The 235,596-nt window shown below is 34.9% G+C and overlaps 3 protein-coding genes, 2 long non-coding RNA genes and 1 pseudogene across 5 annotated transcripts; 4 read left to right on the top strand and 2 right to left on the bottom strand.

The window, feature by feature from the left end:
- The first annotated feature begins 3,628 nt into the window (after positions 1-3,628).
- Positions 3,629-66,200, top strand: LOC147908398 (uncharacterized). Its single transcript, XR_015546379.1, has 5 exons — positions 3,629-7,101; positions 7,687-8,093; positions 8,723-8,820; positions 9,433-9,514; positions 39,901-66,200. It is a non-coding gene; the product is annotated as an uncharacterized LOC147908398 (long non-coding RNA).
- Positions 66,201-70,941: 4,741 nt separating this feature from the next.
- On the bottom strand, positions 70,942-73,462 carry LOC147908397 (uncharacterized). The gene is made up of 2 exons (XR_015546383.1): positions 72,150-73,462; positions 70,942-71,413 (listed from the first exon to the last, which is right to left on the bottom strand). It is a non-coding gene; the product is annotated as an uncharacterized LOC147908397 (long non-coding RNA).
- Positions 73,463-84,406: 10,944 nt separating this feature from the next.
- On the top strand, positions 84,407-148,295 carry dia (diaphanous related formin 1). Its single transcript, XM_087410320.1, has 13 exons — positions 84,407-85,781; positions 88,427-88,725; positions 88,810-88,830; positions 89,178-89,487; positions 89,916-90,262; positions 90,392-90,677; positions 143,317-143,667; positions 143,803-143,945; positions 144,021-144,288; positions 144,354-144,593; positions 144,678-144,932; positions 145,905-146,069; positions 146,144-148,295. Exons 1-13 carry the CDS (start codon positions 85,551-85,553, stop codon positions 147,572-147,574), a joined length of 4,347 nt encoding a protein of 1,448 aa, XP_087266446.1. The 5' UTR covers positions 84,407-85,550; the 3' UTR covers positions 147,575-148,295.
- A 9,452-nt stretch (positions 148,296-157,747) lies between these two features.
- On the top strand, positions 157,748-158,836 carry LOC147908396 (uncharacterized). Its single transcript, XM_087410108.1, has one exon. The coding sequence runs from the start codon at positions 157,748-157,750 to the stop codon at positions 158,834-158,836; it is 1,089 nt and encodes a 362-aa protein (XP_087266234.1).
- A 10,019-nt stretch (positions 158,837-168,855) lies between these two features.
- Positions 168,856-175,500, top strand: LOC147908395 (uncharacterized; annotated as a pseudogene).
- Positions 175,501-223,317: 47,817 nt separating this feature from the next.
- On the bottom strand, positions 223,318-224,316 carry LOC147908394 (uncharacterized). The gene has a single exon (XM_087410107.1). It carries the CDS (start codon positions 224,314-224,316, stop codon positions 223,318-223,320), a length of 999 nt encoding a protein of 332 aa, XP_087266233.1.
- Positions 224,317-235,596: the final 11,280 nt, after the last annotated feature.

Below are 235,596 nucleotides of genomic sequence, written 5' to 3'. Positions count from 1 at the left end.
ATGTTGTCTCACAGTAATGTAAATTGTTTATATTTTATTATATCTGTTAAATAATGATATTTTTATTATATCTATATAATTTCGTGCACTGGTTTAACTGATTGTAATTGAAATAGAGAATGAATAACATTTACCAATTAAAAAAGTGATGTAGCGAGTAACATAGAAGAGTTATAATGCAGAAGTCCCAGGTTTGAATCCCACTAAAGTACGTTTTTTAATACCAATTTGAAGCAGTTAATTTCAGGTATAATTATATCCTTCAAATAATTATTATAAAAGTCTTAGGAATAAAATTTGTAATCCTTAAATATGAATTATGTTATAATATATGTTTTTTTTTCGAATATTAAATTAGTGTTAGCTCGGATCCAAAGTACGCATTAAAAAAATTGTAATCTATTTTAATTCTCATTTACTGGGAATATAAATGATAATATAATAAATATTGTCAAATGTGCCACTGATTAACAAGAAACTGCGAAGATCAGTGTGAGTCAGAGCATCGATATTCAACTAAGGAATGTAACAGTTTTATCTTCTAAAATTGATGAAATGTACAAAATAGATTGTTGTAAATAATAGTCAATATTATGTATTATCCGCATGTAAAAGGTATAGTAAATATATACTATAGTATATTCAGTGTTGTGCATAGATGATTTTAAAATTAGCTAGATAAAGATAAGATGAAAATTTGAAAATTTATTATAGATAAGATAAAGATAATTACATTTAAATTAATTTAGATAATATAGATAAATTTATCTGAAAAGTTTCAGATAATTTTCTTTACTTTTAAGACTACAATTTATTCGTTTATAAACTAAGGTATCAGTTTCTTTTCAAAATAATTTAAAAAATATTAAATTTAATAGTTTTAATATTTAATAACTCGTTATTTATTTCGTCTCTTACAATTTTCAAAAAAATAATGAAAAATTATAATAAAGAATCATAAAAATTCTATATAGTTCTTTTCTTCTATATTAGTTGCATGGTCGCAAAGATGTCAATATTATTGTTAACTATTGATAGATTAACCAATTACAGTCGAGCTAGCTTAACATTCACATATCTATTCATAAATCTGTAAAAACAATAGTTTTTCGAACATATTATCGGAACGATAAAGTCGAAGGTATATACATTTGCATATACACAAACGATTTCGTCGAGGTATATACATTTGTTGCCTGAAAAGATGCCACTGATGGCAAAGGTATATTAAACTTAAAAAACATTTTTTTTTTACATTTGGATAAGATTGAAGAGAATTTAGATCCTTTGACTCCAAATATGAAAATGCTTTTATTTTGCTATTCATATCTGATTGTATCAAATTAGAAATTCTTTTTCTTATCTACATTACGAAGAAAATCTTTTTCTCCACTACTACTAGAAGACGATTTATTTTCGGAAATAATTATATTTTGAGAATATACAATATATGTTATGAAGTTCTTGCAAAAAAAAATAGTTCTTTGTACTTTTCCGTATATGGTTCTGGCACCCTATTTAATTTAAATCTTGGCAAAGAAATAACAGCTAAGATAAACTGCTTACTTTCAAACGAATTAAAATCATAAATGTGTTTAAATCGTTTTTCTAAGCTAAATACCATTCTAACTACCAGTGGTTTACAAAATAATAAACTACAAAATAATAAATGTGTGAATTTCGTAAGTTTTTCTTTTAATACAATAAGTGTGAGTGCTATCAAACATAGAAAAGTCACTTTTTCCCCTTGTAACAGATCGAGGCTTGTTGCCAAGGGAAACATGATTATATTAAATTCTTCTAAAAATTCGATTTCATTTGGTCTCAACATTTGAATCTTCAATTTTTCAAAAAAGATGTTAAGCTTCACTTTATACAAAAGAATCTTTTTAATTGTGTCATACTGCGAATTCCATCGTGTAACAATAGGTACAGGAAATTTACACTTACATTCATTAAAACAAATATCAGGTACTACTGTACTTTAAATGAGATAGGTATATTTTTGATATTTGGCGAAAGAGAGAAAGAGATTTCTAGTGCAGGATTAAAAAGATCATTTGAGTAAATGGTTATATATGCTATTGGATACATTCTTCCTGAAGCTGAAAATTTTTCTACAAACATGAACTATTAGGAATGTGCATTAATTTTAAAGGATTTTCAAGAGTTAGCGTAACTACCCAGCAAACGAAGGTGGATTAAAATGGGTTGAAATTTTTTCTATCCGAATGCGTATTTTGAATAGCAAATACTTTTTTTTTAATATAATTGAATTCAATTGGATTCGTATCGTGATGAAAAATGCGCTACGATGATCCGAAGTGCAAAAAATCATTGTGCAGGCCAGGCGAACCATCAACATCGACGGCAAAACCGAATATTCATGGCGCCAAGCTCATGCTTTGTATGGTGGGATCAGCTGGGTGTAGTATATTATGAGCTGCTCCAACCCAACGAAACCATCACTGGGAAACGCTACCAATAACAATTGATGCAATTGAACCGAGCATTGAAGTAAAAACGGCCAGATTACGCGAAAAGACACAACAAAGTGATTTTTCAGCACGACAAGACTCGGCTACATGTTGCGAAACCGGTCAAGGAAACGTTAGAAGTGCTTAACTGGGATGTCCTATTATACTCGCTGTATTCTCTAGCTATTGCTCCTTCTGATTACCTATTTCGATCGACTTCATGGCCTATCTAAGCAACGCTTCCATTCTTATGAAGATACCAAAAAATGGGTCGATTCGTGGATAGCCTCAAAAGATATATCGTTCTTTCGACGTGGAATCCACCTATTACTAGAAAGATGGGAAAAAGTAATGGCTAGCGATGGACAATATTTTGAATGATCAATTTGTATTTTTTCACAATAAAGCCGTATTTTACCAAAATATCCCTTAAAATTAATGCATATTCCCAATACATAAAAGAAAATATTTTAATTGTGTACATTTTCAACAATGTGAAATAAAAACTAAATTATCTAAACATCATTCTAGATAAAGATAACACATTTTTTCATCTAAAATGCAGATAAAGATAATTAATATTAGGTGTTGGAATTAATTCGTAGCGTTTTTAATGAAAGAATGTTATTTATTTCACATGAGCATTAAAAAATACATTAATGAAAGTACTTCCCATCACTTGTAAAACGCTACGAATTAATTCCAACACCTAATATTAAACAAGAAGGGATTACAAGCCAGATTTTTATGTATTTCAAATTCTTAGAACATACGTTTCGATCTTATTATTAGGTTATCCTCAGTGTACATGTAGAGAACATAAATTTAACAAAATTAATAAAACGATTAGATACAATTTCTACAGATTATAGTTACGCAAAGTGTTGGTAGCATTCCTTCATATCTATCTTCTATCGCAATAATGTAATGCTTTCAGTCTTGTAATATTCTCAGTCACATTCTTCTTTATATCGGTCGCAATTAGTCCATAATGATGATAAAATTATTTAAATATATTGAATCATTCAATAAAAATGTATCAGCACACATTCTCAAATACTGAACACACTGCATACATTATAAGACTGAAAGCATTACATTATTGCGACAGAAGACAGATATGAAGGAATACTACCAACACTTTGCGTAACTATAATCTGTAGAAATTGTATCTAATCGTTGAATATAATCGTTTTATTAATTTTGTTAAATTTGTTTTCTCTACACTGAGGATGACCTAATAATAAGGTCGAAACGTATGTTTTAAGAATTTAAAATACATAAAAATCTGGCTTGTAGCCCCTTCTTATTATTTATTGTTTATTATTATTGAGTCATTATAAGATTATTTTTATTTATTATAATTAATATTTATATTATCTAAGATAACGATAAGATGACGTCAAAATTTCATCTAGATAATCATCTAGATAATTTTATTTAGATAAGATCAAACACTGAGTATATTACAAATTATTAAGGAGAGGCACATATGTTTTATCTAAAAATTCTGTATCTGTTTGAAGATTATTAATTCCATTCTTCTGTCTTTTAATGTAAATCATCTCTGACATTAATCTCTTGTTATAATTGCATTCAGTGTCTAAGATTTCAATTTCATCCCAATTAAATTCATGACCACAATGTAACCTATGTGCTTATAACTGATTGTACAGATGTGCATCTATGGATATGATTCTTATGTTCCGAAATTCTAATTTTTAATTGTCTGCATGTTTATCTACGTAGGTTGCATCACAGTCATTGCATGAGATTTTGTAGACAACGTTCTTTTTAGATGAAGCAAGAAGAGGATCTTTATGCGTTTTGATTACACATTGAAGTTTGTTCAAGCTAAAAAAAGAGAGATTGGAGTTTAAATCTTTGGTGACAGTTTTAAATTTCTCAAAAATGCTATTAATATATAGGATGATGAACTATGACTGTGCATTTTCATTATCCTTTGTGATGTCTTTATCGTGATTAAATTTTTTTATTGTTAATAAGATGTTTAATTTTGTTATGAATTGTATTAAAGATAAATTTCAATGGATAATCATTAACCAGAAGAATGTTTGCAATAAGTTCTAAAATTTTTTGATGAAACAGAGTGAGAAATGAAGAAGGACCTATTATCAAACATATTAAATATTGTGCCTCTGTTTTGTGTAAGAGGATGCTGGGACAAAAAATTCAAGTATCTACCTGAAAAGGGAGGTTTTTGATACCAGTCGAAAATTAATTTATTATTTAAAATAAAAACAGTAATATCTAAAAAGTTAATTGTTACCTATTTCTAAAATAAATTAGTCTTGAATGGTAAGAATTAAATTTGTTAAAAATAATTTGAGTCATTTTTTATAGTATATCTTTTTACTATGGACGACATAACTATGTCGTCAACAAATCCATAGTAAAAAGATATTTTGAAATCAAATGTCTCCAGTAGCGTTCTTTCTAAATCCTGCCTTACTAAATCGACAATTACCGAGGATAGAGGAGAGTTCATCGGTGTGCCAAATTTTTGCCTATATATGCAATTTTCAAATTTAAAGTAGATTGACTCAAATCGAACTGCCTCCAAGAATTCATCTCTTGATATATTGTATATACAATGGTTTGAAATAAAATTCCATTTTTTGGAAATGCTCTCTATAACTAAATCTGTGAGTACGTTAGTGAAAAATAATATCACAACCTAAAAATATCAAATAATCATTATCAAGACATATTTTTTAGTTTATTTACTGAATCATAACTGTTGTTAATATGACTTAAAACTGTTGGAATGCTTTTATATAAGATTTTGTGTAAGAACAAAGGAAAGTTATAGAGAGGACTGTCTATCGAAGAGACAATAATTCTGAAGGGACAATTCGATTTGTGCATCTTAGCATATGCTCTTGATAGTATGCAATCACTAGTGTTCAAATATTTGTAACATTTCGGCGTAATATATTCAAGACTTACCATACGTCTCCACTTAGTAAGTAAATTTCTGAGATTATTACAAATTTTTCTAGTTGGATCTTTATTAACTTTTTCGTATGTCTCAACATCACATAGAATATCGTTTAATTTGGAAATGTACATGTCTTCATCCAATGCAATAGTGACATTGTCTTTATCGGCTTTGATAAATATTACATTAGAATTGGCAGTCATGAACTCTGTTAATTGTTTTTTTTTTAATTCAAAAGCTGTGTAATATTTTTGTTATAACGAGGAGAAAAGGAAAAAAATCTATTGAAAATTGGAATTAATCTATTCTCGCGGTGTTTCTAAAATTTATAAGAACTCTATTGATATTGTTCTCCATATCCTTTATGAATTCAACAGTTAATTTTTTAGTGTTAGTGATTGATAAAGAAAAATTTTTTCCCAATTGTGCTAAATCTTCAACATCTTTTGGTAGGTTACACGAAGACATGTTTAAAAACCATTTATCTTTAATTGAATTAACTGAAAAGAATGATTGGTTGGAAAAGTTTATCAAGTCAAGATGAATTTCTTTGACTTCTGACAACGAGAGAAATCGAATGTGAATGGTGGAGTTAATGAAAATTCATGAGTGTCTGATATAGTATATGAAGATTGATTGTTGTCAGAAAGTTGTTATTTTGTGAATTATGTTGAGTATCTTTAATATAAAATATCACGTATATTATTAAAATCTAGTTTTTTTTGTTTTTTGGACAGCCAATCCATTTGTTAATTCTATTTGATTCATTTTCGAAGAAGAATTGTAGACTAATAAGTTGTTTATTAAAGAATGAGTTACAGATGGACGATGTTTCAACAGGAAGATATTTCTCAATGTTACGTACAAGGCTTAAGATCATGAATTTAGAATGATTAATATATTTATAAATCGTTGAGCTCTAACCGTAATAGTTTTTTAATATATGAATTCGTCAATTTTTGAATTTCGACTACTTACTGAATTATGATTAGTTATTAATTTATTTACCACTTAAAATAAAATAAAATAATATTAATATGTATAATATAATATAATATAAAAATATAATCAAACTTTTATATTTATTTATTAAAAACGTATTTATTTCGTATAAAAATACTTCAAATAATCGAGGTAATAAAAACCACGAAACAAGGCACATGTCCGACCCGCTCGAATGATTTCACGGATTAGGTTAGGTGATATACTCACTTGTTCTAAATCCGTTCGTGTCACCGAACGTTAAAGCACATGATTCCAATTCCAACCGCCATCTTACCTATGATCTAAGTGCTATCTTGCTGGATTCAGACTGGATCCGACGTGCGTTGTACGACGCTCTACAACCAATCAGAAAACAGGATTTTGTTTCATATCATCAAAATAAAATTCTGTTTTGTGATAGGTTGCAGAACGTCGTACGCACGTCGGATCCAGTGTGAATTCAGCAGTTGAGTTAATTTGGAGCATGAGACGCGAACAAAGCTCTGATGCGAAGGAATAATGATAGCGATAGAAATAACAAAACACGATTTCAATCTATCAGAAATTAGATACACTGGAATACACAGTTTTTGAGTTTTAGGTTAAAATTGTGTTATTTCGTCTATCGTGCTATTCCTTCGCATCGTGTCTAGAGCTTTACTGCTAGTTGTCATATAGGTTGTGTTCCAAAATTCACTGTCGGCGCTGAAAATTTCACGTCACATATATTATATTATGGCTGTGGCTGATTTGGATACTCACGCGTTTTAAGCGTGTAATCATCATTCTGTCTTTAACGTTCATTAAGCCGGTTCTACATTAGTTGCAAGCTGATCGCAAGTTTGTTGCGACAGCCAATTTGAACCTTGCATTTTGAAATCAACGCTTCATATTGGCTGCCGCATCAACTTGCGATCTGGGTATCAATCATGAAACTTTATCCCTAGGATGGAAAGTGAAAAGTGAAAATTTTTACCATTGAAATTAATGGAGAAATTTTTCACTTTGCACTTTCTATTCTAGAGATAAAGTTTCATGATTGATATCCAGCTTGCAACTAATGTAAAACCGGCTTTAAACGTAAAATAAGAATAGAAGTACTGAAAAGTGTGGAAAACGTTCAAATCGATCGCAGCCTATACATTTTCAGCAGTGGCTGTGAATTTTGGAACACAGCCACAGTATAGGCTATAGCTGTGTTCCAAAATTCATTGGCAGTGCTGAAAATGTATGATATACGTGACATAAACTGTAAATTTTCAGTGCTCGCAATGAATTTTGGAACACAGCTATAGTATATGTAACAGGAACTATGGATTTTTAATACTAGCAGTCAATTGGCAGCAATACGAACATGGTCCTAGTTTGGAATTTCGGAGTTGTCGCAATCAGTTGCAACACAACAAGTACAGTGAAGTACGGTGTTCGGACGTTTTTCACGGGGCCTCATTTAGAAAGGGTTGCTTGAAAATTCGTTAAGAGTATCTCGCGCGCACGTAAATTATCCGATGCGCGTTAATTCGTGGCCGCACATCAATCCAATCGATTCGCTGGCCTTTTCACTGGAAAGAGAAACTGAGAGAAACCGACGACGCGGGCACATCGGATTAGGTTGCCTGACTCAACGTAAAAGCGCGCAAATCCGAGTGAGAGGCCGTCGATAAGTTTAGGTAATACGAAATGTCATGGGCAAATGATTTTGATGAACGGGATAGAGATATCTGCCTCGGTTAGGAACGATTATCGACGTACACGATGCACCATATCGAGAAATAACCTTAACGGGAACGTTGTTTTATTTAACAAACCAAATCACCATTTAGCGAAAAGATCCAATTACATTTCTGTATCAAGGCCAATTTTTTTGTCTGAATACACTTGTCAACAACAATGTCATCGTTTATGATATTCCATTGAATTTAATTATGTTTCAAAACTTTATCTTTCGAATACGACTTGGTTATGCTTTTAAATAAAAGATCTTTTATATTTCTTACTGGCCGTAATCTATTAACTTATGCCGTAATCTGTAATTCCGAGTCTACAATGAGTCGGAAGTTCTCCTCCCCCAGTCTTTATATGATGAAGTTGGCCAATAGCCAACTTGTAGTATAACTAATGCTGATTGATCAACTTCATCGATTAAGTCTAACTTCCGACTAAAGATTCAGGTTGTGAGTTTCGCTACAAATGCTTTGAAGCATTTGATGGACCAATTAGAAGAAAGAATTACAAACTGACTAATTAAAAAACGCTTCAAAGCGTTTGCAGCATCGCGTTGACCATACTTTCATTGTAGATCCAGTATAAGAATTAACCAGTAGAGTCGACTATCCTCTCTCATTCGACTGTGTTTGGTCAGTTCTTACAGATTATGGCATCAACAAATTACAATCGGTAAATGATCCTTAATCCTTTTTTTTAATTTAATAAATTTACTTGAGAAAGTTTAATTAAAAAGAAAAAAAGTTATATAAAGAAACCTTGTGTAAAATAACTAATTAATATCTAATAGATTGAAGACACTTATGTGCATCTAACCTGGATCATTCTGAAAGAAAAGAAAGTCATTTCTTTCTTTGAATATATAGATGCAGAAATAATACTAAAATATCGAGTAAGCAAAATACATATAATAGACATTTATTTATAATTATTAAAATAATATAAGTAACATGTATCCAGGTTAAGTTAACATTTACTTGCAATATGTTCATTGTTTTTATGTTCTGTAATTAAAATGTTATTATATTATCTTTGATGACTAATGGTATGTTTGTGCAATGATAACTTTTGAGAACAATATATCTTTACATCTTTGATAAAAGAAGCATTATTCTATAACCTACTTGTTACATGAAATCTTAATTTAGAACAGAGTATATAAGTTTAACCTTATTATACATACTCTTATTATACATACTCTTAAGACATTTATGAATTTATACAGTTTGATTTATTCAGGGAGCACTATTTTATCAATAACCATTTTGCAATTCTATGTTTTAGGCTAGAGAGATGTATCAAAGAAGGTAACACAAATCTAGAAGACAGGATCATGGCAAATAGAAGAGACAAGCCTACTGGCTTTGTGAGTAGAATCATTAAATCTTAATGCATCTATATAAAAAAAATTTATTAATAAAAATATATGAGAAAGGAAAATGTATAATGCTACTCATATTTTTATTAATAAATTTTTTTAAATATATTTATTTAAAATAATGTAATGTAGGGCCATAAATCGTGTTGGATACAAAAAGTATCTCAAATAGCAAAATGCTAGTATGCTGGCAATATATCAGCAAACTTGATCATGTTGATGCAGTAGATTTTAACTGCTGCTTCCTTAAGCTTCGTTTCTAGCAGCACAATTTGTCAATATAAAACTATGATAGCGATGCAATAAAGATCGAGCATTGTATGTTATCACATCATGGCAGCAAATCTGTAGCAAATATCGGACAAAGATTGCCATATTCTGCTGTCAGTATTTGATACTGACAGCAAAAAGATAGTAGAAATCAGACATGATCTGATGTCACATTGTGATAGTGAAAACGCAGCAAGGCTACAGTTCAACTTATCATATCAAATGTCATAACAAATCATATCAGTGACAGCAAAACATAGTAAAAATCGAGCACAGCCTGCCGTTACGATGTAATTGCAAAAATGCGGCAGATATAGGGTGCTTTCCAATAAGAGACACATGACATGATGTGACACAGTGCATCATTATATTTTTGTTCAGCAATATTAAAACGTCTTATAATGGAACAAAGTGAGCAAAATCAATTCTAACTAATATTTTTATTTGTTGCTAGAAAGTTGTCAAAAAAAAACTTTGTTGCTTGTCGGTTTTTTAAATGATGTTCTGCTAAAGGAAGATTAAGTTATCAGATATTTCGATAACAAATTAGCAATAAATTCCTACGTTGTTTTTACGTAGATCAGCTTTGTTTTATATAGCAGATATGCAATATATACAGTACCCTGTATATAGAAATACAGCTTGAACTAATCAAAAACTAATCAAAAATAGAAAAACAAAAACAGGCTTCAGTATTTCTAATGAAATAAAACAATTAGATGAATTGTTAAAAATGTCCACCTTGCGCCATGATACATCTATCGAGCCTTCTTCTCAAATTGATGTACGCGCTCAAAGATATCAGGTGTGTTACGTATTGCCTCGCATGAAGCAATTATTTGATTCCTCAAATCATTCTCATTCTCAATTGGGGTGGTATAAACCAATGATTTCAGATGCCCCCAAAGGAAATAATTCAAAAGATTTAAGTCTGGTGATCTAGGAAAAGTCTATTTTTGATTTTGTGACTTTGACTTTGTTCACTTTGTATCACTTTGTTTACGATTGTGCGAATAATAACTTACGTGAAGCAAGACATATTTATGCAGGGAGATATCTCCAAAGCAATTTATCGTTTTGTCACATATTTGCGAACATTCATCTGTATTTTGGAAACTAAGCCGTTTAGAACACATGTTTACATGGACTTTTTTACTTAAAATAAACCAAAGAATCACTCTGTTGAGTATGGCAACATAATTATATATACACACACACATATATATATATATATACACATATATATATGTATATATAGAATATATGTATGTATAGAATCGCTCTGTTGAGTATGGCAACATACTTAACTATATATACATATTAACTATATATATATATATATATATATATATATATATATATATATATATAGTAAGTATGTTAACTATATATACATATAAAAAAATTTAAGCGTATAGTAATAATCTGTTTATTTGAAAGAAATACAGCTTGAACTAGTCAAAAACTAGTCAAAAACAGAAAAACAAAAACAGGCTTCAGTTCTTCTGATGAAATAAAACAATTAGAATTATATATATGTGTGTGTATATATATATATATATATATATATATATATAAAATAAATATATATATATATATGTAAAATAAATATATATATAATTCATCTAATTGTTTTATTTCATTAGAAGAAGCCTGTTTTTTCTGTTTTTGACTAGTTCAAGCTGTATTTCTTTCATGTATATATATATATATATATATATATATATATATTAGGTGTTGGAATTAATTCGTAGCGTTTTTTAATGAAAGAATGTTATTTATTTCACATGAGCATTAAAAAATACATTAATGAAAGTACTTCCCATCACTTGTAAAACGCTACGAATTAATTCCAACACCTAATATATATATATATGTTGTTCTGTTATATAAAACAAAGCCGATCTACGTAAAAACAACGTAGAAATTTGTTGCTAGTTTGTTGTCGAAATATTCTAGTTTTAAATATACTACGAAATAAGTGTAAATAACAACGATAAATCTCAGTAAAATAATAAAATATTTGTTGCTCGCTTAACCTGGGAGTAGATGCGGCTCGACTAACGTTAGTAAGCGCATCCTAGTCATTTTGATCGAATTTTTGAAAATATTTTCGTACATATGTATATATGTGTTATAATGAATACGTATATGATTATAATTACTATAAGTAATAAGAAAACGTTTTTATAATGCTTTATTAATCAATTAAAAACAAAGAATAATTACTAGAAATTATATTTATATGATGTATTTTTATTTTAATTTAATTTTTTTTTATTTTATGTATTTTATGTATTAGGTGTTGGAATTAATTCGTAGCGTTTTACAAGTGATGGGAAGTACTTTCATTAATGTATTTTTTAATGCTCATGTGAAATAAATAACATTCTTTCATTAAAAAACGCTACGAATTAATTCCAACACCTAATATTTTTATTTTACAATAATTTTATCTTTTTTTTTATTTATTAAAATTATTGATATGTAACGAAATAATAAGAAAATTATAATTTTATGTTTTTATTTATAAAAATATAATAATGGCGGAGACTGACCGAGACGACAACACTAAGTGCGCGCGTTACGGTCTTTTAAACCGATCGTTACAAATATATTAAATTTTATATAGATAAGCGTGTTTAAGTCATCTATTTTCGCATACTATACGAAAAAAACATTAACAAACATTTACGTAAAGATATAATAGTGTCAATAAATTCAAAGATAAATAGAAAACAAAAGAGCAAAATGATCGGTAGGCAATCATTTCGGTAGGTTAAAATTGGTACTGAGATTTCGTCTAAATTTGTTACTCTCGAAATATGCAAGTGTATAATAATTAGCGTGTAATAAATTCAGTTGACATCTTGATATTAGAATTTTTCGTTTTTCTACTGATACTAACAAAGACAGCAAATTATGCTACTGCCAAAGTTTTGCTCATGTAGGCTATGTTTCAAAAATAACTATTAGTAATGAAAATCTATAGTTTATGTTACGCATTATAGATTTTCAGTACTAGCAGTAAATTTTGGAATACAGTTAATAGTATGTAGCACATAAATAGTAATACATGATCAGGGGATTGGTTATGATACGGTCATAGGGTACAAAAATGATCCTTGATACAGATTACTTTTAAATTACCTCGGATTATTTAAGATTACTTAGTACTACTTCAAACTATTTAAGATTATCAATTACTACCTCATATTGCCCAAAATTATTTTAGAGTATTTAAAATTACATAATATTTTCTGAGATTATCTGAGATTTTTACTTTGCTCATCTAAGATTATCTTATACGAGTACATAAAGTATTATTTCTTCAGATCACTCTAGAATATCTTTGTAGACCACTGTGATAAGTATCTTCGAGAACATCGATTTTAGATTTTCATTTGCTTAAGAAAAATCGCAATTTTACAAAACAAATATTTATTGCATACAGGTATACAAATATAAAAATACAAATATAAAAATTTCGCAAACAGAATATGTATTATATGTATAGATAGTAATAAGTTCGATTATTCTAAAGTTTGTGATTTTTTAATAATAATAAAGCAATATCCATTAAGTACTCTTATAAGGTTCAGAATGATAGCACTGTGACATTCTAATTAATAGATGACGCACATCTTAATTGTGATTTCTCTGACAATGAAAATATTGATCAAATAACTGATTTTCAACAAAATGTGCATATTTCTCTCAACAAATTTGATATTATCAATCCGTTAAACATAAGAAATGGTATGTACATGTACATACCATTCATACATGAGAAATGATTTGTGAATTTAAGTGACGTTGATGTTCCATATGATGTCCAATGCTTATTACAACTAGATAAACGGTTTGGACTGCCTTTGATTCAAGACATTAAAGAAAAAACTATAATTGAATTTATAAAACAAATTGAAAATAATGTATCTAATCATCTAAATAATATTATTAACTATGTTAGAAACCATATTCGGTTAATATATGTATTAAATAAACTGTACCATAATTGTCCATCATTGAATTGTGATGAAATTACATTAAGTAAATGGACTAAAACTACTAAAAAATTTATTAAAGATCACCCGGATTTATTTTTTACTAAGGACAAAGGGAACATCACCGCTATTGACAGACTTGTCCATAATCAAAAAATGGAGAATGTTTTCGGAGAACACGTACATGAAAATAGAGAGAGACTCCACAAGAAAACTCACTAATGATTTGCGGAGTCTACTTATAAGAACAAACAATTTATTGACGAATTAACATATAAAAGGTTTCTCACTACCAATAGAACTATCCCTAGAGGTTACGACGCACCTAAAATCCATAAACAGAACGTTCCATTGAGATTAATAGTATTCTCGATTAATAGTCCACTTTTTATAATCTTTCCTGTTTTTTACATTACATCATTAAGGAAAGCATTCCTTCCAGTAACACATAGTCATATGGAAAACAGCTTCTAATTGGTAGAGAAACTGAAAGGAAGTTTTGAGTCTGATTATATTTTGGCTTCTCTAGGCGTGATTTCGCTCTTTACTGTTCTTATTGATTTAGCCCAGAAAAGTATAATCAAAAGATGGAATTACAAAGTGAATAATACAAAAATAACACAGGAAGAGTTTATGATTGCTAGGAATTTTATTTTTAATTCCATATTTTTTCTTTTTAACGATTCGTTCTATAAACAGATTTATGACACGCTGATGGGATATTCGCCTTTATCTCCTATTATAGCAAACATAGTTTTGCAAGATTTAGAAGAGCAGGTTTTGGAGAAGTTATCGTTACAATTGCCTTTATATTACAGATATGTGAATGACATTAGCAGTCACAATTAAATTGCATCTTAGACACTTTTAATTCCATGCATGAAAGGTTGCAATTCACAATCGAGATTAGTAACGACAATAAACTCAATTTTTTGGATGTCAGTTACATAATCATTTCATCATTTTTGACCGATTTTCAAAGCCAACGTCATTAGATAAGTATCTCAGCTTTTATTCAACTATTCTATTTGTCATTAAAAAAGGTATAATATATGGTATGGTAGACAGAATCCTTTTCCATTTGCAATATCATCAGAAAAATTTTGAAAATACTATAAGCATCTTTTTAAATAATGGTTACCCATTTTCTTTTATTTTTTCCGCAATTAGACAAAGACTTAAATTTCATTGCTATCTCCACCTTAAGACAAGATTGCTGAATAAAAATAAAAAATTTCATTATCTCGTTTGTAAAATCCATTTCTGAGAGCTTTATGAGCTTTTCTAAGAGCTATAGCTCTTGGCATACATCTTAAAACAGCATTCACTATACCGAACATTCTAAAGAAATTTATACACAAAGGTAAGGATCGATATTATATATATATATATTATGTATATATATATATATTATACATATTTTATATATATATATATATATATATATATATATATATACAGATCATTCCTTAAAATAGGATGTTGTTTATAAAATTGAATGTTTGGATTGTAAGACTAGTTATATTGATCAGAACAAAAAGAAGATTACAAACTAGAATAAAAAGAATATCGATCTGATATTAACAAGAGAACAGGGTCTCTATCAGTAATTTCTGACCATCGTACTAATCATGAATTTAATTGGAAGATGTCGAAATTTTAGACAACGAGTCTTGCTATAAAAAAAGAATTATTTTTGAAATGGTCCACATTAAAAAACGAAAGTATAGATAAACAGATACTGATCCTCTACCTAACGTATATCTACTCCTCTTACAATCCCTTCCTACATCGTTGAATTCCCCTTCCTACGTCATTTCCAGTACCGCTTCCCTTGTTAGATGGCAGGATCTTTTCAATGATCGAATGTTCTAGCATTACATCTCAGAGTACTTCTACAATATTAAGTTTGATATCTCTGAATTATATAATTATATATTGTACTCAAATTTTTAATTAATTTGGACGATCTAACATTAATCTGCAGGTATTTACTTGTTAGTTTTTGTGTAACTTTTAATAATTGACTTTCGATTTATGTAATGTATAATATAGTGGTATAATGTTACAATAATTATTGACATCATTAATTATGATATTATGTTATTGATGATGCAATATTTTTATTAATTATAATTAAAAGGAACGTGAAGCGTTTTTACATCTATTCTATATTTAATTCACTGTATCAATCTGGTGTAACATTTATAAGAAGTTCATCGTGATTATGCCACATGCGATTATTAAGTGACGTTTGTATTCGACTAACATCAAGTTCCGATGATCATGCTGCTTTACCTATGCCTTTACCTACAATTATTCCATTTACCAATATGTGAAATATGTGCTTATCATAATTTAATGGTTTAACATCATGCGTTGTTACCGATGACTTTTTTAATTTATTATTGAACATTGAAAATGACGCCCTGATAGGGCGTCGAAACGAATTTTTAAATTATTTATAATATTATTACATATAATATGAAGATTATGCGTTTTGATTATGGGTTTCCTCATGGTATTTGCAAATCCAGTCTTGGAATGCCAACGTTTCGTGAACCTTGCAGTCATCACTTCAGGGCGAGGAGCAGCTTAATACTGAGCTGTTCCTCTGGGTCATTCCTTTTTATATTACGCTACTATTGGAATGAGGGAAGGAAGAGAATTGTGGGTGGGGATGGAGAGGTGGAGAAAATTAGTCAACCTTCAATAACCGGGAGAATGGTTTTCCATATTTTATTATTTATGTTGTAGCCATTATTTGTATTTAGATTGTTAAGGTGTTTTTGTATCTCTATGGCTTCTCTATACTTTCTTTCTAAAACACGTCACGCAGTCAGCATTATCAAAACACAACATCGAAACAGGACATCCTGTTTGACAAAAGGATCACAATAGCCAACATCATACTTTCCAGGAAACCCTAACAATCTAAAGACAAACAATCTTAGAGATAATAGCTACAACATAAATAAGATATGGAAAACCATTCTACCGATTATTGAAGAATAACCAATTTCCCTCATATCTCCATCCCCCACCCATAATTCTCTTCCTTGCCCCACCACTTCAACAAGCGTAATATAGAAAGGAACGGCCCAGGAACAGCTCAGTATCAAACTGTTCCTCGCCCCGATGAAGTGGACTGCAAGATTCACGAAACGTTGGCATTCCAAGAATGGATCTGGACACGGAGGAAACCCGCAAAACACATAATCTTCATATTCAGAAAGCACCCGTGGAAGCCTCAAGAATATTATATAATATCCTGGTTCTTAGCCCTATATTATATTGTTAATTTATTTAATTTGAATTGTTATTATTTATTGAAAACAATATTCAATTGAATATAAATATTAATGAATATTTTATAAAATAAAAAATATTTAAAAAAATCAATAGTAACATAGACTTTTTATTAAACGATATCACTTCTTATTATTAATGTTAAATTTCAAATTTTGCTAAAATTTATTTGATCGAATTGTTAAAACAGTGCTCGGCACTAGAGATGCATTTTGGGATGATTCTTGCGGTGACGTCTACTGTCTCCACTACCGTTTAGGCTCAGCGGCTTTGCTATGTGGATACTTTGACTCAGAAATGTCTCTATATTATATGCTAGGATCGTATCTTCTGCCGATTTAATCGTCATTAAAGAATATCTTGCTAAATAATTTTTTTTTTATTTGAATGACGATGATTTACCAAAAGTTGTAGATAAGAGTGCATTTTGTAATTTTTAAACGCTCGTGTATTCGCAATCTGAGAAAGCATTACAAGATGTGGTACACAAAAACCTAATGATTCTTAGATTATATTGTAAAAAAGCAATTTTTTTATATAAACATAATTTTTTTACGTTAAAAATCGATTGAAAATATATTATATATTATTGTAAAAAGATACAAAATGCTCTTCAATGACATTTATTAATTTAAAAATTCGAAAATTACTTTAGATTATCTCAGATTATCTGAGATTACTCTAAGAATACTTAGAATTACCTAGAAATTATTAGTATCACCTTTAGATTACTGAGGATTTCCTATTAGATTACCCAAGATTACTTGAGAACGCTAAAAATTATTTAGATTTATCAAAAATTACCTTGGATTACCCAAAATTTCGTTTGGATTACTGCTGAATTATCTAGCTCTTGTACAAAAATTACCTCCGTGACCAACCTCCCCCCCCCCCCCATATATGGAAGTACATGATCCTGACAGACTTGGTTATTTGAGTAGATTATTGTCTAATAAAACTGTCATTATTATATTTAGAAAAATTTAGAGTGATTTAGATTCTTATATCCATACTGCAATATACATATTGTTCCAAGATTTTATTATTTAAATGCTTTATTAAAGCATTTAAGATAGATTGAATGAAAGCAATGAAGAAATGATTTTGAAATTTAATTCAACCTTATTCTGTCTCAGTGGTGTTATAATCAAATTATTTTTATTGTGTATGGCGGTAGTTCTGAGATGATTCTATAGGATGACTCTTATTTGATTATTTTATAATTTATATTACTATTTCTTAATTATTCAAATTGCAATATTATGGTAGTATGTTCTAAGAATATTTGTACTTTTCTATGTTTCTTTTTTTTTGCAAGTTTTGCAATGATCATAATGTCAGTATCAACACTACCATTTGCTTATTTATGACAGTCGCGGTTTCAATATCTTTGAAGCATACCATAAACATATAAAATAGACTCAATATTAGCTATATACCTGGGTTTTGCAGAATGGTGCGAGAGGCAAAATATCGAGGCAACCTTCTCTGAGCATCTTGATAGTGAATTTTGATAATACTCAAGAATTCTACCTTTCTCACTGATTTTGACGAAATTAGACTCATTCGATGCGTTTTTGCACGAAATGAACGAATCTAGCAAAATAAAGTGACGCTTTGTTCCGTAGACCGAGATATTAATCGTTGAAATTGACTGTTTAAATTAGGAAATCTGTTACATCAATGGCATAGAGCATGAAAATGTATAAGTTAGGCTGGAATAAATATTTTCTGCTTTAATTTCATCAAAATCGATGAGGAAGATAGAATTCTTGAGTATTATCCTTATTTTATATCTTATTATATTTTTTTCAGTGATATAAATGTCAAGAGAAGAATGAGTTGCCCCGATATTTTGTCTCTCGCATCGTTCTGCCAAATCTATAAAAAAGTATATGGATGCTAGGTCTATCCTATAAGTTTATGCTTCGAAGTACCATCGAACTATTATAATGACACTATTGACTCTTAATTTTTTCCTCCACATATTGCGGATATCGATTAATATCATTTCTGTATTGATTTTATGACATGATAATGCATTTGAACATGTAAATTGAAGGAATCGACAAACAATGTTACAAACATAAATTAGACTTGAAGAAACTCGGCAGGAGAATGTCTGGCATTCAAAGAAGAAAGAGTTGATATTATAAAGCCAAAGCCAGTATCAGAGTAGGGATGACTTTTTGGATCTCTATTTTTGGAAAACCGGTTTTTGTTAAAGCAAATTTTTTAAATTATACATTATTAATTGTGCGAGAGCGCACCGCGCGGAAAGATTCGAGTGAGAAAACGGCACAAGGTTGATATGATGCACGACAGTAAAGAGAACTCCGTTTCTTTGTAATTTAACAAAAGAATTTTCTTTAATATGCTCAGTTACAAAGTCAAAAAATATAATTAATTAAATATTAGATTAACAGAATATTAAATGCGGTCACCTTTTCCAAATGATATTTTGGAATCGCGGTAATGGAAAATCTCGGCGATTTTCTCGGCACTTCTCGAAAGATTCGTTTTATAGCGGTTTCACTAAGCGGTTAGCACGGCGATTTTACGAAGCGAGATTATGACTCTAAGAACTCTAAGAACTTTTAGACTCTAAGAACTAAGGACTCTAAGAACTAAGGACTCTAAGCAGGAGGCCGGCGAGATCGAAGCATTTATTGCTTTCGGTCTGGGCTTTCTTCTTGGAAAAAATCCAATAAAATTTTGCCACAATCGTAATTATTACGTGGCATTAGGTGTACAAAATTGATTGGCGCTTTGGATTCTTCTCTTACGACGTTCAACGTAACAGCCATGCGCGACAGAAAATCCGTGCGTGGGATTGGTGACAGCGCGTGACGTATTCGTCGGAGCGCGGCGCTCGCGTGCGCGAATTGAATTGTTCTAGAACTTTCGATTGTCCGTTGCCGGTAACGACAACTTGTTTGCGTGTAACGAATTGTTTTAAAAAGAACAAAGAACGAAAAATCGCTTGCTTTTCTTTCGAATTACCGATCTCAAACATTAATATAATTATTATATATTTAAACGAGTAAAAACGTAAATATTTTTGAATTCGAAAATGGAAGATGAGTCATACAGTTTTGTTGTGTATAAAATATGATAAAACATGGTAATTATAAAATACTGTATATATTTTTGTTATATATTTATAGATAAAAGTTGTTACTGAGAGAAAAAGAGGAAATAATGCGCATGAAACTTTTCATGCAACATGATAAAACTTACAGTATAGGAATTCCATAGTGATATCATACGCTGAGTTTCCTGTTGTGTTATCGTATTTGTCACCGTATCACTATAGTAAAATATTTAAAATACTACCATTAGTATTTTATTCAAGTAATTACATTGAGCGAGTCCTACTTTTAAGCAAGATTGCCGTGTATTTAAAAATTCCGTTTACATGAAATTTTTATGTATGTTAATATTGCATTACACATTATAATATTGCATTACATATTATAATATTGCATACCACAATTTAGACCGATGAGAATAAATCTAATTAAGGAAGAGAAATTTTATATGCGGTTAACGCATATAATATGCGTGTAAATTTAAATACATATTTGATTCTGCAAATTGCGCGCCGAAATCTTTTTTAGTCTTGAAATGCATTCACGAGCAGAACCAGAATAGTAATGCAATTTAATAAGTTATCACGTTTGGACGGTCCGATTTACGCTGGAGTTATAACATGGATATTATAACTATTGACGTTAAACGCGCGCGCGCCGTGTGACTGCTGTTTTGAACATCATAGTGACTAGACATCATAAGCTCCTTATGATGATCGTAAGCTCATCGTAAAACCTAAGTCATATTCGTGTATTACTATCACAGTTGACTGCCAGTACTGAAAATGTATTGTTTTTGTTAGTATGCTATACTGTACCAGGGTCTGCTATCTCTCTTCTTATAGAGGGCATCATTTGTGATGCCCTTGCTGGTGTACAGGCGGCAAAATGGAACTAATATCTGTCGATAATATCTATCTGGATTTGAATCTGTCGATTATATCTATCTGGATTTGAATCTTGGCTAAGGCAATATTTTTTACAATAAAATTAAGGAGAGTTTTTTAATTCATTGATTAATCAATTGCATTATGTGTGAACTCTTGCAAAAACTGCATAATGCGATTAATTAAGGGGATCTTAAAGTCGTATTACCGACTAAATCATAATTTTTGTATTAACAATTACTTTTTTCCTCTCTTACTAATTTAAAAATCCTTTTTCAGGATATAAGTATTAATATGTATCTGTGAAATGAAGTCTATACGGAGAATGACAAAAAATTTCGAAATTGAGATCTTTACTATTTCTTAGTTCAATATGGCGCTCCAGAGTTGTCACGTCGTGACATTTGCTTCACATAAAAGCTGTGCAGTCTATACTTACGAAATAGTAATCCATAGACTAGTAGTTTGCAAACAGTGTGGAAAAAACAGTGTGGAGTTCTTAATTGAACTTAGATGTGTAATTAAAATGTATTTGTTACGAAAATTTATGTGTAATGAGTGAGATATTGATGTAATGATGTACCACTAACACATAAATCGTCTGTATGTAAATGTTATTTTCAATATGACTATTCATCTTTAGGATCCCCTTAATTGATGAATTAAGAAACATGCCATTGAATAATCGACAAATGATTAAAATAATACTCAATGTCAAGAGTTCTAAAATACTCGGATTTTTATTAATTAGATTTTTATTTGCAATTAAACTTTTCTTATAATTAATTTATAATTCATTACAATTAAATTTTCAAGATGTTCTATATTCGACATATATAGAAATCGAAAAGTATAAAGAATTCTTGTTAATAATACACGATAATGTTTGTTGTGAAAGGACATGTAAGAGTTAGATTTAATGTCTTTATATAACGTAAAAATTAAATACATGATAATTTCTATAAATTACAATATAAGTTTCTAATCTAGAATAAATAAATATTAAGACATTACATATGTTTAAAAATAATGTAACATTAAATTCTTAAATCATTGTTTGAGAAAGAAGATACCTCAACATCTGTACAAAATGAGTAACTTTAATATCAATTTTTATCATCATATTATGGCTCAAAAATTCTTATGTTATAAAGAATCCTTTGTCAACAACATTGTAAAAACTGAACTTAATGACATGTATAGAAAGAAAGAATCAATATAATAGAATGCATCTTTTCTATCTTATTAATGATCTATCTCATTATCTACCTGAAACGATTTGCGATGAATTCCTAAACACACAAGAAAAATCTTGTTTTTTATTTTATATTAGAAAAAATAAAAGAATAGATAACAAAATGGTTAACAAAAAAACAAGAAACACGTAATCATAAGAACATTAAATCAATTAAATGTTTCAATATTAAACCAGTCAAGAATATCAAGGACGTTACTAATTATGTTGATGAGGAAGACACCTAATAGTATTAATCATTCGATACAACATACATTTCACAATATTTCCCACTCATCCTCTGCAATTCCTGAACACAGTTCAACTTTTAACAAATGTTCCTCGTTATCATACATCCTAATGCTTTTTCGACTTCCAATATTTTCTCCTCCTTTTTATCTGTTAGAAAGAAATGGGATGCGTTCCGAATCGCGCATTAAGTTCATGGACTGCATGAGTAATGCAAAGCGCATTGAAATCGTTCCGTTTTATCGATACGCATGATGCGAGTCTTCGCACGCATTAAATTGGAACGGTTCTTAATGCGCCTTAACCGATACACGAGGCACATTAACGTGGACGCCGTGACAACAATGGAAATAATTTCGACAATAAGTTCTTTGATAATAATGATGAAAAATGATGACAATATTGATAGCGAATCTAGTGATAGCAATGATGATAATGAAGATATTCCTTGAAAGATATCTTATATCTATAAAGATGTCTTATATTATATAGCTTTCTTAAGTTAAATACAACACGCGGAGAAGTTATCGTTCCTGTAAAAATTATGTCGAACGCGTAATTCCTAATTACTCCAGACTGGTGTTTAAAGAACACTTTCGGTGAGTACAGCATATGTATGAAATATCTTATCTCCATTTTCATATTTAAATTGTTAATTGTTATATATACTATTTATAATATCATTTATATTTTAGAATATTCCCCGAAACTTTTTAGATGGATAGATATTATCTTTAGTTGGCAAAGGATTATAAGCAATGAGTGATCGAAAACAAATTTCTGCAGAGAAACAATTACTTATTGCGATTTGGTTTATGGCAACTTCTGATTCCTATAGATGTATACTTAATTATATATTTTTTATTAGATTCATATATAACTGCTACTGCAATTCATTAGGTTTTTGGCAATTGTATTTACATTATGTGATGTACGTATTTTAGATTGGTATGTGTAAAATTTGGAATCGGTAAAGCCACTGCTGTTCGAGCTTTGAGGCAAGTTCACTTGTTCTTCATTGCATCGCACCTCGTTTCATCAAATGACCGCAAGGCGATACTGCCATACAAGTAATTGAACAATTTAAAACAAAATGTGGCTTTCCAAATGTAATAGGCGCTATTGATGGGACGCATATTAAAATCCGAGCACCAGTAGAGGATGCTTCGTACATCAATCGAAAAGAATTTTCATCTATAAATGTACAAGTTGTATGTGATTCTCTGTGGCCTTTTCACACACTGCTACACAGGACAAGTAGGCTCCGTACATGATGCTAGAAATTCTCTAGTGCATAGTGGCACATTTTTTGAACATACTAAATGTTTATTTTCCAAATAACTCCCACATTATTGGCGATACTACTTATGGTATTCATCATCATGTGATGGTACCATTTAGAAACCACGGACGTCTTTCACTCAGACAATAAAATTTTATAATAATTATTGTTATTCGGCTACCAGAATGGAAATAGAATGAGTTATTGAGTTACTGAAAATACGATTCAGAATTTTATTGGATTGTCTGCCTTTAAGATGTAAAGAAGGTACTGAAGTTCATCATTGCATGCTATGTTCTACATAATATTTGTATTTTGAAAAATGACGTAATGCCAATTACAGTATGCGTTATAAATGAGGAAATCGGACCAATTAATCGTGGTGATATAGCTGTAATGGGAAATGAAAAAAGAATAGTAATTATGAACACTTTAACACCGATGAAAATTGTAAATTAAATTAAATATTGTATTGTAAATAAATTGTTTAAATACACAAATTTGTTTAAAATACGTTTATTTTTACATCACAATATCACAAATTTTTATTGCTGTGTATTTCTATATTGTTATATATATAATATATATATATACACACACAGTGCGACAAATATGTTCCCGGACAGGGCCTGAAATCATAATTGAAACAACAAATATGCATATTTTTTGGTTTTATTATTCAAAATATTCTCCTCTGGCTTCAATACACTTGTTACAGCGATTCAATAGTGATTCAAATGCATGTTCTAGCTCAGTTTGCGGAATTGCCTCTAGTGCCTGCGTAGAAGCTGATTGGATGGTCGGAATGTCATAAAAAAAGCGTCCTTTCAATTTCAATTTCAATTTTGGGAATAATGAGAAGTCGCAGGGGGCCAAATCAGGTGAATACGGTGGATGGTTTAACACAGAGACACGATTTCGAGCCAAACATTGACGGACAATCAATGAAGTGTGACTCGGTGCATTATCATGCAACAAAGATCAATCTTCTGGATCACGATATTCGGGGCGAATACGATAAATTCTACCCATCGCTTTAAAACTTCGAGATAATATATGCACCAGTAATTGTTTAGCCAGTTGGAACAAACTCTTTGTGGATAATACCTTTGCTATCAAAGAATATGATGAGCATTGTCTTGATTTTTGAACTTTTCGTACTTTTTTTGCTTGTGGTGAATTTTTTGACTTCCATTCCGCACTTTGACGCTTAGTTTCTGGATCATATTGAAAGCACCATGTTTCATCATCCGTAACAATTGATTTTAGGAAGTTTGGATTATTTTCTGCGGCTGCAACGATGTCTCGCTGATTTTTGATCGCTTCTTAATGTGTGTGGAACAAACTTCGCACAAACCTTCGTTTTACTCAAATCTTCATGTAATATGGTTCGAATCATTTCTCTACTGATATTTAAAGTCTCCTCCATCATTTTTAGTGATGCATTGCGTTTGCAACAAAATCACGTACTTTTTCGATCATTTCGGATGTTCGAACCAAAATTGGCCGTCCTGATTTTTTGTCATCTTCAAGGGTCTCTGCCTTCCAAAAAACGCTTATGCCACTCAAAAACAGCTGTACGACCTAGACATTCACTGCCGTAAACTTGTTGCATCGATCGGAATGTTTTTGATGCACTTTTACCAAGTTTTGCGTTAAATTTAATCACTGCTCTTTGTTCCATATTAAAATTTCTACCTCGACCAAAATCTTGTTTAACATGAACTATCATATCTTATTCGTTATATGTCAAAATGAATGAAACTTTGACAGATGATAGCAAAATGTTCAACCTTTAAAATGCATGTTTGAACGCACAGATGTCGCCACTGGTTGCTGAGATGTGGTTCGTGTCCGGGAACATATTTGTCGCACTGTGTATATATATATATATATATATATATTTCAGTTTTTTTCTTTATGTTGGGAGTACAAATTAGTTCGGTCCGTTTTTTTGTGTTCAAAAATGCATTTATTTCAAAACAAAATGAATGAACAGATTAATTAAAGTATTGTCCATCGTTGACTACTACTTTTTCCCATCTCTCAGGCAATTTTCGAATTCCATCTTGAAAAAATGATTCGTCTTTGGAAGCGATCCAATTTTGAAGCCAATTTTCGATTTCTGCGAAAGAAGTGAACCAGTGACTTGCCAAATCGTGCTGCATCCTTCGGAACAACCAGAAATCAGAAGGAGCAATGTCCGGAAAATACAGCGGGTGCGATAAAACATCCCATTTGAGCATTTCCAAATATTTTTTTACGACTTTTGCGACATGAGGCCGAGCGTTATTGAAGAAAAATAACTTTCATGTCTTTGCTCGTATTCCGGCCGTTTTTCTCGCAATACACGGCTCAAACGAATCAATTGTAGCCGATACCGATCGCCCGTAATGGTATCGCCAGGTTTCAGCAGCTCATAGTAAACAACACCCTTTTGGTCCCACTAGATACAGAGCATGATCTTCGAACCATGAATGTCCGGCTTTGATGTTGAGGTCGATGGCAACAATTGACCGGGCTTAGCGTAGTATTTTTTCTTCTTGAGGTTGTCATAGAATATCCACTTCTCATCTTCAGTCACAATCCGATGCAAAAAACCTTTTCTTTGTTGTCTTTGAATCAGCTGTTCGCAAGTGAAAAATCGCCTTTCAACGTTTCTCAGTTTCAGTTCATAAGGCACCCAATTTCCTTGTTTTTGAATTATTCCCATGGCTCTCAATCGTGCAGAAACGGCTTGTTGAGTTACTCCCAATGATTCTGCAAGCTCCTCTTGCGTTTAACTCTGATCTTCTTCGAGTAATGCCTCTAATTCTTTGTCTTCGAATTTTTTTGGCTGTCCAGAGCTGAAATCTCCATCCTTGAAACGTCGAAACCATTCCCTACATGATTTATCAGTTGGATCAATGTCACCATAAACTTCGACAAGCAATTCAATGGGTTTCAGCTGCACTTTTCTTCCAATTAAAACAGAAAATTAGAACCTCCTGCAAATGCTGCTTGATTAACACAAAATTCGACATTTCAAACACAGTAAAAATCAAGATTTTTGTATGAAACTCAAAGCGATATAAACTGAATATTATTAGCAGATGTCTAATCTCTCTGAAAATGCCAAAATCAGTTGTCACTATGAATCATCATTCACAACAGCCGGAGCTATCTTTTAGAAAACGGACCGAACTAATTTGTACTCCCAATATGATTAATATTTAATAACATTTATTCTAATACTCTTTGATAATAAAAAATAATGTATTTCAATTCACGCGTTTAAAACTAATAGCATTGTAATGATAGTATTACAATCTCTTATCCTATATTTCTTCTGATTATTTCTATTTGTCAACCCATTTTTGTAATATTAACTAAAGATTGCTGTATTTTCATGCTATCATCATGTCTTTTTTTAGTTTCTTCTTTTCTCTCGTTATATCTTTTTTCTCGGTTCTTTTCTCGCTCTTTGTATGTGTTTTCTCAGCGTTCTTTCTCTTCATGTCTTTTAAGAAATTATCTATTACATTTTCGACTTTTCTTATGGTCTACAACAAACATAAATTGTATGACATGAATTTTAGATCGAAGAGAATAAATCTATTAGGTGTTGGAATTAATTCGTAGCGTTTTACAAGTGATGGGAAGTACTTTCATTAATGTATTTTTTAATGCTCATGTGAAATAAATAACATTCTTTCATTAAAAAACGCTACGAATTAATTCCAACACCTAATAATTAAATGAAAGGAAATCCTATGAATGCATTTCAAGACTAAAAAAATTATGTAAATTCACAAAAAAATATTTAAGCACTAAGATTCGTTTTCAACCTAATATAAGATTTCTTTTTATTTAATTATAAATTGTAATATTAATAGTTACGGGGTAGTCAAATATTAAAATGTCATTTACTTTAAAGCTTCAGATATAATGCGAAGCAATAGCGATAAAAATAAGAAATAACAGCTTTCGAGTGGTCAAATGCACATGAGCCAATTGTACACAAACCAATTATGCTAGAAAAAAATAAAAACCACGCAGAAATCGCTGTGATTGATAGTGAGCAATCGCAACAGTGAATCACTTCCACAGCTTTCAACTCACCAGAACTGAATACAGTTCGGAATGTACAGTTTTTGATACATTGAAATTTGTTATTTCTATTGCTATCACTATTCTTTACTATGGTTTAAAAGTGAATTCAGATACAAACATCAAATGTCAAACAGTGTGTATGAGCCAGCAACCAATCGGTGATGCGATATGGGCAAAAAATATTCTTTATGCCACTATCCGCATCGCCTCGCTAATTGGTTGCTACTTCCGCTGCTTGATGCTTGCATCTGAATGCACCTTACTAATATTGTATACAGGTATACTTTATAGAGATTCATGCATTTAATTTTTACGTTATAAAGATATTAAATCTAACTCTTACATGCTCTTTCACAATAAACATTATCGCGATATATATAGGCTAGAAAAATAATATTATTTTTACGTATGCACACAAAGTTAAATTCGTAACAAAGATTTCTACAAAAAAATACTTGTACGATGGGAAATTCTGTAGAACCAGGCACTACTGTATTAATGGAGTGTTTATAATAGGTAATTGCATACTTACAAAATATTTGGTAATAGAATTGAAAGCAAGTTTCTATATCTATATAAAATAATCTATTGCAACTGCCAATTTATAGCATTTAGTTTGTTTGTCATGACATTTAACATAAAATATTTGAGAATATTGCTAATATACAGGGTGGCATGAATATATGGTCCCACTCGTCCCGAGCAGGTAGAGTGAACTAAACTGAGTAGAAAAGTCATCTACTATTTTGCAATGCTCGCAATAATTAACGAGATATTAACGTTTAAAAATAGCCGAATACGATACGCGCGTCCATCCCCTTGAGATTTGCGATCTGCCTTTGGAGTCGTTAATGGAGTAACTAAATCCAATGCTTTTACATCGTTTTATATCATTTGTCTGACAGTCTTGACTTGGATTTACGGCAAAAATCCAACATTGCACGATTTCAAGAAGGAAGGTTCGCTTAAAGGTCAGCAATTTAACAATTTTAATTAATATTGACGATTCGAAGTAGTTTGATCCTTTTGCGTCGTCGTACCATTTATAATCATGAATCGAAGTCACTTGTGGACAAAATTTCCATAGAAAATCTCAAGAAAGAAGCGTAGCTATGGACTTGTTCCTGTTTCTTCCCGAGATCATTCAATTAATCAAATTATGTCGCATCTGAAGTGAAATGGTCCTCTTATTGATTTTGGTCATATATCTACTAATGGATCGGCATACAGGTGTCTACGTTTCATCAATTCCTTCATATGGGTTGTACGTCTACTATGGAGTCTAATTCTCCTGTTTCTTCGATGCATCAGATGTTCGGCTTTTTCTCGGAACTTTTGAAGCAACAAAACGAATTAATGCAGAGGCAACAGATTCAGTTTATGCAGCAGGTGACTCAGATGGTTTCTTTGATTGGAATCGTTAGCTCAGGTCCTCAAGATCTGCTTTCTCCAATTTCCCCTGATCTATCCGAGGTAGCTACACACTCTTAAAGATAATACGACTTATGTCTATTTACCTAGGTGTTTTATTTAGGCAGAAAGAAATCAGATTTGGCAAATAACAGATAATCTTTTACAAAGAGGCATAATTAAGCCTAGTATTTCTCCATAGTGTGCAAGAATTGTTCCTGTAATGAAAAAGGATGGTTTTATGCATTTGTACATAGATTTACGTTTATGTATCCATTAAACGAACGTGTTATTAAACAAAAATATCCCTTTCTTTTGATCGAGGATTGCCCTGGCAATAAGAAAGTTTTCACATTACTCGATTTTAAAGACGGTTTTTATCAGATTGATGTACATCCAGATCATATACCTAAATATTTTACCTTCGAGATCCCGGATGGTCAATTTGAATATTTTAAACTTTCTTTTGGTTATTGTGAAGCTCCGGTTGAGTTTAAAAAAAGAATGATTTAAATTTTTCAACCACTTATTCGTGAAGACAAGATTCTTATTTACATAAATAATATTCTGGTGCCGTCTGTTTCTATCGAAGAGAACTTATCTGTTTTGAAAGAGATACTTTTGTTATTGAAGTGATATAAATTGAATTATAAAAAATGTCATTTTTTTCAAATTTAGAGTATAGTATTTAAGTTATATTCTTTTCAGGAATTACATTAAGTGAACGTCATGTAAAGGCTATGAGTGACTTTTCTAAGCCTACGAACGTTACTCAAGTTCAGCGTTGTCTTAGTCTTACTAATTTCTTTCGAAAATTTATTAAGGATTATGCTTTAAAATCCCGTTATACAATTTATACATCCCTTTATACAATTTATTACGAAAATCAGTATCATTCAATTTTAATGATTTTAATGATGACTGTGTAAAGGCTTTTCTAACCTTAAAAAAAGAGTTAACTTGTTACCCCGAGTTCTTGTACAATCCTTTGGCGGGAGTTACATATGGACGTATAATACATTGGCGTTGACTGCTATTCTTTTCCAAAAACAAGACACAGGAAAGTGAGCTCCTAATGCTTATTTTAGCCAAGCCACGAATTCAGCTGAAACTAGATATTACATTACTCTATAGTGTAAACAATTGACGACAACAGAGAAAAATATCAGGGCACTCCTCATCTCGATCCCAGGCCTGTTCTCTCCTATGAATTGGTAGACTTTTGTTCTGCCACTGAGCCACATAGTCCTGACGCTGTTGGTATCTCTGCTGTATGTATATCTAGTAAATTTCTTACAAGTTAGTTTCGAGATGTCGGATGATTAGGGTAATTGAGCGCTTTCATATTCTATAAATCTTGAGTTTACTGTCATAACCGATTGTCAGGTTCTGGTTTACAGTAAATAGAGCACATTTAAATCCCAGATTTGCTAGATGGACTTTTAGATTACAGAATTATTTTTACAGATTTAAAGTCTTATACCGGTATCTGGTCAAAAGATGGCACATATTGACACTCTCAGTAGGATTTCCGATGCTCTAATCGAATCATTGCCTTTTGAGAGAGAGCTTGAATTAAAACAATTACTAGATCCTAAGATCAAGGAAATTGCCGACAACTAGAATTTTCAGAAATTATCCGAAATTCGAACTGATTCGTGGTCCGGTATATCGTAAAGGTGTTGGTCTGGTATATCATAATAGTGTCGGTCTGGTATATCATAAAGGTGATAATTCGCGTTTTATTGTTCCTGAATGATTAAAAATATATTAGAGCATATCACGACGATCTAGCTCATTGTGGTTTAGAAAAGCAATTCAGAGATTTAGCGAATATTACTGGTTTCTATTCCTCCGTAAATGTATTTATGATTATATTAATAATTGCATGATATGTTTGATTTCTAACACGAGTTTTAAATCTAGTGAGGGCGAAATGCAAATTTCCTATAGGAGAGACCGGGGCTAATAGACTCATTTTTCAGTTTCGAGTTTTTACAGACGAAATTAAGAGATTTATCTCTTAATTAATATTAAAAAAATGAATTCTACAGTTACTACATATATTTGGCTACCTAATAATATTTTAATAATAAGAGGAAACATAATATAAAAAAATTCATTTTTCTAATGCATTTCATCTGATTCAATTAGCCGGGACTAGGATAATTCGACTAAGATTATTAAAATAAAGATTAATGTATTTTAAGCTACATCTTTGGCTATATATTAATAAAACTTTTCTAAAAATATATTTTAAACGCAAACATTCGCTTCACAGAGCAAAACAATACTTCTTTTTGCAAAATTTTTTATTTCGTAAAAACACGTCGAATGAACCTAGTTTTCGAGATTGGACATGAGGGAACTAAACTTATAACATTTACAGAGGAAAATCTACAGAGGAAAATCTTTTTAAAGGAATAAAATTTTGAGTACTATAAGAGTCGTCACTAAATGAGTCATACAGTTCATACCACGCTGTATTTAGTAGTTAGTCTATCCGTTCATTTTTTAAAAACATTAATAATATACGATAACAAAGACACATAAACAAAAAAAAAATCTTTTGAATTTTATTAAATAAGAACTACATTTATTATCTAAGTAGAAATCAAATATCTCAGACAATCATATACGATTGTAAAACAAAAACTTTAAGAATAAAAATATTTACTTAGGTGTACGATTTTTTAAAATTGTGGCATAACTTCTATCATAGATGTATTCGCAAGATGTTACAGCAGACTTAGCGACAGTTGCTGCTGCGTGCTCAGACACATGTACGCGTGTCTTACGTGTGTGTCTTTGTTTTTAATGTAGCCTCGATTATTCAACTGACCCCGGTCTCCCCTACAATAACATAATACTAAAAACATGGATGTAATATATTTAAATGAATATGAAAAATAAGAAACATTCCCATGAGAATAAAAGTACCAGTATGTGTATACGTTATCGTGTGTGATTTCGTTATAGAGTCGTATAAATTACGAAAGTTGTGCGAGCTATTAGAATTAAGTTGAAGACAAATAAGCTTAGACTTATAAGACATGCGTTATGAAAAATAAAAAAGAAATAATAAACAGTAAACTTTATTTTTATTCAGTGTAAAATTCAAATTAATTTTATTATTACATTATAATTATCCTTTACTATTAATTTTTATTAATTTTTCTTCAAATTTAAAAACTTTTATTAAATTTATTAAAACAGAATAGTTATGAAAATTGTGATAACACTATATATATTTTCAATTTTAAATATACATTTTAGTATTATAAATGTCACTGTGATTTATGTGTTTATGGAATGGAAGATTTTTAATGAGAGATTAACAGCGAAAAATTAAAAAATTTAAATGTAAATAAAAAATTTTCATATAAAAACACTTGGCTCTGCTGGACCTCTAACGATAAATTACTAAAACATAAATGCAATAATAACGTAAGTATTAAGAAATACATAATTTCCATTATATTGGAGATTATTCCTCTTATTTTCATTTTTGCACTAAAAATTTATTTTTACGTTAAAATGAAAATAAGTACAACTTCTAATGGCTTTGATCTTGATAAGTTATTCAGGACATGATTCTGAATAGCATTTAAGAGGTTTTAGCCGTCGGTCGGACATCTTACGTAATGCTAATGTCAACGGTACTGTAACTTTCAAGCCTTATAACTCGAAAAGTACTAAGTAATGAAAAATAATTTTATTAGTGTTTTGAAAAGCTTTTGACAGAGCAACTATTAGATTCTGCTTCTAGATCAAAAATAGGATGTTTCGTTAAAAAAAAATCGATGTGACCTTGATCTAACCTTGGCGCTACTCAAGATCAAATCAATGATACTTATGTCCCTCTTCGAACCATACAACTTTTGTTTAAAATATTTTTCCGTATCTACCATATTTTTCAAGAAATCTTAATTTATTATTTAAAATGGGACTGGACTGTTGAAATTAAAATAATGTAGGAAATTAGGCAAATGAGAATTTGGTGCGGTACTTAATGCACAATTGTTAATTCCATGTATATATAAATTATATGTTTGACTGTACACTCGAACGTTTCGATCACTTCTTGGGATCATTCTCAGCGAGATCAACGAAGAAAAAGAAATATAATAAAGTTTCCACTCTCCTGTGTATCAGACGAGCCTCTACTCAGCTGCGTATTTCCAAATGCTTCACATAAAGTTTAAAACCGGTGACAAATATAATGGAATAACAGATGCCTATAAATTATTAAGAATTAGTCTTTAAATTATTATTAGCTGAAAATTGCGGAGACTTACCTGAAGAACAGAAGTGTGAAATAACAATTTAATTACAAATTAAGCAAATTTTTATGTCAATTTTATAAAATTCTTTAACGAAATAACATTGTAGCTATGATCTGTATCAGAGTCGTTGCGATTTAAAAATTATTTGCGAAAATACAAAGGTGAAAAACATAAATAAATAAATAACACTATTTTATATATGCAACAACAAGATATTACTACTGTGTAAAGTTATCAACAATTGAGAATTAAAACTTATTTAGTACATCAACATACGCATGATTGAGACATTCAGTGTTTGATTATAAATTTGTACTGTTTTTTTTTGCAGTTTGATAAATAACATTTTGGATGTTAAACGTTTATTTAAATATCTTTTGGTATCTATTGGGAGTGTGCATTAATTTTAAGGGATTTTTTTTGTAAAAATACGGCTTTATTATGAAAAAATAGTTACAAATTGATTATTCAAAGTATCATCCATAGCCACTACTTTTTTCCATCTTTCTGGTAATAGGTGGATTCCACGTCGAAAGAATGACACATCTTTTGAGGCTATCTACGAATCGACCCATTTTTTGGTATCTTCATAAGAATGGAAGCACTGCTTATAGGCTATGAGTCATCGAAATAAGTTGTAATCGAAATAAAGGAGCAATAATCTGGAGAATACGGCAAGTGTGATAGGACATCGCAGTTAAGCTTCTAACGTTTCCTTTTTTTTTCTGTGTCTTTGAAGCAACAATTCACAGATCATTTTGCGCCTTTCGACAGCCCTCGACTTCAACTCGTTACGGCACCCAATTTTCTTGCTTTTGAATCATTCCAATAGCCTTCAAACGTCTGGAAATCGTCGACATTTAATAATTCTGCAAGTTCTTTTTATGTTTGACTCGGCTCTTGATCGAGTAAAGCTTTCACTTCCTCATCTTCAAACTTTTTCGGTTGGACGTTCCTTGTCTTCCATGTCAAAATCACCTTTTTCGTAGCGTCGAAACCAGTACTCACATGTTGAAATCGATGGAGTATAATTACCATAAGCTTCCGATAACATTCGTTGAGTTTCAGTAGCACTTTTCTTCAAATGAAAGCAAAAAAGCTAAACTTCCTGCAATTGCGTTTTGTTGGCACAAAATTGGACATATTCAATGCTAAAAAAAAAACAATGTTCGGTAAAATGACATACTAAAGCTACGTGATGGTACTTTAAACATGAAGGTAGTAACAATATGACCCGATGCGATAGTACTAGTTATGCCATCTCTTGAACATCCTTTAAAATTAATGCACTCCCAATAGAATTTTTACATTCGTCCAATCAAATTCGTGATTGTGATGCAATCTATGATCTGTGATTATATATCTGTGTTGATTGGGCTGTGATGTTCCTATTAATGTGATTCCTATGTTCTGCAGTTCTGGTTTTAAGTTTTCTACCCGTTTGTCCTACAAGGTCGCAATCCTTATATGATATTTGGTACACTACATTTTTCTGTGATTCAATTGAAAACACATCTTTGTGGACTTTAATAAATTTATTCATTTTGATGAGACCATAAAAAGCTAACTTAACATTTCAATTTTTTGTTATATTTTTAAATTTTTCCAATATGTTCTGAACATATGGAATCGTAATCTAAGAAAAGTTTTCTGTATCGTCAGTATTTTTGTCACTATTTTGTTTAAAAATTTTTTTATAACAAAGAGATATTCGCGCATTTATCAAATATGAAGTCTAATGGATAGTCATTATTGAGAGAGTTTCAATGATGAAAACAATATTCTTATGAAATTTTGGATGTGACAAAAGGAAAGCTCTTATCAATTATTCCAATTTTCTTCCTTTTTTCTGTGAAATAGGATGTGAAGACATAAAATTTAAACAATTCTTTAAAAAAATTGATTGAAACCAATCAAATTTCAGGGTGTGGTCATTGATAATTGTAATGTCCAAAAAATAAAAAATTTTTCCGCCAATCTGCTGTGAATTGAAGTCTCGAATGAAATGAATTAAAAATATTAAGAATTTCAGTAGTCATGTTAGAAGGAACCGCAGTGGCAATATTGTACATAAAATGGAATTGTAAATTGTAACATTTCCTCACTTCCTGTAACACCAAATTCGCGATCACTTGAGACAATGATGATCCCATGAGTAGACCATATGCTTGTCTGTATATTTTTCCATCAAATGTAAAGAAAGTTGAATTAAAAACAAGTTTAAGAGCGATGATAAATTCTTCTTTTGGAATGTTACAGTCCCTGGAAATGTTTTGCCATCTATTAGAAATACTTTCAGTAGCTAAGTCAAGCGGAACATTAGTGAAAAGCGAAATGACATCAAGTGAGATCAGGATATAATTATTGTCAATTCTAATGTCAGATAACCTTTCCACTAATTCAAAACTATTTTTTATATAACTGGAAGCTTCAGGGATATTCTTATGGATAATTTTATGTAGGAAAGAAGCTAAGGAATATAATGTACTGCTATTGGAAGGATGATTATTCTCAACGAGTAATTGGGCTTGTGAACCTTAGGTAAGCCATAACATTTTGGAAGGATGCCATCTGAATTGTATAATTTTTTGTAATCGGTATTGTTAATATAGTTCCAATTTTTCCATTTCGTAAATAACTCCCTTAAATTATTTGTAAAAGCTTTCGATGGACCTTTCTTGATTATGATATAAGTATCGGTATCACTTAACATTGCATGCATTTTCTGTTTATATCCTATATTGTTCATGGCTACCGTGATATTTCCTTTGTTTGCTTTCGTAAAGATAATGCTCAGTCGTAAATTTTTTTTTGTCATATATGACATTTTGGAAATTTAATTATTAACTGGATTTTTACATGATGAAAATAAATTGTTGATAACAGGAATCGAACGGTTTTTGATTCGAAATGATTTCGTTAAATGTTTATTTAAATTTACTTTCCTCGTGGTATTTTCAATATTTTTTAAATTCTAATGTTTTTTTGTGAATTTTGTAGCGGTAGTGAAAAAAAATGAATCAAAGAGAAATAGTGTAAATCTCATGTAAGGATTGCAACCTATGTAGGACAAACAGACAGAAAACTTAAAACCAAAATTGCAGAACATAGGAATCACATAAATAGAAACACCACTGCCCAATCAGTAATCACAGATCATAGATTGCATTACGATCACGAATTTGATTGAACGAATGTAAAAATTCTCGATACCGAAAGATATTTAAATAAACGTTTGACATCCGAAATATTATTTATCAAACTGCAAAAAATATTACAAATTTACAATCAGACACTAAATGTCTCAATCATATGTATGTCGACATTCTAAATAAGTTTTAATTCTCAATTGATAACTTTATACGGCTCCTAGTAAAATATCTTGTTCTTACATATATAAAATAGTGTTATTTATTTATTTATATTTTTCACTTTTGTATTTTCGCAAGTAATTTTTAAATCATAACGACTCTGGCGATGATACAGATCATAGCTACAATGTTATCGAATTCTCGTTAAAGAATTTTATAAAATTGATATGAAAACTTGCTTAATTTGTAATTAAATTGTTATTTCATACTCCTATTCTTCAGGTGAATCTTCACAATTTTCAGCTGATAATAATTTAAAGACTAATTCTTAACAACTTGTAAGCATCTGTTATTCCATTATATTTGTCATCGGTTTTAACTTTGTGTAAAGCATTTGGAAATACACAGCTGAGTAGGGACTCGTCTGATATACAGGAGAGTGGAAACTTTATTATAATTTTTTTTCTTCGTTGATCTCACTGAGGATGACCTCAAGAAGTGGTCAAAACTTTCGAATGTACAGTCAAACATATAATTTATATATACATGGAATATGATTGTGCATTAAGTACCGCATCAAACTCTCATTTGTTTTATTTCCTACATTATTTTAAAATGAAACATCCTGTATATATATATATATATATATATATATATATATATATATATATAATATTTGTAGATCTTTCTGGTATTCTTATAGTATTTCATAATCTAACTTGTGTTAAATGTAAAACATACAATTAATTTCGAAATCTATCATTGTTCATTAGACACAAAATAAATTTCTTTGCAGAGCATTTAAACGACCTATTTTATTATTTTTGGAATATTTCTCAAACATTCCTGGATAAATAAGAACTTTTTCATGAATGTACGGACTTCTAAAATGACAATTGCATTTTAAAGGTATCCATTCAAAGCTAATTTTAGCCATTTTTACATACCCTTTTTACAGGTTATTTATCTGACATATTTGATAGATTTTTTTATATTTCTCTATCGTTTTTAATCAATTTCTATTTAGTCATGTTTTATCATAATTAATAATGTTGTGTCGTTTTAATCGTAAATTCACATTATTTTTAAAAAAATCTTTTATAATTATTAAAATATAGTTCTTATTTTTTTTATTATTCTTTTCTAAAATTAATTTATATATTCACATGTAATTTATTAATTACAATTATGCATCGGAAATTTACAATTTTTGAAAACGCATATCGGAATCGATGGGATTCGAACCTATGGAGTGATAGTTTAATACTCTAACGCTGAGCTATAATTGTACGCTTGTCTGGATACTTTAGCATGTGATAGTTATAGAGACATTTTTGGATTAGATTCTTATAAACATTATATCATGTTTATCGTCTTAAGTATCGTTTTTAATCTTAAATTTTAGATTATTTATCTGATGTAAATTTTCTATATTTCTTTATCATTTTCGTCACATATCTTCATTATCGTTTTTAAACAATTTCTATTTGGTCACGTTTTATGAAAATTAATAATTAATACATTAATATCCTATCCTTTTTTTGAATAATAAATTTCAGATTACTTATCTAAAATATTTGATAGATTTTCTATTCTTCTATATCATTTTTGTCAACTAAGATATCGTTTTCAATCAATTTCTATCAAAATTAATAATATTCTTTCGTATTTTTAGTTTGTAAATTGTAGAATCTAAAATTTAATTGTAATTGAAATTTACGATTAAGGACATGATAGAATTACTAATTTTGATAAAACACGATTAAAATAATTGATTAAAACTGACATTTAAATTGTATGACAAAAACATTATGGAAGGAAATACAGGGTTGGCCATATTCGACGGAAAGATGTTTTTTTTTTCAATCATGGGAAACGTCGTTACTCGATCTAACATCTCTTTCCCATGATTGAAAAAAAAAAACATCTTTCCGTCGAATATGGCTAACCCTGTATATTGTGTACTTCAGACGAGTTATTTGAAATTTACGATTAAAAAACACGCATATTATTAATTTTAATAAAACATAACCAGATAGAAGTAGATTTAAAACGGTATCTAAGCTATAACGAAAACGATAAGACAAATAAATATAAAATTTAAAATAAATATTAAATTGTAATAAATTGTATAGATTCGTATGATCCTGCTGTTGCTTATTTCACATTAAATCAGATAATTTGACAGAGAAGTTTGTGTATACAGTTAATTATTTTATCGTTTAAATAAGATAAGATATAAAACAATAACATTTTACAGCTTTGTTATGTATGCTGAAACCTGCGAAATAATTGTTTAATGATCTGAAAAATGACATTATATTGTCAACGATAAGATACGATAATTTTTCTATAACATCTATTTTATTCAAACATAGGGATATATTTGAATGAAATTATATAGGTTCGTTTAAACATCCTTTCGTTTATTTCTTAATCCGATTTAATAGTGATAGGATATACAATAGAAAAGCTTGTGATCTCCGATAAATATTCTATCGTTTATTTAATATAAAATATAAAATGATAGAAATTTATAACTTTTTTATCTATCATTATTTAATGTCCGATAGGTCGATAGGTACGATAGATCGTGATAAAAATTATGTAGGATTTCTATCACATTTCTATAAATATCTATCGTTTTTTATCGGATTTTTTAAGCAGAGAAAAGTTCACATTGCAGATTGAGAACAATCCATTTGTATAGTGAAATTACGTGTAAATTCCTATACGTATTGACATTTTGAAAAGTCAGATGGAAATATATAAAATTTCGTTCATATTTTTCATATATATTTTGAATATATATATTTATAATTATATTTGATATATATATTTATATAAGGCGTATAACTTTGCTTATACCATTTTTTTCCGAAATTCGAGGCTTTATTGTAAAAAACTGGTTATACATTTATGATTCAAAGTATTGTCCATCGCAGGCCACTACTTTCTCCCATCTTTCTGGCAGCATACGAATCCCGCGTCGAAAAAACTGGTCATCTTTTGAGGCGATCCACGAATCGATCCAATTTTTTACTTCATAAGACCGGAAGTGCTGGTCAGCCAGGTCGTGTGCCATTGATCGAAACAAGTGATAGTCAGAGGGAGCAACGTCTGGAGAATACGGCGGGTGGGGTAGGACTTCCCATTTCAACGTTTCCAAGTATGTCTTGATCGCTTTCCCAACATGGGGTCGAGCATTGTCATGCTGCAAAATCACTTTATCGTGTCTCTCGTTGTATTGTGGCCGTTTGTCTTTCAATGCTTGGCTCAAACGCATCAATTGCGTTCGATACTGATCGCTTGTGATTGTTTCAGTCGGTTTTAACAGCTCATAATATACTACGCCGAGCTGGTTCCACCAAATACAGAGCATGGAGCCGTGAATATTCGGTTTGACCGTCGACGTGGAAGCCGGGAACTCCTCATGATTTTCTGCGCTTGGGATTATCGTAATGAACCCATTTTTCGTCCCCAATCACAATGCGATGCAGAAAGCCCGTCTTTGCCTTTCAAGCAGCTGTTCACAAGCAAACAAACACCGTTCAACATCTCTCGGCTTCAACTCGTACGGCACCCAATTTCCTTGCTTCTGAATCATTCCCATGGCTTTGAGACGTTTTGAAATGGTTGGTTGAGTCACTCCTAATGATTGTGCCAATTCTTTTTGATTTTGACAAGAATCTTAATCAAGTAATGCCTCCAATTCTGCATCTTCGAAAACCTTCTCTCTTCCATCGCTATGCTAGTCTTCGACGTGAAAATCACCGTTCTTGGAGCGTTGAAATCACTTACGACACGTTCTTTCACTAATAGCAGCTTCACCATAAATATTTGAGAGCATTCGATGAGCCTCAGCCGCAGATTTCTTCATATTGAAGCAGAAAATTAAAACCTCCCGCAAATGACAAGAATTTGGCTCGTAAACTGACATTTTCAATCGAGAATAACTTTATGATGCAGACACAAATCGACTAATGTTTCTATGGGGTTATGTTGACAGATGCCCAAGTTTATTGTGTGACGTCTATGATCTATTTATTTCGATCACCACTTACCGCTAAAGCCATCTATACGAAAAAGGTATAAGCAAAGTTATACACCTAATAATTATAAATTTTTGAATTCGCTATAAAACGATAGAATCTTATCGAATTAGTTTCTTAGTTTGCCGATAGAAACTCGCTGAATAAATTTCAAATTGATAACTATTTACTTTGTATAATAAAATTACGATAAATTCCTATACGTATTACTATTCGAGAAAATCTATGAAATTTCGTTCGTATCTTTCGTATACATTTCAATAAGTTTTTCAATTTGCTGTAAAATGATAAAATAGAATTGATTTTTTTATTTTGCCGATAGAAATTCATTGAATAAATTTCAGATTGATAATGATTCATTTTGTATAATAAAATTACGATAAATTCCGATAGACATTAGCATACGTGTCTCTTAGATTTTCATGTTTAACAACATATCTCATGGAGAATCAAATTAGTTTCGGACAGTTGTGAATCTTCCCTTGTTAGTATTGAAACGAAACATTATCTAACGTAGCATTGTCACATGTAACACTATCATTATTATCCGAATAGCACTTTCTATTTTCACCAATATCGATCACCAAAATTCTATAATCTCACACAAGATCTTTAATGCGCACGTTTCAATGGCAGGAAACCATTGCGACGGAGAAACAGCGACGGAGATTAAACAAATGCATATCTATTCCTGCGCATCGCGATACCTTTCCGTTTGCTTTATTATACGCTGTTTCTTGCGAAATACACAGCTTCGAAATATACTTTGTCGAAGTATACTATCGAATCGTTTTATATGCTACATTTTACCGGGATGTTATTTTTTGACGTGTTAATGCGTGTACACTTGGAGTTACAGTGTAAACTCGCATAAATAGCATGTTTCTTGCCGTTTAACAGAGATTTAATCGTATACTATTAGAAACGTTCTTAAATTTTAATGTCCACTGGTGAATACAATTTAAATTCTCTGTAACTGAAAAGATTATTTATGTACATGTTAATGAGATTTAAATTTGTGATGACTGGAAAATTAAGTGTACTGCAAAAACTCTAATTAAAAATAAAGTATATTAAGTAAAACGAGGGTCGAAACGTATATTGAATTTTTGTTTAATAGAATTTTGATTATTTTATAACTAACATCCAGAGTTGGCTCATATAGGCACTATATACATTCAAAATTAAGTGTATTAATTTATTTCCATTAAAATATCCATCAAATTTAATATTCACGTTCATTACATTTAAAAAGTCAATAACTTAGATTTCATTCACATCACTCATTACTTTTGAATTATACATTTCTTATATTCCATTAATGCATTTATTAATTTTTAGTCACAGATCCCTTAACTTGTAAATTAATTTTTCTAATATTATATACATTAAATTTAACGCACACGTTCATTACATTTAGGAACACTGTATCTTGGTTTTTCAGTTATACCATTCATTATTTTTCAGTTACTGCATGCCCACAAGCTTCTGTTACATGTTACTCAAAATTTATTATGAAATTTCCATCAGTGTATGGAATAACGTAATTAATATGTTTAATGATTTAAAGGAACAAAAAAATGTAAAATATATATAAGAATAAAAAAATGTAATATCATTATTCAGTTAGCGTCTCAAAAATCGTTTTCAAAAATCGGAAATTTTATTAACAATTCTGCTTGCACCCACAATAGTTCTACAGTTTTTAGTTTTGTTAGGTTCTATAAATAGTTCTGTTGATTTAGCAAAAAAAAAGAAAAAAAATATTGCTAACTCCGCGTGACACCTCAAGATTTGAAAAAGTTGATTTTTATTGTAAAATCTTATAGTTCTCAAAGAGTTCTATAATTCCTGATAAATTTTAACAAGTACTTCTCAAATATTTTTAAATAAATTTTAAATCTAAGAGCTTGCATCTCAAGTTTCATAAAAATGAATTTTTATTATGAAATTCTTTTGTTCTCGAAGAGTCCTACAGTTCCTGATAAGTTTTAATGATAGTTACAGTCTTTAAATATTTTTAATCAATTTTTTAATCTGAGTGCTGGCATTTCAAGAATAAAGTACTTCTTAACAACCAGTTCCAGGTGACTTTGACATTTGTAGTGCCAAGTGTTTATTTTTTTAATTTTTTGACGTAACACTTGAATGAACATAACGCAATTTTGTCATAACGTTTTGAATAATGTTTTGAAGAAAAATTAAATAACTACGACTTTGGTTAGAAGAGAAAATGTCTTCGAATGAATTATGATATATAAAAATTTCGTATAAGAAGAATTAAAGCCATTTGGATCGGAATAGGAAGATCCTCCAATAGAAATACAAAGTATATACACTGGTTTCAGGGTATACAAAAGTTAAAGATGATACCACTTACATTCTTTGGATTATATTCTTTATTTAATTTTGTTATGTTTGGTATGGATTTTAACTTAGCGCCAATTATTGATATCACATCTTTTATACGAATGATACATATCATTGCAGTTAAGAAAGTAACAAAGATAGTACCACTTGGGTTTTACTTTTTAATTTGATAGAATTTAACTTGAGTAATTTAACTTAGTTAAGACTGTATTATAGGATAAATTTCCTAAGTCATTTATATTTTGGCGACAACCCGCGAAGCGCCCGTGAAACCCGATTTAGTGAATCCTAGCTTGATAAGATAGATAGATGGCGAGAGCACGGCGTCGCGCAAGCGAGTGTGACGGCGTGCAGGTAGACGAACAATCGTGTCGCCACGACGAACAGATTTCGTTAGACGCTCTCGAATTCAGACGTAGATAGACGTATATAGTCCTCTGTTTTCTGTTATAAGCAATAAAGCTTCGTTATACTTTGTGAAATGTTGCGCCATTATGAATCCCACAATATCATTTGGGTTTTAATTTTTAATTTTGTACAATAGTTAATTAAAATTGTATCATTTGGTTTTTAATTTTTAATATGATACAATAGTTTATTTCGAGAAGTAATAATTTTTGACACAGAATTAAAGCTGCCATTACTTAAATTGGAATAAGAGAACCTTCAATAAGAATATTTTTGAAAAAGATTTTTATTACACTATATATTATAAAATATAATTTTACAAAAAAAAGAGAGATATATAAACATATATGAACATATTTCATATACAGAGTGTTCAGTAAGTTTTGAAAGCGCTCATGTTTAGATAGAACGGACTAAAACTGAGTCGAAATGTTCTTTACCATTTTGCAATTTTCGTAATTATTAACAAGATATTAATTATTAAAAATTGCTGAATATTGGTTTTTAATAATTTTTTACTCAAATACTATAACTTTACAGAAATATAGCAAGAAACAAAAATTATTTATTTAGGACATCCTGTATAATTTGGTATATAATTATATATGTTTATAAATATTTATATGTGTTCGTGTATGTTTATACATGTTTATTCATGCGTAAGAAATTTTTTATCGGGAATGTATTTCGTTTTTGTTCGATCTTCTTTTGTTTTGTATTATAAACAAACAGGGACCGATGATCAATAAATCGTTTTTTTCATTATTATTTTCTAGTTTAGTTAACGAATATAGTGTATAGATATAATTTTGTTTCCGTTCGATCTCTTTTGCTATATATTAAGTTGTGAACAAATAGAGATCGAATAAATCGCCTTTTCATTATCATTTCCTAACTTAGTTAACAAATACCAGTGTATAATTCCGTTTCCATCTAATTTTTTTTAATATTAAATTTTACACAAATGGAGATCAAGGTTGTATAGATCGCTTTGTTATTATTATTTTTTAGCTTAGTTAACAAATATATGTAGTGTATAATTTCGTTTCCGTCCGATCTCCTTTTGTTATGTATTTTATTATTATGAACAAATAGATATCGATGCAACTAATAAATGACTTTTTTGTTATCATTTCATGGCTTAGTTAACAAATACCAGCCAATATAATTTCATTTTCATGTGATTTTTTTCTTATCAAATATTAAGTTAATAAATATCAGCGTATAATTTCGTTTCCATTCGATCGATCCTTTCATTAAATAAGTTATAAAATAAATGGAGATCGAAGTCGAATAGATCATTATCATTTTCTAACCTAGTTAAATATAGTGTATAATTTCGTTTCCATTCAATTTCTTTTTTTTATGTATTAAGTCATAAACAAATAGAGATCGATGACAAACAAACAGCATATTCATTATCATTTCATAATTTAATTAACATATACCAGCATATAACTTCATATCCGTTCGATCTCCTTTTGTTAAATATTGAGTTAAATAAATAGATATCAAATAAATCGCTTTGTCATTACTATTTCCTAGCTTAGTTAAATACCAGTGTATAATTTTATTTTCGTTCGAAATATCTCCTTTTGTAAAATATTACAATATTATAAATAGAGATCGATAACGAACAAATTGCTTTGTCATTATCATTTCCTAGCTTGACCATTTTCCAATTTTCGCAATCGAAATATTAATGTAAAGCGCCGCTTTACATTAATAATATCTGCCATCGATAGCTTGGCGTGCTGCTAAAGTCACTAGATTTTTAAAGTACCGCAATGGGCTTTCGAGTTTGATTGCGTCGAAATGGCGGAGCACCATATGCACTATTTACACGATGTTTTGCACTTACGTATATGTACTGCTTGCGCATTTTACGGTTTTAGTTTGCTGGTCGGCTTGTGCTTACTTGTTTGAAACTTAAAAACCGATATGAATGCTTGGCAAGCCTCAAAATCTATATGTGAATAATATTGTATATACTTTTGTCCACTTTTCTGTACCTTTCAACAACGAAAAAAACCTATGTTAGACTAAAAGGTATACAAATTAAGCATTCGTATAGTATTTCTTTTGGTTCATAAATAAATAATTTACAATTAAAAAATTGATCTACATATTTTACGACTTTATTTTCTCAAATAAACTATGTTTATACAAATACATAAGTTTGAAAATGATTTGAAGTAACAGGACTTTTAATATTCAAAATTTGACAACGAGATATAAAAGGCTAATAAGAGTCAGAAAAAACTTAATAAAACTCCATTATTCGTTTAACATAAGTATAATTAAAGATAGAAATAATAAATCAAACTGTAGAAAGCACAAAAGTTAAAACGCTAAAATACAATTACATACGTGTTTCGATCTTATATTTAGACCCTTTTTAAATGTACAAAAAAAATTTTTTTTTTCCCGGCAATGCGCACTTTCAAAAACAGAATTTCTGACTGCAATTAGGTTTGCTCTCGATTCGACTTTTTTTTGTATTTGACAACATTATTTATAAATAAAATTTTTGTACGTCGATGGGTTCTCCTCTGTCTCCCATCGTTGCGGACTTAGTAATGCAAAGACTGGAAAGATCCGCTTTGATGTTGTTTGGGGATAATGTACTTTTTTATTATTGGTATATTGACGACTTATGCGCGACGGCTTCAGATTCTAAGATGGATTCTTTTCTCAGCGCATTCAATTCGTTCCATCCTCATCTACAATTTATCATGTAAGTCGGAGATAATTGGTTAAATTTTCTAGATGTTTCTATTATCATTAAAGACAATCATTTGATGTTTGATTGGTATCACAAATCCACATTTTTAGGCAGATTTTAAAATTTTTTTTTTAATCATCCGATGTCCCAAAAGAAAGGCACTAATTTTTAAGTTAGTGGACAGAGTTCTTTTATTGTCGGATCCTGTTTTTCATGCAAAAAATATTACTCTTATCATAAACATTTTGTTAGAAAACGATTTTCCGCTTAAGTTTTTGATACCATTAATAACAGAGTCAAGGACATCACTTGAAAAAAGATATCTAGAACTAATAATTTAGAGAATAATAAAGAATCTATTAATCCATCTTGGTTCACCGTGCTTTATATATCGATTTTAACAGAAAAATTCAAACAATTCAATAGAAATGATATCAAAGTCTCTTATTATATTATAGTACAAACAAATTAAAGAAATTTATCAAAGTACATAAAGATCCTTTGGACTCTTTCTCAAAGTCTAATGTTTTTTATAAGATAAACTGCAATGACTGTGACGCATTTTACGTGGGACAAACGGGGAGGAAGCTGAAAACTCGGATTTCAAAACATCGAAATCATATATGTTGGAACACCAGCTCTAAATCGGTAATAACAGATCATCGATCGCAATTGAGTTATGATTTTGATTGGAATAATATTCAAATCTTGGATGAAGAACCGATTCACAATAAGCGCCTTGTCTCAGAAATACTTAACATTAAAAAACAGGATAACAGTTTTAACCTACAGATGGACACAGAAGGTCTTCATAAATCATATATTTCGATAATAAACAATGTTTGACTTTGCATTGCCAAAATTTATCGCAGTACGGTTGAATCCGTTGAGAACGTTAGATGTTTTTCGTTACTTTTTATTTTATTTTATACATTAGACGTTATACACTTATAATTATGATATTCATTTTTTTATCACTTTTGACATCGAAATTTGACGATTTTTTTATAATACTAACATGGTTTTTCTTAATTGTCAGACTATGAGGTGAGTTTTTACTAGAGAGACATATTATGCTTGTTTTAAATAAAAAATTTTTGATTTGATAACTTATAATGTTTCTATGTTTCTTTATGTTCTCTCTAGAACAACGAAAAATTTTCGCAATCGGTCAACCAATCGCTTGACGACCAATTTTCCGTTTTCTCTGTTTTAACTCATCTAATTATGCAATGAAACAGTCGTTTTCTTAATTTTCGAATAATGTATTATACTGCGCCGGAGAAAAAATATTTTTTTGTACACATTGTTACATTTGAAAAGAGTCTAAATATAAGATCGAAACATATATGTAATTGTATTTTAGCGTTTTAACTTTTGTATTTTCTACAGTTTGATTTATTATTTCTATCTTTAATTATACTTATATGTTAAACGAATAATGAAGTTTTATTAAGTTTTTTCTGATTCTTATTAGCCTTTTATATCTCATTGTCAGATTTTGAAAATGATCGCATTTTGCATCAAGATGGAGACAAAATTGCGGTACTTTAGAAATCTAATGATTTTAGGGGACTGCCTAATAAGCGCCCCGCGCTGCGCATATCACCGCGAACCTCTAAACGTCATAGCTCAAATGTACAGGCATGATTGTGGCTACGTTGTGGCTGCTGTGCCCAATGTGGCGCCGAGCGTGTGGGCACCGGCGATGACTAACTAGCGGCGAAGGACAATTGGCGGGAAATCGTTAAGTTCGCAAATAAATGTTACTCATTGATTCTGACTCATATGCCATAAGGCAGTTTAATACAAACTCAAATGATTTAGAACGTACAGATTACAAAAGTAGAGACGTAATTGCGTGCGTATGATGGTATCGCATTACTAGATTAAAATGCGAGAAACTAAGAAAATCTAAGTCTCTAAATCTCTTTATTTGACGACGTGAGCGATTACCTAATGACATGAGCAGTAACCGATGTTGATCTCACATTGAATATAGGGTGATTATTAATCTTATCGAGCATTAACTTATAATCTATCGTTGAGGCTTACAAAAGGTTCGCACGCAGAACGCTATGACCAGAGAGAGACAGAAAGGAAAGCCGGAAAAAAGAACTAACTCGAGCGCCGCAACTAACGCTTCCAACGCCACACGATCAGCGTCTCTAGCGTCATCTAGCACCAAACGGTGCAACATTTTGAAAGCTGGTCGACGACAATAATAATGATGATGATAATAACGATATATTTGAATCTGAAAAGTTACAGATCCGGACTTTTCGTCGCAATTTGCAATATCTCTGCTTGTAGGGTATGTAGAGAAAAAAATAAAAGCGTATAATACAATTGGAGTGTAAGCTATCGAATAAATCTACTTAAATCCGATCGGCACAATCGTTACTGAAATCCGATAATCTCGATTTAGCGCAACTCGCTGGTTCGCGTAAAGGAATACGACGGTGCCATGTCTCCAGATAATCTTTTTAAGATTTTATTAGTCTATTTCATAGAGAGATCATTAGAGAGACTAATGGCAATTAATATTAATTATAACTGTAATATTTGTAATAATGACCTTATGAATTTATTTCGAGAAAAATGAAATTGCATTTTATTTCACCTGAGTGCAAATTTATCACGCTAACTCATGACTAAAGATTGGAGCAATGAGGAAAAGATAGTAGTGTGCGTGCGTGCGTGCGTGCGTGCGCGCGTGTTGTGTGTGTGTTTGATCGTCATAAAACGGCGCGTGTTCACACGACGTCCACTAATAATTGCTAGTCGGTTAGTTTGTTGACTGTGAATACAGTTCTCATTCGATAGATCTATTTGTTATTCGAATTTCTGATAATTTGTGTGTGCGATTAAACTGATGCGTTGCGAAGAAAAAGTTATCATGAGAATTTCTCGGCATAAAGAAGCGGCAAGGATAATTGTTCGTAACACACGATGTTGAATTAATGCTTGAAACTTATCGCACGAATTCTATAGTCGATAAAAAAAATTGTGTCCTTAATATTTTTCTGTTAGGTATTGTTTGACGATAATATACCTGTGGATCTTAATGATATTTTCATGTTTTATTAATAATTATATTTATTATTATGTATATTAGATAATATATTTTTTAATATATAATATTAACATTATGCTTTAACTTTTTTTCGATAAAACATAGTAATATTCTTTAAAATCTCTGGAATTCTTCCACATATTTACATATTCTATCCACATTAATTTGCCTCACTGAACGACGTATCAGTTGCACGCTTACATGCACATATCCATTTTTCTGCATGTCGTATTGAAACGCCTGTTCAATTGTTCTGTTTTACTGTGAGTGGCTAAATTATTTTATTTGTGAATACGATAGGCACACGATACTTATTCTCACTTTTTCACAATTTTTTTTTAAGACGCCTCGAAGACAAGATGAAAAAAGAAATGGCTTTTCCAGCTTGGAAGAGCTATCGTCAGCTTTTCGTAACAGTCACCATCGAAATGCCTCGCATGTCGCATCGCTTCTCTCTCGGTGGAAATATGTTTCCGCATTAGCATATACAACCGTGTGGGTTCGCCTAAAAATAAAGATGCGTCTGTCACTACACATTTAAATCAGCTTGGACACGCGACCTTATATGCATATGTTGATGTGTGTAAGTCACTGGTTGAGAATTAATTGTCCTCGAAGTGTCATCGCGAACACGTTGCAATGATCACGGTTTTGGTAAGCTTTCGTTACTGACATTAAATTGAAAATATTAGCAATAAGAATGTTATTGGACCGTTCATGTACAACCAATAACAGTCGAAGCTAGATGGTGCTTAAATAATTCGTGTGAATTTATATGAGTATCAGGATTGGATAAATTACATAAAAAATTAACGAAACTACTTTTTTCGTTATTTTTTTTACGTAATTACCTTTTCTAATGAGCAATGGTAATAGTAATTAAGTTTCTAGTAACGAATCACGAAATTTGAAAGTTACTATATTCGTTACTTCGTTATTCGTTACTTTTAGTTTTTTCAGTGAGTAACGTGTGATGATAACAAATTACTTTTTGAAGTGACTTTTTCAGTCTTAGCACAATCTTAGCATTTAGTTAGCGTCATAAAAAATTGCAATGTTATTGTCAAATTGTTTATTATAAAAAGTAACGACACAAAAAATAACGACATAAAAAATAACAAGAAAGTAACTTTTAACCCTGAGAAGTATCACGTACCAAATTCTGCCAAACTGCGTGCTGAATTCATTTTTCGGTCTTGAACGCTATACTGATACAACTGTAGAATTATCACAAATTAAATTATCTAGCAATTTAATAATTGATGCTCTTAGATATCTTAGAAAGATTTTAATGATGCTAATAAACATATTAAAATTTATTAAAAACAATTTATTTATAATAATTAATTAAAATACTTAATAAATAATTTAAAATAATTAATAATTAATTGAAATACTTAGCCTAAGTAACAAGAAGCGCCACTTGACGGTCAATATCAGATATTGAACTAATACATATTCTTATATACGTTAAATGAATTTATCTTATTGTCAGAAATATGATTGCGCGCGGTTACTATCAGACTTCCAATGCAATCCATCTGAAATATTAATAATCTTCTCAAATTTAATTACACTCTTAGAAATGCTTCCTTTACCAGGTGTATGCATAAGTTTTTTCCGGTTTTTTGGTAAAAAAAAAACACGTAATTTTCAAGGGAAATTAATTTTTTTTTATTCAAAATATTGGCCATCGGCTTCTACACATTTCGCCCATCTTTCAGGTAATTTATGAATACCATGCCAGAAAAACTGCTTGTCTTTTGCGGCAAACCATTCGTCGAGTCATTTTCCAACTTCCTCGAAATTGCTGAAGTGCTGCTCTGCAAGCGCGTGCCACATTGATGCGAAGAGGTGATAGTCAGATGGCGCCAGGTCTGGGGAGTACGGCGGGTGCGGAAGGATGTCCCATCCAAGCGATTTCAAGGTGTCTTTCACTGGTTTTGCTGTGTGAGACGGCGCATTGTCGAACAAAATCACTTTGCCATGTCTTCTGGCCCATTCCGATCGTCTTTCGATTAATGCGTGGTTTAAATTAATCATTTGTTGGCGATAGCGTTGTGTATTAACGGTTTCGCCGGGCTTCAACATAATATACAATACCGCTCTGGTCCCACCAGATACAGAGCATGGTCTTCTTGCCGAAGCGATTTGGCCTTGGTGTTGATGGACCGGCTTCGCCAGGTGAAAGCCACGATTTTTTCCGCTTCGGGTTTTTAAAATAAATCCATTTTTCGTCACCCGTCACAATTCGATGCAAAAATGATTTCCTTTCGTAGCGTTGAAGCAGCATTTTACAAGTGACTTTGCGATTTTCCATTTGACGTTCATTCAAATTGTGTGGGACCCATTTACCGAGTTTATTGATCTTTCCCATTGCTCGTAAACGTCTGCTGATTGTTTCTTGTGATACATGTAATGCTTCTGCTAATTGCCGTTGAGTTTGAGTTGGGTCTTCATCCAATAACTCCTGCAATTGCTCGTCTTCGCATTTTTGTGGTCTACCAGAGCGCTCACTGTCTTTCACATTGAAATCACCATTTTTAAATTGTCGAAACCATGTCTCACATGTTTTAATCGATGGAGCGTGTTCACCATATGTTTCTACCAGCAAACGATGACTTTCAACAGCCTTTTTCTTTTGATTAAATAAAAAAAGCAATGCGTGCCGCAAATGTTTTTTTTTCAGGCACAAAACTCGACATGATTACTGAACGATAAAACAAAGATGCTAGTTTTTGGCGAACTCAACTTGTGTGTGTTTGTAGTTAAATGTCAGACGAACAAAATGGCGTATGTGTCAAATTAATACGCTGCGTACTTTTCGCTGGCGCCATCTCTTAGTTAAACCGGAAAAAACTTATGCATACACCTGGTACATATAAATTAAGCGGTTATGAACAAAATTAAAAATAATAAACCATTTAACTGAAAATTAAGTTACAGTAGTACTTAAATGTAATGAACGTAATATTAAATTTCATAAATTTTCATAAAAAATACATTAAATTTCATGTACATGTACACAAATATACTTTTTAGTTATAAATACATTTAATTTAATGTAATGTCATGAAATTAAGTTCAAATTCTGTAATTTAAAAACTTGTTGAGAACTTAAAATAATTTGGCCGGGGATCGAACCTCTTGCATTCAATGCGAGCGTCATAAGCTTTTTAGACCATCGAGACTTTAGTAATATTTTTCACAATAATTAGTATATACATGGAAACAAACGTCTTTATTTCAAGTGAAATAATATAAAAAAAAAAGAGAAATATTTATTTAATCCGATTTGTTTTTCGGATTTAAATGGTTTCCAGTTTTTACATACTGTATCTTCTCTTTTCTTAATATAATCAACATTATCTCACACAGTATGCTCGAAATATAAAACATAAATATAAAACACCATATATATATAGGGTCATTGAGGTAATTTTTGTACAAGGAGAGATAATTCAGCGGCAATCTAAACGAAATTTTGGGTAATCCAAGATAATTTTTGGTAAATCTAAATAATCTTTAGCGTTCTCAGGTACCTTTTTATTTATACTTAACTTGATTAGTCGCAAAATTTTTAATTTAACATTAAGTTGTAACAAGTTGTGATTTAACAATCTGTTACTATTGATGTTTTTTTTTTAAATATTTTTTATTTTATAAAATATCTATTAATATTCAATTATTGTTTTATTAGTATTAAAAAATCTTAAACGTTATGAATAGTCGAATTTGTTATTATCTATACATATATTTAATATAATTCATATTCTGTTCGCGAAATTTTTATATTTTTGTGCTTCTATAAATATTTGTTTTGAAAAATTGCGTTTTTTTTCTTAAGCAGTGAAAATCTAAAATCGATGTTCTCGAAGATATTTATTGTAGTGGGCTATATATATTTTAGAGTGATCTGAAGAAATAATATTTATATACGTTTTACAAGTGATGGGAAGTACTTTCATTAATGTATTTTTTAATGCTCATGTGAAATAAATAACATTCTTTCATTAAAAACGCTACGAATTAATTCCAACACCTAATATATTGTATAATATATAATCTCAGATGAGCAAAGTAAATTTAGATAAATCTCAGGTGAGAAAGTATGACATAATTTTAAATACTCTAAGGTAATCTTGGGTAATATGAGGTCGTATAATCTTGAATAATTTGAAGTAATATTAGATAATCTTAAGTGATCCGAAATAATTTAAAGGTAATCCGATCAAGGGTATTTTTTGTACGCTATAATCGCTCGTGATAAACTCCCCAGATATATAGGATGTCCCGCAATTTTGAAAAGTTGTGTACCATTTTGCAATTTTTAATAGTTAACAAGATATTAATTCAATAATAGTTAATTAACAGGTTAAATGAATTAATTTCAGAAATTATAATTGCACGCCGATATGATTGTCGGACTTTAAACGCAATTAATCTAAAATATTAATAATCCCCCCAAATTTCTCAAATTTAATCTTAAAAAACTGTAATAAACTTATTGCGAAAAATATTGTCTCGGCTGGGAGTCGAACTCTTGCATTCCGTGCGAGCGTCCTAAGCGTCCTTAGACTGTCGCGATCTTAGCAATTTTCCTCGCAATAACTGATATGTATAGAGAGTTACATTATAGGCGAGCGTATGTATAAACAATAATAAGATTGGAAATAAGATCGTTAAATTTATTTAACATTGAGAATAACCCAAGTAGGATCGAAACGCCGTCAGTTATATCTTTGTTTTAATTATACTATTTTATTTACATTATATATTGTTTTTCTTATAGAGAAGGGCTCGTAGTCCTTCTCTACATAATTTTGTATTTATATTATTTGAGCCATTCTAAGTTTTTTTCGTGTTAATCCGGATGTGTAAATAAAATGGTTTTGTTTACTTTTAATTATTTCATAAATTATTCCTTTTTTATGCTCAATAGGGGTTATAAATTATAATTAAGATATCTGCCTGAGAATGCTTTATGAAATAGATCAAATTTAATTGAATGTTCTTCTCTAATTAATTTTATATTTAAAAAGTTTAATTGATTATTATTTTCTATTTTAATAAACTTTAGATAAGTAAACTTTAGATATTCATTTAAGGAGTTAAAAACTTCCAATATGTGATCTATCTTGTCGGCAGGAGCAGCCAATAATATGTCGTTCACATACCTGAAATCGAACGGTATTCCGAGTGATAATCGTTCTAATGCTATTCTTTCCAAATCTTGCATCACCAAATCCGTCACTATAGATGATACTGGAGAGCAGTGTACATAGTTACACCAAAAATTTGTTTATAGATATTTTTATTAAACGTAAAAAACGTTAATTACATAATTCTAATTGCTAATTTAAATTATTTCTTAGGATGTATTTTTTTCTACAAACTACCATTTCTTCATGACGCTATTTATTGCTGCCTCAATAGATGTATTTGTGAATAAAGAAATCAATCTAAGGATATTAATTTGTTATTAATTAGTTATTATTTATCTTTATATCTTTTATTTTTTCTACCAATTGATAACTATTTTTAATGTGGCTTGAAGCTTGTGATATCCTCTCAATAATGATATTATGTAAATAGTATCTATGCTAATTTATATAACGAACTATTGATGAACGAAATTATTATTCTGGGCTTATCTTCTTTATGGATTTTTGATGTATTATAAGCTTTCGGCAATATTCCGTCGGAAGTTAAAATTCTTTTGTACATTGTTTCATCAATACAGTCCTTTCCAATTTGCTAACAACGGTCTAAGCTCATTCGTCATCTTTTTTACATTTTTTTGTATTATTTCATACATTTTCTTGTCAGCAAAAATGTCATCTTATTTTCATAATCTATTCTGTTGGGAGCGACGGTGATATTGCCCTAATAAACAACATATTAGTATAGAAAAGATGATTCCAATGGTGGAATGTTTGGTGAACCAATATTTATATATAACGATTTAGGAGAGATACACTAATCGCACTTCACGCTTCGTTATGCCACTCACTGTTGGCCATTTTTAGATTCGGCTCCTTCTGCTCTAACCTTCCTTTATCTTTTCTTTCTTGCGCAAACGCGTTGATACTCTAGCGCATATCGCCATAGCCGGAAGCGCGCAAACAAAATAAAAATTTACAAACGGAATATATACTCTTCCTACATTCGGCCATTGCACAATCGTGCGTCTCGCACGACGTCAGTTGTTAACTTAATGTTACACAAAAGGTTTCTACTAAATTTACAAAAGCAACAAAAGAAACGAAAAACACTCTTATCGTGTTTGCTATGATCGCTTGAACTCACTTACTATTAGTCGAGTAACATTACAACATCTCACAAAAATAAAATTGATTACTTATAACTAACGTCTTACAAATAGAGTTGATTACTTATAATTAACGGTATTCCAAGGTTTAACATACTCAGCACAAGTAGAAGTACTTACAGGTCCTTCGTGAGAGCCGCTTTTAATCACGTCGTATGTGTCGTTAGGTTTGATTTTTTCAATTTGACATGGTCCCAAATATTTCGCTCGTAACTTTCGGCCTGGACCTAATTGTGTTCGTTTGATTGCTAGGTCTCCCACCTGGTATTCTGTAGCCTTCTTACATCTGAGATTATATGTCTCACAATTCTCCGATTGCACTTTCAGAACTTGTTCTTTCACTTTAGCTCTAATCTCGTTACGCTCTTTCTTCCAAATTTCGATCAAAATTCTTGTTCTACTTCGCTTCAAGTCGGTTTCATCATTTTTACGTCAAATAGTAAATCGAAAGGCGTCGCATTTACGCTATGATTGAACGTGGAATTTAATATACGTTGCAATTTATCTACATGTTTATACCATTTAGCAGGCTCTTCGATTGATAACTTGGAGAGTATCGATATGATTGCTCTATTCAAACGTTCCACTTATCCGTTTGCCCTTAGCAATTCCGTGGTAACTGTCACGTGTTCAATTTCTTCACTCTGACAATACTCCTTGAACTCTTGGGAGGTAAAAGCTGTGCCTCTATCCGTCACGATTTGCTTCGGACTCCCGAATATTTGTTTTTGAACGTCTAACCGACTTGTAACCTCGCGAGCTGTGGTAGATTTAGTCGGATACAACAATACGAATTTAGTAAAACTGTCAATAATAACGAGAATATGATTGTAGTTCTTATTAATGGTATCTAACGGCCCTAAATGATCGGCGTGATATGTGTGTAATGGTATATCAGGTTTGGGAATAGGATGTAAATATCCTTCCTGCCTACCCGCTTTGCGATTCGTCAATATACTGACAATGTGTCGTTCTACTTTATTCCTTAAATCGCGTATAAAATACTCCTGACGAATACGCTCTTCGATACGTTTTACCGCCATATATCCTGTCTCATGAATCGTTCGAATTACGTCTAACTCTAGTGCCCTGGGAATAACGAGTAAATCCCTGTCATCTTGAAATTTATATAATAAATCGCCGCTTATGTGATAATTCTTATACGGTTTGTTTTTGACAATTTCTATTATCGCTTGAATCTCTTCATCGCTTGCTTGTTGACTCCTAATTTATGGTACAATTGGACTTTTCGCTATTGTCATGACCGGATGTCGACTCAAAGCATCGACATGTTTCATACGGGTTCCCGATCTGTGTTCTATGATGTAATCATAATCTTCTAATACTAAAGCCCATCTAGCAATACGTGTACTTAACTCTTTTTTGCTCATAGTTCGTTGAAAAGCCGCGCAATCAGTAATTATTTTAAACTGAATTCCTAACAGACTCGGAATTTTCTAAGTGCCTCTACTATCGCAAGCGCCTCCAATTCGTGTAATTCCTTTCCTCTTTTTTAGTCTTTTTGCTCATAAAATATACCGGATGTAATAAGTTGTCTTTGTCTGAATGCTGCAAAAGTACAGTCCCGTAACCATTTATACTTGCAAATTAATTTTAAAAAGTGTCAATTCGTGAAAAGTACCATTGAGTTTCTAGGTCATATAGTAAAAGGGGGCAGAATTTATCCTTCCCAAGAGAAAGTCAAAGTCGTGATAGATGATCCAGAATCGAAAGAATTAAAAGATATTCAAAGCTTTCTTGGATTAACGGGTTACTTCAGAAAGTTTTTACCTTCGTATTCTACGATCGCGAAACCGTTGAGCGACATGTTGCGGAAAGATCAACCGTATAATTTTGACGATAAGGCTCGAAATGCGTTCATACAATTGAAGACGACTCTAACTCAGAATACAGTACTGAAAATATATCATTCGCGACACGAAACGGAAGTACATACTGACGCAAGTATAAATGGTTACGGGGCACAACGTACACTATACATGGAGATTCATCAGCATCTACTTCTACAATTGTATTTACGCAACCTAATGAATGCACTTCGTTTTTTCTAAAACCGATTAAACAGATACTATTTTCCCGTAGCTTATCTAATTTCATTTTATCGTAAACATCTTTGCGCATTACCGTGATTTGACTGCCGATATCAATTAACGCACTAATCGTTTACCGCGATTTGTTTAAACATTCTACCGCTCGATATAACCGTATTAATTACCGCCGTCTTTTTATCCGTTACCGCTTTACTATCGTCTGACGTGTTACACACATTTCCCGTATTTTTGATACTTAAAACATTTTTTATCTAATTCCTTCTTTCTACAGATCTCTAGATTTGTGTCCTTTACCGCCGCAGTTGTAGCACTGCACGTTCGCTTCCTCTATCTTCTTTGGCATGCTGTTCTCTCTCGTTTTCATCCTCTCAGTATTCTTCCGAATTGCTTCGTATACTTTAAGCTTCTCCTTGAAGTCTGTCAATTTTTTAGCTCCGTACAATATCAGCTTGCCCTGTGCGTCTTCCGGAATTCCGTCAATCACGTATTTCACGAGTGCTTTTGCTTCTATTTTAGCTCTAGCAGCTATTTCTTTCATCCTATAATAATATTCCTGCAAGGTTTCGTCCCTCTTTAGTCTTCTTCTGACGAGCATATCGTGTATTTGAGCATTGTCTATAAATTCGTCTCGTAAAATTTCTTTTAATTTCTTCCACGACTTGACCTTCGCTATCGGTAAGCATTTTAGTAGGTCTGGCTAGTGAACACTAACTTCTGTAATTCCGACCATCCGAACAGATTAGTCGCATCTTCAAATTCATCCATTTTTCAACTGGATATGTATCTTTTTCAGTGAAAGTTTAATTGAATCTTGCACATCTCGATATGTCATGGAGAATTTCGTGTTCACTTGACCGCCTCTAGTGGAGTGGCTCTCTTCGAGGTTATTTTCACCCTCTTCATTACTTCTTTCTTCCTCTCTTTCGTCGTCTTGCTCGTCAATTGTTCTCTCGTCATTCGCATCTTCATCTAACTCATCGTCCTGTTCACTATCTTTGAGCGTGATAGTATCTAAATCCATTAAACCATGTAATATGCGTGTCATTATCTCTTCTCTGTTTCCGCCGTACTCTAAATCGAGAATGCTGAATATCAGGTCACCTATCGAGAGTTTTCGCGCCGCTTCTATTTTGTCCACGTATCCGGTTGTCTTTTTTAAAAGTGAAACCCTCAAAATCTCTGAGTCTTTGTTTATTTTTTCGATTACCTTCCTTTTCGAAGATAAATTTATGTAAAGTCGTCACGGCAACGGTCGACGCCGTGCGTATCTTCTGCTTGATTGGTTCAATTTGCGCGAGATTATTCATCTTGTCTTTGCACACTTTACGCAATGTGATAAATGTTTACCGTCGCGCGCTCACTGTTGGTGCACCGTCTTGTTCGCGTACACTCAAGACTCTACCGTCTCACGTTCACTTACGTTGTGCAGTCCTGCCACCACACTTTTGATGTCGTTATCAGCGCTACTGTCGCGCGCTTACCCGCGTCGTATTGTTATTGCCCTCTCGATGTTGGTACTGTTACAGACGCGCATTCACAGTCTTGCCAATGTATTTTTGATGCGTTACCTAGTTGCACACTTAATGCCTTTCTTAACGTCTTCGGAATTTGAATGTCATCTTCTTTTCTTTTTTCCTTCTTCTCATCATCGTGTCTTCTCCGTCTTGCGCCTTTTCGTCTTTAATCTTTTCGTCTTTTTCGTCTCTTCGTCTTTTCTTTCGTCCTGTTGTCTCCCGTCTTATCGTCTTTCGTCTTGCGTCTTTTCCGTCTTGTTTCTTTTTCGCCTTTTCGTCTTTTCTCTCCTTTTGTCTCTCACCAGTCCTTATCTCGAACGAGATTTCCTCAAATTTATAGGAAATAAGATGATTCCAATGGTAGAATGTTTGGTGAGCCAATGTTTATTGGATAACAATTTAGGAGAGATACACTAATCGTACTTCACGCTTCGCTGTGCCACTCACGTGTTGGCCATTTTTAGACTTTGCTCCTTCTGCTCTAACCTTCCTTTATTTTTTTCCTTCTTGCGCAAGCGCGCTGATACTCTAGCACATATCGCCATAGCCGGAAGCGTTCGAACAAAATAAAAATTTACAAACGGAACATATACTCTTCCTACATTAGATTGATTTTTTATGAATTTTTTTGTATGTTCCCACTCCAATATTTACTTCTCACTGCTGTTGTAAGAACAACTCTCGTGCTACAACATATTCAGAATTGACTGATTTCTAATAGTATTCTTAAATTCATTACTTAAATGGCTTATGTTTTTTTTATATGTTTGATGCATTCAAGTATTGTTGATTCTTTGTCTCCATCACTCAGCGGCAAATTTATCACCCTTTTGTACTAAATATTGCACTTTTAGAGGAATGTCACAGTTGCTAAGTTGATGAACCATTTTTTACGAACCATGTCAATTGTGTTTCATTTACAACAAAAAGTTTAATTTATAATCAGCTTATACTATTCCAAAAAAATTAAACATTTATATCACAACTGCAAAAGATAGGTTGGATAATATGTCAAAATGTGATGTAGTCTGTAAGATCAGTTGTCGGGATTGCGATGCCACGTACGTCGGCCAAACAAAAAGGCAACTTAAAACTAGAATCCAAGAACATTTAATAAATATTAATAAGATGAGAGTCTGTCGATGTATAGATGTCTGTCGATAATATCAGATCATAGACTCACAAAAAAACATGAATTCAAATGGGAAAGCGTAAAAATCTTAGATAATAAACATCATATATAAAAAAAACGGTATCTGAAATGATATATATATATATATTTTTTTTATATATTATATATATACATACATATATATAAACAAAAACAGGATCTAAATAAACAAAGACATAGAAAATTTCGGATACATATCTACTCATTTTGGACTGTCTCCCATTAAAACATTCCTATGCTTCTCCTTCCAATGACACGCATATCAGTCAAAATAATAAATACTTAGTCTCTTATTTCGGTAACTAGTAAGACTGGTTATCAAAATAAGGATATTGAGCAATGTATACATTTGAAGACAATTGATTCCCTGGACTTTATTTTATCGTTTTATATATACGAGGTCTGTTCAAAAACTATCGCGATTTTGTATTTTTTCAAAAATTATTTATTCATGAATATCTATTTTGTCTCCTTCAAAGTAATCCCCATCAGATATTATACACTTATGCCAACGTTTTTTCCAATCCTCGAAGCACTTCAAAAAATCATTTTTTGTGATCTTGTTCAGCTCCTCCTTCGATGCTGTCTTTATCTCCTCAATCGTAGCGTAGCGTCGTCCTTTCATGGGCCTCTTCAGTTTCGGGAACAAGAAAAAGTCACAGGGAGCCAGATCTGGAGAATACGGTGGCTGCGGCATCATTAGTGTGTTGTTTTTGGCTAAAAATTCGCGCACAAGCAACGATGTGTGAGCAGGGGCGTTATCATGGTGCAAAAGCCAATTTCGCGGCGACCCGTCTCATGCCCAAATCATTGGTAAAAATCGAATGGCATGAGCCAATTGATATGTTTAGGTCCTCAGCAACTTCTCTAACGGTGATTCGATGATTGGCCAATACTATTTTCTTCACTTCATCAATGTTTTCGTCTGTTGTTGACGTGCTCGGACGTCCGGCACGCTCTTCGTCGTTCACATCTTCTCGGCCCTCTGAGAACATTTTGTATCACCGATTGCTTCGGTCCAAGGTAGCTTCACCATATGCCACAGTCAACATTCGGAATGCGTCCGCGCACTTAATTTTGTTTTTCACGCAAAATTTGACACAGATTCTTTGATCCATTTTTTGGAATAGGCAAAAATCGAAGACGATCCAAAACACGTGCAAGCAAAGCAGCTGTCAAAAATTAACTGAACATTCAAAATGGCCGAACTTGTCGGCATAAGTGAGAGACATGAGTACCAACATAACGCCACAAAAAAATCGAAAATCGAATATACGTAACGCGGAAATTCAAAATTCGCGATACTTTTTGAACAGACCTCATATATATATATACAGGGTGCGTCACCAAAATCTGGACAAATCGAACAATTCCTTGTCGTGGCAGCCTCAGAGAGCCTCTTTAATGTGTACGATTTGTATCGAAGGTCTTCCTCGGCAATTCGACGCATTGTTGGCTCGCTTACACCAACAATCGATGCTAATTTTCGCAATGATTGCCTTGGGTCATCCGAAATCAGCGTTTGAGCCCTTTCAACGACTGCAGGGATCTTCACGGTGCGTTCTTTCGAGTGACTCTTCCTCGCTGGCATACTGGAACCTTCGTTGGACTGTTCTAAAGCCGTATATTTTGCCACAACGTCATAAACAGTGGATCTCGGGTATCCAAAGAACCGAATTATTTCCGTTGCTGAGCGCCCGGCGCGAAGGTCTTCGATGATCGCGGCTCTTTGATTATACTCTGCACTTGGTTTCAACATCGCGGCCGTTTTGAGAATATGACTGTTTTCTAGAAGCATCAGGCTTTCTTGGATGCCAATAACAATCTCTGGCGGAGGCACAGTATAGCGGAAAATTTGAATTGAAATTTGTCCGGGTTTTGGTGATGCACCCTGTATATATATATATATATATGCATGTGTATGTAAGAAAGACTGTAAATCACATATTAGGTATTTAATAAAATAAATTAGAATAAGATCACTGAAGATGACCAAATTAAAAAGGTCGAATCGTATCTATTAATATTAATAAATTATATTAATAAATTTTATTTTGACGGTTTAGAAACTTCTTATTATTTGGAAGGCTTAAAGAAGTTAGAAACTCGTTAGACTCGGTGTATTGATTTAATTTATTATATTGATAAAATTCGAAAATAACATCCAGCGCGGTTCGAATAGCCTGTTAATTAATTATTATTGAATTAATATTTTTAAGATTATCTTATTAATATTATAATTTAACAAGATATTAATTACTAAAAATCGCTGAATATTGGTTAATTTGGAATAATTTTTTACTCAAATACTATTAACTTTACAGAAAAACAGCGAGAAACAAAAATTGTTTATTTTCTTCTCATAAAGTTCTGACAGTTTTTTCAGAATTTTTTAATACCGCATTTTCTCATGTTAGTAAAAATAATTGCCAATAAAAAAATGCAGCACTAAAAAGTTGATAAAAAATTCTGAAAAAATTCTTAGAATTCTGTGAGAAGAAAATAAACAATTTTTGTCTCTTGCTTTTCTGTAAAGTTGATAGTATTCGAGAAAAAAATTATTCAAGACCAATATTCTGCAATTTTTAATAATTAATATCTTGTTAACTATTGCGAAAATTGCAAAATAGTAGAGGATTTTTCGACTCAGTTTAGTCCGCTCTATCTAGAGCGCTTAGCAAAAAATTTCGGGACACCCTGTATATATACTGTTAATACACACACGATATGGTTTTTTGTACCTTTATTACTCAAATGGGTATTTCGTGTCCTTGTGGGTTAGTTATTATTTTTATAAGTATAAATAAAAATAAATAATATACAATATATAAACGATTACGAACAAAACGATAGATTATATTTGCTGATATTGAATAATCTATTATATTATATTATAACATTACAACAGATGTTTCGATTAATTATCAGGTCATTTTTAATGTTGAATAAACAATTTAAGCAATAGATAGGTTACATTTAAAACGCAAATTACCCCTACTGAAGCATTCTTTTATATCTAATATTGCACATAGAATATATTAGAATATATTCTTCAAACGTATAACTTATTGTGAATCCTGTTACTTCTCTAAGTATTCATCAGTGTAAGTTATTTTGTTAAGTATTGATCTAAAGATTGCAATTAATACAAGAAACTTCTTCAAAATCTTATGTTCGTTTTAAGTCTCGAATCTTTAAGAATAGATATACAATAAAAGTTTGACTTATGAATAAATATATGTATTGTAATTGTGTTCGCGAGCGACGGCACAACTTCGTCGCGTGCTCTATGATTTTTCTGTATTCAGCAGAACTTTTATACCAGATAATTGCAAGATCTCGACAGCTGGATTAATATTCACAATTATTATTAGAGCTTTTCAATACAAATTGATCAATACAGGTACGAGAAAGCGTACTCCTCTTTCGAAGATCTACACGAAATTAATAGCTCTCAATTAATTCGCGACAGGGCTAGTTCGTTGGAGGTGGGGAAATTGTCATAGAGCGAGAGAAATAGGCTGTAAGAATTACACACAGATTAATAGTAAGAAAAATAACAAATGTATTTAATCAACCATTTCACAATCTCTAAAGCTTCGTTCTGTGAGCCGGATTTAACAAGATCTAGTTCCACAGATTCGAACGATGACTTATTTCTAAAGCCGGATTGATAATCGTATGTCATAAAATCGGAATCTTACTTCTCTGAGCGATCATCTTAAGAGATAATCGCTAACGTACGACAACCGAAGGTTCGCGGAACACGTCGACAGTATATAAGAGCTTGTATTCCTAGCGACGTCACCCGCGAGGATAACTTCGAACCCGAATGACAATCCACGCACGCGGTACAATTCACTGTAATCGGTTCGACATGACACAACAGATACAGGTCGCTGTTTATGTATGTAAACATAGGCCTCTGGTCGATGAATTACATAAATATAATATGTACAGTAGCGCAACTTTCCATTTTATGTTGGTCAAAATGGAGTGCGCATGCGTAAAATAAGTAAGTTGCCCCGTCTTATTTTTTTTCTCTCCGTCCTCTTTTTTTTGTTTCTCTGTCCCTCCCCCTCCTCCCCCCCTCTCTCTCTCTCTCTCTCTCTCTAAATGAGCATTTCAATGTTGCACTTAAACATTTGTCTTTTAAGCATACATGGTTCAGAATAGGAATTTAGAGGTAAATATTACGTGTATTGTTCCCATTTTGTGAAATGTTGTGTGAGAAACCTCGAGAGACTTGTCTAATTTTTGAAAATGTGATAAAGTGAAAAAGTGAACAAAAGTAACATAGAAAACCGAGCAAGAAAGATTTCTTTTTATTTTTCTTTGTATTTCAAACTTATTTTTTGGACATATGTATATAAATTTTTTTATATAGCTTTCTCATAACATATATAACATATATTTTCATAATATATATAATTACATAATATTTCTTTATACAAATATACATTTTTAATACATTACTTTAAATACGAAGTGCCACTACGGTCTGAATGTTAAGATGTTGAACTATTTATTATATATATATTATATTAGGTGTTGGAATTAATTCGTAGCGTTTTTAATGAAAGAATGTTATTTATTTCACATGAGCATTAAAAAATACATTAATGAAAGCACTTCCCATCACTTGCAAAACGCTACGAATTAATTCCAACACCTAATATATATTCATATAAATGAATTAATTTCAGAAATTTTTTAAATTTGGGAAATTTGGAGGATTATTAATATTTCAGATTGATTGCGTTGAAAGTCCGACAACCATATCGGCACGCAATTATCATTTCTGAAATTAATTCATTTATATGAATATATATAATAGTTCAACATCTTAACATTCAAATCTTAGTGGCGCTTCGTATTTAAAGTAATATTTAACATAAACGGTTTTGTTTCCAATTTTATACATTTTTAAATTAATTTAATATTTTTCTTAATTTTTCTATATTTTTTCTTTATTTTTCAATTTACAATTTATTTTTATTAATTTTTATAAAGTTTAAATTATTTCATTGCAATAGCAGGTTTATTCGCGTCGCATGCTCTAATATGCTCCTATAATAGCTTTTCCTCACTTTTAACGCATTCGTTGGAATGTGATGCGAATAAATCTAGTGAGTTTTGATAGAGCGAAAAAAGGATGAAAAGAGAAAGAAGTTTAGGTAGTAACTGTGGCAACGCTAGGTAACTTACTTATTTCACGCATGCGTATTCCATTTTGGCCAATACTAACATCAAAGGTGCCAACAGAGAACTGTATATATTGTAATATACGTGATAACGTTTCGCTATGCGTTCCGTATTTTTCACCGTCGCCGCCGCCCGCCATCCACTGCCGCCCGCCGTCATCACTGCAGGCCGCCGTCGCCTTACTGCCCTATCCAAAAATGCATCAGTAGCAAAAGCTTGCATACACTTACCGTGTATACTTATTATCTCTCTTCTTCTTGTGTTTGTCATCTTTCTCGCCACGTTGTCGCTTCTATTATATCTTCTTTTCGTACGCAAAAATATTTTATCATACGTTTTTTATTTAATGATTTAAATAGAGAGAACGCTTAATTCGGTAACTGACCGTCGCAGTCTGTCTAGCGCGAAAATGCTGGCACGTAATATGATAGTGCTGCGATAATTAGAAAGAAATGAATAATGTCAGACCTAGATATATAGTTTAAATAGGCGTTTATTTTTATATATAACAATTTTACAATATATATATATATATATATATATATATATATATATATATATATATATATATATAACATTACAATCCGAAGCGCCACTACGGTCTAAGTATTAAGATGTTGAACTAATATACATGTTATTCAACCGAATGAATTAATCTCAGAAATAATAATTACGTGTCGATATGGTTGTCGACATTAAGGCAATTAATCTAAAATGTAATAATCCCCTCAAATTAATCTTAAAAAACTGTAATAACCTTATTGCGAAAAAATATTGCCTCGGCCGGGAGTCGAACCCGGATCTCTTGCATTCCGTGCGAGCGTCCTGAGCCTTTAGACTACCGAGACCTTAGCAATAATTTTTTGCAATAACCGATATGTATTGAGAGTAACGCATTATTACAGCGCGCGTTTATAAACAATAAGATAGGAAACAAGACCGTTTATATTAAATAACATTACAATTCGAAGCGCCACTACGGTCTAAGTATTAAGATGTTGAACTAATATATATGTTATTCAACCGAATGAATTAATCTCAGAAATAATAATTACGTGTTGATATGGTTGTCGACATTAACGCAATTAATCTGAAATGTAATAATCTCCCCAAAATGTGGCGCTTCGGATTGTAATGTTATTTAATATAAACGGTCTTGTTTCCTATCTTATTGTTTATAAACGCGCGCTGTAATAATGCGTTACTCTCGATACATATCGGTTATTGCGAAAAATTATTGCTAAGGTCTCGGTAGTCTAAAGGCTCAGGACGCTCGCACGGAATGCAAGAGATCCGGGTTCGATTCCCGGCCGAGGCAATTTTTTCGCAATAAGTTTATTACAGTTTTTTAAGATTAATTTGGGGAATTTTGGGGGGATTATTACATTTCAGATTAATTGCGTTAATGTCGACAACCATATCGACACGTAATTATTATTTCTGAGATTAATTCATTCGGTTGAATAATATATATTAGGTGTTGGAATTAATTCGTAGCGTTTTTTAATGAAAGAATGTTATTTATTTCACATGAGCATTAAAAAATACATTAATGAAAGTACTTTTAAAACTTATAAATACTTTGTAAAACGCTACGAATTAATTCCAACACCTAATATATTAGTTCAACATCTTAATACTTAGACCGTAGTGGCGCTTCGGATTGTAATGTTATTTAATATAAACGGTCTTGTTTCCTATCTTATTGTATATATATATATATATATTATACAATATATAAATATTATACAATATATATATATATTAGGTGTTGGAATTAATTCGTAGCGTTTTTTAATGAAAGAATGTTATTTATTTCACATGAGCATTAAAAAATACATTAATGAAAGTATTTCCCATCACTTGTAAAACGCTACGAATTAATTCCAACACCTAATAATATATAGTTCTTACAATATTTATAAGCAGGAACTTTAATTTAATTTAATTTAAGTTAATTTCAAATTGCGAATTTTAAGCACCTGCTTCCGATTAGCAATAAAATGTACATTTACTTTTCACACTGTTTATAATATTATCTAAAGCATAAACTATTAACTCACACTCTATTGATTTTTTATTATAAATTTTACGCAAAAAATCTACAGCATCATATTTATCGATGATACAATTTTTACCTAAAAGTGTTATAAAATATTTAAATTTTTCATTGACGATATGCTGGAACAGCTCAGAGTATACGTTCTCAACGTAATGTTCGAATATGAACAGCACGGTAGATGGCTTCATATACAGTCATGTATCGTGCAATATTAATTTGAGCACATTCACATCACGCATTTTTAAGATTTCTATCATAAGATCTTGGACTCATAATGATGAAGGTGCGATTGATTGCACGAACCGTTCAATATCCGCGTGTCTTTCGATGAAAGTCCATCACATTGCACGAGGCAAGATTATGTTGTTACCTTGGTTGTCGCTAACTGTAGGAGTCAGTGTAAATCTTCTTCCCAATATAGATGTTTATTACAAGAAGATGCTTTGCAGAAGAAAGTAATATATTGTAAAATGCACTATTCAAGAGATATTTGAGGTGATCGATTAAAATGGAACTGTGTGTGTACACACACACACACACACACACACACACACACACACACACACACACACACACAATATATATATATATATATATATACATATATATTAGGTCATTTAAAAAGTATCCGCGGTGTTTTTTCAATTTTTGAATGAAAAAACCGCGGATACTTTTTAAATGACCCAATATATATACATACATATACATATATACATATATATATATATATTTATATATACATACATATACATATTAGGTGTTGGAATTAATTCGTAGCGTTTTTTAATGAAAGAATGTTATTTATTTCACATGAGCATTAAAAAATACATTAATGAAAGTACTTCCCATCACTTGTAAAACGCTACGAATTAATTCCAACACCTAATATATACATATACATATACATATATATATTCCATTTTAATCGATCAAATATCTCAAATATCTCTTGAACAGTGCATTTTAAGGAAAAATGTTTCAGATAAAAGTTTTGGGACTTTGAGGAGGATATAAGATGGTGCCATTGATTTGATTTTGGATGGCACCATCAAGATCAAAGTTACTTTGAATTTTTTAATGAGAACTCTTCATTTTTCATTACCTATTCTTATAATTTATCTCGAGAGCTTTCCAAAATAAATGTAATATAAAATGGAGGGTTCCGCTTAAAAAATTCAAGTAACCTAGCTCTGATCTTGCCGACGCTACCTCAAACTGGCACCATTTTATGTATCCCTCAAAGTCCCAAAACTTTTGTCTGAATTTTTCTTTAAAATGCATTGTTCAAGAGATATTTGAGATGATCGATTAAAATGGCACACTTTGTGTGCGTGCGTGCGTGCGTGCGTGCGTGCGGGTGTAATAGAGAAAAAAGGAAAACAGATAAATTCTAAACTCTACAAACTGTAGAGAAAAGGTATAATGAAAAAATTTATAAAATAAAAACTTACCGTTTATAAACTCTTTATCTTGAATGTAAAATCTTATAAAATCACACATGTTTGGAAAGCGTTGCAGTAGCGTTGCCCGTTCTAAGTTTTGTCCTCTCCACATTTCTTTAGGAATGCATGGAATTGTTCAACTAACACAGGCGAGAGATCAAAAATGCACCGTATACGACAGCTTTGTTAATGTAAAAAAGAATTTTTTTTAAGAATGTTAATTCGATGTTAATACGACATATTTCGCAATGACATCATGAATGTAATTTTGATACATTGTGATGTTATCAAATAGTATGCATAATGATATAAAATTTAAAGATCGAGATGCATTGCAATGTTGCTAAATAGTGCGCATAATGATATATGTCCCACCCGTTGCTGTCCTATACTCCATAGTATTGATGCTCTCTCCTATCATTGTGGTCCTATACTTACCGTAGTATTCACGCTTTCTCTTCTTCCCGTTATGTTCTCTTTTCTTTTTGCTCATAATTTTACTAAATAAATATGGTATTCATTTTACAATTTTTTAATGATATGACTTAGCAATGATTTTAATTTAGCAATTAATTAATAATAATATTTTTAGTAATGTAATACAAATAGCTGAGCGTTTCTAATTATCAAACTATTATATTATAAACTATTATTCAGTAGCTATCGAGCACTTATTTACTATGTCGTACTACTGAACAGCTCATATTATTAATTGATTCTTAACTATAGAGAAAGAAAATTCATTTCCACTCGCAATAAGAAGAAACAGGAATGTACAGGTTTTAAAGTTACGTGACAAGCAGATGATGTCATAGAAGGGAGCAAAAAAAATATTTTTTTCAGGATTGTGAAGAAAACTCAGAAAGAAATAGAGATTAGAATCATAATTTCTTATTATTCATTTTTTATTTTAATAATTAATAAATTTGATTAACTTATTTGAGGAAAAATTGCGCGCCTTCTTATCATATATAATTCTAAACCGCTGAATATAAAAGTTGAAAAAAATTTCTGAAATTAATTCATTTATATAAATATATATAATATATATAATAAATAGTTCAACATCTCAACATTCAGACCGTAGTGGCGCTTCGTATTTAAAATAATGTTATTTAATATGAACGATTTCCAATCTTATTGTCTATTTAGTTCATTGTTTCGTTCAGAATATTCTCTCTGACTTTTTCCATATATTGTGACTTATTCCATATGAGAAATAACTGTTTTTATCCAGGATTTTTTTCTTATCAGATGTCTGTTTAAAATTTTTACTTGTTTTAATTTCTGATGAAGTTCGAAATTTTTATCAGATAAACCTAAATCTGCCTCACTAGAGAGACTGCCTCAATAGAGATTTTTTTATTTTGTCCACATGTAGATTCATAATCATAGGATAAATCCTCACAGTTCTTTTTCTTTCCTTGCAAATCTTGGTATAAATCGGAATCAGATGAGACATTGTAGGGCAGATCTATTTTGCTCATTATCTGATTCAGAATCCTCTTTCTGAGGATTTTTTCCATCTATATTGAGGAATGACTCTTTCTGTCTAGGATTGTTTTTTTTTTTGTCAAATATCCGTTTTGTAAAGTTTCTTGTTCCAATTTCCGAAGGAGTTCAGAATTTTTATCAGATACATTTGAATTGGAGACTAAGTCAGAAATTTTATTTTGTTCACAAGTGAATTTACAATTATTTGATAAATCCTTCTCATGCTTCTCATACGAAACAATGTTAACTTGTGTTTTCTTAGAACGCTGCTTAGATATTAAATATTTTAGATAATTCTGTAAATTTTTAAGAACACATCGTTATTGGATAATAGTATTGGATAATAGTATCTGAGGAGGTGGACATATTTTCAAGTTTATGTTTCTTTTTCTTTTTATCGCCTCGTCAGATTTCGAGTTTGAATCTGAGTCTAGTCTTGACACCTTTCTTTTTTTTCGTAATCCTCGCTCTAATTCTATTTCATAGTTTGAATCTTTAATGTACTCATTACACATGACAAGCCTTCAGGTAGGTATCTATAATAAAAGATTAATCAAAAAGCTTGTAAAAATGGGTTTGTAATAGCTGAGCGCTGGAGAAATGCGTGCATGGAAAATATATAAAAATGTAATTCCATAAGATAAAATTTAGTAGTTACAATATTTACAACATAGTTTATAAGAAGTTCATTTATAAGAAGTTATTTAAGGCATAGCAGCCTTACATATTACAAAATTTTTTATTCGGAATAATCCCGATATCTTCTTTACATTAAAACTAAAAATATGATTATGGCATTATTAAATCCACGCATTTTGAAAAATAAATGAATTCTAGAAGATATTAGTATATATCCCATATTGATTAAAAATCTTTAGAACAGTGTTAAATTGTAAAATTTATTTTTTTGTTTTTTTAAAGATCGAGATCATATTTAACATTGTTCTAATGATTTTTAATCAAAACAGAATATGTAACTGTCTTCTAGAATTCATTCATTTCCTTAAGATGTGTTGATTAATAATTGCTAGACATATTACTCTTAGTTTGTCTCTCATCAATAATAAAAACTAATGTTACGTATAATCTTTTTAAATGTAGCGATCCTGTCTTTCTTAGAGCCTATGTCAAAAGACTAAATAGCTTATACTGCTCCCTCTCAGATTAATTATTTATTTAATTAATAAATTTTTATATGATTATTGACAGCATAGCTTAACAATAAATATATTATGAAACTTGTTAAAAGAAATAAAAGGAAATAAAACTAACCATAATATCCTTTGATATAAATAGGATATTCTTTCCAATAGTTCTCTGAGTCTTTTTCTTTACGTACTAAAAGATCTGTTTCCATACTTTTGGGAGGTCATTTCATTATTCCATTCATATTTTTATCATAATTCTTCACCCATTTGCTCAGTTCAACATCAATATTTCATCATTGTTGCTATCATTATTGTTAAAAAATTTAAATACAACAAAATGTAAAGAAAAAGAAAGCATTACAAAATAAAGAAATTACTATGTGCATGTGAATAATTAGCAAAATATTTAAAATTGTCGATCTATTGCTAGCTAGACTAATAATATATACTTATAAAATATTAAATTGACATATACATTTACACATTCGGTACATTCTTGTCTAGAAAAACATTATAATTATTTGTATTCTATTCACACAATATTCAAGAAAATAAATGAGATTTTGGTTACTTTTTTCAATTAGGAAATTGCAAAGATCTAAAATATAATGTATCAAATTGTATAATGTATCAAATAGCTAAGATTAGTAGGTCATAAAATTAAGGGAAAAAAATAGAGACAGAAAGATGTGTATGTGTATGCGCGGACGCGCGCGTGTGTATGTTGTGTGTGAATAAAATTTATAACAAAGAGAAAGTGAAAAAATAGCAAAAATCACTAATTAAATACTAATTAAATATCTAATAATAGAGGAATACAAACATAACTCCTCATATGAAATTAATCAACATTTAGCCTTTATATCGCTTATAGGGAAAATTCTTTTTTGCTCATCCTTATGAGAGACCGTACAAATTCGCAGAAATGATGATGAAATAGAATACTGATAAAAATCTCCAGATCTCGGAAATGCGCGACCAATTAGAAATACTAGGTCGTCTCTTTGTACTATATTTACAATTGCAATAATTTCTTCATTATTTATCTTAACATATGAATCCTTTCCGTTCAATTGGAGTACAACATTGTTAATGCTAATTCGTCGATACTATTGACCATTTAGGACTTCATTGGCATAAAAATGACTCATTGAAAGCGTAACTTGGTTGTCCCTTTTATCCATAATGATATCAATATTTTCACTGCTCTCTATATTGCGAAATGCGGCTTGTTGTAATGATTTGTAGTCAGACTTAAGAGATGCTTTACAAGACTTTAACTTATTTTCAAACACAAAAGCATTAAAACTTTCAAGATCTCCTGGAAATGAAGATAGCATTCTTGAGCTAAGTGACACAGAAATGAACATTAAACTACAAATTTCTGACCATAAATTACAACAGAGTGAGATATAAATATATTTAGCAATTCTTCAGCATGATGACAGCAAGGTTTGAACAAGAGATGGACTTGAAAGAATAAAAATAGCACAGTGAAGCAACAAAAAATGCTTGTAAATATTTTCATTTAAATGGTCTTTTAGCACTATTATTCCATCATAAAGTAATAATCTCCTGAACTCTGTGGCCTTATAATATTTCATCAGATTTCTAGGTTTTCGATTATTGTTTTCCTGTAAACAAGTAGTCTTTCTTACTAACAACTTATCAGATATTTTCGCCAGTGCTTACATGTAACTTCCATAAACCATTTCATTTTTGCTATAGTAATCTTCTGAATACACCTAGATAGACCAAATGCATTCCATCAAAAGGGAAGTGTGATACCATGTTTATTCCAAGTTCTTTAAGCGGAGACTGATTATTATTATCGATGATAATTTAACTGGTAAATCTCGATTGGTAAATGATTCATTTGTTCTAAGAGGCTCATTAAGATTAGGATACGTCATTCTGTTATTCATATATTTACCTTCTATAGTACACTTTTCACAGGCGAAGTATGCACCGTGTTCTACAATTCCTTTCCAATGAGCGAGCAGTAGCATTGCAGCTAAAATTATTTATGCAAAATTCAAACCTTTGACCATTGTACATGTATTCATTCTCTTTCAAGTAATTAATTTCATTGACAAAGTAATACAAAAATTCACAAAGATCATGTACAATTGCACTTTGAAATAAAATCAACGAAATGACAAAAGGCTGATTTTTAGTACAACAAGTCTACCAAGAAGAGGCCAGAAGTGTTTCTTGAGAATTTGTAAAAAGAGGAAGCGCATCTGCATTTACATCAATAACAATTTTCTTATAAATTTCCAGATAATTCTTAAGATTCATTGAATTTAAATTTGTAGTAATACCTTTATATCAAAGTTGACCTCTAGTAATTTATATTATTTGGATGCTTGAAGGAGTATCAAGCAATGTTTTATATGAAGGAATATTAGGAAACAAAAGTTTCAATTTTATACTAGCAACAAATTGAGTTTTCGCATTGAAAATAAACCATTCTACAAGGCCCAAATACGCAACACTTTAATAAGATAAGCTTTCTTTTCCTCATCATTTTCAAAGGAAAGTTCAATTTGATTATGGTCAGAATTTGTAAATTCGGTAGATCCCGAATCATCGCTGTCATAATCATTACTATTGTCATTACTGGAATAATTACCAATACTACTATTGATATTAATATCATCATTCGAATAATTATTGTCATCCAAATTATCATTTCCATCTAATAGCGTTTTCTAATGGGAAAACTGGTGCAACGCTGAGTGTAATTATATTGTTCCACTGTAAAAACTAGAGTTCAATGTTCAATGTTCCATTGATAAAACTGATACAAAAAAACTTGCACTGAATTCAACTTTTGCTCCACTGTCTTTGAAGTCAGTGGAGATCAATACAAGTCGAAATTGAGATTGTGTTCATGCTGAAGTACGATATTATGTTATGATATGATATATTACATTATTACATAATTAATGTTATAACAATGATATTGTTTAGTTTTAATGTTTCTAATAATAACTATGCAATGACATTTTGACGTTTAAAACTCTTGAAATATAAAAATTTAATTAAAAAAATGTTTTAAATAAATAAATGAATCAGAATATTGTATTGTAAAATAAGTAATTTGAATTTGAACATAGTTATATGTATTTTTAGGGATGTTATAAAATGGATGTCTAATGATATGTTTCATTGAACCACACACTAAACCTGCATTATTACTGCACTAGTGCAATTTTCATCTAAACCTAGCACGGTGTTAGTGCTGCACTAGTTTTCCTAGTGGAAAACGTTATAAATAGGTAGAAATTATTGTGCAATCTTTCTGTATTCTGCCTTTTTGAATAATACTATCTTCACTTTGACTTTCATCATTTAAACTAAGACAATTTTGTATGGCATCATTAAAAGATTTATGAAGAATTAAAAAAAATCCTTTCGAGTCTTGCTCTTTTATGCTCTACATTGACCTTTCTCTCAAGTCTTCTCTTAAAATATTTGATCTTAAACATAAATTTAAATAAAAAGTTGGACAAATTCTAATATTCTGCCAATTGTACTTTGTAAAAATTTATAATTTATATTACAATATGCATACACAACATATTTTCGATATTGATAAGGATTGTCTAAACACAGCCCAAGATAAGAATTAAATATAAAATATTTTTTAATATTTCTATTTAAATAAAATATTTTTAGCCAATAACAAAAAATAATGCGATCTATTAAACATATAAAGATAATAAGAAATTAAAGTAATTTGCAAAAAAATTTGTGTAATTCTTATTTTTAAGGATTGATATTGGATGATATAATTTACCAATTATTTGAAAAAATTCAACAATTTGTTTATTAAATTTAAATCGATCTCCTTTTTCATAAATTGTCTTTAAATTATCATTTGCTAATCTATCAACTTTTAAAAAAGCTTTAATTAAATTGAGGAAAACGAGACTTTAATATCGATTTTCCTTATAATATATTCTACGCATGAGAATATACAAATTTACAAAATTACCTGAAAATCGAAGGGGAGGAATATTTAAGTGTATTCGAGGAGACATTGGGCGTTCGATCCGAACAAAGCAGCTAGCCTGCTCACCGAACGATTGAATGTGATCGATTGGATCTACAAGTAACAATCAATCCAAGCATATCCATTTATTTGGCGAGCAAGTAGTAACCTAATCACTTTGCCGACTGCTTTTCTTTTAAGAGACACACAAGTCGACACAAGTGTCGTTCTATCTTTGTTCGCTCTCTGAATGGAACAATATCAACTTGTATCGACTGCGTCACCTAAGGGCCATGGCGCACAAAAAAAAGTAGTAAAACGCAAGTAATAAGCGAATTGACCAATCATAGTAGAGTCCATAAGGCCATAACATAAGCAGTAGCCAATCCAACATGTTATTTCCTTTCTGCTCACGTCTTACTACTTTAAGTCTTTGTGTGCCATGGCCTTAAAAGAAAAGCAGCTTAAGTTTACTTAGCTTGATTTACGTCGAAGTTATAACATTGATGTCATGAAATTGGTCACTAATCACAGTCATTCCATTCTTCAGAATAGCTATGATTTACTAGTTCCATAATATCGATGTTATAATTTCGACGTAAATCGGGCCGTGTAAATGTAGGTTGCTTTCCTTTTAAGAGACACAGTTGATACACTTGACACAAATTGACACACGTCATTTTCTATTTACAATTTTGTTCAAACTCAATCGACTCACTTCGCCTCTGTTATAGAGAGGAGAGACAGAGTGTGTTAAGTACGATTTTGATTTAACAATATTAGAATATATATGCAAACCAGTTTCTATCATTTTATTCTGTTTTTTTTATCATTTTAGACTAAAATCTTTTAAAAAGTTAGATATTAAAAATTCGCGCACACACTGCACATATCGCGTTCCATTAAACTGTGTTCAAGTATGTTAAATTGTGTCGACTTGTCATCAAATGGGAAGCACCCGATATAAGTTGAAAGTCAACTGACTAACCGCCGTCACACGCCACCATCAATGTTGCTGTAGTGTACTGAGATTAATGGCGCTTGTACACAGAACATGACAATGCTTGCCGCGTGGCGAAAGTTGTCGCACTAACCAACAATTTTATGTAGCCTCACTTTGCAAAACTTCTAGAAATGATGTAATACTATTTCCACCGCGCGGTGGAAGTTATATATTGGGTCATCTAAAAAGTATCCGCGGTTTTTTGTCACTAGATGTGTGTTGATGGTCATATATCTAGTGACAAAGTACCGCGGATACTTTTTAGATGACCCAATATCTATTACTTCCGAGCAAACGAGATGTTGATTAGCTGTCGCGCCAACTTCCGCCGCGTGGCAAGCGTTTCCGCGTCTAGTGTGCAGAAGTCATTAGTATCCAATGAACGTATAGCTTTAGAATGAGAAATTAGCTCGATAAAGCTGTATGCTCATTGGATATTGCGTGTCGCGCGCGACAAATCGCGCTAGTCTGCGACATCATGCGTCGCGTCACAAAAGACAAAGATGTTAGGGTTAAGGATTCTTTCACTTATCCCGATTAATAGCTTCGGCACATCAGCGCTATGTGTGATGCGATAAGTGACATGCAACGCGCGATATTTAATCAAAGTATAGCTTTTCTGGAAAAGCAATATATTGATTGGTCTTAATGTCTAGTAAGAAATTAACTAGTCGCATCATCATGGCGTGAAATGGAACGCACCCGAATGATGTGAAATAGGATTGAGTGATCGTTCGAGATTTTGTGTGTATATATATATGTATATACACAGGGTGTTTTATTTTAAGTAATATGGTGGATTATCTCGCGAATTGATGATTTTATTGAAAAGATCACTTAAATCATTAAAATAGATCATTTAGAACCCCACAACTTTTGCCTGAAATGTATTTTTCTAAATGCTTTTTTTCCGAAATAAAAGGGGTGGTCTGAGCTTGATATATACAGGGTGTCTCATTTTAATCGATCACCTCAAATATCTCTTGAACAGTGCATTTTAGAAAAAAATGTTTCAGACAAAAGTTTTGGGACTTCGAGGGAGACATAGATGATAACATTGATTTGACCTTAAGTGGCATCGTCAAGGTCAGGAGAAGATCACTTTGAATTTTTTAAATGGAATCCTCCATTTTTCATTACATATTCTTATAGCATATCTCATTAAGTATCTTTCGAATTAAAAGGCTTCAAAATCGCAATATTGTTGGCATTAACATTGTATCCAAGATGTTCGACCGACGGCTAAAACTTTTTAAATGTTCTTTAGAGTCATCTTGACAACATCTGTCAAGGTCAAGACGATTGGAGGTTGTTCTTCATATTTTCATTATTTCAATTTTTACCATAAAATCGAAAATAATTGTAAATGATGGGGTAACATGTGGAGTTCAATTGATTCTAAAGGATCATATGAAGGTCACAATGCTTTGTCGGGGCCACAAAGAAGCACACGTGCATTCCGAGTCAAAATTGCATCACATGTTCTGCCGAAAATCATCTTATTCCAGGATATCAAAAAGCATGTTCCTATCACTGACTAACTGGAGATGCAGCGGGACACGTGCATTTCATTATCTCTCGTTCGAGCCTTAACGCCACGAAGAAGCACATGTGTGAAATCCTATTAATAAATTTCTTTAATAATTATAGTTGGTGTCATTCACTTGCTAGCATCACTTGCTAATCCATCCGCAGGATGGAGACTCATGGCAAATTCAATACTTGCAGTGTTTTCATAAGTTTTTCTATTGTCTTGTAATTGTATATGGTTGATTACCCGCCTAACGAAATCGTGGATATGATCAAAATTTTAGGTGAGGCCAGGAATAATTATACGATAGCTGAAAAAATTTATGCCGAAACATTACCGAATAGACGTCATCTTAATAGGATGGTAATTAAAAGACTATGTGAAAGGACACGATAGAGCATTTTCAAACGAATATGTTAAAAATCTGGCCCTAATGAAGCCACGTCTTTAACTGTTCTGGATACCGTTTTTCTAAATCCACAGGTATCAATGCGAAAAATAGAAAAGGAACAAGGCATATCTAAATCAACAGCCAATTGTGTGTTTAAGGCTTACAAGTTCTACCCATACTATATCTATCTAATCCAGCAATTAGAAGAGGGGATTTTCCAATGCCGTTTACGTTTTTGTAATTGGGCTCGAGATTGAATCCGAGAAACTCCTAGATTTTTTTCTAAAGTTCTTTTTTCAGACGAAGCCACATTCGGTAATAGAGGTGGTGTTAATAAACACAATTGCCATTATTATTCAGCTGTTAATCCACATTGGCAAAGAAGTCAAGAGTTTCAAAGGCAGTGGTCTATTAATGTCTGGACGGGCATTTTGGGAGATGTTATTGTTGGTCTATATTTTTTTGAAGAAAACCTCACTGCGGCCAATTATTTAACATTTCTCAGAAATGATCTGTTTAACCTTTTGAGACATGTCAGCAATAATGTGCGCAATCGAATATAGATTTAACAAGACGGAGCACCAGCTCATAGATCTCGAGCAGTTAAAGAGTATTTAAACGAAAAGTTTCCCTAATAGATGGATTGGTATGGGAAGTCAGATTCAAAAATGGCCTGCAAAATCGTCAGACTTAACGCCTCTAGATTTTTATCTTTGGGATTATATCAAAAGTCAAGTTTATTTCAAGGAATCTACGATTGTAGAGGATATGAAAGACCGTATCAGAGAAGCGTGCAGAAATATTAACACAGACGTCCTTCGAAAAGTTGTGGACGATTTTCGATTGGACCTGTGCATACGAGTAAGAGGCCAGGTTTTTGAACATTTAAAGTGATCAAACACGAGTATAGATCTTACCTTTATTGACTGGAAAGTGTCCAGACATTGCCTTTACCGACTGGAGCATCCCCGGTCTTGCCTTGATTGGCTGAATCGTGCCCAGACACTGTCGTGACTGTTGAGTCATTTCCTCGTCTCACCTTAGATGGCTAGGTCAGATACGATCTTGCCTTAGGCGACTGGATCAGATACGATCTTGCCTTAGGTGGCTGGTTCAGATACGATCTTGCCTTAGGTAGTTGAGTCAAATACGATTTTGCTTTAGGTAGCTACTTCAGATATGATTTTGCCTTAGGTGGTTGGATCAGATACGATCTTGCCTTAAGTGGCTGGGTTAAATACGATCTTGCCTTAAATGGCTGGATCAAATACGATCTTGCCTTAGGTGACTGAATTAGTAATAGCCTTGTTTTAAATTAATGGATCACCGATCAATGACTTTACCTCTAGTTTACGAGCTATTATTTTAACACAAAGAACATCGTGACCTTCATATGATTTTTTGGGATTAATTAAGCCGCACATGTTACCCTATTATTTTAAATTATTATTTTTGTTTTTACTGTAAATTTGAAGAAATGAAAATATTGGGAACAGCCTCCAATCGCTTTGACTTTGACAAATATTGTCAAGGTCATGGTCCTGAACAACATTCAAAAGGTTTTAGTCGTCGGTCGGACTTGGTATCAATGTCAACAACATTGTAACTTTGAAGCCTTTTAAAGATACTTAATGAAAGAATATTTAGTTATAGTGTTTTGGAAAGCTCTCGAGGTATGCTATAAGAATATGTAATGAAAAATGGGGGGTTCCATTTAAAAGATTCAAAGTGATCTTGTCCTGATCTTGACGACTCACTCAAGATCAAACCAATGCTATCATCTTATGTCCCCCTCGAAGTCCCAAAACTTTTGTCTGAAACATTTTTCCCTGAAATGCACTTTTCAAGAGACATTTGAGGTGATCGATTAAAATGGGACACCCTGTATATAATATATATTGCTCACCATTTTTAAAGTCTTAATTGTAATATCCATAATGCTAGAAATCTCAGAGAGAGAAGTGATCAATTGCATTTGAAAAATAATTCAGTTTGTTCACTAATTGATCAATGTGATTATTCATTTCTCTTTTTCTCTCTATCAATAAAAAATGACATCAAATCGATGTCGAATTGATGAGTTTTTTCAATGAATCAGAAATATTATATTGATCATTTCGATCTCGATTTGAGATTTTACGTATAAAAAGATATACAATAATTATAATAATAAAATTGAACAAAATAATAACAGGAGCAGTTATTTATTATTTATTTAACTTGAAAATAAGTCAAAATTCAAACATACATCGAGCCTTTTATCTTTATCAGAGCCATCGAGTTAATTTTTACGACTAAGACATCATTTCAACATCGTACCGATATTAACTTTCCCACTGGGTTTAGCTTTAGAGCCTCTTCGAAGGCAGAGATTTGCTTATGTTTTTATATTTGATAATAGTGGCATTCTTACTCTTTAGAGTTTGTCAACACTCGAGAGAACTTACAGTTTTACGCTAAATTTGAACGGCAAACGCAAAAAATCGCGTATGCGGAGCGCAGATAGGATCGAATCCGAATCCACAAATCGCGAATCAATCGCATTGAGCGGCGAGTCACTCTGCCCTTTTATTAATTTTTGATATACTCCGATATTTTAGTTCTCTTTTAGTCTGGCTAATGTAAGTGACGTCGCAATCATGACAAGAGATTTTGTATATTACGTTATAGTGTGCCATTTTTTTCTAGAAGATATTTACTAGTAATAATGTATTTATTTAGCTTATTGAGAATTGAAAAGCCCGGTTTAAGTGACGTTCTTTGCAATGTGTGAGAAAGATTCTAAAATATTTTTCACAAATGCTACATTAAAATACTGATTATTTTTGTTGAACTGTCTTTGATTTTTCTTTAGCATTATTTATGTAATATTTTATTCGTGTGTTAACAGAAGAGAAACTGAAAGGAAGTAGACAGCAATTTTTGAGGAAAATTTCAATCATTGCCAAAATATTATCATGATGGAATTTAGGATGCAATAATATTACTATTCTATCAATCAATCCATAGATCACGCTCTTATGGCATTGGATGTTGAGATTTGAAATTTAAATAAATCATTTCGGCGCGCGCGTTTCTGGGGACTACATACGTAGTATATAAATTCACGCAAGAATCATATAAGCATTTAAGATCTAGCTAGATTGTTTAAAATTTTGATTTCTATAATTTGTGTTATCACATATACGGTCCTATAATATGTTATATTGTTTATTATTTGTTTAAAGAAAAAAATATGTTTTATTGTCTTAAAGTTTTGACATTTCAAACTACAAAAAAAATAGTTCATGTTTCGGCTATTCAATAAGTTTGATTACTGAAAAATAAGTTTGATTACATTTTTTTAGTACGTAAATACAGTATATAAATTAAACGTTTATTGCATTTAGAATTAATGCATTTTATTATTAATATTGTTACATAAAGTTATGAAATTAATTAGAAAAAATATTTTTTAGTTTGTTTGAATATTTTTTAATTTTATATTTATTACGTTTTTGAAATGCTATTTATAACATCCAACGCAAATTATTTCATTTTCTTCAATGGTTTGTGAAATTAATATAAAAGAAGATTAATTGAAAATAAGAAAAAAAAAATTTTAGGTGCAAGAAGATTACACTCTATACGTATAGGTCTTTCTGTTCTGAGGTGAATTTTCAAAAACATTCTCGTTGGAGATTACGCAAAAATCGAAGCCGGCAATGCACAAAATTTATTTTCTAAATGCCTGAGTTTTTAAGATAAATATCTTCTTTAAGTGCCATACTCTATCTCAACGCGTAAGCGCTTACCTCTCATATATTTTTGCGCGCACACTAATCGTACACAACGTATATGGGGACCTACAGTTTAAACGCCCATTCCGAACAGCAATTTTTGGTAAGGAGGTTTCCTGGGCAAGTATACTACTCGGATTTGCCATTGCCTTCCGAGAGGAGCAAGTATAAAAGTACAAGTATAAAAAAAAAATGAAAATTTTTCGGTTCTGCCAGGGATCGAATCCGGGATCTCTAGTATATCAGTGCACTGTCTGCTACACCGCACTCAGAGATGAATATAGATCATTAATAAGATTGGAAATATATAGATTATTTAGTCAAGCGTTTGTAATATTTCAAGAGAAAAAGAACACTTACGAGCACATCGTGAAGAACCCAATCGTGCGTTAATCTTAATTTTATTTACGATAAATATCGATAAAAGGGGACCCAGCTTCGATGAGCTTGATCTTGACATATGTTGTCAAGATCATAATTCTGAGTGACCTGCAATAGATTTTAGTTGATGATCTTCGTTTAAAAGTTAACAAGAAAAGTTTAAAAAATGACATCTCATTTCTGCTATATGCTATAATATTAACAATTAAATCCCGAGATGGAAGGAGAGATGGACTCCTGGATCTCGCTTCGCGTGGAAAATCGTATGTCCCGAAGTAAGAGAGAAGTGGAGTGGAAGTTGCTGCGCGTGGAAAGTATACCTCGTAGGAGGAAAGGAGGGGGGGGGGGGTAGAGTGGATCTTGCTTCGCGTGGAAAGTTACAAAATTACAATTTTCTGCTTTAAAAACAAAAGAATTTAGAAAATTATATAGAAAATAAATTTTTGAAAAAAATTTTTGTTTTTAAAATAGGAAAATTATTTTAAAGCAGATAATTTTTGTTTTATATGGCAGAACTTTTTTTACAAGTAAACAGAAGAACTTTTTGTGTTATAAATAACTTTTTAATGAATAACGAGCGACAGCTAAAATATATTGGAAGTCGTCTAGGATCGTAACCTTGATAACATGTCAAGGTCAAAGTCATCAGAACTCTCCTATTCTAAATAATTATAAAAATATAATAATTAAAATTAATGTAGAGATTCTCTTCTCTTGACATACCTGACTGCATTATTCACTTAACATTTTTAAGTTTTTGCGCAATATTAATAACTATTTGTCAGTAATTAATTTCATTTTGCGAAGTTACTCTGTCATCATCGAGGTTACGTGTTATTATCCATTATACAAATGAAAATTACTACTTTTGCATCCACGTCATCAACCACAATCATTAATATTGTATAATTGTGTTGCTGCTATAGGGCTCGCCAATGAAACAATTTTCTACGCAGTGAAAACATACCTATTGCGTATAAGACACTAAGATCCCACGATGATGTGCAACTTATTATTACTTTAACAATAGAAGTTTTTTTGCTTTTCATATACGAAAAACATTAACATTTACCGAACTATACTATAACCGAAAGATGCTATGAAAACTATCTAATGATGGTTTATGTAGACATAGTGGTGGACATGTTGTTATTCAGCTGTATTATCTAATACTCGGATAGCCAAAGAATCTATAATTATAGCAATTAATTTCACACACGCGTGCTACTTTGTATCACGTGAGTCACGTCCTGCGTATCCATTACGATTCATAACCTCGGTCGCACTGATAGAGTTTCGAATTTCGGAGCAGTTCAACCTTCGGAGTTCAATGGAAAGAAGACGACACGTGCTATAAATCTCTCGAGCGCTTTCTTTCGCAACGTTCTCGCGCCCAAATGCGCTGCGTATCGCGTAAACGTGTATCCAGTTATCTCGTGATAAGCGGATGGAGTAATTACTTTCAGCTTTGCAGCGCGCGATTTTGCGTCATTTTGGAAAAAATGGAATGTGTTTCTGAGCATGTTTAAGCTTCGCTAAACCATGAGCGAGCATGGATTGTTGTTCGAACAGTATAGCATTGTAAAACGCGAATCCGTTCCGTTAAAGGAAAATATTTACAGTGAGACTCGAATATCGGAATGCAGTTTTATCGGAATGATTACGCGACTCATCGTTAATCGAATTTACACTTGATTCGAAGCCGAACTTATTGAATTCATGTCGACGTTACCTTTTGCGGATCATTAGTCTCATTGATTCTGAAAACTTCTCAAAACTTCTGTAGATCTCTGAGTCCCAAGGCTCTCATATATTTCACATAAAATATTTGTTCTCACAGATTAAAAAATTGAATTTTCAATGAATGGATTCATTGAAGTTTCTATAACATTTAATAAATTGTTTTATATCAATCAGAAGTTTTTATTTTATTATCCAGGGAGTTGTTTATTTATAGTTATAATGAAAGTGATATTCTATAATACTTCGAAGAGAGCTTTTTCTTTATCAAAGTGCAGATTGATTATGATATTATTTAAGTAACAAATCAAACTAACAAAGACTCCTTATAAATCAAAGGAAATTGGAGTTTTCCATAATCTTTATTTTGATATTTCCAATATTTCCTTATTTTCGTTCATTTTTCTTTTTCTTTCACTCTTTTTGAGTTTAATTCTGGCATTTAAATTCTCGATGTAGGGGGATGCTCACCATGACAGGATAACTTTTATTTACAGTTTATATATGTTAGTCATAGTTTATATAAGTTAGTGTGTTGTCTCAAAAGTGAGTCGAAATATGTAACCGCGTTTAATAGAATAAAGAAGTTTTACGTTTTATAGGTGTATTATTTGCGCGACGTCTTCTGCGCCTAACTCCTAATGCTCTTATTCTTTTCAATTTCTTTTGATTATTTAAGGATTTAATTTCTGAAACTGAAATGTGTGTGTTAAAATTATGTTGCAATACGAAATTAAAATTATTGCAGTTGGACACATGGTTCGGCCGACCAAAGAAATCCGTACGCGGGAGTGGGTCGCGCGGCTATTCGGGCAGCAACACCATGCCCAGGCCACACTCTGGTGACGATATCAATGAGATCGAACAACAGCGTTGTATCATCGAGAGAATGGATGAAGAGACGGTGAATGATAAATTCGAGGAAATGCTGGTGCGTACACGTTGCACATATTATTTATTTTACATGTTCTAATAGCTTATAGATGTATTTTTTCCAAGTATGACAATAAAATATGCAGTTAATATATTTATTTTTTAATATCAAATAAATAATGGCTAATATAAAGCTAAGTATCTTTTAACAATACAATCAAATAACATGATCCATATCAATAGTTAAAACCGTACATTTCGACATTTAATAAAATGTTACGTAACGATGTAATAGAAATTGAGGTTCCTCCGTTTTTTAAATCAATGCATTTAAGCAATTTACCCGAGGATCGGAGATCAGGTTGTGCGATGATTGAAAATGATCACAAGGAAAGAATGGATAATAATTTGTAGGAGAAATTTAGATTCCGGCCTCGCAAGGATTACGAAGGTTATATGGGACCTCATGCGAACCGGCTTTAAATGAAATTGAAATTGATTCAATAAGTTAATACTGTCATTTATTAAATTTTTAAAAGAAAGAAATAGTAAAAAAAAACGTGAGAGAATTTATATGAAGGGAGTACGAATATATATATATATATATATATTCCTACTTGCATATATATTCCTACAATAGTTCTTACTTGCGAAGGTGACTATCGTGACGGACTCTATTCCGAGATTATTATTATATTTTTCTACTGATTGATTGACTATCTTTTGCAGTTCTTTTATATTCTAGCAATGAATGTGGGGGTGTCTTTTCAGGATTAATCAACACTCTTCAAGATTTGGTAGGGCCTATACTCGCACTTGTTTTCTTAAGATAAGACAGCAAGGCTCCACGTAAGCCCTACTCTCGATACTATGAATCTAGATTTTATATTAAGAATAAAAATTCGATTTTCTTAAACATCCTTATACGAGGCGAAATGATATATTCTAAATTTTAAATTGATTTTAATTTTATGGGGAAAAAGAAAAAAAAGAAAAGAAAGGAAAAAAAATAAAGATATTCATCCTCGCATTCGGGAAAGTCTTAATATATAATACTTAATATTATATTAGATGTACAAATAAGTTTCCGCCGTTTGACAAAAGACGGCGCCACTAGCAAGCTATGGTTAAAATTGTCTGATGTAAAACATTATATCGTAAGGTTGGACATCTGTCAACAACATAACCTTGAAATACTAGCGATTTTGTATCAGCATCATATATTTTTTTTTTGTGCGAAAATGCCGAGTTTTGAGCCGAATAAGCGTCATTTGCGGGAACTTTTGATTTACTTCTTTAATTTGAAAAAATCTACAGCTGAGACTCATCGATTGCTTGCAGAAGCATATGGTGAGGCTGCCTTAAGTGAGAGAAGTTGTCGTGAATGGTTTCAAAAATTTAAGAACGGTGAATTTGACGTCGAAGACAAAGAACGTAGCGGAAGGTCGAAAGTGTACGAAGACGCGGAATTGGAAGCATTATTGAATGAAGATTCGTGCCAAACGCAAAAAGAACTTGCACTTACATTTTGACTTACATCAATAAAACATTATGTATCGTTCTTTCACAATAAATGCTTAATTTTTTATTAAAAACGACGGAAACTTATTTGTACACCTAATATATAATACTACTTAATTATTAAGCATATATGCTATTATTTAATTATTACTTCAGAAAAAGGGCCTTCAAAAGAAAAGGAAAGATTGTAGAATAGATATTCTTTATCCATGTGACGCATAAGGATATATTATACAAACGTGAGCTATCTGTTTGAATATTTAAATAAAGGAATTAAATGTGCTCTCCTATAAAAGGGAAAAGAATTTTACAATATATAAAAAGTATGATAAGGTTTCGAAATAAAGATAAAATAGGGACAAAATATCAAAACCAAGATGAAATACTAAACTAGAGATAAGATGAAGATAAGATATAAATCATATATTTATAATAAGGAAAGAGAGGATTTTATCGGGATGTAACAAAGATCATCTTCAGTGTTACATAAAATAAATTACAAAATTATCAAAATCACAAAACATATTGTTATTTGCTATAAAATAGAATGCCACAAGATATTCTTCATTATACTTCGCGAATTCAAATATCCAATCCGATCATGTACAATTACAAGCGATCGATTCGTCTTTAAGCACAGATCAACTTAAGAAATATTATTATATATTATTTCAAAACCATTATTTACGTTTAAAAAATTACAAAGTATTGTAAAGTTAAACAAATGTATATAACTGTACATGTTAAGAAAACTACATGTTAAGAAAACTATAAAGTTATTACAAAGATGACAAAACATATTGCTATAAAATTTGTTTCGTTTTCTTTGATAACTTTATAATTTATTTTATGTCACCGAGGATGACTATATTAAAAGTTGAAAACGTATAATTTGAAACGTATAGTTTTATCATTAATGATATGGACCGTATTATTGTATTTAACTGCATTATTAGCAAGAGATACTTGACTCGATTAGCTCTTGTTTATTTGATATTAAATTTATATATTCATTAAAATTATAGAATATTATTTAAGGGAGAATTTGAATTGTTAATATTTTTATGTGTTTCGTATCGATAGAACACACAGTATTCAGTAATTATTAAGTAATGAGATATTGTGTATGGAATGATATCTAATAAATAGTAGATGTTTTATCATCACTATCTTTATGTTTAGGCTAATATGAATCTAACAGAAGAAAAGAAGGAACCATTGCGCCAGCAATCGGAATCGAAGAAGAAGGAGATGCTGGTTTTGCATTACAAGGGTAGCATACAAGAGAATCGATCAAAATTCGACAAACCGGCGGACTACATACAGTATTTGGCGCAGCCTGATTTGAGCGTCAATAAGATCTACAACTGCATTGAGTCTCTCAGGATTGCGCTTACTAACAATCCACTCAGCTGGGTACAGGAATTTGGCACCAAGGGTCTCAAGCAGGTTCTGGCTACTCTCAATGAATGTTATCGAAAGTAAGTGAGTCCCACGTGTTCGAAAGTGTCCCATAGCAATTCGAATGCAGAACTTATTCTAACATTGGTATTATTCTATTCCAGTGCCTTCATATATTACGATAGGTAATTCATGTAAAAGTATTATTCGCTTGAATGTCGTTTTTTTAATGATATTTATCACGTTAATTTCTTAACTGCTTATATTGTATACGAACGAAGTTTTACTAGTAATATTATAAACAGTTTAATTTTGTAAGATTTTCGTATACTGCAGAGAGTTTAGTTTGAGAATTACTTTATTTACGCTGTTCAATTAGCAAAATATTCTTAATTTTCACTTTATTATTACTTCAGTTTTGCATGATGCTTCTAGCAGAATTTATTACAAGACCTGTGCTGCTTATGAATTTATTAAAATTCGAAATTCATGTTATTCTTCATTAATTAATGAAAAATTTGTTTTTCCTTAGTGACAATCGTTATGAGCGAATACAATACGAATGTATTCGCTGTTTAAAGGCTATTATGAATAACACCGTTGGTATAAAGGAGATGTTGGCCCATCACGAGGCTCTTACCATAGTGGCCAGGTCATTGGAGCCGACGAAACCATCTGTAATGTCCGAAGCTGTAAAGTTACTAGGCGCGGTGTGCCTCATATCCATCGATAGTCACAAAAAGGTTTTAGATGCAGTCACTATGAATGGCGAATTCAAAGGTCGTGAAAGATTTCTGCCAATCGTACAGGGTTTGATGAACAAGAAAAACGAAAATTTAAGAGTATGTTTTGTTTATTTCTTTATTTTTTATTAAACTTGTGCGATTTTAATTATTGTATAAATAATTTTTTTATGATAGAAGTTTTTATGATAGAAAATCAAATGGAAAATGTAACGCTATTTTACTCTAGAAATATTAATTTTTTTTTATATGTACAATTAAAATACAATAATTTCGTTGCATTGTTAAATTAATATAATATATTAATATATTATTTGTATAAATTATTATAAATCATAAATTATTAATTTATATATAAAAATAAGCAAACTAATCAAGTTTATTTAATGACGAATTCTTGTATTACTTATTGTAATACATTTTAAAAATCTTTGACGAGTTATTATGTGATTTTTTATAGAAACGATTTTTTTATATAAAAAAGTAAATAATTTGATATAAAATTTATTTTTATTTTCATATTACAGGTAGTATGTCTTCAACTCATAAACTCGATAATATCATCCGCGGAGGATCTAGATTTTCGCTTACATCTTAGGAACGAAGTAATGCGAGTAGGTTTAGCCGATATTCTTGAAATGTTAGAGAAAGATGAGTCGGAAGACTTGGCTACGCATTTAAAGATTTTTAATGATCATAAAGAGGAGGATTACGAGGAATTTGTACAGAGATTCGACAACGTACGTTTAGAATTAGACGATGTTAACGATTGCTTTGAAGTAGTTAAAAATATGGTAATGGATACCTCCGCCGAGCCATACTTTCTATCAATACTTCAACATCTTTTATTTATTCGAGATGATGCTCTGGTTCGGTAAGTATATACACTCGTACAGTCGCATTTACTTTTATTATTGCGATTTAAGTAATTACATGTATATTTGTTTATTATTCTTATTAACTAACTCTTTATTTTCTTATTTTTTGTTTTCTCATTTTTTAGACCGGCATATTATAAATTAATAGAGGAATGTATATCGCAAATTGTGTTGCATCGTTCAGGCTGTGACCCGGATTTCAGCGCGACAAAACGCTTCCAGATTGATGTACAACCGTTGATCGATATCCTAGTCGAAAAGTCACGGGCCGAGGAAGAACGTCGATTAGTAGAAGTGATGCAAAAGTTAGAGGAAGCTATAGCTAGTAGACAAGAAGCCGAAGCGAAACTTCAGCATGCGGAAAACAAGATCAAAGAACTGGAGCAAGGAACAGAGAAACCTGGAGGTTTTGTAAGTATATATATGATAGATTTATAGGGTATATCTTAAACAGCGTCCAGTAAGCAAAAAGATTAAAAGCGTTTTTTTTTTAAATAAAAAATTGAGCCATTTTTCTACAATATTAATGAAGCAGTTATTATAATCGAGTTAGTAATCGGTGCTATCCTTTAAACGGGCGCACGTGGTAGTGAGCGCTTCACGCCGCGCCGCTACGTTACTATATCTTCACCACTAATGTGCAATATTTTCATGCAATACGAAAAAATTTTTTTTGCATTAAAAATTATTAGGTGTTGGAATTAATTCGTAGCGTTTTTAATGAAAGAATGTTATTTATTTCACATGAGCATTAAAAAATACATTAATGAAAGTACTTCCCATCACTTGTAAAACGCTACGAATTAATTCCAACACCTAATATATTCCTTCCTCGCGGATTAGATTAGAACCATCTCCTTTCAAGAAAATTTCGACAAGGAATAAAACTCTTATCAACTCATATTAGATTATAGTTTACATAAAAAAGCCTGTAATCTTTTTGCATACAAATTATTTTAAAATCTTTCTTTGTCAATTCAAAACTCTACGCCTTCTTTTACATAGATACTTTTACATTATCTTTTTCTTTTTAATTGAATTATCTTTTCTATAATTTTCTTATAAAAATCATTATTTACAATCATCTATTACAGATGACTTGATGGATATTAATCAACTCAAGTCATTTGTAATAAATGATTGTGGAGAACGATTTTTACAAAAGAATTGCAGAATATAAAAAAATCCATTACTTAAAAAGTTTCTACAAAAAATGTAAGAATGTAAGAAAACACAAAATAATACAAACCTATCTAATAATATGAACCGATTTTTATTAACGCTTGGAAATTTGTATAAATAGAAAAAATGAATTCTGTTTTATGTAAAATTATTTTTTAAACAACTTTATTCTTCAGAAATTTTTGCATTAATATTTAAATATTAAATTCATTTAATGAATTTTCTCACAAGTAAACCTACCTTTCCGCGACTCGCCGAATTTAATAAAACTTAGTACATTTGTAGAGCAGACGAAAATAATAGGCACGTTTTATTTATCTGCCAGAATTCTGGTTTGTTGCTATTTCTTCCTGCCTCTTTTCTTTTCGTCGATCAATTTTTTAATTGTTATTGTAGTTAATATCTAACAACTTCCTTGATATAAAGTTTGTATTGTTCCATACTTGCTGGATATCCATTATCAACTTCATAGTGAAGCTGGTCTTTGCTTTTCAGTGGCACTTTCAACTGTATCTTACTTAAAAGTTCAGCACTCCCAATTGGTAGTTTCATCTTAGGAAAATTAGAGTAGGATATGACTTTTTATGATTATTTTATCGCTTATTGTTAATATAACTGGGCAGTGATCACAGTTTAGACAAAACTTTCTTTAATTTTAATTTAGTTGAAATCTTTCTTATGATGAAGAAATCCAGCAGGTCTAATATTTTTTGTAGATCTGTAGGCCAATAGGGCTTGCCAGTTGAATAATAGTTATATTCATGTTCTTGCATAGCCGACAACAACTCTCTTCTCTTGGTTGTCACTAGCCTTGCTCATCAGTGGGTTAAGATCTTTCGCTATAAATTTTTCTTCCAGGCTTTTCAAGAAGTCCAGGTAGTGTTCCTTTTTTAAGTTGTGCCTAGGAAATGAGTAAGCTGCGCTTACTGCAAGGCTAAAGTTTCTAATTTTAATGCTGACAGTTGTAGCTTGCACCATGTCCGTTTGATATTGCGCTTCTTCATGATGGACAAACTTTCCTTAATAATCACAGCACTTCCATCCCTAGCTGTGTTTTGCGGATGGACAGTGTGATATACTTTGTATCCCCTGATTTTGATATAAGACTGTTCAGTAAGATGAGTCTCATTTATAAGTCCTATATTTTATGGATTTCCAGGAATACCTGCAACTTATTGTTAATTTTTGTTCGATGCCGTTGGCATTCCACGTAACTATTTTTATCTCGTGCTTGTCCATTATTTCTTTTTAGGCGAACTTTTTATTACAAATTGAAGGCATTGATTCTTCATCATTGTTGTCTGATACCTCATCGTTAATATTTGGTAGATTATCAGCGTACATATTATCACTTTTTTAATTTCTTTAAATTTATAAATGTTGAGAAGGGATCGCGACGCAGGGAAGACTCGAACTGTTATTGTTTTTATTATGCATACAAAAGATGAACATCCCGGTGGTAGAAACGCCATCTGTGGTCAGCGATAGCGTATCGTTAAAACGATTTCTCAATACTTCCCCTCGATACGCGATCGAACTAAAAGAGAACTATTACTCATGCTTCTCCGAGACCAATCAAACTCCGGCACTTATCGTGCTTAGGTCTCGATAATCCTTTCGTTAGGACGTCTGCAGCCATTTCTTCCGTTGAGACGTGACGCAGCTGAAAGGATCCGTTATTTATAGCTTCACGAACAAAATGGTGTCGTATGTCGATATGCTTTGTCCTAGCATGGAAGACCGGATTCTCGGCTAGTTTCAGCGCTCCTTGATTGTCACTGAAAACGATGACCTCTGGGGTGTCCTCTGAATTGAGAAATTTCAGCAGTCCTTTTAGATGAATGGCTTCTTTAGAGGCTTCGGTGAGAGCCATATATTCGGCTTCTGTCGAAGATAAAGCCACTGTCCTTTGCTTCCTCGACTCCCAGGATACAGCACCTCCGTTGTACATGAATATATATCCGGTGTACGACCGTCTGTCTGTGAGGCAGTTTCCCCAGTCAGAATCTGAGAAACCGATGATTGAGTTTTCGCCACATCCGTAGGTAATCCCGATGTCCGGTGTCCCTCTCAAGTAACGTAAAACACGTTTTGCAGCGGTCCAGTGTTCTTGTCTGTAGTTGGTTAGGAACTGGCTCAGGAAACTCACGGCATGTGCAATATCGGGCCTCGTTGCAGTGGCCAAATACATCAAAGCACCCACCAGTTCACGGTAGGGCAACTCGGCATATTTCTTCTCTATGGCGCCCTCAGGGTGAGTCAGTTTAACTCCAATGTCTATAGGCGTTGACACAGATTTCGAGTCGGCCATCCCGAATTTTTTTAGGATGTCTAAGATGTAACCTTTTTGGCGAATCGATATACCTCCGTTGTCTCGATTGAACTCCAGTCCTATGCAGTATCCAATCTCACCTTGATCCTTGATGTCGAACTTCTGAGCCAAAAATTGTTTGAAGTTACGGATCTCCTTGATGCTGTCGGAGACGATCATAATGTCGTCGACATATACGGCAATTAAAAGTATGATTCCTCCTCGATTTACTCGGAATATACAAGGATCGGCGTCAGCAGGAATGCCTCCGTATTCCTTGATGGCTTTACTAATTTTATTGTTCCAGCTTCGTGCAGCTTCGTGCAGCTTGGCGCAGTCCGTAAAGGGATTTTTTTAGGCGGCATACCATGTCGCCAGTCCTGATCTGGTCTAGCATCTTCTTGACCTTATCTTTGATTCTTCTTGATGTCATGCCAGATTGAACCACTTGCTGCATGATTTCTTCAAGAAATTCCGGTAGCTCCATGAAGATTTCTTCGTCAAGGTCTCCATTCAAATAGGCTGTCGTCACATCTATCTGATGCATCGACATCTGATGTTTCGCCGCCACCGCGGTTAGAGCACGAATCGAATTCAAACGCGCTACTGGTGCAAATGTTTCGTGAAAGTCCACTCCTGGCTTTTGGGAGAAACCTTTTGCGACCAACCGAGCTTTGCGTCGTTCAACGACTCCGTTCGCGTCGTACTTATTTCTTAAGACGAATCTGCTTCCAATCACGTCGCGGTTTGTCGGTCTTTGTTCAAGTTCCCACGTGTCATTTTTGACGATAGAGATCACTTCTTCTGCCATGGCGCGGATCCATTCATCCGCATCAGAACAATCCATGGCCTGACGTATGGGGATCTCCACGGAGAAGGCGTGTTCCATTTCTTCACTGGCGGTGCGAGCTTCATGATACCTTTTGAGTGGTCTTCCCCTCAGTCCAGTGCGTACTATGGTAGGCCTGCCTCGGCTCCTTTTTGCCTGCGAGTCTCTCTGTGCAACGACGTCCCGCTCATTCGCCGTCGATTGCCTGTCCTCGAAGTTTTTCTCTGTCTCGTCTTCTGGTACGTTTTCGTTAACTATTGGTGAGGGCGTTAGCTCGATGTCCATTTCATGTGATCCGTCTATTTGATCGTCGGCCTGCTTCTCACTGAACGTTTCCGGCATAGATTCAATGTAGGTAGAATTTTTTGCGTTATTCTCCATGAATTTGACATCTCTTGATATCACGACTTTCTTTTCTTCCGGTAGCCAGACTCTGTAGGCTCTTGACGTATCAGAGTAGCCGATGAATACTCCTCTCGTAGATCGAGGTTCGAGCTTCCCCTTGCCAGGTGTCCTATCCAGGACATAGACTTCGCATCCGAAGTCTCTGAGATGGCTGACGTTCGGTGTGCGTCCTCTCCATTTTTACGGTGTCCTCCCCTTCAGACTACTTGTGGGGCACCGATTTCGCAAATAGTTTGTTGTGTTGATGGCCTCGCCCCAAAATGATGTGGCTAATCCAGATTGTGTCAGAAGGCACCTCGCCATCTCCACTAATGTGCGATTTTTCCTTTCCGCCGTTCCATTCTGTTCCGGGTTGTAGGGTGCAGTGAGTCGCCGCTGAATTCCGTTCGCTTTCAGAAATTCATTGAACTCCGTATTCACGTATTCCAGACCGTTATCCGTTTGAAGATATTTTATCTTCTTTCCGGTAGAATTTTCTGCGAAGGCCTTGAATTCTACGAAGCAATTGAATACGTCGCTCTTCCTTTTGATCATCCTCACGTGACACCACTTCGAATTGTCGTCTATGAAGGTCACGAAATACCGGGCCCCGCCGTTCGTTTCCACGCGCATGGGTCCGCAAACGTCTGAATAAATGATCTCCAACAATTCTGTTCTTCTATTTGAGTTCTTCGGGAAAGGAATCCTAGTCATTTTTGCTCGGGTGCAGATTTCACATTCGAGCGGTCCATGGAATTTATCCAAGCGCAGTCCTCGCACTCTATTCTCGCGATCGCACTTCACTAAGTCTTTCAGATTCAGATGTCCTAGGCGCTGATGCCATTTCACAATCTCAGAATCCGTTGATATTCCGTTTTGAATCTTGCGGTGTAAAGTCAGTCTACACTCCGATCGCGCATTTCCCTCGAGATAATAAAGTCCGTCGATACGTTTTGCGACGAATTTCGTATTTCCGTCTTCGTCTATTATAGATGCGGAGTTTCTGTTAAATGTTACACTATATCCCCTTTCGGTTATTTTACCGACTGAAAGCAAATTTGTGCGCAAGTCGGGGACGTGGAGTGTGTCGCTTAGCACCACGTTTGTTTCACGTCCGTCTGAATTCGCTACAATATTCACGACTCCTTTCGCATTGATTTTTGTAGAGGCATTGCTCGCTAAGTTGAGTTGTCCGATTTCGCACGCCCTCATCTCAGTGAATTCATGGGCGTCTTTGCATATGTGCGACGTGCAGCCGCTGTCGAGGCACCATAGTTCATTGCGAATTGCGGTTAACGCGTGCGTCGACTTATTATTCTCGCTGCGGTTCGCTACAGTCGCGCCTTCGGCGTCCTTCGGGAAACTTCGGATACTGTCGTCGAGTGGCCCCGCTCGCTGCGATCTGCATTCTCCGTCTTCGGCGATCGCTCGGGAAACTTCGCCTTCGGTTATCTTCGCGAGTCTTCGGCGCGCCTCGTGCGCTTCGTCCGTTTCGAGCGGCTTCGTCGCGAGTGTCGTAAAGAATCCTATATCTTCGGCCGTTTTGGCTAATTGTTTGTCTCGATACCAGCAGTCGGCCGCCTTGTGCCCAATTTTTCCGCAACTGTGGCATTTAAGTTTAGATTTTTCTTTGTCCTCGTTTTTCGATGTCGCCTTCTTTTTGTTCTTCCAATTTTTATTTGCGTAAGGCTTGATCGCCATAGCATTTTGCACAAGAACGTTGTTCTTTTTTCGGGCGTCGCTCTCTTCAATTATTTTAATTCGTAGTGCTTCCGGTGTAGGTAATTCATCGCGCGACTCGATGGCACATTGGAAGTTTTCACATTGCGACGGTAGACTGTATAATAATAAAATCGCGAGCAGATCGGGATTTATGATTACTTCCATTTCGGTTAGTTTATCTACTGCGTCGAAGAATGTACGAATATGTTCGCGCACGTCTTCCCCGTCCGCCATTTTTTGTAATGCGAGACGTTTCAGCAGCGTTGCTTTTCGGGCAGGACCCTTGGATTGATATATCCCTTCCAATCTCAGCCAAATTTCTCGAGATGATGTGCAGCCTTTGATCTGCTTCAATTCGCTCGGGTGAATTGAAAGGATGAGATCTGACATTGCCTTATTATCGTTGTCATCCCATTCCGCACGAGCTTGGGCAGATATCCCATCGTCGCCGGCAACTAGTTCCGTTTTCACGTCGGTTCCATTCACATATTTCCATGCGTTGTTCTTCACCAATATTGCTTGCATCTGCATTTTCCAGGTGTCGTAATTGTCTTTATTGAGCGTTTCAATACGGCTCACAGCGGACACATTCATTGTGAGTGTCGTTTTCTTTGATGCACTTGATCACTGAGAATCTCACTCACTTTTTCACTTTAATACGAACACTTATTGCGAATCGTTGCCTGGGCCCATAACCTGTTGAGAAGGGATCGCGACGCAGGGAAGACTCGAACTGTTATTGTTTTTATTATGCATACAAAAGATGAACATCCCGGTGGTAGAAACGCCATCTGTGGTCAGCGATAGCGTATCGTTAAAACGATTTCTCAATAATAAATACAGCTTTTGATATATAACATATATACCATTTACTAATAAAACTATTCAGGTGAAAATTTTTCTCAGAATTTTTAATATAATTTTTCAGAATTTCTATATAATTTTTCAGAATTTCTGTATATAACTTTCTCACATTTTTTATACGAATTGAAATATTTCTCAGGAAATCTACATCTTTTCTCAAAATTTTTCCTATATGTTAATTATAAAATATCGTAAAATTTTTAAGATTTTTTGTAAGTATAATTTTTGATGAAATGTTCTAAAATCTAAAAAATTTAAAAATATTTTTTAAAAATTATGGGATGAGAAATTTCAGAATATTTCAGAATTCACTTGTATAAAAAATGAGAGAAGATGTAAACTTTCCGAATATTTCTGAGTATTTCTGAAAATTAATTCCAATTCATATAAAAATATTAAGAAAAATTTTCACCGTGGTATGTATATATAACTATAGTATATATATCATTTATATCTTTCACAATAATCAATGTCAGCTAATAATCATTAACTAACCTGTTATTTGATCAATAGAAGTTGTAACGTCTTAAGTCGTAGAAAATTGACAAATCATAATCGATTATTCTTTTCATATTCAACTGTGATTAATTTTCTACGACTTAAGACTCTATGACTACCGCTACAAATTCTATCGTATCCCGCATTACACAATAAGACCGCAAGTCGTAAACCGTAAGAAATTAATCAGCCAATCGTCAGGGTTAAGGTTGACGATGCCACCCAAAGTCGATTAAACTAATAAAATCAGTAAATAATTTTATTAAACTCTATCACTTTTGTCTAAGACATTTTTCTCAAAAATGTATAGGTATACTTTCCGAGATATTAGACTGTTACCATATTTTTGGTATTTTTAAATGCTTATTACTCGGCTTCTAAGGCCCATTAACGAGAATGACTTTATAGGTGTTCACTTGGTAGACTCCTCTAACATTGTTGCAAGTTTGATCAAAATCGATGAAGAGCAGAGCGTAGCCTCTCCTTGTCAATGAATTCACATATATGTGAAGTCGGCCGATACTGCTGGATCAGTGAACTCACATGTCGCACATGTGAGTTCGGCCGCTAACCATTAGCTCAACGAATTCACGTATATTGTCAAAACTGTTAATAACGACATGCATACGACAAGCCATTTTATTTAATAGTGTATGTCCGAACGTCTGGAGACGTTCTCGCGAACGCGTTCATGCACTTCGATCCGCAAAAATGAACAACACGGATATTATAAAAAGGACAAGAAGAATGTATTATGAAATGAACACAGAACACACACGCACGCACGCACGCACGCACGCACGCACGCACGCACGCACGCACGCACGCACGCACGCACGCACGCACGCACGCACGCACGCACGCACGCACGCACGCACGCACGCACGCACGCACGCACGCACGCACGCACGCACGCACGCACGCACGCACGCACGCACGCACGCACGCACGCACGCACGCACGCACGCACGCACGCACGCACGCACGCATGCACGCACGCACGCACGTAAAGAGCACACAATCGAGAGACACGTCCGAGCGCAGCGACGACTCACGTCCAAATCTGCCGATCTTGTTAAATAACAGAGCCACGTGTCGCTGGGCAACTCGACTTTCATGGCGATCTACGATGTCAGCACGGACATAACAATAGTATAAAATATTTGTAGGATTTTGGCAGAGGAAGGAAACACGTACATACTCTTGATAATCTTACAAAAGATGTTTAACACAAAAAGTTTACAAGGCGTTTGCAGAAAATGTTTTCTCTCGCTCATATCGTATTACTCTCTACTCGCAGGACGCCTGCCAAGCTCCTTATATCATAGTTCTTTTCGAACCCGCGGCGTGGCACTTGTGACAATTACCATGCGACGCCAAATCACTCTCTTGGGTATATTCAATTACTGCCGGACGCGACAAGTTGAGCGCACGCTACTTGAATGAATACAAAAGGAAATGAAAATAAACTCTCACATGTTCTACGATTAATATTGAAGAATTTTCAATTTTTTTAATCATTGAATTATAATATGATATTATATGATAATTAACATTAAAAAATTTTTTCCTTTATGACACGTAATGCTGATAGATTTTTTTCCGTAGATTACATATTCATATTTGAAAATGCTCTAGTATTTTAGATTTTTGAAAAAAAAACGGGATTGAAAAGTAAAAAACCGCGTGTTTGTCATTTTTTAAGATGTTATTAAAATGAAACATGTCATAGAAATTCAGATAATAATTCAAATGAAAACTCGAATCTTAAATTATAACAATAAAATAAAGATAAATAAGTAACATGACAATATTTTTGTAGCAATTTAATAGAAATTGAGGCTCAAGTGAGATAAATCAAATACAATATAGTTGCCTTAAAAGGTTCTTGACTACTCAGTCAAGAACTCTGCGTTGACGGTGGCGACACAAATCACGGCGATCTGACGAAACCGGTAGTCACACACTTAAGCACGAACTCATGTCCGTGTGCTCGTCTGCGACGCACTGAGAGTGAACGAGATAGCGAGCTCCTTCTCACACTAATAACTTATTTCAAGCGACCGAAAATGCTTTCTCAGCAATCTAGGTAGGTATTTCGAATAATACTACATTTTTTACACCGAATTTTTTTCCAATCAATATCTTTCGTTTTATAACAAAAAACTTTTTGCAACTATTTGATTTTTTTCTCATATTTTCTTCATAAGTCTCGAGTTTCGAACAAACGTATTTCTTTTCTGATGGTCTTTCGAGACTTTCGTGAAAAGAAATGCTGATTTAATTCTGGTAAAATTCTATTTCTATTCTTGCTACTCGAGTTTATAAAGGAGAGGTATACTATATAACGCGCATGAAAAATTGTAAACAATGAAATATCTCATAAACTGTTGCGTTTTAATATGATTTATTCTGGATTAAGGGGAAGGGTACACTATTACTACAAAATTTATTAAAACTTATATGTTAGTTAGAATACCCTCCGCTCCGTATTGATACCTAGGGCGGCCGAGCGCCCGAGATTACCGAGAAAGTATTTTCGGTCGCTTGAAACAAGCAACTAGTGTGAGAAAGAGCTCGCTGTCTTGTCCACTCTCGGCGCGCTATGCTCGCCGCAAGCGAGCACACAGATATGGGCTCGTGCTTGTTATATGTTACAGCGCCGCACCACGATAAATGGCTGAACTTATAGGCGTGGAAAAGTGACGTTTTGACGACGAAATTTATGTTGCGTGCCATTTGTTGTTATTTGCTTAATTGTGAAAATATAATTTGTCTCGTACTTATTAAAGTCATAATTATCAATGAAAATTAAAGTTATCTTGGAATTTTATATGTTAAAGCGTATATTTTATTCGTTTCAACAGCTGTCGGATCGTGTGTTTCTGCCCGAATGTAGGTTCATTTTACGTACCTTTTACGACCATTTATTGACGGTCAAGAGAGGAAAGGACAATTTTCGTCGATTTTTAAAGTGTTTTAAAGTGATCTCTTTTCGTTTCATCCAAATTGTCTTAATTTAAAAATGGCACGCAACATAAATTAATGTGTCATTCTTCGCTTCTGACGTCACGATTCCAACATGGCCGCCGTAACTAGGGAGCCTTAAGAGTCAGGCACAAAGTATTAATGTGTATAATTTTAATTTATTTGATTAATTGGCTAATAAATATTTCGACCCATGCTTAGGATCCTTTTCAATGTAAAGTATAGTGAGTCCGATGAAATTGATAATTTTGTAGCACAGAGTTTTTGAGGAACGCGCACTAATTATAACATACGCATGCCATCTGTACTATCTTCCTATATAAATTAATTGTTTGGAAAACGCCAAAATCTTATGATTATAATAATAATTGATTATAGTTAATATAAAGTATGGTTCCTTTGGATTCGTTTATGCAGTTACTGCCGCAGATATTCGTTTATTCTACCTGCGAAGGCGACTGCAGCGCAGTTTATCATTCGTTTACGCTATACCATCTGCGCAGCTATCTCGAAGGTCCTGCTCAGGGTGCTCTACTCGCAGTACTGCGTAAACGAACGACAAACTGCGCTGCAGTCGCTTTTGCAGATTGGATATATCTTGTTGTTATAGCTAATGTATTATTAAAAATGAATTTTATTAAAATATTAAAAAATGAAGAAGAAGGAATTGAAGTAAGAAACAATTTGTTGAAATCAATCCTATTAAAGTGAAAATAATGCAACATAAGATATGTAATGCAAAAGCTGTGAAATTTGTTTTAATTTGTATTTGTGATTAGATTAACCTAAAAATCGCACCTTTTGGATGTAGATTGAAAATATCAACGCACATAAGAATTATGAACTTTTTATAAATAAATTTTATATTTTGGGATTTATTATTTCTGGATTTGTCATTTAAGCCTAATTTCACAATTCATGATTAACTCTTAACTGAAGTTTAACTTAATTTTTCTCTCTCGAATTTTAACATTAGAAAGAGATGAGGAATATGTTGAAACTCAGTTAAGAGTTAACCATGAGTTGTGAAACCAGCGTTCTATTTTTTAGCACATATGATAATTTTCGCATACGAAAATGACAGTCGATTATGATTGATCGATTGTATACGGAATTGCTATTTCCGTATGCGTTATTTGTTCGGAATAGGGCTCCTGGGCCTTAATTTTCAATCAACTCAGTCCAGATTTTCTATTGGAAGATATGATTCAATACGATACGAGCAGCTATTCGTGCAGAGATCCATTCGGTAAATTTAGGTCATGTGATTAGCGGATGAGAAAGTAGTGGATATGCTATTCACTGCATAAACGAATGCACCCTTTTAGATATTCTTCAGACAATGTTTTACATTGATCATAAATTGCATGTACATAAATACATACGTATACACTGACACATATGTTAAAGGACTCTATAATTACTTCTGTGTTTTATGTATAATTCTTATATTCATATGTATTTGAAATAATGTGAAATGAACGACAAACGTGTAGTTCGTATGCTCTTAAAAAAATCTGCTACAAAGAAAGTTTATCATGTTTATTTATCTTTAGTTTATAGTTGTAGTTTAAGGTTTGAGCTTCCATTCGAGTTAATATCCAAATTTCTATGATGTTCTATTTTTTAAACAACTCAAAAAGTGATCAAAAGCACGTTTTTTAAATATTTTTTCGGTTTTTCTAAAAAAGGCTTGATGTGCTGAAGCGGATTTTCAATTAGGAATTCGTCATCTGAGGAAAAAACTTATTGGAATCATCTGCCACATGTATAGTGAAAAAATAGGATAATTTATTTACTTTAGCATATAATCCAAGAAGGGGATTTGGTTTACCATTTATCTACATTCATTCATACCCTACTCGCCTATCTTCTACTATTCGTTTATCTTCTTTAAGTTCGCTTAATTCTAATTTCTAATTTATATTATTTTATCTTATTCTACCTTCTTTTATTTGCTATTTTAAAATCATAGCCTTATTCTCACTAGCCCTATTCTCAGTCTATGTTATCTTACTCACTTTTACTTCGGACTTCTTTGTTTATTTGCATTTCCTTACTACATTGTTATATTATTATTTATTCTCTCTCTCTCTCTCTCTCTCTCTCTCTCTCTCGACAAGATGGAAGAATAACAATTACATTGATCAATTACATATAAAACATATAAAAATCTGTATGTATCTGATGGTGTTCTGCTGAGGGCTTATGCGTTGCGAAGATAAAGAGAATTGCCCTTTAAGAATCATAGTATCTTATATTGACAATTCATTATATTATCTTGCGTTATTTATTCAAAATATCATCGAACATAGTATTCCAAAACATTTCAGCTACATTAAAAAAACTGTTAAAAACATTTAAAACAGTTAAAAACAGTCGATTGGTTAACAGGCTAAATGATGTAGAGTTCGATGAGGGATATAAACTTGTATCTCTGGATGTAGTACCGATGTTTACTAATATACCGAAGGATTTAGCCTTAAATAGCATAAAAAAATGGGGTTATATTTTTGATCATATTCACATTGCAATGAAAGAGTTTTTGTTAGCCATCTCTTTAATTATGGATTCAACTTATTTTACTTTTAAAAATATAATTTATAAACATATTCGGACGCCTATACTTTCCGCTATCACTGATTATAGTGGACATTGTTTTACAGAATCTCGGACATGGTATACTTGAATATCAATCTCCCCTTTTATTTTCGACAACATTGTTTCCGCTGCACCATCTAAATAATTAGATTTAATTCCTCATAAATTTAATTCATACCATGAAAGATTGCAATTTAAGATGGAAATTGGTACAGACAGGATTAATTACTTGGATATTATTTTGATAGTGAAGAAGGGATGCATTTAGTTTGACCTGTACACCAAACCCACAAATTCTGACAGGTATCTCAGTTTTCACTCAGATCATCCATTTGAACATAAAAAAATTCTGATTACAGATTTGACTATTAGAATTACATTGTCACACTCAAAATTCCAGGCCAAGAATGTAAAAATAATAGCTAACATTTTGTTAGATAACGATTACTCCTTGGATCTGGTTTTCAATATTATTAACAGCATAATTAATAAACTTGGAACAAGAAAATTACAGGAAGGCAAAGTGTGGTTGTCGATGTGACGTTAGAGAATAAAAAATATTTTTTGGTCCTACATATTAACAATTGTGCATCAAGTTTAACAAACTGTTGCCCGAAAGCACGGATGCCTTCTCAGTTATAAACCTATAAACTCCTTGAAATAATTTATAAAAAGGAAAGAACACTTAGAAAAAAAAACAGAAGTGAATTTATAAAATAGATTGCAAAGATTGTGACACGAGTTACGTGGGATAGACTAAACGTCAATTGCAGACTAGAATTAAAAAACATTCAGCAGATATTAATAAATCCTCGAGTGCCTTATCAGTAATTTCTAGCCATAGATTGGAAATGAATCTCAGTTTTGGTTGATGTATTTTGGACATGGAACCTTTATATTAGAGATACATCGAATCGTAAAATTACCTGATATTGGATATCCGGACAGAACATATTATCGACTATCCGGTATCCGATCGGATATCCTACATTTTCCGGATACCCGACCGGATTCCGAGAAAATGTCTTTAAAAAAAGCCTATAGGGAAAAAGATTGTAATTTTACGACAATGTATAAGATATTATTGCATCATGAATATGTATACTTATTTCTAGAATATTTGTATAAGAAAAAAATCAACAATTTAATGATATCAAATTTCAATTGTATACCTCCCCGGATAATGATATTCGATTATCCGGCCGGATAGTAAAACATATCGGATAATACCGAATATCATTTGCATTTCTACTTTTTATTATAAAATATTGATTTCTGAAATGATTTTTATAAAAAACAAACTTAATAAGCAAAGCGATACTGAGAGGCTGCCAGATATATTTTCCCTTCCTTTATTAACTTTCCCCTCTTTAACCAATCCCCTGCTCTCCATTTCCTTATTTATTTAGATTACATTATGCTTATGTTTTCTCCACTCACATTTATCCACTTGTATAGAATTTGATTATATAGAATTGTTTTACTCCTGTGTGAGGTTTGAGATGTCTAGATAGATTTCAAAGACTAAACAATAAATTCTCGGGGTCAACAAGTGCTTAAAAAAAGGGACAAAGAGAACAAAGAATCCTTGCGTGACAGACATTAGTAAATTAATATAATAGTATACATAAGTATACAATATAACAATTGGTAATAAATATTTTGTAGACGATTAGTTATGTAATATACATTGTACGTAGCGTTCAATATTTGTTTTTTAATTGTGATACTGAAGATAATCAGATACATGATCGAAACTTTTATCGATATATGTAAATTGAATTAATATGTAATTGCATTGTCATCTTGCATTGACTTTTATGCTCCTTTATCGATCAAATTTGACTTGTTCGGAAGCCGTTATTTGAAGAGTTCATCATTATTTACTTTACTATACTATTTAAATTTGTAATTTTAGAAATATGCTACGGGATTAATCAAAAGAAATAAAATTGCCGGAGTCGGTTATTCTAACGTGCGATTTATTCAATAAGAGGTTGTTCAGCGCTTGTAACAACATTCGTATCTCGATGTCGACTCCTCGACTTTTTCCTCTCCAGCTCGGTCGCTGGTCTTCTTTCAAAACTTCTTATGAAATCATAATATTATTTCCGCGTATCTTATTCTCCGTCGACTTTGTTGCTAGATATTCAAATAATACGGTTGAATGTTGAATGTGTTTGAAGATATTAATCGTTTAAAGAATTAACTTATATATATATATAAAGGAGACAGGTCCTTGTATTCTATTCCCTTCCTTTTTCTTTTGTCCTTTTTTTAAAATTATGGTCCCATATACAGTCCGTTTGCTCTCCTCTTATTCCTTTTCTATTTGTCTAAGAGTATGCTCTTCATCCTTTGTCTCTTTTTTTTCCTCGAATTCTTCTGTTCTGGTAATTTTTTATAGCTTCCTTTGTACATAATATAATTTTTTCTTCTTTTTCTTTTTCGTATATTCTGTTTTGTTCTTCTCCTTTTCTCTCGCCCACACTGTATCATATCTTCTTCCTCAATCTTTATACATATAATAGAGACATGTAATCAGAGTTTACTCTAACATCTATCTTAAACTTTACAATAAAACCTTACAAAAAACTTTACAAAACCTTATTATATGTATTGTTGATTATCGTCTATAACTGTGCTACCTTTTGCGCTCACATATATATTCCCTCTCCCAATCATCTACAGTTTTGTCATTTAAAATATGCCACTTTCTTTTCATAACCTCATCTATCAAACCTTTACCTCCATTACTTATCATTTTATTCCTACTACATCTATCTTTACCTGCAGGTCTTCGCCTCCTAGTTCACCTGTCCTTATTAAAAATCCTACATTATCGTACATTAAAAATCTCCTATTATTAAATTTGCTCTATCCTTTACTTTCTTTTTCCTTAATCCTTCCTAATTTTTTTTCTAAATTTTTTCCTCCTTGTTTATACATCAATACTATGTTAATCTTTATATTCTATTCCATAAATTCTGTTACTATCATTCCTTCCTCTCTTTTAATTCATCTATCCTCTTTTTTCTTGTTGGCGATCTGCGTGCAGGATGAATTTATGGTGGCACGGCAATGCGATCACCGTCCAAGCGTTTCCCGCGGTATGATTGCTTCGAAAGCACTTGGTCGAGAAAAATGAGATTTTCCCTGCTTTCCAAACTTTATTTAAAAACAGACCTCAAATGTGAGCGAACGTGTTTTATAGTAGATGCGGAAAGGATCTCAACGGTGCGGTAGCGTGATAAAAACTATTCAGCATGAGGCAAGACACATGCTGTTGACGAGACAATTAGAGCGGTCATGATGATCTGAGTGTTGCTGATCGATTACGCGCGACGCATACTTAACAATCGACATCTCGTGGATTGATCGATTCTTTATTGGGCGATGTGACTAGACGCCGTAAACGATATGGGTACCGAATATTTCTTTTTGTCTATTATAAAACTTTCCTCGGTCCTATCTCTTTTTTTTTTTCAAAACTGCCTTCCCAATTATGTGTTTCAGGTAGACTATTTCTTATTTTCTCTCATCTCTTTTATACAATTCATGTTTCACGTGTTCTCACAAAATAAAAATCTCATACATGTTTCAAAAAAATCTTATCTTTACCTCCCACCTTCCCTCCTCCCCCCTCTTTACTTGCCACATTCCAGAATAAAATCTTTTTCTGTCTTATCTTTCTTTATCATCTCTATCCTTCTTACTTCTCTTTCATATCTATTGTTCTACCCTTTTTTTACTCTTCTTTATTTTTTATATTAAGTCTTCTCTAACCCTCTTTTATTCTTTCTTGGCTTTTCCAAAATCCTATCCTTGTCCTTTTCTCCTATATTCCTTGTCTCTTTCCCTTTTGCGATTCTGTTCCCCTTTCCCTCTTCCCATTTGTCTTTCCTGGAATTATCTCCCTCGTTCACATCTACGGCATTACCTTCACCTCTTTTCTTTCTCTCCTCTTCTCTCTCTATACTTGCCCAGAATTTCCAAGTTTCCTTTACTTTCCCCAAACTTATCTTAATTTTTCCACTTGTTCTTTTGCTCTTCTTAATCCATCTATTTTCTTCTCATAACTTACAATTAGATCGTTTTTCAAAAAAATTCTCTCCTTGAACTTGCGTTTGTTTCTCATCACCACCGTTTGTTTTCCACGATTCTTCATTCTTATAATTATTATTATCGGCCTGTTTATTTTCTAGTTTGTTATTTTAATCGACCTACTTTTTCCTTTACAATTCATCTGTACCTTCTCCCTTTCCACATCCTTGTCTTCTGACCACGTCATCCCTTCAGAGTGCTGTCCCATATATACAGAATCGGAACAACGGAACGAATTTCTTATTAGAGAATTGAGTCGATTAGAATTCTCTTCCGTAAGAAGTTTCTTTACCAGTCCCATGTAGCCAGAATGAAATGAAAACAGAAAGTTGTCTCGGTCGTAAATTAACTTGCTTGATTCAATCGATATTTTATTATTTAAATGCAACCAGGGGCGTCGACTTAAATTGTGCTAAGTAATGAGTTGGCGAAGGAAGGCAGAGATGGACGGACAAATAAAAAAAGAGTCTCGTGATTGCACAAAAACTGTTGCACATATATTTTTATTTTTTTACATTTATTTACTTTTTATATTTATATTTTTCATATATCGTATATATATTTTATATGTAGCATATATTATATATATTTTATATATATGTAATTCATGTAGAACACGCAAATGTGAAACTATGGATTTTGTTCCTGCTTATAAATTCATCTATATAGCTTCTAAATTAAGATTGTACAACATCCAAATGAATATGCAGAACATCCGTACTATTTAACAAAATTGGAAGCATCGTAGAGCATAGATAAATTTTTAATCTTCTAAGAGCCGAAAAAGATCTTTCCGCATTACAGAATTGTAAGCAGGAGTTTTATCCTTTTTTGTGTATTCTCTAATATAATTTCTTTCACGGCTACATTTTTTTTTTCAAAAAATTAACGGCATCTTTTAAAGTACAGATCTTTATTTTCTTGGCCTCCAACTAAATTATAAACATCGTTCGATGTAGTTTTAAATGCGCTTAGCTTAGCGAGACACTACCAGTGTTTCCAGATTTTCTCCTGTCAAAATCGATTTTATATATTGTAATAATGCGATCAATGTCACTTTCGTTTCGTCGAAGTGCTACATCTAAGCACTAGTGAAATACCGGTTGACGGTCGTGAAAGAGACTGTCGAATTGTAAACACGCAACTTTTCATATATACAATAGTTTAATCAACTTTTATTTTTAATAAATATTAAATAATAAATTATTTCGTCAAAAAATAATTTATACATTCTTCAGAGTATTTCAAGTGTGGAATTCCACACATGAAAAACTTTCGAGTGTGGAATACTCCATATCAACCATACTATAGTCGATACCTATGAATGCGACTAAAGCAGTAATATGCATAATTTGTATAATTATCTTACCTGTAACGTGAATACTCAAAAATACTGAATTATAAGAGTGAAATAAAAATTGGAAATTTAATACAATAAATAACCTATATAAAGGGTGCATATAGAGGATGAATTAAAAAAAATTTTTTCAGAAAATGAATAGCACAATTAAATAGAAATATTTGTTGTAACACTTTGGTATAAAACATTTTTTGATATTTCATTTAGTTTACGAGATATATCGAAAAAAGGAAAAAGTCTCTTTACTCCTTTGAACCATTTTTTACTTTGAATTTTTCACTTCGCGCAGTTCCCTTGTAAAATAAATAAACTTGTATTTGTAAGACATGCGTTATGAAAGAGAAAAAATAAATTAACAGTAAATTTTTTTTATTCAGTGTAATATTCAGATAAATTCAGATTAATTCATTATTACATTAAAATTGTAATTTATTATTTATTTTCATTAACTATTATATAATATATTATATAGTAAATTTTTGAATTGTTTTTATAGTTTTTCGTATCCAGCAGCATCAAAATAGTATTTACTCCTTTAATTTTTTATGATAACACTTGAATGGACAAAATAACGCAATTTTGTCATAATGCCCTGGTAGAAATTTAGACAAGAAGCTAGTACGGCTCTTGCATGGATGCCATATTAGGAGTTAGCATGGCAAACTTGCAAGTACTACGCCAGCAATGTCATGTTTTGTCGCTGGCGAGCGACATGCCACTAGCTGACTAACCTGACGTATACATATATGGCACATTAAGAATTAAGAAATAATAATGGGATTGACATTGACTCGATTTCTTTAATTTGAAGAAGTTTTTTGGTTGTATCTTTGTATTAAAATTAAAGAAATAGTTTATATAGTTTCGTGATTTTTTTTTTAATGAGAGAAATATTTTTTATATGTAAAAAAAATTTTCTTAAATAACAATTTTTTTATAATCGTACGCTTGTGATCGAGTCATTGCCAATACTATACCTCCTACTGTAACCATTCTTAATTTCGTGCCTCACTGACAGTTTACTAATTATTAATATTTGAAGTGAATGGAAATGAAATAATACGCTGGTATTTATTAATTTATTATTAGTTAAAGAATGATAATGACAAAGCGATTGTCATCTCCCACCTGCAATTGCTAGATGCTTATTTTAATTAATTTTATTTTACCCTTTAGTTGTAGCTATCGCTATAACAGTACCTCTCTATATTCCTCGGGAAATACATTGTTGTAACTATAATAGCCGTTTTGTCGAATAATATTTGATGTCCTGTTTCAACGCTGTGTTCTGTCAATGCTGATTGTGTGGCATGTTTCAGCCTGACATCTCGTTTCTTTATGCGCACGTTGACCATTCTTCCGGTTTCACCGCTATACTTTCCTGCAAGAGCAAAGTATTTTGTATATTTCTGTGGAACTGAGTAGAGGTCTTTAGGATTTCTCAAGATTTGCTCGATCTTTTTGGAGGCTTGAAAATAGTTTGGATGTTGTGTTTGTTCAAAATGCTGCCGATTTGATTTGTTTCTATTACATATGGAAGAATAGAGAGGTTTCTTTTGTTTAATTCTTTCTGTGGTTGTCATGTGTCCGAGTTGTTTTTTGTTCCGCTCATATATCTTGCTGATTGTCTTGTCCACTTCTTTCTTATTGTATCCGTTTCACTGTATGGTTTGTTTCAAATGATTGAGTTCTGTTTGTAGATGTATCTTTATCAGAGATACTGAATGCTCTATGCACACGTAAGTGTATTGCTTTTGATTATTTTTGCGCTGGATAGTGATGCGACTCGGCTTGTAATGTTGATGGCTCAGAGTATTGTCAGTCTTCTTTGTGGTAAGAACATCCTGGAAGGGAAGCTTATCATTCTCTTCTATCGTTCATGGTGAACGAATGTTAGGATGTTGGTTGTTGAGGAAGTTTAAGAACTTGTGAAGTTCATTTCTGCCATATCTCCAGATTACGAAAATTTCGTCTACATAATGGAACCAAACTTCTGGTTTATTGTTCGCCTTATGAAGGACCTCTTCCTCGAAGTGCTCCATGAAGATGTTTGTAATTACAAGAGAGATGGGGGAGTCCTTAACCGCTCCAGACGTCTGTTCGTAGAATTGATTAATGTAAGAAAAATATGTGATCGTTAGGTACTACTCAATTAAAGAGATGATGTTATTGGGGACATTATGTGAGGTTTTAATTATATCTAAGGTTTCTTTTATTAGAACGTTTGTGAAAAGTGACTCTACATCGAAACTCACCAATATATCTTCAGGATGCAAATGGATTTTTTGGTTTTTCCATATGAAATCCATCGAGTTGAAATCCGCGAATTACGATCTCTAATAGAAAAGACTGAGTCACATTTCACCAACCTTGTAAGAATATCTTTGAAGAAAAATTAAAACTATTACTTGGGGATACTACTATTACTTGGAATAATAAAGGATACGTAATGTATCACTACTTAGGCTCTATTCGAGAAGTATATTCTTAGCGCCTTTTTTTTTTATCTTTTTTTAAAAAGGTATTGTATACGATAGCGGCGAAGTCGTAGATACGTAGCGGCGCGCGGCAGAATCCTAATACATTACTAGACTCGGGGCTCACTGATAAGCTTATGTGTTTGTGTAAACGTATTTTATTTGGAAAAATAAAGTTGTAAAATATATAAATCAATTTTTTAATTGTAAATAGTTCATTTATAAACCAAAAGAAATTTACTATACGAATACTGTACGAATTAATTTTTGTATTTTTTAGTCTAATACAAGTTTATTTGTTGTTGAAGTTTTGGAAGTTTTTTGTTTTGGTCGTGTAAATAAAATGATCGAAGCATCAGATTGAACAAAGTCCTGAATTTATTATAGCTAGTTAATTACAGCATATCAAATGGAGCACGTCTGAACTAGTCTCTGAATCGATTCTCTGGATCTCACGTCTTCATTTTTGGTCGTTCATATCTCTTGAAAGGAGGGTACCAATTTTCGAAGATTTCGCGATCACTCGATCATTTTATTTCTATGTTTTCTTATTTTTCTTTGTAGAAACCGAAAATAATTATTATAATAACACTAGACTTAAGGAAAAATTGGTATATTGAAATAAAGTGAATAAAATCCTTATATCGTTATAAAATCATTGTCAGTTATGCTTCAGATTTAGAAATTAATTCCAAATTGGATAAAATTCAAGTAATATTGCACCACAAGATTATATTTTTTATATTTTTTATTTGTTACAAAAAATAAATCTTACAAAAAATATAAGAATTTGAAAATTCAATAAAATATCAATTATTTTCCTTACTAATCTTTTTTATGAATCATTTTGTATTTTTAGATTCGATTTATATCGACTGTAATATTGATAATTGACAACGAAAAAGTTTTTTTATTTAAAAGACAATGATAAATGATAAGATGCCTTCCTTCTTTTTATTCGCATTTGGGACCGATAGTAGTAAAATTACATCTCCTATTTACATATTTATATATATGTATATATATAAGTATATATATTTTATATATATATATATATATATACATATATATACATATATATATATATATATACAGGGTGTCTCTTAAGATGGGCCACATTGGGGGCGGAGAATGGATCAAAGGAAACAAAAAATTCTTATATTATTTTGAGATACTCGTAGTTTTTGAATTAGAAAAGAAAATGTCTAAGCCAATATGCGATTAAGCCGCGCCGCGCGAATTCGTAGGACGGGCCATACTCCAGCAGCGACGAAGCGCTTTTTCCATCTCTCTGCGCGCCGCCGCCGCTGCCGCTCGAGACTTGTTTGTGACCTTTTCAACGCTCCATACGTAGTAGTCCAAAGGATTTAAATCTAGGCTGTTGGAAAGCCAGAATTCCTTGGACCAAAACATATTGACGTTGTTTGAGAGCCAATTTTGAATCAAATGACTCATATGAACCGGTGCACCGTCCTGCTGAAAAACATAACCATTCGGACGCCACAGTTTCTATCCACGACTTCATTACATCTATCAGAACGCGCAAATACACTTTTTTTGTGACAGTTTTTTAAAAAATTGTGATGGCATGATGTCACAGAAAATTTTGTTCTAGCAACAACAGGGATATCCTCAGGGTTGTAGGCGAGATCATTCCTCCGGTTGATTTTGGCATCAACAGTAAAAATTTTTTTGTCAGAAAAGAACCTGATTCGTCCCGACGCTTCATTTGTCAAAGAACACAATAGCAGATTGTAGCGAGCAACTCGGATTGTCCTGGCAGCCTCAGAGAACATCTGTCATATCTTTAATGTGATGATTTGTATCGAAGGTCCTCCTCGACAATTCGAGGTATTGTTGGCTCGCTTACACCAACAATCGATGCTAATTTTCGCAACGATTGCCCTAGGTCATCCGAAATCAGCATTTGAGCTCTTTCAATGACTGAGGGGTCGTTGCGTTCTTTCGAGTGAGTTTCCTCGCTGGCATACTGGAACCTTTGTTGGTTCTAAATCCATATATTTTGCCACAATGTCATAAATTGATCTTGGGTATCCAAAGAACCGGATTATTTCCGTTGCTGAGCGCCCAGGCAGCGCGAAGGCAATTTCGATGATCGCGGCTCTTCGATTATATTCCGCACTTTATTTCAACATTGCGACTATTTCGAGAATATAACTGTTTACTAGAAGTATCAGACTTTCTCGGATGTCAACAATAACCTCTGGCGGAGGCACAATATAGCGGAAAATTTAAATTGAAATTTGTTGAATCCGGATTTTGGTTGGACCCTGTATATATTTACATGTATATAACACAGGGTATTTTGATAAATAACGATAAAACTCGTATAGGGATAAAGCGGACTAAATTGAGTCGAAAATTCTTCTACCATGCAATTTCCGCAATAATTAACAAGCTATCAATTACTACAAATCATCTTTATATCAAAATATTGGTCTTCAATAATTTTTTACTCAAGTACTATCAACTTTACAGAAAAACAGCAAGAGACAAAAATTGTTTATTTTCTTCTCATAAAGCTCTAAGAATTTTTTATCAACTTTTTAGTACTGTATTTTCTTATGGACAACTATTTTTTCAATATGAGAAAATGCGTTACTAAAAAATTCTAAAAAAATTCTCAAAACTCCATGAGAAAAAAATAAATAATTTTTGTCACTTGTTTTTTTGTAAAGTTAATAGTACTTGAGTAAAAAATTATTTAAGTAAAAACCAATATTTGACAATTTTTAATAATTAATATTGTTTATTGCACATCTTGTATATTTATCAAACCTATATATATTAGGTGCTTGAATTAATTCTCGTTGTTTTTTGCTACAAAAAAATTCATGTTTATTTCATCAAAAAGGTATCTGATATTTTATTCACAATATTACCCGTCGAAAGTTTCAACCTTTTCTCACTTTTTAAGTAACAAATGGATTCTGCGGTAGAAAAATTCGAATTTTTTCGAGGCGATCCAATCATCAAGCCATTTTTTGATATCTTTGGAATAACTGAAGTGCTGCTCAGAAAGACCATATTGTATCGACCGAAACGAATCTGAAGGAGCAACTGGTGAATAAGGCGGGTCGGGTAAAACATCTCATCCAAGTGCCTCCTAGATTTCCTTCACTGTTCTGCAACATGTGGTCTAGCGTTGTCATGAAGAAGAATAACTTTATCATTCTTTTGGCGTATTGCATTTTTCTTTGAGTGCTCGAGTCGGTAGCGTTCAGTATTGATGATTGTAGCAATTCATAGTACACTACACTGACTTGATCCCACCAAATGCACAGCATGATCTTCTTTCCATGAATATCCTGTTTTAACGTTGATGTTGGTTTACCCATGATTTCTTGCACTTAGGGTTGTTGTAACAAATCCATTTTTCATTGTTAGTCACAATTCAATTAAAAAACGACTTCCGTTTTTGTCTTTGAAGCAGCAATTCACAAATGGCTAAATGTTTCGCAATGTCTCTTTCTTTCAAATTCATATGGGATTCAGTTTCCTAAGCTACTGGATCATTCCCGTTGCTTTTAAACGTTTGCTAACGGTTAACTTATCGACATTTAATGTTTCCGACAACTCTTTGAGCATCTGACATAAATCTTCTTGAAGTAATGTCTCCAATTCTTTATCTTCAAACTTTTTTGGCTGATTAGGATGCTCTTGTCATTTACGTCAATGTTGTTTTTGAATCTTCTAAACCAACCTCTGCAAGTTGTTTTAGAGTATGCTTCCCATAAGCCTCCACTAGCAAACAATGACTTTCAGCAACAGATTTCTTGTGATAAAAATAGAAAAATAATACTTCCCGCAAATGCTCTTTTTTTTGTACGAAACTGACATTTTTAATGCGATAAAAATTATTCTTTGCATCCGATCAAATGTTACATACTGATTATTAAAGCCTATTAATAATCAGCATATTAATAGTACTTTTATATACATCAGCAGTCACTTTCCACATAGTAACTTTGAACATGATTTTTTTCAACTTTCCTTGTCGATAAAAAAGTGGAATTTGATATTGGGCGTAGATTTCATTCTAAATGAATTTATGGATTTCAGAGGATCCATCATGTGCGCTAATAGATGAATAATAGACGTGATCGCTTGATCAAATTGTTTCTGAAAAAAGCTTTTATATGATTTCAAATCTTCTTCGTGTTAGACTGTACTTTGACTGCCTTCGATATAGGCATTGATTCTTGCTGCAGTACGTTTAATGCTGAGGCAACTTTCGATAGTTGTTTTTCTAAATATACCAATTCGCTGTAAATTTTCATGTTATTTAAAATATAAATTGCAATCGAATCATCAAACTTATTATTTTGTTCTAGAGCAATTTCTCTGTACTTGTGGTAATTTGCGAAAAAGATCCTGACGCATTCTAGATGCGAATTTCACCTAGTTTCGTTAGGAATTTGTGGCATAAGACCACTTTTTTCCTTGAATCATCCATGTGCTTGTTGTACGAAAATATTTTTGAATTTTAATAATTGTTTCAGTATGATCTGAGGCGTTATATCTTTCTTTACTAAATTTAAGAGATGTGTTACCCATCCGTATACGCAGTCAACTTTGGCTGTTTTTCTCTTAAAATCTGCCACATTTTGGATATTTTATTCTCATTATCTGTAATTACGGCGAAAATCTTTGCGTCGTACTTTTCTTCACATTCTTTTATAGTTTGTAGCAACCTCAACACATCTTTTTGACGTTTTCTTCTCCGATTCAGAATCATAAACATCAAAAAGAAAACTTTTTGTATTCACATGCAAACTTATTACCTGAATGGCATTACGGACTAACCATCTACTGTAAGTATTAAGCTTTTTGATTGTAGTTTTTCTTTAAGATCAGCTTAATTTTTTCATGTAATGTCCAAAAGCTGTCCTCCAATCATTTTTTATGAAGGAAGTTTATAATCTGGTCTTAAATTTTAAATTATCATTTTTTCAAAACTTTTTAGTTGCGCAGTATTATTAATAATTGATCCGGGATTTATATTTATATATTTCGATCGAAAGGAAGAGACTGAGGGCCGATTTTGGAAGGTATAAAAGATCCCTCATTAATCCTAAATGAAATTGGATCCCGGTGAAATTAAATGGTTTTCTCATATATAGCTTATGACTTACTAAATAAAACATATAAGTTTTAGCGCAGAAAAATGAACAGTTCGTGTTCGATTCATCTACAGTTGCTGACATCTCACCACGAAATACTCAATAACTTCTAAACGGCTGACTTAAAATGGATAAAGTTATAGTGTTTTAAAAAGATCTCAACAAGAAACTATAAGAAAATGAAAGGAAAAGTGAGGAGGTCTCACAAAAAAATCCGAGTTGACTTTGTCCTACCTGGCGATCCAAAATCCTATCCAAAATCAAATTGAAGAAGCCAGCGGCTTTTTATTTTATCTAAAACAATATAATATATTATAGGACCGTATATATGATAACACAAACTATAGCAATCAAAACCTTAAATGGTCTAGCTGGATCTTAATGCTTGTATGATTCTTGTGTGAATTTGTATATTACGTATGTAGTCCCTTGAAACGCGCGCTGAAATGATTCTTCGGTCTTGAAACGTTAACTTTACTAAATTACCGCAGTAATATCACGAATTAAATTGACTAGCAATTTAACAAATTTTTGATGCTTATTCGCATCTTCGAAACGATCTTAATAATGTTGAATGACATATTAAAATGTATAAATAATTAATTCTTATTGCGAAAAATATTATCTCGGCCGGGAGTCGAACCCGGATCTTTTGCATTCTGTGCTAAAGATATTTTTTTTTATCTAAAACATTTTTTTATAAGGACTTATAGATTTTCAGATATTTTGCCGTCTCGGAACATTTTATGTTCTTTATATGATTATATATTGTGCCACATATAATTATATCCCACATATAATTATATACTATTATATTATAATGTCCAAGATATGTACACATGGAAAAACGATACTTTATTACAGAATATGTAGTATAATTCCCCACTCTTAGCGTAATCTAGGACCAATGACTTAGTAGGGTTCTGGTTCCGCGCGCGATATGCGATATGCAATTATATTACTTAATAAAAAATTAATTGTTTCTCGATTATTTATTAAGTTATTTTCATCATTCAGATCCTGGGAATTACATATTCTGTAACAAAATATCGTATATATATGTACAAGTCTTAGACTTTATATATGATAGTATGTAATTATTAGGTGTATGACTTTGCTCATTCGGTTTTCGTATAGATGGCTTTAGCGGTAAGTAGTGATCGAAATAAATAGATCATAGACGTCACACAATAAACTTGGGCATCTGTCAACATAATCCTATAGAAACATTAGTCGATTTATGTCTGCATCATAAAGTTATTCTCGATTGAAAATGTCAGTTTACGAGCCAAATTCTTGTCATTTGTGGGAGGTTTAATTTTCTGCTTTAATATATGAAGAAATCTGTGGCTGAGGCTCATCGAATGTTTTCAAATATTTATGGTGAAGCCGCTATTAGTGAAAGAACGTGTCATAAATGATTTCAACACTTCAAGAACGGTGATTTTCACGTCGAAGACCAGCATAGCGGTGGAAGAGAGAAGGTTTTCGAAGATGCAGAATTGAAGGCATTACTTGATCAAGACTCTTGTCAAAATCAAAAAGAATTGGCACGATTATTAGGAGTGATTCAATCAGCCATTTCAAAACGTCTCAAAGCCATGGGAATGATTCAGAAGCAAGGAAATTGGGTGCCGTACGAGTTGAAGCCGAGAGATGTTGAACGACGTTTGTTTGCTTGTGAACAGCTGCTTGAAAGGCAAAGACGGAAAGGCTTTCTGCATCGCATTGTAACTGGGGACGAAAAATGGATTCATTATGATAATCCCAAGCGCAGAAAATCATGGGGAACTCCTGGCCATGCTTCCACGTCGACAGCCAAATCGAATATTCACGGCTCCAAGATCATGCTCTGTATTTGGTGGGACCAGCTCGGCACAGTATATTATGAGCTGTTAAAATCGACTGAAACAATCACAGGCGATCAGTATCAAACGCAATTGATGCGTTTGAGCCAAGCATTGAAAGACAAACGGCCGCAATACAACGAGAGAGACACGATAAAGTGATTTTGCAGCATGACAATGCTCGACTCCATGTTGCGAAAGTGGTCAAGACATACTTGGAAACGTTGAAATGGGAAGTCCTACCCCACTCGCCGTATTCTCCAGACGTTGCCCCCTCTGATTATCACTTGTTTCGATCAATGGCATACGACCTGGCTGACCAGCACTTCCGGTCTTATGAAGAAGTCAAAAATTGAATCGATTCGTGGATCGCCTCAAAAGATGACCAGTTTTTTCGACGCGGGATTCGTATGCTGCCCGAAAAAATAGTGGCCAGCGATGGACAATACTTTGAATCATAAATGTATAACCAGTTTTTTACAATAAAGCCTCGAATTTCGGAAAAAAACCGCATAAGCAAAGTCATACGCCTTATATATGTGAGATATAATTATATGTGGCACCATATATAATATAATTATATAAGGAACATATAATGTTCCGAGATGGCAAAATATCTAGAAAACTATAAGTTTAAAAAAAAATTTTTTAGATAAAAGTAGAATTTAAAAAGTACTAACCGCTGATCAGTTTGACTTTGGGTGGCGTCGCCAAGGTAGGACAAAGTCTACTTTTTATAGTCCTTGTTGAGATCTTTTTAAAAGACTATAATTTTATCCATTTTAGGTCAGCCGTTTAGAAGTTATTGAGTATTTTGTGATGAGATGTCACTGTAGGTGAATCGAACACAAAAACTATTCATTTTTTTTACGTTAAGACTTACATGTTTTGTTTAGTAAGTCATAAGCTGTAACATATAAGAAAATCGTTTCATTTCACTGGGACCTAATTTCATATAAGATTAATGCGGGATCCTTTTCGAAGATTTCCCGACTACTCGAAGATCGTTTTATTTATATATTTCCTTATGTATTTTTTTTTAAAACCGAAAATAATCATTATAATAACGTGAAGAAAAAATCTTAAGGAAAAATTGAAATAAAACGAATAAAATCCTTATTCGCGTTGTTATGAAATCACAATGGTAGAAAATGTAATCGTTCCAAAATACTATTTATTTTCTTGAGATTACAGCGGCTCGTAGTTACTCGCTCGTTTGCTCGCTAATATTCGCCATGACAACGTTCTCGTTTAAAGAGAAGACTAAGAGAAACGCGCGACAGACGGCGGGCTTGCCTACTTATCGGCACGCGGTCGATAATCAAACGCGCGTTATTCGAATTATTTGCTTTGTGCTTTTTAGTTTCAAATGGCCCACCAAATTAGGCATTTTAATTTTGTTATTATTTATTGCTACGGATAATTTACACAATCTGGAAATTGCTCGTTTATACCAATTGCGATTCGTATGGAAATCACGCGAATAAGCCTGTCGTTCCCCGGAGTTCTATTACTTGCCCTAATTTCCGTTTCTTTATTGGCGGAGAAATTTCATTCTGAATAACTAGATCTCTTGATGATTGGCTTGCCGTTTGATTCTGCAAACCGGTGATGTATTCTACCGCCCATCGTCCAAAAGGCTTGCATGACCTGCTGCACAAGTTTCTAAGGCGATTAAGGCGATTGCTTGGAATCTCAATTACATCAGCCTTGGGATTGCTTTGCTGTTATGGGCTCTCCCATTAGAAAATGGACTGGAGTGAGCGGCTGCAAGTTAGCCGGGTCTGAAGATAACGGTGATACAGGCCTCGAATTAAGGCAAGCCTCGATTTGCGCAAGAGCCGTTGTCAATTCCTTAAATGTAAAGTGCGTTACTTATTTCAAATAGTACTTGTATGATTTTATACTAGCCTCCTATATGTGATGAGTGAAGTGGTATAAACTTCCATTCAATTCCTTCCTTAGCAAGCGTTCCGATGCATCCTTCAACTTGAGTTTGGGTAAATTGATATATTTCTTTTAGTTCTCGATTGGCACCAACGACATTGTCGTTATACATTGTGTGTGGACATCCTCTTCGACTTATGAAACGTCGAAGCGTGAAATGAATGGCCTTCGTGGCAAAACAAACAAAGAGTGCGATGTATGATTTAGTTGGTTGCGACTTCTGCCCTTGCTGATAAGCATGCTGATAAGACCCGTGAAATCGAATCCGGTCACTGCAAAACTATGACTAAGACGCACTTTGTTGGGATAGAGACCCTAATAATTGAGACAGCTCTTGTAAATTATTCCAGCAAATACATTCGTAACAAATTCTTCGTGCTAGACTCTTGACCCTTCAGGGGCCTTCAGAGTACTTCTCCCTAATTGAAGACAACAATAATGATTGACTCGCGTGTAATAGATGCTCTCTTTCGAATAATAATTTTGTGAACCGTGCTCCTGCTGGTAAAAGAATCGGATGAATCCTTCCGAAAGGCCAAAGGGGTTGAATGCTGCAAGCATCCACTCGTAATAAACCTTGCTCATTGAAGAACGGATACAATAAAATATTAGGTGTACAAATAAGTTTCCGCCGTTTTTATAAAAAATTAAGCATTTATTGTGAAAGAACGATAGTGTTTTATTGATGTAAGTCAAAATGTAAGTGCAAGTTCTTTTTGCGTTTGGCACGAATCTTCATTCAATAATGCTTCCAATTCCGCATCTTCGTACATTTTCGGCCTTCCGCTACGTTCTTTGTCTTCGACGTCAAATTCACCGTTCTTAAATTTTTGAAACCATTCACGACAACTTCTCTCACTTAAGGCAGCCTCATCATATGCTTCTACAAGCAATCGATGAGCCTCAGCTGTAGATTTCTTCAAATTAAAGAAGTAAATCAAAAGTTCCCGCAAATGACGCTTATTCGGCTCAAAACTCGGCATTTTCGCACAAAAAAAAATATATTAGGTGTTGGAATTAATTCGTAGCGTTTTTTAATGAAAGAATGTTATTTATTTCACATGAGCATTAAAAAATACATTAATGAAAGTACTTCCCATCACTTGTAAAACGCTACGAATTAATTCCAACACCTAATATGATGCTGATACAAAATCACTAGTATTTCAAGGTTATGTTGTTGACAGATGTCCAACCTTACGATATAATGTTTTACATCAGACAATTTTAACCATAGCTTGTTAGTGGCGCCGTCTTTTGTCAAACGGCGGAAACTTATTTGTACACCTAATAAATAATTAGTAGATTTCAATCCGCGATTTCCTCACAGATCGGCGATGTTTTTGGCGAAACTTACTTCTTGCACATATTGAATACAACTGATGTGCGCTGCTTGTATCTCGGAACTTGTCAACTTCCTTGCTGACTTCCGGTCTCCTGCAGATTATGAAGGTATTATAAACAATACGTCAAGATACGTTTAATTCTTGTTAACGTAGAATACTTGTTGATAAATTGTGAAATTATGAAACATCCCTCGTGGACGAGAATACAGGAGCGCACATTTTTCCTTTCCTCCACTTGAACATCCTTGACGATTTCTGATGCCTCGAACTCTTGCATTCCTTCAATTTTCGTTGATTGTTCCACCTATTGCGAGCCTGACCACCACAATTTGTAATTCACGAATTGATGTGGAATAGCGTCACGTGAAATCGCATCAGCAAGATTTTCTGTTTTCCTTACGTGAGACCAGTGCTTGGCCGGCAATAACTCGACGATTTCCTATACTCTATTGGCCACAAACAATTTCCATCGCGAAACATCTTCCTGAATCCACACAATGTGATCTTAGAGTCTGTCCAAGCGACATTCCATCGATAGGTACTCGTAAATTGCGCTGAACATTGATCATCAAATGAGTGAGCAGGTCTGTACTACACAATTTCAATCGAGATATGAATGTTGGTCTAATCGGTGCTCTCTGCTCTTGATTTAAAACATAATAGCCTAATCGTGATACCTCCATCGATATCAAGAGCTTGAAGATACAGGCAGACTCCATATGTCCTTTCCGATGCATCACAAAAACCTTGTAGGTACATCTTCGACACAGCTCTGGTTGGAATGACTTGTCTTAGGAAAATTGTGTTAGCTGCACTTAATTCCCTTCGGAAAGATTCCCATTTCTCCGAGAGGAAGGCCGGTAATAAATCGTCCCAATGGCATTCCGTCCGCCATGTATCTTGTATAAATATTTTTGCTGTAGTTATTATGGAGCTGATGAATCCTAACGGGTCGAAAAGTTTACTGAAAGGATTCCCCACTTAGTACTTGCGGATTCCATTCCGATCACTGAAAATTGAAATTGATCATGGAGATTCCACTCGAGTGTTTTAATATGATCGTCTGCATCGAGGCGAAGATTCGAGAAACCTTCTCTCAAGTGCATCTCCTTCAATCTTGATTAGTACATCATTGTGCTTCGAATCCTCCACGTAGCAATATCGTCATGATTTGCTCTTGCAGCTTCGCGGCGTCCTCAGCATTACTTGCACCCGTTAAAATGTTATCCACGTAAGTTTGTTCTGTAGTAGACGTTGTGCTACAAGAAAGAATTCTCGTTCAGTTTCTTCTGCTAACCTTCGGATGCATTTTATAGTTAAATAAGGAGAATTAGCTTCCCTATGTGATCATGTTCGGAACTCTTGAACAGGTTCTTGCAATATCACTCGCCTAATATCTTCGGATCGTTGCGGAATGGCAATCGCACAAATCGACCGTCTTCGCGCGTGATTATTCGTTCAAAGAATTCGTCGCTTTCCCATGCCTCCACTGATTGAGGCTGATTTATCTTCGATCGACAATCATCTATTTCCCAAAACTTTCAATTCAAAGATTGATTGAGTGTATCACTGGATTCTAAAGTGCAATTTAACGTAATTCTTGTACTAAGATAATTCGACGAAGATCTATTTAAATCATTCGCTATTGTTTCGCAATTATCCATCCTAGCCTTGTATTTTGTAATATAGGACCGTTTCCTCCGAGCTTTCCTATCTCTAATCAATCAAAGAAGAACTCTGCCCCGATTAACAGTCAGTTGTGCTACGCTCTGGATCCGCGAGTTTAATATTTGGAACTTATAACAACTTCGTAAACTTGACTCACGATACTTTCTATTCCGCTTATGCCTGAAACAATTTCAGAAACTCGAACGCGTTTTACTTCTAATCGGCTACATGCTGCATGATAAAATGTGCTTCGTTCGCACTATCAAGAATATGCAATGGAATAAGCGAACCATTCGAATGTTTTGCATTGACCACCGCTGTAGCCATTAATATATTAATGTCTTCTGGTGGCTCTTTCACGGCACGACGACCTTATTGCTTGCTTTATCGTTAGTACGATCCGTTTGCTCGCTGACAGATTCATCCGGGAAAAGCTTTTCATTTGTTTGTCCCTGCACTTTCGGTCAATGATATAGCGTATTATGTTTTCCTGAACACTCTCGACAGGTGCCCATCTTACAGGTCCTTAGAAAGTAATTGTTGCGCAAACAGTTCATGCACAGTCGGCGGCTTAAGTCGGTGGACCTTCTCAATTCGATCATCAACTTGCAAAGTTAAAAACTTTTCACAATGATACAAAAGATGGTTACCTTGACACAAATAGCATTTCCCTGCAACCGTGACATTTGTTAACGCTGTCGGCTTCTCATGAATCTTGACTTTCTGTTTGCTGGGTTCGCGCCCTTGCATCACGCTCTTCTCCTTTCTTCAATTCTCTCCAATATTTGGCATCTTCTTTCCAAAAATTCAGTTAACCAGCTTTGCCTCCGCGATGTTTCCATTTTTTTGTTTTCAAGCACATAGAGTGATTGTATCTAACTTAGACTTGATCATATGTATCACCAACTCATCCCAGGAATCCGTCGGCAGTGTCATTGATTTAAACACGCGTAAATGTTTCAACACGTAATTTGTCAAACCTCGAATGGCAGTGGAAGACTCCTTCTCTACCTTCAGCATCGTAAAAAGATAGTGAATACGTTTCTTCTCGATAGCTTTTGGATCGTCTGTTTTTTCAACAATCTTTTCCCAAGCAATCTTGTAATTTGCATCGATTAATTCTATTGATTCAATGATTTTCGCTGCGTCATCATTTAATAAAGTGACTAGATATTGGAATTTTTAAATTCTTGATTAATACTTCGAAATACTTCGATTTGCGTGAATTACCGAATTAAACATTTCTGAGAACCACTTTCAATTCTCCGTGTACCCATCAAATGCCGGAAGTTTTACCTCAGGAAGTTTGATTCTTGACTTGGGTTGCCGATCGTATTTGCGAGATTTCGCATCAATTGTGTCTGTTGCTCAAGTAATCTAGTGATGGCATTGCCTGTCATTGCTTGCATTGCACCTTGCTACAAGCTCAATCGCTGCATAATTCGCCTGCTATTGCAACACTCGCATCTTTGTTGCTCGTCATAGTACGCGATTCATCTTGCTGCGATGGCATATTATACTAACGCTTCATCTTGATTTTTAATTTGAGATAATTCTTTTCAAAATCCGCATCTTCCGCGACGGAATCCTCACCTTCCGTTACACTAGTGATTTCGTGTTGTACATTCTCGAATTCTCTTTGGATTTCCTCGAGTCTCGCTAGACTTCCGCCTCTTCTCGACTTATCCGATGTTTTTCTAATTGCTCAATCTTATTCTTAAGCCTAGTCATCTTAGACTTAACCGTTCCTCATTGCTTGCGAAGTTTTATGATTTCGGCTATGATTTTCTGAATTAGCTAACCTCTGTTGCATGCATTGATTCGTGCGTCTTGTTTTGTGTGGACTATATCCTTCCTCTACTCGTTGACTTCATAGTTCTTGTATCTTGTTGATCTCGATAGGACCAATATCAGAATAGAAAATGTAATCCCAAACTAAAATACTATTTATTTTCTTGAGATTACAACGGCTCATAGTTACTCGCTTGTTCGCTCGATAATGCTCGCTATGACAACACTCTCATCTAGAGAGGAAACTAAAGAAAAACGCGTGACAGATGACTGGCTCGCTTACTTATCGGCGGTCGGTAATTTATCAGCGCGCGTTATTCGAATTACTCGCTTTATACTCTTGTCTCAAACAATATGCCTTAATAATTTAAGGCATTAATAATTTAGAAATTAATTCCAAATTGGATCAAATGCGAGTAATATTGTACCACAAAACGTTAATTAGATTATATTTCTCATTATTATACCGTTTATCATCTTGATACCATTTTCCTTACTCCAAGCGTCGCACATCGCTAAGTTGTACGCGTTAGGGCTCGAATAGACGAGTGACTTTGTGGCGTGAAAAACAAGCGACATATTCATAGACTTCATGCTTATGTGTGAATATGTTGACGTTTATTTATGGCGCCACAAACTTATCTATTCGAAGTCTATCGCGTACAACTTACGGTAGACGCGCAACGCTTGGAGTGGGGGAAACGATATCGAGATGATAAACGGTTTAACGAGAAATATAATCTAATTAACGTTTTGTGGTGCAATATTTATTACTCGTATTTGAAATTAATTTGGAATTAATTTCTAAATCATTAAGGCATACTGTGAGACGAAAGAGTATAAAACGAGTTTTGTACTGAGAGTTGTACGTAAGAATATAAAACTCGAGAAAATTTATTTTTTGAGGTCAATTTAAGTAATTTTAACTTAAATGGAGCGATGATGTTGTTATATTTATACGAAAATTAATATTTTGAATACTGCATGTTTTTATTGAAAAAAAAATCATGTTGGAAAATGATCTGAATCATTCTGGACAGAGTTTTCTCAATTCTCTTTATATTTGATGTCGATGTTCTTATGTAGGATGTCTTTCAAAAAGGTCGAGACACCTGAATATCTCGGAAATATAAGTTTTATAGAAAAATATTTCAGACAAAAGTTGTAGGGTTCAAAAAGATCTATTTACTGATCTTATCAGTTTGACCTTGGCTGGCGTCGTCAAAGTCAAATCAAGGTCACACCGATTTTTTTTTTAACGATCTAAGAGGTCTATACATGCGAGCGGATCTTCCGCAGTGGATTCGCGGATCTGTTATCCACAGGTAAGGTGGGTGAGATGAGTAATGTATCCGCCGTGGTAGATCCGCTTGTGAGTGCAGCCAGCATTTTCTACCGTTGTGACAAAATTGACCGTCTGTTTGCATCGTTATTTGCAATATGGCTAACAGAGGTATTGGTAGGACGATCTCAGCATTTCACTTGCCTTTGAGTTACATTAGTAGAGGGTATAAGCTTCCAAAGAAAAACTAAATCCAAGTTCTGATTCAGTTGCATGTTAGAATTCATCATAAACGTGGCACTTCCCTTACAAAGCTATCATCACTTACTGCAGCATACGCTATCTTGATGTTATTGGGAAGTATATTAGGGATTTGAAATAAGTTGAAAAAAGGTATTATTGAAGAAAAAATAACGTGAATACAAGCATATTTACTGATGAACAAGTGCAACTTTATTCTTTCATTGAAATAAAATTTGTTTTATATTAATTAAGAATATAGAGAATGATCCACTTAAATCGAACATCTTGAATATTTCGTTTATTTTTGATGATACAAAAAAATTTCAAACGAAAGTGGAACGGGGGACGTTCGAGGAGGACGTATTTTAGTTATGTTGTTTTTTTCTAGGTGGAGACGTCAAAAAGATATGAAAGTCACCTCCATTTTTTAAAATGGAATTGTATGATTTTTTTCGTAAACTATTGGTTTTTTGATATTACTACCTTAATACTTTTATATGCAGAATAATTAGAGGAATATCATATTGTGTAAAAAAAAATTATACAATTTATCTTTTTGATGCTTCCACCTAAAAAAAAACATGACTAAAATACGTCCCCCTCCAAACTCTTCCACTTTCATTTGAAACATTTTTTTATATTTTCAAAAATAAGCGAGATATTTCAGATAGTCGATTTCAGTGGACCATCCCGTATAAATTATTTTATTTTAAGAATAATTTATTTTTAATCGGAGATTGTTTATTCTTAGCTATTCTAAGCACAAAATATTCTTTAAAGGATTAAAGCATTTATAAAGACGTTTGTTGTTAAAATGCGTGATATCAGTACAAACTTACCTTTTTAAAAATGATTTAAAAAGGCGCTAAGCATATGTGATAAAATTTAACTTGATTAGTTAAGATTGTAGCATCTGGGTTTTAATTTTTCATTGATACATTAATTTTTTTCGAAGAGTAATAATTTTTGACAGAGAATTAAAATTGCTATTACTTGGGTTGGAATAAGAAAACCTTCAATAAGAATCCTTGAAGAAAAATTAAAACTACCATTAATTAGATAGATTGGATTCTTAGGTTTTATTCAAGAAACATGTATACTTATAGCGCCTTTTTTTTATCTTTTTTAAAAAGGTAAGTTTGTACTATTAAAATATACGGTATTAATGATATGAACTCTTAATTTTTTAAATACGAAGTACAAACAAGGCTAATGAGAATTAGCGCGGATAAATAAGCGCAAATTATTGAAATCAAGAAATGATTTACACTGGTAGATGATCTAATATCGTCTTTATTTCAATTGAACGTTTCAACTCTCTTTGGAGTCTTCATCAAAAATGCAGATACAAAATCTTAATGAAAAAAAGCTTAATAAAATGACCCATATTTTTTTAAACTAGCTCTCGAATATGTTGAATAATTCAATACATAATAATAAACAAGGACTTGAGTAGACTGTTTCCAACACAAATATAAAATGTTTTTTACTGTGCACACACATAGGTGCACAATAGAAGTAATTAAAAAAATATTATATGTAATGCATTTTTGTATATTTAGTATGTATTTATGCATATTTATAATACATATAATATTTAAAATGTTCACAACATATATAACATGTATGTAGTGGTGTTTCAGACCACTCGTACCACTCCTTTATCTTCGCACGGTAAGATCCAATCGAAAGTATTCAGATAAAAATTGTAGGGTTTAAAAAGATCTATTTACCAATTTTATCAGTTTGACCTAGGTGGTCGCCAAGGTCAGATCACGTCGATTTTTTTTTAATGACACCCATTTTTTTTAATGAAATACTTTTTATTCCAGTTCTACTAACCGATGTCGAGAACTTTTCAAAACACTATAATAAAGTTATTTTTCATTGAGTACTTTTTGAGTTATAAGCCTCGAAAATTATAGTACTGTCGACATTAGCATTACGCAAGGTGACCGACGATTAAAACCTCTTGATAACATTTGTCAAGATCAAGACCATTGGAAATTATTCGTCTTATTTTCATTTTTGCACTAAAAATTCATTTTTATATGAATTTTAGATTCATTTAGATATGAAAATAAGAGGTATAATCTCCATGTTATCCAGGATATGATCCTGAACGACATTCAAGAGGACCGTCGGTCACATACCACGCGTAATGCTAATGCTGGTGATACTGTAACTTTCGAGCTTTATAACTCGAAAAATACTTAATAAAAAATAACTTTATTATAATATTTTGGAAAGCTCTCGATATCGCCTTTCTGATTCTGGAATCAAAAATAGGATGTTTCATTTAAAATAATCGACGTTACCTTGATCTGACCTTGACGGCACCGCCTAAGGTTAAACTGACAAGATCAATAAATAGATCTTTGAAAACCCTACAACTTTTGTCTGAACTTTTATGATTAGACCTTATCTTGCGAAGATAAAAGGATGATCCAAAATACATGTTATCTTGTTTTTATACACACACACACACACACACACACACACACACACACACACACACATATATATACCTACATACATATACATATATATAAGATAATCAATAAGAAAGAAAAATCCAAAAAATAATAAATAAAATGCTAATTTAAGCCAATACTGATTATTCATGTGTATTTTATACCATTTATTCAAAATGAATATTAAAACTGTGAGGATAGGAGGCTATCGATAAATAATATCTTATAATTTAACCACGTAATATAGTAAACTCTTTAATGTTGCGGATGTACGATACAATGCTCTCGTGAGAAAATACAAGGACTATATAGTTAGTAAGGCGTGTCCAGAGTTGCCAAAAAAGAATATAGAGTCACGATCTCGTACTGCCATCTACCTATCTTTAAGATCGTTTCCTATTGGTCTCTGAATCCTAGTGAGATTTATGTCTGCCTGTCTACACCTATTAACATAAAAATCTTACATGTAAACAATAAAAACAACCTCTCACAATCAGCCCCCTTGGTTTTATTGATCCATGGTTGACATAAATCTCTTTACATTTTTCAGTAAAGTGGGGCCACTTAAGGGTTTAGTCAAACAATCTGCTCTCATGTTATCTTTTGGCTCATGTCTAACGAGAATGTTCTGTTCTTTCACTGTCTCTCGGATGTAATGGCATCTTCTATTCATTAGTTTAGATTTTGTTTTAAAATTTCCACCATTAGCTAGTCTGACGGCGTTCAAATTGTCGCATTTCAGTTCACACTGTATCTCATTCGATAATCCAATCTCTTGCAATAGTTTGGCTGTCCATGTAAGCTCGTTTACTCCTTCTAACATTGCCTCTAATTCACTTTCTGTGGAAGATAATGCAACTTTCTTTTGTTTCCTGCATCTCCAATGTACTAAATCTCCATTCCAATAAAGTAGGATTCCATTGAACGATTTGGCATCTTCTGTTCTGTCCCACAACGCATCGGTTTCGCATTCTAATTTTTTAATTTTTCTTTGCTTCCCAAACTGTAGTTGATAATTGATAGTTCCTTTCAAATATCGAAGGATCCTCTTCAGTCCTGTCATGTGTATTGCTCTTGGGTCAGTATTGAATTGTGATAAGCAACTTAATGCGAAAGACAGATCTTGTCTGGTATGGATGCTTAGATACATCAGTCGTCCCATTAATTCTTGATAAGTTCGGACGTCAACTCTTTCGCTCTCTTTGTACTCTTCCATTTTTACGTTTAAATCCATTGGAGATCTTACGATGTTACATTCTTCCATCCCGTATAATTCAAGTAATCTTTTTATATAATTTTTCTGATCTACATACACCTTACCTTCTTCTTGAATCACTTCCATTCCGAGTACAGTTTTTGCTTCTCCGAGATCTTTAATTTCCATATACTGTTCAATCTTTTTCATGAATCCTCTTTCGAATTCATCATCGCTTGATACTGTTATCATATCATCAATGTGAATACCGCAATATACGAATCTATTTTCTTCTATTGCATAGAATAAACACGGATCTTCTTTAGAATATTTCATTCCGCATTTAATCATAATCTCTGTTAGAAATTCGTTCCAACATTTTCCGACCTGTTTGAGACCATAAATGCTACTTTTTAATTTACACACTTTTTCGTGGTTTGCTTGGATCCCATCTGGTAGTTCCATGTAAATCTCTTCCTTTAACTTCCCGTGTAAATATGCGGTCTTTACATCGTAAATCTTCATTTTTCTCTGTTTTTGGGCAGATATACTGAATAGCAATCTTATTGTTTCAGTTTTTACCATAGGAGCGAATGTCTCATCATAATCCACTCCAGGACGTTGTCCGCAGGTAGCCCCTTGGGCCACCAATCGCTCTTTATATCGTCGCTGTCCATTTGGATCTTTCTTGATGTTGAATACCCATTTGCTCTTGATCACTTTCTCATTTTTAGGTCTAGTTTCAGTGTTCCATACTTCATGTTTTTCCATTGATTTTAATTCTTCAAATATTGTCCGTTTCCAATGTACCCATTCACTTAATTGTTTCGCTTCTTGAATATTCTTCGGTACTTCATTCTCCATTGTCATCAATGCCATCTGCTGCCCTTTGATTCTCTCAGACCTTCTAAGATTTCTGTATTCCCCTTCTTCCCTTTGTTCCTCTCTTATTTGTTGTTTTCGAGCTTCTATCATTTCTTTTGTAGTCCCTTTTGGTCTTCCTCTATTTTTCTTTTCCATCTGTTGTATTTCTGTTTCCATATCTTCATTCTCTGATGTGATGTCATCGCTCTCATTTTCTGAAGAGTCTCCTACAACTGCGTCTTCATATTCACTGCTTTCATCTTCTGTTCTTGCATTTTCTTCATTTTCTTCGGTCCCTTCTTCTTCTCTAGTTTCTTTTTCATCTTTGTACTCTAATCCTATAACTATTAATTCTTCTTTCTTAATTTTTTTAGAATTTTCGGTATTTAATAACTCACATCCGTTCCTAGTCTCATCAAACCTTACATCACAATCAGCTTTTACTTTTCCATTTTTGGGAATGTATATTCTGTACGTATTGTTCATTGCATATCCAATAAATATTCCTTTAATAGCTTTGGGATCAAACTTCTTTCTTTGTGTTTCCTTGTTTAATAAATATGCTACGCATCCGAATCTCCTCATATATTTTACATTCGGTCTCCTACCATTCCAAATTTCATAGGGTGTCTTCCCATGCACTGATGTCTTGCTTCTATTTTTTATATGCACTGCTGTACACGCTGCTTCAGCCCAAAAAGCTAGCGGCATTTCTGAGTCTGTCATCATTGTTCTTGTCATTTCTATTATTGACTTGTTAGCTCTTTCTACCACACCATTACACTGGGGTGTTCTTGCTGGGCTTAATTCGTGTTTTATTCCTTTCTGGCTGAACCACTCTTGTAAGTTCTTTCCAACGAATTCTCCTCCATTATCAGATCTGATAGCCTTTAACTTCATTCCAGTTTGATTCTCTTTCTGTAAAATTAGCTTCTTTAATTTTTCACCAGCTTCATTTTTTTCCTTTAAAAAATCGATAAATATTACTCTCGAATAGTCGTCGATAATGGTAAATATGTATCTCTTACCGCCATATGACGACGGATTTATGGGACCTACTAGATCTATATGCCATAGTTCCATTATTTTGTTGGTTTTTCTACGTATTAATCTGGGATGCGCTTTACGGCACATTTTTCCTTCCACGCATGTCTCACATTGACTTATCTCCTTGTCTGTTTCTTTTAATCCTGTCACTAGATCCTCTTTTTTCATTTCTTCGATGATCTTCTTGCTTGTGTGTCCGAATCTCTTATGCCAAATGTCCATTTCTTCAGTTCTCGCTGCTGTTTCATTTTTTATCACAGACGATTTAACGTAGTACGCATTCTCTTCCCTGTCATTTTTATCTCATCCTTGTTCCTGTAAACGATGGCTCCATATTTATCAAATTCTACTTTGTAACCATGATCGGTGATTTTTGCTACCGATAATAAATTTATATTAATGTCTGGTACACATAATACATTTTTTAACCGTATCCTATCTTTATTAAAATTCTGTTTTATTACTATTTCACCTCGACCATCTGAGGTTAGTTTTTTTCCTTCTTTGTCAGCCAAGGTAACGTCTCTTGTATCGTCCTCTATATTATCAAATACGACTTTATTGCTTACCATATGACTTGTCGCACCTGAATCTAATAGCCATATATACCCTTCTGTCCCCTTTTTTTTTATTTCATGCTCAGGCTCTTTATTTATTTTTGTTGTACTCACGTGTGATCGATCTCTTACAGTTAATACCGCTTCATCTGTAGTTTTTAATGTACTTTCATTATATCCTTGACTACGTCCTCTTCCTCTTCCTCTTGAGATTCCTCTAAATCCCCTTCCACGTGAAACGTTTCTCTTCTGTTCTCTGCAATCAACCGCGATGTGATTGTATCCCAGGCAATTAAAGCACTTCTTCCTGTTACGACATTCGCTTGATGTGTGACCACTCATTCCGCAATTGTAGCATGTATAGTTATTTCTTGATTTATCTCTGGCTTTTCTTACATATTCTTCTTTCGATGTTTTTTCATCTTTATGTTTGTCTCTTCGTATTTCCTCTTGTTTTAACGCATATCTTATGTCATTTACGGTTAGCTCTCTCTGTGTTTCAAACACTCATACATTCTGATCGAATTCAGATTTTAGTCCTCGTATAATATACATCCTCAATTCGTAATCCTCTATGTTTTTACCAAGTTGTCCTCATTGGTTTCTCAAAGCTTCCGCTCTATTAACGTACGCATCTACACTTTCGTCCTTATTCATTTTTAGATTTGACAATTCACTTAATGATCTCGCCTTCAACTGCTCAGTTTCCGCTGCCATATTGTTTTTAATTAGATTCCATAATTTATTTGCATCCTTTTCGTGACTGTACTTCAATAATTGAGCTTTACTCATCGTGTTTATCATGACTGTACGTGCGGCGTAGTTATCATCGTCCCATTCATTCCATAGCTTAAATTTTTCCGCATATCTTTCATCATCTTCTTCTGGTTTGTCTGTTGGCTTCACATTCATTACTTTTTTCCAAAGTTTCTTTGCCCTTAAGATTCCTTCTATTTTTTCGCTCCACAGGAAATAATTTGTGTCGTCAAGCGGTTCCACACAACTCAAATTCCAATTTTCAGCCATATTGAAAATGCGTCTTTTTTATGCTCAAGCAAACTCTCACGATATTCGATAGCCTCACACGGATACACTAAGTAAACCACACTCTGCTACCAATTTGTGAGGATAGGAGGCTATCGATAAATAATATCTTATAATTTAACCACGTAATATAGTAAACTCTTTAATGTTGCGAATGTACGATACAATGCTCTCGTGAGAAAATACAAGGACTATATAGTTAGTAAGGCGTGTCCAGAGTTGCCAAAAAAGAATATAGAGTCACGATCTCGTACTGCCATCTACCTATCTTTAAGATCGTTTCCTATTGGTCTCTGAATCCTAGTGAGATTTATGTCTGCCTGTCTACACCTATTAACATAAAAATCTTACATGTAAACAATAAAAACAACAAAAACGTATACATTTCGACCTATGGTCAAGATCCTCTTCGATACAAAGAAATTTACTTAAACTATTAATTACAAAATTACATAATGATAGCGCATACGAATATAAACTATTAACGTATAAAATACGAAAAAACTATGGTAGTGATATCCGAGTTAATCTTGGTCATCAAATTATTAAGTTTACTAAAAAAGAAACAGATTGTTTGTTTTGAATCGATTGACCAAAAGGAGTTAAAAAATATTTTAAATTGCTAACATAAAGTTATCCGTAAAAAATATGGTAAAATAAACTTACATGACTGTCAAGATTGAACTGTTCCTATAAGGTTTGTTGTACATGTTCCTTTAAACTGTTCAATTTAACTGTGTAATACAATTATGAATAAATTAAAAAGTTAATATAAATAATTAAAATAGTTAAAATCAAACTTTACTTCACTTATATGAAACAAAATTAAGAGTTATTAGACACGACATAATTGTTTGGTAGATGAATGTAAAATGAAAATTGAGAGAAACAGTGGACAACATGTACTTACAAAGACAATAAGTATAAATAATAAATAATAAATAACCAAGGATAAATGATATAGATTGAAAGCATTACGTTTCTGAAAATAGATCTATATATAACGGATCGAGAGAAAGTGTATCGTTTTGTAAATTCAGGACCTAGTTATTATTTTTCAATATGTATCATCTCTGATAACAATCTTTTATGTAAAATTTATTCTTTGTCTAAAATATATACGTTATCCCAATTAAGTTCATGAAATAAGTCCACACGATGATAACCGAATGTTGGGTCGTGTTTCTGTTAATGATTTCTATGTTCATTTATGCGCGTTTTAAGGCATCTGCTTGTTTGTCCAACATACGACACAGTCTTTACAGTCAATCTTATATATTACATTAGATTGAGAAGATTGAGGTAGTACATCTTTCTGGACTTTGAAATTTATTGAGCTAATTTATGCCTCTCTATAGGCCATATAAAAGGTACATAAAAGTACATATAAAAGTAATGTTTTAAAAAATTACTGATTTTATTAGAAATATTAGAAATAAATGGTATAGAGAAAAATTTTTTATTATTGATTTCTTCTTGGCTTATCAGTAACAAAATCATCAATACGATTAAAAAGATCAAATTTTTTAAGTCTTTTTTTAATAGTTGAAAATATCAAACTTAGGGGATAGCCATTATTCAGAAGAATTTTTATAATTAAGTCAAAATTCTTTTTATGAAAATTTGGATGAGAAAGTAATAAAACTCTATCGATTAAACCAATGACGTGCCAATTTTTTGACACAGTGGATGAGAAGTAATTAAGAAAACGACCCAAGAATATAGATTTACGATACCAATTAAAAATAAGAATTTCCTTTTTTTTTATCAAGCATGTCCAAAAAGTTTGATGAGTCTTCATCAATTTCCATAAATTGTAAATTATAATGTAAATAATAGTCTTGGGTGGTAAGAATTAAATTTAATAAGAATCTCAATATGAACATTGTCAATAGCTAAAGCAATGTCATCAATATGCTTATGTCTTTAATCCAATGTGTATTAGTCGCTGTATTGGTTGAATGGATAATCGGATAGATGATGGTCTCGTAATAATTTGCACACAGATTCAGAATATGAAATCTCTATACTTTATTTCACGCAAAGTATAAAAATTCGATTGCTCGTTAAGAAGTCTTTGTTTCGGCGTAGGGTAATGTATTAGTAATGACTGTTCTGTGCGAGAGTTGGCGAATGAGTTTCTATTTGTCGATCTCTCTATTTCGCGATCCATATGCAAAATATTGTTCCGCATATCCTTGTTATGCGGAAACCATTATGTTATTTATAATTATGTACATCTTTATTGTTTTCACGTTTATATACAAACAAGTCTCACAATCATCCACAATGATAGTGATACATACACAAGGATGAATTTTATATATTATTATAATTACTGGCTAAATCATATTATATATTTCGTCAAGTTTTTTGTCTTTTAAATGAATAATTGATTCTAAATTGTATCAAGTTTAACATTGAGAATGACCCAATTGGGTGTCTCATTTTAACTTTGACATTGAAATATCTCGCAAATTATAAAAGATACGGAAAAATGAATGAATTTTAGACAAAAGTTGTAGGATTTAAGAGGGGATGCTGGAGTTATCGACGGAACGTCATTTCATATTTCTTAAACCATTTAGTTTTTCTTATACAGAATAAAAAAATCCTTCTTTAGAATAAAAAAAAATGCAAATACTTTGGAAAAGTACAAACCGGTATGAAAATTCTCCAAAAAATTGTAAATTACAGTTTTCTGTTATCATGTAGGTTCTTCCTTTACATATATACATATAAAGAAATGCAAAGATATATCTGAACAAACAGTACTTTTCTATATTTGAATAATATAAGAATATCATGAGACTTTCAAGTTATGATTTTGAAGCTTACAAGAGAAATAGCTTGAGAAGTATAATATGATTTGAGCGTGCCTACGCAATAACCTCGCATTCATGTGATATATAGGATGTAGCAGAGCAAAAAATGTATATAACGTTTTATTTAATGATTTACTTAATGTTTTAATTTATGTTTTAATTAATTAAAATAAATGTAATACGAAAGGCTACGAGCCAAACCAATTCAAATTTAGCATAATAAACTAACAAATAATATAAAAACAATAGAGAATATAAACGTTTCAACCTCCTTTAAGTCATTATCAATGTTAAAAACATTTACTAATTAAAGTTAGAATATAACGGTAACGGCAAAAGATTAAGAATAAATACATATAATAAAAAATACGTAATTATACAAACTTCAATTAAGATATAATCCATAAGAATGATTCGATATAAAAGTCTCGCATGTAACAATTCATTGTCAGTCACAATTTCTGAAGAATCGCAGTACAAAATTTGATGATATGATATAATAACGCCAATAAAAACTTTGTAGCAGTCAATAATATGTAATCAATCGAATAAAATAATATAAAAATCTGTTAATATACAGAAATATATTGAGTAAAATAAAGAAATAAATTAGATTCGCCTAAATTAGATGGAATTTAAAATATAAAGTGTAAAAAAGAAAAATGTGTACATAATAAATATAAAATTTCCTTCTTTACAAGCGAAAATGTATTGTGTAGTCATGGTATATAATAAAATGTAATAAAATAAAATCTAGTCAGTATATAAAATAGAGATTGGCATGTAAGCATTGTAATTGCGATAGAAATAATCATTACTGTCTAAAAATATTATATTATTGTAAAATGAGAGTCATCTGAGAGTCAAACTAAAAGAGAGAAATATTATCGATATGAAAAGAGTAAAATTAGGAGTGAGAAAAACAGAAGAAAGAAACTAGGAAGGGGAAAGAGATTATATAATGGAAAATAGGATTCTATGTCATTTTGCCTATTTAAATCCTGTTTCTGTCTTTTAATATGAATCATTTCTGAAATTAGTCATTTGTTATACGATGGTTCACTATCTAAAATTTTGACGCTATTCCGATCAAATTTATGATTAAAATTAATCCGGTGATTAGAATAATTGAAAGAGATTCTGTTTTTTTATTTATGTCTGACGTATGTTCATTTAATCTAGTTTTTAATTTTCTTTTGGTCTGACCAACATAATTTGCTTCACAATTCTCACAAGAGATTTTATACACAACTTCTTGATGGGAGTATAAGTCGAGGTGATCTTTATGTAATTTTTTAAGAGGTTAGGAATGGAATAGAATAATTTACAATCAAATTTGAGAGCTAGAGACATAAATTTTTCAGACGAAATTTTTTTTTGTCTTTCTTATGTGAATGAAAATTATTGGGAATGTGCATTAATTTTAAGGGATTTTTGGTAAACGGCTTTATTGTGAAAAAATGGTTACAAATTGATCATTAAAAATATTGTCTATCGCTAGCCACTACTTTTTCCCATCTTTCTGGTAATAGATGGATTCCACGTCGAAAGAACGACACATCTTTTGAGACTATCCACGAATCGATTTTTTGGTCTTCATAAGAATGGAAGCACTGCTCAGGCCATGAGTCATCGATCGAAATAGGTTGTAATCGGAAGGAGCAATATCTGGAGAATACGGGTGTGATAGGACATCCCAGTTAAGCGCTTCTAACGTTTCCTTGAAGGTTTCACAACATGTGGCGTTGTCATGTTGGAAAATCACTTTGTCGTGTCTTTTCGCGTAATTTGACCGTTTTTGCTTCAATGCTCGGCTCAATTGCATCAATTGTTGTTGGCGTTCCCTAGTGATTTTGTTGGGTTGAAGCAGTTCATAATACATTATATCCAACTGATCCCACCAAATACAAGAGCATGAGCTTGACGCCATGAATTCGGCTTTGCCGTCGACGTTGATGGTTCGCCTGATCTGCACCATGATTTTTTGCGCTTCGGAGCATATCTATTTTTCATTACCCGTCACGATACAATGCAAAAAATGTTTCTTTCTTCTGTGTCTTTGAAGCAACAATTCACAAGTCATTTTGCGCCTTTCGACGTCCCTCGGCTTCAACTCGTACGGCACCCAATTTTCTTGTTTTTGAATTATTCTAATGGCCTTCAAACGTTTGGAAATCGTTGATCGATCAACATTTAATGATTCTGCAATTTAATGATTCTTTTTCTTGCGTTTGACTCGAGTAAAGCTTCCACTTCCTCATCTTCAAACTTTTTCGGCTAGTCATTCCTTGTCTTTCCGTGTCAAAATCACCTTTTTTATAGCGTTGAAACCAGTCACATGTTGAAATCGATGGAGTATAATTACCATAAGCTTCCGACAGCATTCCTTGACTTTTAGCAGCACTTTTCTTCAAATGAAAGCAAAAAAGCAAAACTTTCCGCAAATTGCGTTTTGTTGACATAAAATTCGACATATTCAATGCTCAAAAAAACAATGTTGTTTACAATTCGGCAAAATGACACATACTGAAAAGTAAAGCCACATGATGGTGCTTTGAACATGAAGGTAGCAACAATATGGTCCGATGCGGTAGTATTAGTTACGTTATCTCTTGAAAATTAATGCACATTCCCAATATTATCTGTTTTATTTTTATTGTAAATATGATAATTAATTATTTTTTGTATGGTGAAAAAAATGAAGTTAAAAAGATAGCCATTATCTAAAAAAGTGTGAATAGCAATAAAATTCCTTTGTTAAAATTTAGAGTGAGATAATAATACAATTCTATCAACTGTGCCATAAATAATTCCTCTCTTATGACATAAAGGATGATGAGAATGGAAATTTAAAAATTTACATGAAAAGGTTGGTTTTTGATACCCAAAAATGATTTTATTTTCGTCGATAGTAATAGTAGTGTCCAAAAAATTCAATCTCCCATTCTTCCCAAATTCTATAATAAACTTTAGTCTTGTATGTAATTAAAAGTGTTAAGAATGTCATTCAAAGTGTCAGAAGGAGCTGCTAATATTGTATAATGTCATCTACATATCTAAAGTAGAAAGAAAGTTGTGTAGGTAATCTATCAATAGCTAATGATTGTAGATCTTGCAAAATTATTTCAGCTATAGAGAATGTTGGAGATCCCGTGGGGGTGCCAAAAATTTGTTTGTAGAAATTGCCATTAAAAGAAAAATAAATTCAGTTTAAAACAAAATATAACGCAATTAAAAATTCGTCTAAAGGTGTTTTTGTATTACAAGATATATGGTCCATCTTTTTTTAATGCTCTCAGATGCTAGTTCTATGGAAACATTAGTAAAAAAGGACTCACATCTAAAGAAGCTAACACATCGTCAGGCTTAAAATAAGTCCCATTCAGTTTGTTGACAAAATGGAAACTATTTTTTATCTGGCTAGGTGCTTCAGGTATGCTATAATTAATAATATTGTGTAAGAATAATGACAAATAATATAGTGAGCTAGATGATAGACAAAACAATAATTCTTAGCGGATTGCCAGACTTATGAATTTTAATTAATCTATACGCTCTGGGTATATTATAATGTGTGTCATATGTGTTGTCAAACACATCATATGTGTTTTAATTAATGTATATGTTTCTTTGATGTACGTAATATTTTATTTGGAATTAAAAATCTATTTTATCGACATCGATTAGTTCGGTCGTTGCTTCAGCGTCCCCTTAAGAAGGTCTATTTATTGATCATATCCGTTTAACATTGAATGACGTTGCCAAAGTCACTTTGAATTTTTTAAATAGAACTCTTTTGATTTTATTGCATATTATTATAGCTATTGCCGAGGAGGATTTTCGATATAAATCATACACATTAAACGATTTCTATGACCCAAAACACTATAATCTTAATACACTTTGGATCAGTTGTTTTGAAAAAGTTATCGAGATTTATATGGTAAGTTATCCAGCCAACGAAAATCGGATTGAGCCAAATAGTGAAGGCAAAATCGAGGAATGACCTTTAAACTTCTTGCAATTTTGAGCATGATTTATTTCAATCCACACGTCAGTGCTCGATAAATAGAACATGAATTTGGAATTCCTCGATCTACATCGAATGTTATAATTCGCATAATACCACCCTTATCACTTCAATCTGATACAATTAAGCGAAGGTGATTATAGACTGACAGTTTAATTTTGTAGATGGGCACTTGATACATTGGAGTAGAATCCAAATTTCTTTTAGAATATCTGTTTCAATGACGAAGCTACATTTCATAGCAATGCCAGTTTCAATAGGCACAATTGTGCCTATCCAGTTGTGACCCCAGTCATTATTAGTCACCAGTAAATTTTCACTGATATCGACAGGTGGCCAATCAGCATCGTTGGAACCTTCACATTTGGATTGACATATGTAATGATCAAATTATTGAGCTGCATTTTTTTAAACGTACAATTAATGGTCCAATTTACTTAGATTTTATCCAAAATCATTTATCAGGATATTTTCAGAATATCTTCAGGACATTTCACTGGATGTTCTCTAAAGATTTTGATTTCAATAGGATGATAACACATCCAAATTATTGGATAGATCTAGGAAGATCAATCTTGTGACCTCTAAGATCTAAATTCTCTAGATTACTATTTGGGAATATGTGAAAGATGCTATGTATCAGAAAGCAATCACGAGATATGATGGAAGAAACTCAAGCGCCGCAAATACTCAGAGGAGTCTTGCAAAACTTTAGACGTAGACTGATTTTGTGCTTGAAAAATAATAGTGCACACTTTGAACATTTAATTCCGAGAGTATGATAATTAGATACGTAATGACAATTAGACAAAGTTCCTTAATCCTCCTATCTTACTTTCATTAGTCGGAATATTCCTCAATCTTGTTTTTATTGGCTGGATCATCTTTCGATCTTGTCTTAGTTGGTCGGATCATTCCTCGATCTTGCCTTCACTAGCTGGATCAGCCATCGATCTTTGTTGAGTGGACATCTTACCATATAAATTTCGATAACTTCAAAACAGCTGACCTAAAGTGAATTAAGTTATAGTGTTTTGGAAAAGTTTCAGGAAGAGCTATAATAATATGCAATAAAATTTAGGCGGTTTCATTAAAAAAATTTAAAGTAAGCTCATCCTGATCTTGGCAACGCCACGCCAATATCGAATAAATATAGTTACTAAATAAACCTTTTTAAACCTACAAATTTTGAAATATTTTTCCATATCTTTTATAATTTTCGAAATATTTCGGTGTCAAAGTTAAAATGGGACACCTTGTATATTTAATCATCTTTATTATGATTTTGTATTTTATTTGAATACAAGTCGGCTATCTTTAGAAATATTTCTTAATCAAAATCCATCAGATTTTATTATTTAACATTTGTATTGAATAATAATAATTTTGAATAATGAAAACTTAATATTTTCTCTAATATTTACAGGGTGCGTCACCAAAATCCGGACAAATCGAACAATTTCTTTAAACAAAATGTTTTTAATGAAAAATTAAATATTACAAAAACTTTTTACATGGCACTTCGGGGATCCCTGTAAAGCACAATTATCCGATATATTCCCTGTTAGCTTGAATAATGATCTAAAACGTTCGCACGCACTCCGTAATGTAGCGCTGTCTATGCTAACGAATGCTGCCTCAATAGCAATTCTTAATGACGTCACATTGGATGCCGAGACTTGTTTGTGACCCTTTTAACTACGCTCCATACGTAGTCCAAGGGATTTAAATCTAGGCTGTTGAGAGCCCAAAATGGGAGCCGAGGCGAGCAACTCGGCTTGTCCTGACAGCATCTGTCGTATCTTTAATGTATACAATTTATATCGAAAGTCCTCGGCAATTCGATGCATTATTGGCTCGCTTATACCAACAATCGATGCTAATTTTCGCAATGATTGCCCTGAGTCATCCGAAATCAGCGCTTGAGCCCTTTGAACGACTGCAGGAGTCTTCGTGGTGCGTTTTTTCTTCCTTGCTGGCATACTGGAACCTTCGTTGGACTGTTCTAAACCCATATATTTTGCCACAATGTCATAAACGGTTGATCTCGGGTATCCAAAGAACCGAATTATTTCCGTTGCTGAGCGTCCAGCGCGAAGGCCTTCGAAGATCGCTCTTCGATTATACTCCGCACTTGGTTTCAACATCGCGGCCATTTTGAGAATATGACTGTTTACTAAAAGCATCAGATTTTCTCGAATGCCAACGACAACCTCTGGCAGAGGCACAATATAGCGGAAAATTTAAATTAAAATTTGTCCGGATTTTGGTAACGCATCTTGTATATTAGCAACATGAATTTATTTAAAAAAACTCAGACCATGTATACGCTTGTTACTTAGATATCGCTTTTGTCGTCTCCTTGAAATACGCAACTAGCATATAAATTGAGTAATCTTAAAAACATCATTTTGTTTTATATATAGAGGACTGCTGTATGTCCGCCTCCACCACCTATGCCTGAAATGGGAAGCAAACTACCGCCGCCGCCACCTCCTCTTCCTGGCGGTGGTGGCCCACCTCCACCACCACCTATGTCTGGAATGATGTGCCCACCTCCTCCGCCTATGCCCGGTTTAAAAGGACCTCCACCTCCACCTATGCCTGGAATAGGAGGACCTCCACCACCACCTATGCCAGGAATGGGTCCTCTATTACCACCGATAATGGGGGCATTATCTCCATCGTCTCCAATGATACAAGTTTTGCCTCACGGATTAAAACCGAAAAAGAAGTGGGAAGTAGATGGACCATTAAAAAGAGCAAATTGGAAAGCGGTATGTGTATAATATATATAATATATTTATATTAATCGAATAAATTATTACCGGTATAGAAGATATAATGATTTTAATATTCATAATTTTTTACTGTAGTATAATTTCTGCTATGTAAAACTTTATGTATTTCAGATTTTACCTCACAGAATGACAGAAAAGTCATTCTGGACAAGAGTACAAGAAGACAAATTAGCTAGTCCAGAAATATTGGATGGTCTTGCACAGAAGTTCGCTTCCAAACCGAGCGGGAAAAAAATAGACGATGTAGTTGATAAGTAAATTTCACCTCAGTAATTATCATTTTTAAAATGATATTACATAAGATATTAATAAATTTTTCGTATACGTAGATCAGCCTCAACGAAAAAAGTAAAGGATCTCAAAGTTTTGGATAATAAGGCGGCTCAAAATATATCAATACTTCTCGGTGGAACACTAAAGCACATGCCTTACGTGGAAGTAAAAAGATGTTTATTTCGATGTGAAGGACCAGTTATTTCTGATAATATATTACAAGGATTAATTCAATACTTACCTCCGCCAGATCAATTGTCAAAATTACAGATGTACAAAGATCAATACGATGACTTGACTGAAGCGGAACAATTTTGTGTTACGGTAATGTATTTGATTTTTGTATAATTTTTTTCTATCTTTTTATTTCATTGACATCAATGTTACAGATATCTACAATAAAACGGTTATTACCCAGATTGAGATCATTAAGCTTTATGTTGCGATATGAAGAGTTGATACAGGATATAAAACCTGACATAGTAGCTGCTACTGCAGCATGCGAAGAAGTGAAAAGTAGCAAAAAGTTTGCACGAATTCTCGAATTAATATTGTTACTCGGAAACTATATGAATTCCGGTTCCAAAAATGGCCAAGCATTCGGATTCGAGATTAGTTTTCTTACAAAGGTTTGTTCTGTAACATATATGTTTGTATGTGTATATGCATAAATCGCTTATTATTTCGATGCAGTTTCACGACTTTTTTTTTAGTTGACTAGTACTAAAGATGTCGATAACAAGCAAACTCTTATGCATTACTTGGTGGATACGATAGAAAGAAAGTTCCCAGAATGTCTCAGCTTTATTGAGGAAATAGCACATGTAGATCGTGCCAGTAGAGTGTCTTTAGAAAATGTTCAGAGAACATTATGTCAAATGGAGACCAATATTCGTAATCTCGAACAGGATCTTACGAATGCCAAAGTTCCACAGTGCGATGAGGACTTATTTATAGATGTTATGAAAGTATCCTTCACTAATTTTTTGTTAATAATCATTAATATTCAACGGATAAAATAGCTTAGAGAACGCTGAATTATTTCTTATTAGAATTAGTTTCTACACTTCACTAAAGAATTAACAGCAAAAACCAATCATATTAAACAATCACTGAGCGTGCATTGAGCAATGGAGGGTACAAAATTTCAAGGATTTTGTGACCACTCGAGGATTATTTTATTTCTTATGTTTTCTTATGTATTTTCATAACTGATGATAAATTGATGAATTTATATTATATAACACATTTGTACAGTATTGTACAAATGAACCCAAAATAATCATTATAATAACGCCAAACTTAAGAAAAAATTGGTACATTGAAATATAGCGAATGAAATCTTTATTTGCATCGTTATAAAATCACTGCCAATTATATTTCAATAATTTATTTATGAAGTTAATTCCAAATTGAATCAAATGCGAATGATATTGCATCACAAAACGCTAATTAGATTATATTTTTTATTATAACATTTTTCATCTCGGTACTGTTTTCCTCATTGCAAGCATTGCGCAAAGCACCGCGATTACAAATATTATATTAAAATATATTATTATACTAAAGATATAATCTAATTAACGTTTTGTGCAATATTATTCACATTTGATTCAATTTGGAATTAATTTTATAAATAAATTATTGACATATAATTGATAGTGATTTTATAACGAGTAAATAAGAATTTTATTCACTATATTTAAATGTATCAATTTTTCCTTAAAACTGGCGTTATTATAATGATTATTTTCGATTTCTAGAAAAAAAATAGAAGAAAAATACATAAGAAAACATAGAAATAAAATATCTCCGAGTGGTCACAAAACTCTTGAAAATATATACTTTTCTTTACCTACTGAACATAGTCATTGATAATATCATTTATTGATCTTGTGTTGATCAAACAAAAGTATTTCCTTAACGGAGTTACTTTATAGCCATTCGCTAAGAAAGCTAGAGAATCTTACGAGGTTCTGCAAAATATGTTTAAAAATATGGACACTCTGTACACGGACATTTCAGAATTCTTCTCTTTCGATAAGCAGAAGTACACTATAGAGGAATTCTTTGGCGATATCAAGACGTTCAAAGATGATTTCTTGGTAAATACGCGCTAATACGTCACGTCGCAGTCTATTCAATCGCTATCTAATGCGATTCTATATTCTCACCGTAGCAATCGCAGAAGGAGATAATAAAGCTGAAGGAGGGCGAGGAGAAACAGAGACGAACGAGAGAAGCGCGCGAAAAAGCAGAAGCAGAAAAGGCGGCACGAGCTGCGCGTAAACGCGCATTAGTCGATATGAACGCACATGAGACTCAGGAAGGTGTTATGGATAGTTTGATGGAAGCGTTGCAGACTGGATCGGCTTTCAGTAGGCCAGACCAACGACGCAAGCGACAAACCCGCGTAGCTGGTGGTAAGTTGTATAGGACATACATCAGGAGACAAATGGTGAAGAAGGAACAAGCAGCTCAAGCATATTTATTTAGTAATATTTTAGACAAATCTACTAGAAATAAGTTAATGCACAAATGTAAAAATCTAACTTCAACTGAAATCATGCGATGCCATATGCTCCCGAACAGGATTATGGCTGAAGAAATATGCACGGCGGGCAATTCAATAAATTTCTTTACGCCGGAAGAAAATCAAGAAATCTACAAACAAATGCTAGACGAGGCGAAAAAAACGCCTAGGCAGACGAAGCATTCATCCAAAGTTACGTTCTTTAAAAAAAAGAAACTGTGCAATTGTTGTAATCGCGCATATTACGCGACGATGCCGGTATTCGATGAAACGCCCAAAAGAGACGTTTTGCTAAAAACATTTAGAAACTTTGAGTCCAGATGCATTAAGATTGACTGGGACTCAAGCCCATTAATCGGTGGAGACGTCTCTGTTAATCGAGCGTTAATTCTTAGCCCGATTAAGCAAAAACGCGTCATAGTCAATAAAATACGCAAAAGAAACAGCATTGTGCGCCGCACTATATTGAATCGCAAACGTATACGTGCGAGTAATACAATTGCAAAACGCAGTAAGCTTCATGCTTATTTGCAAAATCTACCCAGTATGAGTACCACTATGCCATCGATTATCAATACGTCAGATATAGACATGAATTCTGTAAATCAAAAGATGTCAAAATCGATCGATGATTTTCATACTAAAATACTCAAACCGGCCTTCACTCCGATGAGACTTTTGAGATCGAGAAATTTCGAAAACTTGACACGCTATGACGAAAGTCAAAACATACAAGATTTGAAAAACTCAGGCTTTTTAAATTCGAGCATGTCTACTCAGTTTCCAAGTAGTGAGCAGATAACTAAAACACAATCACCACTAGTGACAGAAATAAGTAGAATTATGTTATTGTCGGAAAATAGCCCATTGCATTTTATAAAATCAAACTCTATTCATATTGCTACAAAAAGTTTAAATTTGTCCGAAAACTCTGGACAACTCGCAAATACATACAAGCAATTCACTCCGGAAACAAGTAATTTAACTGCAAGAAATCGTAATAAATTGAAAAAACTAAAAGATAGTTCATGGAAAAATAAGTGGAAGTTTTGGCAAATGCCGATAAATATTGTTTAATAGAATTATTTGCTGCTGTAGTATTTATAGAAGACTAAAATGGAACTGACGCGAGAGAAAAAAATATTTTGTAACTATTGTTGCGAAGAAACTTGTTCGAAAAAGCGTTACGATGCATACTTTCATTTAAAAATCATTTGATTTTTCTATTAAAATGTGCGACTTTCTCCTGTTCTACATATTGCAATAATATTTTTATAATCTAATATTGTGTCATTATATTTTTAAAATACAGTGTAGGAATCATTACTTTGCATTAGTCATGTTAATGTCAATAATCTTTTTTTTATTTATTTGAAAATAGCGAGACTCAATATATAGTTTTGATACAATGTACAATACATAAATAAAACTTTCGTTTACCTATGGATTTGTAAATATATTTACGTATCGTGCGAACTATTCAAAACTGATAATTGTATTATAATATTTGTGATTTATGAAGAATTTAAAAATTTGAAATATATTATTTTCATATAGCGTATAAATTTTATATAACATTTTATTTAATTAATATATGTCAAACTTTTTAAGTAAATGAAAATGGGTATTTGTAATAAAAAGTCTTGAGTTTTATGTACGTATTTGATGCACAAAAATATATTCTATTGATCTTGTAATCATACTGCAGAAATTATGAGAACACAATAGTAAGATAAAAATAATAAAGTCAAGGTGCTTTTGTAATATCATTCCGATCATTTATATTCAAATTACAAAATTCAATGAGATATGAGATGAATGTGTAATTTTACAATTTTTTCTGTTATTGGTGTGATTATAATGTAATATTAAAATAAATTTTTTTCTTCGATATTTTATAAAAATTTAAATGATTTTTATGATTATTTATGTATTTTTTGATTATAATTTTGTTACAAATTTTAAGTATGACACAAGTACTTGAGTTTTTGATGAAACATGTACCGAAGACTGTTTTGTATAAAAACATATATATATATATTTGTAATTAAATGCAGTAACTAATTACTTAATTGTCTTAATCTTGTTCTCCTTGATATGTTAAATGTTGTAAAGTAAATTGTATTATTTAATGCAAAAATGTATTACTGGAATGTCGATATATGATTAATGTATATAAAATATAAAAGTTCCATTCCTCTTTCGCGTAGTAACTATAAAGAAAAAGGTTTCATTTATAAAGTGCATAAGTTCTTTCAAAATACATTCTAATGGTACAAATATTATTCCTATTATTCTCGAATAATATCAAGCCTATTCTAATGAGTTTAATTCTATTTTAATTTTACAGCGGAAAGGAGAGCGCAACTAAATAGGAGTCGATCGCGTACTGGATTAGTCGGAACTGGCTTGCTAGGGAGAGAACTTTCGACGTAAGTATTATCGTATTAATTGCAAAATGAATGCGTGAACGAGACACGCTCGAATAGAATGGTAAGTTTCTTTCTACATATTACACGCACGTTATGAATATGTATACAATATTGTACAAGTATGTTATATATTCATTAATTTATGAAAAATTAATAACGATTGCTATCAATTTATTAATTTAAAGTTCTTACTTGTTTTACGAATAATTTACTCGCTTACTGGAAAACAATATAACGACTATATAGGAATATCTAATTTAAATTTTGTTAGTTATATTTAAAGATATAGAGAATGGACCATGGTGTAAGAATAATAGATGATTCCATTCGCCCATTTTTGTCCAGAAAAACTGTGACGAAATTGAGGCAGTTATGGCACGTAACACTAGAGGGCATGATGATCTGACACCTAATGGCCTTTGCAATCTTTCCAATTCACAGCCGTTCAAGTGGCATTTCTTTTATGATTAACTCTACAGCATATATCCTCTTCCATAACTTTCACGATCTTCCTAATTGTCCCACTAATCATGTGTATAAATAAATGTACTATTATAATAAAATTATTTACTATGTTGTTACTTACCTTAATCTTACTGCTATCTCTTGAAACGCTCCAGGAAAAAATGTTTTACATATATTTATATATAATTTTTTTAATATATATATATTTAATATATATATATATATTTTATATATATATATATAATTTTATATAAAAATGTATAAAACATTTTTTCCCGGGATTTATGAGGTTAGATGTTATACATATATGCCATCTGCTGTTCAACGGAGTTTCCTTAGGAAAATCACAGTAATTTTACATGAGTAGAGAATCACCTATTATTATTCTTACACCGTGGGATGGACTGTGCGATCCAAAATGGTCTACAAAAATAAAAGGAATCGTGGAAGATGGCTAATCTCTATCTTTTTCTATTCAACGATGAAGTTGTGATTAGAAAGAGAGGAAGATTGGTCGTCTTCTACAGTCCCTCTCTCTCATTATTGTCGACAATATTGAATACTATTTAGATACAGATCGCGCAATCCATTCTTTATGCCTCTTTAGTTATATACATATACCTTATATGTATGTACGAATAATAATTCTTCGCATTTTTACGAAAAATACACAACGATTTGTAGTAATCTTTAATGATAAAATTAAACAATTTTTTCTGGAAGTATTAACTATAATTGACTTTGCGTACTTCCTGTTTATTTGCTTGTCTTTATTGACATTAGGCTTCTTAAGTCGGGATCTACAATAGGTTTTTTAAGTCTTAAGTAAGAAATTGACCAATTACAATTGAAGAAGAGAAGAATAATTGACTATGATTCGTCCATTTCTTAAGGCTTAAAAAACCTATTGTAGATCCGGATTAATACATACATTTATCTCCCTGCCTATTTCACCTCAATCTATTACTGTTGCAGAGAGCTTTTAAGTTCGGCTTAATCTATTGGAATACATCCTATTTCCGTCCTAAACTCATTGCTGTGATGATTTTACACGCATTGGAACATTAATGAGCAGGAGAACGTACGGTATGGTAAATCAATATCCAAGAGAGAGGAAGAAAAAGAAGAGCGACATTCCACATCAATGATCTTCCGATGTAGATCGAATTTTTACTATTTCGAATTGAATAACAGTCTTCCTTACATAAGGTATGGTCAATATGGTGCTACAAATGCTTTAAAGTGTTTTTTAATTAGTCAAATTGTAAAATTCTTTCTTCTGATTGGTCCATCAAATGCTTCAAAGCATTTGTAGCGGAACTTTGACTACAACCATAGTTAAGATATTCGGTTTATAGGTGTTTTTTACTTGTATAAATACATATGTGTGTATACAGATTTGTATAACGATAGTTGCATTAATGCTCGCTAGAGTAAGTGCGAGAATTTGTTCCATAGACGATTACTTCGAGATACTTCGAGACGACGCAAGAAGAAATTCGTCACTAGCAAACACATTTGTAAATACGCATAAGATAAGTACTAGTGACGAATTGACGATTCGTAGAAGCTGCTCGTCAATATAGTTCGGCGCACACTCTTATCACGCTCCAAGCATGTTTACCATCATTTCTGTGAATCAGGCGGCGGATTTCGCATTTATTTATGTACGTGGTTGTAAATATATTTCATCTCGAGAATCATAGATACATACGTATATGCTCGAAATTATTTCGATTACAAGATATATTTGTAAAAATTACATTTTGTGAACAAGTAATTTTTTCGTTAAAAATCGATAATGCATTCCTTCGATATTCTTAACGAAGGAAAATACCTCATATACTGTATGGACATTTTTATACGACAATATTTTTATGCGACGAGGAGATTCGTAAATATCGCTTATTTCTACGTTATGTTAATGTTAAGATGATACTAGTAATCGTAATGACTCTGTTGCCAGCTCGATAAAACGACCGCAAAGCCTGCATAACTTAACGTTTACATCCGTTGCTCATTTAAATTTCAATAAGAATATTTACAATGTAATCTGAAATTCTATTGTAGTATAAAGAAAGATTTGTATAAAATTGGCGCACAATTTTTCGATATATTTTTTATAATTATGGTTTTACTTTGTCTATCTTTTTAGAAAAAAGCACCTGTATTCGCATTTTTTTGTAACGGAAACATTTTACTATGTAACAGTATTAATCTAGGAAAAATAACTGAATTACTCTTAAGAGAAGTAACTTATTCAACGCAATGTTCGCGTTTTGTGATATACTTAACGAACCCGAAAACAAGCTCATGACAGTCGAACAGTACTTTTAACGGTGGCTTGATCGAATGCCCGTAAAAGAAACTCAGAGTAAAAGAGATATATGTAGAGAGAAGATCTTAGAAAACGGATACGTGGCGATGTAAACACTGAATGTAATTTAACTTTTTCCAACGCTTGATAAATTAGCAGTAGATAACACGCGATGTCTATATATTGGATTGAGTAAAAAATAACTTCGTATTTTTAGAATTGAATGTCATCTATAAATGCGAAGTTATTTTTTAATCCACCGAATATATGATAATATTTTCTCATCGTTTTTACAAATGAAAATACCATTGTCGATAGATTGAAATTGTGCAAATGCAAGTACTGAATGTAAATCGTGAGAATCCCAACTGAGATTCACCACGTGGATTCGCGGTTGATGGAAGACCGTTTTCGTTGACAGGCGATTCGGGCATTTCATCAAGCCAATCCAAGTATTCTAATGTGCGTGTAATTTGTATAAATTTTCTTGGCCTCAAGGAAAAAGCTCATAACTCAATTTATTAAAGCGATATTGTGACTTTTTTAAATTTTTATAAGATTGGAAATTTATTATTATTGTATAAAAAGATCCGGGACACGAAGGAAGTCTCGCCGTTGTGGGATAGATGTGACATGCCATGTCATTTAATTAGCCAACAGTTAGTAGTGTGCCGCATAGTAAGGGCGGCTATGTCAGGCACGCTTGAAATATCTAGTGAAAGGCAATGTAACGAGCCGGTTCTCGGAGTTGTAAAAATTATGGAAGTATCTCTACGAGAGAATACTGCTGCAAGTTCTCTGCGCAGTTGATTTTCTGATGATTCATTTCGGATATGTCGATTTTTCGCGCGAAGTCAATCGAAACGTCTTCTGTACCATATCAGCGATGAAACACGGACTATTACGTAACTATTTTAGACATTTTATGCATATTTTAACATGCTTCTATAATGATTTCCTACAGAATAAAATAGAAATAAAAAAAAACTCCAACCGTAATATTACCCCGACATGATTGTACGTGTCTGTACAAAAATAAATTATGGAAATATAATTTGTCTATCGATTGGATATCGTAACGAATGAATGATTTGTTAATATTCTAGAATTAGGTACATAAATGTTAAGAACCTAAATTAAGGTCTAATTGTATCTGTACTGTGAATATACGCGAATTTAAATAATATCAGTATATTCATTACTATTTTGTGTCTTATTTCTCAATACTTATGGAATATTTAGGGATGTGACGCACATATTCTATGAGAACATAAAATCATAATCACCAGAAGTGAACAGTATATTTGAAATACATATATTTAAAATACGTATTTAAATATATTTTTGTATTTTGTATTTGTTGAAATGGTAAATATAGGATTTTAAGTCACATCTCACCGATTTCTCTAACTTTTAGGCTGTATCGTTTCATGCTGCATTATTTATCCTTGTTATTCATCGAATGTTAAACAAAAATAAATGAAGCATCATGCATAAAATGGAACGCAGTCTTAGATATGTTATAAGGGAAAGTGTCCTGAGTAATTCCCCCCCCCCCCCCCTCCCCCCAAGAATTAAATGGGCGACATTGATTTAGGACAGTGCTCGGAATTTATGCCCATTTCAGTCACAGATTCCTGAAGCGACCCCCACTACCATTCGAGACTCGACAGTCGAGCCGCCGATCACGTGACGCTGTGCCCCAGGAGCATAGCGAAACAAAAAGTATGCTGAGAGCATATCTTCCGGCAAATATCATTAAAATATTTTCTTTTACATGATTTTTATTTTAATATTTAAATTTTTTATTAACATATTATGTGTATATTCTACAATAATATAATAAGCAATAGTATAGTAAGCAATTATTATAATACTGTAATTATGAACAATAGCTTTCCACATCACCTCAGAGGTACTATCGTTGATGTGTTTTTTTTTAAGTATTAGGGGTACAAATAAGTTCGTGCGGTTTTGAAAGAGATGGCGTAACTACTGTTTCATTCCACCGTTCCGTATTTCTAAGTATGCGTTGGATAGCTGTCATTAGTAGGTATTAAGTTCAGTATGTGTCATTTGTTCGAATTGTAAACAACAATATTTTTACTTCGTCAAATATGTCGAACTTTGTACCAAATAAAGTGTTTTTGCGGCAGTAGGAAGTTTTACTGCATTACTTCAATATGAAGAAAAGTGCTGCCGAAAGTCATCGTATTTTAGTGGAAGTTTATGGTGACCATGCTCTATCTGAGCGAACGTGTCAGAAGTGGTTTGCACGGTTAAGAGTGGTGACTTTGACTTGGAAGACCAAGAGCGTGCCGGATGTCCAAGAAAGTTTGAAGACGCAGAATTAGAGGCATTACTCGATGAAGATCCATGTCAAACGCAAGAAGAGCTTGCATTATCATTGGAAGTGACTCTGATTACATTGTAACCGGTTTTTCACAATAAAGCCCCAAATTTCGAGAAAAAACCGCACGAACTTATTTGTACCCCTAATAGTTTCCCCAGTAGGCCTATTCCACTAAAAAATAATGAAGAAGCTGATCAAATGTAGCTCGATAGGAAAACAACATTCTCTAATATAAAATATTTATAGAAATGTATGAGGATGAAACAGAAGCAACTAATTTTCTTGAAAATGTAAATTTGATCTTCTGGATCGTTTGCACGATTCTACTAGGGATATTCACAGAGATTTTAGAAGTAGTTTGCATTATCGAGGATAACGATGCTTCGTTTAAAGAAGAACGTTTTTCTGTTTTCATAAATTTCATTTTAGAGAAAGAGCATTCACACAAATATGTGGACCCGAATATCGAGAAAATTCGAAGACCAAACTTTCTGAGACGTGGATAACATGATGCAAAAATTTTGAAGAATTCAATCCCCTTTTCTCGTGTTTTCAAAGAAAAATCACATAGATCGCAAAGTTCTGCCTGAAATTCTGCTTTGTTCCTTGATTTGTACAGTGAGAGGATTCTTATTAACCATTTTTCGAACTTGTTATTGCCTTTGCGCTGTCAGTTACAATAGCCGAACATTTCGAAAAATCTATACCAAATTCTGAGGAGTTTGGTTAACAGCTTCAAAAATATCAATTCCCGTTATCGTACCATGTGAGACAAAATCTAAGAACTCCTCGATATGTGAGAAATCGTTTTGATTCAAGTAAAAATACTCAATTAACTCACATGTCGATTATCGATGCTTTTATTGAGACGATAAAGATTTTAATTTATTTTTTAAAGAGGAAGCAATGTCATCGATTTTTGACTTTACAGTTTTGTCACTTAATGGAATGCAAGCTTCTTCAAGAGTTAATGAATTTCCAAACGACTCTACTGCTGCAATGATCCTTTACAAATTCTCCTTCACAAAACGACTTAGAATTTTTCGCAATTAAATTTAAAATTGCATACGACGCTGTAAGAGCTTTTACTGAAGGTGCATTATCAACATGAGAACTTGAATTACAACCTTCTTTATAAATTAGTTTTAATCCTTCAATTATATCGAATTTTTTTTTGTCCACATATTTTGAATATTCTTTTGAATGTTTAATATTATAATGCCTATGAAGAACATATTTTTTAACAGTAGAGGGTTGATAATCACACAGAAGACAGGTGGTTTTATTATTAATGGAAGCAAAAAAAATTTCTTTCCATACCTTGTCAAAAAGTTGGATATATTTATCCATTTTTTTAAGTGAAATCGATGACAGGATTATACTAAAATAAATAAATAATATATACAAGCACTACACTATTACACTTTGCTCTATTAATAAACACTAATATATCTTTTTTCTTAGCAATATCACATATTTTTACACGTAATATTATCAAATGTAGTACTATCACACGTATCACTATACTATTACGCAATATTATTCTGTTTGTAAAAAATCTCCAAAACTTTATAATCCCGCACGAAACCTTTAACGTACACTGTCGTACATGCTTTGCTATTAAACTAAAAAACCGTTGAGAAACAACGGAAGAGATAAACAACTGCACATCAACGCACGGCAGAAGTAGGCGCGCCTACACCCACACAGCACTGATTGCTGCGGAAAATTTTCAAAAATGTTTCAACTTTTTATCATATGCAACATTTTCTCATATGCAACAGTTCTAAAAAGATTCTGCAATATATTATATAAAATATTGCAACATAAAGGATTCTATCATATGAAATTTTAACAGAAATGTCTGTCTAAAATGTATCACATGCAACAAATTGAAAAACATATCCAAACAGAATAAAAAGTCATCATGACGTCAAAATAGCTCCAAAAGTCTATCAAAAGTCATTTTTTTTATCAATCATGATTTAATCTAACATAATTTTGATATTATCCTGACTTGTTCAATTTAAATTGTGAATAACTTATGTATATGAATGACTTTGCTATTCCAGAGCTATCTTAGAAACTGTTGGAAGCGCGCTCTCAATACCATTGACATAGAGGGTGAGACGCGTGTTACCGGCCGAGCAGTGAGTTAAAGAAAGGTGCTGGAATGGCCACGTGTGATCGAAGAAGAAAATGAGATCGGATCGCAAGCTGAGCGAGTGCTGTCCGTTCCCGCCAATAGAACTTTTTACTTTTGCCTTTTTTACTGCTATTGTTATTAGATGATCCGAGCCATATGCTCTTATATTTTTGTAATAAAGTAGCATGTAAAATATGAAGAAGTGTCTAATATTATTGAGAACCTTACGATCTTGAAACCGCGGCTGCAACATTCTGGTGACCGTGACAGGACTGAGTAATTTCGTTGTAACCGTTTTATAGCAAGCAGAAATCGTAAGAAAGTAATCCGTAGATATGGAACAAGTAAAGTTAAAACTAAGAATAACACGATCCTTTACGAAAGTGTACACCCTTCCGGATTACTTCCTTCCGGATTAAGCAGTCGAAGGAATCGCCAGACATAACCTCGTTGCAAGTCAGCTTCACGTTGCTACGAGACAAACCAGCTTAATGAGCTAAATCAGAAGCTGCAGACCTTAATGATCGAAGCTGGAGAAGCCATTGGAAGAGAGGCACAGCATGCAGATGAGTATGCCACGAAATACCATCAAGCAAAGGTCGGGCTAACTTGTTAGAGCGGAAGAATGAACTCGAAACGCCGACACCGGTTCCGCTGTAATGGACTACCACGACAATACAGGAAAGTATACGCGCATTAAATTTGCCGAAAATTGAATTAAGAAAGTTTAGCAGTGATATCAAAGATTGGCTTCCGTTTTGGAGTACTTTTAAGAAAATTCATGAAGACGCGACGTTGTTGAGGGAAGATAAATTCCAATATTTAGTACCGTCTATAGTAAAAGACTCGCGGGCGTTTGAAGTAGTGAATAGTTTTTCACTAACAGCCGGTAATTATGAGAAAGCCACAGCCTCGACTCTCGATTCGGCAAAAAAGACTTATTGATTGAATATTATGTGCGCGAACTTTTAAAGTTAGTCTTAAGTAAGAATAAAAACATGTTTCTCACGAGATCCAAAGATAGCGACAGCGTCTAGCTTACTATCGGCGAAAGAAGCAAAGCCGCAGCAGTGTATATTTTGTAGAGCTAATCATGGCAGCTTGAGTTGTGAAAAGGCCAGAAAATATGGCCAGAAGTATGGACTTAGAGAAAAGAATCTAAGCTGTAAAAGACAAGCAGGGCTGTTTTAATTGCCTAAAAGTAGGGTACAGCTATAAAAGATGCCGTAACAAAATAAAATGCCCTTGGTGCAGCAAAGGACATTGCCTGCTGATGTGTAGAAACCTGTCGAGCAAGGATGAGATAAAGTAAACGGATGAGAAGAAACCGAAAGAACCAGCTTTTCACGAGGGAAACAGTTGTCTCGCTAATGTCTCTTCGAATACAAAAATGTTCCTGCCTACACTAAAAGTCAAGATGCGAGGTCCAAAAGGCTTGGTGAATGTTCGCGCCGTCATAGATACTGGCTCGCATAGATCTTATGTTTTGGAAAAAGTAGCCAGAGAGCTTGGATAGGAGACTGAGAGCGAACAGAGGATGGTACACTTGTTGTTTGGAGGAACTAAAACCAAACCTCAGAGATACAAAACTTGTCAGATCTACATCAGCAACTTAGAACATATAATATATGGAACATATAAATGCGACTTCGTAGCTTTGCAACAAAACATTATTTGCCAGGACGCCCCTTGTAAGATCGATGATACATGGATGGATATACTTGAGAAAAAGGACATACGTTTGAGCGACACCGGTGAACGTCAAGAATGCATTTCACTATTGATTGGAGCTGATGTTGCTGGCAAAATATTCACAGGAAAAGTTCTACAGATAAATCAAGGAATAACAGCTCTAGAAACTAAGCTTGGATGGACAATCTTAGGTAGGAACATAGACGATTACATAGACAGTGGCACCAATACTACGCTGACGATTATGTCAATGTTCACTCAAGAAGCCAACATATCAGACTTATGGAGACTCGATGTCTTGGGCATCACGGATCCTATTGAGAGTGTTACTAAAGAGGCACATCAAGCTGAAATAAAGACCTCATTTCAAAAGACAACGAAAATCGACAACGAAGGTCGATACGAAGTTCTTCTGCCGTGGAAAGAGAATCATCCACCTTTACGAGATAATCGAGACGTAGCCGAGAAAAGACTAAAAGGCGTTACAAAGAGATTGCGACAAGAAGATTTATTTGACGACTACCAGGCTGTCTTCAATAATTGGCTCGAAGAAGCGATTATTGAAAGGGTATCTGTACTTGAAGTCGACCAAGAGAACTACTATATTCCACACAGACCTGTAGTCAAGAAAGAAGGAACTACGAAGATACGCCCTGTTTTCGATGCGTCAGCAAAAGTCAAGAAATCGCCTTCACTTAACCAATGCTTGGAAACTGGACCCAATCTTATAGAGTTTATTCCAGCATTGCTACATCGATTTCGAGAGAGGAAGATAGGGGTAACAGCTGATATCGCAAAAGCCTTCTTACAAATCAGCGTCTCTCCGGCGGATAGAAATGTTTTGAGATTCCTGTGGTGGAACGTTGACGGAGAAATAGAGATTTATCGACATCGTCGAGTTGTTTTCGGATTGACAAGCAGCCATTCCTTTTAGGGGCAGCGATTGAATTACATATTAATAGAGCCTTAAACTCTACCATTTTGCCATATAAGAAAGCAGTTTATGAGAAACTGGCAAAATCCTTTTATATCGATGACTGTTACTGGTATCGATTCTTATTCTGATTTTGAAGTTTTCAGGAGAGAAGCCTGTTCCCTTTTGACTCAAGCCAGATTTGATTTAAGAGATTGGAAATACACTGGCAAAGATCCTGAGAGTCAATCAACGGTGCTCGGACTTATATGGGACACCAAAGAGATATTTTAATGTTAACGGAATTTCCTGCACCGACGATCACGGAGAAAATAACGAAGAGAGTCATCTTATCACAAGTACAGAAAGTTTACGACCCTCTCGGATTCGTCTGTCCCGTGTTAAAACCAAAATTACTATTGCAAGATCTGTGGAATAAAAATGTGGATTGGGACATAGAAATAGACGGCGACATTAAGCACGAATTTCTTAAATGGGTTTAGCAACTAGGTCTCCTATGCATATTGAAGTTTCCACGATGGATTTTTGGAAAGGAAAGAGGTCCCGACTCACTGTCCTTTCATGTTTTTGTCGACGCCAGTAAAGACGCATACGCGGCGGCAATCTTCGTACGAGTTGAGTCAAGCATAGGGATCGAGGTACGTCTCGTAGAAGCCAAATCTAATCTAGAATAGCATCCAAAGAGAAGATCATACCTCGCCTTGAATTACTAGCAGCCTCCATTGGAGCTAGAATGATGCGATCCTTCATAAAGACTATGGATTATCAAGATATCAAGACCTATTTCTGAAGCGACTCGATGATGATTCTAACATGGATTGGACAAACAAGACAATGGGCAGTCTTTGTATGAAATCATTTTCTGGAAATAAGGAGCCTTACGGATGTTGAATCTTGGAGATATGTTCCTATAGTGATGAACCCAGCGAATTTACCCTCACTTGTGATACTAAGAAATTCCTTGAACTGAAATGGTGAGAAGGACCGGAGTGATTGAAATTATCTCCCAAAGAATGGCCCAAAGAGGAAGGAAAAATTGACGATAACACAGTTAATTTAGAATTACGTAAGACTTCCGGACGATGCAAAGAGAGAATATTTCTTGAGACTACTGTTGAAGAAATCGCTATGCTTCGTAGAACAAGCGGATGAAGAGACAGTCCCCTGATATTTACAGAGACTTTCGATGTATTCCAAAATTCTGTGTACTATCGCGTGAATATTAAGTGAATAATTGCCAAAGAATCCATGTAAACAAAACTCAAGAATTAAATGCCAAAGAAATAACTAAAGCAGAATTGCTTCTCTGTAGACTGGCACAGAAAGAATCATTCCTGGGAAGCAACGATTTACGAAGCTTAAATGTTTTCGAGGAGAATGGACTAATACACACAAAGACAATGATCGCCAATCGTCAAGACACCTTTTCTTTCAGATGTCCCGTAGTGTCCATAGAGAGGAAAGAGTTTTGGATCTTACCGTCGTACGGTACGCTCAGTCATAAGAAAATACGTCGTTTGTTGTCGATATGCATCGAAAACAATGAAAGCACGACCTGAAGATAGAGTGAGAGCCGCAGCGTTTGAAGTGATAGGTATCGATTACGCTGGATCACTTTTTTTGAGCGGTGGACAAAAGGCTTACATCTGTTTGTTTACTTGTGCAATCTACCGTGGAGTCCACTTGAAGTTGGTTACATCTCTATCAACAGAGGAAATTCTGGAGGCCTTTAGAAGATTCATTGCACGTCGAGGAAGACTACCTATTGTAGTATATAGCGACAATGGGAAAAATTTTGTTGGGATCAAGAACCTACTACAAAAGATTAATTGGCGGAAAATTTCTCAATATTGTGCACTCAATGAGATAACATGGCATTTTAATCCACCTTCAGCTGCCTGATGGGAAGGATGGTGGGAGCGACTTATCCGTCTCCTTAAAAATCTACTGAAAAGGACATTAAAGAAAACTTCGTTGAAGAAATGAACACTGTTCTATGCAATTGTGAAGCTACTATGAATTCAAGACTACTTACCTACTTGATAGAGTAAAATATGAAATCACAGCGCTGATTCCAGTGATGTTCAGTGACATTCGAGAAAATTCGTTCCAGACTTGGATCAAATTTACAAGTCCCGCTTTGTAAAGAGGATACGCTATCGTCAAAGATTGAAAGAAGAGTTTAGAAGACGTTTCCGTATACAGTACTTGGGTCAGTTATCTAGACAAACTAAACCCAGCAATAGTTCCGCGTCCGTAGCTGTCGGGAACGTCGTGCTTATTGAAAACAATTTACAAAAGCGATTAGACTGGCCGCTCGCCGTCATTAGAGAAGTCTACCTCGGAAAAAATGGTTACGTGCGGGTGGTAAAAGTGAAAACGAGTAAAGGTGAACTGGTTCGACCCATCCAAAGATTAATTCCCTTGGAAGTTGAACACTCCAGTTCTGAAGCTGACAACTTTATCAGGTCTACGACGGATCACTACGACGTCTGAGACTACTAAGGGAAATGCAGCTAACACCCTCGAGGAGTCTGTAGTTGTCCCTAGAGAGGAACTGAAATCGTTGGAAGAAACGAGCTTAAAGACCCAAAGGGGTCATATTATCAAAAAACCGGACCGGTTCAGATACTAGAAATGTTTGTCATTTTATTTTTGTTTTCATTTTTTTAGATAAGTTGATTTGCTCCTACCAAGAGGTTACAACTCAAGGTGGGAGAGATGTTGGAAGCGCGCTCTCAATACCATTGACAGGATAGAGGGCGAGACGCGTGTTATCAGTCGAGCAGGTAGTTAGAGGAAGATGCCGGAATGGCCACGTGTATGATTGAAGAAGAAGATGAGATCGAATCGCAAGCTGAGCAAGTCTATTCCCTTTTTACTTTTGCCTTTTTTACTGCCGTTGTTACTATGGATGATCCGAGCCGTATGCTCTTAATGTTTTTGTAATAAAATAGTGTTCGTGTAAAATACGAAAAAGTGTCTAATATTATTGAGAACCTTACGATCCCGAAACCGCGGCTGCAACAGAAACGTTCCAGACATATTTCGTAACTTTTATGAAATATTTCGCTTTTCAGTTAAAATATTTCTGAAATACAGTTAAAATATTATCTGAGAACTTTCGGTGCTATATGGGTTAATTAAACCACGAAATGTAAAGATTCATATTATAATAATAGATTATAAAAAATATTATTTGCGTAATAATGTTATATTTAATTATGCTATGTATGATAGTACTAAAGGTATTAATGGTTATTGTAATAAAGATTTGAGTGTAATAATGTAGTTATAAGACTGCCCTTCTTCGCAATTATAATTCTGCCACTGATTTCATCTGAAAAACGAATAACAAGTAAAAATATACCAACCTTTTAATAAGATATGGCTTTATTGTATCTATTTATAATAAAATTATTTATTTATTATATTTCTATCTCTCCGAAATCTTATATCTTGACGAAAAAAGAAAAATATTCTTCTTGGATACATCGCTATCCTCGCCAATGTGAATTGGTTCTTTTAAAATCTTTGTGGGTATATAATATTTAGTAAAATTGTATTAATAACACAGAAAATTAAATTCATACTGTTAAGAAAATTATTTATTTTTCTTTCTTCTGTTTTTTCACCCGTATTTATATAGTCTTCAATAGATTTATTCCACTAAAGAAAATAACAAAAAGAAAGATCAAATACATGACTCGGCAAAGTTTATGAAGTAAAATATTTTATGATGTAAAATTTTTCTTTATATACCGAGTCACATATATTTAATCATCCTTTTTTATTTTTTAAATAAAAGAAAAGTTAAATAAACCTAAAGAAACTATTTGAAAAACGTATCAATAATAGTATAATATTTTCAAGATAATATGGAAAATCATTGTCCGTTATAATTATCATATTGTAATTTTTAATTATATATTATTGCAGAATATAACATGTTAATAATAAAACATTTATTTTTATTAATTATTAAAATAAAAGTCATGTAGGAAAGAAAATATTTTAATGATATTTGCCGGAAAATGTGCTTCCAACATAATTTTTGTATCACGACGCTCCTGGGGCACAGCGTCACGTGAGCGATCGGCGGCTCGACCGCCGAGTCTCGAGTGGTAGAAAGAGTCGCCTCAGGAATTTGTCCGAAATGGACAACTAATTTCGAACACTGATGTAGGAGATAGTAAATAAAAGTTCTATAATATTTAGAAAGACAGTCATGTCTCGCGCCAAGTGTAACGCGAGACCGTCCTATGTCTTTACGCGAATTGCCAGCATCCGAGATTATCGAATCATTGAGATTACTCAGAAGTTGATCGATTCTGAGTAATCTTAATCCTTTAAGGGGCACATTTTTATTCTAAACAAATTATTAAAATCATAGATCTATAGGTTTTCTCTGCTTACGATTCTAATGTCAGAATTACAAAATTCAAAATGGCGGATCCAATATGGTGACTATTTTAGGCTAAATTCACGATTTTTTGTTCAATTTGCACGAAACTGGATACATGAGTTTTTGGGGTTGCTAATTACGATTCTGACGTCGGAATTACAAAATCCAAAAACTTATTTTTATGCAGTTTGAATGAAAAACTTTGCATTTAAACCGAAATAATCGCTATATAGAATCCTCCTTTTTATATTTTGTAATTCTGACGTCGGAATCGCAATCAGCGACCCTAAAAATCTTCATCCGACTATATCTAGTTTCGTGCAAATTGAACAAAAAACTGTGAATTTAACCTAAAAGTCGTCATATTGGATCTGTTTGTCTCATTTTGAATTTTGTAATTCTGACATCAGAATCATAAGCAGAATCATAAAAACCCATAGATGATCTATGATTTCAATAATTTGTTTAGAAGAAAAATGTGCCTCTCAAAGGGATAAAAAATCAATTTTTTTTAATTTCAAAAATTTTTTTTGGAAAATCTATCGTGCAGAAAATTCTGAAAAAAAAAATATATATTATAGTTACAGATATGGAGTACACGCATAAAAATTTTTAGAGCTTTAGCACTTCACGTTTAAGAATAGCCGAATTTATTCTGAAAAAAAAAAGTTTTTTTTACATTAATTGTTTATAACAAAATTGCAAATAAATAAATTGACATAATTTTTCATGAAAGTTGCATAACTTAGATCCCTAAGAATCTAAAAAGTATGCGCATACAAACTGCAAAATAAATCAAAAATATGGAAAAAACTAAAAACAAAAAGGTGAGATGTATATATATGTCTCACTATATCTCAAAGGGTTAATGGACAATTCAGGTTTAAATTATATAATTAAAGTGTTTTTATTGTTTACGTACTCTGTAAACGCAGATATCGCGATGCAAAGTCCGAAATGTCAAATTTTTAAGATACGTCATCATTGCTCTCGGAAATGTTGTTCGTTTCACATTTTAAACAGCAGATGGCATTCGCCTGTTACGACACTTAGAGACCCTCTAATCCGAATTTGACCACCTAAAATGGCCGTCATTTTTCATCGAAATTGTGCTAGAGAGAAAAATCGTGCTATTACACTTCATCTCACGCTACAGTGGCGCCGTAAGTTGCAGCTCTATAGAGACACTCTATAAATTTCATAGTTTTTGAACATTTTGACATATTTAAGTGACTAACTGGCGATTAAAATTTAAAAAACATAAAAATTTAGTAATGTTTAATCATAAATATTACAAGTCTATGGCCATGCATTTAAAGTAGAAGCATAACATATCTATATTCATTATGCATTTAAATGTAATAGATGGAAAATGTCAGTCCAATTACAAACCGGGAAGAAGGTGACTCTGATTAGAAGGTTTCTAACGACACTTATAGCCGATTTTCCGACTCGACTGAGTTTGCACTAATCTGGGTTGAAGTAATGATGTTTCGTGCTGTCCTATTGGTAGAACGTGTAACGTCAACCAATAGCGAAGTTTTTCTAACTCAAGTTGGTGCAAACTCGATCGGGCCGAAAACGCTATTGAAGATCTTATAATAAAGAGTTTGGCGAATGTGGATAAAAAATGTCAGATAGAAAGAGATAACAGATACATTGCTATGAACGTATAGTTAGAATACGTGACAGACAATACGTGACGACAATATCTGAAGAAATCAATCGAGTTGATCAATTGGTTGAATTGTGCAATTGTAATTTGTTAATTTTTTCTTTGTCCGAAATCTCAGAACAATTTCTAACTTCTTTGACACAAGTTTTACTCTACTTGTAGCTATCTATTTCTTTCTTTTCTTTACACTTGTTTTCCGACAATGTACGAAGTTATCCGAAGAATACTAGTAGACTAAGATGAAGAACCAATCAGAAGGTATGCCAGCTTTTGCCAAACTCTGATTAGTCCGGATCCATTTCTTATGGCTTTAGGTTTAAAAATCTATTGTAGATCCTTATAAGATCTTTAGCGACACTCATAATGGAAGAACACAAGTGAGACCACTAAAATGGGCATCTCCACTGTGAAGCATAAAAAATCGTGACACCAATTGATCAGGGCCATTATAATTTGGTCAATATAAGAGCAAATCAGAAGGCTTTCAGGTGCTTATGCGCACTTATATTTAGTGAAACGCATATGACAACAAGATCATTGTGTGTAGGGTTATATTTGAAAGATTACTTTGAAAGATTATAAAATCGCGTGATTATAAAATGTTCAACATGAAGTGCTGTATACCTGGGTGTAGGCAGAGAAGTAAAAAGGACATTTCATAGATAAGAATGTTTGTATTAAATGTATCAATCACATGTGTTAACGATAGGATATGAAAAGTATTATTAATGTTATTTTATTGAATGTACTAATAAAATTGAAGTGACATTATTTTTATTTATTTATATACCATTCATGTCCATATAGATTTTCATACATCGATGGGACCCATACAGCACAAAAAGATTGCAAAAACATTGCAGAATAATTTCATTGAAATATTACATTGCATGGTGGTTGCGAAACGTTGCTGAATCATTGCTGCAAGATTCCAACAATGTTAAAATGTCCGCTTTTTGCTATATATGGCAATGAAACGTTCCAGTAATATAATGTATTTGGATAAATTTTTTACGAAGACTCTAAAATGAAAATTATTTTCTGTACATATATCTCACAAATTTTAATTTTTTTACAAATTGCATTTCTAGTGATATGTGCTTCTCAAAAGCAATTTTTTTATGATAAAATCATAAAATATTCCAATAAATGTAATATTAATTCTGAAGGATAAATTTATCATAAAGATAAAGCATATATGTTTGTGCTCCAAACTACAAATATTATTTATATTAATATAATAATACAGTCGTTGGTAAGTTAATCATGAATTAAGTTAATCGCAGTGATTCTTTTTAATTCGAAGCCACTTCGAGTCAATTGAAATCGATTAAAAAATGATAGTATAAAATTTATCAATAAAGTTCGGGCGCTGGTTTATTCTTGCGTTCACATCAAGCATAAATACATCATCGATCGCATAATTAATATTTCGATAAATCGTTTTCAACAACTTAATTGCTTATTGTCTTATCCGATAATGATGTGTTAATTGTATTCAAACTCGATATTATACAATCTTTTGATTTCATATTTAAAATAAATATAAAGCTTATCTAATGAAATGGCTATCAAATAACAGATTAGTAAATTTTTTATTTGAATATATTAAAATGAATTATATTATTAGGTGTACAAATAAATTTCCGCTGTTTTTAATCAAAAATTAAGCATTTATTGTGAAAGAATGATACATAATGTTTTATTGAAAGTATTGTCCATCGCTAGCCACTACTTTTTCCCATCTTTCTGGTAGCATACGGATATAGCGTTGGAAGAACGCTTCATCTTTTGAGGCTATCCAATTATCGATTCAATTTTTGATATCTTCATATGATGTGAGTGTTGCTCAGACAGGCCATGCGCCATCGATCGAAATAGATGGTAATCGGAAGGGGCAATGTCTGGTGAATACGGCGGGTGGGATAGAACTTCTCAATTGAGTGTTTCCATGTAGGTTTTGACCGGTGCCGCAACATGTGGTCGAGCATTATCATGCAGGAGAATAATTTTGTCATGCCTGGAGTAGTAGTGGGCGCGTTTTTCCTTGAATGCTCGGCTTAATCTCATCAATTGTGTTCGGTAGAGAGCCCCAGTAACGGTTTCGTTCAGTTTGAGCAACTCATAATACACGACACCAAGCTGATCCCACCAAATACACAACATGAGTTTTTTCCCATGAATATTCGGCTTGGCTGTCGATGTTGAAGCATGGCCAAGTGATCCCCATGATTTCCTCTTCTTTGGGTTATCGTAGTGGATCCATTTTTCATCACCAGTGACTATATGATGTAAAAAACCCTTTCGTTTATGCCTGACAAGCAGCATTTCACATGTGGAAAATCGGCGTTCAACATTTCTCGGCTTCAGTTCATATGAAATCCAATTCCCTTGCTTTTGAATCATTCCCAATGATTTCAAACGATGTGAAATTGCTTGTTGAGTCGCTCCTAATGTATTATAAGTGCAAGTTCTTTTTGCGTTTGGCACGAATCTTCATTCAATAATGCTTCCAATTCCGCGTCTTCGTACACTTTCGGTCTTCCGCTACGTTCTTTGTCTTCGACGTCAAATTCACCGTTCTTAAATTTTTGAAACCATTCACGACAACTTCTCTCACTTAAGACAGCCTCACCATATGCTTCTACAAGCAATCTATGAGCCTCAGCTGCTCAGATTTCTTCAAATTAAAGAAGTAAATCAAAAGTTCCCGCAAATGATGCTTATTCGGCTCAAAACTAAGCATTTTCGCACAAAAAAAATATATGATGCTGATACAAAATCGCTAGTATTTCAAAGTTATGTTGTTGATAAATGTCCAACCTTACGATATAATGTTTTATCAGACAATTTTAACCATAGCTTGTTAGTGGCGCCGTCTTTTGTCAAACGGCGGAAACTTATTTGTACATCTAATAATTATTATATCATAAAAACTACTGTTAAACTGAAAGACTGTACTATATAAATATATTATAAAAAATTATATTTTATATTATTATTATAATAACATAATTAAAGAATTAATTTTGCAATATTTCTGGAATATTACAAGTACATACCTGACATCTTGCAGGCGTATTGTTAATTTACATTTCTATAATATCTCTGCAATATTGCAACATTGCAGCAATATTACTTCAATCTTCTGTGCTATGGAGAGGGTTCCGTTAGCGCACAGTGCATATCCCAATAACACACATGAAATTTAATAGAATTCCCGGTACCGCATATCTCAATAGCGCACGTTCCGTTAACACACGTCCCGATAGCGCAAATCCTGATATCGCACATCCCGATAGCATCATAAATTGATTCTCTCCTAGATAGCACACATTCCGATAGCGCACATCTCAATAGCACACATTACAAAATGGCCCTCTTGCCGATAGCACACGTCCCGACAGCGTACATCTCGACAGCACACATTCCGATAACGCACATCCCGATAGCACACATTACAAAATGGCCCTCCCGATAGCATATATCGGGAAAAAGACGCAAGTCTTGCTGATAACATACATTCCGATAACACACATCACAAAATGGGTCTCTTCCCAACAGCACACGTACCGATAGCGCACATCCCGATAGTACATATCGGGAAAAAGGCGCATGTCTTCCCACGTCTTCTCATGAGCATATATGCTCTAAGACTTTGACCCACAGACTTTTATTACACTGAACTGCTAACTTCCCACACTTCCTTACGTAGAAGTGCTGCCTGCGTGAATTACAGCGAATTCGATTGAATGCACACTCAGTGTGCATTGGTGCTCATTAAAACCGTTATACACAAAGACTACGTTTAGCAGAGAAAACTAATCAGTTAGCGCTTAGTGATATTCTTTAACATGATAGGTTCTTGTCTTTACTTTTTTGCTAAATCTAAATATAGGAATCAATCATATTAAAGAATCATTAAACGCTAACTGATTAGTTTTCTCTGCTAAACGTTGCCTTTGTGTATAACGGTGTTTATAAACACCGAATAAGCACGATGTGCGCTATCAGGATGTGCGCTATCGGGATGTGCGCTATTGGGAATTCTATTAAATTTCGTGTGCGCTATCGGAATGTGTGCTATCGCACTGTGCACTAAGGGAACCCTCCCATATCGATAGTACATCGATTGCAGCGCATGCGCGCACGAATGCTTCTGATTCGCTCAAATATCGTCCCAACTAAAATGGCGGCTGATCAATTGTGGCCATGAATTTTCCTCGATGCCCATTCTAGTGTATATATAGTTCAGTGGGTAAGACAATTTGAGAGATACGCAGTAGGATCATGGTGTAAAGTGTAAGGGATAACATGGTGTGTAGTTAGACAGTGTCTCTCTCTCTAAAGACATTTTTAAGTTGAATTATATGATCAAAGCCAGGTTTTACTAATTAATGTGTATCTGTTAGATACACATTATCTAATAGATAATTAGATACATTATCTAATCGTTCACGATTAGATATAGACAATCTGGAAATGCCTAAACAATTTTTCGAATTGTCGAAGCGTTAATGAAACTGGCTTTTACTTTCTTACAATTCAGATCGTGAAATAAATGTTAACAATGTTCTAATCGATGGTCCATTATGTTTATTGACCTTCCAATTTGAAGAGCCTCAGATTGAAGATAGCATGTTAGAGATCAATGATTTGCAATATGCTTCGTCAGAAACTGATAATAGTCATAAAGGCAATGCCAATAGTGTTTCATCATTAGAGACCAGTATCATCAGTTACGAATTTCAAATTAATCCGAATCCGCAGGAAAATATGCATCAATTGCCTTCAGGTGAACTGTGCAAATAAATTTCAAATTAATCAAAATGCATTAACCTTATTATTTCAATACTAGAATGCTTATTACGGTCGAAGCTGGATCTTCATTGCTTTAAATAATTCAATTTTGAATATTACTAATATGTGTATATATGTACTTGCATTATATCATATTATAGTCTTTTTAGAACTGCGCGCCGCATTGTTTTCCCGGACTATAAATTAAAACTATTCTAGTAATCGTGAATTAAATTGACAAGCAATTTAATAATTTGGTGCTACCATCAAGCATCATATTATAAAGATGTTAATATGGTGAAACTGTTAATAAATTTATTGCGAAAAATTACCTCGGTCGAAACCCGGATCTCTTATATTCCGAAGAATATTACTAAGGCCTCAGCGGTCTAATGGCTTAGGATGCTCGAATGGAATACAAGAGATCCAAGTTCAAGTTCCAGCCGAAGTAATATTTTTTTGATAATTCGATGGTAGCATCAACCTATTAAATTACGCGTCAATTTAATTACTAGAATAGTTTTAATTGTTTATAGTCCGGAAAAACAATTCGGTGCGCAGTTCTAAAAAAACTACAATATGATATACATATACGCAAGTACACATTCGTATAGTGTATATTAGTAATATTCAAGATTAGATTATTTAAAGCAAAAAAGACCAACTTAATAATAACGTAATAGGCATTTTTCTAGTATTGATTGTGTTTCTCACATATGTGATCTAAAATAAAGATCCTTAATATTGCTTATTATTACAAGTTCTTTCAAGATACAGACATAATAATTTACCTCGCGATACACAAATACTTTTAAACATATGATGATTATCTCATGACATCTCATGACATTAAAACTCTTTCCAAAGGTCAGCACGTTCATTATGGTTTATTAAAAGCGCTTACATCATTTAGTAATCTTTCCTCATGTTTTCGACCATCGTGATGTAATTCATTTGCATTTAAACATTGATTTAAACATTTGCCAATTTCGAAGAGTCGGCTTTGGCTGATTTTAGACAGAATTTCTGGTTTACTATTTATACCATTCATCATCGATGTCTATCATGGGTACTAGAAAGCTTGCTTATCCAAATTTCTTCATTCATTTGTGGATGAATATTTAAATTTAAAAACTAATGGATTTTTCATCAATGAACAGCTCCGGTCAATCAATATCCGTGTTGTTATTGTGATGCTCCGACTCGAGCATATACTTGCACGAAATCACATAATGGGCACCTTGCATGTGAAAAATGCACTGTAATAGGTGAAAGAATAAATAAGCAAATAACTTTTTTGGATATCAATGCTCCATTTCGCACCGATATTGATTTTATTAACAAGTCGCAACCCGAATATCATCTTTCTTCACCATTTGAACTGATTTCAGTCCCAATGATAACTCATTTTTCTTTAGACTATATAATTCCTGTCTTGGTATAAATAAACAACTTCTAAAGTTATGGATAGAAAGGTTGAAAACTTCCAAAGTAGCCCTAGGTCATTTTAATATTTTGTCAAATGCATTGACTATGTCCAAGTGTATTCCATGCAAAAGAATTTGCATGGAAATCATTTGATTTAGATAATTATCATAGATGCAAAGCGACTCAACATCGTATTTTTCTTCTTTATTTAGGAACGTTAATTCTTAGAAATGTACTGCCCAATGAAAAATATACATTTTAATGCCCTGAATTGTGCGATGAGAATTTTATGTAGCGTTGACGATTATGACATGAACAACGAATGTGCACATTATCTTCTCGTATATTTCATTTAAAACGTGAGCATTCTGTATGGAAATGTTATAACAAAAAAAAATGAAATGCATGTTTCAACATGCATAATTTAATTCGTTTAGCCGCTGATGCAAAACGATTGGGCGCTTTAGATTCTTTTAGTGCTTTTCCATGCTTTTGAAAATTATCTTTTACTCTGAAAAAACTTCTCAGAAAATTTGATAAACAGTTACAACAGATTTATAATCGGTTACATGAACAATTATCATTGTTATCTATTGAAAATGAGCGATTTTATGATCAGCAATATCCTTAGCTGCAGAAAAAGATTAATTGCAATTTACCATTTGGTTGTAACGCACATAAGTAAATAAAATTTTCTTCGTTTTTATCTTGACAACACAAAAAGATATAATAATTGCTGCTACATTGAAGAAGATAATGCCACGAGCATTGTATTTCTAATATTGGTTATTATCGCGAAATTCCAACAATTATCGGTCAAAAGTTTACAAATATTTCAATAATCATTACCTAATTATCCCTGTAATTCAGAAAATTTAGGAATATTCGTTGTTACAAACTTATTGGTCAAATGTGGTCAATTTTTTCAATTAAATTTTTCAAATGGATTGTGGAAATGATTCAACATACTTCGTATTTCTCTTATTACATAGCGAATTTTAATTTCATTTAAAATAAAAAGTAAAATATTGTACATTATTAAAATATTATAGTTGTTTTGATAGAGAAAATTCAATAAAAACTTGATTTTTGTAAAATTATTTTTTCATCAAATATAATAGAATCAAACTATTCAATATTTAACAAATTAAAATACAAATTGAAGGAAGTAAGAATCCATGAGATAATTAGTGCATTAATAGAATAGACATTCAATTTCTATTGTCTCTTCGATTTAGACATTAATTTCGTACGCATTTCGACTTGATTTAAGTCATTCTCAACGAAATACATAAATAAAGTATATAATTATCCTGCAATCTGTGCAATCCTAGTGCCCCAATCATCCGCCTTATTGAGATGTTTCCTTGTGTTCTATTATGGTTAGTCATTCCAATAAAATATAGAAAGCTCAATAAATCAGGCTATAAAACATATAAATTTAGTAATAACCATCTTTGGTAAGATTATAAATACAGAACACAAGCACAGATAGTGTTCTTGCACCAAATTGCAAACAGATTATATGAAATATGTTAAATAGTCACTAATGTACAATATAAAAATAGCGTTCTTTGTCAAATATTAAAATAATGAAAAATTTATGTCAAATTATGCTCAATATTTTTCATTTTAAACGTATGGTTTACGTGTCAGTTACTTATACAATAATACTGCTGCGTATCGTCGCTGATACAAATCCAGCAAATGCAGTATACCATTGATGTATTGTAATATTTATAAACTCGAATGTAACAAGTTATGTAACGAGAATAATGCAATATGTTGTATTCTCGTTAGTTGTAATTTCCTCTGATGAGTAACAAAGACTATGTAACAGTTAAATAGTACTTGTTATGTAGATGTTATAGATTGTTATATAATAAAATAATTATATTTTTGTTGTGTAAATATTTCAATGTGTTATTGTATATTTTTGCTATACAATGGTTTTGAATAAGTTATAGATATATTATAAAGATATTAATGTCACTAGTGGAAATGAAATCACTTGATGGAAATGCCCTTGAATGGAAATACTATAAATCGCTGAAATCGTTAAAATTTTTGATATAATATTTAATCAATTTTTTTGTTCCAAATATTTTTTAGGGATTTTATTTAGAGGTTATTAAAAATGTTTCACAATGATTGTGTTGAAAGTCCAATTATCGGCGCGCAATCACATTTGGAACAAAAAAATTGATTAAATATATTCGTAACATCTAACTTTTACCGTTCGATGTTCTTTACTTTATTCGATTTATTCAGACACGGTCGTTCTTCTTATAATGTTAAAATTTTTATCAATTGACCTATTTCAATTGAATTATACTGAAACTGGGTCAATTGATAAAAATTTTAATGATTTCAGTGATTTTCAGCAATTTATTTCCACCAAAGGTCATTTACAATTTTGTCACTGACTTTTATAAAACTTAAAAGTAATATGATCGTATATTTATATAAAAAACCGTTATAAATGTATACAAAAGAATAAAAAAGGGATAGAAGGAACTAAGGGAAGGATTTGTTTTCGCTTAGAATTAATTCAAAGATTTTTTTTTTAATTAATATGTGCAAAATACATTCCCTGAAAATTGTTTTTGCTTGAATATAAAAGACATATAATTGATTTTAATTCATTTATTTATAAACTTCATAGTTTGAACATAAAAATCAATATATTTATGAATATCATTACTGCGTATTCAGAGTATTTAATCGTAATATTCATATATTATACTTTTATAGTAATTGTCGAGTTTAGTCTCTTTACTTTCAATATTTATAAAATAATTTGTGTTCATTCGACGCGTTTTTGCACGAAATGAACGAATCAGAAAAACGTATTCCGTCCCGCGAAGTATTAATTGTTGAAGTTGATGGATATTCAGGTTAGGAAATCTGTTACATTGATGGCATTGAGGGTTACACAAATTCTCTGCATTATAAACAAAAATTTTTTTACTTTAAAAAGTTCTATTTTAAAAACAAATTCTCTGCTTTAAAAATACAAATTATTTTTAATATAATTTTTGTTTTTACAGTAGAGAATTTATTTTTAAGATAAAGAATTTGTATTTTTAAAGCAAATAAATATCTAATCAAAACAAATTCTCTGCTGTAAAAACAATAATTACATAGAATAGAATTTATATATATTTCCCTGATATTATAAGTTAGAAATTTGTGGTCAAATTGACAGCAAAGTCGACCAGATTTTGACTAGTATATTATAACCATCTGTGTCCGCATTTGATTACGGATTTCTCGACAAAGCCTGTTGACAGATTATGTCACCTAACCTAACCTAAACTAACCAGATTGGTGGCAGAAATCGAGAGTTTGCTTGATTCTGTTTTTAAGTTCTGTTCTCAACCTGCTCTTCTGCCGATTATGCACGACTTTGTTCTGTTTCTGCTACCAATCTGTTGGCAAAGCATGTCTAGTAAGCTTTGTCATATTTCTGACAGCAATTTGCTGATTATGTCAAATACAATAATACAAACTGTGTACAATTTATTGCCTTTGTGTAATCAAAAATTGATAGCAAGTTCTACTCAAAATCTGTTTTCGCAAGATTTGCTACCAGGATTTTTAAAACAAAATTTGTATTTTTGAAGCAGAAAATTTGTGTTTTTAAAGCAGAGAATTTATATTTAAAGCAATGGATTTGTATAATATCGAAACAGATAATACTTATTATAGCCTAATTTACATGTTTTCATGTCTATCTCTCTGCCAACGATGTGACAGATTTCCTAATCTGAATAGTTGTCATTTTAACAATTAATATCTCGGTCCATCACAAGAACAATACTTGTTAAATTCATTCATTTCGTGCAAAAACGCATCGAATGAACTTTATCAAAATCGGAGGTGTGGAGGCTAAACTCAACAATTACCATTTTTACATTTAACTTCACTAATTCCATGAAACAGCTTTTAGTATGCACTGATTTGTAATGCAAGCGACTAAATTCACTAGTAATATTCTTCTGTAGCACAAGCAATACTCATTTGTCCGTAAATAATATCTGTCATAATTCAAGTACAAATTGTCATGCTTTGTCATGCTCGATAGTTTGAAGCTCGACTGACACAGAGCTTCGCGATGCCGCGGATAGACACCGTGACGTGAGAACCATAATTTAAATTATACAGCATTAATATAATATCAACGAAATAATTGTTATATAACATGCAACAAATATAACAACGTTATATTGCTGATTATTTACTATATCATGTAAATAATGAAACAATAGTTTCATAGGTTTGTATTATAAGAGTGATTCAAAACCCAGGTATCTCTAAAGAAACATATTCCTGACCGAATTCTAAGATGATTTTTTGTTAGATCTCTGAGACGCGGGATGCTAGGATCTATTGATATCTCGATTCCTGTTCTAATATTTACGCGGGATAGCCGAGGATGGAAGAGGGAAGAGAGGAAAAGAAAAGAAAAAAAAAACAAAGGCAAGATCTGGTCTCTGACGAGGTGATCCCTTTTATTCGGTGCTAAGGTTCTTAACTATATGGCTCGCCCGGAAGACGGTTTCGATCACGATGCGCGGCAAGCAAGTCGGCCTTCTCTGGCCAGGCGGAGGGATGATACTCTTTCCCGATACAGGATGGTACTCCGGACTCGGGTAGATCCACGACGGGTTCAAGAATATTCGCGGATCGAATTCCTCAGAGCGGTGATATTCGCGCAGGCTCCTATAAGTGGCCCGTTTGGCGCACACGCGGCATTCGTTGCTCCTGCGAACATCGCTGTCATTTTAATTTTAGCGCTCGCGTGGCGAGAGTGCCGCGGAGCCTCACGGAGTCGGGATGTCGCTGGGGGAAGGGGGGTGCTCGTTAGAAAAGGTGAGCTGCGCCAGATCAGATGAGGGAGCCGCAAAGTAATAGACGGGAAGGCCAGCCTTTTTCCTTTGCGGGGGGCAACTATCGAGGTCGGGATGAGCGAAGGGGAATTGAGTGTCGAGGTGGAGCAGTAGGGGAGCTCTAGAGGAGTTGCGTCCTCGCTCAGACAATCGCCGGACAATGCTCTGTTTCGAGTACTCAGACGACTGAGGAAGAGTGTCCCGAACGCTGATGAGCGCTCAAGAACGTCGGAATATGAAGTATGAGGGGACAGCGGATAGCACGCTATAACAGTGCGCTATCGTAGATAATAGGTCGTCGCTCGAGGTGTCGGTGGAAGGGAGCATTAAGGACGCGGAAACGCGTTCTTTGTTAAGTTTGGCACTCTCACGCACTGACACTTAAAGGACGTCACAGACAGGACACGTAACACTTAGACACTTTGAAATGGTACGACGAGATGTAAAAGAAAAAAGAGAAAAAAAAAGAAAAGAAAGTTAACTGAATTATTATATTGGCACGACCTTGATACACTGTTGACTCACGAAATGTGTACAGAGACAAATGAACTAAAATCAATTACAATTGAATAATTAACATTCGTTCTAACTTTACATAATGCTCACGATAACAAGAAAGAAGACGGTAGAATTGAAGTCTATAAAAGGCTCACAGCCTTACGCGGCGCGCGAGTAATTTATGACCGATTCAGGCTACTTTGTATTTACTTGCAGAAAACTTAACTCAGTGAAACTATAACAAAGCGACTAAAAATGAAGTGCGCTCGTCCTGAATAAAGATCTCGTTTATATAAAATTTAGGACTATGATGTCTCGCGGACAAGGGGGCGAGCCAATGATGCTTCGGCTCCAATGGAACATTGTTCTAGAACATTCTATAAATTTTTAATTTATATTATTTTAATTAATGCAGATTTTTGCTCGTGCGAGGGTGTCAAAAGAGGTTTTTGCAAAGCCCTTTTGATTTCGCGCGCTTGCATTCGTTCGAACTGTTCGTTTGATTACTGTTCCCGGATCGGGACTTTTTTGGCATTAATTTTCAGTATTGAGTTAACTCTCCGCTCAATCATTCAACGGTTTTTCCTCGTATTTGTTTAGATTTGAGAGTGTTGGAATTGGAGTCTCCGTTGGATAATTGGAAATCTTAAGGCCCTTTATGAGATCTACCTCGGGGCCATTTATTTGCAGTTATTAGTATATTAATTACAACTTGAATTAATTAATAAAGTTTTGTCGTTACTATGGGAGCGCGCTTGAACGCGGTTTTCCTATCCAATCTTTGCGGTTATCAATTCATTCTTTTTGATTGTTACTGCAAGCCGTAATTAGTGGAGTTTTGCATTAATTAAGGATTTCAATTAAATCGGTCGCGCGCAGGTGCGGTATATTTAGTTTAATTTCGCTGTCACGCTGTGAGCGTGACTCTTCGCTTTCGCTTGCGAGTTCGCATAGTGATACATAGATCGCGTTAGAGTGTACTTTTCGGTAGAGAGCCTACAATCAGAGTGACGTCATACGGATATCACTTGTGATTGGTCCGCTATGTTTTAGCCATTCCCTCCAGTTTTTTAAATTATTTTCTAAATTTTGAATTCATGTTAAAAAATGCTCAAAAATTGTGACAAATTAAAAAATAATAAATAAATATTGTATATAAAATATAATAATAAAACTTTTACATATATTATTTATTATAAAATTTCATTTATTTTGTACTGCAATTTATTTTGTATTGCAATATTGTACATTTTATAATATTGCACATTACTTTATATAAAACGTTATTTATTGCACATTATTTGCGCTATTAAATGCGCTAGTTTATTATTCATTCTCTGTTCCTACATTTTAGGAACAAAATGCATCTAAATATAATATAAAAGAAATCAAAAATTCAGAAAAATATTATATGTGTATATACCATTTCATAAAATATTATATATTAAATATCGTAATTATCATATTATTTGATTTAGACTCACAATGCAATGATATATAATTGAAAAGATTACAACAAAAAGAGAAAGAATTCAATTTGTAACCAATGTGATGACTATACATATACATAGTGCCAAAACACTACCGTGTCTTCAGATATTATAATTAATCTGTGTATATTTAATGTTATATGTTATTTTATTAGGTGTACAAATAAGTTTCCGCCGTTTTTTATCAAAAAATTAAGCATTTATTGTGAAAGAACGATATACATATAATGTTTTATTGATGTAAGTCAAAATGTAAGTGCAAGTTCTTTTTGCGTTTGACACGAATCTTCATTCAATAATGCTTCCGCGTCTTCGTACACTTTCGGCCTTCCGCTACGTTCTTTGTCTTCGACATCAAATTCACCGTTCTTAAATTTTTGAAACCATTCACGACAACTTCTCTCACTTAAGGCAGCCTCACCATATGCTTTTACAAACAATCGATGAGCCTCAACTGCAGATTTCTTCAAATTAAAGAAATAAATCAAAAGTTCCCGCAAATGACGCTTATTCAGCTCAAAACTCGGCATTTTCGCACAAAAAAATATATGATGCTGATACAAAATCGTTAGTATTTCAAGGTTATGTTGTTAACAGATGTCCAACCTTACGATATAATTTTACATCAGACAATTTTAACCATAGCTTGCTAGTGGCACAGTCTTTTGTCAAACGGCGGAAACTTATTTGTACATCTAAATATTTTAAATACATTATTTATAAAGAATAACCTTTACCTCACATACAGATGAATTTTTTGACGGTGTCCAATTTTTATATTTGTCATTTATACTCTTTAACCAATTCATTCGGCGTTCTGTCTTTCGGAATTATTTTCATAACATATCCTTTTTTTAATGAATTGTTACATCCAACCATATTTCTAAAATAATTTCGATAATTTTATTTTTATCAATGTACCTTTACGTATCTATGCTCTCGTTCAATGCTGTTGCACCTAACCTTAAAACTGACAGTCTGTTAGATAGACTGAGACCGTATATCTCTTTCTCTCTCGCAGAATTTCGCTAAAATATGACGTCTTCTCTCGTATGGCACCACTCTGATTATACGCTCTCTACTTTTCGGTATTTTCGCGAAGCGAGGCCTGAGGCCCATTGTCATGGCACGCGTAACGCCCAACACGAATTGTTCATTTTTCCTTTAGAAAAATTTTTATTGAAGCTTAGTTTTCAAATTACACGAAGAAATAGGTAGAAGAATATCACGTATAGAAGACGGATAGGAGCGGCGCTTTACGCATGAGGCGCACATTGACCGGATGCATTCACACGATTTTAAAAATACGTTCTTTCTTCATTCTCCTCTTACCTTTCCTCTTTCCATACTATTTCTTTGTCTTCCACATACTTTAAATATGCTAATCATTCATTAAATTATAAAATATTGTAGAATAATGAAATTAAAATAAATATTGACCCCTTTAATATCGGATTGCATTTTAATTACATTAATAAAATTGTTGGAAAAATGTCGTAAAAGAAGTCGAAATTAGATAATAATTACATGCGATAAGCATTATAAAACTATTACTGACATACAAATCATGCAATTATTTTAGTACATCGAATTTTATTACAATTCGACGTACTGAAATACTTGTTAGATTTAATTATATATCAATACGCATTATAATACTTTTGGCACGCAATTATTGTCTAATTTCTCAATTTTATGAAAATTTCTCTAATAATTTTATTTGTGCTATTGCGGACGTAATATTTATTACATACTTATGAGAAGTTTTACGAGAAACACGATACTTTTTAGCGAAGAATTATGAATGTTTAAAACAAAAACATAAGCCAAACATATTTTAAAAGCTTATTATTATCTTTACTCTTAGTACACATAAGGGCGTAATCCCACCCGATTTTCATAGTTAAGCATTCGAACAGGCATTCCCTTTGAGCAGTGATACTAAGGCTGGGGGAGGGGGGTGGAGGGAGGGGAACTTATGTACCATCTCTACAATTCCCTTGCTTGGCGACCTCCTAATGCACTATTAGGTACGTAATTGTACGGTGTAAAGTGCGGTGTAGTGTTGGGGTTACTCTAACCCTTTGTGTATACAACGTCAAAAAATCTGAATTTACTGCAAAGTTGAAATGTAAGTAGAAATGATTAATTGGATTATTTATGATTTTAATCATGAGTGCACATCACAACAAAACGATTTAAGTCAATTTTATGTTTTTAATATCAGAAAAAGATTTCTTCGTCTTCTTCCTCGTTAATGGAGGAATCCTATTATTTTGGCCAAAAACATAACAAAATTTGGGAATTTTTTTTTTAAGAAACTAGTAATTCGATTCATATAAAATTTCTACCATGTTTTTATTTATGTTTGAATAATTTCTAGTTTTTTTTTATTAAATTTTAATAATAAATATGAAAGTTATTAATGATGGAATATGACGCCTAAAGTTCGTCGTCCACTGGTGTGCACAATATTAATCTTCCAGGTAATCTGAAACATAAAAGTCAAATGGCATATTACTTTATACATACACAGCTTCAGTTTGAACTCAAATTAAAAAAAAAAGAATTTTTGCGGAATTGGTGAATTTTAAATTCTTTTCAAAATTATAAATTTTATTGTCAAAATTCACCCTTTTTTTTTAGGTAATAAAAAAAATATGTATCTTATCAATATTCTGGTTCATCAAATGATAAAGTAATGTTTGCTAAACATACAGACCAAATATGAAAATAATCAGTTAAGTAATTACAAAAATATTATGTACATCATCCGCAAAAGTACTGTTTTGAAAAAACGGCATTTAAAGTTTAGTTTTAAGTTTAGTTTATGTAAGTATATCAAGTATTTACTATCTTATTATCTATTTTTGCTACTCTGCTATCTCAGGGCCATATAATAGGCCTTCCCCATCTTCATAGAAATGATTTAGAGCCATTTGGTCGTTTCTTCGTTTTATTCGAGTTTCTTTCGTAGCCTCAAAAGTCCATCACGTTGATTTTTCAAGGCGATGTTGAATCTCGCGCGTTACAAAATATTGAATCCACTATAATTTCCTTGTCTTGAGTTTTGGATAATTTTTCTGCTATATATTGACATAATTCGATTATACTCACTTGATAACACGAGGAATTTATTAACTGGTTATTAACTGGTTTATCAATTAATCATAAATAATCATAAACGATTGAAAATCACATGAAGCTTTAAAACACGTGTGTAAGTCCACAACAGCACAACATATGTTATGTAACAGAACTGTGTCAATATGTTGAAATGCACGGGTTCACACGTGTCCGGCACCGATGGCCAAATTTAACGAATTCCGCTACAAATTGCTTCCCCATCCAGCATATTCGCCAAATTAGCCCCCTGCGACTATTTCCTGTTTCCAAACCTGAAGAAATGGTTCGGAGGAAAGAGATTCACCAGCAAAGAGCAGCTCATCGCCGAAACAGAGGCTTATTTTGAAGGGTTGAACAAATCATATTATTAGGACAACTTGAAAAAGTTGGAGAATCGTTGGATGTGTATCGAGCTGAAAGGAGACTATATTGAGAAATAAAAATGAATCGATTAAAAAAAATATGTTTTACTATGTTTTTCTAAAAATTTATTGACTTGCCCTTGTACAGTAGCTCGAATCAAGCCAATTCCTATTCCAGCGACTGCGGTCACGAGTGTTGCTGCAATGGATCAATCAGAAGAGGAGTCTCTTTGCGCAATATACAATTCTTTTATCGTATGTTGTGTATATCATAGATTAGTGCTTTCTTCTATGCATACAGACGACAGCAGTTTGATTGCCAATACTTCCAATGTGCCATTTTGAAAAATTGAGAATAACAAAAGCCAAGAAGCTATGAAAGCATAGCAAAAGTGTTTACGATTGTTTTAAAAATGGATGTAAATCGAAAAGATTTGGACGTGGAAAATGAAGGAGAGACAATTGAGCACAATTCTTCTGACGAATTTATAACTGTGGAGAGAATTTATAATGTCGATGACAAAATTCAAGATGATTTGAATCTGATTGCACTTGTTGAAGGCAGTCCTAGATTTTATGTTAAAGGAAAAGCAGATTATAAGAACATATAAGACATAAAAGACATGACATGGGTTTCTATTGGCAAAGCCCTAAAACGTCCGGTAAGTGGCAATTCTTTGTGGCCATTTTTTATTTATTATATTACACTATGCCCTTACTGGTAAAGACTCTGTATATGCAGATATACATAAGATAATATTTTGTGAATGTTTTATTGATTTTCGTATAGGATCAGAGACTAAACACAGATGAGACACACTGCGAAATTTATATTTTGGTCCCGCAAGACGAGAAATATTGACATTAATGGAACAACAAGGACAGTCGGGTTCAGGAACAGAAAATATATCTCATGAAAATTTGTTTAGCCCACAAAGTATGCCACTATTCATCGTTTCGTGGATCATCAACACTATACAGGGTGTAAAAAAAGTTCTGGACCCCTTAAATATCTTGAAAAGTAATCATTTTTGAGAAAAATGTTTTATACAAAAGTTGAAAATGATCTATTGACTGACCTCAATTTGACCTTGAATGGCGTTACCAAGTCAAAGTCAATTGAATTTTTTTAAAACACCCTGTTTTTGATTTTAGAATCTAATAGTGAGATCGGGAGCTTTCTAAGACACTATAATAAAGCTTCTTTTCCAGTTATGAGAGTTGAAATCGCCGCGGCGATTACCTAAGCTAAGGTGCTCCCTTTTAATGATGCGAGGATGAGGTGGTCATAGAAAGTCTTGTCGCAAGCAACAAGACTTTTCAATCAATCTTTTAGAAATAAAGACAATGGTATATCTAAATCAACTGTCATTCGTTTGAGCATTTGTCATTCCTTTAATTCAGTTCGCCTTATCTACCAGTTTTTAATTACTTTCTCGGCTAGATTCCACCGGGATTTGGAACTTCGTCAAGTTATATCTCTAAATAGAAAATATATTTTTAACTTATTACATGCAAAATGATATCTCTAGAGTAAGACAAGAACAAATAAACAAAGATGAAACAAAAAATATTTTATTCTTAAATTACATTATAAAAAGTTAAAATCTGAATTGCAATTTGAAAAATCGTATTAGATACGTCATATCCCAATATGGCGAGCTAAGGTTAAAAGAATATTACATATTATAGCAAATACTCAAATTGGTGTCCCTCCGCAATCTGACAATGTGCTAGACGATTATAAAAACTTAAGACTGCATTTCTACAGAATTCGCAAGGCATGATTCTAAATTCATTTATTCGTTGATGTAAATCATTAGAGAGTTTAAGATTTCGAGATTTAGTATTATAAATTTTTCCTTTTAAATATCTCCACAAAAAATAATGAATGTAGATCAAGCGATCATGCTGGCCATTCATTGTAACCCTTTCTTCCTATCCACCTATTCGGAAAAACTTCATTCAAATTGGTGTATTCATAAACCGTATTGAGGTGATGCCCCATCTTGCTGGAACAAATGTCATTGAAGTTTTGATGAGCGATGTTTCGGATTGCCGGAACTATTTCATCTTGAAGGATGGTTAAGTAATTGTCAGCGTTTAAATTATCTTCAATAAAGGAAGGCCCAATAATGACTTCATTTAAAATTCCAGCCCATACGTTGACTTTTTGCTGATTCTGAGTATGTGCTTCGTACATCCAATGATTTTCATCGCTCCAATATCTACAATTATGTATCGACTTACATTCCCGGTTAGCTCAAAAGTAGCTTCATCTGAAAAAATAATGTTACTACAAATAAAAGATTTCTATCGATATTTAACATCATACTTTCGCAAAATTCAATATGACGATCAAAATCATCTTCATATAGTTCCTGCGCCAAATGGATCTTATATGAATGAAATTTCTCCTTTTTTAAAATTTCATGAACTGACATAGGATTGATATCGTGTTATTGTGCAACTTTGTTGAATTACGCAGATCTTCAATAAAAAACTGTAGAACATTCAATCTTTTATCAGAATTTGTCACTATTGCTGATCTATTACAGTCTTTTACAAAACCCATTTCTTCAAAACATTGTACAGTACGAATAACAGTCGATTCAGATATATCATTGTCTTCATTCCTTGATCGAAAAGTTCTGTCACATGTACATAAGACCTCCTATGATCACCTCATCCTCGCATCATTAAAAGGGATATACGCCCCTGTTCAGTAAGCATTATAAAATATTTTAAATAAATACTTTATAAACAAAGATAACTATGTGGCGATAAGCAATCTCAGAACGAAGTATCACGAAAAAATATCTCAATCGCAGGTTACAGAAAGAATGAACTTAACAGGAGAAATCTCTAGCTTATGTAGTCTCCAGCTTTGTTAAAATTATTTGTCTCTCTAAAGCGTACTTCTGTTCCACGATGTCCCGATATAGTTGCGTGAACTAGGTCTTGATGTGTTTTTTTACATATATGAACTTGGTAGTTTACTATATGTAGAGGAAGATATCTAGGTAGGCAGATCGTGACCTTCGATCTGCTGCGGAAGATGCGTCCTTTCAGTGTCTCTAAAATAAGGAGCTTTCGGTGCTCTGTCTGAGCTGTATCCACAGACATCAATGTCTGAAGTCTTCGTGTGGGCGAACTTGGTATCTTGAGTCATCACTGTATAGATTGTCGAATAATTGTCCTTTGGTGATAACTTGGTGGCTAGATCTTCGTATAAGATATCATATTGTCCGAAATGGTAATGATCAATAGGCAGGGGAGGCCAAAATCTTTCTACTCTCTCTGCGTCCATGCAATAGGACGTAATAACCCCGAGGTTAATGAACAATGGCCCCGAAGGCATAATAATTTGTCCCGTCGATCTCCTAATGCTTCCAGAATCCGTAAGAGATTCTAATGGAGGCTTGTATTGTACTATTACGTTGTTCTATGTTCCATATCCATCCATATATTGCGAGCCGGAACACTTGCCGTCCACCGTAGTTGATTGAGCTAAGGTGACGCTCCTTAAATTCGTGGCGTTTCGCCGAATTCTGTCAATCATCGCGTTGGCGATTCTAATGATGCCTGTTTCGTAGAGTCTTCTGCAACTTTGTTCGCCGATTTCTTGAAGGTATTCCCTCCTTCCGTGTACTGCTGAAATATGCGAGTATATTCCGCAATAATGTATTGTTCGGTCCATCTCCATCTTGAGTAATGATTGTTTTGTCGCTTAGCTGCATCAGTTGCACGTAAACTTCTTCTTTTCTATGTTACATTCGCCGATATCGAGGATAGGGTGGTGATATTAAACCCCTCGCCTCCGCAATCGTAACCTATAAGTCCCATCACTATAGATAAAAACAGCATGAATAGCAGCATGTTTATGTGTCGGTGTCCGTTGCTTCACTGCTGATGATGTCCTCCGATGACCGGTGCTGATAGGCTCTTCTCACTTCGGGATTGGTGGGGCAGGGTTTGAGTGTGTACTATTCTAGTGTTTTTACTGTTTATCTTAATTCTAGCGTTGTTATTCTTAAGTATTTCTATTATCTTATATGGTCCTAAGTACTGATCGCCTAATTTATGAGTAGGTTTTTTCAACAAAAATATCTTATTTCTTATCTTAAATTCATAAGAGTTTATTCTCTCATCGTAATATCGCTTAGTTCTACATTTAGCGCGGTTAAAATTATTGCGAGCTATTTCTTGGATATCTCTTATTCTATTATATAAAATCTCGATAATTAGCAGTCGTTGTTCACGTCCTCGGGTGGAGTGTCGCTAGTCGGTACCCGCGCTGTTTCCTCGAAGATTAATTCATGTGGAGTGTATTCTGTGCCTTCGTGCACATTTGTGTTATATGAAAAGCATGCGAGCTTTAAGTGCAGATCTCAATCTCTCTTGTCCTGGACGACCTGTTTCAAGTACTCCCATAACACGTGGTGAGAGCGTTCAACGAAGCTGTTAGTCTGCGGCCTATATGCCGTAGTATTATATCACACAATTTTAAATTTCTTGGCTATTGCCTTTATCAGACTATTTAGAAAATGAGTGCTTTGGTCGGTTAAGAGTGCTTTTGGGATCCCGTATAAGCATATAAGATCATCAACGAAGGTCTTTGTTACATCGATCGTTCCGGCATTTTGAATGGTATTGCGTGCTTGGTTAGTAAATCTTGAATTGTAAGTATATATGAATTTCCGGCGCGCGTAAGCCCCATGATATTCATAGATATTTTGTCAAAAGCTGCGCCCAGAGTATCGATCAGTACCATTAGTTGCTTTGTTTTACGGCGTATTAATTTTTTTAATTGACAATTACGGCAGTTTCGTATGTACGTCTGCATGTCGGTTTTCATGTGTGGCCAGTAGTATTTGTTGCGAATGCGCCTGTATGTTTTGGTCACACCTTTGTGATCTCCTATCGCTGATGCATGGTATTCATGCATGATCTCTTTTCTTTGTTCTCGACGGGGCGTTATAATTTCGTTTTTACAAACAGTTACAGTGATTCCTGTATTACCTAGTATCGTACCTATTTTATAACGAATCCTTTCCCACGGCACGCTGTCGATACTTCCAACATATCCACATATCGAAAAGATACGTAAACCGAGTTCTTTGATTACGTCTAATAAAGAGTATATCACCTCATCGAATATTTCTTTTTCTATTATATCTGAAGCCTTGTTTTTTTACTACTAAATTATTTGTTTACCTTTATGTAGAATTGTCGGGCGCGTGCTGGGATTACATTCGTTATCTCTGGAAGTATTCCGGCTTCGACTAAGGCTCGAGCGTCTTTATCGCCTTTCTGCAAATGAATATCACGGTATTATCTCTAAGGAATGTTATATTCTCACGTGTTACTTCGAATCGTGTACGGCTATCCTTGTTTAGATCATAAAGTACGTTCGGCGTATCGAAGAGTACAATTTATCGTTCTCGGTATCACTCTCGGTACCGCTACTGCTATCGCTACCATTATCGTTGTTGCTGTCGCTGTGTTCAGTGCTGTCGTTTGTCTAAGTCATCAATGTCACTTTGTTTGTTTATCTCATTCGTGGGACTCGACACTTGGATTATCTCTTGCTTATCTCTAATGTCATTAGGTCTCGTTTTTGTCTTCATCATTTCTTGGTACTCGTGGTCTGTTTTGTCGAGTGTGTCTAGATTTTCGGTCAGAACTTGAGATGGACCTGGTGCGTCGAGGATTTCTCGGCGCTTGGGTGGCCAGTCGAACAGAGATTTATTGTTGGAGTCGAACGTGTGAGAGGAAATACTTGAGTCGGAGAAGGGACTGGATTTCGAGATAAGGCGTCTGCATTACAGTTTGTTTTCCTCGCCTTATATATGACGTTATAGTCATATTCGGCGAGTTTTAGGTGCCAACGAATTAGGCGGGATGTCGTCCTTTAACGAATGGAGTCATTGCAATAGTTTGTGGTCGGTCAGAATAATAATTTTATTTCCGTAACAGTACGGTCTGAAATGATTAATGCAATAAACAATGGCTAAAAACTCCTTTTCTATGGTCGCTAGTTCTGTTCAGCGTTATTCAGTAGTCTGGATGCGTAAGTGACTGGTCTATCTTTTCCTATCTCGCCCTGGTTTAGTATTCTGCCAATTGCCTGAGGAGTCTGTTATCAAAATAAATGTAAAGTCAGGATGCCTAAGTGACGGTTTCTTGTACAAATGGTCGCGAAGGGTCATAAAACCAGCCTGCTGAGACTCTTGCCAATTGAAAGATTTTTCTTTCTTTAAGAGTACTATGAGTGGTTTAGCTAATTGGGAAAAATTATTGATAAACGACGATAGGACACGATATCCCGCTAGGCCAAGGAACTGATTTACGTTTTTTTTCACGTTTCGCAGTCGTGGGAAATTTTTTACTGCTTCAAAAATCGGACGCCTGCCTCACTTATGACATGACCCAGATAAATAACTTCTTTCCTGAGAAATTTGCACTTATCTGGCTGGAGTTTAGATTGACATTTCGTAAGCGTTCGGCCAGTTTGTTAAATTTCTGCGTGTGTTCCGTTAAGCTACTCGCGTATATTACGATATCGTTCAGGTATATAAATAATTCTATGCCCTAAAGCGCGCTTAGAATCTTGTCCATCAATCTTTGGAAGCTGGGGCGTTCTTCAAACCGAATGGCACATTTATATTCGTAATGACCGTATTGCGTAGAAAAGGCGTCTTCTCTTCTTTTTTTGTGCGTCTTCCGCGGACATGGGAATTTGATGGAAGCCTGAAAATACTTAGCACTTCCTAATTAGTCTAAGATATCCGTTATGTTGGGCAAACGTTATTGTTTAGCAGATATGCGTCTCCGATCGTTTTCTCATTCAGCGCGTGGCAGTCTATTACCAAGCACCAACGTTTATTTTCTTTCGAATCTGCTTTCTTGGGAACTATTCATAAAGGGGAGTTATACGAAGATTCTGATTCCATGATTATGTTCTGTTCTAACATATCTCCTACTTGACGATTTATTTCGATTTTATTTGCAGGCGGAAACTATATTGCTTTATATGTATTATAGATTGATTTTCTCTCTCTCTCTCTCTCTCTCTCTCTCTCTCTCTCTCTCTCAGTGATATTAATCTTATGCTCGATCGCAGTGGTGAAACTTAATTCTTCATCGGGGAGGTGAAAGAGATCGTTATGTTTATCTAGGAAATTCATCACATACCCAATCTCTTCTTTGTTTAAATGCTCTAATCTCAAGAGTTGTCGGACTCGACTCCGTCCATTTAATTTGATCGACTTGTTGAACGATATTAATCTCGGCGTTGCGGCTCGAGTCTCACGGCCTGTTGCTAGCTATCTTATCTATTTCCTATAACGTTATATGAGGAACCATGAGTTCCCTATCGACTTTGCTTGAATTTATTACGCGTATGTATACTTTGCCTTTTCTGTTTGTTACTACCGCGTCTCTAAGATATACACTGTCGCAAACCCTAAGGCGCGGGACGCATCCGATTTTGATATCAGTATTATTTATTTTAAAATAGAATGTCTCTTGTGATCAGGCTTGAATTATTATCCTTGCTGGAACTATTATTCTTGCAGTGTATACGAATTCTGCAAAGTGTATACGATTTCCCCTCGATGTATCTCTCTAGGAGATTGATATTTGATGCGTCGGGGAGAAAATCGGATCCTAGAATCTTTTCCTGTGCAATCGGAAAATTGTCCGGGATCAATGCAAAGCAATTGGGTGGCCCATTACATTAATTTCTACGGACCCTAAGTCTCAGAGGGTCGGCGAATAACGACTTCCGGATCGAGATTTCTTCTCTTTATTACTGCTCCCGTGTCTATCATAAAAAAACTAGTTTCTTGTAATAAGCTGATTGCTAATAAGGTGATTGTTAAGGCATGTGAAAAATCCTTGGGATTTAGGACTGGGATTTAAATAATTCTAGCTCTCCCTCGTGATCGCTCTCTTTCTCGATGGATTCGGGTTCATTGGTCGTATGTTCCGTTTTTCATCCGCCGGGGGCGTGTCACGGTGTCCCGAACCTGGCAAGTTTCCCGATATATTTCTTTGTGCGTTATTAAATTGCCTCTTTCTATATTCATCTATAATATGACTGGAAGTTTTACAGTAGCAGTGGTTTCCTTCTGATCGCTCGTTGTATCGTTCTGTGCACCTAGCGTTATAACCATGTGAATTATTCTGGGCAGCTAGGGATTATCGTATCTGTTTCTGTTAGGTGCTGCGGTTGGTGTGTCGTGTCGCGCGAGATATCTGTTCGTTTCCGGCACGTCGCGTTGTGGTTCATATTGCGCGAAGCGGCTCGTTTATATTCTGGTTGATTCGAAATCTCGTGGGCCGCGATATTTCCGAGTGTATTGTACTTCCGGGTGGGTAGAGTTAGTTATCTGAGCGATAAGGTTGTTTGGCGTCGAGTGTGCCAACGGCCTATCCATCAGTGTCAAATGTCGCGTTTCTCTTTCTTTTTCGCGGTCGATTCGGGGTCGCATTTCGGCTCATTGGCGATAAAACGCGTGTCTAACGTTCTCTTATCTTTCCTCTCAGCTTGAGAATCGCAAGTCTTCACGCGGCTTATGTAATCGAGTACGTGTTCACCCGGCTTCAAATAGATAATGCTTAATTCTCCATGATATTGGTCGAGGGTTTTGGTGGAACCAAAAGCTCCAATTAACAAATTCTGTTACAAAATTAATTCTGGTGTTGCACGGTTCGTCCTCAACGGCGTAATAAGTGCGCTTACCTAATTTATTTATTAACAATTTCGTTAAGCTTTCTGCTGCCGGTGACACTATTTCATGCGTCCTTCTACAGTAAATTCTCAAGTAAATTGCCTAACCGCATGTTGTAACTGTTGAAATACAAAACTGATTCTATAGCTTTTCTAAACAATAGTTTTGGGCTCGGAGATTCGCTGATGGCGAAATTATTTCCTGCAGGATTTCCTCGAGGGAGCGCATAATTAAAGTTAAATGGAGGCGGATTTGTCGTCTCATGGTGTATGTTGGTAGCGAATTCGTCTAAACGCATCGCGTCCGAGCCCTGCCACATTTTCTCGAATTCGCATTCTCGTGAAACTAATTCATCTTCTCTAGCGGGCATCGTTCTATTGAATTTTTCGCATTTGTTGTCTAACTGTCGCTTCGTTTTCTCGATTTCTTCTAATTGTTGCCTGAGTATGTTTTCGTGTTCCTGGAGGCGCCATTCCTTTTCTTTAACTGCACTTTCGATTACTTCTGGTTCGTACTCTTTTGTGGCCAGATCTTTTGCCTCGGAGGTTTCAACTTTCGCATCAGAGCTCTGAACAGGGGGTTTATTTTTGCATGTATCCATTATTATGAGAGTTTAGAAATCTCGAAGAGTTTCGAACTCAACTCGCGCTTGGATTGATTATAGCCCGATGTGTTGTGGAGACGTGCCGCGTAGTTAAAATCGTTGGGGCGTAGAAATGAACAAGAGCGCGCGAGGGTACTACGGCCGCTCTAAAGAATTATCGAAAGGATTAAAAGAGTTGAAAGGGTTGAAAGAGTTGAAGGGTTGAAAGGGTTAAAAAGGTTGAAAGGATAATGAAAGAGCAATCCTATCGCTGTCACCAATATGTTGCGTCACGGCAATACGCAATCTCAAAAAAAATAATTGGGAAGGGGGAAAGCTGCAGCTTACGGTGGATCTTGAGTTAAATTAATTAAATGAATCCAATTTCGCGATGTCGCATCTCGCTGATGGACAATATAGTCAGTTCAGCGTTATCGTACGGCCTATCTCCTGAATGATAGGTATTCCACGAATTCGCGAAGTTCACAGGTGCAAGTGATGCACGAATTTATGAATCAGTTTCGCGGGATAATTATTTCGCATATGCAGCACTGTTCGAATTTCTCTAGAGCTGATAAGAATATAATGGCGCGAATATACTGTGTTAGAAACTACGGTCGTAGGGAGCCTTCATAGTATTCGTCACAGATTATGGCGTTATTAAGACTATAGCGATAGAAAAAAGACATACAACACAGCGTGGTATCGAGCGTGGTATCGAGTTATCACGCTTGATAAGGTAATTCCCTGATAAGATTGTCGTGTCTGACCCTCGGGAGATACATGTGTACTTTATCGACCTAATTGTCGTGATTTAACTGGCACAGCTGGGATAATGGTCGACACGTCTCTGATGTAAAGGTTATCTCCGGTGTGGATTAAATGTTGTTCGAAGTTATAAATATTATAACATCCGTAAATGCGGAGCATGCAACGGGAAATCTATTAGTCGGTAATACTGCGTTACAATTGCTGCATATATATTGATCTCCTATGTGTACATATCGAGAGTTACGTGATCGAGAGAGTGACGGTTCAATAAAGGATTATTTTCGTAATTCTCTGCAAACCGAAGTATTTGCTATGCGATTTAGGAAGAAAGAAATCATGCAACAAATAGCGGTGTTCAACTATGCACGATACGGTGGTTGATTATTATTCGATCGCATCGCAAGAATCGGGGGGGGGGGAGGAGGGGGTACATGTGTGGAGTTCCTTGTGGATACGCGCCATTGAATTCTATTATTAATAATAATGCTTTGTCAAATTGAAGCGACCACCAACAGCGCACTATAATTCAACTATGCTGCGTCAAGTCGGGATAAATGAGAAAGATAATGTTGTTCGCGTGAGGAATTTGTTTATAGATTATTATTGTTATTTAACTAATATTGCGTAGCGCGTCGCAAAAGTTATAAATCAAAACGGCATCTGCCTAGAATGCAGAATAAAGAATCAATAGATCCACACGTACAAGACTCTAAGGCATGAGTGATCCTTACTCAAGTGTCACCACATGTGCATCGGCGCTGGTCTGTCGCGAAAAAATAGCGTCGGTCTCGTGGCGTCACTCCGCCGCAGTATATAGAATCTTTGCTTCTTTCCTTTATTGCTGGTTAAAATTTATATTACCAGTATAAATTATTTAATCAGGTATTTCGGATACAGGTGAAAAGCCGAAAGGGTTGACCACGTCCTTCCTTCCTTTCTTCCTTCGGAGTAGGCTCTGTCAGAAAAGGCTTCGTCGTCGTGGCAGTCGATGAGCATTGCGTTTTAATTATTAATGTTAAAAGTGCGTCGCGGCGATTGTTATTTAGATTAAGGATTATTTTAAGGATTTATTAAGTGAAAAATAATCGTGAATTGGCTAGTAATTATGTATATTTCACTTGAATACTATAATGTTGTTAAAGTTATAATATTCTTATAGATTAAACTAATGAAATAAACTAAAATTAATGAAATAAACTAAGTTTACAGTTAAAGGTTGAATTCGCAAATGTCGTCATTACAACAAGATTGCTTGATTTAGATCGCGAATAAAGAACTTGTTGCGAAAGTTACGCGGAGTAGAGAACTGTAGCGACTGCTCTAAGCGGTGCCCAAATTCTTATTAAGCGTTGCCCGGTCGCTCCTACGCGCGGTAAGCGCGCATCGGTTCTTTCACCATACCGAAATGGCGCGCTGCATTGGTGGTGGGGTTCTCAGTTCTTCCATCTGCTCAAGACAGGGCCTCATCCAAGGAGGAGATATACAAGAACGTATCTCTTAGATGTACGCTTATGTGTAGGGACGCAGCTTGCTTTATTATTATTTCATAAATCTTAGTGCTAGAAGTGTATTATTACAAATGTTAATTATTTAGACTTAGTGCTATTGGAAAAAATGTTGGATGGTTGTGATGTCACAGACGGGGACGTCACAATACAATTGCTGTTCTATGTCTTAATTTTTTACACGATCATTCGAAATTTATGCGGATGTCCATTTCCATGAGCGGTAATGTAGGAAAATGCAGAAAAATATCATTTTAGTGCTAAAAGAGAACGTAATTTTTATTCTTCTTTTTTTGAGTGAGGATTATATCATTAAAGAATATTTTCTTGATAACATAATTTTAAAATACTCTTATTATTTACTTGAAATAAATAATATTTATGTATATAATTTTTCTGTATTGTATATGTGCATGCTTCAGAATGAACTAAACTGAATTTTTTCTAACAGTTCTTGATCATTTCCCCATTTTCGCAATCGAAATATTATTTCTAAACCGCCGAATATTCGCTATCGATAGCTTGGCACGCGGAGAGGGGCAAGCGCCAAGTCCCGCTCATCGCCACGAGCCTCTAAGCTTGAACGAAGCGCGCCTGGTAGGCCATCTCCACTCCTCGCGGCCTTCGCTTCGTGCGCTCGGTGGACTATTGCCGTACCTTCGGCAATAGTCGATTGAGCAGACACGCGTATTCGACTATCTTTAAACGTTAATATCTCGTTAACTATTGCGAGCATTGCAAAATGGTAGAGGACTTTTCGATTCAGTTTAATCCACTCTATCTGCTCAAGATGGGCCATAAATTGAAGCTAACCTGTACAAATAAGTTTTAATGCGTTTTTTGTGTAACGTATAATTTAAACTTAGAATTCAAATATTTTCGCGCTCTTTTGATATATAGTGGCGCTTAATGTGTATCATTAAAAAACATAATTGACTTCACAAAATAGGAAACTTAACCTCAAAATTAAATGGTTTTAAAATGGCGAGCGACAAGCAATTTATTCGACACTGCATTCGATACGAATTTCATCAAGGAAAAAGCGCTGCTAAAGCATATGAATCAATTTGTTCTGTTCTTGGAGTCAATGTTGTATCCAAAAGTACGTGTGAGTTTTGGTTTAGGCGATTTAAAGAGGATGATTTTGATGTTAGCGATAGAGAACGTAGTCGTGCTCCTCAGAAGGTTACAAACAATGAATTGCAAGTATTACTCGATCAAAACTCATGTCAAACACAAAACGAACTTGCACAGCAACTTGGAGTAACTCAACAAGATATTTCAATTCGTTTACGACAGATGGGAAAGATTCTGAAGAAAGGAAAATGGGTGCCGCATGCATTAAGTGAAAAACACAAAAATGATCGTCTTGAGAAGTGTTTGAATCTGTACAATAAACAGCATAGAAAATCTTTCTTGTGGGAAATCGTGATTGGTGATGAAAAGTGGATTTTTTACGATAATCCTAAAAAGAGAAAACATTATGTGGATCCAAGACAACCCACTACATCAACGCCAAAACGCAACATCCACAGCAGCAAAGTTATGCTATGCATCTGGTGAATATGAAGGGTGTGCTATATTATGAACTGCTCCATTCGAATGAAACGATTAACAGTGATCGCTACAGTCAACAATTGATCCGTTTAAATCAAGAAATCGAACGAAATCGTCCATTTACTGGCAAAGGAAAACGTCTTGCGAAATTGCTTCATGACAACGCTAGGCCTCATTTTGGTAAACCTGTAAAGAAAACGTTGCTAGCTCTTCGTTTGGAAGTTCTGGCGCACCCGGCGTATAGCCCAGACATAGTCCCTTCTGATTATCATTTATTCCGGTCAATGCAAAACGCCTTGTCTGGTGTACACTTTCGAGCATTTGAAGAAGTGAGAAAATGGGTGGATAATATTACCGCATCGAAAGATGAAACCTTCTTCGCTTTTGGAATTCGCAAGCTGCCCGAAAGATAGCTAAAGGTCATAGATAATAATGGAGATTATTTTGATAATTAAGTGTGTTTTCGTTTCTAAATAAATAAATATTAAATTTCATTAAAAACGTTTTAAACTTATTTGTACACCTAATATATATATATATATACATATATATATATACACACATATGTACACATAAATAAATATATATATATATATATATAAATATATATATTAGGTGTACAAATAAGTTTCCGCCGTTTGACAAAAGATGGCGTCACTAGCAAGCTATAGATAAAATTGTCTGCTGTAAAACATTATATCGTAAGGTTGGACATCTGTCAACAACATAACCTTGAAATACTAACGATTTTGTATCAGCATCATATATTTTTTTTTGTGCGAAAATGCCGAGTTTTGAGCGAATAAGCGTCATTTGCGGGAACTTTTGATTTACTTCTTTAATTTGAAGAAATCTGCAGCTGAGGCTCATCGATTGCTTGTAGAAGCATATGGTGAGGCTGCCTTAAGTGAGAGAAGTTGTCGTGAATGGTTTCAAAAATTTAAGAACGATGAATTTGACGTCGAAGACAAAGAACGTAGCGGAAGGCCGAAAGTGTACGAAGACGCGGAATTGGAAGCATTATTGAATGAAGATTCGTGCCAAACGCAAAAAGAACTTGCACTTACATTAGGAGCTATTCAACAAGCAATTTCACATCGTTTGAAATCATTGGGAATGATTCAAAAGTAAGGAAATTGAGTTTCATATGAACTGAAGCCGAGAAACGTTGAACGCCGATTTTCCATATGTGAAATGCTGCTCGTTAGGTATAAACGAAAGTTTTTTACATCGTATAGTCACTGGTGATGAAAAATGGATCCACGATAACCCAAAGAAGAGGAAATCATGGGGATCACCTGGCCATGCTTCAACATCGACAGCCAAACCGAATATTCATGGAAAAAAACTTATGTTGTGTATTTGGTGGGATCAGCTTGGTGTCGTATATTATGAGTTGCTCAAACCGAACGAAACTGGGGCTTTCTACCGAACACAATTGATGAGATTGAGCCGAGCACTCAAGGAAAAACGCGCCCACTACTACTCCAGGCATGACAAAATTATTCTCCTGCATAATAATGCTCGACCACATGTTGCGGCACTGATCAAAACCTACATGGAAACACTCAATTGGGAAGTTCTATCCCACCCGCCGTATTCACCAGACATTGCCCCTTCCGATTACCATCTATTTCGATCGATGGCGCATGGCCTGTCTGAGCAGCACTTCACATCATATGAAGATATCAAAAATTGGATCGATAATTAGATAGCCTCAAAGATGAAGCGTTCTTCCAACGCGGTATCCGTATGCTACAGAAAGATGGGAAAAAGTAGTGGCTAGCGATGGAGAATACTTTCAATAAAACATTATGTATCGTTCTTTCACAATAAATGCTTAATTTTTGATAAAAAACGGCGGAAACTTATTTGTACTAATATATATATATATATATATATGCGCTTAATGATAATATATATATTTAACCCTTCGATTATACTGCGCGTCCGTACTTTTAAAAAGACACAGGGACGAACCCCTTATATCCGAAGAAGTAGGCGGAGCCATCCACCCAGTCAATCCGTGCTGCCACAACCGACCGACGACAGTTACCTAGAAATTTCATATTCGCCAGTCTCAGATCACACGCAGGCACGCCTGCACGCCCGCACGCCCACACGCGCGCACGCGCACACGCACACACACACACACACACATGCGCATACACACACACACACACACACAATATATACGTTATAAATCGTATAAAAAATTTCTTTAATTAGATAAATAAATTTTAATTCCATCAATTAAATAAAAGAAATCCTATATTTAATCAAAGCTGATCTTATTGCCTAAATAAGTCGGTGTGAATTTATATACGTACGTACAGACAATTCTGTAAACTGCGCAATAAAGTCCTTTTCAATCTTGAAACGCAATCATAGATGGAACTACAGTAGTATTATAAAATTGTGTATTATAATTGTATGTTCATACACGTTCCTTTGAGAAACGATATTCACCTACTAGTTGTTGATCAAACGATTTACTTACTTATAATCATGCGGCAAGTATTGCTGAAGTCAGCACGCTTGACCTGCGAAACTGCAAAATTGTGTTTCTATTGTTGAATTCAACACATTTAATCTAACTGCAAAACATGTTGTGACATATCGATTTTCTGAAAAAAAAATTTTTATATTATACTTATGCAAAATCGTATTTAACGTGGTCTTCGTCACAACTGTCGTACATCGACGTCTCACCGAGAAGAACTTATGCATTTTTATCTGTTAAACTTAAATCAATCGAAAAATGCTTTACTATTATGTCGTATACCCATTAACACATGTTGGTAGTATTAGTGAACTACAATCACAAAACATCTATGATAATTATCAAACATATAAATCAAATCATCGTCGAACGTCTTTTTTTTTTTTTTTTTTTTTTGATAACGGAGGGGAAATGCTTGACGCATACCCCGAGCCTCGGGGAAGAGCCCGGGGTTATGTGGGGCTTGCACCCACTAAAACCCCTCCGAGTGTCCTTACCTGGCCTTGCATGAGGGACTCCCAGGAACGCGTGCAGCATATTTCTGGGAGTCCTTCAGGCCAGTCGGCTTATTGCCGACTTCTATTCCCGCCCAGGGATTTTTATGGCGTCGTCTGAGAGACGACGTAACCCCGGGCGGTGCTTGACACCTTCGACTTTATTCGGGAGCTGGGGGGACACCACCCCCTGCGCTCGCCGCCCCGGTTGGTGTTGGGGGGCGGGAGTTGGGGATCACGGCCCCCGCCGCGATCCCCAGCCCCCCGAGGGACGCTAATCAGAAGTTTGGCGCCCCTCATGCTTCGGCGCCGCGAGAGGAAGTCTCGCGGCGCACCACCCGCGCGCGGCGGCGCAGGGCTCCCCGCCCGGTCGCGCATTCGACGCGGCCGGAGGATGATGAGCCACTGCACCCCGCGCACACGGAGGGTCATCTTGTTTCCGGCGGCGGATCGACCCTAGGGTCGGCGATCCGTCGCCGCTTCACTGCGCCCCGCGTCCGAGACGCGGGGCCGTCACTGATGATGGTGGCGGTGAAGGTGGAGGGTTCACTGACCCCGACACTCCCGCATACCACTCCACCGTCCTCCTCTTCACTCCTCTCATCTATGGGGGAAGGAGGTCGCCGTCGTTCTCGCCCCGTGGGGCGGTCCCGGCGGCGAGTACGCGCGAGGGGTGACCCGGGGCGCGAGCGATCCGGTTGGAGCCGGCGCCCGCGTTGACCCCCAACGCCACCACCCCTCGCATCTCCTTCCCCCCCGTCAGCCCCGCCACCCGGAGGCGGCGGGGGCGGGAGAAGGCCCCGACCTCCCGGTGCCCTCTCCCTCTGCCTCTCAGCCTCCTCCTTCTGCGACATCACCCGATCGCAGAAGGAGGAGAAGGCCCTCCAAGCACTCTCCCTGCCGACTATCTCCTTCACGACAGCCGGCAGGGAAAGATCCTCCCCTATCTCACGGACTAGGACACCGCGCTCGCCCGCCCAAGCCGGGCAGGTCTCCAGCGTATGCTGCGCGGTGTCCCGGTCCCCGTCGCAGTGATGACAACAAGTGGTCGGTTCCTTACCTATGCGACACAGGTACTCCCCGAAACATCCGTGTCCGGTGAGCACCTGCGTCGCGTAGAACGATAGTCCGTCCCATCCCCTGCCTACCCATTCCTCGAGGCAGGGGAGGATGGCCTCCACGGTCCGAGCGCCCGTTGTCGGCGGATCGTTTTCGAGAGTGGAGCGCCACTCTTCGAAGACCCGCCGACGGGCGTTCCTTCTCAGTCGGTCAGTGGTCCTCGGGGTAACGATCTCCCCCCGAAGCCGAATGGCCTTCACCCCGGCGAAGGTTTCCGCCAGGGCGTCGGCCACGTACTCGGCAGGGGGGATCCCCGCGAGGACCATGGCGGCGGCGTACGACACCGTCCTGTAGGCCCTACAGATGCGCAAGGCCAGCCGCCGTTGCACGCTGTGCAACTTCTGTTTTATTCGGCGGCTGGCCAGGGCCTTCCCACTCCATATCGAGGCCCCGTAAAGGGCCCCGGACAGGACGGCGTGCATATAAGCCCGCCTGACCGACCCGTTCGGACCGTGGAGGTTGGGCATGAGGCCGAGCAGAGCGTCTGCTCGGCGGCCCAACCGCGGGGCTAGCTCGTCGAAGTGTTCGACGAAGCCCCAGCGATTATCCACGGTGAGGCCAAGATATTTGATCGTTGGCCTCACCGGGATGCGGACATCGTCCACCACTATATGTGCCTGAGGGGGCACCCCGCTCTTTCCATCGTGGAAGAAAAGAGCTTCTGATTTAGCGGGGGCCACCCTCAGGCCCAACTCCTTAATGGAGCCGACCACGCACGCCACTGCGACGTTTGCCGTACCGACGGCTCTCCCCCAGGTCGTGGCCCCGACCACCACCAACATGTCGTCCGCGTAACAAACGATGTGGCAGCCGGGGGGTAGAGCCGCGCGGAGAACGTAGTCGTATGCGACGTTCCAGAGTAGGGGTCCCAACACGGACCCCTGTGGAACGCCGCACGACACGTCCCTCCGATGCTGAAGTCCCGTTTTGTTATGGAACTCCAGCTGCCTGTCCCGGAAATAGTCCTCTATAATAGCGACCAGGTAGGGGGGCAAGAGGTGATGTCCTCTCATCGCCCCCACTACCCGGCCCCATGGGATGCTATTAAAGGCGTTGGCGATGTCAAGGGATACCGCCAACGCCACCTCCCCTCCCGCGGTCATCTGCTCCGTGAGGGCCCTGACCTGCCTGACGGCGTCGATAGTCGATAGACCCTCCCGGAAGCCATACTGACCGCGGGATAGATTGGGACCATCCCGGGACAGGTGCCGGACGATGCGGGCAGCGATGACTTGCTCCAGCAATTTCCCCGCATCGTCCAACAGGCATAACGGCCTATAAGCGGAGGGACTCTCCGCTGGCTTGCCCTCTTTACGGAGGAGGACAAGTCTGGCCCTTTTCCACGGCCTGGGAAATATGTCGTCTCTGAGGCAGCTCGTGAAGAGCCGCCTCAGACGGCTGCCCACTATGGGAGCCGCGGCGAGCCAGACCCTTCCGTGTACACCAGAAGGTCCGGGCGCCCGCGGCCTCCCCTTGAAGCGGGTGAAGGCCATCACCATCTCCTCCCGGGTGACGCCCAGCTCCTCCGTCCATTCGGATGGGGGGCCGATCCTCTCCGGTATTTCCCTTTCCCTATTGGGAAAGAGGGCGGCCACCACATCCTCCAGGAACTGAGCGTCCAGGGTTTCCGTTATCGGGGGAGCCCACGGACGAAATTGCTTCGTCACAATTTTATAGGGCCTCCCCCACGGATCCCTGTCAAGGTAGGAGACGAGGTCGCGCCAAGCGTCGGTCTTCGCCCTCCTAATGGCCGCTCTAAGGGCGCTCCTAGCTTCACGGAGCGCCTCGGCGGCCACTTCCACCTCCTCGTCGGTGCCCCGTCGTCTGCGGCGGGTGAACCTCCGTCGGGCAGCTACGGCAGCCCGTCGTAGCTCAGCTATCTCCTGGGACCACCAGTAGACTGCCCTCCTCGCCACAGGATGACAGAGGGGCATCGACGCGTCGCACGCGCTCGACATGGCGTCCCCGAGCCATTCGGCCTCTTCCTCCACCGAGCGGGCCTGGTTGGGTTCCGGCCACGTGGAGGAGAGGAGGCTCACCTCGAGGGCGCCGGGGTCCAACTTGCGCAGGGCCCATCGATGTTCCTTCTCATGTAGGCGGCGTCTTATCGACACCTCCGTGGGGGTGGACACCAGCTCCATGCGGATCAGACGATGATCCGACAATTCTCCTAAGGAGCTGGCGTCCACATGCCAACCACGTATCCTGGCGGCAGCCGCGGGGGTCGCCCACGTCAGATCGACAATGGACTCCCCCCGGGCCCCCACGAAGGTACTGGCACGGCCTCTATTCAACAAGACTAGGCCGTGCCTCGCCGCCCACAGCAGGGTGCTGTCGCCCCTGGAGTCGGTGGATGGGGAACCCCACTCTAACGCATTGAAGTCCCCACCCACCAGTACTGGCCTGGGGGAGCGTCGTCTGATGTGCTCCCCCGAGACTCCAGGGCGTCCTCATATTCCCTCCTCGTTAGTCGAGGAGGGAAGTAGCACCCCGCTACATCGATGGGCCCCCACTCTACCAGAGCGAACCCCTCCGCCGCCGATATTGGAATCATCGGCGAGGTGTCGCGCGCGTGCCGGCTGACCACCGCCACCCGTCCCAGGGAGTCCCCCGCCCAGTTGGGGTGACTCTCCGGGATATGGTATGGGTCTGCGGCGATGGCCAGTCCACCCCCCCACTCGGCGAGGCACTGCATTAGCATGCTTTGCGCCCCGGCCGAGTGGTTGAGGTTAACCTGAGCGAGGACGAGGGACATTAATTGTTGTTACCTCGTTCCTCGCCCCCACCGACGTTGGATTTGTCGGCCACGTCTGCGACCGCCGTGGGGGGTGACTCCTCCACGACGGCCATCTCAATGTCGGCCACTGTTACGGCCGACGTTGTCTCTGCGGTGGTCGCTGCCGCCGCGGGGGGCTGTCCCGCAACGGCAGTGAGGGGGCCACTGGGCTTCTGCCCCCCCTTCTTGCCCTTCGCTTTAGCGGCGGCGCATCCGGCGCCGCCGATGCGGTGCTCCGAGGGGCGGCCGAGCTCGCGGCACACGGGGCAATCGACTTTAGCGCGGCACTCTCTCGCCGCGTGGCCGATGCCCCCACACCGGTAGCAGCACTCGGAGCGATCCACGGTGCTTGTGCATTTGGCCTGGACATGGCCAGCTTCCAAGCACCGGAAGCATTGGAGGCTCCGGGCCGGCAGCAGGGCTACCCTGCAGCTCGACCACCCCACCTTGACTCGTGAGGCGGCCACTAATTGTTTGGCCACCTCTACGGGGCACCGCACCCAGCAGGTGCCCAGCCCGTTGGGGGCCCTGCTGACTTCTCCCACCTTAAATTCCGGTGGGAGTCGCTTGCAGGCCCTCACCAGATCCTGTGCCACCTCGGTGGGAGTGGCCGAATCATCGAGTCCGGTGACCCGGATCTCGGCCGTCTTCGATGGGCGGGACACCCTCACGTCGTCCCTGTTTGCGAAGACGGCCGTCAGCCTCTCGGCCAGCGCGTTCGCCTTGACTCGACTCTCCGGGCCCCGGACCTCCCAAATAAGGGCCCCTGTGATGGTCCTCCTGGGACGGAGATCCTCGATCCCCACGTCCTTGAGAGAGATCGAGGATCTTACCTTCCCTACCACCTCTTGGTAGGAGGTAGGGTCGGCGCAGGTCACCACTATGACCGCTGAACTTGGCGGCCTCAATTTCGGGAGGGGAGCCTTCTTGCCGGAGGCTGGGCCTCGCGGCAGTGCTCCCCTTCATCGCCGTCCCGCCCTTTTTCCTACCGCTCCCCTTTTTATTGGGAGCGGGGGCCACGGGCGCCCCGGCGCTCTTCGCGCTCTTGGGGAGGGGCCGGGGCGGCTCCGCTTCCGCCTTCTTCGCCTTGGCGGCCGCTCTCTTTGCCCCCCTCGAAACGACCTGCGCCCAGGTCGCCTCGTTCGCGTCCGTCTCCGTCCCCCCGTCCACAAATGTTTTGGGGACAGGCGGGGGCGATAGATTCGCCTTAGCGGCGGGGGGAGGCGCGTTGGCTGCGCTCTCTCCCGTCTTAGGAGCGGCCTTGGCGGCCCTCTTCGCCGGTGTGGCAGCGGCCAGACCGCTCCGCGGCTTTGTTGACGGCGCCGTCATCGGGGTGACCCCCATCTCCCGCAGGAGACGTGGCAGGAGCCGCACGATGAGCCGCTCGATGCGGCCCTCCTCATCATCGACCCTGTCGGCATTCTCCCTCCTTTTATTTTTCGAAGGGGGTGTCTTGCCGACAGGGGTGGTCCTTTCCGCGACGGCCGCCAGGGGGTTCAGCTGCTTGCTAACCCCCTGCAGAGGAGGCCTGAAATATGGGGATCTCAGGTCCTCCTCCGTGACCGTCACGCGCGGCCTCTCCCCCTCCGCGGGAGCAGTCCTTCCTCTAGTCCTAATTGGACTGCGGTCGCCAGCCAGGCTATCGGGACCCGACCACTCCATGATCGAGTCCCATTCCATCCCCGGCACCTTATCCCTGCCGGACGTGCGGCGGGAGGTGGATCTCCCCCGGCCGTGTTCCAGTACCGCGACCCTGGAAGCGGAGGAACACCAACTCTTCATTCAGCCGGCGTCTCTCCTTCGCCCAGGCGGGTCTGGAGCATTCCTCCATCTGGTCTACGTTCGCGGCCAGGCTGCTATTACCCGCCCTCGTAAAGACTGACGTGAGGGCTGCGGACAGCTTGGTGTATGCTGTCCACATATCCCTCACTATGTCGCCCCTGATGTTCTTTGATCGCTCAACCGACTTGGCAATGGTCGCCAGTTCGCGTGTTGCGACCGCGGCGACTGCGCAAATCGGTTGTTCGTCGAACTCGAGGGCGAGTTCGACAGCCTTCTCTTTGGCCTTCCTGGCCGATGTGGAGGACGGCTCAACTTCCGGATCTAAAATCGTCCGGTGGTCCTTTCTTAGCTGCCGGGCTTTAGCCTTTTCGGCCTTCTTTGCCATTGCCTCGGCAGTATATTTCCCGACATGTTCGGGATTTAGAGCTGGCCTCCCCCTGGACCTTTTTGTTGACTCCCCCTCGGAATCCGAGGAGGAGACAACACATTCGGCCGGCCGTTTTCGGCTCTCTCCTCCAAGGGAGCTCAGCGAGACCGTAGAACCGGCCCTCGACAGCGCTCCCTCGTAGGCGACCGCCTCGGCGCGCGCCCCGGCCTTGCTGTTCGCAGGGCCGGGACGTTGTTTGCGCGAACTGTCGCTCATAGTTGAGCGAGCGTCCGCCTCTACACTCTGAAGCGAGCGTTCTCCTTCCACATTATGTTGAGAATTTATATTGTCCATTAGATTGATGCCCACGGCCCGCAGCGGCTCCGCCAGCCAGGGTGTACCCTCACCCCTCCCCCGAAGAATCAGGAGAGGGGGCCCCGAGTTCCCCCGGGGGGCTAGCATATGGCTCGGGTCCCCGGAATGTATCATCGGGGACACTGGTCTCTGGGCCCCCATCTGGGGCCCCTTACTCCCCGTGAGCGGATGTGGTGCGAGCCCACTCACGAGTTTCAGGGCTCCCTCGTCTCCGATGTCGAGGGCACCGCTGCGGGTGGCGCCACCCGGGGCGGCCCCACGGACGGTTCAGGTCACGGAAGCGGCGCCCCTTCCGGACCCTAGCCGCCGTGGCGACCAGCGTTGTTTGCGCTGCCCGGTTTTCCGCTTCGGAAGGGACGCCGTCGCGGAGACACCGGGCACAATACTCGACGCCCCCCCCCCCGGCCCCGACCTCGGAATACGTCCGAGCGGCCCGGAGGGGGAGGGAGTCGCGCGCCCTGTCTCGGAATACGTCCGAGCGGCCGCGCGACCCCCCACCAGGAGAGACGGGTGGTTCCGCGACAGACCGAAGTCCGCGCGGCCTCGTCCTCCCCTACGGACAGAGTCCGCACCTCTCGAGGCGGGAGAAGTCCCCGATGCAATGAGTCGAGGCTCTCGGAGACCCCATCCCCCTCAGTGGCATGAGCCAGCCCGCAGCCAGGAGCACCCAGCATACGGGCCGTCTCGCCTGCGGGAGCACCCGCGTCGACCCTTTTGCACGCAAACCCCAAAGGAACCACCCCACCTCACAGGGAGGAGGGGAGGGCCCCACGGGGGTCTACGTGCAGTGGGGGTCGAAACCCCACATCACGCACGGGAAGGGAGCAATCCTCCCCCTGACGGTGCCGTGCCACCGGGCGATTGAAGTCAGGGCCGCCAACCCCTACCGGCACACTGGGGACCCGTCCTGAAGGACGAGACTCCCAGGAGTCCCTCCCACGAGGAGAGGAGACCCCCTTGGGGTGCCGGACCCGGTGTACAGACTCCCCCCGTGATCGTCGAACGTCTTTTTTTTTTTTTTTTTTTTTTTGATAACGGAGGGGAAATGCCTGACGCATACCCCGAGCCTCGGGGGAGAGCCCGGGGTTATGTGGGGCTTGCACCCACTAAAACCCCTCCGAGTGTCCTTACCTGGCCTTGCATGAGGAACTCCCAGGAACGCGTGCAGCATACTTCTGGGAGTCCCTCAGGCCAGTCGGCTTATTGCCGACTTCTATTCCCGCCCGGGGATTTTTATGGCGTCGTCTGAGAGACGACGTGACCCCGAGCGGTGCTTGACACCTTCGACTTTATTCGGGCGCTGGGGGGACACCATCCCCTGCGCCCGCCGCCCCGGTTGGTGTTGGGGGGCGGGAGTTGGGGATCACGGCCCCCGCCGCGATCCCCAGCCCCTCGAGAGGCGCCAATCAGACGTTTGGCGCCCCTCATGCTTCGGCGCCGCGAGAGGAAGTCTCGCGGCGCACCCCCCGCGCGCGGCGGCGCAGGGCTCCCCGCCCGGTCGCGCATTCGACGCGGCCGGAGGATGATGAGCCACTGCACCCCGCGCACGCGGAGAGTCATCCTGTTTCCGGCGGCGGATCGACCCTAGGGTCGGCGATCCGCCGCCGCTTCACTGCGCCCCGCGTCCGAGACGCGGGGCCGTCACTGATGATGGTGGCGGCGGAGGTGGAGGGTTCACTGACCCCGACACTCCCGCACACCGTCCTCCTCTTCACTCCTCTCATCTATGGGGGAAGGAGGTCGCCGTCGTTCTCGCCCCGTGGGGCGGTCCCGGCGGCGGGTACGCGCGAGGGGTGACCCGGGGCGCGAGCGATCCGGTTGGAGCCGGCGCCCGCGTTGACCCCCAACGCCATCACCCCTCGCATCTCCTTCCCCCCCGTCAGCCCCGCCACCCGGAGGCGGCGGAGGCGGGAGAAGGCCCCGACCTCCCGGTGCCCTCTCCCTCTGCCTCTCAGCCTCCTCCTTCTGCGACATCACCCGATCGCAGAAGGAGGAGAAGGCCCTCCAAGCACTCTCCCTGCCGACTATCTCCTTCACGACAGCCGGCAGGGAGAGATCCTCCCCTATCTCACGGACCAGGACACCGCGCTCGCCCGCCCAAGCCGGGCAGGTCTCCAGCGTATGCTGCGCGGTGTCCCGGTCCCCGTTGCAGTGGTGACAACAAGTGGTCGGCTCCTTACCTATGCGACACAGGTACTCCCCGAAACATCCGTGTCCGGTGAGCACCTGCGTCGCGTGGAACGATAGTCCGCCCCATCCCCTGCCTACCCATTCCTCGAGGCAGGGGAGGATGGCCTCCACGGTCCGAGCGCCCGTTGTCGGCGGGTCGTTTTCGAGAGTGGAGCGCCACTCTTCGAAGACCCGCCGACGGGCGTTCCTTCTCAATCGGTTGCACACTGTGCAACTTCTGCTTTATTCGGCGGCTGGCCAGGGCCTTCCCACTCCATACCGGGGCCCCGTAAAGGGCCCCGGACAGGACGGCGTGCATATAAGCCCGCCTAACCGACCCGATCGTCGAACGTCTATCGAATCACTGTCAAAAACATTTTTCGAATCAATGTCAAACATCTATTGAACCGTTATCGAACATCTATTGCATCATTTTTAATCCTAACTATACATACTGGGTTCCCAGAAACCTCAACCTCAATTGTTAAATCGAGATCTTTTCATATTTCTGAAATTTTCTTTTTCTTTGAACCGATAATCGTCGAACGAATCAATCATACGCTGAAGACCGAAATGTTGAAACAGTTCACACATACAAATTATTAATCACGTATTCGTCTATTTGTCATGTAATGCAGCATTTTCGATATTATTTAAAGCGTGAACTATTTATTCATATTCTATAACAGTGCTCGGAATTAGTTGCCCATTTTCGGACAGATTCCTGAGGCGACCCCCACTACCACTCGAGACTCGGCGGCCGAGCCGCCGATCGCTCACGTAACGCTGTGCCCCAGGAACATCGCGATACAAAAAGTATGCTGGGAGCACATTTTCCGGCAAATATCATTAAAATATTTTCTTTCCCACATGATTTTTATTTTAAATAATTAAAATTAATTTTTTATTATTAATATGTTATAATATGTTATTCTGCAATAATATATAATTAAAAATTACAATATGATAATTATAATGTGAACAATGACTTTCCATATTATCTTGAAAGTAATACGTAGGTTGCTGGAAAAGTTTCTGCAATCTAATACTTCCAATGACGCCAACGTTCTGCTACTATCATATTCGTAAAATTAGACGTTTTTAACCTATAATTCAGTTGACAGTTTGTACCCAAGCCAACTAGTTTTGTTTGCATAGTATTTTAAAAGAAATTATTTTGTGAGAAAATGTAAATTTCGCGTCAAAATTTTTGGGCAATGATTTTTTACGATTACAAATGTAATTTAACTCCGAAACAATGCATCGATCGACTTCATTTGGCTTTTGGGGATAAAGCACCATCCAATAGGACCGTTTATAATTGGTTTGTCGAATTCCAGCGTGGACGTACCTTTCTTTGCGACGAATTCCGTGAAGATCATCCATCCACGTTTGTTGTTACCACTAATGTTGATGCTGTGCGTGAAATTATTGAGCGAGACCGACATATGACATACCACGAGAGTCATCCTTAGGCATTGACATGAAAGCAATACATACGATTTTACATGATCACTTGAGCGTACGGAAACTTTGCAGTCGTTGGATCCCACACAATTTGACCGAAGCTCAAAAACAGGCTCGTGTTAAATGGAGCAAAAAAATGCTCAAGAAATTCAACCGAGATCGGTCAAATTTGGTCTACAACATCATTACTGGGGACGAAACATGGATCTATTCGTATAAATCCGAAAGTAAACAACAATCCACTGTTTGGGTATTTCAAAATGAACCGAAACAACAAAAGTTATTCGTTCACGCAATGCTGTCAAGCAAATGATTGCTTGTTTCTTAGACCGGACATGTGACAACCGTGGCTTTAGAGAATCGAAGGACTGTAAACACTGATTACTATACAACAATTTGTTTGCCAGAAGTCATAAATGAATTGCGTAGAACAAACCGGAATCGTCGCATCATCCTTCATCATAACAACGCCAGCTCGTCACACAGCACGTCAAACCATTGATTTTTTTATTCAGTAAAAATGTCGAATTGATGACTCATTGATAACTCCGTATTCACTTGATTTATCACCTAATGACTTCTTTTTGTTCCTAAACATTAAAAAGAAGATGCGTGATGGGCGATTTGAATCGCTTGAAGCAGCTGTTGAAACATTTCGTACACTGATTTCTGAGAATACAGCTTCAGAGTGGAAAAAATGCTTCGAAAATTGGTTCGAGCGTATGCAAAAATGTATCTTAAAGGCGAATACTTCGAAAAACAATAAAGCCATTTACCGAATTTTACATATTTTTTTTCATATTGTTTGCAGAAACTTTTCCAGCAGCCTACGTATTACTGATACATTTTTCAAATAGTTTCTTTAGATTTATTTAATTAAAAAATAAAAAAAGGATGATTAAATATATATGATGAAAGATATATGATATACTCGGCATAAAATTTTACTTCATAAAATTTGACTTTGCCGAGTCATGTATTTGATCACTTTTTTTGTTATTTTTTAGCGGAATAAACCTATTGAAGACTATATAAATGAGTGAAAAACCAGAAGAGAGAAAAATACATAATTTTCTTAACAGTATGAATTTAATTTTCTATGTCATTAATACAATTTTACTAAATATTATATACCCACAGATTTTAAAAGAACTAATTCACATTAGCGAGGATAGCGATGTATCATCCAAGAAGAATATTTTTCTATTTTCGTGAATTTCAGAGAGATAGAAATATAATAAATAAATAGATACAATAAAGCCATATCTTATTAAAAGATTGCACATATATTCTTACTTGTTATTCATTTTTCAGATGAAATCAGAATTATAATGCTATAATTGCGAAGAAGGGCAGTCTTAACTACATTATTACATTCGAATCTTTATTACAATAACCATTAATATCTTTAGTACTATCATACATAGCATAATTAAATATAGCATTAGCATTATTAGGCAAATAGTATTTCCTACAATCTATTGTTATAATATGAATCTTTACATTTCGCGATTTAATTAACCCATATAGCACCGAAAGTTCTCAGATAATATTTTAACTGTATCACAGAAATATTTAACTGAAAAACGAAATATTTCATAAAAGTTACAAAATATGTCTGGAACGTTTCTAAAATAGCTCTGGAATAGCAAAGTCATTCATATACAAAAGTTATTCACAATTTAAGTTGAACAAGGATAATATCAAAATTATGTTAAATTAAATCATGATTGATTAAAAAAATGGCATTTGGAGCAGTCACCGGTTCACTTCTCCAAAATTGGATCGCCTCCAAAGACGAATCATTTTTTCGAGATGGAATTCGAAAATTGCCTGAGAGATGGAAAAAAGTAGCCAGCGATGGTTACAATACTTTAATTAATCTGTTCATTCATTTTGTTTTGAAATAAATGCATTTTTGAACACAAAAAAACGGACTGAACTAATTTGTACTCCCATAAAATCCCATAAAAAAAAATTGTATAATACTTTGAACGGTGCGTATCAAGTATATAAAAGATATCTGATATCAATAATTGGCACTATATTATAATTTTTAAAAATTGTTACCTCGCTCAATTCAAATCATATATGAACTTTAAACAAAACTCTGTTGTACAAAATTAAAAAATAAAATCCAAATTGCGTTATTTTTTCAACCCAAGAGTTATCACAGAGAATTAAGGACAAAATTAAAAAATTTAAATTAAAAAATTTTCGTGTAAAAACGCTTGGCGTTGCTGGATCTAAAAATAAAACAATAAAAACCGTTCAAACGTAATAATAAATTTAATTTGAATGCATTTAAAAAGGTGGTTAAATATATATGGTGAATATTTTTGTTTGAGATCGGTAATTCGAAAAAAAAGGTAAGAATTCTTTCGGTCGACCGACAGTAATTATTATTGAGCGCACGCACAAGGCGAGCTCGTGATTTCATCTCGAGCCTGACATTAAGCCTCGTCAGAGATTCATTGTTCTTTAGTCTTTTCAAAACAATTCGGTACACGCAAACAGGCATCGGCAACGGACCATCGAAAGTTCTAGAACAATTCAATTCGCGCACGCGAGCGCCGCGCTCCGACGAATACGTCACGCGCTGTCACCAATCCCGCGTACGGATTTTTTGTCGCGCATGACTGTTACGTTGAACGTCGCTAGAAAAGAATCGAAAGCGCCAATCAATTTTGTACAACCAATGCCACGTGATAATTACGATTGTGGCAAAATTTAATTGGATTTCTCCCAAGAAGAAAGCCCGGACCGGAAGCAATAAATGCTTCGATTTCGCCGGTCCACAGGGCAGATTGCTTAGATAGTTTACATCGCTTAAACCGTTTACATCGCTTAGAATTTTCTGACTCCTTAGAGTTCTCACTTCTAAAAGTTCTTAGAGTTCTTAGAGTCATAGTCTTGCTACTATATCGCTTCGTAAAATCGCCGTGCTAACCGCTTAGTGAAATCGCGATAAAACGAATCTTTCGAGAAGTGCCGAGAAAATCGCCGAGATTTTCCATTACCGCGATTCCAAAATATCATTTGGAAAAGGTGACCGCATTTAATATTTTGTTAATCTAATATTTAATTAATTATATTTTTTGACTCTGTAACTGATCATATTAAAGAAAATTCTTTTGTTAAATTACAAAAAAACGGAGTTCTCTTTACTGTCGTGCATCATTTCAACCTTGTGCCGTTTTCTCACTCGAACCTTTCCGCGCGGTGCGCTCTCGCACAATTTTTAAAAAATTACAATGGTATTGCAGTACTACCAATTAAACTTAATAATTTTCACATCACACACATAAAAGAATTCAAAACTTAAATACTTATGTCCCATACTTAATTCTAATTTGCGCGCTGTATTACTTGCTCGTACGTATTCACATTGATTATACTTTCTTCCATCATATTTTGTTTCTAAAATTCTTTCAATTCTATATATTATAGATATTATTTTTCTCACTCGCACGTAGTCACATTGATTATATTTACTCCTATCGTATCTTGTTTTTTAAATTCTTTTAATCCTATATTATAGACATTATTTATGTCTAATACTTACGTTATTATTGTATTTATGTTTTAGTATTTTATCATTACATTTTTCCGGAGTCATTATATTGGGAGTACAAATTAGTTCGGTCCGTTTTCCAAAAGATGGCTCCGGCCGTTGTGAATGGTTCATAGTGACAACTGATTTTGGCGTTTTCAGAGAGGTTAGACATCTGCTAATAATATTCAGTTTATATTGCTTTGAGTTTCATACAAAAACCTTGATTTTTACTGTGAAATGTCGAATTTTGTGTTAACCAAACAGCATTTGCGGGAGGTTCTAATTTTCTGCTTTAATTGGAAGAAAAGTGCAACTGAAGCCCATCAAAGTCGAAGTCGAAGCTTGTCGAAGTTTATGGTGACACTGCTCCAACTGATAAATCATGTACGGAATGGTTTCGACGTTTCAAGGATGGAGATTTCAGCGTGAAGACAAGCTTCGCTCTGGACAGCCAAAAAAATTCGAAAACAAAGAATTAGAGGCATTACTCGAAGAAAATCAGAGTCAAACGCAAGAGGAGCTTGCAGAATCATTGGGAGTAACTCAACAATCCGTTTCTGCACGATTGAGAGCCATGGGAATAATTCAAAAACAAGGAAATTGGGTGCCTTATGAACTGAAACCGAGAGACGTTGAAAGGCGATTTTTCACTTGCGAACAGCTGATTCAAAGACAACAAAGAAAAGGTTTTTTGCACCGGATTGTGACTGGAGATGAGAAGTGGATATTCTACGACAACCCCAAGAAGAAAAAATACTACGCTAAGCCCGGTCAATCGTTGCCATCGACCTCAATATCAACACCAAAGCCGAACATTCATGGTTCGAAGATCATGCTCTGTATCTGGTGGGACCAAAAGAGTGTTGTTTACTATGAGCTGCTGAAACCTGGCGATTTCATTACGGGCGATCGGTATCGGCTACAATTGATTCGTTTGAGCTGTGCATTGCGAGAAAAACGGAATACGAGCAAAAACATGATAAAGTTATTTTTCTTCATGACAACGGCCTCATGTCGCAAAAGTCGTAAAAAAATATTTGGAAACGCTCAAATGAGATGTTTTACCGCACTCGCCGTATTCTCCGGACATTGCTCCTTCTGATTACTGGTTGTTCCGAAGGATTTGGCAAGTCACTGGTTCACTTCTTTCGCAGAAATCGAAAATTGGCTCCAAAATTGGAATCGCCTCCAAAGACGAGTCATTTTTTCGAGATGGAATTCGAAAATTGCCTGAGAGATGGGAAAAAGTAGTAGCCAGCGATGGACAATACTTTAATTAATCTGTTCATTCATTTGTTTTGAAATTTTGAACACAAAAAAACGGACTGAACTAATTTGTACTCCTAATAATTAGAGTTGAGACATGAGCGATTCACCTTCGGAATTGATTAGCATTACGTTTGGGATCCATTAGTGAAAATATAAGTTTGTATAAACGTACTGTGTGAAAATATCAGTTTGTGTAATGTACTCTGTGAATTTGTCTAACGTATGTGTGAATTGTGTAAATGACGTCCCAGCAATGGCGTTCTTCTGCTCTCATGTCTCGACTATTATTGTAATAATTTTTGGACGCCGACGTGGACACATGTCTAATGATTATCTAATATGATATAGAATTATATGATTATCGCTGAAGACTATATAGAATTATATGATTTTCGTTGAATACGTTTGTAACAGAATGAAAGTGCAATTTCTTAAAACCGTACATAACAATGATGTTGATTAAGGAAAGCTGTGTTCATAATTCAATGACGAACCACTCAAGGTTTTGGGAAATGCTCCTGCACTTATTTATTTAATGTGAACTTAAATTTATATGGATTATCCTAAAGATGGTTGTAAAGAGCAGCCGAAACGATGATTAGGTATTGTATATATTGTAGTATAATAAATAAGAAAGATAGTATAGAATAAATAGAAAGGAAAATTTTTTTGTATAAAACAGACACAAATAACATATATTCACTCTAATTTGCACGGTTTTATTATAATATTATTGTAATATTATTCTTATTGTAATGACTCTACATATTTTTTTTCGATCCAGCAGCGCCAAATGTTTTTATTAGGTGTTGGAATTAATTCGTAGCGTTTTACAAGTGATGGGAAGTACTTTCATTAATGTATTTTTTAATGCTCATGTGAAATAAATAACATTCTTTCATTAAAAAACGCTACGAATTAATTCCAACACCTAATACATGAAAATTGTTTTATTTAAACTTTTTAAATTTTGTTCTGTTTTGTTCCTTCTCTCAATTCTCTATGATAACTTTTAGATTGAAAAGATAATGCAATGGATTTGGATTTCATTTTTTAATTTTGTATAAGAATGTTGTTCAAGGTTCATATACAATTTAAATTGAGCGAGGTAATAATTTTTAAAGATTATAATGTAAAATTATTCATTATCAGATTTTTTACACACCTGATACGTACCGTTCAAATTAAGTATAATTTTTATTTATGGGATTTTAACTTGGTGACAAATTTAGCACCCATTATTGATATCACATCTTCTATATGCCTGATACGTATCGTTCAAATTAGTAGGTTCAAATAGTAGTTTTTATTTAGGACTTTAAAAGATTTACAAAAATACATACCTAGTTTTTATATTTTAATTTAATAAAATGTTTTTTGCAAAGCACGTATCCACAGCGCTTTTTTATCTTTTTTGAACAAGATAAATGTATGCTGATATCTCATGCATTTTGTAGTGTTATCTTTTTATAAACAGTATATGAATTAATCAATTTAGTTAACACATAGTTAACACATTTTTTCCCGAATTATATCTATTATATACGGCGGATCTATAAATAAACAAGCTACAATCGATACATTTGCGGATGACACAGCGATCATGGTTGCACATCAGATCCTAAGACTGCTTCCACTGTTCTCCAGGAGAAGCTATTTTTCTCAAATTAAAGAAATTTTATATATTCAAATTATTATTTCAGTATTTATACATTTCATATTCAATAGGCACACATACAAATATTTTTCTATGCGATAAAGAAAAATTTTTAATACCTTTTAATACTAAATTTTTAATCCTTAAATTTTTTATTGTAATAATAAAAATTGAAATTTATTACAGTAATATTAACAGTTATTTTTCGACATAATATTATTGTCCTTGATTAAACTTGATTCTCATGAAAATAGAAATCTAAATATTATATTTCTTACTTAATAAAAATTTTTAAAAATAATGTACAACTCATTTGCGGATTAGGGACTTTATTACCAAATAGATTTAAAAGCGAGTTATACGTGAAATTGGGACTTATATGTATTCCTTGTAACATATTTCGAAATTACATTGTTTATGTGCTAATATCCTTTCCTAAGAATGAATTAGAATGAATTATACTATAATATTAATTATACAATACAAAAAATAAATATAATAGGTTAATGAGAGTCAGCAACGATAAACGGCGCAATTATTTAGTGAATAATCAAAACTCAGATATTGATGTCTTCTTTATTTTGAATGTTTTAACTCTCTTTAGAGTCCTTCTCAGCAAGAATGATACAAGTATAATTAGACTTACATGTATATCCATCAAGTATATTTTGCAACATCTTTACATAATCAAATCATTTTGTAAATACATGAAAATAATACTTAACAAAAATTTGAAATCTATCTGTTAGGAAGAGGACCTCGATGTCCCCTTTGCGTTATGTATAACACTATTTTCTCTTAATCCGAGATCTGTGTCTCATGCCTTGTGGCTTGTCCATGTCGATATTGGCAGCGTGTGATAAAAGATAAAATGAACTTTGCCTTGATATAAAAATCCTTTTAATGTGTCTTGAATTACACTCGCGTCTTCTATCATAAAGTTAAAATAATAAGATTCTTGTGCACCGGTCGTGCACGTGTTATCAAACGAGGAAGACGCACACGGAAGCACCGAAAAATCTAGAAGCGCGGCGGATCCGCACGCAAACAGGATAGTCGCGCGCATGCCCTCCCCTTCGATGGGCTTCATCAGCGACATGGCACGCCGCAATCATGCCGTGATCACGTCGCAATCACCTCGCAAGCCAACGGGCTGGCATCACACGCTAAACACTGACAAGCGCCAACACTATCGGAAAAGACATTAAAAATGTAAAAAAAAGGCGTCAAGTATATTTTGCAGAAAAAAGATACCAGAGATAATATCATAAAAAAAGAAGTGAAATCAAAATATTTCAAGTATCTCTATTTAAACAGTCCCATAGAATACAGTTCTCCGAACGGCATTTTGAAGGCATTCTTATGTAGACGTCCTTTTAAATAATGTTGTATGGAATAATTTTTCACAATTATAATACTACACAAAGTACAAATAACATTTGAAGTATATTAAGTATAATAACACATTAATGAGAGAACGAAATGCAATAGATAGTGTAATAAGAGGCGCGGAAACTGAAAAGGATTTTTACATCGATTACCAATAGAAAATTGTAGAAATAAAAAATCGAAAAGCAAGATCTTCAGCAGTAGCATACTTGACATGCCCGTCTTGTTTATAATTGTAATTTAAACTAAAAATTGCTAAGACAGTCATTCGCACTCTAACTAGTCAATAATACGTAGATATCAATGATAATTAAAATTAATTATGATTTAATAGAATCGTTTCAAACATTTTAATAAAATGTTATAATATAATATTAAGAATAATTATATTAGGACACTCGAATTTTAAACAATACAAAAAGGTAAATACAGTAGGCTAATGAGAGTCAGCAACGATAAACGGTACAATTATTTAGTGAACAATCAATACTCAGATGTTGGATTGATGTCTTCTTTATTTTGAACGTTTCGATTCTCTTTAGAGTCCTCCTCAGCAAGAATGATACAGGTATAATTAGCTCACATAATGCCTAAGTCACTCGCAAATTGACAAAGATGCAGCATTGTTAATCTAACATTTTTTTAAAAACAAATCTTATTAAAATGATATATGCGTAAACAATTCAAATGACTTACCATCACGGAACATGAAACATTGCACTAAAGCTTTGTTGAACATATTAAAACTTTAAAAGTAGAATTTTTTAAATCAAATATAAAGATCACACATTTTTAGAACACACGTCCGTGTACGACGACGTATCACTCAGATATGAAATATTCTCGAAGTAAGAAGCCACACAGTAAACATTAACGCAAATTTGTAAATATGACGAACAAAATACATGTATATACTTGTTAAGTCAACCCGATAAAAACCGCAATAAATTATTGTATAAGAATTAAAAACTGTCAAAATTATTAAAATTGTAAAATAAAGAATTACATAATGAAAAGAAAAAATTCAATATAAAATATATCTTGTTAAAATTGTTACATTTTCATCAACAAATAAAACTTTGTCAAAATAAATTAATAAAGTATAAATGTAAAAAGATTTCTAACATGTTCACACAGTCAGGAAAAATTATCAATGCTGCATAGGTATGATGCAGACCTTCTGTATCTGAACGTAAATTAAGGCCATTTCTTTGCAACAGGGAGAGGGATATCCCAGAGAAGGTCGACCCCCCGTCCGGATGGACGGAGGAGCTGAGCGTCACTGGGGAGGAGATGACGAAGGCCTTCGCTCGTCTGAAAGGGAGGCCGCGGGCGCCCGGACTCTCCGGTATTCACGGCAGGATCTGGCTCACCGTGGCCCCCATCGTAGGCGGTCGATTGAGGCAGCTCTTCACGACCATCCACGGTGAGACCCAGATACTTGATAGTGGGCCCCACCGGGACACGGACATCGTCCACCACGATATGTGCCTAAGAGGGCACTCCGCTCTTCCCGTCGTGGAAGAACAGAGCTTCCATTTTAGCGGGGGCCACCCTCAGGCCCAATTCCCTTATGGAGCCACTGCAACGTTCGCCGTATCCACGGCTCTTCCCCAGGTCGTGCCCCCGGCTACCACCAGCGTGTCGTCCGCATAACAGACGACGTGGCAGCCGAGGGGTAGGGCCGCGCAGAGAACGCAGTCGTATGCGATGTTCCAGAGTAGGGGGCCCAACACGGACCCCTGTGGAACACCGCACGACACGTCCCTCCGCTGCTGGAGTCCCCGTTTATCGTGGAACTCCAGCTGCCTGTCTCGGAAATAGTCCTCAACTGCAGCGACCAGGTAGAGGGGCAAGAGATGGTGTTCTCTCATAGCCCCCACTACCCGGCCCCATGGGACGTTGTTGAAGGCGTCAAGAACGATTGCACAGCGTGCAACGGCAGCTGGCCCTTCGTATCTGTAGAGCCTACAGGACGGTGTCGTATGCGGCCACCATGGTCCTCGCGGGGATCCCCCCTGCCAAGTATGTGGTGCCACCAGGGCCGACGCCCTAGCGGAGACTTACGCGAGGGTGAAGGCCATTCGGCTTCGGGGGGGGGGGGGGATCGTAACCCCGGGGACCGTTGACCGACTGAGGAGGAATGCCCGTCGGCGGGTCTTTGGAGAGTGGCGTGCTATTCTCGAGAACAGCCCGCCGACAACGGGCGCCCGGACCGTGGAGGCCATTCTCCCATTCGAGGAATGGGTAGACAGGGGATGGGGCGGACTATCGTTCCACGCGATGCAGGTGCTCACCGGACACGGATGTTTCGGGGAGTACCTGTGTCGCATAGGTAAGGAGCCGACCGCGCGCTGTCGCCACTGCGACGGGGACCGGGACACCGCGCCGCATACGCTCGAAGCCTGCCCGGCATGGGCGGGCGAGCGCGGTGTCCTGGTCCAAAAGATAGGGGATGATCTCTCCCTGTCGGCTGTCGTGATGGCGATAGTCGGCGTGGAGAGAGCTTGGAAGGCCTTCTCCTCCTTCTGCGATCGGATGACGTCGCAGGAGGAAGATGAAAGGCAGAGGGAGCGAGTTCCGGGAGGTCGTGACCTTTCCTCGCCGCCGGGCGGCGGAGGGGGAAGAGATGCGCGGGATGGTGGCGTTGGAGGACAACGCGGGCGCCGGCTTCAGCCGAGTCGCTCACGCCCCGGGTCACCGCTCGCGCGTCAGCGTCGCCGAAACCGCCCCACAGGGCGAGAACGGCGATCTCCTCCCCCTATATAGGAGGTAACCGAAGAGGAGGACGACGGGAGCGTATGTGAGGGGGGGGGGCCGCCGGACAATAAATAACATCCCTGCGCGCGGGGGTGTAGTATCACCGACCCCTAGTCACGTCGACTGTGCGGCGGTGGCGGGGTCTCTGCACCGCCGCGCGCGGGGGGTGCGCCGCGAGAGTGCCTCTCCGAATGCTAGGCCGTCGGTGCCTCGCACTGCCTGGGGTCGTCTTCTCGACGTCTTAAAATCCCCGGGCGGGAAAAGATGTCGGCACAAAGCCGACCGGAGGGGCTTCCAGAAGTATGCTGCACGCGTTCCTGGAAGCCCCTCACACAAGGCCTGTTCAGGACACCCGGAGGGGTTTTAGTGGGTGCAAGCCCCACATAACCCCGGGCTCTCCCCCGAGGCCCGGGGTATGCGTTAGGCATTTCCCCTCCGTTATAAAAAAAAAAGCCATTTCTTTGCATGTGTATGAATGCCATTTCCAAAATCAATCTTTTGTTTAAAAATTTCTCCTTGTCTAAAATTTGAACATTCTCCCAATTGAAGGCATGTGAAAATTCATTACGATGTTCAGATATTCTGCTGTTAAGTTTCCTGTATGTCCCATATAAGATAAAATTTATAGTGATATATCTCCGATTATCATTATCATATATTGAATAATTAGTCGTATCAGATTGGTACTAGTGCCTCGGATTTCCAAGATACTCAATATCAGTTATCCATCCACGGATAATGATAATTCTTGTTGTTCCAACAATCATTTTAACATTAAAATAGATCCTATTGAATTTATTGAAACAACATTAAAGTCTTCATTATTTCACATCAAAGAAGATTGGTTCAAATTTATCGTGCTTACAAGTCCTGAAAAAATATTTGTTACAGTTAGGGGAAAACTTCGCGTTACTTTCATTTAATAAAAAAAAGAAGAATTTATTAGAATTTATCAAAAATATAGAAAATAATTTTAGGAAAATTGAATCTAATAATATTTTAAGTATCAGGAATTGTATCACAACTATATTGAAAAATTATTTATCATCTTTTGTTCAAAATAATCAGTAAACGATTAACTCAACTAATATGATACACAAAACAATTTTGCACTAATAATCCAGACATCATTTTCACTAAGGCAGATAAGAGAAATATCACTGTGGCTCTAAACAAAAATATTTACATTTCGAAAGTCAAATGCTTGAAAGTTAAATGCTTGATGATCCTAACACTTACACTAAAGTCATAAACAACTCTATCAATATTCTCACAAAAAAAATTCGAACTATTATCACATTGAAAAAATAAAAATTACATTTCAAATAGTACGTACAAAAAAATATCATATGAAGTTATCTTGTGCATATGCATTTCCAAAAGTGCATAAATCTATAATAATTGTCTCTTTAGGATCATAATTTCTTCAATTAACAGTCCTTTATATTCATTGACTTCATTTTTACACGACATTATTTCTGAAAAATCCCCTAAACCTTTCAGTAAAATCAAAAACAGTTTTCATCTTGCACAGAAGTTAAGAGGTAAGTTGAAAACTAATTATTCTTTAATTTCTCTTGACGTCATCTCGTTGTTTACTAACATTCCAGATTTCCATTTAGATTTGGCGATTAAGAGTGGCTAATAGATGGAATTATATAAAAAAATCAACAACTATTTCGGAAAAAGAATTTTTTATAGCACTAGAATTAGTACTTAAAAAATTCGACGTATTTCACTTTTAATGGAAAGATATAGAATGTTGCAGCCGCGGTTTCGGGATCGTAAGGTTCTCAATAATATTAGACACTTTTTCATATTTTACACGAACACACTACTTTATTACAAAAACATTAAGAGCATACGGCTCGGAATTATTCGCAGTAACAACGGCAGTAAAAAAGACAAAAGTAAAAAGTTCTATTGGCGGGAACGCTCAGCTTGCGATCCGATCTCGTCCTCTTCCGTCGTTCACAGGCTGCCATTCCGGTACCTTGCTCTAACTCGCTGCTCGACCAATAACACATGTCTCGCCCTCTATATCAACGGTACTGAGAACGCGCTTCCAATATCTCTCCCACCTTGAGTTGTGACTTCTTGGTAGAAGCAAATCAACCTATCTAAAAAAATGAAAACAAAAATAAAATGACAAACATTTCTAGTATTTGAACCGATCCGGTTTCTTGATGATACGACCCCTTCGGGTCTTTAAGCTCGTTCCTTCCAACGATTTCGGTTCCTCTCTAAGGACAGCTACGGACTCTTCGAGGGTGTTAGCTGCATTTCCCTTAGTAGTCTCTAACGTCATAGTGGTAGACTCGATAAAGTTATCAACTTCAGGACTGGCGTGTTCAACTTCCAAGGGAATTAGTTTCTGAATGGGTCGAACCAGTTCACCTTTACTCGTTTTCAGTTTTACCATCCGCACGTAACCATCTTTTCCGGGGTAGACTTCTCTAATTTCTCTAACTTCTCTGACGACGAGCGGCCAGTCTAATCGCTTTTGTAAATTGTTTTCAATAAGCACGACATCCCCACGGACGCGGAACTGTTGCTGGGTTTAATTCGTCTAGATAACTGACCCAAGTTGGTACTGTATACCGAAACGTTTTCTGAACTCTTCTTTCAATTTTTGACGATAATTTTCCTCTTTGCAAAGTGGGACTTGTAAACTTGATCCAAGTCTGGAACGCCATTTTCTCGAATGTCACTGATGAACATCGCTGGAGTCAGCGCTGTGATTTCAGTATTTTCCTCTGTCAAGTAGGTAAGTGGTCTTGACTTCATAGTAGCTTCGCAATCGCATAGAACAGTGTTCATTTCTTTATAGCTCAACGAAGTTCTCTTTAATGTCCTCTTCAGTAGATCTTTAAGGAGGCGGATAAGTCGCTCCCACCATTCTCCAACCAGGCAGCTGAAGGTGGATTAAAATGTCATGTTATCTCATTGAGTGCACAATATTGGGATTTCCGCCAATTAATCTTCTGTAGTAGATTTCTGGCCCTTACAAAATTTTTCCCATTGTCGCTATATACTACAGTAGGTCTTTCTCGACGTGCAATGAATCTTTTGAAGGCCTCCAGAAATTCCTCTGTTGATAGAGATGTAACCAACTCTAAGTGAACTGTCGACTGCACAAGTAAACAAACAGATGTAAGCCTTTTGTCCTCCGCTCAAAAAAAATGATCCAGCGTAATCGATACCTATCACTTCAAACGCTGTGGCATCTCTCACTCTATCTTCAGATGGTGCTTTCATTGTTTTCGATGCATATCGACGACAAACGACGTATTTTCTTATGAGTGAGCGTACCGTACGACGGTAAGATCCAAAACTCTTCGCGTAAACTATTCATCACAATATCAATATCAACATGATTAAGTTTCAGATGAATATGAAAAATTATTTTCAACGTCAATAAATGAGTTGAGTCCAACACTACGGGACATCTGAAAGAAAAGGTGTCTTGACGATTGGGGATCATTGTCTTTGTGTGTATTAGTCCATTCTCCTCGAAAACATTTAAGCTTCGTAAACCGTTGCTTCCCAGGAATGATTCTTTCTGTGCCAGTCTACAGAGAAGCAATTCTGCTTTAGTTATTTCTTTGGCATTTAACTCTTGAGTTTTGTTTACATGGATTCTTTGGCAATTATTCACTTAATATTCACGCGATAGTACACAGAATTTTGGAATACATCGAAAGTCTCTGTAAATATCAGGGGACTGTCTCTTCATCCGCTTGTTCTACGAAGCATAGCGATTTCTTCAACAGTAGTCTCAAGAAATATTCTCTCTTTGCATCGTCCGGAAGTCTTGCGTAATTCTAAATTAACTGTGTTATCGTCAATTTTTCCTTCCTCTTTGGGCCATTCTTTGGGAGATAATTTCAATCACTCCGGTCCTTCTCACCATTTCAGTTCAAGGAATTTCTTAATATCACAACCTCGTGGGGGTAAATTCGCTGGGTTCATCACTCCAGGAACATATCTCCAAGATTCAATATCTATACGGCTCCTTATTTCCAGAACACGATTCCATACAAAGACTGCCCATTGTCTTGTTTGTCCAATCCATGTTAGAAACATCATCGAGTCGGTTCAGAAATAGATCTTGATATCTTGATAATCCATAGCCTTTACGAAGGATCGCATCATCCTAGCTCTAATGGAGGCTGCTAGTAATTCAAGGCGAGGTATGATCTTCTTCTCTTTGGATGCTATTCTAGATTTGGCTTCTACGAGATGTACCTCGAGCCCTATGCTTGACTCAACTCGTACGAAGATTACCGCCGCGTATGCGTCTTTACTGGCGTCGACAAAAACATGAAAGGACAGTGAGTCGGGACCTCTTTCCTTTCCAAAAATTCATCGTGGAAACTTCAATATGCGTAGGAGACCTAGTTGCTAAACCCATTTAAAAAATTCGTGCTTAATGTCGCCGTCTATTTCTGTGTCCCAATCCACGTTTTTATTCCACAGATCTTGCAATAGTAATTTTGGTTTTAACAGTACGGGACAGACGAATCCGAGAGGGTCGTAAACTTTCTGTACTTGTGACAAGATGACTCTCTTCGTTATTTTCTCCGTGATCGTCGGTGCAGGAAATTCCGGTAACATTAAAATATCTCTTTTGGTGTCCCATATAAGTCCGAGCACCGTTGATTGACTCTCAGGATCTTTGTCAGTGTATTTCCAATCTCTTAAATCAAATCTGGCTTGAGTCAAAAGGGAACAGGCTTCTCTCCTGAAAACTTCAAAATCAGAATAAGAATCGACACCAGTAACAGTCATCGATATAAAAGGATTTTGCCAGTTTCTCATAAACTGCTTTCTTATATGGCAAAATGGTAGAGTTTAAGGCTCTATTAATATGCAATTCAATCGCTGCCCCTAAAAGGAATGGCTGCTTGTCAATCCGAAAACAACTCGACGATGTCGATAAATCTCTATTTCTCCGTCAACGTTCCATCACAGGAATCTCAAAACATCTCTATCCGCCGGAGAGACGCTGATTTGTAAGAAGGCTTTTGCGATATCAGCTGTTACCCCTATCTTCCTCTCTCGAAATCGATGTAGCAATGCTGGAATAAACTCTATAAGATTGGGTCCAGTCTCCAAGCATTGGTTAAGTAAAGGCGATTTCTTGACTTTTGCTGACGCATCGAAAACAGGGCGTATCTTCGTAGTTTCTTCTTTCTTGACTATAGGTCTGTGTGGAATATAGTAGTTCTCTTGGTCGACTTCAAGTACAGATACCCTTTCAATAATCGCTTCTTCGAGCCAATTATTGAAGACAGCCTGGTAGTCGTCAAATAAATCTTCTTGTCGCAATCTCTTTGTAACGTCTTTTAGTCTTTTCTCGGCTACGTCTCGATTATCTCGTAAAGGTGGATGATTCTCTTTCCACGGCAGAAGAACTTCGTATCGACCTTCGTTGTCGATTTTCGTTGTCTTTTGAAATGAGGTCTTTATTTCAGCTTGATGTGACTCTTTAGTAACACTCTCAATAGGATCCGTGATGCCCAAGACATCGAGTCTCCATAAGTCTGATATGTTGGCTTCTTGAGTGAACATTGACATAATCGTCAGCGTAGTATCGGTGCCACTGTCTATGTAATCGTCTATGTTCCTACCTAAGATTGTCCATCCAAGCTTAGTTTCTAGAGCTGTTATTCCTTGATTTATCTGTAGAACTTTTCCTGTGAATATTTTGCCAGCAACATCAGCTCCAATCAATAGTGAAATGCATTCTTGACGTTCACCGGTGTCGCTCAAACATATGTCCTTTTTCTCAAGTATATCCATCCATGTATCATCGATCTTACAAGGGGCGTCCTGACAGATAATGTTTTGTTGCAAAGCTACGAAGTCGCATTTATATGTTCCATCTAAGTTGCTGATGTAGATCTGACAAGTTTTGTATCTCTGAGGTTTGGTTTTAGTTCCTCCAAACAACAAGTGTACCATCGTCTGTTCGCTCTCAGTCTCCTATCCAAGCTCTCTGCTGCTCCGCTCGGCTACTTTTTCCAAAACATAAGATCTATGCGAGCCAGTATCTATGACGGCGCGAACATTCACCAAGCCTTTTGGACTTCGCATCTTGACTTTTAGTGTAGGCAGAAACATTTTTGTATTCGAAGAGACATTAGCGAGACAACTGTTTCCCTTGTGAAAAGCTGGTTCTTTCGGTTTCTTCTCATCCGTTTGCTTTGTCTCGTCCTTGCTCGACAGGTTTCTACACATCAGCAGGCAATGTCCTTTGCTGCACCAAGGGCATTTTATTTTGTTACGGCATCTTTTATAGCTGTACCCTACTTTTAGGCAATTAAAACAGCCCTGCTTGTCTTTTACAGCTTGGATTCTCTTCTCTAAGTCCATACTTCTGGTCATATTTTCTGGCCTTTTCACAACTCAAGCTGCCATGATTAGCTCTACAAAATATACACTGCTGCGGCTTTGCTTCTTTCGCCGATAGTGAGCTAGACGCTGTCGCTATCTCTGGATCTCGTTCACTCTTTGATTTCCTTTTATTTTTGTCCTTTGTCATCTGAAAATCGTTGCTCTCGAAGCATGTTTTTGCCATTTGAATACGTTCCTCGCTCTCGACCTCTCTTCCTAGAAAAGTCATTAGACTAGTAAGACGATCTTTTGCAGTAACATTTACAACAGATGCGTCAGAATGAGGAATTAATTGAGCCCTTGTTCATTGCCATGTACATTTCTGTTGTCGCGCCTAAAGTTTCAAGTGCTCGTATATGTGCCTCTAATTTATCATAAGTGATTGTGAGACATGTTTTTATTCTTCCTTAAGACTAACTTTAAAAGTTCGCGCACATAATATTCAATCAATAAGTCTTTTTTGCCGAATCGAGACTCGAGGCTGTGTATGGCTTTCTCATAATTACCGGCCGTTAGTGGAAAACTATTCACTACTTCAAATGCGCGCGAGTCTTTTACCATAGACTGTACTAAATATTGGAATTTATCTTCCCTCGACAACGTCGCGTCTTCATGAATTTTCTTAAAAGTACTCCAAAACGGAAGCCAATCTTTGATATCACCGCCAAACTTTCTTAATTCAATTTTCGGCAATTTCAATGCGCGTATACTTTCCTGTGTTGTCGTGGTAGTCCGTTGCAGCGGAACCGGTGTCGGCGTTTCGAGTTCATTCTTCCGCTCTAATAGACAGATTAGCCCGACCTTTGCTTGATGGTATTTCGTGGCATACTCATCTGCATGCTGTACCTCTCTTCCAATGGCTTCTTCAGGCTCTCCAGCTTCGATCATTAAGGTCTGCAGCTTCTGATTTAGCTCATTAAGCTCGTTTGTCTCGTAGCAATGCAAAGCTGACTTGCATTGAGGTTATGTCCGGCGATTCCTTCGACTGCTCAGTCCAGAAGGAAGTGTACACTCTCGTAAAGGCGGATCGTGTTATTCTTAACGTTAACTTTACTTATTCCATGTCTACTTTCTTACGTATTACGATCTGTGCTTGCTATAAAACGGCTACAACAAAATTACCCAGTTCTGTCATGATCATCAGAATGTTGCAGCCGCGGTTTCGGAATCGTAAGATTCTCAATAATATTAGACACTTCTTCGTATTTTACACGAACACACTACTTTTATTACAAAAACATTAAGAGCATACGGCTCGGAATTATTCGCAGTAACAACGGCAGTAAAAAAGGCAAAAATTCTATTGGCGGGAAATTCTATTGGCTCAGCTTGAGATCCGATCTCGTCCTCTTCCGTCGTTCACAGGCTGCCATTCCGGCACCTTCCTCTAACTCGCTACTTGGTCGATAACACGCGTCTCGCCCTCTATATCAACGCTACTGAGAGCGCGATTTCAACATACAAACAGAACTTTGGCATACCAATAGGATCGCCTTTATTTCCTATTATAGTAGATTCATGCAAGCCTTAGAGACTAAAGCAATAGCAATTAATGTTAAGCTTTTGCCCTTTTATTTCAATTGCCTTTTTATTTCAGATATGTTGATATCATGATTTTATTTTGACAACTTTTACTTCGTTTCATCCGAGATTGAAATTCATCTTGGAAATAGGAGGCAATAGTATTAATTTCTTAGATGTAACCATTATTAATAACAATAACTGTTTAGAGTTAGATTGATACCACAACATTTTCAGGACGGTACCTGAACTATTTACTCGTCACATCCTGTTTCTCATAAAAAAGGTGTCATAATGGATATTTGGACAGAGTTATGTTACTTTCAGATCCAAAATTTCATTATAATAGTATTAAGTTCATTATTTGTACATACCAAATAATGACTATCCGGCAAAATTTGTTTTTAACACGATTCATAGTTATCTAAAATATTGGTTTAACAATCAATTTTTTAATAACAATGTCCTAAATGACGATACGGTTAGTGATCGTATATTGGTTTTTGTTATCATATATTGATTTTACATCAGAGAAATTTTCGTCGATTTGTAAAAATACCAACATAAAATTAGTGTTTTTCAGCGATAACAAATTAAATAAATTCATAAGAATAAAAGGACGCTCTTCCAAAATTTGATAATAAAAATGTAGTCTATAAGATTTGTTGTAAAAATTGCGATCGTATGTGGGAAACTTTCCAGTAGAATATCTGAACATCGTAGACATATAAATTGGAACACTGACACTTACTCTGGAATTACATCGTAATGAATTTTCATATGATTTCGATTGGGAGAATGTCCAAATTTTAGATAAGGAGAAATTTTTGAACAAAAGATTGATTTCGGAAATGGCATTCATGCACATGCAAAGGAATGGTCTTAATTTATATTCAGAAGGTTTGCATCATACCTATGCAACATTGTTAATTTCTCCTGATTGATGTTAGAAACCTTTTTACAGTTTATATTTATACAGTTTTTTTTATAGTTTATTAATTTATTTTGACAAAGTTTTATTTGTTGATGAAAATGTAACAATTTTAACGAGATATGTTTTATATTGAATTTTTTCTTTTCATTACGTAATTCTTTATTTTACAATTTTAATAATTTTGACAGTTTTTAATTCTTATACAATAATTTATTGCGGTTTTTATCGGGTTGACTTAACAAGTATATGTTGTGTACATGTGTTTTGTTCGTCATATTTACAAATTTGCGTTAATGTTTACTGTGTGACCTCTTCGAGAATATTTCATATCTGAGTGACACGTCGTCGTACACGGATGTGTGTTCTAAAAATGTGTGATCTTTGTATATGATTTTAAAAATTCTACTTTTTAAGTTTTAATATGTTCAACAAAGCTTCAGTGCAATGTTTCATGTTCTGTGATGGTAAGTCATTTGAATTGTTTACGCATATATCACTTTAATAAGATTTGTTTTTAAAAAAATGTTAGATTAACCTTGTTGTATCTTTGTCAATTTGCGAGTGACTTAGGCATTATGTGAGCTAATTATATTTCATCATTCTTGCTGAAGAGGACTCTAAAGAGAATCGAAACGTTCAAAAGAAGACATCAATCCAAATATTGCATTTTAATTTCATATCTCTTTTGTGACGTTATTTTTTATTGTTAATAATATTTTCATTATTATTTTTATTATTTTATTATTATTATTTTATTATTATATTTTCATTATTTTCATATATTTACAAAATATTTTTATGTACAGATATTCCAAATCTTTATACTCGATGCCATTTTTTTACATTTTTATTATTTTTTCTGATTGATTTCTTGAATTTTTATTAAGTTCTTGTTATTAATAATTTATTTATTTATTTATTTTATTTTATTTGTGCATTAATTGGTTACAAATAGAACAGAAAAGTTTACATGGTGCACAAAATGGTGCGGCACCAGCAAAGTCTGCTGTTCTAAGGCGTACCGAAATAATGAGAGTAGAAATTATAAACGCAAAACGAACTTAATACAAAAATTAACAATACAATATGAAATATTGAGAATAGAGTGTGTGTGTATATATATATATATTAATATATAAAATATAACGTAACATGATATGGTATAAGTTCAACGCAACATAAATTTGACATAAAATGTGATGTAACAATATGAAAGTTGAGTATAAAAATGAATGTAACATTTGTGGAAAGTAAATAGTATAATAGCAGTGCGAAAAACTGAGAGGCAACACGAATGCGAGTAAGATGTGTAACCATAAGAGAGTCAAGGCTCCATAAAGAATACGCGAGACATCGCCGAAAGAAGAAAAGGAGGGAAAGTAGCATAGGGTGGGAAGTAATAAATTATAAAATTTAATAACATTGTAGAAGAAAGCAACACGGAATTTGTTTGAATAGGAAAAGACATGGAATCATGATATCGGGTAAGTTGGATATCGTGAGAGTGGAGTTTAGAATAAAGGTGTAAGAAATTGCGAAGATGGGACCCTTCCCAATATCCCTATATTGGAATGTAGAATTCGGTAGACAAGACAACAAAGATGAAACGCTGATGAATTTTGAGCAAACAAAGGGGATAAATGATCGTATTTACGAGCATTATAGGAGAAAACAGGAATTTTGTATACTCTAGATGCGGGATAAGAGTTTCTGAGTAGTGCGGGAATGTAGACAACATTGGCTTAATCAAAGAGAGAGATTATGAGCGGTTGAGATACTAGGAGCTTCTGAGTGATAGTAAGAATATAACGAAAAGGGTAATGAAGTCGAAGACGGAGAAATGCAGCCTGGCATTTTACAGAGACATGCTTGCTAAAGGATCAGTCGAAGAATCGAAGTGGACACCTAGGATTTTAATGGAATAGGAGCTGAGTTAATCAAAATAGAGAAGGACGTTAGACAAGAAAGTGAGCAGGGAGAACCGGCAATAAGCATAGAGGACTTAGAAGGGTTTAGGTGAAGAGAATTCGATTTAATCCACTCAGAGATGGAATAAAGATCGTGATTGAGCTGCTTCAACCGAGGAGGAATCATTAGGAGGGAAGAAGTCGTTAGAAGGATAACATTGTCAGCATATATAAGGAATTTAGAAAAAATGGGAACAAGAGGTAGATCAGAGGTGAATATAATGAACAGCAAGAGGTCGAGAACGGAACACCTTGAGGGAACATCAGAAGCAACGGCACGTTTAGAGAGAAGATAGGGCGGGGATTGAAGAGAAGTACACACGCTGAATTCGACCTATTAAGAAGCGGATAAGAGAAAGGGCGGAGGAGGAGAGACCATAATGTCCAAGCTAAGCAGTAGTTCGTGGGTGACGATGTCAAAAGCCTTGGAGAAATCAATAATTATTTATGTAAGAAGAGCCTTGTTAAAGCCACAATACCGAAGAACAATATCGAACAAGTATAACAGCTTTGTGGATGTACTGTGCAATCTTCTAAAGTCGGATTAACATTCTGGTATATAATTTGTGGAATTAAAATAGAAAATCAGTTGCTGGAAACAAATCCGCTCAAAAAGCTTGGAAAGAAAGGGGGGATGTAGATAGAGCGAAAGGAAGAGGATGAGGAAGGATTCAGAGTTTAGGAATGGGGAAGATGACAGCTTGTTTCCAGGAAGTAGGAAAAGTGCCGGATGTAAGAGAGTGGTTAAGGATGCAAAAGAGCATGTGACCAGAGAATAAAATAATCAGAGATGGAAGAAAGGGATGAGGATAGAAATGACCTCTTTTCGCGCCGGATAGCAATATTCACGCTATTACGAAGCTCGCAAAAACGCCAATCAACCTCGAGTCGAGTTTGTCTGAATTTAATCAAGGCGCAGCGCTTTATGCTAATGATTTTGCGAATCGCAGGGTGAACCAGGGAGCAGGCGGTTTGGAGAGAGTGTAACAAGACGATCGAAGATTATTAGAAAGGATGTAAAATACACCTTCTCATCGATGTGCGATTCACAGCGAATAGGTGACCAATCGATCTGAGCCAACTCATAATCGAGACGAGAAGAGTCAACGGAACGCATGCGATAGAGGTATGCAATAGAGACATGCGGGAATGCCTCAGAGACTGGTCAAAATGCAGCGCTGCGTGGCGAAATGATCGCTAATATGAATATCCGAGCAAACGCCAGAGTGAAGGAGGATGACCATAATTAGATCGATGATGGACGAAGTGTTGAGAGTGACATGAGTAAGATCGAAAATGAGTTGAGAAAGAGAGAAGACAACAGAAGACGCAAATGCAGGATCGAACGGATTAAGAAGATTCACGTTTAAGTCATCCATGCATATGATAACATCAGATGAGCAGGCAGCGGTCGACAGACATGACTTTATATAGTGAAAATCAGCAGCGTGAGAACGGGCAATAGGCACAAATCGCCGCTACGTTTGCCCTTAAGTTTGAAAATTGCGCCGACAATGTTAACGCGTACTCTAAATGGAGGTACGTCGAAATGACTTAAAGAGGCAGAAAGTGCACTCTCGATGTACAATGCCATGCCATCCCCGTGACCTTCAACTCGATCGGAACTATACACTTTACATTCATATTTAAATGTATTATATAAAACGAAAAAATGCAAAAGAGATGTACAAGTGGTGCAGAAAAGGTGCGGAAGAGATGCAAAAGAGTTACGGAAACAGTGAGAAGAAATGCGGAGAGGTGTAAAAGAAATGTGAAATTAATGTGGGGCAGGTGTGAGAGATATAATACAGATGTAAAAAAAGTAGAAAAGGTACATGAAAAATGCGGAAGAGATACCGAAAAGATGCGAAAGAAGTGCGGAAAAAGAGGTGCAATAGAAATTCAGAAAAGATGTACGAGTGTAGAAAAAGTGTCGAAAAAGTGCAGAAAAGGTGTAGAAACTGTAGAAAAGGCAGAAAATAAGTGTAAAAAAAGTGCAGAAGAGATGTAGAAAAGATTCAGAAAAAGTGTAGAAAGACTGAAAAAAGGTGCAGTAAAAGGGGACAAGATTTTGCGAAGACGATGACGATGTATTTGAATGAATAAATGACATAAATTGAACTGAAAAATACATGCACATATTCATATCTACGCATCAAGACACTTACGGACATGATTGTTATCTCATTTTAATTGTAAAAATTTATATTCTTCCCCAATATATGCATTTTTTTATAACATCAATTTGTTTAAACAAGACAATAATTTTTTTTAATTATATAAGCGAGTTCCTTCCTGTAAAAGATATGCTGTAACGTCTCTTTCATGACATGGTATTATATTATGTACTACAAAAATATACTTAACGGGAGCCGTTACCGCGTCTCTTGATATATATTAGGTGTTGGAATTAATTCGTAGCGTTTTTTAATGAAAGAATGTTATTTATTTCACATGAGCATTAAAAAATACATTAATGAAAGTACTTCCCATCACTTGTAAAACGCTACGAATTAATTCCAACACCTAATATATATATATATATATATATATATATATATATATATATATATACAAACTGACGTCTCAAATTTATACTTATTACTCATCATTCTCGTAAAATCCTTTCGTTATCCTTTGGTGCGTTCCGAATTATATATGAGCGCATAAAGTATTATTTTATCCTTTTTTATTCTTTAGTGATCAACAAGAATAAAATGATGCATCATGCGCTTTGTAAGTGCGTAATTCGGAACGCAGTTCTTAATGCATTGACGCTACCACGATTTACTTCATTTTTAACCGTTTGAATTTACCGCATAATGATGACGTAGTCGTGATGTAGTCGAGCAATTCTCATTGCTTGTCTGACATTATCATGCGCAAGAGCATATCCTTGTATTTATACCATAATTTTCAAAAAGCAGACTCAACTTAACTTATAAAAATTAAGACAGCACAAAACATTAAAGGATAAAGAAAAGATGTCTAAAAGATGATGAAAGTATGATCGTTTTGTCTCTTCAGCAAGATGAAAGGTGACTATAAGACGTCTTTTAATTTTATTGAAAAGACAACTTAAAAAAAACATCTTTTCGTCATCTTTCTATTGTCTTCTCTGTAAAACGAAAAGTCGACTAAAAGACATCTTTTCATATTACCAAAAAGACACCATGGAAAAAATATCTTTCATCATTCACCCGCGAGCAGTATACGGGATCACCACCAGACGGACATAGTGGAATTCGGATTCTCATGTTTGAAAACTATTCGAGATAGAATAAAAGGTGCAGCATTATGAGAAATATGACTTGTGTTCTGATGAAAACTCATACGAGAAATATTTCATACGAGGGCAAGTCAATAAGTTCTTAGAAAATCTGTCAGAGAGCACTCGCAGTGTCATGTCACATTACTTTTTGATAAGTAGCATCTTTCAGCTGATTACTGTCAAATTTTGAGCGGAATTCATCGCGTGGTTTCATTTCTGTAAACGATTAAAGTGAACAATCTTTGTATTTTATGCAAAATGGAAAAAAAACGAGTTTTGTACAGTGATCAAACATTTACATGAAAGGTTTAACGCCGAAAGAAATCAAAGCCGAGTTAAATAATGTTTATAGCACATCTACACCAGCATTTACGACTGTATACAATTGGGTGAATGAATTTAAACGTGTTCATATATCCACATGCACTTCGTTCGGGACGTCCAATTGAGGCTACGCCAGAAATCATCGATAAAGTCCACGATATTGTTTTGACTGATCGACGAGTGAAAATGCGCGAGCTTGTTAAGGCCACAGGCATATTACATGGCACAGTGATTTCAATTTTGCACGAACAATTGGGTATGAAAAAGCTATCGGTAAGATGCCGTTTGCACTATGGACCATAAGCGCGACCGTGTGACGATTTCAAAACAATAATATGTTTGGAGATGTTTCAACGTAATCCAGATGAATTTCTGGGTCAATTCATTACTGTGGATGAAACATGGATCCATTACTTCACACCCGAGACGAAGGAACAGTCAAAACAATGGACTTTACCGAGTGAACCAGCTCCGAAGAAGGCGAAGACCGTGAAGTCGGCTGGAAAGGTGATGGCCATAGTTTTTTGGGATGCATACGGTATAATTCATATCGATTACCTTCCGTCGAAGCAAACGATCAATGGCAATTACTACGCAGCCTTATTGGACCGTTTCAACAACATTTTAAAGAAAAAACGTCTCCATTTGGCGAAGAAGAAAGTGCTCTTCTATAGACAATGCACGGGTTCACACGTGTTCGGCACTGATGGTTTCGACCAAATTCAACGAATTCCGCTACGAATTGCTTCCCCATCCAGCATATTCGCCAGATTAGCCCCCTGCGACTATTTCCTGTTTCCAAATCTGAAGAAATGATTCGGAGGAAAAAGATTCACCACCAGAGAGCAGTTCATCGCCGAAACAGAGGCTTATTTTGAAGAGTTGGACAAATCATATTATTCGAACGGCTTGAAAAAGTTGGAGAATCGTTGAATCAAGTGTATCGAGCTGAAAGGAGATTATGTTGAAAAATAAAAATGATTCGATCAAAAAAAAAAGTGTTTTACTATGTCTTTCCAAAAACTTATGACTTGCCCTCGTATTTTTTGAAAGCAAATCTTCAAGAGAACTATAATGAAAGATAATAGCTCTTGTACATATCACATGGCAAACATTGTAGGCATAATGAAATATACAATGTTAACATACTTTGGATATCATAAAGACATGCAATTTGAGAAATTTTTTAGATATCATTTTTGTGATATCTTTCTGTTCTCAAAAAACAGCGCATTAGACAACATTTATATATTTTTATATGACTTTTAGAAATTTCTTTAAGTTATCAGATTCAGAAATGATATCTTTTAGAAACTTTTAGAAACTTTTTAGAAACATATTATTATGTAGGTAGACATTATTTGATTGTATTGATTTATCTCAATCGAGCTTTAATATTTAATTTATCAATTATATTAGTAACATCATTATATTATATTGGCAAATGTCATCAGAAATCGAATTTATCTGCTTGCACGGCGAAAACGTGGAAAAATCAAGCTGCTGTCTCAAAAAGTAAGCAAAAACATATTACGAACACGACACGGAAATGTTATATCGGAGCATAGTTCCGTTTACCGCTATGCGATGTAACTATCAATATTTATCTCGTAGTTAAATTTTTGTCATGGCCAAATATAAAAACTGCATAACATGATTAGTGAAACTAAAAATGTGTAATATTTTCCTACCAGTTTAATTTTTGACACAAATCTTATGTAAAATTCAGAATATTAAATTGATTTTTTAAAAACCGGACAACAATTTCTGCTGTTTCTGCCATTAGTAGCTGATATGACAGACTAATGCCCGTATTTATAGTCAGATCTCATACTTAAGGTTTCCTTAAATTTATTTTTAGATGCTCAGTAGTCATTGAAATAATTCGTAAAGCATCTGATGATAAATTTAAGGAAGTCTTAAATACAAGGCCTAACTATGAATACAGACACAAATCTTAATCTTACCACATTTCTTATGTCATGTCGTGACATGAGGGCACATTGTACACAATTTCTGCTGTGTTTCTGCCATTAATGTCTAGTATAACAGGCGATGACCTATATTTTTGACCCATATTTCTGATGTTACATTGTAACCAGTGCTGCCAGACATACCCCACACTCGCGCATGCGTACTGTCTAAAGCGCGGGTAGAGTATCTAATCCGTTCATGAAACTGGCGTCCTTAGTTGCCCTAAAGAGAAATAGAATTATAAATATATAGAAATTAGACATATCTCTTATTGTGAGGTATCAATTTCTACATTAACATTATTTATATTATCTATATGAGAAGCTGATTCGACATGTCTTGATAAATTATATGACAACATTTAAGCGAAATATTATAAATTTTACACCAAGCTTTATTGTCATTCTCTGCCAATCAACCTTCAAAGATATTTTCGTCTAACCAAGATCTTCTAAATTTTCGGATACGTACCTTTTTTACGAGCTTTTTTCCTGACTTCATTGCGATTCATTTTCTGATCTAAAATACTTTACCTCATTTCTATTTTCCTCTTAGGATTTCTCGCACCTCCTGTTGTCTGGTTTGGCGCGCAGACTTCGCGGTACACACGGCACCACATCGTTATTTTAATCTAACCTAATGGTTACAGCACTGCGCGCTAAGTTGTAAATGACGCGCATGTGCGAGTGCGAGGCATGTCTGGCATCACTGATTGTAACAGCACATCATGCACGATTTCTGTATTTCTGTCACTAGTATCTGATATAACAAGCCATATTCTATTTTTGATCATGTTTCTGCTATTATATTATGATGGCAAGACATGCTCCATTTCTCGCTGATTTTCTGTTATATTA

Source organism: Acromyrmex echinatior, chromosome 10 (assembly GCF_024713525.1).
Source record: "Acromyrmex echinatior isolate Ae372 chromosome 10, ASM2471352v2, whole genome shotgun sequence".
NCBI classification, from domain to species: Eukaryota; Metazoa; Arthropoda; class Insecta; order Hymenoptera; family Formicidae; genus Acromyrmex; species Acromyrmex echinatior.
The sequence above is the reverse complement of the archived record's forward strand: the minus strand, read 5'-3'. Positions and strand labels throughout refer to the sequence as shown.

Excerpts from the sequence above, each read along its gene's own strand:
- LOC147908396 (XM_087410108.1), top strand. The coding sequence starts at position 157,748 with ATGGTACACTTGTTGTTTGGAGGAACTAAAACCAAACCTCAGAGATAC.
- dia (XM_087410320.1), top strand. The coding sequence starts at position 85,551 with ATGTGTGTGTTAAAATTATGTTGCAATACGAAATTAAAATTATTGCAG. Across the intron at positions 143,668-143,802 it reads AAAGAGCAAATTGGAAAGCG|ATTTTACCTCACAGAATGAC; the intron begins GTATGTGTATAA and ends TATGTATTTCAG. Across the intron at positions 144,933-145,904 it reads TATTTATAGATGTTATGAAA|CCATTCGCTAAGAAAGCTAG; the intron begins GTATCCTTCACT and ends GTTACTTTATAG.
- LOC147908394 (XM_087410107.1), bottom strand. The coding sequence starts at position 224,316 with ATGGTACACTTGTTGTTTGGAGGAACTAAAACCAAACCTCAGAGATAC.